The sequence below is a fragment of the Jaculus jaculus genome, chromosome 5 (genome assembly GCF_020740685.1).
Source record: "Jaculus jaculus isolate mJacJac1 chromosome 5, mJacJac1.mat.Y.cur, whole genome shotgun sequence".
In the NCBI taxonomy this organism is placed as follows: Eukaryota; Metazoa; Chordata; class Mammalia; order Rodentia; family Dipodidae; genus Jaculus; species Jaculus jaculus.
The window spans coordinates 175,694,559-175,980,781 of NC_059106.1; the positions used below are offsets into that span (position 1 = coordinate 175,694,559).

Here is a 286,223-nt window from a genome sequence, read left to right on the forward strand (position 1 = left end):
TAACTACTACTCATACAAGGGCTATTTGGACCCCTTGTGCACTTGAACCCTCTAGCTTTTAGGTCTTGACTCACCCATTCAGAGATGATAGGGTCCCATTGTTTATACAGTCTCCTTGAACTAATTTAGGAGGTTCTGGATGGAGGGGTCAGTGGTGTGAATATACTCCTGACTCAAGGTCCCCATTCCAGTTCCTGCCTATTGGGAGTCTATCAGTCACATCCTACCCCCTACCCCATCAAACAAAGCCTTCCAAGAGCTGAGGAGCAACTGCCTGGTGAGATCAGACTCTACAAGGTCACACAGGCCTTGGAATTCACTCCATATGCCCATGTATTTGAAGAGTAGCTTATCCCTGGCTCATTCCAGCCATTTCTAGAAATGACCTCAAGGGTAGATGCCAAATCAAGTTTCCCTAGTCAGTCTGGGCAGAATGCAGGATGTAACTACTTTGAATGAATTTTCCCAATAACTGCCCTTCTACAGGGTCCTTTAGGGTCCAAAGGCTGTCCCTAGTTTCCACATGGAACACAAGAAAGGGATGGAAAAAACAGCAGAGTCCAACAGACCTAGGTTCAAATCTTGGCTGTGAAACTGAGCATGGTGGTGCATGCCTTTAATCCCAGCATTCAGGAAGCAGAGGTAGGAAGATTGCTGTGAGTTCAAGGCCACCCTGAGATGACATAGTAAATTCCAGGCTAGAGTGAGACCCTACTTCAAACAAACAAACAAACAACAACAATAACAACAAAATCTTGGCTGTATTACTTCCTTTCTATGTGAGCTTGGGCAACCTTCTCAACATCTTAAAATTCCATGTCTTCATCAGTGAAGTGGGTAACACCTCCCTTACCATTTATCAGGTGGAGCAAATATTGTTGTCAGGGCTTCAAATGAGAATTCCTTTCCATCTGTGATAGTTTTGATTGTCAACCTGATTGGATTAAGAAATGACTAGGGCATGAATGAAGCATACCTTTAGGTATGCCTATGAGGGTTTTTCCAGAGGATTAACTGAGGGAGAGAAATCTACCCTAACCTATACACTGGCTGGGGTCCTGGACCAAGTAAAAAGGGAAAAAAAGAAAAAGCCAAATAAGCATTCTGAGTAACAGCATTCTATTTTTTATTCTTCCTAATCTATGGAGATGTGAATAAGCAGCCTCCTGTTGCCATGAACAGGAGATTGCCAAGCCTTCCCTCTCCATGATGGACTATATCTCCTGAGCTGTGAGCCAAGGTAAACCTTTCTTCCTTTAGTATTTGGTCTCAAACAATGAGAAAAATAATTAATACACCATTTCACATCTAGTGCAGTTGTTCTGGGGCCACATTACCTCTTCAGACTGGGATAATTGGGTATATTCAATTATACTAGTAGAGTCAGTGGGAGGTTTCTGTATCTGAGTGATCTGCCCCGTAGGCAGATTTACAAGCCCCACTTTCCCTATGCTGGGGAGCAGCTGGTTGGCCCACAATAGCTGGACACTGCTTCTCCTTGGCTTGAATCCCCCAGGCTAAGCTCTTCTACCGTCTCCTTAAGACATGGTATTGAGTGTCCCTTGGGGACACTTTCCTGCTGTGGTGTATATCCCTAGGATCCAAATAAGAGGTGTGTGGGATGCTTGTGGCTAAAGATTTTATTGCAAGCAAGCCAACCTGGTCAGGGTCCAGATTCCCAGGCACAAGCCACGGGATCTCATGCTCTGAACTCAAAGTAGCAGTCTCTCTTCTGTCGCTCTTGTGAGGAGACCCTCTTCCCTGATGGGAAGGTCTGATAGGTCTTCAGGTTGTCAGGGGACACTCTTAAAAGATGCCATTTCTTCTTTGGGCACAGAGGAGGCCTGAGGGTAAAGATGGATTTATTGTGAGGCAATGTGCCTAGAAGGAGGGAATAATGTCCATCATAACTCCACATGCCCACTTTGGCATGTGGGCCTTTTATCAGTATGCTATCTGTTAAGTTATCACAACTTGTGGGGGGGATGACTTGTATTTGCACAGTGATTCTGTGGTGAAGAATGAAGCCACAGGCATCATATCAGTTTGATGTGGATTCTGTCCCTGTCTCCTACTTAAAATTAGCCCATATAACAATAGACTGCTGTTACTATTACTCTCCTAGCTTTGTTTTGAGGGGTGAATGAAGTTACGCATATGAAACATTTGAAATAAAGTGGGACAATTAGTAAACACTCATGTGTTATGAGAGATGACAGTGGAGATGATGGTGGTGATGATGGTGAAGGTAATGATAGTGATGATGGTGGTGGTTGAACTCCAAAAGGTGATAAACACTCTTGGCTACAGAGCTTATCACTGACCCTCTTCCCAATTACTTGGTTTATCATTTGTGCCAGATCTGACACTGTCATCAGCATAAGCTGCCATGCAATTTGGAGAAGGAAAAGGTCTAGGGACCTGAAACTTCAAAGGGGGCACATCTGGCAAGAAGATTTAAGGAGGAGACCTGAAATGTCTCTAAGTACATACTGGCTCAGAGCTAACCCACTCAGTAGAAATGGTCATCCCAGAGACTAGATTTGGCCACAGGAGACATGGATCTCTTTCCAGGCTGGTTCTCCAACCACCAAAGCCCCTGAGTCCAAGCCCCTGAAGCCATCACTAGACTTCAACTATCCTATTTTACCAAACATTTATTTGTCTTGCAAAGAGGCACTTCCAGAGGCAGTGAAATCATGTCTGTAAATCTGTTAAACTGTGTGGTAACATCTTCTGCTTATCTGTAGTAGGACAGATGGTAGGGCTGGGGCTTCTGAGGCAGGCAGGTTAGAAACCCCAGTTCTGTCTGTTCACTGACATCCTAATGTCTCCTCCCCAGACAAGAGAGGGAGTTTCTAGGATGGGGTTGGGAATGGGAAGAAGCTACTAGCTATCACCCTAACCCAGCCAGAGGGCACCTGGGAGTAGCCTTGTGATCTCTATTCCTCTGTGACAGGAGAGAGCAACACTGTCTGAATTACCTTCAGGGTAGAGCAGGCCTTTCCTGGGGGAAGGAGCTCTCCAAGATAGCACCATATGTGAGATATTGGCTGTAATGAACTTTCATATTTTTTATCTGGCTAGTTGGGTTTTCAAGTATTTTCAAGTCCCTACTGAGGGTACAGATTCCCAGCCTTCTTAGACTGAGTCAATCTAAGTGATCCTGCATTTCACTATTCAGTGTAGTGTTTTGTAGGTCCACCAGAGGGCAACAGCAGTGCCGAATTTGGACTAGTGATTGTAGCTATGAATCCTTCCTTGCAGGAAGAGTAACCTCGAGATTTCTGCCAGCAAAGGTTATGAAGTGTGCGCTCATGCTCCCTGTGCACGTGATGGGGAAAACGTTCTTCCTGGTTCTGCCCATGCAGGTTGCAAGTATCTTTCTCCCTCCAAAGGCTGGTGGAGCCTGGACTCCCTTACTCTGCAGCTACCTCTCTGCACAGCAGGCACTGGATTTTCTGTTTGGGTTCTCTGCAGGTGCCCCATGGATATGTGTTTGTTGTCAGCAGAGAGGAAGAGAAAGCCACTCACAGGTCAGTGGGGAGCGGGTACCGTTCTCGCTCCTTCACAGGCAGCACGAAGTAGGGAACACGGGGGACCATGCCAGTCTTGTCCAGGTAGTATTTCCGATGCTGCTGTACTGTCTATAGCTCCACCAAAGAGACAACAGGTTATCACTGCAGTCTGTGCCAAGCAGGGGGGAGGCAGACTTTAATGCCCCTGGTGAAGTCTGCAGAGTTCCTGGGGACTAGCTCAACTGCTAACCTATTAGTTTCCTCTGAACCTCAGGTCTAATGAGAATATTGATGTCCACATAGTTTTGGCACAGAGAGTAAATGAGACAGGAAGCAGCTAAGACAAGGCCTGAAATCCCAGATCAGTAGGTTCGTGCCTACCTACTATCCACATAAGCATAAACATGTTGTAAGCTTGGTAGTATCTGCTCCTGCCTCCTTCCCTCCTGGACAGGACATGTCTGTGTGAGAGTCAAAATGGAAGGAAAGGCTGCCACAGACCTACTGAGATGGCCCCCAGACCCGCTGAACCCAAGGGCATTGTGACATCTTGCAACTGAGGTGGCCACCTTACTTAGACAAGTTCCCTGCCCTGGAACCAGGTAGCATATAAATACTTGCTACAAAGCTGGGATGATGCCTAAAATAGAGTCTCAGGAGTGTAGCAGAGAATGAGCCCTCATTGCTACAAAGGGGACAACAACTGGCTCAGCACCATGCACCTGTGATGAACTAGGGACACTTCATGAGCTAGAGGCACAGAACAAGAGCACTGAGGATGTGAGTGGATACCTTTCACTCCTTCTTACCCTCATGTGCAGGTTGGCACAATCTGGGGCGAGATTGACCTGGGACACGCTCTTGGGGATATAGGGATTGGGATGGGTCAGTGGGCACCAGGGGGCTTTTATGGGGACCCCTTTGCTCAGGTATGATTCTTCTCAGGGTGAATCTTCAGCTGTTTTCACAGATAAGAGATGAACAGAGGTCCACAAAGCCAAGAATCCATAGAGGGTGGAAGATGAAGGAAGGGATAGCTCTAAAGGTTTTCCACTCCACTGGCAATGGGGGTGAGTAGGACAGAGTCATGGAAATCCCTTGGATAGGGGAGGTTTCTTCTGGCTTCTACACTCTGAAAAGGTAAATAAAGTTGTTTTGCAGGGCTCCTAGTCTTCCTTGTGTAGGACTTCCCAGGCTGAGGCTGTGCCTGGGGCCAGGAAAGCAGTTTACCTGGTAGAAGTCAGTGAGTTGGCTAGAGCGGTTGCTATCCAGATTGAAGCGAGTGTAAGTGGGCACGTGCAGCCAGCGGTCCCATGACTGCAAGCGTGCAATCAGCATCCTGCTGGGGCTGGGGGAGAAGATGGTTGGGAAGCGGCCACCTCCACTCAGGGCCATAAGGCTCTTCTCCATGGCTGTATTGCGGTGGTCCTGGAAGTACTTGAGGGTGGTGGTGCCATAGGGGGAGCCAAAGGAGTAGGCCACGCCAGGGATATGACCTTGGTACCTGCAGTGAGAGTGGGGGAAAGGGACATGTTCTAAGAGAAACCCTTGGAGAGATCCTAGGTCCCTCTGGCTGTTAGAGGCTTTTTATGGTGGACTGGCCTCATCACTTCTTTGGAGAAAGGGCAAGCCTCTGGGCCTCTTCCTTCATGCAAAGGGTTTGCCTAGATGACATCTTCCAGACTAGAGGTCTCCCAGAGGCCAGAACACCTATGTGACCCTGAGCCAGCCTGCAGAAAAATCACTCCCACACTGGGCCTCAGAAGGTGGAGAAATATCTGAGAGGTGAGTTGACAGGAAATATTCAGCTGCTTGTAGCCATGCCTAATCTCCTCATTTTCCTTGGAAGCAGGGAAGCACACGTTGTTCTAGCCTCCCTGTCTAATTCTGGAATTAAGTATTTCTATGGTCCATTCTCTGACATCAGCTCTTATTCCTATTTCTCAGTTAACTAATACATAGGGGATTAAAGAAGATATGCTGGTAGTCAGATACTGTCAACAATCAAGAAAAAGATAAAGCACCAAAGGGAAACATAAAGAAAGGGCTGCCTTACTCACTGAAGAAAGCATGGCCTTCTACTGTCACACTAGCCAAATAGCCAGCCAGGTATAAGGCCATTCCTTTCCTAGCTTGAAGGAACTTGAGAAATAAGCATTCAAGGCTTTCTCTAAAAGTAGTGTTCAGTGACAAAATCCTGTCAACCAAGAGGCAACTCAAAAGAAATAAAAAGAAAACTCAGTTATGTAGAAGCTCTATGAGAATGAGGGGTGGTAATCTTCAAATCTATTCAAGAACACAACCAGGAATAGCAACCAGGTGAGTGCTGCTTGCAGAACAGAAGTAAATGTTTCAAAACCTGTCAAAGTAAAAATAAATTTAGCAACCAAAATTGAGAGGTAGGTGGAGGGAAGATGGGAGTGCATTTACTAAGAATGTCTCCAGGCAATCAACCCATGCCATCAAAATAGAAATATCATTTAAAAAATAGCATAGTGTCTCTAAGTCTTTGATGGTTTAAATCTCCTATCTTCCATACCTCTTAGGGTGATCTTTAAGGTATTAAAGATATCTCTTGTGATGAATTGAATTTATCTAATGTCTACCAATTCTTCCATTTTATTTTAGTTTCCTTCTCTTAAATTCTAATAAGGTTAAATTTCATGCTTTTCAATTTGAAATAACAAATTTGATAAGATTGTATTTTGCTTTCCTCTATCTTTACTTCCACCCTCCACCAAGTCCTTTTTCTAAATATGCACATCAAGATCTGGGGTGAGGTTCACCAAATGGTAAGCTTGAGTGTTTAGATGTGGGGAGATTTATTGCTTTCTTCTTTGCATACATATCACCTTTTAAAAAGAGAGTCTAATTGCATTAAAAGTCACTTTTTTGGAAACCAACTAAATGCTGATACTATGCTAGGGTATGGGAACCACAAATTCTTACCCTCTGGTAGGAGTTACCTTGTCACAGAGTATATCCAGCCTGCCATGCTATGCTGATATCAGCAATAACTAGTTCCAACTCAAGTTGGACCACAGGTTGGGCTCTTGTGTTCTGAAAGGCAAGGAGAGAAGGCCCACTCTCATGGGTAGATATTAGTAGAGCTATGTGAAGGGATTTCCTTTCGGGTGAGTCATTGAGGAGGATCTCAGAGAAGGAATTTGGGAAGGATGGGGAGTGGCCTGGCTGCAGCCCTGGGTCACTTCCTAGTGTTGGTATTACCCATAGTTTTTTCTTTTCAAGGGAAAATCTTGCATGCTTTATTTCATTTGGGGAGACCTCATCCATGAGACCTTCAGCTCTCACACACTGCAGATGCCTAGGTCTATCTTTGGCCTCATCCCTTCTCCTGAAAGCAGATGATCATGCCCAGGTGACCCCATAGGGACTTAGCCTGCTCTTCCTCCTGCTCCATGTTATAGCCCTACCTTGGCTAATCCTACCCTACCCACCTTTCACATAAGCCTGATACTTGTTATCTCTTCTCCATTACCCTGAACATTCTGGTTTCCCTTAGTCCTGCACAGGTATCCCCAAAGTCTCTATTGTTGCCCTTTTCCTTCCCATTGCTATACTCACCAAAACAGCCTCAATTTTCTTAGAGACTGTCCTCAACAAAGTTCAACCCCTTGTAGCCTATATCCACAGAGGTCAGAGTGATCTTCCTCACCTACCTCCGCTTCCCCACAGGCAGTGGTACCTACAATTTTAGGGCTCTCATGGTTTGTCTCATGCCTCTGATCCCAGGAGTACTTCCTTTACCTGGAATGCTGATCCCCTCTTGCCCCCTGAGGATTTGCCACACACCTACTTGGAAAGAACCAACAGTCTTAGTTGCCTTCCCTGACCTTACCCTGTACCTACTCACCAGCTGTCCTTCTGGGCTCATATCCACATGTTTCTACAGCCTCTGCTCATCTCTAATCTCCCAGTCCTTAGCATTAGCACATGACAAGTGCTTCATAAATGTTCACAAAAGGAAGGAGAAGTCCAGAATCCTGGGGCACAATGTCCTGAGTCTGCCTTAAAAATGGATTCAGACCATCAGAGCACATGATGTATCCTGCTCACAGGGACATGGGGCTCCTCTGAAGAATGAAGCTGTAGAAATGTGACTTGTTCTTGTGATTCTTCTCCTCACCACCCCCAAGCTGTCTACCATGTTCCTCCTCTGTTCTCTGCCTTCCCACCTTCTCTGAATGCTGAGATATTTACATCCCAATTGAATAAAAGCCCCCTCCTCTGCAACACTCCTCCCAAATTCTGCCTGGCTTCCCTTCAGAACTCGTCACTCTTGTAGGTATGTGTGTATATGGGTTCACATTACTCAACACTCAGCAGGCACATCTTGAGATGCAAGGTTTATGTCCCTTGGATATTCCTGTATGTGTGAGCCTTAAACCTGACCTGCTCGTGCTCCACAGTAGACGTCTGCAGGCCTGTTTTGTTGGTCTTGTAAGAGATGTAACATTAAAGAGGAAAATCAGGTTTTAGAACTGGGCATCAAACTATCCTAATGACACTGTCTCACCTCTTTCTGACCTCTTCTTCTGCCCATATCCCTTCATCTACTCTCATGTGTCTCCACCCAGCTGCATACACACAAGCTAGGAGACATGCTGAGCCAGGCTCCTGGGCCAAGATTATAAATCCCATTGTGTGCAGGGAGCTATCCCATCCCTGACTCTTAGGACACTGGCTGGCCCCATAGCAGGCATTATAATTAATTACCATGAGCATCAGAGATCCCTTGAGCAGTCTTATTAACTAATTAACTTGCTACTGTTCAGCAGTTCCCTGTTCTATGTGCAGCTTCTCCACACACCATCTACAGAACACAGTTCTGATGGCATTCTTTCCCAGAGCAGAACCTGCAAGAACTCCCTACTGCCTATGGAGTTAAAAACAAACTGGGCCAACTGCTCAGTGACTCCTGATGTGGGCCTCTGTGAGAGGGCTTGTCAATCTTGTCACCCACTTTCATAACACAGTGTTTCTACTCTAGCCAAATTACCCTGTTTTGAAAGTCCATTCCTTGAGACCCTCCAATCTCAGCTTTTGCTCAAAACATCCTCTTTATCCCTCCCCTCTCCCATTCTGATCCTATCATACTTCCAGGTGCCTTTCAAGTATCCTTATTTCCATGAAGCCTCTTTGGATCTACCCCTACACCATGCCAACCCCCTATTCAACTGTCCACATTCTATTGTGTTTGAAACTATCTGAGCCCTTAGATTTTTCTTCCTTTCTGAATTATAGGCTCCTTGGGAAGAGAGAACTCTGTTTTACTCCTATTTGTGTCACTGTCATTCCCAACATCCAGTAGGTGCTCTGTAAATATTTATTGGATTGAATTGACAAATGAAGACCCACATTCCTTTCTTTTTTCTGAGGAGGTAGGGTCTCACTCTAGCCTTGGCTAACCTGGAACTCACTCTGTAGCTCTAGGCTTGCCTCAAACTCATGGCAAATCTCCTATCTCACCTAGGATTAAAGGTATAGACCACCATGCCTGGCAAAGGACCACCTTTGGTCTTGGGGCTGGAGAGATGGCTTAGTGGTTAAGCGCTCGCCTGTGAAGCCTAAGGACCCCGGTTCGAGGCTCAGTTCCCCAGGTCCCACGTTAGCCAGATGCACAAGAGGGTGCATGCATCTGGAGTTCGTTTGCAGAGGCTGGAAGCCCTGGCACGCCCATTCTCTCTCTCTCCCTCTATCTGTCTTTCTGTCTGTGTCTGTCGCTCTCAAAAAAAAATTTAAAAAATATTATTAAAAACTGGTCTTTCACTGGCACAGTGGAGAGCCATCCATTACCTATAAACTGTCCTAGCTTTCTGAACAGGCCAATAGTGAATTCTAGGGAGACAGCCTTGAGACAGAGGTTTTGGAAGGACTGAATAAATAATATAGGCTGTGGACACTGGGAAGAGAGGCAAGTGAGTGACCAGAGTCTTTTATGTGAGTGAGAACAGGCTATCTGGGGTGGGAGAGTATGTGAAATGGGACTGCGTACAGAGAAGAGACACAGGTAGTTTCTTAGAATCTATTGCTGCTTGAATCAGGGGTCACTTGCTGCTGCAGCTGGGGATAAGAATTGACAGAAAGTAGATGACTTCTAGAATCAGTCAGATCTTTCTCCTGTCAGCTGGGGGCTGCCAAGAAGAAGCCTATGATGGGAAGGTCCCACACTGAAGACTTCTTTTTAAACATGCTTAGGCCCATACCTGTCCTTTCTCACAAGGGAGAATTGAAATCACATGGAATCATAATTTGTTTTTGTCTTTTTTTCCCAGTACAACCAATGGCATCAGATCCTCTACATGCAGATTGAACATGAGTACTTATTAAAATTCCCTAGAAGAGTCTAATACCAAGGTCAACATCTTCCTGGGCAGATGTGCAACCTTTGTTTCATATCTCAGTATGTACTGGCCTGTCTTGGGCCACCTCTCATGTCAGGCCTTCACTAGAATGGAAAGGAATTGGGGGGCTGCAACAGCCTCCCTAGTTCTGTTCAACCCCTTTCCATTACTCATGAGGCCAAAGTCTAAGAAAGATGGCAGGTGCAGGTATTGGTATGCTATTCTGGCTCAGACCAGTTTCAGAAGAGAGCTGCTAAATTTTCAGGAATGTGCTAAGCCTATTTTTTTGAAATCTAGTGTTAAAGTTACATTATGCCTTCTGAATATTTGTATTTATACCCATGGACAAGTGCTGCTCTCAATCTTTGTCAGAGAACTTTTTGCAATGGGCAGCAGTTAATTCAGAGGCTCAAAACTGGTTAACGTGTTGATAAGTGCTTAGCCCTAAAAGGGAAAGCTATTTAACTCTCTCCAAGGGTCAGGAAACATCATGGCAAAGGGGGCAGTAAGATTGTAAGGGATAGAGGATGGGGAAGAGTACTATGAAATACTGTCTTCTGGGCATGATATGGCCATTGCACTGAGGAACTCAGTGGTTACCTGAACATGAACTAAGACTGGGCCTATCAACATTCTGCCACACATAGTGAAGGGGCTTATGAGATCCCACCCATCTCTGAGGAGCTATTGAGCTAATAGGTGGAGGGGAAGGGGAATTGTTTTTCTTCACTGGTGTAGCCAGTGATTAGTTGCCCATGATTCCCATACCCATGCTCATATGAGCAACCCTTATTAAACTCAGTGGGACACACACAGACAGACATGAAAGTGTGGGACTTAGGAAGAAGATGGAAGAGTAGGAGGGGAATAAGAGAGGGTAATGGGAGAATTGTGAATATGATAAAATACATGATATACATGTATAAAATGGTCACAAAATAAATTTAAAACTTAAGTTATATAAAGCTAAGATTAAACAAATTATATAAACAAAGACAAATGCTCAAAAGTTATCTCTTGCTAATTATTTTACTGTTGTCTGTCCTCTCTAGTTATGTCTGTCATTTTAAAACATTTGTTGAAAATTTTCATACATGTACATAATGTATTTTTTACATAAAGCTCATCACCTGGAGGGCCACCCACTCTGGAGCAGAATGTATTTTTATCACAATCTCCTGCCACTACTTTCTTATGTCTATGATATTTTACAGTGAAAACACAGTTGTCCCTCCTCACCCATGAGGATATATCTCATGAAACCTCAGATAGTACCAACTCTTGATATGCTTCCCTTCTATACATACATTTTTATGATAAAGTCTAATTTCTAAGTTAAGCACAATAGAGAATAACAATAACTAATGGTATAATAGGATAATTATAAGAATATATGGTAATGAAATTTATTTAAAACTTATAAATTATTTATCTCTGGAATTTTTCATTCCTAGTTTCAGACCACTGTTGACCTTGAGTAACTGAAATTGATGAAGCATCCTATATAATGTTGTGTCACTATGCACCTTTTCCAACTCACTTAGGGTCACCATGTTGACAGCCTAAAATCAGGTTACAGAGAAATATTTCCACCATAGATACATGTGAATGCTACAAATCAAAGCTTTGTCCTCCAGGGAACTTGTTGTTAATAACTTAATAGCACACTATTTGATGTGTGTGTCTGTTATGCCAGGAATCTGGGAGTGAGAACACAGCCATCTTTGTGTGACTGCCTCGCTGACAATAATGAGTATTGAATGCCATGGTTTAGGGTCCTAAGGCACAAGTCAGTGGTAGATGTGGGTGCAGTTGCCAGTCCAGGAAGATGGAGGGAGGGACTGGGTTTGTGTCTTCCTGTCTTTATTCCCGATGAGAACTGTGACCAGGAATGGGAGGCCTCAGGGGCAGAAGAAAAAGACCAGGCATGAATGAATGTATGGAGAGCCTGAGGTGTTATGGCTGAAGGTAGCAAACCAGGCAAGATACCACCCAGACCTGACTGCATGCAGAAGGTAGAATTTCACTGAGACTACTCTTATTTCTTAAAAAAGCCTTATAGCAACAAGGACTAAAATTAGCCATCCTGACCAACTATCTGAAGATTTTCATTATACCATCATTATCTGGTACTGCCCTTGGAGCCTAGCTTCAGGCATTGGACATAGTAGTAGTTTAATTAACAGTAATAGCTAATAATTGCCAAATGCTGGGTTTTATGCACATTGGTGGATTTAAGCCTCTGTTAGCTTGTACACTATTATCTTCATTGAACATATAAGGCAAACGGGTCATAGAGAGGATCCATAACTTGTTTAGGGTAAGGGAATGATGAAACTAGGATATGAACCAGGCTGGCTTGTTCCAGAGTCAATTTACTCTTCTCCCTCTCTACCGAGTGAATTAGGCCATGTGATAGGCTCCATGAAGGTTCAGTATAGATATTTGGGGAGAACTAGGGTATTTAAGTCACAAAACTTGGCTCAGCAACTTAATTGCTAATGGCCTTTTATAAGTTGTTCCTTCTTCATCTGTTTAATAAAGACATTTGTATAGAGGAGTTTGTAAAAGACCCAGCATAGACCTAGCACATACTTGAAAGATAACTGTGAGTCCTGGTTCTAACCCAGCTCTTTCATTACTAACATGTGACTCATTTAATACCCCCATGACCTCACTACCCACATATGGAACCACAAGAGGGTAGGCTGTGTATGGAGGTCCCTACAAAACTTTTATTCTCTGCTTCTGTGAATAAAATTGAAAAGAGGGTGATTTGAATGTCAGAGAGACTGGCCATTCTGTAAAATCTGTTATTAATGTTTGAAAATACAAAAAATAATAATTATCCAAGTTAGGCAGGGAATTCAAATTCTTTGGCAAAAACTGCCAAATGAGATAGTGTTCAGAAGCATGAAATGTCTCAATTCATTCCTGCTTGATGGGGACCTTTAGGGAAGCACATCTCTACATGAAGATGTAAGACAAGAAAGCAGCAAACATGGCTCAACCTAATCCAAGCCAGGCTTGAAGCTTGTTTTATGACCCACTTATTATCACGATTTTGAAAGCAATCTCAGGATAAGACTGGTACTTCAGGAAACTGCAGACAAGTAATGTGGATAGTGAGGCGTTATGGGGATTGTTTCTGAAACTTACAGTTTCCACCCTCTAGAGTGAGGGAATCATGGGGGTAGGGTTGCAGGTATGCCAGGCCTTGTCTTACAATATCTCATTACGGGAAGTTGAATTTCTAACCAGAGCATGTGGGAAAATTAAGAAAATAAAATATCAACAAATAAAACCAAACCTCAGGATGGACACCCAGAATGTTGTATAAACACCACTAGCCACAGCTAGAAAGATGAATTTGAATTAAACCTTAAGTATTTACTGTTAGAGCCAGGGCTGGTAGGGCAGGCTTGTAATCCCAACACTTGGGAAGTTAAGGCAAGAAGCATTCAAAGTTTCAGACCACTCTGGACTACAGAGTAAGTATAAGGCCAACTTAGGCTACCCAGTGAGACCACATCTAAAAACCTTAATTGTCAAAAGAGAGCTGGAAGTATAACTATAATAGACTACTTGCCTACTGTGCACAAGGCCCTACATTCAATTCACAGTTTCTCAAAAAGAAGTATTTATACCAGATTGGGAGTTCCTCAAGGAAAGCCTCACATTCATTTGTCTCCATTTCCTAGCATCTTGTTTTTTATTTTTATTTTTTATGTTTTTGAGGTACGGTCTATATCTAGCCCAAGCTGACCTGAATTCACACTGGAGTCCCAGGCTGGTCTTGAACTCACAGTGATCCTCTTATCTCTGCCTCCCAAGTTCTGGGTTCCCTCACATTTTCCTGGCACACCCTGAGCACTCAATGTCTCAAGTGAATAAGAGAATGAATAGGCAAGTGCTAAGGCAGCTGTTTCAACACTCCTAGCTTTGCTTTGGGGAATTGCAATGACTTTGCAAACTAGCTTTGTCTGGTGAAAGCCAAAGTAGCTTTTGAGAAAGGTCTTATCCATGGCTGGGCTGGATGGAAACTTGTGCCCCAGGCTGTAGCATAACTACTGCTGCATGCACTGTCTCTGGAAACGCTGTTAATAGGATGGTCTCTCCATGTCTTACTTATTCTCCTCAGATACAATCCACACCACTAATGATGCATTGTGTGGTTTTTCATTTTGCAATATGTTCAGTTTGCATAAGAAAATATGCGTAAAAGTCAGTGGATGATACACATTGCTAACCAACCACTACTACCCTACCAGATTCTGCCAGACTGTACCCACCCAGTCTAGTCCTTCCTTCAGCCCACAAATACTAGTCTCACCTGAAATCCTCCTGAGCTGCCCATCCCTCACTTCCCTTCCTCTGCACCAGACTGCTTATTGGTCCAAATCCCAGAGCCCACATGTATTTTCATCTCTTCCCCCTTTCTCATCTTTGCCTATTCACTCAAGGTCCGATTATCCTGGGCTGTTTCTGGGCCAGTTCTCAGTCATCTACTTCTTCCCCAGTCTGTAAAGTCCCACCACCTGCAACTGCCCCCTGCCTGCTGTGATAGTGCAAAAGCAAAACAAAACAAAGCAAAGCCCCACTGGAAGGTCACCAAGCCGGGGGAGGGAGGTGAATTGGCATTGCAGGGTTCCTTGAAGCCTTCTAGGTGTGAAGATGGAGTTTCCAAGACTCCAACAGGTGAGTGAAGAAGGGGGGCCGTAGGAGTGTCTTTGGGCTCAGTCCCACAGTTCAGGTGTGCCAGAGTGTGTGGTGGCTTACCCGGGCATGAGGGCGGGGGGCACAAAGGTGGCATTGAACTCAGTCAGTAGAGTGCCCACACTACGAGAGGCCATGGTGGGTGCGGCAGGCCCAGGAGCTACAGCTCCGCTCAGCTCAGCCCAGCCAGACAGTAAACCGCCCGCTAGTCACCTGGCAACCGAACGCCTGGTAACGTGAGTTCGTTTTGGGACACTGGATCCTTCTCACAGTGCCGTCTTTGGATAGCCCACTCCAGAAGATGCTTCTCATTCCCACAAGCTCTGCTGTTTAACCTCCTCCCCATTCTCCAAGTCTCCTTAGCAACCTTGGCGTCAGCGTTACTTCCATGTGTGGCGCTCAGCTGCTAGTATATGGAGAGGCTTAGCTGAATCTTCTAAATGTCCTACCTGCCATGAACTCTTGGTGACCTGGCTTTGACACTAAAGTGAGAAAGTACCCCGGAGAAAACTGGAGGAGGCTCAGGCCTAGGAGTTGAATGATCCCAGGAATCCCAAGAGCCATCACTCTTTAAGGTTGCCCACAACATCTTTGTTCCCTCCGCTCCATAAAGTGACTCCTCTCAGCAGGCCTGACTTGGTGTGTTTTTCTTGGCCCTGTTATTTATGTGTGTAACTGTTGGAAAGAAAGATATTTTTATCAATCTCTCCTTTCTCCCCTTGAACTTCCTCTTTCCTTCCTCGGGTTCCTCAGACTGCTCTACAAGAGTAGTTTTGTAAGAAAGGGCAAGCTGTGCTTAATGACTTTCTAGAATGAGGTGGGAAGATCTCAAGTTTGAGGATAGGCTGGACAATTTAGTGAGATACTCTCTGAAGAAAGGAGAGGCTGGAGGGGAAGTTGAAGTTCAAGTTGGTAGAGTGCTTGCCCAGTATGCACAAAATCCTGGGTTCAATCCCAAAGCACCACACAAGCCAGGTATGGTGGGAAACACCAACGTGCAATCCCAGCACTTTGGAGGTAGGGGCAAGAGGATGGGAAATTCAAGGTCATCCTCAGCTATATAATGGGTTCAAGGCCAGAACCCTGTCAAGAGAGAGAAAGGAGGAATGGGGGAAGAAAGAACAGGAAGAAGAGAGAGGGAGGAGAAGGAAGAGAGGGAGGAAAGAAAGAAGGAAGGAAGGGCAGAAGGTGGGAAGGAAGGAAGTCATCACAAAAATAACTGGGATGTGGTGTTAGGGTTTGAATCTGACATATCCCCTACAGGCTTATGTTTTGAAGCTTGTTTTTTAGTTAGTGTGTCTCCTCTGAGAGGTTGTGGAACCTTTTAGGATGTAGACCCTGGTTGGGAGAAGTGGGTTAATAGGGTCTGGCCTTTGAAGGTTATACCCTGCCTGCTGATTCCAGCCTCACTCTCTGCTTCCTGGTCCACTGAGATATGAACAACCTCTACCTCACACCCCTGCCACCATGAACTGAGCTGTTTCACCATGCCTTCTGTGCTACAATGGACTGAAAATCTCTGAAACTGTTGGCTAAAATAAATCTTTCTTCCCATAAACTGTTTCTGTCAATTATTTCATCATGATGTAGAAGTAACTAACATAATGTATCTGCAGCCCTGCAGGTCATTCTGCTCTACAATCTTTAGGGTTTATGTTCCCTCCAGAAACCAAACCTTCTGAAGCCCACGTGTGATTTGATTTATACTAAGTCCCTCAGTGAGGCTGACTGGATCTTCATAGTGGGGCTTCTCAAGTCACCCTCACACCAGCCCTGGGGCATGTGTAGGACAGGGCCAGGGAAGCTTCTAAGGTGGCATGCTCCTGTGACTTAGATCCAAACATTGCCTCCCAGGTAGCCATTAGGGACAATTAAGAATACCAGCAGTATACCTTCACCACTCACAGTTAATTTCTTGTCATGCACAGCTGGCCTGTAAATGGCAGCTGATAAGACCACAAACGCTAATGAGCTCACAGGATGCCACTGCAATCAGAATTCTCCAAAGTTGTTCTCTGACAGATGCTGTTGAGACTGGGAGAGCTACATGTTTGCAAGAGGCACACATACAAAAAATAAATGAAGTCTACAACTTGGTGGAAGAAATGCCCCCCATCCTTTAGAAACTAGTTTTATGTATATTTCCTAAAGTTTCCAGGGAAGGAAGGTATGTGATACACTAAGAAAAACATTAGAAAAAATGTTGAGTAACCCTTTGGTCCAGTGTGACATACTCCAGGATGGGCTTCTGTTGACCTCCAGCTCCACCAGGTCAAGCACCCACTTCCCCATTCATGGTGGTCCAGCTAGTCCTGTTCATAGACACATCACTGTGTCCACTGGTCTAGATTCTAGTCCATCTGGCTCTTCTGTTTAGAGTCTGGCTTAGACTAGCCTTCAGAAGGATCAGCTGACTTATCTGCAGTGTGCTGAATGGAACTGCTGCTGCTTTTCAAATGTGGAAATAAAGCTGCGTAGGGCAGGTTCCTGGGCTTTTTCCTAAAGTTGTTCAGGACTGTAAGAGGCTTCCTGAAATTTTCCTCTTTTAGGAGAGAATCTCCAAGGGGTCCCAAAGAAGATAGCCTCCTTTTTCTGTTGAGTATCACCAAACCTTACAAACACATATGCAAAATGTTGGTGAATTTGTTTTTATTTTGTTATTTTTAAAAAAATGTAAAGTTATTTTTTATTTGAGAGAGAAAGAGGCAGAGAGAGAGAGATTAATTTTTTTTTTAATATGAGAGAGCAACAATACGAGCGCATAATAGAATTGGTGAGCCAGGGCCTCTAGCCACTATAATTCAACTCCACACGTGGGCACCACCTTGTGCCCATGTGTGACCTTACATGCTTGCATCACTTTTGTAGCTGGCTTACGTGGGATCTGAAGACTCAAACATGGGTCTTTAGGCTTTGTAGACAAGTGCCTTAACTGCTAAGCTATCTCTCTAGCCCTTATTTTTTTTTTATTTTTAAGGGATATCAAGCTTACCTGTTTTTAAATTTTTTTAGCTATTTGCTTGTATTCAATAAGTGTGTGTGTGTTGAATGGTATGTTCATGCCATGTTGCATATATGGAGATCAGAGAACAGCCTCAAGGTGTTGGTCCTCACTTTCTACTTTCTGTGAGATAGTGTCTCTTGTTTGCACTGCAAATGCCCTACTAACAGACCTGAGAACTTGAGAATGCTCCTGACTGCTTCCCAACATGTTGTACACATATTGGGATTACAGACATGTGTACTATTTTTGACCATTTTTACATGGGTCCTAGGGATCCAAACTTCAATTGTCAGGCTTGGGCAGCAAGCAGTTTTTTTTTTTTTTTTACCACTGAGCCATCTCCTTAGGCCAAAAAATACATTGTCTATGAATTCTCTGATTTAATATAGTTAAATATAAGTGTTGTAGTCAGCTTCACATTGCTGGAATGAACATCCAAACCAGGTACAGTTTAGAGGAGGAAGGAATTTATTTCAGGTTTATAGATCCAGGGAGAAAGTTCCATCAATGGTGGAAGATGCTACTTCCATACATCCAAGCAAAGAGAAACAACTAAACAGTCCATGAAAACCAAAAGAAACAAGCACAAAAGGGCAGCAAGCAGGAACCTGCCAGAGCTCAGACTTCTCTCTTATTCTTTTCAGCTGAAGTCAGATACACCCCCAAATATACCTTAGTGCTGGACCCCAGGATCTGCTCCCCCCCCCCACTTGACATCTCCTCTAGCTAAGTGGCTGGAGATCCAAGTTATAAGCTTTAATAAAACACCTGAATCTATGGGGGACATACATTCAGGCTACCACAATATGTGAGAAAGAGAGCAGAAATTGAGGGAAGGAAGAAGGAAAAAGAAAATGAACATCATCCAAAAACAGAACAAAACAACAAGGAAACAAGTAGGAGGGAAGAAGTCTCTTGGTACAGCCTGCAGGTTATTTGGCCTTCAGAATTCAAATGGAGTAACTTACCATGCTGCCAATATTTAATTTCTCTCTTGTTAAACCTTTAGACTCTTTGGATAGATCACTAAGCTCATCCTTTCATACTCTCAGTATAAGTTGGGTATCTCATTTTGGGCAGGGACCCTGTAAGGCTCCTGGGTACAAAGAGGTTGTGTTTCAAGATTTTCCTAGGATCAGTAAGGAGGTATGCAAGTGGAGCAGCCCCAGAACAACTTAAGATGTAGTTGCGAAGGAATGGACCCCTGATGAGCTGAAGCCAAGTCAGGAGGTAGGGCTGGGTCAGAGGGTATTCTACCAAGAGTGAATGGCAAGAGTAAGAGTGCAGAGGGCCTTGCATGGGTCCCAGGATCAGAGGAGCCAGCTCCTATGATCACTTTCCTTGTAAGCCTCTCCTGGAGAAAGGAGAGGCAGTCTTCCTTTGTTCCTTGGAAATTCGTATACAGATGTCCTTTTCTTACCTCTAGTAGCTGAATAAAGTGGGTCAGCTCTCCCCTTACTGGAAACCACACATCAGCCATGTCACCTCCCCAAGTTTTCTTTGTCCCAAGCCTGGGATGGAAAGGTTGGTTCGCTGATCCCTACATACTGCCTTAGCATAACAGTAACTCCTATCATTTACATGGTTAGGCATATCCAGCCATAATGAACCTGATTACCAATTTCCCTTAAGGCAACAGCCCCAGCCTCTGGAAATTAAGATCCTATGGTTTTGGGATAGGAATCCAACATCTTAGGGAACACGAACTTAGGATGGAATTTGGTGCTCAGGTACACTACTCCTTCTGTTAAGATTCATTTCTGAAGGACTAGCTCCCAGGCATCTTTCTGATTGATGCTGCCTTGCAAAGACTTCTTTTCCAGCTGGAAAGACCTTAGTGAGGATTTCCAACTGGCAGTGTGATCCATCCAGCATAGACAGGCTTGGCCCATCCAGATTCCCTGAGCCCTTTGGGTACTAGCACCCCTGGTGGTCAGCTGAATGAAGCAGAAAGTGGTGTGGTTCACACTCAACACATTAATTTCCTGTGCATAAAGATCATGAAGTTCCCCATCACTGAGCGAAGGGATGCCCCAGCCTGAGACCCACCTCATCCATGCTTATGCCTACTGCCATCTTTTCTCGCTGGGTGGGAGAGTTTGCTTACCACTGCTGAGGGGTGGGAGTCTCCACTCGGGGAGCCAGAAGACACCTGAAGCTGGACAGGGCTTTATCTGGGGACCTGTGATGCTAACTAATGAATTCTGCCTGTGTGTACACTTTCAGGCTGCTGGATGGGTACATAAAGAGCGCGCGCGGGCGCGCACACACACACACACACACACCACATGCTGGGCTGACAACTTGGAGGGGCGGGGCTGACAAGGCTGTCAGGCTCAGAGAGAAGCTGGAAGGAGCAGCTCAGCTCCGTTGCCTTGGTCTCTGTGGGCAGCATCAAGAGGAGGAGGCAGCAACCACAAAAGGAGGGCAGAGTGTGAGCTGCGTTCCACCAGCTAGCTCCTTCCTTTTCTCTGTCTGGCAGTTTACAGACTCTCATCACCAGCATGGCCTTGATCGTCCACCTCAAGAATGTTGCAGAACTTCGGGGCAAAGGTGACCGGATCGCCAAAGTGACTTTCAGAGGTAGGGAAGTCCCAGTCTTAGAGGGCCCCCAGTTCTGCAAGCTCACCCAAGCCTATGCTCTGGAGGCTGATGGGAGCAAGGCTAGGCTGGGAGGCTGGGCAGTAAAATTCTTGCAGGGATGCTAGCCATGAGGCTTATCAAAAGTAGCCACCTACCCCTGGCTTTGAGTTTCCTAACCATGATTTCCCTGTGTTTTTTTCTGGTCAACATGCCAGTGTCCTATGATGCAGTCTTTGCTCAGTGAGACAGCAGTAGAGGGCCCCACTCTTGGGCTCAGAAAGACCCAGATAGAGGGGCCCAGTCTTGCAGAGCATTCCTAGGCTCCCACCTTCCCTTCTACTCCACACAGAATGGTTTCTGTGTGTGTTAGACAGCCTCTGTTTATGGAAGACCCATGGCAGCCAGGGGCTTTCTGGCCCCAGTATGATAAGATGACTATTAGCTTTTCTCAAACCTATGGTGTTCTTGGGATCCTGGCCTCTCCTCTGTTGACTCTCCCTACCCTCCTTCAGCTCATGTGCTCAAAGACCATTTCTTATGCCTTACTGTGCACCAAGCCTGGGGGTAGAGAGAGGGAAAAGGCTACAGACCTGAAGCTGAACATGATGCAGGCTTTGGCCCCAAAGAACCACATTTAGTAGGGCAGGAGCACCCAGTGAGTAGACAGGAAGGACATAGGACAGGTGTGTGATACAGAGAAGTTGGGGACCAAAGCATTCGTGCTGGGGCATAGCAGTCAAGGAAAACTTCCAGGAGGAGGCAGTGCTTAACTGCAAGCTGAGGGACCAGCAGGGGGAGCCAAGGAGAGGGAATGTTGACAGACTAAGCTGAAGAAACAGTGTGCCCAAGGCTAGGAAAGGAGCTAGAACCAGAGAACACAGATACTGCATCAGCAGGAGTCCAGAAAGGGTGCAAAAGATATGGTTGAAGAACCAAGGAGGAGAGGCTGAGCTTTACTCAGGGTAATGGACAGATCCTAAAGAATCAGGGAGAGAAAGGCAGGGCTAGGCCTTCCTCTTTTTCCTACCCAACTCAGCTCCTCTGCTGGGCCACAGCACAACCCTCTGAGCTGGGGGTATCTCAGCAACTTCTGATTAAAGGTCGGTGTACTTCTCTCCAGCATGGCCTCTTCTCTCTAGAGAGGTCTAAGAGTAGGATGGAGTGGGGTTACAGGGAAAGCCACAAAGGAGGTATGGCCCAGGTAATAACCATAGCTGTGACTCTGCTGGGAAGAACAAGTAAGGCATGGCAAGCTCTGTTACTCCCACAAAGATGTTCAGCAGAAGCCCCAGGAAATTTTCATTAACCCCACAAACCCTGGGTTGCTCAACTGTCATCTTTATTCACAGGGCTGACTAGAGGGGGAGGTCATGGCCATCTCTGCCAACAGAAGGAGGACAGTCAGAAGGGACTGGAAGAATGGGCTAGTCTCATTGCTTCCTGTACCATCTCAGTGGCTACCTTCTCTGCATGTCTTCTCTGGAGCACCATAGGTCTCCAAGTGCCTCCTGCCAGCTTCTACTGGCTTTAGGAAAACAAACCCTTTCATTTGTGGAACACAGCCCTGTACACACACATGACACAGTATTTGACTGCTTAGCTTCAGGTTGTTGTGTGGCTGCAGATGTGACTGGCTGGCCCAAGCTGTGTATGACTGATCACATTTGTAGGTCTACAGGGGTCTAAATGGAATTAGTGGTGTAGCAAATAGTGGCCCCAGCTTTCAGGACCTCATTCTGGTTGCTCAATCCTGTAAGCTTCTCTATCTCCACCAGGGGCTACTGGGGATAAACACCCTATCCATTGGAGACCTACCCTTTTCTTCTTTTCCTATTTTGAAGTGCTGGGGATTGAACCCAGAGCTTCCTGTATGCTAAGCAGGCTCTCTACCAGTGAGCTACATCCCAAGTCCTCTTTTCACTTTTTATTTTGAGACAGGGTCTTGTAAATTTCCTCAGGCTGGCTTTGAACTGACTCTGTAACTCAGGTAAGCTCTGAACTTGCAATCATCTTGCCTCAGCCTCCTGAGTAGCTGGGATTACAGGCCTGCACCATTAGGCCTGGTTTCCTAATTTTTTTATGGGGGGGTTCAAGGTAGGGTCTCACTCTAGCCCAGGCTGACCTGGAATTCACTATGGAGTCTCAGGGCGGCCTCAAACTCACAGCGATCCTCCTACCTCTGCCTCCCGAGTGCTGGGATTAAAGGGGTGCACCACCACTCCTAGCTTGGTTTCTTACTTCTTCATTGAACTTTCAGGCTAATTTCCCAGGAATTAGACTATTTGCAGCCCATGACCTCCACACTGGATGGAGAAATCCACTTCGAGGTTCTACACTTGAAGGTAGCCAGAGGTAGAGCTCCTGGAGCAGGGGACTGGGCAGCAGGAATGTAGGAAATTAATGTTCAGAAAAATCGCTTATTACAACTAGCCACTAACTTGAATATCCAGCAGGTGATAACTGTACGGCCAGCACCAACAATTCAGAGGGAACTGACCCATACGGCCTCTCCTGGTATGAATAACCAATGTCCAAACCATGCTTTGCAGGAAGAAAACAGAAAATGCTAAGTTGCTAGAGTGGTTCACTGGCCCCAGGCTCCTAAATTTTTTAAGGGAAGCCCAGTGCCAGGTTAGGTGATGGACAATCCTAGCACCAGGAGGTGAAGGAGACATGGCCCCTGCCCTGACCATTGCTATCCCTTTGGATTAGACAGAAGATACATGGAAGCATGAACTTCATTTAGATTTACATACATAATTGGCTTCCATTTCTAGTAACAAGTGGGAGAAGGCTCTCATCGACAGTGGGAGAAGTAACGAGTGGAGAAGAAGCTCCCACTGCATTCATAGGCCTATGGTCTGCAGGAGTTGATGGTCTGTGAAGGAATTACCTCCAGTGCAAGTGCCACTAAAGGAGGAATATTAGCTTCAGGTTTCTGCTTTTTTTTTTTTCACTTCAACTCTAAAATAATCCCTAGAGCCACACAACACACAGGCAAACCACCTCTGAGTTCCTCTGTCTACTCAGTGGACTATAGACTTCCTCTGAGCCTTCTTGTCAAGACAGAAGGTAGAAGATTCTTTTTGTGAGAAGGTGAAAAAGGCTGATCTCCATGTGATCACCTGGACTGGCACAAAGGATCACTGTAGTAAGGCTTCCTTTGGAGGTTCATCCTCACTCCCTTCCCTACACCCCAGCTTCTGTCCCACTACACTAAACTTCATCCAGTCTACAAAGACGCCAGCCATTTTGCCCCTCCCACCCATGAGACTTTGTATTTCTTAGGCCTAGAATGAGCCCATCTTCTACCTTGGAAATTTCCATTCATTCTGTGCATCCTTCAAGGCTCAGATCATATGTCACTTCCTCTGGGGAGCCCTCCTTCTGTAGCTCTGCCATGGTTTGTTGTTCTGTAGGAACAGGCCACACTTCTGTGAACTCACCATTTTCTAAGCACTCTCCAGACACAACAGATTTTAGCTAAGCTCCATGCTAAGTACTAGCTCATCACCAAGATGAATAAGAAATGACCTCTGTCCCTGAGGTCTTCACTGGCTTGTTTGTTGCTTGTTCCTGAGAGAGTGTCTTGTGAGGCCCAGGAAGGTCTCAAACTCACTATGTAGCTGAGGATGATCTTGAACTCCTGATTCTCTTGCCTCCTCTTCCTAAGTGCTGAAATTATAAGCATGTACCACAGTGTATACACCCTTCTTTTCACTGTTTAATGTGCTTAAATTCTTCTACATGGCTCTGCCAATCTGTGGCTTAGTTTCCCAATTGTGAACTCCACCAGAACTTTCTATCTGTGAGAGATTAAGGAATTAGAAAAGGCCTGAGAAGCCAAGAACCAAGAATCCTACCTTAGCTTTTCCAACTCAGGAGAACTTTCCAGGACCCAGGGGTTACTGATCTCATGCTCCAGAAAATGTTGGAGCAGAGGAGAAGTCTACCTCCAGTCCTCAGGAAGGAAGCAGGGAAGGCTGACCATGGACTCCCCTTCAGTGAGGGACTCTACAAGGCACAGAAGGATGACAGAGCTACGTAGGGTCTCACAACTCAAGAGGAGAGAAGAGACATATGATCATAATAAAAACATAGTACAGGATACTTAGGAGCCAGTGGCTATGCTGGAAACGGGGTAGAGGGCAACAATGCTTAAAGCATAATTGCTTACTCAGAGCTATAGAGGTCAGGGAGGGCTTCCTGTAAGGAGAGGCAAGGCTGGATAGAAACAGGTTTTAATCTAGGTCTTGAATGGCACTTCTGCTTGCACATGAGGAGGTGCAGGAGAGATGGGAAGGGTTGATGAAGAAGGCAAAAACATTCTCGGTGAGGGGCTGACAGGATCATAACCCACAGGAGAGACTCCTAGTTAGAACCATGGCTGCGGCTGGAACAGAGGCTACAGGAGGTGTCTGGTGGGGGTGGGGAGACTATAAGTGGCAACTACCTGGAAGGGATCAGGTCTGGCTGAAACAATATTATTCTACCATTGTTGTAGAGACCATTTTAGACTCCAAATCAAATTTATTTACCCTAGGAAAACGAGGGAGCTGTCCCTCTTGATAAATAAGACGTACATCTGGAAACACCTCTGCCACTCTCAGTAAGGGAGGCAGAGTCTCCAGCACCTCAATCTCTAGGATTTTCTTAGACATCTTGGCTTCCCTGTGGATTCTGGTCCATCCTAGCACCTCTTTCTCTTAAAGAACTGGGCAAAGTTGCTTCCATTGAAAGCTTTAGATAAATAAGGTCAGGACAACCTCAACAGCCTATGACTGGTAGAGACATAGCTCGTGTTTTTGATGTTGACAATAAGGAATTCACCTTCAGCATACTGCATTCTTCCTACACCCACAGGCCCCTCTCCAGCCCTAGTGGAAACTTTCCTATTAAAGCCCAGAAGGTGTGGGCATTTCTCCTCCTCCCACCCAGAGCAAGCTAAAGCTAAAGGTAGACCCAACCAAGAGCATCTAGAATATTCCCTAGACCTTCCTGCTATGATAAAAGAGGTGTTTTCATGCCATGGAAATAATTGTAAAATTGTCTTCTGTTACAAAAGCCCTTAGCAAAAAAAGAAAAATAGATGTAGTTAATGCACAGAGAGAGCAGATTTGCAAATGATCTCCCAGCATGGAGAAGGCTTAGTTATCTTATCCATCTTTACCAGTAACACAAAAGCTACCTCTCTTCACCCATTTCCATTCCTGAGTCAACAATTTTTTTGCCTTAACATAAATTGATTTTTATTGATAATTTTCATAATCAGCATAATGTAATTTAACTAATCTCCTGCCATTACCTTTTGTTGCCCTCTCCCCTTCCTCTTTCTATTGAACATCTTCTTTCCAATAAGTCCCTTTTCTATTTTGATGTCTTTTTTAATTCCTTCCCTCCTCCATCATCCATAATGAAATATTGATGAGCCCAGTGTTGTGAAGATTTTGTGGAGATAATGATAGCTACTATGAGGTTATGAATGCAATAACCATTTCATATCCAGAAGACCAAGTTCCAAAACACTCCTCCTCATCCTTTGGCTTTTATATTATTTTTTAAAAAAATATTATGGATTTTATTGCATGAACCTGTCAAGTGTTGGTAATATTCCTATCAGGCTATGGTCTTATATCCTCCCCCCAGCCCTCATCTCCTGAGAGCAGGGGTAGGGGTTATTTGTGATCACGAGCACCTCCATTTGTCACCATATTAGGGGAGCCCAAGACCCAGTATCTACTGAATGTGAGGCTGGTTCTGTCCTAAGTTCCAAGGCAACAACATCTTCCCTCTCTGCCTTCATACTGTGGTCTAAAAAACGAGGAGCCAGAACTATCAATTGAGTACATGGAAAAGTCAGAGTCAGCATCTGGTAGAAGAAAGGGTTTAAGCTGAGTCAGAGAGAAGGGACTTATCATCCTCACCCTGCCCCAAGCCTAATTCTCTTCTGGGTGCACTTGGTGTGTTAGCATCTGAGGAGGGGAAGTAAATGGGTGCAGGTAAAAAATGATACTTGAATAAGATTAGTGGGAAGTGAAGAGTTAATGGTGGCCTCTGTTTAGCTAAGAGCTGGAGGTAACCTTCTCCTGCCCAAAGCCCAGGGAGTCTTCTGAACCAAGCTGTGTGAGATGGCATTGATTTTTAGAGAGTACACTTTTTTTTTTTTTTTTTGAGGTAGGGTCTCGCTCTAGCCCAGCTGACCTGGAATTCACTATATAGTCTCAGGGTGGCCTTGAACTCATGGCGATCCTCCTACCTCTGCCTCCCGAATGCTGGGATTCAAGGCGTGTGCCACTACGCCAGGCTGAGAGTACACTATTTAAGGAACTTAAAATATAGCTGTAGGAGGGCTGGAAAGAAGGCCTAGTGGTTAAGGAGCTTGCCTGCAAAGCCTAAGGACCCATGTTCTACTCTCCAGATTCCACATAAACCAAACATACAAGGTGATGCAAGTGCACAAGGTCACACATGCACACAAGATGGTGTATGCCTCTGGAGTTTGAATGCAGTTGCTGAAGGTGCTGGCATGCCAATCTCTCTCTCTCTCTCTCTAAAAAAAAAAGAAAAAAGAAACAAAAGCTGTAGGAGCTGGGCATGGTGACAGACACCTTTACTCACATGCCTTTAATCCCAGCACTCTGGAGGCATAGGTAGGAGGGTCACCATGAGTTTGAGGCCACCCTAATATTACATGGCAAAATCCAGGTCAGTCTGGGCTAGAGTGGGACCCTACCTCAAAAAAGCAATACAAACAAAAATAGCTATGGGGGTTTTTGCCAACTCATTTTGAATTGAACTTCATTGTATTTTGCTGTCAGTTGTCATTAGCTGTCAACAAACAATTGAAAATTTACTCTTTATGTGGAAAAAAAATGGTCTATTATCAGAGAAAAATCACATCCCAGACATGAGAGACATTAGGAAGATGGACCATCTGATAAGCCAATCAATCACCTTCATCCTAGCAGGGCTTTTTGGGACATGACTTAAAACTGAAGAATGTACCTTTGTCTTAAATATCCATGGCACATTCATCAGGATAAGATATTTGCTGGGGGACCCAAGAAGTTACACTACATTTCAAAGAAACTGACATCTGTAGAGTGTTCTCTGACCACAATGGAAATCTATTCAAACTCAATAGCAAAGCACTTTTAAAGCACTGAACATCTGGAAATTAAATACTACCCTTTCTAATAGTTTATGTTCAACAAAGACTAGAAAAGAGAAATAATGAAGCATTTCTGTGTTGTGGGTATAACTCAGTAGTGCTTAGCCTGTTTGAGGACCTGGGTTTGATTTCTAGCAACACACACACACACACACAGACACAAATGATAATAAAAATACAATATATTATGGGTTGTGGATATGCATGCATGTGATCTCAACATTCAGGAGACTGAGGCAGTAGTTTTAGGAGCTAAAGGACATCCTGGGCTACATAGTGACTTCCTACATGGTGACTTTCTAGGCTTATATTACATGACCTTGTCTTCAAAAACAACCAAACAAACAAAAACTCGAGGTGGAGGGAATATAATTTATGATAACAATTATCGTGATAATAATAGACTTCTTTGCCATGGAGAAAGTTTCATTGGCATATGCTAACTTAACTAAGTTAAGTGTGCGCCCCTTCATGCATCTGGCTAACGTGGGTCCTGGGGAATCGAGCCTTGAACTGGGGTCCTTAGGCTTCACAGGCAAGCACTTAGCCGCTAAGCCATCTCTCCAGCCCAGCAAAGTTGTTTTACTAGTCCTGTTCATCATCCATCATCCATTCATCAAGAAATAAAAATCATACAGATTGGGAAGGAAGAATTAAAACCATCTTTTTTCCATGGACAAATTTTTTGATTGTATAGAAATCTGACTATGTAGAAAATTCTAAGGATTATATAGAAAAACTACTACAGTTAATGAGCAAAGTTAGCAAGTTTCCAGGATATATGATTTATATACAAAAACAAATTACTATAGAAACAAACCAACTGGAATAGTGAAATTAAAAAGGAATTAAGCCGGGCGTGGTGGCGCACGCCTTTAATCCCAGCACTTGGGAGGCAGAGGTAGGAGGATCTCCAAGAGTTCAAGGCCACCCTGAGACTACAGAGTTAAGTTCAGGTCAGCCTGAGCCAGAGTGAGACCCTACCTCGAAAAACCAAAAAAAAAATTATATATATATATATATATATATATATATTAAAAAGGAATTACATACAATAGCATGAGAACATAAAATATTTGAACCAAGTTTTGCCATAGAATGTAAGATCCATGGACTAAAAATAAAACAAAATATCTTGACAAACCCAAATATATAGAAAGCATATTAGTTTTTGGACTGGAAGGTTCATAATTATAAAGGTTCAAATTTGCCACAAATTGCTACATAGTGAACATAATACCAATAAAACTGTACTAGGATATTTTGTAGATATTAAAAATAAAAAGTATTTCAAAATTTATATGGACTTGCAAAGGATCTAAGTTAGCCAAATTAACCTGGAAAATAGAGAGAAAAGTTGGAGAATCATACTATTTTATTATATCATGTAAAGCTATAGGAATCAAGTCAGTGTAGCACTAGCCAAAGAATAAATGTATAAAGCAATGGAACAAAATAATGTCCAGAAGTATCACCATGTATATACAGTCAATTAATTTTAAGTCAAAGTATTAGATATCTAAGAGAACTAGATATCTATATGGGGGGAAAATTAACTTCAAATTCCTTCCTCATATTGCCCACAAAGATAAATTCAAAATGGATTATTAAGGCAAAATGTTAAAAACTATGCTTCCAGAAGAACATTTTAGAATGCCTTTTTATACTCTTAGATTTGGCTAAGATTTCTTAAAGAAATCATAAAAACCCCTAAATGTAAGAAATGAACCACTAAAAATTGATGGATTCGATTTCCTAAAAAAATGCCTATGCATCAGAAAATACATTTAATAATATGAGTTGAAGAGATGGCTCACTGGTTAAGGCACTTGCCTGCAAACCCTAACGACTGGAGTTTTATTCCCCAATGTTCACATAAAGCCAGATGCACAAAGTGGTGCATGTATCTGGAGTTTGTTTGCAGAGGTTAGAGGCCCTAATGCACCCATTCTCTGTGTCTGTCTTTCTTGTGTGGTGTGGTAGTACATGCCTCCTATAATCCCAGCACTTGGGAGACTGAGGTAAGAAGATCACTGTAAGTTTGAAACTACATAGTGAATTCCAGGTCAGTTTGGGCTAGAGCAAGACCCTACCTCAAAACTGCCCCTCCCCAGAAAAGAATATAAGAAAGCAATTATGAATATCTATATTTGTTCCCATGGATTAGCATTGATTATGGCCTCACAGAAATTTTTTCTACAATGGGCAGTAGTTAATGCAGAGATGCATATCTGGGGAAATTATTGAGAATAAGTGACTACTGTATGTTCATCTTCAAATAGGACATAGAAACCACTCTTTCAAGGCTCTAGGAACCTTGTGAAAAAGGAGGCAGAAATAATTTAAGAGCAGGAGGATGAGGAGAAGGGCTGTGAAACACTGTCCTCAGGATGCAACATGACCATGAACTCACAGCTACATGGTTTCTGGCATAAGACTGCGCCTATAAATACTTCATCATTAATGAAGGAAGGATATATGAGAATCCAGATCTCCCAGAGTAGCTAATGGCAGTTAATGATTGATTGTAAAGGGTAGGCAGGTTCATCAGTGGTGTAGCCACTGGTAAGCTTCCCCTTCCATGTAAATAACCCTAATTTAATTCATGGGTTAAAAAAAATGCATGTGGGACTGGAGAGATAGTCGAGTGGTTAAGGTGTTTGCCTGTGAAGCATAAGGACCAAGGTTTTATTATTTAGTACACTCATAAGCCAGATGCACATGGTGAGGCATGTGTCTGGAGTTCATTTGCAGTGGCTAGATGCCCTGCAGAGTGTTTCTCTCTCTCTCTCTCTCTCTCTCTCTCTCTCTCTCATGTCTCTCTGCCTGCAAATAAGTTAAAAAAAAATTAAAAAGACATGAAGGTAGCCAGTCGTAGTGGTGTACACCTTTAATCCCAGTGCTCGGGAGGCAGAGGTAGGAGGATCACCGTGAATTTGAGGCCACCCTGAGACTAAATAGTTAAGTCCAGGTCAGCCTGGACCAGAGTGAGACCCTACCTCGAAAAACAAAACAAAACACAAAAACAAAACAAAACAAAAAGACATGAAGGTAAGGTGGGGATTAGTGGGGAAGAATGGTGTTAATAGGAGGGCGTGTGGATAAAAGAAGGTAATTAGGAGGAATAAGATGACAATATATTACATACATATATGAAAATGTCAAAACTGGAAAAAATAAATAAAACTTTAAAAAAAGAGTTTGAGAAAGAAAGACACACACAGGATGAAAATATTCTCATTTATATCACAAAGGAATTATAGCCAGAATGTATAAAGAATCTTTACAAGTCAATAATAAAAAGGCAAATTATCAAATTTTTTAAATAGGCAAAAACCTTGAACAGATATTTCACAGAATAAGATGAGTAAACAAATGAAAATGTGATCAGCATGACCGATCATTAAAGATATAAAAATCAAAATCACAGTGAGGCATTATCTCACAAGCACTAAAATGTCCAAAACTGTAAAATCTAACAATAATCAAATGTTTATGGGATGTGAAACAGCTGAATTGTTTCACATTGCAGATAGTACTGCAGAGCATTGCAATCCCTTTGGAAAACTATTTGGCAATTTCTGACAAAGTAATATATATGCCTAGCCTATGACCCAGTAATTCTTTTTACCATTTCCCCAAGATAAATTAAATTACATGTCCACAAATTTTTTCAAATAAACATTTACAGTAGCTTTGTTCATAATAGCCAATATCAGAAGGAATCTAAGAGACTAGCAGCAAGAGAATGGACCAGTAAGTTTTGGTATATTCATATACTAGAATATTACTCAACAGTAAAGATGAATGAATTTCCCTCATGTCAATGACTTCTATATAAAATATTCAGAAAAAAAAACTGCATCAGTGCTGAGCATGTATAAACTTTTTAAAATTGTCATTATTTGGGACTGGATACATGGCTTAGCATCCACAGATCTGGGTGTCCATGGGAAATTGGCTCCAGAAGGCCCTCAAATAATGAAGGATAGCTGTACTGATTGATTCAACAATATGAATGAATCAAGAAGACATTATATTCACCAAAGGAACCCCCCTCTACACACACACACACACACACACACACACACACACACACACATACATTCTGTTATGCTGCCATTAATATGAAGTTTAAGATGAGCAAAATTAATCTTTGTTAATAGTGATTGGAACAGATGGTTACCTACTGAAAGTGGCCAAAGTTAATTGGAAAGAGGCCCTTGGAAATATTTTGAAGAACTGCAAATGTTCTATATATTAACTATGTGGCAGTTACACAAGTATGTACATTTATTGAAACTCATTAAAATATATCCTTAAAGGGGCTGGAGAGATGGCTTAGTGGTTAAGTGCTTGCCTGTGAAGCCTAAGGACCCCGGTTTGAGGCTCCATCCCCCAGGACCTATGTAAGTCAGATGCACAAGGTGGTGCATGCATCTGGAGTTCTTTGCAGTAGCTGGAGGCCCTGGTGTACCCATTTTTTCTCTCTCTCTCTCTCCCTCTCTCTCTCTCCCTATTACTCTCAAATAAATAAATTAATTTAATTTAATTAAAAAGAAAAAATCTTCAGGGGCTGGGAAGATGGCTTAGTGGTTAAGGCACTTGCCTACAAAGCCAAAGGACCCCGGTTCAACTCCCCAGGACCAACATAAGTCAGATGCCTAAGGGGGTGCATGCATCTGGAGGTTGTTTGCAGTGGCTGGAGGCCCTGGTGTGCCCATTCTCTCTCACTCTACCTGCCTATTTCTGTATCTCTCAAATAAATAACTAAAAATAAAATATTAAAAATATATATGTACTTAAGATCTGTGAATCTATGTAAATTTTACCTGATTAAAAATAATATACAACCACACCAAAATAGCTAAAACTTGAAAAATATTACAGAAGATGAGAAAAAAATAGTTTCTAATTATATGCTACTAAAATTACAGTATAAATGTGATTCATAGTAGAGAAGCCTATTTTTATATTTAGCACATAACTTAAAGGAAAGGAAAGGCAGGACTCTTCCATAGAATGAGAGCTATTTCCTGCTGAGTCATAAACTATGTACAAGTACCATCTAAGTGCTGTCATTTTCCCCATTTTGTGGATGAGGAAACTAAGGCAAAAATAAGCTCAAGAACTTTGTTAGAAGCACATGGCTAGCAAGTAGTAGGTGGCCCAAGAGCCATAATGTCCAGACAGCATCCCCTGTGCTTACAGGGACTTAGTGCTCCACCCAGGCTTGCTCAAAAGCAATCTCTTAAAGCTGGATATGAGGGTCTCATGTCTATACTCCTAGCACTTAGGAGGCTGAAGTAGGAGAATTGCCATGAATTCAAGGCCAGATTGGGCTAGACTAAGACCATGACTCACTCAAAACAACAAAAGCAGCTTCTTACTGACTGTTGTCCCAAGATATAAGCTGTTCCAGCATGATTATTCCCAGATTTCATACGACAACACTGGACAGAAGCAGCACCAGGTCCACATCTGATGGGTCCGAGCTCTTTCTCTTGCACACAGCCCTATGCCCTTCTTCCTGGTCCTCATGGGCTCCTCCAACAGGAGCAGGCTGATCTGAAGTAAGGAGAATGAGTACACAGCAGGTCCTGCTTAGGGAGTGGCTATGGAGGAATAGAGGAGAGCATAACATCATGGGAAGGGATGGAGGGGCCTTGGGAGCTCTGCCTGTCCCGTCCTTGGAAATGTACACAGCAAGGCTTGGCTGATTAAGTAAGACAAGAAAAGAATGCTGACAGGCTTGCGTGGTAATGTGTGCTATGCTCTATTTCTCAGCTAGTACTAGCAATAGTAACAGCAGGTGCTACCAGGACAGTGGCCAGAGGGCTGGATCCTGATAAAACCAGGATGTGGCTATAATTTGTCCTTGCACCTTTTCTGCCATCACCACATCCTAGATCCTGAGCACCCAAGCTCCCTTAGATCTTCCTTTGATGGCTACTCACTAATTGCAAACCTTTAATTTTTATTGTCACCATCAGGTCTCAATGAACATAGCTCTGTTAGGCCCCTAGTTAGGCTCCATACTTTCAAACATTTCTGCTCCTTCTTAAGTTCTCCTGTATCCTTGCCTACTTCCTCTGCAGTTCCAGGGTCCATTATCCTTCTGGTGCCTGTGTTCATGCAAAGACAATGCTTGCCTTACCTTGCTAGGTAGAATTATTTCTTCTCTTTCTGCCTTCTCACCTCATACTTTTCACATACCAACAGCCTAATTCTTCTTTGTATAAAAGCCTTCTCCATAGTTTACATATTCTTCTGTGAACTATAATAAGCTCTTAAAGGCGGCATTGAGATCCCAATTATCTTTGTTTAACTCCCTTCCACCAGGGCCAAATGGGAGGCTCACAAAGATCAGGAGAGGAATACCACCTTGTTGCATGTGGAAATGAAGGTGCCCTCTGAGTGAGAATGGTTATATCTGAAAGCATTACATTACTATATTTGGAGCACAGATCTGCAACATATAGCCCATAGCTCAGGGAGGAGTTTATTTTGAACCAAATAAGTATTCAACTATTATAGTGAAGAAGAACACTGTTCAATTTTCCATATAACTTCCTCCTCCTCTGGTCCTTTTCTATACAAGGAAGAGGTTATTTTCTTTGAAGGCATATTCTCAATCTTTCCTGTGGCAAGAAAGGTGATTAGATGGCAAGAAAAGTGATTGGATATTGGGATTTTTTTTTAAATTTATTTATTTATTTATTTGAGAGCGACAGACACAGAGAGAAAGACAGATAGAGGAATAGAGAGAGAATGGGCACGCCAGGGCGGCCAGCCTCTGCCAACGAACTCCAGATGCGTGTGCCCCCTTGTGCATCTGGCTAATGTGGGACCTGGGGAACAGAGCCTGGAACCGGGGTCCTTAGGCTTCACAGGCAAGTGCTTAACCGCTAAGCCATCTTTCCAGCCCGGATATTGGGATTTTTGATGGTTTTGTCTGAGGCCATTTAAAATGAAGTTTAAATATCAATAACTAGTATTGGATGGAATAGATGTTAAGTGGAAATTAACTTGAAACAAGATAGGGTTCAAAATCCCTATTGATAACTTGGAATGGATAGTGGGGTTCCTTAGCTTTGTTTTGGCAAATCTTTATTAATATTTTTTATGAAATATATTACCTACATATGGAAAGAGAGACTAGAGAGAAGCAAACTTCAGTTCCTCCTGTTTGAGACTATTCACCACAACTGTGTCCCCAGAGCCTAAGTCAATGAGGTTTTAGTACAGTTGCAAACAGAGCTCTAATGTGTAAATTCTGCAACAACTAATTTTACTGTAGTTTACATCCTCTCACACAGAGCTTTGGGAAATACATAAGCAGTAGAGAGTTTGAATCTTGGTGCTTCATGTACATTTGAGGAGGGTTCCATCCTCCTACTTTGCTCTGGCTGGGCTCCCAGTTCCTGGAGACCTTTGACTATAGCAATATCCGAGCCTCATTAAAACTTTCCAGGATCAAAAGGCCTTGGATTATTTAGAGCAGGTTCTAAGGAGAAACAAACCCAGTGCACAACTATGCTTACCTGATTTTGTTTTATCATGCATTTTGCCTGCAGGAACAAATAATAGAACCACAAATCTCAGGTGCTATCTCTCATGCTCTTTTCTTCTCTACTGGTTGTCTTGGAGTGCATGGTTCAGATTTTCCTTTTCTATTATGTTTTGTCCCTGACTGGTGCTAAAGATTCTTTCTTTTCTATTTTCTTCATGCCTATTTTATGTGTATATGGCTTCTGTTTTATAGTATCCTCTTCATTATCTTGTGTGCAATCCTTCCCCCCATACCCCTATCCCAGATACACACACACACACACACACACACACACACTTCCTCAGATATCTCAGCTGCCTCTGTTTCTGTAGAGCCAACATTAACTTCCTGGCTTCCTGGTCGGGAACCAGCACTATATAAGCTACTGATTCATGAAAGCCATGCAGGCCTTGGTGATTTCTTAGTAAATAAATGAGGCAGTCATGTGTAGTGGCTCATGATGACTATAATCCTAGCACTCAAGAGGTTGAGTCAGGGGAATTGCCATGAGTTGAGACTAGCCTGGCCTACATAGTAAAATTCCAGGCCAGCCCAGGCTACAGAATGAGACTTTCTTGAACACCCAAACAAACAAACAAATAAGCAAATAAATCAGATGAAGCATCTGAGCAAGGGGAATGTAGTCAGTTCCTGATGGGAAGAACTACAATTGTGCACCTGTCCTCACCTGCTTCATCCCTGTCATGAGAAGGGCCAGATAGACTCAATCCCAACCCCTCCTTGGCCAAGCACTAGTCAGTCTCCAGGTCTTCTATAGGAAAAGGGCAAAGAAGGCTTCCTTTGTACCAAGTCCTCACCTTGGTCCCCAGTCCTGCCCACAAGTGACAACCCACACTTGTCTCTCAGATGGGACTGGCTTCAACTAGAAAGAGCCCTTCTGTGAGATGGGCCATTTGTTTAAGTTGGTGAGTACTTAAAAAAAAATAGGCTAGAGAGATGGCTTACTGGTTAAAGTGCTGACCTGCAAAGCCTAAAAACCCAGGTTTGATTGCCCAGAACCCATATAAGCCAGATGCACATGGTGGCACATGTGTCTAGAGTTTGTTTACAGTGGCTAGAGGCCCTGGTGTGTCCATTCTCTCTCTCTAATAAATAAATAAAAATTATTTTAAAACTATAAGATTAAAGTGTGATCTTTTAAAAAACATGATGTACAGGGCTAGGGATAGAGTTTAGAGGTAGAGCATTTATTCTAGTGCATGCAAGGCCCTGGGTTTGATCACCAGAACCATACTACTACTACTACTAGCACACACACTAAATTATAAAGCCAGGTAGATGGCACAAGCCTGTAGTAACAGTACCTGGAAGATTAACACAGGCAACTCAAGAGTTCAATGCTAGGTTGGATAATATAGAGAAACTCACTCTCAAACGGCAAAGCAAAAAGCAAATAGCAACAACAAAAAAAAAACCCAAAAAACTAACGAACTAAATAGGGCTAGAGGGATTGCTTAGTGGTTAGGCATTTGCCTACAAAACCAAAGGACTCAGGTTCGATTCCTCAGGCCCCACATTAGCCAGATGTGCTAGGGGGCACACACATCTGGAGTTTGTTTGCAGTGGCTGGAGGCCTTGGTGCGCCTATCCTCTCTCTCCCTCTCTCTCTCTCTTTCCCTCTTTCTCTGTCAAATAAATCAATATACAAATAAACAAACAGAAACAACTTCAAAAGAGAATTCATGCACAACATAAGGTAAAAATTCAAAACATACTGCTTATAACATCGTCTCACTATTCATCCCTAATAAAATTGTACGTAGCCTTCCTTCTCTGTACCATTTATGTATCTTGTACAAACTTGTATCTTGATGCTTGTTTTGTAATGATATTGATCTGGGACCTTCTCTAGTTTTCTGGATTTCCCTTTGTGCTCCTTTGAGAGTGTATCCTCTGTGGTTTTGTCCACTCTTCTATCCTGAATCCCCAAGACATTGTCCAATGCATCACAATTCTAATGAATGTTTCACAAAGTGGATGGAGCTTTCTGGTATCTCCAACCTTGGCTACCTCAGCCCTCCACACACTCCTGATTTGGTTCTTCTAGCCACTTTGGGTTTCCCAGTTAAGGCTGGTTACACCAGAGAAGAAGGCTGCTTCAATCTATCCACCCAACATACCTCATCAATGGAGTTTGGCTGTCAGGACAAATGGTAGATTTGAGCCATGCTGGTCCATCCCACACTCTCTACTACTTGTACCATCAAAGAAAGGAAGGGAGCGGGTGAGAGAGAAACCACCTGAGATTGTCCTCTCTGTAAATGTGCACAGAAATGGGAAGGGACAATAGAATGGAAGTGGGGGAGGGTAGCCCATAACAGGTCCGGAGAATCATGACCTGAGGGTTTTGTTTTTTTTTCTCAAATGAGATTAAAATAATCATGAAGAATAGGGCCTTCACTAGCAGCAGCTCTCAGCTCCTGGTATTAGCAGCTTTCTCTGTTGCTTTCCTAGCAACCAGAACCAGTAGCTCCCAGGAGCTTTCTGTTGATCTCAACTACTTCTGGAGTTCTCTAACTGCCACCCACCTTCAGTGTGACCAGCCCTGACTTATGGTCACTTGCAGTACCAGCAATCTTCAGTGTTACCAGTTCTTTTCTTTTTTGATGCATGCATGCATGTACATGCACGCACGTGCGTGTGCACACACACACGCATGTACACACAAACACATGTGTGTGTGTCTATCTGCATAGGATGTAAGTCAAAGGACAATCTTTGGTGTCTTTGCTTTGAGGCAAGGTCTTTCATTGTTCACCACTGTGTTTGCCAGGCTAGCTGGCAAGCCTCTGGGATTCTTCACCAATTCATATCACCTTAGGTACTCTGGGATTACAGATTCTCACACTGCCATGTCCAGCTTTTTGTGGGTTCTGGGGATCCAAATTCAGGTATTCATGCTTGCATAACAAGTACTTTATCCACTGACCCATCTCTCCAGGCCAATATTACCAGCTCTCAATGCAACCATCTCAAATTAATCTACTCAAGATAAAAATAATTAATAGGTAACATAATGCCACTTGAAAGAAACTTTATTAGAATTTATACTGCACATAAGGGGGAGCAGTACACAGACTGCCCAGATAAGAGTGAGAGGGATGCAGCTTATATCAACAAAAATGGAGGGATCTCACATGCTCAGTGCTCTGCTGGCTAACTGCATACTTTCTGCATAGTCATATCAGCCTATACAGGCATCCTGGGCCTGCCCTCCCTAGCTGATAATAAATAGAGATAGGCTAAGCTCTTTGAAGAGCAGAATAGGGATATTGTAAGTAGCTACAATGAGGCAAGACACCCAGAGAGGCTGTGCAGTGAGAATCACTGGGACTGTAACAGGGCATCCAAAATGTCTATAACCAAAGCAAAAATCTCCTGGAACAACTGTGGGGCATCTCTTAGAGTAAGTTGGGGGCATGGTGGCACACACCTTTAATCCCAGAACTCAGGAGGTAGAAGTAGGAAGTCAGCCTGGACTAGAGTGAGACCCTACCTCAAAAAAAAAAGCAAAAACTATTTTATTTTGCCAGGCACAGTGGTGCACACCTTTTATCCCAGCACTGGGGAGGCAAAGGTAGGAGGATCTCTGTGAGTTCAAGGCCCCTCCTGAGACTACATAGTGAGTTCTAAGTCAGCCTGGGCTAAAGTGAGACCCTACCTCTAAAACCAAAATGAAAACAAAAGAAAAAGAGAAAGTTAGACCCTACTCACTTGTCCCAGGTTTTATTTATACGGGGGATCCTTGGGTGGCTTCAGACATAGTCACATAAGAAGGGTAGCTTCCACAGACACTCACCCCCTACTAGCAGACAAGAGCTCTGGACCAGACTTCTGCTAGGCATCAGTAGAACTAGGAGCTTCAAAAAGAGACCAATTAAGACCCTAGAGAAGCCGTGAGATAACAAAAGAGCCCCAGGATCCACTTTTTCTTCACTCTGACCTCCTTGGTCTTTCTAGGGTTGAATATCCAATCAGAAAAGCGGAACTAATGGCCTGTGACCTACCAATCAAGGGCTGCTGATAGAGTCACATAAGAGGTTATATGGGGCTCCCCTTGTCCTGGGAGGAACTGCACAGCTGGGTTTCCACAGCTCATGACAAGCGTTTGTAAGTGAAATGCTATTAAGAGGACTCTCAGGTTGAATGAAGTATAACCCCAGCTCATTGTCTAGATAAATCTGACTCTCTCCTCTCTCCTCCACACAGGGCAATCCTTCTACTCCCGGATCCTAGAGAATTGTGAGGGTGTGGCTGACTTTGATGAAGTAAGTACTTGAGATCCTCTTCTGAGGCCTGACCTAAAAACTGAGTTGTGCCCTAACCTCAAGCCTCAGGCAGTAGGATTGCTCAGAGGACTTCATCTCTAGGTAGCTTTTTGGGAGGAGGTGGTGGTGGCTCTGTGTGGAGGAACCTCCACCCAGTACTTCCTCTAGAGTCTGCCCAGCAGAACCCCATGCAGTGTGAATAACACAGGCCAGGCCCAACATGGAAGTGTCTGTCCAGTCTAGGCTCATTTGTTCCCTCTGGAGAAGAAATCCACAGGGGCTGTGGGCCTCACTTAATGTGAGCCTTCTACTAAGTACACAATGGTACTGGCACAGGTGTACCTTCCTGTTGTCTCCTGGAGCCCTTGGAGTAACCAAGTAAACCCCACCTGGGCTTCAGCAATGCCAGTCTCATACTGTACTCACCCTTTCTTTTTTTCTGTAACTTTTCTTTAATTGTTTTTTTTTTGTTGTTGTTGTTTATTAGTTTTGTACTCAGTGTATATAGTCAAGTTAGTACCATTGTTAGCCTCCTTCCTCTCAACCACCCTCCACAGGGACCCTCCTCATTGGGGAATATGGGCTGTGCATTGTGGGGTTAGCCATCAGTTATGGGTAGGAGGCAATGTCTCTGTGTTTCATGACCCAATGTGTGGCTCTGACATTCGTTCCGCCCCCTCTTCCACAAATTTCCCTGAGCCATGTTGGATTCATTTTAGGTCTGCTTCAGTGATGAGGTCTTGGGAGCCTCTTTGTCTCTGGATATCTGGTTTGGTAGGAGTTGATTGTTGTCTGTGTCTATCTCCTTTACCCTTGTGCTGGTATCAGGTTCACTAAGAGAGCAGCACTCTTGCTTATTTCCCCAAAAAGAGTTGGTGACCTTTTGAGGTGGTTGTCTCCTTAGGATCAGCATCTATCTGAAAAAGAGAAGCAAATTCCCCAAAGAGAGTAAAGTTACCACCAGATAAATGGGATAACCATTGTTTTTAGAAAGAATTTAATAGGTGTAGGCCCTCTTGTAGCCCATGATTGGTTGGAGCTTGATAATTGAGAGCGGGCTCATTTTTGGATATGATTCTGACTTGTTTCCAGTTCCAATTATGGGTTCCTTTCCACTGAGAAGATCAGTTAGCCAAATCAAGAGCAGGTGGTTTCCCACTATGGCTGTGTGCCACTATTGCACTTGTGTGAACATCACATCAGGTTGTTTGCTGCTGAGTAGCTTAGATCATGAGTTGCTTGGACTGATATTGGTCATTCTCTCCCAGTCACTCATGTAACACTTTCTGGCACTAGATGAGCTAACTGTCTGGGGACTGACTCTTCCAGCTTCCAGCCATGTCACACCATGTTACGTGCCAACAGTATATGGTGTCTTCAGCAGTACGGTCATACCACTAATGGTTGGTGGGTCATCAAGTACTCTGACAGAAATCTGTCTTCTTTTGGAAAACCTTGTAGGTCTCTAAAATCAAGAGCTCATTGTGGGTGATAGCTACATGCTGGTACTAGGAGTTACAGGTCAGTGCCCAAGAAGAGAAGGAAGAAAAGAGATAGAGGGGAAAAAGAGAGAAACAGAGAAACAGAAACAGGAGAAGATTAAGGTCAGTCTTCATTGTACCCTCTACAGGGCCTTGTGATTCAGGTGTTTCCTCTAAGGGCCTGGTGAAAGTTCAACCATTTAATCTGTCTTTCAGAATGTAGAATTTTATGGTACCATTGCTGTTTGGGTCCAGTTTTGTGTCCCCTATCCCCACCCTTACTTTCCCCTCCCTCCCCACCCACCCTATTGTTCAGTCCTTGAGATGCTTGTTAGCTATGTCAGCATCTGTGGTAGACTCAGATTAGGAGCTGTAGATGAGTAAGACAATGGAGCAATTATCTTTCTGTGATTGGTTGAGTTCACTGAGAATCATCTGTTCTAGGTTTGACCATTTTTCTTCAAATTTCATTGTGTTGTTTTTCCTTACTGCTGTGTAGAATTCCATCATATAGATATACTATGTCTTAGTTATCCATTTGTCTAATGATGGACATCTGGGTTGATTCCAGCTCTTAGCTATTACGAATTGAGCAGCTATAAACATGGCGGAGCAAATTTCTCTGAACTGAGGTGTGGAGCTTTTAGGATACATGCCCAGTAAGGGAATAACTTGGTCTGTTGGTAGCTCTATAGTCAACATTTGTAGGGGTCTCCATATTGCTTTCCAAAGTGGTTGTACATTCCCACCAACAGTGGATGAGGGTTCCTGTTTCTCCACATCCTTGCCAGCATTTATTTTCATTTGATTTTTTTAATGTTTGCTATCCTTACTGGGGTAAGGTAGAATCTCATAGTTGTTTTAATTTGCATTTCACATTAGGGATGATGAACATTTTAAGTGTATGCTTGCCATTTGTATTTCTTCCTCTGAGAACTGCCTGTCCAGTTCTTTGCTCTATTTTGTGGTTGGTTGTTTGACATTTTATTGTTTAGGTTTTTGAGTTCTTTGTAGATTCTAGAAATTAGGCCTCTGTCAGTTGGATATTCAGCAAATATTTTCTCCTATTCTGTGGGTAAGCTATTGGCTCTGCTTATTGTATGTTTGTCTATGAAGAAACTTTTCATCTTCATGTGATCCCATTGGTTGAGTGAGTGTTTAAGATCTTGTGCTATTGGGGTTTTGTTCTGGAAGTCTTTTCCTATTCCTATAGCATGGAAAGTTCCTCTATTTTTTTCTTCCAGTAGTAACCAAGTTTCTGGTCTTATATTGATGCCTTTGATCTATCTGGACTTGATTGTTGTGCATGGCAAGATGTGTGGATTTTCAGTTTCCTGCATATAGTTATCAAGTTTGTCCAGCACCATTTGTTGAAGATGCTGTCTTTTTTTTCAGCCTATATTGTTAGGGCCTTTGTCAAATATCAAGTAGCTGTAGTTACTTGACCCAAAGTCTGAGTCCTTGATTCTGTTCCATTGGTCTATACTCCTGTTTTTATGCCAGTACCATGATGTTTTTATTACTATGGCTTTGTAATATAGCTTTAGATCAGGTATGGAGGTGATGCCTCCAGAGGTGTTTCTTTTGCTGAGGATATGCTTGGATATCTGAAGACTTCTGCCTTTCCATATGAATTTTGAGATTTTTTTTTCTATCTCTGTGAAGAACCATGTTGGGATTTTGATTGTTGTTGCATTAAATCTGTAGATTGCCTTTGATAGGATTGCCATTTTCACAATGTTAATTCTGCCTATCCAGGAGCATGGGAGATTTTTTAATTTTCTTATGTCCTCCTCAATTTCTTTTTTGAGTGTTTTTATGTTTTCATTGTATAGATCTTTCACTTCCTTGGTTAATGTTATTGTAGGGTATTTTATTTTTTGTTGCTATTGAAAATGGGACAATGTTACTTATTTCTTTCTCTGTATCTTTGTCATTTGCATATAGAAAGGCTACTGATTTTTGTGCATTGATTTTGTATCCTGCTATTTGCTGAAGGAGTTAATCACCTTTAAGAGTTTTGAGATGGAGGCTCTTGGGTCTGTTACATATAGAATAATGTCATCTGCAAATAGAGCTAACTTAACTTCTTCATTTCCAATTTGTAACCCTTTTGTTTCTCATATCTTATTGCTTGAGATAGGACTTCCAGTACTATATTGAAGAGCAGAGGTGAGAGTGAACACCTCTGTCTTGTTCCTGATCTCAGTGGGAATTCCTTCAGTCTCTCTCCATTGGGTATTATTTGAGCTTTAGGAGCTTTATATATAGCCTTTATTATGTTGAGATATAAACAGACCATGACAATTCTCTCCAGTGTTTGATCATGAAGTGATATTGTATTTTGTCAAAGGCCTTTTCTGCATCTATCAAAATGATCATGTGGTTTTTGTGTTTCAGCTTATTTATGTGGTGTATTACATTTCTGTATGTTGATCCACCCCTGTGTTCCTGGGATGAAGCCTACTTGATCAACGTAGATACTGCTTTTGATGTGTTGTTGGATTCAGTTTGTGAGGATTTTGTTCAGGATCTTTGTATCTAAGTTCATCAGAGAAATAGGCCTGTAGTTTTCTATTATTGTGGCATCTCTGCCTGGCTTTGTTATTATGGTGATGCTAGCTTCATAGGAGGAGTTGGGAAGCTTTCTCTGTTCTCTGATTGTGTGGCACAGTTTGAGAAAGAGTGGTTTCAGTTCATCCATGAAGGTTTGCTAGAATTCAGCTGAGAAGCCATCTAGTCCTGGAATCTTCTTTTTGGGTAGTTTTTGATTACCTTTTCAATGTCAATGTGTGTGATAGGTTTGTTTAGGAGATTAATCTGCTCTGAGTTTAGCTTTGGTAGATGGTATGTGTCCAGGAATTCATCCATTTTCTCCATATTATCCAGTTTTGTAGAGTACAGGTTTTTGAAATAAGTCCTGATAATTCTTCCAATTTCACTTAGTCTGTTGTGATCTCTCCTTTTTCATTTCTAATTTTGTTAATTTGAAATCTCTCTCTCTCTCTCTCTCTTTTTTTTTTTTTTTTTTGCCTGATCAAACTGGCTAGGAGTTTGTCAATCTTGTTTATTTTTTCAAAAAACCAGCTCTTTGTTTCATCAATTTTCTTAGTTTCCAATTCATTAATTTCTGCTCTGATCTTAATTATTTCTTTCTGTCTGGAGCTTTTTTGGTTGGATTCTTCTTGCTTTTCCAGTGCCTTTAGGTGAATGGTTAGGTTATTGATTTAGGATCTCTCTATCTTTGTTATGAAGGCATTTAGTGCTATTAATTTGCCCCTGAGGACTGCCTCCATTGTGTCCCATAAGTTTTGGTATGATGTGTTCTCATTGTCATTCATTTCCAGAAATTTCACAATTTCATTTTTTATTTCATCCACTATCCATTTATTGTTTAAAAGTATGTTATTCAGTTTCCAGGAGCTGATGGGATTCTTTTTTTTTTCTCAATTTTTGTTAACATTTTCCATGATTATAAAAAATATCCCATGGTAGTACCCTTCCTCCCCCCCCCCACTTTCCACTTTGAAATTCCATTCTCCATCATATCCCCTCACCATCTCAATCATTCTACTTACATATATACAATACCAACCTATTAAGTACCCTCCTCCCTTTTTTCTCCTCCCTTTATATTTCCTTTTTAATTTACTGGCCTCTGCTACTGAGTTTTTTCCTTCTCATGCAGAAGCCCAAAATAATCTGTAGCTAGGATCCACATATGAGAGAGAACATGTGGCACTTGGCTTTCTGGACCTGGGTTATCCCACTTAGTATAATCCTTTCCAGATCCATCCATTTTTCTGCAAATTTCATAACTTCATTTTTCTTTAGTGCTGAGAAGAACTCCGTTGTATAAATGTGCCATATCTTCATTATCCACTCATCAATTGAGGGACATCTAGGCTGGTTCCATTTCCCAGCTATTATAAATTAAGCAGCAATAAACATGGCTGAGCACATACTTCTAAGGAAATGAGATGAGTCCTTGGGATATATGCCTAGGAGTGCTATAGCTGGGTCATATGGTAGACCAATCTTTAGCTGTTTTAGGAACCTCCACCCTGATTTCTACAATGGCTGGACCAGATTGCATTAGGGTTCCTCTTTTTGCACATCCCCGCCAACATTTATAATCATTTGTTTTCATGATGGTAGCCAATCTGACAGGAGTGAGATGGAGTCTCAATGTAGTTTTAATCTGCATTTCCCTGATGACTAGTGACCTAGAACATTTTTTAAATGCTTATATGCCATTCGTATTTCTTCCTTTGAGAACTCTATTTAGCTCCATAGCCCATTTTTTGATTGGCTTGTTTGATTCCTTATTAGTAAACTTTTTAAGTTCTTTGTATATCCTAGATATTAGTCCTCTATCAGATATATACCTGGCAAAGATTTTTTTTCCCCATTCTGTAGGTTGCCTCTTTGCTTTATTCACAGTGTCCTTTGCAGTGCAAAATCTTTGTAATTTCATGAGGTCCCAGTGATTAATCTGTGGTTTTATTGCCTGAGCAATTGGGGTTGTATTCAGAAAGTCTTTGCCAAGACCAATATGTTGAAGGGTTTCCCCTACTTTTTCCTCTAGCAGTTTCAGAGTTTCAGGTCTGATGTTAAGGTCTTTAATCCATTTGGACTTAATTCTTGTGCATGGAGAGATAGAAGGATCTATTTTCATCCTTCTACAGATACATATCCAGTTTCCCCAACACCATTTGCTGAAGAGGCTGTCTTTTCTCTAATGAATATTTTTGGCATTTTTATCAAATATCAGGTGGCTATAGCTACCTGGATTTACATCTGGGTCCTCTATTCTGTTCCATTGATCTACATGTCTGCTTTTGTGCCAGTACCATGCTGTTTTTGTTACTATGGCTCTGTAGTATAGGTTAAAATCAGGTATGCTGATACCACCAGCCTTATTTTTGTTGCTCAGTTATTATTTTAGATATTTGAGGGTTTTTGTGATTCCAAATGAATTTTTGGATTGTTTTTTCTATTTCCATGAAGAATGCCTTTGGAACTTAGATGGGGATTGCATTAAATCTGTAGATTGCTTTTGGTAAGATTACCATTGTCACAATATTGATTCTTCCAATCCAGGAACAAGGGATGTATTTACACTTCCTAGTGTCTTCTGCAATTTCTTGCTTGAGTGTTTTAAAGTTCTCATTTTTAGAGATTCTTTATTTCCTTGGTTAGGTTTATTCCATGTTTGTTATAGGTCTATTTAAGTGATTAATCTCATCTTGCTTTAATTTAGGTAGGTTATATAAATCAAGGAACTCATCCATTTCTTTCAGATTTTCATACTTTGTAGAGTATATGCCATTATAGTATGTACCTATGATTTTTTGAATTGCTCTGGCATCTTTTGTGATGTTACTTTTTTCATCTCTAATTTTATTAATTTGTGTCTCTTCTCTCTTTCTTTTGGTCAAATTTGCTAAGGGTTTATCAATCTTGTTTATCCTGTCAAAGAACCAACTCTTTGTTTCATTAATTCTTTGGATTTTTTTTGGTTTCTATTTCATTAATTTCTGCCCTAATCTTTATTATTTTTTCCCATGTACTGATTTTTGGTTTGCCTTGTTCTTCTTTTTCCAAGGCTTTAAGGTGAAGCATTAGGTCGTTTACTTGCAGCCTTTCTAATTTCTTAATATAGGCACTTAAAGCATAAATTTACCTCTTAGAACTGCCTTCATTGTGTCCCAGAGATTTTGGTATGCTGTGTTCTCATTATCGTTTGACTCTATAAATTTTTTGATTTCCTTCTTTATTTCTTCATTGACCCCGATGGGATTCTTGATGGATCTTTTGTTGTTAATTTCTAGCTATACAGCATTGTGATCTGATATCATGCAGGAAATTATGTCAATCTTCCTAAATATGTACGCTCCCTTTCTAAGAGCATTATGGTACCTTGTCCAACTCAGTTTCTAGATAGAGACATTTGAAGACAGGAACACACATACATCACACACACACACACACACACACACACACACACACACACACACACACACGTTCCCCAAAAGCTTACTTTTCTTTTGAGCTGTAGATTCAGAGGGTTTAAGTGTCTAAATATTTGCCTCAGGGGCTCATTGTCTCATTGGCCCCATATAAGACTCCACTTTTGTTTATAGGTATGTATGTATGTGTTTTCTCTTTTATCTCCAGTTTCCCCCTCCATATATCACCATTGTAATATATTTAATGCCTGTCTTTTGGTCTGTTGCATATTCTTTCCAAATTTGGATTATTGTAAGCATATGTTTATTTACTTAAATGGCAACATGTTAAATATTTTCTTTCCTATTTTTTCACTATATACTGTTTTTAAGTTCCCCATCTGTGTTGTGTAGCACTGCTTGGGACATGGCCAAGTGAGAGAGACCACTTATTTTTATCTTCCTTTAATAGAGAGGGGTTAAGTGTTAAAAGTGGGGAGTGCTGGGCAAACCAGGACAATTTGGTCACCTTCTCTCTCCACTAGGGAGGGGCATCAGGAATCCTCTAGCTCACTCCACTAGAAATACAATGAAGAGTCTTGTGCATGTCTTTGACACCTGTGAGAGCAGTTCTGGAGTGAGCATAAGGATTGGGAATCTCTAAGTTTTGCACACTGAATGTGACTGAGCAGTGCCATAGTTCATGCTTTTACTGGCACAGTGTGAAGAATCCTGTGTCCACATTCTCATCTGCAGTTGATGTTTTCCAGATTCCTGGTTTTCACTAATTTAATGGTCATATTTCATTGTTCCTTTACTATACATTTCTCTGATAACGAATGGACTTAAGAATTTCTTTTTAAGAGATTTTCATTGACAGTTTTCACTAAGTATGGACAACAAACCTACATGAGAAGCCACTTCTAAAATCAACTTATAGCATCTTCTCACCACTTACTGCCTATTAAGGTGTGTGACTTCCAGCCTTCTGCTTTGTTGCATTGGTCTATGATTTGCTCTGCCTGCCATACTGTCCTTATGAACGTGACTCTTGTATTCATTCATATCTAGGAAGGCAAGTTCTCTCTTCTCCTCCCCCTCTCAGTACTAGGAATCAAACTGAGAGCCTGGCCCATGCTAGGCAAGTGCTATACCATTGAGTTACATTCTTAGCCTTATTTTTCTTGTTTTATTAACCTATATGTGAACTTTTTTCTTTCAAATAAATTTTAAAGTTTATTAAGTCCTAAAAAACAGAGTTGTATGAGATTTGGTGGAGGAAGAAAAGGAAGGTGGGAAGGAATTATGACCATAGTATATTGTGTATATGTTTGGAAGCTGTCAATTTTTTTAAAGTTTTTTTTTTGTTGTTAAAAAGAAGAAAAGTGAAAAACACCCCACCTCAAAAAAGCTTTTTCTCAGATGAAGTCTCCCTATGTAGCCAAGATGGTCCTCAAACTTAAAATCACCCTGCTTCAGCTTGAAATTTTTTGTAATAACATATATAAGACATTAGTTACTATTTTTTTTATATTTTGGAAAGCTAAAATGTAAAAACCCAAATCTGGACATTTTGGAGGAGGGAAGTTCTTTGACTCCCTTTTTCATTTCTCTATATCTTCTTGTACTAAGTTGAGACATTTATGTTCTTATAGAAATTTTACATTTCATTTAGTTTTTTCAAATTTATTAGCACATACACAATCTTAAGATTTTGAAATTATTTAAAATCTTATATCAATTCATCATAGCCTCTCTTTTTATCTTATATTTCATTTATTTGTATTTTCTCTTTGTCTTTTTTGCTCAATCTCACCACTAATTTTTTTATCTTTATTAAAAAAAACAGCTTTTGGGCTGGAGAGATGGCGTAGCGGTTATGCGCTTGCCTGTGAAGCCTACGGACCCCGGTTCGAGGCTCGGTTCCCCAGGTCCCACGTTAGCCAGATGCGCAAGGGGGCGCACGCATCTGGAGTTCGTTTGCAGTGGCTGGAAGCCCTGGCTCGCCCATTCTCTCTCTCTCCCTCTACCTGTCTTTCTCTCTGTGTCTGTCGCTCTCAAATAAACAAAAAGAAAAAACAGCTTTTGTTTTCATTAATCTCCTTTGATGATGTTATCTCTGTTTCATTGATTTATTCCCTTGATCATTTCTATTCTGTTTTATTTTTCTTTGTAGTTCTTTTTCTTTCTTGAGAGCCAAGCTTGTTTTAACTTGTCTTCTTTCTTTTTTAAAAAATGTTTTAAACCTTATTTTATTTGTTTGAGAGAAAGAGTGAGAAGGAGAGAGAGAGAATGGGCATTCCAGGGCCTTCAGTCACTGCAAACCAACTCCAGACACATGCACCGCTATGTGCATCTGGCTTACATGGGTCCTTGGGAATCAAACCTGGGTCACTTGGCTTTGCAGACAAGTGCTTTAACCACTAAGCCATATCTCCAGCCCCCAACTTTTCTTATTTCTTTATTATTGTACTGAGAACTATAATTTTTGCTCTGTACATATATTTTACTGTGTCCTACAGAATTTTATGTGTAATGTTTTCACTATTAGTTTTTTAAAAATATATTTTTTATTTTATTTGTTTATCAGAGAGAGACAGAATGGGTGCACCAGGACATATAACCATTGCAAACAAACTCCAGACACATGTGCCACCATGTGCATCTGGCTTATGTGGATTCTGGGGAATCAAACCTGGGTCCTTAGGCTTTGCAGGCAGACATTTTAACTACTAAGCTATCTCTCCAGCCCTCCATTATTAGTTTTAAATATTTTTATATTCCTTGACTTTTGTAAGCCAAGAATTCTACAGAAGCATTTTATTTAGTTTCCAAATGTGTATGACTTTCTTTTAGCTCTTATTTCTTCATTTCTGGTTTTATTGAATATGGGCAAAGAAGCTGATATGTACAATACTGATCCTTTGGAATACATTGAGTCTTCTAGTATGACCTAACAATTCATGGTTTAAGAGTCCCTTCTGCTTACAAGGAATATGTTCAGTATAGAGTTGTATAAATAGCTAAGTATGAACTGTAGCTTATATAATCTCGGACTTATTATATTATTCAATTATTTAATTTTTCTGCTTACTTTTCTTTGTTCAATCTATCAGTTTCAGAAACTTGAAATAAATCCTGCAATGATAACTGTTATTTTATATAGTTCTCCCTATTATCCCATTAGCTGTGACTTGATATATTTTGAAACTGTATAATTAGTTGCCCATATCTTCATAATGCCTTTATCTTCTTGCTTTCTTTCCCACTTACTGACTTATGATTTCCCTTCTCATTCTTTATAATGTTTTTACATTAATGGAGATTTTATCAGATATTAATATTGCTAGCTGTGAGTTCTGGAAGGCTGGGGAATGAGGCTTACAAGTTTGAGGGCAGCCTGGGCTACATGGCAAAAACCAGTCTCAAACACCAAGACATAATTAAGAAAAGATTATAAATCTCAGCCTGTTTATTTTTATTTTTTTGGTTTTCTGAGGTAGGACCTCACTCTAGCTCAGAGCTGACCTGGAATTCACTATGTAGTCTTGGGTTTGCCTTGAACTCATGGCGATCCTCCTACCTCTGCCTCCTGAGTGCTGGGATGAAAGGTGTGCACCACCATGCCTGGATTTTTCAGCTTATTTTTGGTTTATTTCTCTGGTATATCTTTTTCAATCTTTTTTTTTTTTGCATGTGAGTGTATGTGTATATGTGTAATAACTGTGGCATAGTGTGTGCATATGTGTGAGCAGATATGTGCATTGTATATTTGTGTATAGTGGCTAAAGAACTTTGGGTGCCCTTCTCTGTCATTCAACCTTGTGCTTCCTTGAGATGTGGTCTTGCCTTCAACCTGGAGCTGCCATTTTTTGTTAGCCAACTTCAGTGATTCTTTAGTTTCCTTCTCCCATGGACTGAGGTTGAAGACATGTGTGACCACACTCAGCTTTTTATGTGTGTTCAGGGGGAATCCAACTTGAGCATCATGACTTCAGTGAAGTCACATGTTGGAACACTGGTTAGCACTGCCAAATTAATTTTGGGTCATCACATATTCAGAAACCTTTTACTGTTGCCATTTTTTTTCACCACCCCTACATCCAGCTATGCAAACACATGTGGGATTACAATTCACAGTTTAATCTTTCATCTACATTATAATTTTGGATCTAGCTTCTATGTATGTACAGTTCTTTTATTTGTACTGAGCCTTCTTTTTCTTCCTTAAACAATAATCTTTACCAAGTTCTATGATCAACTTTACTTCTCATATCTCTCGGAATATCTCTTGTATGTGTTCCTCTTCTTGGATGAATGTTTCCTCTAAGAGTCTTTTATCTTGGTCTTTATATAGTACTTCTAAAGCTATGTAAATCTCAGAATATTTTTATTTATTTAAACTTGAGTGAGAGTTCTACTACATATAAAATTCCAGGTTCAAGATTTTTCTTATCATTATAATTTAAAAAATATTCAAGCCAGGTGTGGTGGCACGTGCCTTTAATCCCAGCATTTAGGAGGCAGAGGCAGGAGGATTTCTGTGAGTTCAAAGCCAGCCTGAGATTACATAGTGAATTCCAGGTCAACCTGGGCTAGAGTGAGAGACTACCTCAAAAAAATAAAATCATCCAAGAAGCCTGAGAGCCATCTGATTCTTGGAACTTTGTAGGAAATATTCTCTTTCTATGGAATAAACAAATGTGTAAATGCATGAATTATTCATTTGTCCTTGATATCCTTCCTCTGTCCAGTAGTACTTATTGAACCTAGAACTGTGCACATGTTAGGCAAGTGTTCCTTTACTAAGTTATATTCCCAGCCCTATCCTGAATATTCTTAAATTTTATTATAATGGGTCTAATTGTGGGTTTTTCTTACTGCTCCTGTTTTACAGGATTTAATAAGTATTTATAAATCCATGGCTTTTTCTTTATTTTCTATTATTGGTAACTTCTATAATTATAGTCATCACTGTGGTACTTGGTCATCTCCTCAGCATTGGCTTTGTGAGGGCGCATAGTTGAGCAGCAAATTATGAGTCATGCAGATTTGGTGAGGCTTCATTGGGTGGCCTTGTCCATAATAGTAATTTTCAACATCACTGTCATAGTAGTAACAGACTTTCCTCTTGGTGCCCTGAGTCTGCCATCTTGCTCGCCTGCCAGCCCTCCCCATCAGTCTGTCCATCCGCCTTCCCTCCTTTGCTCCCTCACTCCCTCATTGTCATTTGTTTTCTTGATGGTATCCATTTTGACAGAAGTGAGATGGAATCTCATAGTAGTTTTAATTTTCATTCCCTAATAGCTAAGGATGTAGAACATTTTTTAGATGTGTATATGCCATCTGCATTTCTTCTTTTGAGAGCTCTGTATTTAGTTCCATAGCCCATTTTTAACTGGGTTGCTTGATGTCTAATTATTTAGTTCTTGAGTTCTTTGTAGATCTTGGATATTAACCCTCTGTCAGATGTATAACTAGCAAAGATTTTCTCCCATTAAGTAGGTTGCCTTTTTGCTCTATTCACAGTGTCCTTTGCTGTACAAAAGCTTTGTAATTTCATGAGGTCCCCGTGGTTGACTAGTAGTTTTATTTCCTGAGCAGCTGAGGTTATATTCAGAAAGTTGTTGAAGGTTATATTCAGAAAGTTGTTGCTTATGCCAATGTGTTGAAGGGTTTCCCCTACTTTTTCCTCTAGCTGTTTCAGAGTCTCTGGTCTTATATTAAGGTCTTTTGGACATGATTCGTGTATGTGGGGACTGATAAGGATCTATTTTCATCTGTCTACATGTAAATATCCAGTTTTCCCAGTACCATTTGTTGAAGAGGATGTCTTTTATCCAGTGAGTATTTTTGGCATTTTTGTCAAAGATCAGGTGGCTGTAGTTGCCCAGACTTACATCTGGGCCCTCTATTCTGTTCCATTGTCCTATATGTCTGTTTCCGTGCCAATACCATGCTGTTTTTATTACTATGGCTCTATAATATAGGTTAAAATCAGGTATGGTGATACCACCAACCTTATTTTTGTTGCTCAAAATTGTTTTGAATATTTGTGGCTTTATGTATATCCAAATGAATTTTGGGATTTTTTTCTATTTCCATGAAGAATGCAGTTGGAATTTTGATGGGGATGTGTAGATTGCTTTTGGTAAGATTGGCATGCTCACAATAGTGATTCTTCCAATCCAAGAACATGGGATGTCTTTCCATTTCCTAGTGTATTCTATAATTTCTGTATTGAGTGCTTTAAAGTTTTCATTGTAGAGTTCCTTCACTTAAATCCATGGCTTTTTTTTTTTTTAATAAGGACAGCATATTTGTTTATTTTATTTTATTTTGTTTATTTGAGAAAGAGACAGAGGCACAGAGAGAAAGAGACACAGAGATATTGGGCACGTCAGGGCCTCCAGCCACTGCAACTAAACTCCAGACACATGTGCCACCTTGTGCATCTGGCTTACGTGGGTCCTGGGGAATCGAACCTGGGTCCTTTGGCTTGCCAGGCAAGTGCCTTAGCCACTAAGCCATACCTCCAGCCCAAAATCCATGGCTTTTAATCTTTCATTTACTATAGGAAACTCTATCTCCAGTATTCTGTTCAAATATTTCCCCCATATTTTTTTCAAAAACATCTCCTGTGCAACTTACATTATCAGCTGCCATACATTTCCAAGCTTTGACAGTTTTTCTCTGAATCCTTTCCTGCTGTCTTTTGAGAAGGCTCTTCCAATTGATCTTCCAGTTTACCAATTTGTTCTTTTTAGTGGTTCCTTATCATAATTTAATATTGCTAATCTATTTCTGGGTGGTCCATTTACTCTGCTAACCCTGCTGTGTTCGGCAATGACTCTTGGTGTGCTATATTTTTGTCATAGGAGATGTGCTCTCTAAATATCCTTGCTTTGCTCTGTGCAAGTACTCTGTTCAGGACACTGTTTAGTGGCAGGCCAATGGGCAATAGAGTAGTGAAGATAAGGGTAGGTGTGAAAAACAGAGAGGGAATTTCAGGTACCACAGAATTATGTAGTGTAGCCCTACTCTTGAGTCAAGGTTTCCTCTTGGAACCTTTGAGGAGAAACACTATTGAGAGTTATTCCTGGTCCAAACCAGAACTTCTATGTGATTCCCCCAGAATATTCTGCCTTTCTTCTTGGACTTCATCTTTTATGTCTGGCTCTGTTTGGGATATAGAGGACCTCATGGCAGACTTGAGGGCTATTTGAACCATTAGGCTGAAGGGCCCAAACTACATTGTATAGCCTGGGATACAGGCCTAGAGATGGAAGCAGAAGAAGCTAGGTTTATATTGTCTGCCTTGGTCTCAGGAGCAGCCATAGACCATCACAGTTTCAATAATGTGCCCTCCCTACCTCACTAGGTATATAGCTGGATACATGCTCACTGCTCCTGGGATAGCTAGACTTCTCACCGGTGATAAGAGGAATTTTACACTTGCTTTCTCTATCTCCTGGTTATATGGTTTTCTGCTCCAATTTAGCTTCTGTTACCATATGGATCAAATGGCACTGTGAATGGGTATGACAAAGTGTAAAATGATGAACAAAATGAGAGGTAATTATGATAGAGTATACATTGCTGCATAATAAGCTGTTGTGAGTTTTTAGCCTGGCACCATTGCCCCTGCCAGCTCCCTTTCCCACCTGTTTCCTCAGTTAGAGGCCCTGACTCAGTTCCTCATAGGCCTGCCTCCTTGGTCCTCTCATCCCTAGTCAGATAACATAGCATACGACACCATCCTTCCAAGACTCCTAGGGGACTTGGCAGGCCAAGCACCAACAAGTGAGCAACCTGATGCCCCTTCCAAGGACACTGGCAATTGGGATATCTGAGCCACAGATATATATGACATTCAAAGTTAATCTCTGTTTCCTTCCTCTTTCCAGAGCTGCCCAACACAGGTCAGGTGGAAACTGTCTCTGCTAACCCAGAGTTTCTTCATGGAACACATTCTGAGTCTCTAAGGGATGCCAGGCCTGGGCTAGGACTACCTGGGACATGGGGGAGAAGGATAATCTTCATAGAAACTTAAGATAGTTTGGCTCTAGGATGGTGTTTAGAGACTACCAGGAGTGGGGAGAAGCCAGAGAGTTATGCTAGATGCACGGACAGGATCTGAGAGCCACCACCAGATGGGGAGAAGCTTGCTTACATGCTAACTACCCACTGGGGGAAAACAGGAAGCTCCAGGTTGTCATAATGAGGACCCACTGGTACCTAGAGGTGTGGGGGCAGGAATGCTAAGAGTTTCAATGTTCAGGCATCCCACTGTGCTGCTCTCTGAGCTGTCGCTTCTCCATCTGGTCCAAATAATAATGATAGGTAATGACACTCAGACCCAGAGTAAGTATCCCTCACTAAGTGACAGGGCACAAGTGGTCAAATCATTCTATGCATACACTGAAACTACATTTGAAACTCTCTGGGTTCAGTGATAGAAAGCTGCCTTAGGGCTTCAAGGCCCTGGCTATCCATATGAGCCCTTTCTCCTTCTGAGAAGTGGTCCACAGTGTGACTACCACTGGTATACATCCTACAAACCCAGGTGGCAACCCTCCCATTCCCAAAGAGATCTTGGAGCTGCACCCCTGCTCCAGGTGGACAAGTCCTTAAAAGAATAGCCTGTCAGTTCCTGTATACCTCTTGCCTTTCAGTAGCTATTCCAGAACAAACCTGGCAAAGAAACACTTGTTAGTATTCCAAAAGTTGGTCCTATCCCATCATTTTACCCAGGGTCTTCAGGAACCAACTGAGAGAGTTATATAGTCTGGAAGCCTAGGAGTCACGGAAACTGGACTTTATCCCCTTCTAAGGTACTTTCTAGGACTTAGACTTCCATTTTGGAAAACAGGGTTATTCTCCTTGCAGTAGCCACCTTGCAAAACTGTCACAGGCTAAGAAAATAAAATGAGGAGCAAATGTGCCTCCCTGCTCTGCTGAGGTGAGAAGTCCAAGTAAGGGAGCCTGCTCCTCACTTGGACATGGGTGAGAGAGCTGATGAGAGCTAAACAATCTAATAGGCAGGAGGTAGCCAGGGGGGAAAAAAAGCAAACAGCAACAATGCTCCTATAACAGCAGTGAAAACAGAACCTTGGTGGTGTCCCCTTTCCTAGAGGTGGGAACCTGAGATTCCCCCATGGAGCCTACAATTCTGGTGAAGCTGAGGGTGGAAGCAAGGTGCTGGGGAGCAGGGTAAACATACTGAGTCTGCCTCAAGCCAGGTTAGTTTGGCTCCAACACAGGTCCTGCTCTAAGTGGACATGAGATCAAAATAGCAACATTGCTTGAGTAATGATACAAAGACCTGCTGCTGTTTACTAAGCATTTAAAATACTGCAGCAAGGGCTGAGAGTTTTTCCCAAGCATGCTGTTCACTATAATTGGCTGGGAATGCATCATTTCAGGATACAAAGAGTCATACCAGGATTTAAACACAAGTCTAGTTAATTCCAGGATCTGGGGCTACTTGCAAGATAGATAATAGATACAATCCTGCCCTTGGGGACTCTATACATGAACAAAGTTATACTGTGGGCCTTCTGGGCCCAGGGAGGAAGCCATTTTCAGTGTGGGGGTGACTGAGCAGGGAGGACTGGAACTATCTGCCAACTTCTACTTATACCTGGAAGTCATGACCTGTGAGTTCCAAAAAAGTAAGAATATGCCTATTTCTTTCTTGTTGGCCTGACACCCAGCATAGGACTTAGTGAAAGCATGAATAAAAGACTGAACATCCAGTATTCTGTCATGTCACTTCAGGCTTGGGCCCAAGTCTGGAGTGCTCAGCAGAGCTAGGGATATATAAAACCCTTAGCTTTGCTCTGCAAGATAAGAGGTAGCATAGACAGGATCATTTAAAGGGATTTCAGAGGTCACTTAGTTGAGTCCCTTGTTTTACAGTGGGAGAAGCAGGTCTAGAGGAGTAAAGAGTGTCCAAGGCTTCTAGCAGAAGAATAAGTATGGAACTTGAGCCTGTCTTTTAGGTCCCAAGACTGTCTCTTTCTATTATGCCTCAAATATTTCAGTAAAAAAAAATCTCCGTTTTCCCTCCAAAGTTTAGAGGACTATTCCTTAAGGTTGCTATCTTACTGGCTGAGGATGTTTTCAGGCCCAATCAGTAGTCAAACCAGGCATTTTCCAGATCATCTCCCATAGGCATCCAGGGAACTCTGTCTGTGGAGAACCAGATCCCTGGGGCTGATAGGATGTGGAACCCTGCACCCTGACCAGCATTGGCTAGGTCATACGAAGCTTGGAGCTGGTGAACTGGGTTGCAACTAGACACTAACAGAGCTCCCAAGACTCTTCCTAACACAGATCTGCTTTCTTTCTCCTACCTCTAGTTACCCACCTACCTGAACCTGTTAATGGTCCTATCACAGTCTGCTATTTCAGCTCAGTATCTATCTCCAGAGCCATCCAGGAGCATCCTTAGGACTGGGAAATACTCTGCATCCCTGCACCCCAGACAGCCCCTTTCACAGGCTTAGCACACAGAAGGTGTTCAGCAAACATGTGATCTGAATGGAACTTGCTGGCTCATGACATCTGGAGAGGAAATGCTTGACTTAGCTGCTACACTGATCAGTACTGGAGCCCTAGGTTTAGGGGTTGAGAGGGAGTCAGTCTTAGATGATGAATTGGATTTCCTTGGCCCAGTTTTCAGGATATACCCCAAAGCAGAAGACACCTCTCTAGGCTATTTTATCATAGAAAGAATCATAATTCTGGTGCTCTCAGGCTGGAAAAGCGCTCTGTGTCCCCAGGAGCCTCTTTAGCCCTGTAATAAGCACCATCACAGTAAAAACCAATATGATAAACAGCTCCATTGACAGAGCACTTTCTGTGCCAGCTGTGAGCTGAGTACTTGGCCACTCTCATTATTACCCCAACAAGTCCACATTACTTCTGTTACCCTTACTTTACAAAGAGGTACTGTATTCTATGCAGGCAACTCTGCTAATAAGGGGCTATGCTATAGTTAAATCCATTGTTTGAGAACGATTTGCTGAGTGTCTACTTTGTACCAGGCCCTATCATGTGTGATCAGGAGACTCCAGTGATCCAGAAACCTGGACATGGGCTCTGCTCCTGCTTTGACTGCCTTAAGAGCTCTCAAGACAACAATAATGGCTGCTCCTGGAGTTCTGGAAGCCAATGGGGAGAAGAGGAGCAAGAAAGCTGATGTATGGGAAGGCTAGGCCTGAGACATGAAGCCCAATACCACCTTTGGTGACAAGTGTCTTTGACACAAATTTGACAGAGAGAACCAATAATAGCATGAGATAATGTCACAGTTATCTAGTGCTATGTAACAAACCACTCCAAACCTAGGGACTTACCCCATTAGCACTTTGGTGTTCTTCTAATTCTGAGCTTGGCTGTCTCGGTGGCCAGTTCTGGTGCATATAGTGAGTATCCTCTGCATGTAGCTGGAAAGCATTTGGTGCTATTATCTGAGGTACTTTGTATCTCCCCCTCATGTCATTATATCTCCCAAGGCTACTCTTTCTCTCATGTAGCCTTTCTCTGCTAACTAGGATGGCCTGAGCTGCTTTACATGCCATTGACTTCTAAAAGAGTGAGAAATAGAAGTTTTCACATCTAGGTGTCACCTAGTTTCACATCTGCCACATTCTGCTGATGAAAAGCAACCATAGGGCCAGCCCAGATTCAAGGAGAGGGGAAACAGACCTCATCTCATGATGGGAGAAGGATATGAATGGAAGCTCTATCTCCTAACTAGTAAGCCACATTACTACTGATGTTAAGCAAATCCTGTTTCCTTATTTGTAAAGTGGGGACTGAATTGTATAATTTGCATAAAGTGCATAGCTAGTGCCTGATATGTGGTTAGCATGAAATAAGTAAATGTTATTTGTTTTGTTTTGTTAGCTGGACTTGAACTCAATATACAGCTGAGGATGACCTTGAACTTTGGATCCCCCTGCTTCTACCCCTCAAGTGCTGGGATTACAGTAGTGTGCCACCATTCCTAGTTTTATATAGTATTAGGGATTGAACCCAGGACTTTGTACATGCTATGCAAGCACTCTACCAACTGACACACTGCCTGAGCTCATAAATATTTTGTTGCTGACAATTTAGAATGATAATCAGAGCCACAGGCCCCCTGTGAAACTTAGCTTTCTCTAACATCCTTGGCCCAGGCAGGATGAGGCAGGAGAGGGCCCAATGTAATGAAGTGAGCCTTGCCTTGAGCTAAGCTCTAAAGATTGCAGTTCAAATCCTGCCTCTACTACCAATTAGCTATACACTTTTGGACAACTCTCATCCCACCTCTTTCTCACTTGCAGCAGAAAAGCTTCTTCACCACATTGCTGGAGCCTCATTACTAGTGAGAAGTGCTCCGAGAAACATTATCCAGTTATAAACTCTCTTTCAGAAGTCCCTTTCCCTCAGTCAGATGCCACATGCTGCAGGAGTTGAATGGCATCAACTGGAGGAGGAGTGTGGTGAATCATGGCTCCTGGGAGCCCCCAAGCCCTTCAGCTCCTTCCCATCTTGTATCTAGCTGTATTCTCTCCCTCCCTTGTGTGTGTGTGTGTGTGTGTGTGTGTGTGTGTGTGTGTGTGTGTGTATGTCTCTAGCTAGCAGAAAGGAAGTGACAGCAGAAACAAGACAATGAGAAATAAAGTCAATATATGAGGAGAAAGAAAAAAAAGACATGGGAAATCAACAGGCCAAGGCAGAGGTATGAGGAAAGGAGTGTGGGAGAAGCAGAGACGGAGGAAGGGCCAGAGAGATATGTTGGCTATAGACATGTACAGGGCCTCCAGGGGAAACATGAGATAAAACAATTATTTCCCTCTCCTGTGAGGTAGATATTTATCTTAGTTTGTTTTCTGTTGCCATTACAAACTGTGTGAGTCAGGGTAATTTATAAAGAATAAAAGTTTATTTGCATAATAATTCTGAAGATTAGGCAGTCCAAGAGCATGGTGCCAGCCAGCATCGGCTTGGCATCTGATGGGGGCCTTATTTGCTATATAGCAATGTAATGGAGGATATCATGTGATGAGGCAGAACAAACACCGTATTTTGCCTGGACCCTCACCCAGACATTCTGGTTTAATCAGTCCCAAGACTGGGGGATTTAAGAGACTTTGAAAAGCTTCTATAAAGGATTTTAATGGATAGCCAGGAATGAAACTATTGAGAAAAAGACAGAGACAGAAAGATGGAAGACAGAGAGGAGGAGACCAAGAAACTCACTTAAGATAAAATAGACTCTGAGAAGAAAAGGTAGAGGAATGAGACAGGGAAACTGGGAGAGTAGTGAGGGAAAATATACTGTGGATGAAAAATGGGAGGGTAGAAAGCAAAAACGGGAAGAGATGGGACAAGCCTCACAATGACAGGACTTCATCTTTTTCCTCTTCATGAAAACCTCCCAGAAAGGCTTGGGTCTGTGATGGGTGCACCCAGCATGCATTTTTGTCCTCATGTCCCTCCTGGTGTGGCTTTTTTCCACAGATGTTCTCTTTGGCTTTAAGTTCTTGAAAGTGCTCTGGAGCCAACATACAGATCTTCTTACTGGGGTTGTCATCCTAGTCCCATAGCCTTTTCTAGTCCCCCACTCTCACTTAACAAGCTGGTGCCAAGGATTGGTGTTTGTGTCCTGTTAACCACTGTAACTCACTAAACTTCATCCCAGTAGAGGGATCCAGCAGCTTCCCTTTGCAGATCCCCTAGTCTTGATCCATTACTTTTTCTCTCAATGACATTGTTGCCACCTTTATGTCCACCTAATTGAGCCACTGGCTGTACTCCCTCCCTGTGAGGATGCCACTTGTACAGTTATCTCCAGTTTCTCCTAGTCCTCCTCACTTCCAATGCCAGATCTCACCCACAGCTCCTAGGTGAATCAAGTACCCTACTTGCTTTATCCCAAGAGACCCAGACTTGGTGGGTCCTCCAGTAGTCTCCTCTTGGCTGTGACTAATGAGTTGGGCCTGGCAGAGCGGCTTTATTTCCCTGATGCCTCATACAAGCAACTTCATTAAGAAAACCACATAGTCTACTGAGCTGAGCTGCTGCAGCCATTAGACAGCAGGAGCTGATGTGGCGTAATGAGGCCTGCCTCGCTCTAGGAGTGTCCAGGGCCTTGTCTACCTTCCTCACTCAGATTTTCTCTTCACCCACCCCTGGAGTCCCACCCAGCTTTGTGCCTTCCTACCACATGTGAACACATCCGGGTTCCCCAGGACATAACCAACCTTGAGGGGAGGTGACAGAAAAGGAAGTGGCATCACTGGTCAGTGACCTGTCAGGCTAGCTTCATAATCCCTGGCCTTCAGAATCTCCAGTCTGGAAGGATAGAGCTCAACTTGCAAGGTAGGCTCTGAGAAACTTCCTTCAATGGCAACAACTTAGTCACTGGTAGAGCTCTGCCTCATATTACTTCTCAGAGTCCTTGCTCCTCTGTCCATGAAAGAGAGAAGATATCATTATCCCCTACTCAAACTATTGTAAAGACTAAGTGAATAAATGTCATAAAGATGTCATCTCTTTGCATAATGTAAAGGAAATGGCAACTGTCATTTATTCCTGGCCTATTGAGCAGTCTGATTTGGGTAGAATACAAAAAGAAAATTTAAAAAAACATCATTGCTTTCTGTATAGCCTGTCAAAATTCTTCATACCATTTCTCAACAACACTGAGCAGCCCTAGACATTAGAGGATCACTCTTCTTACCCAAAGTACAGCCCAAATGGGTATGTACCTCAGTTAATAGTGTGCTTGTCTAGCATACATGAGACTCTGGGTAAACCAGGCATGGTGGCATATGTCTGTAATACCAGCACTCAGAAAATAGAGGCAGGTAGATCAGAATTTCTAGGTCATCCTCAGCTACATAGCAAGTTCAAGGCCAGCCTAGGCTACCTGAGACCTTGTCTCAAAACAAGGAATAGAAAACACAACAATACAAAGTCCATCCTAGCCAATGGTATAGGCTCCAACCTGCACCTATGTCAGCCTGTCCTTTTCCCATGCTCTCATGCTTGGAGCTCCTGGGCCTGTAATGGAATGGATCCCTGCTCAGGTCCTCTTAACCTCCTCCTACCCCACTAGAGCCTCTGCTATAGACACAACCAGTCCTTGTGGTATGACAGTTTCTCTGACTTGCTCTGGGTGCCATCAGCATGGTAGGCCTAAAAATATGAGATTCCTCATATATACTATGTGGTGGTATCTGGGACAGACTTGAGTGGCCCACCTCATGGTATGGATCCCAACCTAGAGATCTGCTTTAACCATCCCAGCTCCTGCCACTACGGGTTGAGGTCCACAATCTTCTCTGGCAGGTAGCTCTTAGAGAGACTGTCATTGGCTGGCTTTATCCCATTTGGCTTACAGAAGATAAACCCCAACAGAAGTGTGCCAGCCTCCTCCTTGCTGTGATGTCAGATTAGGGAAAAGACTAGTCTATCCATTGGCTAGTAAGTGCCTCTAGGAGCTTGTATGCCAGACTGTCTTTGTTGAAGGTACATAATCTCTTCTTTTTGAGCTATTTCAGCCAGGCATAGTGGCACATGCCTTTAATCCTAGCACTTGGGAAGCAGAGGTAGGAGAATCCCTGTGAGTTTGAGGCCAGCCTGGGACTACAGAGTGTATTCCAGGTCAGCCTGGGCAAGAGTGAGACCCTACCTTGAAAAATGTTTAAAAAAATAAAAGATCTGCAAGTTATTTCTCCAGGAAGTGCCATAAAACATCACACCCAAAATGCAATCCTTCTTACCTTTTCTTCAAGAACTGGGTGAGGGTTTGGGTGGCAAAGCCTTTGAAGAAGTACCAGGAAGATGCCTGGCTCTGCCCATCATTGTCTCTCACTGAGAATGGTGTCTTTTAGCTTTCATGTTAGGCCCTCATTGCTATTTCCATAGCATTGAGAAAAATTCTACTGAATTTTGTGTTTGTCATTATTAATGGTTTAGGGAAGACTGGAAGGATGTGAATCTAGGAACAATGAGTTGGGCACAGGCTGTATAACCCTCATAACAATTAACAGTTAAAATCTGTCCTCAACTTTAACACTTCCATAATGGGGGTATGATTAAGACAAGGCCTGGATTGATCCCAGTGATTGATAGGAGAGAGCTAGATTATCAAGGCTCTAACTAGCATACACTGAAACCAGGCTCACAATCCACATAGTATGCAATTGCCCTGGGGTCCACCCACACTCTGGTTGCACCAATCTTCACCACCCTTCCAGGAGCTGGGAAGCATTGTAAACAACAAATAGTTGAGAGTCAGAAGTTCTAGTGAAGCCAAGATTGTTGTACTTATCCTATTATCTTGGTATCCCATAAGCAGAGTAGTGGGTGACAATACCCACTATATAAGGTGACTGTCAGAACTGAGTGAGAGTCAAAGTGTATATACTTTGTCCCTGAGGTGCATTGAGCCCATCCCCCTGACAGGACCTACCTGTTACTTCTATCCAAGATGACAGTTATTCCTCCTTCCCCAGATGTTCCGGTGGCCAGTGGCCAGCAACATTGACAGAAATGAGATGCTGGAGATTCAGATTTTCAACTATAGCAAAGTCTTTAGCAACAAGTAAGTGTGGAGTGGGGCTGGGAACCTGCCCTGATTCTTGAACTATCTTCTCTTTTGGATTAAAATAGGTACCTATGGACTGGGAAGACCGCTCAGTTGGTAAAGTGCTTGCCATGCAAGCATGAAAACCTTAGTTTGGGTACCTAAAATCCATGTAACACTCCATACATCATAGCAAGCTCCTGTAATCCCAGTGTTGGGGAAGTGGAAACAGGGAATTCCTAGAGTTCACTGGCTTGCTAGACTAGCCAAATTGGTGAGCTCTAGGATCAACAAGAGATTCTGTCTCCACAAATAAAGTGGAGAATGGAGAGCAATAGAGGGAGACACCTGATGTTTGTGGCCACCACATATGTGTGCATACATGTGCACACAAACATGCATACACACATTCATGCGCAATGCACACACATACTGTGTAAAATTGAGAATTGTACCTCCAGTCTACCATGACTCTATCTTTAAAGACCAAAAAGGTTTGGGCTGGTCTTTGCTACTCATCCTTCTCCTTCATGCCATCATCAAAATACCCTAGCCCTTCCAACCATTGTCCTCCAAGAACACTTCACCCCTCCGTACCCAGCCCCATCAAAGCTCCACAACTTTTCTTTTTTTTTTCTTAAATATTTTATTCACTTATTTATTTGAGGGAGAGGAGAAAGAAGAAAAAGAAGAAGAAGAAGAAGAAGAAGAGAGAGAGAGGAAGAGAGAGAGAATGGGTGCACCAGGGCTGCTAGCCACTGCAAATGAACTCCAGATGCATGTGCCACCTTGTGCATCTTGTTTACAAGGGTTCTGGGGAGTTGGACCTGGGTCCTTTGGCTTTGCAGGCAAGTGCCTTAACTGCTAAGCCATCTCTCCAGCCCCACACCTTTTTTTAAAGCTTATCCTATCTAGGCTGGAAGACAGTAGTCATCACAGATACTAAAAGCAGAATAGCTGTAGCAGAATACATTCTGCTACAGACCATCTCTGGCCTTGAGCATGAACTTGCCACAAAAACTGTTTGGTGCTGTGGTTTAGGAGCCATGCATTCATGTGTGAAAAGAATAAGAATTTGCCTCAAGAGGCAACTATAAGAATGAAATTAGATGTATATATTATTTATTCAACAAATGTTTATGAAATACCTATTGTATATCAGGCACTGAAGTAGGTTCCAGAGAGCAAGGTGCCTGTGCATGGAGCTTTCATTTTGTGAATGCAGTGCATCCACCACATGAGTATTATCCTATGAGATGTTCAATCAAAGTAGTCTATATCTTTTTCTCTGGGTAATGAGCATAATGTGGAAAGATCTAGAATGGTAGCTAAATATAAGAAATAGAAAATACTGCCTAAAAGTCATGAAGGCATTAGCTCAGTGATGGTGATATAACTCAACAGTGGAAAGACAGTACAGACCCCCCCAAAAAAATAAAAGCTGACCTAATTCTGCGTCCTGATAATAGGAATACAGTCTGAACAGGAGAAGTGAGGGGTCCACTCTTCTCATATTTGCTTCAGAGAACGCCAGTAGGTACCACCTTTGGCTGCCTGGGCGAGGGGACTCCTAGTCTTGCCTTTTAACAAGTAGATACATGCCTGAAGGGCAAGTCAATGGGTCATTTATTCATTTGCACATCCTATTCATCCATGCAGTCACCCGTTCTTGCACTTATCCATTCACCCACCTATCTATTCTTCCATTATCCTTCCATTCATCTTTCCACCCATTTTTCAATCTACATTTCTAGTTATGCATTAAATATCTTCTAAGTAAATATTCTGCACCAGGCAAAATTTGCACTACTTACAAAAGATGCTTAAATGGAATATTGATGGGCTAGAGATACAGCTTTGTCAGTAAAGTGTTTGCCTAGCATGTATGAATCCTTGAGTTTGATCTCCAGCATCAAATAAGCTGGGTGTGATGCACTACTATAATTTCAGCAGTGCAGATGAGGAGTTCAAGGTCATGTTCAGCTACATGATGAGTTCAAGTCTGGTCTGAGCTACATGACCCTGTTGCAATATATATATATATATATATATATATATATATATATATATATATATATATATAGAGAGAGAGAGAGAGAGAGAGAGAGAGAGAGAGAATCTAGGCATGGTTCCCTATGCAGGCAGCAATAAAGTTTATGCCATGGAAACATGAGAAGTACATAAGGACCAGGCTGTTTTGCTAGAAGAGGACAGACAGCTGGAGACAGTCAAAACTCTCTAACCTCTGCCTTATCGCAGAAAATAGTGAGCTCCCACAACTGTGAAAGGTAAGCTGAGTAGACATCTTGTAGAGGGGGTTTCAGGGCCTCAGGGAAGATGATTAGGTGCAGGGGCCACCCCTTTGCCTCTCAAGGAATTACATAACTCAGGCAGCTGCCTCTGGGACCACAAGAAATGTTAATGAGAGGCAACCTACTACAGACTCCAAAGATAAAGCATGGCCTTCTTCCCTGGAGTAAGATACCATGACCCATCAGAACAGAATAGGAACAAGAAAAGAGCCCAATGCAGAACAAGTGGATATGCAGTAGAGACGGAAGCCAAGAAGAGAACCCCAAGAATTTCATTTAAGACACGTCTATAGATGATAGAGCATACAGGAGCATTGGAGCTCACAGTACAACCTCCACTGTGCAGGAGGGGAAACTGCAGCTTAGAGGGCACATGAGATCAGGTAAGTAGATAATGAAAGAGCTGCGGCTAGGACAAAGGTCTTCTATCTCCACATTCATAATCCTTCCAGAAACCATAGCATGTGAGTAAGCAGTAGTAGAGGAAAACAGAGGACCTGAAAAAGGCAGCCAAATCACTTAGTGAAAGCTGCTAAGCCAGCCACAGAAATACTGGAAATCCTGTCACACCAACCCGCCTTACAAACAAATCAAAGTATTTGAGAAATTGTTCGGGAGACTGACTACCTAATAGTGAATATCCTGAAAAGTTAGGACTCAAATTAGGTATTCTTAAATGCCAAGAAAAAGAAAGACAGAACTCTGCCCTTCTCCTTCCCTTACTTTCCTTCCTGAAATCACCCAAGAAAGCCAAGAAACTCACAAGGTGGCCCAGACCTGGTGAAAGAGGACCTAGAAAATGTCCAGGCTACTGATGGGAAGAAGAGGTAGCTTTGTAGAAGCAGCCCATCCTTACATGGACCAACTTGGGGGTGGGGGAGACTTGGGTGCTTGGAGTCAGGTAGGGGTCAGCGCTCCCCATCCTGAGTCAGAGCCAAAAAATATTGGTCCACATGGCCTTTTCCCATGATGCTAGGAGATAGAAATGTGGTAGAAAGGGAGGATGCACACTGTTCAGGGACCAGAGACTCCTCAACTCTGCTCAGCTGCTTGGAACAAGGGCCTCCTTCTTGGAACTTTGGGCTTTCATGAAAACTAGATGTTAGGTGTTTGGTTTGTCAGCTGACTTTTAAAAGAAAAAGAAAAGAGGAGATGTGGATATTAAGCTAAATAGTGGAAGTATTGACATCAAGCTAATTCACAGCAGAATAATCATTGCATAAGCAAAGCATGAGGACACAGAAGGCTGTGCACCTTGGATGGGGTATCTTGAAGTCAGGAGTTCACAGCTTCTCCAAAGATTTCCTGGTCAAATGATAACGAACCAAATGACTCATGATTTGCCATATGTTGGTAATTATAAACATTTCTTTCAATTCAGCTATAGCTTCCCATAGTTTTCTAATAATGAATCTTAAATAAAAGCTGTGAGTAAATCAATATGGGGTTCTGTCTCCAAGGAACCCCCTGACCCTCTTTTAAATCATAAAAACTAACAACTAGATGTTAGTATGGGAGGACTTCATACATCCCACCCTGCCTGTCCAGGACTTTAAGGATCAATGGCCTGACCCAACTATCTGCCTCCTGCTGCCAAGGATGCCAGAGTCTCTGAATAATTGAGGAGCCAGGAGCACAGTGGAGACCTGGCCAAACCCAGGGCACTTGATACCAGCTCCCAAGGGGAGGTGATGAATTATTGACAGAAGTCTGGTGCCTGGTTGCTGCTCTTTTGTGGTCAGTCTGTGTGCCCACCTGCACCTAAGGTTTCCCCACACACACACCTGCTGGCCAATTGCCTGAGACTCCTAGTATTCCTCAGGCAATTGTAGGTTCTCTGTGAGGGATACCTTCTGTGTTATGGGTGAACTTCTCAGGCTACATTGGTATTGTCAGAGGGTCAGCCTGGGAGAAACTGAGGCCCAGATAGGGCCTTTGTCCACAGTCACACAACAGGTTCCACATATCACTAGGTCTTCAACCCAGACTTCCTGACTCTTAGGTCAATGTTTCTTCTCAAACAACAAATGGCTTTACAAATCTCCATATGGTGGAAATAGCCCAGTTGTGCAAGTGATGTGTGAGCCCACCCTTCTCTTCAATGCCTCCCTCCTGCACATCTCTTCTATGCTGACCTACCTAGAGAAGCAAGACTTGCTGTGTTTGCAGCTAGGCTATACAAAAATCAGCTGGAAGGGGCAAGATGTCTCTGGGGTTAACACAAAGGACAGAACAAGGCACTTCTAGATCTATTGTACCCCACTCCCTGCCCAAAGAACATCTGTAAAAAAAGGGCTAAAGATGTTCTTTTAAAGCTGCATTTTTATGGTAAGCACCCTACTCTTGCTTAGAAGGTATCTGTATGAAGAACAAAGCTTTGTAAAACTGCTTTTCTTTATTCTTTTTTAAAATTTTATTTTGAAAGTTTTTTTGTTTATTTGTTTTTGGGTTTTTTGTTGTTGCTTGTTTGTTTGTTTGAGATAGGGTCTCACTCTAGCTCAGGCAGGCTGACCTGGAATTCACTACGTTGTCTCAGGGTGGCCTTGAACTCATGGCGATCCTCCTACCTCTGCCTCCTGAGTGCTGGGATTAAAGGTGTGCGCCACCACACCAGACTTCTTTATTCTTTACATAAGACTGAGATAATATCAATTGCCCATTTTAAACAATATTAACTATTTTTTAACTTCATCATTTTCATTTCAGGAAAAGGAACTGTTAGTTACCACCACCACCCCCAGGGCATTGCCTGGGGTGTGGCAAGTTCTTTCCTTTGAGGGTACAAGATTCTAGTGTCCCAGCTCCAGGATCCCCATGGTCAGGGGGCTGGTGGGGGACAGCCTAAATCTATTGCTAGATCCAGGCATACAAAGGGGAGTAGCATTGGCTGGTCCTCCAGAGGCATGCCCTACACAACAGCAGGAAGGGAAAAGGTACTGATGCAAAGGGCTGCAGTGTTCAATGCTTGCCATGAGCCACCTCCAAGGAAGTAGGTGGCATCACTTCTTTGGGGAGAGGAAAGAAACACTCAGAGAAGTTGCAAAACTAGCCAGAATCGCATAGCTTGCCAGGTAGGGAAAATCTCTTGATGGACTTCTGGGTGAAGCATATGTCTGATCCCAGAGCTTGGCTCTTGTACTGGCTACATGCTGGAAGGAAGGCAGTCAGTAGGCATGTGCACAGAGCTTAGACTAGGAAGTAAGGAATGGGGGATTTTCTGGGAGACTGACAACTGTCCACTGCATGGTGAAACCAGTGGTGAGTAAAATAGCAGTAGGAGCAGCTTGCAGTGCTGGTCGTCACAGCCAGTGGTGTGTCTTCAAAGAAGACCTGAAAGCTTGTTAGGAAGGTTATTTCAGGATTTGTTTTGGATAAACTCTCCTCTAAGACCCCTCCCAAGTCTAAGATCTGAGACTTTCAGCCCAGTGAAGCCCTAGAAGACATTGGACACTCTCTGAGTTGAATCTTTACAAGGGAATAGCTCCCTCCTGCCCCCTGCAGGTGACTTGTTGCAATGCAATAGCTCTCCTGATCCTAGGGACCTTTCTTGACTGTTCTTGGGGCATCTAAGAATGAGGACACACAAGTCTGAGTTCCAGCACTCAACAAGTACCTGGTATGTTCTAGTAAAATGATAGTGTCCTGAAGAGCGAGGCAGCAAAAACTCGGAGTACAATACAAATGTATGCCCCAGGCGGCACCATCATCATACTGACACATTTCCAGGCAACTCCCACCTGCTGAATTAGCCCCTGAATGAAGATATAGCCTGGGGTATCAGCTGAAAGAGACTGAGTTCAAAAATTACACCATTAGAATTTTGAAATTGTATGTGGTAGGAATATTTACACCATAGAAATCAGCAATCACTATAAATCAGTACTTCCACCATACTCATGGAGAGTTAGAGCATTCCTAATGATTCTGTTCATGCTGCAGTTTGAGAGATGCTTATTTAAAGCCAAAAGAAGTAAGGTTTCAGCAGAGCCAGTGAATTATTTCATGCCTATTGTCTATTGTTGGGAAGTCTCTGACTTACAAGAAGCTAAGAGCCCTTCTTCTCTCTGTAAAGACAAAACCAAGACTTCAGAGAAGTGGCTTGGGATCTCCTGACCCTAAGCCCAGCACTTTCCCCTGAGAAGCTCCCCAGATAAGGAGAAGCCAGGATGGGACTAGAAGCTTCCAAGCTGCTATGAGAAGAAACTAGAATCCTAGTTAGGCTGGAGTGGAGGGATGATGAATAGTTCACCCTCAGGAAAGTAGGGCAACTCAGTGGCACTCTGAGCTCATGAGGGCAGGACTTCATAGTCATCCAACATGGCTGAACTTCACCATGTCCTCCATTTCATATTCACCCAACATGTGTACTCCTACTATGTCCTCATCACACAGATGGGAGGATTTTGTTTTTGTTAAATTAGAGTTAACCTTCTAGGGCTTTTAGTATGATATAGTTGACAATATGTCAGAATTCATCTGATAGCTCACCTTGCTCAGATTTGTCATTAGGTAAGTGTGGCCCTTCTCCCTTTCTTGAGATCATCTTCCTCCTCCTATAAGCAGTACAGATGACCTCCAGGTCTGTTCCATATAGCCTTTATCACTTGTATAGAAATGGTGTGTGCATTCTCATGGGCCCAGGTGGAAGTACTATGTGAGAGCATCTCTCTGAGCACCTGTTTCTTCCAGGCAACAGCTTTCCACTACACAGTGAAATAGAATTCAAGTCAGCGATTACTGTTGCTCATTACTTCAACCAACAGATAATGAGGTCTCCAGTGTAAGAAATGCCAAATAGAGGCTAGACGTAGAAAATACCAGCTTCCCTGGATAAAGTCAGCATAAAGGTATCATAATCAATGACTGGAGCATCATGGAGGAATATATGTTGGGGGCCTACAAGAATATCACCTGAGCACCTTATTCATGAGGTGGTCAAGGTCATTAGCTCCTCTTAGAAGAAAACTGAGACTGAGGAAGCTTACATAAGTTGCTCAGAGAAAGTGCTTCACTGGTAATAAGTGTCAGAGCTGGGTTGTAAAACCCAGTCTCTCTGGCCCAGAGACTATGCTCCCAGCCCAACTCTGCATGTCTGCCCCCACTGTGCAGCTGAAATATTGGGATTCTGCAGTCACAGGATCCCTGCCCCCTCCAAAAGTTTACAAGTGGCAGTATGAATGAAAGAGTGGTGTTAGTGAGGGTGAAGGCCTCGGTCACTGTCAGGGAAGTGGAGGGGAGGAGCTGTTTCTATATCTGGGGCTGTAGCTCAGTGGTATAGAATTTATCTAACATGTGAGGGTTTTTTGACCCCTATCAACACTTATACATACAAACAATCATCAGAAGACTCCGTGCTTCCTCACCAGCTTCCATTAGGGCATCTGGCAGCTGTTCTGCAGGGCCCAGCTAAAACCCCATTCTATAAGCCCTGACACAAAATCCGCTGGTAGGAGGTCAGGTACCCTTATGGTCATGCTGCCAATCCTGGTTCCTGCTAGACTATCCCCAACCCTAGCCTAGACATTCACAAGTCCACTTGTCTACTTGTCTGCTTACTTGCTAGCTCCCGCCCCTGGGTCATCAGTCTTTCTCCTCACTGTCAATGTCCATGCTCCCATTCACAGACTAATTGGGACATTCTGCATGGTGCTGCAGAAGGTGGTGGAGGAAAACCATGTGGAGGTGACTGACACACTGATAGATGACAACAATGCTATCATGAAGGTGAGTGTGCACAGGGAGTGCTTGAACTTTCTCATTACCAGATTACCTAGAGACCTGTTCATCCCTTATGTCTACACAGAGGATGGTCTAGAGAGCACTCTCTGAATAACAAAGGGAGGTGGGAGGAGATTCTGCCAGAGCCACTCAGTCTGATGGCTAATGCTAGAGTCCCTGTGGAATGGTAGAGTCTTCTCTCATAGGTGAACACTTAGAGCTTCCTATAGTGGTAGTGCTAAAAAAGATGATGGAGGATGCCATCCCTTCTTTACCCTGCTCAGGAATAGATAAGAGGTATCTCACACAATCTAAAGGCCAGACTAGTTTTGTTGATTCCTCCAGGCTATGGCTTCCACTTTGTACATATGACATGGCTTTTCTCTATGACTAGAGGTCCTAGGAGAGTCTGAATCTTATTTGCTGCTCCATTTCTCACATCTCAGCACAGGTACACATATAGTAGTGATCCATAGTCCAGTCAATGCATGTCCCAGAAAAGGAAGGCAAGAAAGCCCAGATACCCAGTCCTTTGGCTCTGCTTCACCTTCTTTGTCCCCTCCAGCTCCTCTGTAACCACATCCAAGCAGCTTTCATAGTGTGAGGGGAGCCTGGCCCCTGGGTATAACTCTTGGCTAGGCCACCCACAAACTGTGTGACTTAGGTAAGCTATATATCATATGAAACACATGCCAAAGTATACCTACCACACAAGAGTGTTCTGAAGAGTCAATTAAAGAAAAAACAAACAAGAAAGTACTTGGAATGGGTATATACAAGATAAGTGCTCAATAATATATATAAAAAGAACTATTATCTCATGACTTTAGTTTGCCTTTGTATAATTGGGATTGTACTGTGCATGGTCCCTGCACCAACAGGATCCTGCAAGATGTAACTCCCTAGGCAATAACAGGCAGAAACAGCCTCAGGGAATAGGAATTCAGCCTCAGGGTCAGAATGCTTAAAGTGGAGCAGAAAACTCTAATGTGTCTTGGTGTTTTAATTCATTTCCTTATAAGAACAAGGAGCTCTTGAAATGAGAGGCTAAGGTCTCAACCACTACAGCAATGGGAGAGAGAATGCAGAATAAGCACAGTGAAGCAGCACCTGGGGCCTGGTTCCATTGAACTGGCTGAAACCATATATATCATTCTGTCACTTAGTGGCAAACATGGCAGAGAATATAGTATGGGAGGTGAAATGACAAAGGACTAGAAAGACAGCACAACCATGCCTGTATGGTAAGATTCACACTTTGGATTTCCACGAGGGAAAGGATTTGCAGACCATCTCACTCACCCACTACTACCTTAACTACCCATTTTATGGGGCAGAATGCTGAAGTACATGGACTGTCTGAGGACAATAGGGGATCAGTACGCAATTAGACAGCAGTCAGCAACAGAGGTAGTTCTAGGACCCAGGGCTTCCAAATTCAGGCAACCATGTACCCAAAACATGGTCATACCAGAGAAGTCACATTGGCTCAAGAGAAAAGACATGAGGCTTGGATTGAAGCATCCTGAGCTCAAACCCCAGGCCTAGTATTTACTAGTTCTTCAACTTTAAGCAGGTAACATTCCTCCTGAAATTACTGATAGGGTGGGCTGAAGCACTGAGACATTCACATGAGTTTATGTGAAAGTAACTGGATTAAAAGAATATAGTGTAGAAGTTACACAATGTATACCTTTCCCTTCCCTTGGAAAATCCATGTCTGTGCATAGGAAAGACCAAGTTCTCAGGGCAGGCTCCCTGTTGGAACATGAAAGCAAGTCATCCCAGACCTGTACAGAAGGCACCTAAGACTGTGAGACCTCACTTTACCCAAACTTATTGAGGAAGGCATGGAATGCTAAATAACCCATGAACAATGAGCAGGGATTATCAATTGCTAAGTTTGTGCCCATGTTTAGAACTTGTTTTTCTGGAAGAAAAGCATAAGATCATCTCCTCTCCAGGGTCAGAAAGAGGATGTCAGATCCATTGGAAGAAATGCTGACTGGATATACCTGTAAGGAGTCTAGGACCGGGGTTCTCTCCTGGAAGACATGCTCAGCTTGTTTTAACAATCACCTTTCCAAGAAGGTCCCCCATACCTCTTAGCCATTCCTGAGCAGGGCCTGGGGCCTGGTCCCATTGAATTGGCTAAAACAACATATATCATTCTTTCTCAGGCTCCATTTTGTCATCAACAAAATGGAGAGTGAGAGATTCCACCTAACTTTTCCAGTGAGTTAGATATGAAAATGCTTCCCAAATACTACAAAGTGGCAGTTACAGGGATCTGGGATTGTTATTGTCACCCTAGCTGCTCACTGCCCCTCTCTTGCTCCAGACCACTCTGTGTGTGGAAGTCCAGTATCAGTCCACAGATGGCACAGTGGGCTCATGGGATGATGGGGACTTCATTGGAGATGAGTCTCTTCAGGAGGAGGAGAAGGATAGCCAAGAGACAGATGGATTGCTACCCGGCTCCCGCCCCAGCTCCCGGCCTTCTGGCGAAAAGAGCTTCCGGAGGTAAAAGGCTACCCACTGTCTCCAAAGACATGGGGAGGAGGACCTTAGAAGGCCCTCCAGGCCAGCCTAGGCTCAGAGTGTAGGGATGAGTTGCTATAGAGCTATATAAGAACCCTCTGGGGAGGCAGCAAAGGGTTCAAGTTAGGCAAAAAGTCAGGAGAAAAGAAAAGATCTAGGAGGTGGTGCTGTAAGGTGAGAGGAAGGACTGCATCGTTCATCCTACCTGGGGAATGGAAGAAGGGGACAGAGGAGACCCTGAATTTTCAGGTCTAAGCCCCAGAATTACCAACCAAGCCCAGGCAGCCTGGCCTCTGCCCTGGCCCACTGAAGAGACCTCTGCGAGAGGCCTCTTCTTGACAGAGTGAGACCAGTGGTTTTGGTTTGGACCTGGCTTCTCCTCTGTTAGAAGAATATGTCTAGAATTTATACTTTTCAAATGTCTGCCACTCACAGATGACAGAGAGCTGTGTCTAGGCATGCTCTTGCCACCTGCAGTACTTCGCCAAAAACAAACACAATGAAATGCAATTGCATTACTCTTAAAGCACAGAGAAATGGAGTAAAGGCTAGTGAAATATGCCTAAGTGCCCAGGTTTTTGGAAGCACTATGTAAGAAGCTTTAGATTTTCATCTAAAGGACTGGGGTATGTTTTGAGAGCAAGGTTCCTACATACCACTGTATGCTTCTCATTCTATTCTTCTTCCACTCTTTCCTTTCCAGATAAGGTTTACTTAGCCCCTGTGCTGAAAAACACAGAAGTTCTCAAGTTCACAGTTAGTGTAATGGAATTTATGTGCTTTTGTTGCATAAATGTTTTCCTTTGCCCTTGAACCACTTCTCATCTCTCAATCCATTCACCCAAAGTCAAGATTTGAAACCTTGGAACTGTGGACTGCAAGCCATCCATTACCCCCCTCAGGTGCCCCAAACCCCTGAGTTCCAGGAAGTCACATACTTCTCTGATCCTATTCCTTCACTTGTAAAGTGGGGGCTTCAGTCATGAGTCCGCTCTCACTCTGTTGTTGAGAGAGCCTCCCTTAAGGAAGGATCCAAGTACTGCTCATGGAAGGGCTAGTGACAATAGACTCTTCATCCTAAACAGTACCAAACATCAGAAATTGAGTTAGAAATGAAAAGAGGAAGGGGAGAGACCTTCATGTGGCATGAGGGATGCTAATACTTCTCTACCTCTACCTGTCTCCATCTACCAAATCTACTTGGGAAAGAGCTATCCAGGACTTGTTTAGAGTGGGCTCTAAGAAAGGGCTTTCAGAGAACATGATCAGAAGCCACAGAAGGGCAATCTATTGTAGGGAAAGTAGCCCAGATCTGAATCAGAAAAGCTACTTCCATTAAGTCCCATCCTGACAACACCCTCACCATCTGACTGACTCTGGCATGTCATTAGCCCCCTCTGGTTCAGTAAAAGAAATGAGTTCAGTAAGTGGGTATGCTGGTTCTCCTTAACCCTGGCATCTTAAAGGACCCAAGATGCTCAGAATCCTGTAGAATTCATGGGAAATAGCTCTCCCATGGAGTTCTTGGTGGCTAAAGGGTCCTCTGTAAGAAGGCAGTGGAGCAATATATGCAGAGCTAGTTCTTCTCCCACTCCTTCAGTCCCAGGCCTGGATGTAGATGGAGGAGGGGGGAGAGTACGGGATGATGTAGTCAGAATAAAGCAAGATGTCAGTATAGTTCTCTGGTGAAGAACGTAATTCTCAGATTTTCAGAGTCATGGCCCAGTGGGCTCCTTCTATTCTCCTAAACAGAAGTCTAGCATTTCTACCTCTCTCTATCTCCTTAGGCTCTCTCAAGGCAGAGTAGTTGTAACAGGAGGAATTTCATCATAGAGACTGGGAATTTGGGAGGGTGACAGTCGCAGCTAGAGCTCCTGCCTTCCAGGTGTTACTACCCTAGTTAAAGGAGCATGTGAGAGCATACTGTTTACCCTGTTGCCATTTGGGGCTGCCAGTCTGATCTCAGATCACCTTGTAAGTAGATATCTCCACAAACTGATATCTTCCAGACTCAGCCTGGTAGCCAGCAGGACTTGGTCCTCCAATCTAGCCACTACCCTCTAATTCTCTGCTCCCTTGGTTCCACCTCTACTGGGCCCCCTTCAGTTGTATGCTTTATGAGACTTTATGTCTACTTTTCTAATATCTGACTTCAACCAGAGACTTTGTCCAGGAGGCAAAATACTGCCAGGACATAGGACAGAGGAAATAGAGATCATGGGGTTCAAGTACCAGCTCTTCTTTTGGATCCCTTCCTTTCCATCTGAAAGATGCCTAACTCATGCCCATAGAAGTGTTAGGATGAAATGAGGTCCTACATGGAATGACACCTATGATGCCTGGCAGGTGGTAGGTGCCCTGTCAGTGCTTATGTTCTTCAGACTCCATGTTACCCCAACCCAAATGCTTCTCCTTCAAACACTACCTGAGCTTCTGGTCAAAGCAATGTTATTAAGCTCTTTCTCAGCTCTAGCACCACACATTATACCAAGAGCTCTTACAATTCTGCCTCCAGGAGAGCTATCTATCCTGGACAAGAGCATAAATCTCACTTGTCCTCTGATCCAGGCTGTCCTATTCTACTGCTGATACTAGCTTTCTGAGAGCCATATTTGAGGGCAAAATGAAATAGAATGAAGCTGGCCATGTAGAAATGGTGGGGGCTTTGAAAGAGAGATATACATGTGTGCTAAGTGGTGTGCATAATTGTGTGTACATGGTATAGTATACTCTGCTTCATCACAAAGGCCACTTCATTGGCTCCCATGGCCCACAAAGAGCTAGAAAATTGTTCTCTGCTCCTTTTAACAGGTGGAGATCCATAGCTATAATGACTCCCACAGCAGCTCAGAGGAGCCAGGGTCAGCCAGCCACTCTGGGATTTGGGAGTGAAATAGATTTTAGCGTACTTCTTTCCAGCCCAGCCCTAGCCCAGCACTGAGGGATCAATTAAAGGCTGATGCTGGAAAGTGCTTAGGTCCTTGCAGGTCATAGCACTCCCAACAGGCTTCCATGTTGCTCCTCCTATTATGTGGCCACTTTTAATAGTGCAAAGAGTGATGAAGTTGGGCACCAAGGAAGAGAAGGAACTAAACGGAGGTTGAGAACTGGTTCCCAAAGAGAACACTGGCTGAGGAACAAGACTTACCCAGACATGAAAAGATACCAAAAGCACAAATATGAGGTCTAGGCTGAAATTCAGGCTCATCTGAGGTTTTCTATGAGGTCTGTGGCAATGCCAGCAGAAAATAAGGTCATTGCTTGCTGGCTAGTGACTGAGGGCTACCTGAGCTGCCACAGCTTCCCTTGGGCAAAGGAATTAAGAGGATGTCCATTTCATAAGATGATGGATTAACCATTGCAGGGCTTTCTAAAGATCTAATTCCAGGGCTGGAGATGGCTCAGCAGTTAAGCTTGCCAGCAAAACCTAATTACCTGGGTTTAATTCCCCAGTACCCATGTAAAGCAGATGCACAAAGTGGCACATGCATCTGGAGTTCATCTGCAGCAGCTAGAGGCCTCTCTCTCTCTCTCTCTCTCTCTCTTTCTGCTTACAAATAAATAGATAAAAATATGTTTTAACAAAATCTAAGTTCACAGTCTTGCAATTATTGTTATCAATGGTGCTAACAGTAACCAGAATTGTGAAATCACAAGTGTATATTTTTCTTCATAGAAATAGTCTTAGCTGGGCATGGTGGTGCATGCCTTTAATCTCAGCATTTGGGAGGTAGAGACAGAAGGAATGCCATGAGTTTGAGGCTACCTTGAGACTACATAGTAAATTCCTGGTCAACCTGGGCTAGAGCAAAACCCTATCTCGAAAAAACAAACAACAACAAAACAAAGTAAAAAGAAATAGCCTTGGCCAGGAGTGGTAGCGCACTCCTTTAATCCCAGCACTTGGAAGGCAGAGGTAGGAGGGTCACTGTGAGTTGAAGCCAGCCTGAGACTACATAGTGAATTCCAGGTCAGCCTGAGCTAGAGCGAGGCCCTACCCCTCAAAAAAAAAAAAAAAAAAATAGTCTACTCTCAGAGTATATGAGCCTATGTGTGTATATATTTTTATGTTTTTATATTTTAGTTAAAATTTTCTTATTAAGTAGAAACCTTGTATGGACCATAATTCCCCTCCTCCCTGACCCCATTCCACTGAGGGCCCTCCTCATTGGGATTGCTGGTATTAATCATGTTTTGTGGGTTATGAGTTGTGAAAGCCACAGTCACTAATTGTGGGGGAAGGGTATTGCAGAAGAGGAGGCAGAAAGATTGTCTGTGTATTTTTATGGCTCCAGGGAATGGAGGATGTGAGGATGAGCCAGGGTAAAAGTTAACTAACCCCTAGGTGGGCCCAGCATCTGTCTGACTTCAGAAAAAAACCTAAAAGGAAAGGGAAAAGTGCCCTAGGGTATTGCTGAGTACATGGGTTCCACATGACTGCTCACCCTTGCCCAAACTCAAGTGATACACCTCTCCTTTGTAATATATTACAAGGATTGCCAGATTTTTCAGGGTTACAATGTTTTATTTCAAATATTTTTTTGGTTTATTCTTTTTTCTTTGAGAGCAACAGACAGAGAGAGAAACAGGCAGAGAGAAAGAGAGAATGGACGTGCCAGGGCTTCCAACCACTGCAAACAAACTCCAGATGCGTGCGCCCCTTTGTGTATCTGGCTAACGTGGGTCCTGGGGAATCGGGCCTCGAACCCCGGTCCCTAGGCTTCACAGGCAAGCGCTTTATCGCTAAGCCATCTCTCCAGCCCCACAATGTTTTTTAAAAAAAACAAAAGCAGGATTAGAGAGATGGTTTAGCAGTTAAAGCACTTGTCTGCATAGCCAGACCCAGGTTTGATTGCCTAGGACCCACATAAGCCAGATACACAAGGTGGCACATGTGTCTGGAGTCTGTTTGCAGGGGCTAAAGGCCCTGACATGCCCATTCTTTCTATGTATCTGCCCCTCTCTCTCTCTAATAAATAAATAAATAAAATATTTTAAAAAGCAGAAATAAAACCCTTCCTTCAGAACCTTGGTTGATTATTCAGAAAAAGAAAGCAATAATCAGCCAGGTATGGTAGCACACACGTTTAATACCAGCACTTGGGAGGCTGAGGTAAAAGAATTGCCATGAGTTTGAGACCAGCCTGGACTTCAGAGTGAGTTCTAGGCCAGCCTAGGCTAGAGTGAGAACCTGCTTTAAAAATAAAATAAAATAAATAAATAATAAATAGCAATTCTTAGATGAATATGAGAGTGGGGACCAGAAATCTTCCATTGACTTTCAATTTCTTAATGTCTCACTGGAACCCTTGCTCCATGAGAGCATGCCCCAGTAGCCCTCCTAACACGGGCTCTGAAAGCAGCTGGGGTAGACTGGAGCAGGGCCGCTGAGGGAGGTCTCCCCTTCTCTGCCATGAGATATTGTTTTGCCCATTTGTCCAGGCTGATATGGGAAGCCAGAAATCTGGCCAATGTTAGCCTTTTCAATCTACAACTCTGATCAGCTTGTCTTGCATAAAGGCTAACTTGTTGAAGCTGGATTTTAACTATACATAGAAACCTTTGGGCCTGAGCTATCAGGGTATGGCATCAAGTCTACCTGGGCAAGGTCCAAACCAGGACAATATGTGAGGAGAAATTAAAATTCATAATGGTCATTCACTTTCTTTACTTCATCTGCATTGTCACAGTATTGAGGTTTTCAGAGAACATCCCAGAACATTCCAGTTGCTAGAAAACTCTCTAAAGAGATAAGAATATCATTCTTTCCCTGCTCTTAGCCATGGAGTGGTGGCTTGCTTACTGCCCTCCAGACACACACACCTCACACACACCTTTTTTCTCAGTGGCTGAATATCTTGAGAACTCTAGGCCCCTCTCCTCTCAAAGCAAGCTTACCCCACTGTTTCCCTGGAGGTCCCTATAGCCTGGGAGCTGCCACCTTTTAGAAGGGATCAAGTTTGGAAGTATGGGAGAAGATGACTCTGGGGAACCTAGAACCCACTCTCTTAAATCCCCAGACCTTTGCCTGGGATAAAGGAGATCAAGTGGACCTGGGGCCATGGCATCCCTGCCCGGCAGACTTGAGCATATGGGGATAAAGAATCTGTGGGACAGGACCATGGAGAAGAATGTGGGGCTCAGCAGAACCACAGTCTAAGGTTGTGAGGGTCTCTGGGACACACCTCTCACCTGCATCCCCTTGTCTCCTCATTTCTTCTCTCTACTCAGCAAAGGCAGAGAGAAGACCAAGGGCTGCAGAGATGTCAAGCACAAGTAGTTGTCCCAGACCAGGGCAGAGCCAGTGGGGCTGGCACCCCACTTCAGGGCTATGAGGTGGAGAGGGTGGGCTGGGCTTTCTGAGAAGGCCTAGGAGGGGCTGTCATGGTAGAACAGCAGGGGAGATGCAAGGTGAAGGAAGTCTTTCTATCAGACCATGGGGGAGAAGATGAAAGGTGTGAAGGAATGGGATAGGATAGGGAGATGCCTGGACTGTATGTTTGTATGCTGGGTTCTTGGGGGTGACCTTCCTTCCTTTCAGTATCTTATTCCTCCTCCACTGTCCTCTTTAGCACCCTATGCCTGCAGATCATGCCCTTAAGCTTCTCTTTGAGGGAAAGTATTGCTAAAGGCAAAGAACAGAGGACATAAGAAGCCAGTGGCCTCCTATAGGTAAACAGAAATGGGTGGGCGGGGGGGCGGCAGCTGCTGGATAGATGGCTTAGCAATTAAGGCCCTTGCCTGTGAAGCCTAAGGACCCAGGTTTGATTCCTCAGTACCCATGTAAGCCAGATGTATACATGCTAATGCCTGCATCTGGAGTTCACTTGCAGTGGCTGGAGGTCCTGGTGCACCCATTCTCTCTCTCTTGCTAGTTCTCAAATAAATAAATAAAAATAAAATATTTAAAAGAAAAGATATGGGCAATTGAACAAACATCCCTGAGGACCTAAGGAGGATGTGCACTCTATAGCTATAGGATATGGTCAGAGCATAAAGTCCCAGAGAGCTAAAGTAAAATGACAACTTTCTGTTGGCCTTCACAGTCTCCACTCCCCAAAAGGCTTCCTAGAGAAGGAAGGGACTGATGAGAGTACAGGCAAGCCGCAAGAAGAAGCCAAGGCAGGTGGCCTGAGGTGTCATGGGCTCAAAGGTTCCCTAGAGCCACACTGCTATCCAAAGCTTCTAGCATCACAGGGAACCTTACTAAAGCTTACCACACTACATGGAGCCTCAGGCCAGCTGCCTTTTAAACAGATGACAAATCTGAGTTCCAGAGAACAGGGGCAGCAGAGCTGACCACCCTTAGACTACATAGTGAATTCCATGTCAGCTTGGGCTAGAGCAAGACTGTACCTCAAAAAAGCCAAGAAGAAGGGGATGGGGAGTCTGGCTTCCTACCCAGAGTTCACAATGGAGCCAGGAAGTTGAGAGATCTTACTCTGAAGCATTAATTCTCCAAACACATCAAGGAGAATCAAAAAGTCAAGGCTGTAGTCTCTATTGTGCAAGTGTGGAAACTGAGTCTCAAAAATGTTAAGAGAGGGCTGGAGAGATGGCTTAGCAATTAAAGCACTTGCCTGCAAAGCCTAAGAATCCAGGCTCAATTCTCTAGTACCCACATAAGCCAGATGCACCTGCATCTGGAGTTTGTTTGCAGTGGCTAGAGGCCCTACTGTGCCACTCCTCTCCCTCTCTCTCTCTCTCTCTCTCTCTCTCTCTCTCTCTCTCTCTCTTTCAGATAAAGTAAACAAATAATTTTTAAAAATATTGAGATCTGGGGCTGGAGAGATGGTGTAGTGGCTAAGCACTTGTCTGTGAAGCCTAAGGAGCCTGGTTCAAGGCTCGATTCCCCAGAACCCATGTTAGCCAGATGCACAAGGGGGCGTGTCTGGAGTTCGTTTGCAGTGGCTGGAGGCCCTGGCACACCCATTCTCTCTCTCTCCCTCTCTATCTGCCTCTTTCTCTGTCTGTCACTCTCAACTAAATAAATTTAAAATATTTAAAATAAAAAAAATTGAGATCTGTTCAAAACTACGGTTCCAATATATTAAAAATTAGTTCATGAATGTGTTTTAAGTAGTCTGAACTAATTAGCACTGGGTGCAGGTGGAGGAGGAGAATCTGTTAAGATTCCAGGTAATTCATAGATTCAATCAGGGCTGGAGCTACAGCTTAGTGGTAGAGCACCTGCCCAGCATATGTGAGGTCCTAGGTTCAGTCCTAGTTTGAATGAATGGGTAAATAAATAAAAATAAGGGCTGGGATGTCGCCTAGTGGTAAAGCATTTGCCTAGCCATGTGGGAGGCTCCATGTTTCCATGTTCAATCCCTGCCACTGCAAAAAAAAAAAAAAAAAAGAAAAGTAAAGGTAACAAAATAAAAGGTTGCCAAACATTGTGGCACACACTTTTAATCCCAGCCTTCAGGAGGCAGAGGTAAGAGGATCACTTTGGGGCTGGAGAGATGGCTTAGTGGTTAAGCGCTTGCCTGTGAAGCCTAAGGACCCTGGTTTGAGGCTCGGTTTCCCAGGTCCCAAGTTACCCAGATGCACAAGGGGGCGCACACGTCTGGAGTTCGTTTGCAGTGGCTGGAAGCCCTGGCACGCCCATTCTCTCTCTCCCTCTATCTGTCTTTCTCTCTGTGTCTGTCACTCTCAAAGAAATAAATAAATAATGAACAAAAAACATTTTTTTTAAAAAAGAGGATCACTTTGAGTTTAAGGCCAGCCTGGGACTACAGAGTGAGTTCCAGGTCAGTCTGAGTTATTGTGAGAACCTACCTTGAAAAAAAATCATAGCTTCATTCATTGCTTTACCCAAAACATTGAATTCTAATCATGCTTGTTACACATAAGCAAAAGACATGACCATGTAATGATGAAGGCAATGTACTGTGAGGGAAGAACTCCATGCAGAGACCTGAGGGATAGAAACATTTGCTAGGTTCTGAGTAAGGCTAGAAGCCTCAGATAGAGGGTGTAACAAGGCTGGAGAGAGAGGTCAGTCTTAGGATGAGTGAGAGATGATGTGGATGCTAAGCTAGAACTCTTAGGCAGAGGGCTTTAGAGTCTAGGTTTCTGTGGCTACTTAAGATGTCAGTGGTTTACCTATGAGCACAAGCCTCCTTTCTGCTCATCCTAGGCTCTCTATCTGAAATCACCTCAAAATGCCTTCTTGATGTCCAGCTCCCCACTCTAACAGACTGGCCTGATACCTATGACTATAGCTGGGGTAAGAGGTGCCTCACAGTTCAAGCACATGGTAAATCTGCAATATATGCTGGTTCTTTGGCCCTACATGATCCTAATTTCTTGCCAGATGAGATTAAACAAGATAACATGTATTATCATTTTAATATGTGGAGGAATAGGGCTATTTAAAGACTAGAGAAATGGGATTTCTAAGAAGAGATTAAGCAAATTGAAACTTTTTAGCCTGGAAAGAGAAAACAATGGGAAGAGCCTGCAGTCTGACACTCAGTTATGCAAAACTGGTTGGTTGCTATCTCCCCTGAGAGATCAATGCAAGCAGATGTAAGTTGTAGCTTAAGATTTGACCTAGGAAAGAATACATGCTCTCAGGAATGCATGGGACTCTAGGATAAATTGCTTTAGGGAGATGGGAAATCTGTTTCCATGATGCTATTTGCTTCAGCTTTGCAAAAGACTAGGATATCAAAGACAACTGAGGAGCCAAGATCCCAGGCACTCCTAGAGTCAGGATAAGCAGTTAAGGGTTTCCAAAAGCCCCTGGTATAATAGGAATGCATGTACAATTGACCAGCTGAAGACAAGATTGTCCTCACATAAAATGTCAATCTGAGCTGAAAATGTAACTCAGTAGTAGATCCCCTTGCCTAGCATGTAGGAGGCTTGATGCCCAGAACCACAAAACTCATAGATAGATCATAGATAACAGATAGAGACAGATTGATCTAAAAAGTCAAAACTGGGGCTGGAGAGATGGCTTATCGGTTAAGTGCTTGCCTGTGAAGCCTAAGGACCCCCGTTCGAGGCTCGATTCACCAGGACCCATGTTAGCCAGATGCACAATGGGGCACATGCATCTGGAGTTTGTTTTCAGTGGCTTGAAACCCTGGCATGCTCATTCTCTCTCTCTGTGTGTCACTCTCAAATAAATAAATAAAAATGAACAAAAAAAAAAAAATAAAAAGTCAAAACTAGAGCTGGGCATGGTGCCACACACCTTTAATCCCAGCAATGGGAAGCAGAGGTAGGATGATCGCTATGAGTTCGAGGACACCCTGAGACTACATAGTGAATCCCAGGTCAGCCTGGGCCAGACAGAGTGAGACCCTACCTCAAAGAAACAAAAAACAACAAACAAAAAAAAGCCAAAACTAACTGAAATATAAAACATTTTAAATATCCTTATAATTACAAAATTACCTGTACTTTCAAAGCATGGTGTTGGTTGCCTGTATTCCTAGCACTTGAGAAGTAGAGGCAGAAGGATCAGGAGTTGAAGGCCAGCCTCAGCTATATATTGACTTTGAGCAAACCTGATCTAATGAGACTCTCTCTCAAAAATAGAAAGGTGTGGTATCTCACACCTCTAATCAAGCATTCAGGAGGTTTAGGTAGGATTTCTGTGAGTTAGAGGCCAGCCTGGGCTGGAGTCAGACTTTGTCTGAAACAAATGAAAATATTTCCCTTTGCCCTTTACCCTTTGTAGAAAGGGCTTTTTAAGTAGTGAACTTCTGATATGTCATTGATCAGAAAATCACAAAGGCAATGGTAGCAATTATTGTATCTTTTGCTACCCACAGTGCATACAAATTGGAGAGTGAGTGCAACATGGAGCCTATAGTAGAAATTGTGGAAATGATATTCATCACTATATACATCTGCATTGTTCATCAAGAGACAAGCATAGCATTTTGAAACATCCCCAGGCACACAAGAGTACTACCAATGAGGCTGTTATTGCAGATAGTTAAATGACATAGTGTTAGGAAAAGAGATTTTGCCTGTGAATTATTTCAGGGTATACAGAGATGACTGGATATAAGTATAGACTTTTAAAAACTCTCAATATTTACCTCCAAAAATATTTACTTTAAGGAATTAAAGTGATTTTCAACTTCAAGGGTCATAACTGCTCAAGGGGTGCCCCAGGACCTAAGTGAGTGACTATGTAGGATTAGCACCAGGAAACCCCCATGTCCAGCTACTTAGCAGTACTTATGAGCCTCAGGAAGGAGAACCTGATTCAATCCCAGGGTGCCAAGCAGCTAGCTGCTCCAAGAAGAGCCTCTTCTGTCCCAGACAGCATTTGGATTTGTCATCTCAGGATGCTTCCTGCAGAGGTGGGGAGACTGGCTGGAGTAGGCTGCCATGGCAATGGCTTTGGGTAGGTCACACGTGGAGTGGAGTTGGGACTCTAGGAATGGCCTAGAAGAAATTGTGGAAAGGCAAATGCTGAGCCTTCTAGGAGAGTACTGGATAATTCAGGAGAGAAGTAGTAAAACAGTGAGGCTGGGCAAAAAGAAACCCTAAAGGTTGAGACAGGCTGGCATAGCATAGAGTGAGGGCTCACATGAGCCATGCTTCCTGAGGCTAACCCTATTGCAGGAGTTAGAGTGCAGCTAGAGTCCTGTCTGTTATGCCTCCAGTTGAGGGAAAAGGCCCCAGGAGGCTCAGAATAAGTCAGGCAGGATGGCTCATTTCCTAACACCACACAACAATGTCTAATGAGTTCATTATCTATTCAGTCATATGTCAGCAGTAATTTAGCATTTATCATAGTCTCTTCCCAAATGTGTTGATACTTGTGTCATTTTTGAATGAGTACCTTCTCTATAAAACTCTTCATAAATGATATTCCAATCTGCAAATGATGCTGACACACGAACCACAGCCACACCTACAATAGCCTTTGCATCCTTTGCCAAAATTCCTAGGGGTTGGGATGGATTCACACTCAGAGCAATTCAAAGCATGGAGGTAATACAGCTAAGGTGGAGTGGGAATTCTGCAGGCCTGTGAGACACCTGCATCTAGCTTTAATACAAAGTACTCCACATCATGGAATACTGAGATTATTTTCTCATTTTGGAGCCTCAGTTTTTCACTGATTGAATGAAGAGATGCATATGTTTCTCATAATTGCTAGCAAAATGAAATGAATAAACATGAAATGGATAAAATGCCACTGGTTCACAGTAGTTGTTCAAGAGTTTTAATCTCATTTTGGTTATTTTATATATGTTTTATATGTATGCCAATATATAACTTATTTCCCTTTAAACTTTTTTTTTAAAATAAAGGAAAATCTGGGGCTGTTGCTCAGTGGCAGCCTACAGTTCAAGGTACTGGGTTCAATCACCAGGAATGGGACATGACAGTGCATGCCTATAATTCCGGGACTTAGGAAGTAGAGGTAGGAGAATCAAGAATTCAAGGCCAGCTTCAAAAACAAATGAAAATAAGCCAGACATGGTGGCACACGCTTTTAATCCCAGCACTCAAGAGGCAGAGGTAGGAGGATCACCAAGAGTTTGAGGCCACACTTAGTGTACAGGTCAGCTTGAGCTAGAGTAAGACCCTACCTCAGAAAACCAAAATAAATAAATAAAGTGGGATGGAAAGATGGCTTAGCAGTTAAGGTGTTTACTGGCAAAGCCAAAGGACCCAAGTTTGATTTCTTAGGACCCATGTAAGCCAGATGCACATGGTAACATGTGTCTGGAGATTTTTGCAGCAGTTGAAGGCCCTGGCATGCCCATTCTCTCCTTCTCCTCCCCCCACCTCATCTGCCTCTTCCTTTCTCTCTTTCTCTCTCTCAAATCAATAAAATAAATGAAAGAAAGTGTAAAAAAGAATTCCAGTTTAAAAAAAATTAAAAAAAAAGTACCAGACAACTGGAGAAAAAAAGAACAGTTCTTAGAATAAGATCATCTTCACATCTATTCTGTGCTTAAAGTCAATAGTTAAAAACCACAGAAATAAGATTATCAATTGAGAGAATACAGAGAACAATAAAGATACTGAGCCAACTAATAATATAATTCCAAAGACATCAGTTTTTCTTTTGTAGAACTTTTTCCTTCCCACTTTTTATATCCATGATACTTTGGAGGACAGACACATTATATCAGTCTTATTTCATCTTTTTAGGACATCACTGAATATATCAGTGACCTGGCACCACATTAAAGTGATGGTTCTTATCTGCCCATGCTTTGCCCTGTTTCTGAACGGTAACATTCTGGATTTAGGATAGGGATAGGTTTGGCTTTCTAATCCAAGGTTAAGGAGTTACAGGTTTCTAGGATATTTCTACAAGTAAAGGGGTTTTCCCAGGCCTCACAGTATATAGCAAGAAGAGCAGGGACCTGGGGTTTGGAAACCATCCTTGAATCTCTTCAGGGAGATGCAAACCCAAAGTCAGTGGGCTCTGCTGGAAGCAGATTAGTAGTGGTCCTATACCTACCACCATGGGATCTTTCAGAGAGAGACACACTCAGGAAGAGGAGAATGGGAAGCAGAGGGAGTCAGGTGTCCCTCTCATGCAATATGGATGGGGTAATGGAATACTGCATCTTACCCCCCCCCCCACTGATCCTACTCCCTAACCTCCTGGCTCTGAGGACCTCAGGCTCGGCTGCAGAGCCATCACTGAAGGGCAGGGAGCAACCCTGCCCCCGTCCCTCAATCCCCTGACTGCAAGGCTCTTTACCTGGGGCTCACGGCCAGAGGAAGAGGTAGGAACTATGGACTCAGAATTAAGTTCCAGTGGGAAAGTGGGATTCTGCCTTGAGGGTAGACAGGCAGAAGGGGAAAAACTAGAATGAGATAGTTGGGAAAAGGCTCATCACTTGGTACCAAGGAGACACCCAGGACACAGAAAGGCTGGAGAAAGGCATGGCATGCTTTGTGCAGTATGGCCATTTGAGGCTTGATCTCATCCTCATCCTCAGCCTCTGTTCCTTGGAGTCCCCCAGACCTGCCCTTCCATTCTGATGCTGTCTCCTGACATCTGGCTTTCTTCCCAACCTGCTCAAGTAGGGTACAGGGATGAGATGATGAGCTTGGGGACAAAGCTTAGCATAGAACTCTGAAAAGATTTGTATAGACAGGGGTGGATTTGGGGCTGGAAAGACCAAAATTCAGAGGCATTCCAAGTACTTCCTCTTTCCAAGCTCCAGGCTTCTTCTTCCTGGTTGGACAGGGGCCCCAAATGCTCTTTGGTCATGGAAAGCGATGTACTTCCCCCATAGCTCCTCATTAGGGAAGTTAGGTCCTTAATATATATTTTGAGAACACTAGGTAAAGGGCAGTGGCTGGGGGAGGGGAATGTTCCTTTCTCTACTCCTTATTCCCCAGGCTTTGGCTTTTGTGTATTTGTGTGTTCCAATACGCATCCATTTTCCTCCACTTTATCTGGTGCCCACCCCCCACCCCCCCCCACCCCCGCCCCAGAGCCGGAAGGAGCGTGTTCTCCGCCATGAAGCTCGGCAAGACCAGGCCCCACAAGGAGGAGCTCCAAAGACAAGGTAGGCTATGTGGGCCTTCCCATGGCTTAGTCAGTCCCTGTAGCCATTTCTTTGCATTTATCACCATTAAATCCCACCTAGGCAAGTCTCAAACAGCCCTCCTCCCCCATCCTACAGAGCAGCCTGTGCCATGTGAGGGGTCTGACCTCCTATTAGTGGTCTTGGAGGCAGGCCTCACCTCTAGGGAAAGATGAGATGTCTATTGAAGCCAGGGATGAGCAGCATCAGGGCTGATAAAGATTAGGATAGCAAGCCTGTGCCAACTGAATAGGCTGTTCCTCCCATCATGGCATATTCTTTACACAGAAGCCCAAAGGTTTTTAATTAGAAAATGGATTACAAAGACAAACAAACAAACAACAACAACAACAAAAAAAAAAACAGGCTACAGCTAGCTTTTACTGGCAGACCCTTGAGGCCTCACTGGACCTGGAAGACTGGAATGGCGTATGGCACTTGGTCTCTCCAGCAACAGGCTGGGAAGAGGGTCTGACACCTTTTTAAGAGGGATTAAAGATAAGGAAAGAAGTTCCATGGAGATTGGAACTATGTGTAAACCATCAGGGCTCCAGGCTTCCCTCCCAAGCTTCCCCTATGTAGCTTTCTCTCTCTTTCTACCTCTTGCCCATGCCATTTCCAATTGTACCTTTCTCCTTAGATGGAGAGTTCAGCTACTGCCTGACATTCAAACCCACCTTTTCTGGATGGCTTTTCCAAATCATTTTGCATCCCACTGGATTCACACAGTGTGCATGGTTAAATCCTACATTTTATCATAACTTTCATGGATGAATTGCTTCTTAAACCTCAGTTTCCCTATCTGTAACATCACAATAATGTCTGTTTTGACAGATCTTGGAAATAAGAACTAGAGATTTGTGTGCAGACTTAGAGAGCCAGTTAAAAGTAGCTAGTGTCTACACTCAGGGTCCTTTTGAATAGTTCCCCTCTCTGGGGGAGACTCTCTAAATGCCATATTTCTATGCCCCCATTCAGTGGGAAGCAGTTAAGACTGACCAGTCATCATCCTTTTTCTTCTAATAGCAATTAGAGTGTCTTCTTAAGAGAATGGAGAATAAGAGGGAGTAGGCAGTTAGGGTGACTTGGCCCCTAAAATAAAAGGGCAGGCAAGGTGGGTTGCACTTGCTAGAATTTTTATCTCTTACCTAGACATGTTTTTCCACAGCAACCTAGACCCCTCCTGGTGGGAGATCTTTGATTTAAACATTGTTGTTGGTCAAGTTTAGTGCCCAGAATGTGGTGTCAGGACTAGCCTCTTCTTGAGACAGCTGTCCCTCTGGTTCACCTGAGCCAGAAGGCAGGGCCCACCATCATAAGGTTATAAATACGTTTGTGAGGGAAGGCTCTCTGAGCTGCCTGACCACTTGGGAACTTCCATCTGCTGATGAGTTCTCCTCTGCTAAGCCAAGGGGAAAGTCCCCTAGCCTTTACTCTCTACATGGGCTCTTATAACCTCCAGCTCCCCACATGGCAGTAGCTCTTTGAAATTTCTTTTATCTCTTTTCTTTCCACGGTTTGACCAGGCCCTCCATATCGGATATCTAACAATGTGGGTACCTTTTTTTTTGGCTCTGTACTTCTCAAAATAATGTAACAATTTAATTTTTTAAAGTAGCTATTGTCATGAGAGGTATGTAAGCATGGATTATTTCCTACCTTCATCCACAAAAGCTATTCAATGCTTTAGTGAATAGTATTTAATAAAATAATTACATTCAACTAAAATAAAAAGGCAAGACCAGTTATAATGCCAATTAAAATAAAAACCAGCATAAGAAAAATTGTAGGTATACACATTGTAGCATTCTAAGCAGGCACCACCAAATATATCTTGAATGTGACTCCACTTTAAAGGAGAAATATTCCCAATCCCTGTGTCCACTCACCTACAATGACCTTCTTCTTCCCCAGATGAACCAGCAGTTCTGGAGATGGAGGACCTTGACCACCTGGCCATCCGGTTGGGGGATGGGCTGGATCCTGACTCAGTGTCTCTAGCCTCTGTGACAGCTCTCACAACCAATGTTTCCAACAAGCGGTGAGTGGTTTGAGCCTTGCAACCCCTCCTGACTTTTCTGTGTCAGGCAGAACTAACGTGCCAAATTTGGGATTTCGGGCAGAGGATTGATGACTTTGGGCAGCTTCTTCCTAGACCTGCTCCTTTCCCCTTGTCCTTGGATATCTTCTTGCCTTTCTCCTTGTAGAGGCAGATTACAGCAGATCATTTGAGCCCCTGCAGGCTGAGGGAAAGCACAGAGCTGCCCAGCTCATATGTGATTCTTCTCACCTAATGTCTGTTCCCCTGTTACTTCTGCCTTTGGTTCTCCATTAGTGCCACTTAGGATAAATAGCCCCATATCTTGGCAGTCATTAAGTATTTGCAGACCATGATTCTGTCCATCTACCTTTTCTGTATGATCTAATGATGGCAGTAGCCCTTCTCCCTGCAAGCAGACCCCTCACACCAACTCTAACAATACATTCTTCTCCTCAGATCTAAGCCAGACATTAAGATGGAGCCAAGTGCTGGGAGGCCCATGGATTACCAGGTAGGTGGGTACCTGGAGACTTTAAGCCTTACAGACTGTGCTAGAATGGGGCATTCCCAGCTAGGTGTACATTCAGAGATATGAATTGGGGGTCATAGAAAATGACAAGATGACTATAAATTCTCAAAGCTTTTATCTAGGAGGTGTCCAGATGCATTAAATCAGAGACAAACAAGCCCAAAGAAGAGCTTGAGGTCTTTGTTTATGCTGTTCAAAGCCCCACCAAGCTTCTGTGTTCATTGCTAGTATCATAAAATAAGAGAGGCCTAGGAAAACCATAAAGAGAACCCCACACAGTCATACATGTGCATGCACGTGCATACACACAGATATTCAAGTATTTCAAATATGAGCCTTTGAAGAAATTTGAAGTATATTTTTAACTGTTCTATATTATTTTAATGGCGGGGTAATCTATTATCTCTGGATAATGTGAATTGGGGTAATTTTTTGCTTCTTTTTGTATCTCTGCATTTTCTAAGGTTAACACTTCAAAATTTAATTAATTTATTTATTTGGTGTATGTGTATGAGTGTAGGTGTACACATGCTATGGCACCTGTTTAGAAATTAAAAGACAAAATAAAAAATAAATAAATAAAAAGAAATTAGAAGACAAGTTTCTGGTCAATCCTTGCCTTCCACCTTGAGGCAGGATCTCTCATTGTTCACTGCTGCATTCTCTAGGCTAGCTAGTCCATGAGCTTCTGGAAATTTTCCTATCTTTGCCTCTCTTCTTACTATAGATGCCCTGAGATTACTGAAGCCTACCACAGCTTTTGGCTTTTACATGGGGTCTGAGGATCTGAATTCAAGTACTCAGTGTTGCACTACAAGTGCTTCATTCACTCAGCCATCACCTCAGCCTGACACAACTTTTTTTATATGTTTCTAAAACTAGGGACAAAACCGCTGTGACTTGGAGGGGCTTATAAGCTGTAAGGTTGTGAATGTGGCCATAGTGCAGACAGAATGAGAAATAAGCTTCACTTTGGATGTTGGAGTAGGAACACAGCTTTTGCAGGGCTAGACCGTCAATCTTAGCTGATCTCTAAGAGTTGAGCAAAACCTGAGATACAGAGTTGTACTGACACAACTCAGAACAGACAGGTTACTTATTTACAGAGTGAAAGCAAAGAAGGAGGAAATATCTTTCAAAAGGAGATATCTTTCAGGATGAGCCTAGGGACCCTCCATGGCCACAGTTGTTTGTGCCCACTCAGTGACCATCTTGTGCCTGAAAAATAGCCACAGGTATTGTTAAATGGTGCTACCCTATGGTTTTAGATGACCTGAAGCCTTTGAGCCTCTTGGAGGTTTGGGAATGTTGCCTATCCATTTCCCTACTAACTTGTAGCTTGTTTCTTCTTCTTTTTCTGTTTTTCAAGGTAGGGTTTCACTCTAGCCTAGACTGACTGGAACTCACTCTTGCTTCAAACTCACAATGATCATCCTATGTCAGCATTTCGAGTGCTAGGATTAAAGTGTGCACCACCAAGCCCAGCTATCTCTAGCTTGTCTGTTAAAATCCAAACACATCTGAGGCTGGAGATATGGCTTGGTTGGTAAAGTGCTTGCCACACAAGCATGAGGACCCAAGTTTGGATTCCCCATCATCCATATAGAAGTCAGGCATGGTGACATGTGCCTGTAATCCCACCACCAGGGAAACAGGAACCTAAGGGCTTTGTTTGCTTGCTAGTCTAATCCAATCAGCGAGCTCTGGATTCAGTGAGAGACCTTCTCTTAAAAAATAAGAAATAAGGTGAATAGTGATTGAGGAAGACACCTGATGTCAATCTCTGGCTCAAACCCTCACATGCATGCATGTATGTGCCCATAAAAATATGAGCATGCATTCTTACACCCAAGCACACACATGCACCTGCAAAAATAATGTTCTGAGGCTTCTAAGAGCCCAGGGTATTGCTTCTATGTACTGATATCAGGAAAATTCCATAGACCAAACTTGGATACTCAACTATTGGCCTGCTCCATAAAAGCACATCAAACCAGACATGGTGGTGCATGCCTTTAACTGCAGCACTTAGGAGACAGAGGTAGAAGGATCACCATGAGTTTGAGGCTAGCATGGGACTACAGAATAAGTATCAGGTCGGTCTGGGCTAGAGTAAGACCCTACCTCAAAGAAACTAAAGATAGAAAAATAAAAGCACATCAAAAGTGAAGTATTGGGCTGGAGATATGGCTCACCAGGTAAGAGTATTTCCTATGCAAGTATGAAGGCCTGAAATGGCCTGAGTTCAATCCCCAGCATGCACTGCACCCACTTGTAAAAGGCTTGGGCATGAGCATAAATGCCTACAACTCCCATCTTGTGGGGAGAATCACTGAAGCTTGCTGGTTAGCCAGTTTGACAAGAAAAAAAGAAAGAAAAGAAGGAAGAAAGAAAGATAGAAAGAAAGAAAGAAAGAAAGAAAGAAAGAAAGAAAGAAAGAAAGAAAGAGGAAAGAAGAAAGAAAGAAAGAGGAAGGAAGAAAGAAAGAAAGAGGAAGGAAGGAAAGAAGGAGAAAGCTGAACATGATAGTGCATGTCTTTAATCCCAGGCAAAGGTAGGAGGATTGCTGTGAGTCTGAGGTCAGCTTGATACTAAGTAGTGAATTCCAGATCAGCCTGGGCTAGAGTGAGTCCCTACCAAAAAAAAAAAAAAAAAGAAAAGAAAGAAAAAAGCAGCTTCGGACACATCAGACACAGTGTTGGATTCTACTTCAAGGAAACAATAAAAACAATAAAGGGCATCTGACAGTCTACTCTGGAGTCTGCACATGTGTACATGAGGCATCTGAACACCCATATGCATATACTATATATATATTTCTATATATATATATACTATATATATATATATATATAGTATATATATATGTGATATATATATAGTATATATATAGTATATATATATATATATATATATACTATATATATATATAGTATATATATATATAGTATATATATATATATCACATATAACATAACACACCAAAAAATGAAGTTGTTCATATAATTTATTTTTTAAAGGTTTATTATATGCCACTATATTATTATATACTGTACTAGAATCTAAATCTGTGTTTCCATCGAAGTTAATAAAATTCTTACAGCCAGGTGTGGTGATGCACATTTTTAATGCCAACACTTGGGAGGCAAAGGTAATAGGGTTGCCTTTAGTTCGAGGGCACCCTGAGACTACATAGTGAATTCCAGGTCAGCCTGGGCTAAAGGGAAACCCTACCTCAAAAAATAATAAAATAAATAAAAATATAATTCTTGCAAACCACCCAAATATAGTTGTTACTATATTTTATAGAAAGAAATGATACCAAAGAAGTTAGCTTACCACCTCAGGTCACAGGTAATCAAGGCTACAGCTAGTTCCAACCCCAACGGTGAGTCACAGCCACTCTTTCTTTATAATACAGTTTTCTGGATAGTTGTTCCTTTCTGGTCTGTGGTTCACTTTCACTCACTACTTACTGCTTCTTTTCAAACTGCTTCCTTCCAAGACTTTTATTACCTAGACTAGGCATTTTCCCTACAAAACCTTTATACACCTGAGTTGAACAAAACATTTACGGTATTTCATCTGGCAGGCCAGTATCTGCTGGTAGATCCATTCACAACTTGCCTGCAAGTATTTATCCCTTGATAAGAGAGAGCTAAGAGAATGCAAATTGATGTGTTTTTACTTCCAATAAATACAGTGACCAAAGCAATAAAACCAGCAGGGACTTCTCTCCCTTGAAGTTGGCTCTGATAAGTTAGAAAAATCCTCAGGGCTGGAGATGGCTTACTGGTTAAGGCACTTTCTGTGAAGCCTAAGGACCCAGGTTCAATTGCCCAGGACCCATGTAAGCCAGATATACTCCATGACGCATGCATCTGGAGTTCATTTTCAGTGGCTAGAGGCCCTGGCACTCCTATTCTCTCCCTCCCTCTCAAATAAATAAATAAAATACTTTAAAAAATTCCTCAGGAAGTATTTGCAACTGGTGAGAGAAGGGAACCAAGCATAACTTAGTACCAGGAAGGCTCGGGCCCAGGAAGGATCCTGAGGGCCAGAACCACTAATAAGAGGTCTGAAGGGGAAGAGATGATGTTGAGCCCATAATCCATGGCAGTTAGAATGTATATATCATGTATGTTCCTGATGGTTAGTATCTCAAAGGGAATCAGCCACTGTCACCCACCTGTGAACATGCAGCTTCTCCACCAGCATGAGCAATGGTCTGTAGTACAGATGCTCTTTTTGTTGGGTCTTGAGTCTCTTCTCTGCCCTCTCTTTCTAACACCAGGACTTAACAACTTGTCACCTCCAAACAGCTCTCCAGTTCCCAACCCCATTTTTTTCTCCCCTGTCAGATCTGAGACTCCAGCCTCAGTTGCATTCCTGCATCCTTTTCTCTTGGTCTCCTTGACTTCATATTACCTCCCATACTCTACCCCCATTTCATTGCTGGTGTGATCTGCAGAGCTGGTTAACTTGTACCTCTGGACTCGAGATAAAGGGAGGCAAATGGTGTTACTGAGCAGTGGTACTTGGCATTCACAAACTCTCAACTAATGTTCTTGATGCATGAGCAGATCCACCTGACGCAGGTCACAAGCCACCATTATTCTTGAGACAGAGTAGCTTTACCACTCAGCATTGTTCCTTGCAGTGGCTTTCATGAAGCGACTTGCTAATGCTGGGCTCAGAATGTGTCAGGTGGTCACATGGCTCCAGTTGTGGTTCCCTTTGCTCTTTGGTCTTATACTCTGAAAAAATGAAGTTTGGAACTGAACTTTATCTTCATTCCCTGTAGTATTCTCATTGGTGTTAGGGTTTATATTTTTATAACATGCTAATTGGAGAAAAGTATAGCCTATCTCCTCATGCAGAATATAAAAGAATGACCAATTATTTTTAAACATGTTATTTATTTATTTGAGAGAGAAAAATAGAGATAGAGAGAAAGAAGGAAAGGGATAGAGGGAGAGAAAGAGAGAGAGAATGGGCATACCATGGTCTCTAGCCATAGCAAACGAACTCCAGATGCATGTGGTACCTTGTGTATCCAGCTTATGTGGGTACTGGGGAATTGAACCTAGGTCCTTAGGCTTTGCAAACAAGTGCCTTAACTACTAAATCATCTATCCAACTCAATTATTTTTCTTTTTAATTTCAAATGTTGTCTTTAAGTCTGAGGCAGAGGCTAGAAGGCTGTAGGAGTAGCCTTCTCTTCATTCATTGCCATGCTCTATGCCTCTCCTGCACTCTGAAGTTTCCCCAGGGGACACCCTTAGTCAACAGAGCACATCCCCTGATTCTCTCTTTGCTCCTTTTAACTCTCTGCCATCCTTCCTGTCTGTATCACCCTCCCACCTCTACTGTCAGCTTCTGACCCTGGTTGCCATTGCTGGTTATGTTCCATAGAGGAAGATGGAAACTTATGAATCCTGAAATACGAGAGATGACAAAAGACTGTCATTATGACCAGGCTTCAAGATGAAACACGTGAAAACTAACCTACCTTGTATCCCCTCTGGCTGGCATTCTGTAGAAAAGCCAAAACCGTGCTCTGCTATACTCTGGTCTGGAGTTACAAAGATCCTTTTATGAGAGGGAAAGGTGCTAGTTGTAGGGGGAAAAAATAGAATTTTTAGAACCTTTTGCATAAGTTTGTGGAAATTAAAACTCTATACACTGTTGTGCAAAGAATATTCCAGAAGGCCTTCTAGTATGTCTTCACAGTAAACTTCTTAGAGCTGTTAATTAGCCATGTTTTCTTTTTAGCTCCCTGAAGAAACGGTGATCACTGGAACTCCTTGAAGCATGGATTCTAAACATCTAAATCCCAGACTCTTTGGCTTTTCAAGCTCCAAAATAGAAACGTTTACTTTCATAGTTCAAGTGTTACTTCAGTGTGCAGTCAGTTTTCTGTTTCTGTGCTTTCCTGGCAATGGTCTCCTTGGCATTGGGGCTGCTATTTTCCTAACATCATTTCTGATGTGTGAATTTTTCTTGGACTTCAGGCTATTTATAAGACCTTGAAGAACACAGTGGCTGATAATTTTAGTGGTGATTCTTGTTATATAAAAAGGTAGAATAATTCCTCTGAGCAAAATTATATTTAGAAGTTGTATCAAAGACAGCAATGGAAATACCAGATCTCTAAGATGAGTGACACAAAGAAGAGCCCTTGCCATCATATTAACTAGTGGGAAATGCTGACAGCAGTTAAGGGAGGCCTTGTGTTACAATGCCCATGGGGCAATCTAAAGCATCATACCATCCCTACCTACTTGAGAGATGATCACTGCTAATCTAAGAAGCCATTTATACCAGTGGCCCTCATTTCAGGGGCTTTCCACATCATGATGCCCTTGACATATGTTATCTCACCTGACCCTTACACAGTATGGTAGGTAGTTCAGGTCTTGATTGGGAGCTGAAAAGATTGTGCCTCAGTGAGCCCATACTCTTACCTGTTGGTGTGCCAGGTTGGGACTCAATACTAAATCCCACAACCCCAAGTTGGTACTTCCTTCTATTTTGCCTTGGCAATCCTAATGGGGGCTGACTCCTCCAAATCTAAAGCAGTAACTAATAACTTGAAGTGAAGGTTCAGGAAAAATAAATGCTACATCAGAAAGGACTCAGCAGGACATACACAGCATACCATCACAAGACATGAAAAGGTAATCCAGTGGGCACCAAAGTCTACCCTGCCAGTGGTGGCTCATACCTTTAATCCCAGCACTCAGAAGGCAGAAAGAAGAGTTCAAGGCCAGCCTGAAAACCTCAAAAAAAAAAAAAAAAAAGAAGAAGAAGAAAGAAAAAGAGATGGAAGGAATAGGGCTGGAGAGATGGCTTAGCGGTTAAGCACTTGCCTGTGAAGCCTGAGGACCCTGGTTCAAGGCTCGATTCTCCAGGACCCACGTTAGCCAGATGCACAAGAGGGCGCATGCATCTGGAGTTCGGTTTGCAGTGGCTGGAGGCCCTGGTGCACCCAACCTCTCTCTCTATCTGCCTCTTTCTCTCTCTCTGTTGCTCTCAAATAAGTAAAAATAAACAAAAAAAATTTAAAAAAAAAAGAGATGGAAGGAATAGAAATGTAAAAAAGGGAAAACTTTAGAAAGTAAAGGACATATCAGAGGTTGGCAGGCTGAAACAAGAAATCCTAGAATAGGAGATCAAAGGCAAGTTCATGAGGACTATAGCAGTTGCTTTCTTTTTTCTGGAACAAAATACTTAACTAGAAGCAGCTTGTGAAAGGAAAGGGTTTATTTTGGCTTATGGTTTTGACAGGAGGTTTCATCTTGGCAGGGAAAACATGACAGGGGCAGCATCATATCTTTACATTTGCCAGGAAGAAATAGCAAGAGTGAGCTGAATGTGGCAAGTAGGGTTGGGTTATAATACCCCAAGGTCCTCATCCAATGAAATACTTCCTCAAGAGAGGCTTCACCTCTCAAGGGCTCCATGACCTCCCCAGACAACACCACCAACAGCTATAAATTAAGTATTCAAATACATGAGACTATGGGGCACATTTCACATTCAAATCACCATAAAGACATAAAAATTTTCTTGGGTAAGGAGGGTCTGGTGATTCTCCCTCAGACAGGGCCATGGCACCATGGAGAACCCAGAGCCCTGGAATCACCTGAAGACTTTAAGAAAACTGTTGCTGAGCCCATCTTCCACATCTAACAGGATTCAAGTATGGCCTGAGCACCAGTGTTTGTTATGGCTTCCTTTCCCAGGAGTCTGATGCCTTAGTGGTCACCAGGCCACACCCCTCTATTAATGCAGATCAGGAGCCAGGATAACCTAGCAAAGTAAATCAGAGGCCATAGTCAGTATAACCCCAGAATGTGACTCCAAACTGTGCTGGATACCTGTGCCCTCTAGCCCTCCTACTCAACCCCAAACTCTGATGGCACAAGATTCCAAAGTGCTTGCAGCTCTCCATTTAGCCTCCTCTTCTCCCTCATACAGGTCAGCATCACAGTGATTGAAGCTCGGCAGCTGGTAGGCTTAAACATGGACCCTGTGGTGTGCGTGGAAGTGGGTGATGACAAGAAGTACACATCCATGAAGGAGTCCACAAACTGCCCCTACTACAATGAGGTTAGTGGCCTCATGACTCAAGGTGGGAAAAGGGCCTACTGACGTGTGAACAGGAGCATCTGGGAGTTGGGAAGCAAACACCCATCAAGCCCCCTGCCTTTGCTCATCCTGTGCACTCTGATGAGCAGTGCCACACCCTCTGTACCACCAGTCTGGAAACCAACCTGGCTTTGTTCTAACCACAGACCAACCATGCAGCTGCAGCTCCCAGAAAAAAATCACCCCAGCAGTCACAACTGCTGTCCAGGCAAGTCCAGGAGCAAGTCAGCTTCCCTATTCCAGCCCAAGGTGCCACTGGAACCATGCATAAGTCCTCCTTGTACACCAGAGCCTCTCTTAAATGTATAAGATGCATTAACACCTGTCAGTCACTGCTCCCCACTGCATACATGAGGACACTGAGACTCCTGGAATTGAAATCCCTAATACCCTTGCTGGTTGCCTTTAGGATTACTTGCTCTCTTTGACCAGCTGCCTTTATGGTCATCTGAGCCTCTGAGAAACTTCCCTTAAAACCATGGCCTTGACTTTAGCTGTAAGGAAGAAAACACCTGGTGCCCCCCCACACACTTATTCCTTCCAGCTAGTTGAGGCTACACAGAAGGCAAGGGACCTCATCACTTCATCATGAGAGAGAAAGAATGCGTATGATTACATGTGTGTGTAAGTGCATGTGAAAGCCAGAATTCGACACTGTCTTCCTCAGTCCCTCTCTACCTTATATATATATTTTTGAGACAGGGTCTTATACTGATCCTTGAGCTCACCAATTCGCCTCAACTAGCTAGCCAGAAAGCCCTATGGATCCTCCTATCTCTCCTATCCTCCTGTCACTACTCCCCAGCACTGAGATTACAGGTGCATTCCAACATGCCTGGTTTTATATATGGGTGTTTGTTAGGAATTTGAACTCACGTCCTCATGCTTGTGTGGCAAGCACTTCACTGACTTAGTCCCCCATAATATAGAGGAGGAAACTGTGGCTTCAAGAAAGAAGGCTTCCCCACCATCCCAGAGCACTGCTGATGGGGCAGGGCCCAGAATGTGTGGCTACCTACTCTACATCTTCACTACTAGGCTTTAGATGTGATTGACACCAGAGAGAGGTACCCAGGCCTTCTCCAGATACCTGAGCACATGAGCTACCCAAAGTCTTAGAGCTCTTGGGCCTTCCTATCCTGGGAAGGAGACACCCTAGTCTGTTGCTGGGGCTTCTGGCAGCAAGTAGGGCCAGTCTGGCTTCATCTGTGTCCTGTGTCCTGGAATATGGGGAGGGGCAAAGGTACCCTTGGGCAGCTGTGGGGCCTCCAGCTGTGTACCTGCAAGAAGAAAACTCAGGTCTTCAGCCAAGCCGGGCTGAACTTTCATGGGTAACCACAGATGAACCTTATTCTCCCAACTGGTGTCCCTCAGATCCCTGGGGCAGAACATCACTACTAGGGGTACCTCTGAGCCCAGGACATTCAAGCTAGACATCTCTGGACTTACATCACGGATACATTCCTGACTGGAAAAGCTTCCACTGTGGATAAAGAGTCTACTTCCCCCTGATGACTATGGAGACAGGTCCTCGTGACATTCTGTGGTTATTTGATAGTGGTATAGCTATATTTTCCTGACTCAAGAATTCACCTTGCACCAGACCTACATATCTCACATTTTATCCAAGGTAGCTTCCCAGCTCTGTGGCCCCCCAGCAAACCCCTATTCTCCCTTATAGGGCCTGTTCAAATTTCTTTGCCTCAAACTGAGCCTCTTTCCCTTCCCTTTTGGAGTCAGAAATCAGTACTCTCTCTGTAAGCAATATGCACTGAGCATGGTAAGCACCAGGCTGTGGTATGCAGGGCAGTGTGGAAATTGCAGATAAGTCAGTGTTGAACTGCGGTCACATGTCACCTGCTAGCCATTGCTGGAAACCACTTTCTATACTCTGCTTATCTTTGGACCATCTTCTCTTTGTTCCTGGTCATGTCTGTGCTCTTTTACATAAAGCCAAGTAGCTCTGATTTTGTTTCTGTCTTTCTTCTAAACTAGGATTTCTCAAATGTAGCCCCTTGCCCCCCAGGGTATTTTGTAATGAATCAGTCTGTATCATCCAGTACACTGTAGGATTTATGCCAGGCCTCTACCCACAAGATGCCAATAGCAAGCCCCCCCTAGGTATAGCAACCAAAAATATTACCAGAAATTGGCAGACATCCCAGTGGGAGTTAAACTCACCCACAGATGAAACCACTGCTCTAAACTGTCTTCATGTGATTCCTTCCAGCCCCAAGAATGAGGCAGGCTCTCTTTCCCTTCTTTCTCTTCAGTGAAGAACACTGTCCTGTCCGTGGTATGTGTTGCTTCTGGCAAATTCTCTGAGCTGGTGAGAACTCTTCTTTGGCTCCACTAGAATAGCAGAGGGAGGTGGGGAAAATTGATATGACTTTAAAATTTCTTAGCAATTCTGAGAGGGAATTATATTTGGGAAATATGAGGTCCATGACTGTAGATGGCTCTGAGTGCATTTCTCGCCCAGCTTGGCCATGGGGCTGATGCAGTTCTGGAGGTGTCTGGTATGGTGGCCCATCCAGCCTGGCTCTGAACCTACCTGTAGAGAGAGACTCATGACTTTTGCCCTCCAAGAATAACCTGGCCACATACAGATGTGGCTAATCCCCTTCTCTGTGCAGGTATCTTGTCTGCTTGGCCATCACAGGAGTGCTCTTCTTCTTGCCCAATATCTACCTCTCACCTTTGCTACCTTTGGACACTTCTCTTTCTACATCCCAAAAGATCTGGCATAACACCATCCACCTACACTCCTGTTTTGTCTTTGTATTTCTTCTGGCTTCTTCTCCTTTGGCCACATGGTACTCTGAAGCAGACAGTCTAACCTCAACCAGAACCACCCATGGATGTTCAAGGACAGGAACCCGAAGTGTATCACACATAGATGAAACAAAGTTTCCCCAACTCCCACCTAGCTCTCCAGGGACCTCCTTTTTCTCTCCTCCACTCACAGTAGATGTGTGAGCTGTCCCCATTTCCTCCCTGCAGTCATTTCTGCCCTCCAACATCACTGAAACTGCTCTCCACCAGGTCACAGTGACTTTGCTTATATGATAATGTCTAATGTCTAATATCATCCTTTTGCCCATGACAGTCTAGCTCCTCCATCCTGTTGCCTGCCCCTTCCTGGGAACTCACATGCATCTCTATTGTTTCTTTGTCATTTCAGTTCCCTTTCTCCAGCTTCCTATCTTGGCATTACTTCCTCCACCCACCAAGGAAGTCTGCTGCTTTTTAGAGCCCTGTCCTAGGCCAGCTTAATCTAACCCTCCAACATTCTTCTTAGGTGTTGCCTTCATTCTCATGGATTCTGTCACCATACATGTGCTGATCGTTCCAAAATCCAGACTTTACTTGCCTCTCCAGAGCTGTAGACTCCCATCTTGGCCAGTAGCCCCTTGACCTATTAGCCATACACACTAATTAACCCTTTTTGTGCCCTTACCAGGTGCACATTTGGGTCATGGTGCTGACCAAGGTCCTTCATATCTACTTCACAGCCACACCTGCCAGTTTCCATGTGAATGATACACCTGGAGTAGGTCAACATGGCTGCCTCATGTCATTATCCTCATAGGACAAGAGTAAACTGAGGATTGGAAAAAGAAGTGATGGACCCAATAGTAACAGTTAGAAGTTACTAAGTTTAAAGACAGAAAATATACCCACAAAGCTTAAGAAAGGGGTCAAAAAACACCTACTCTTGGGACATTCACCCTCTTTCCCTGCCCATAAGTTCACCAAAGCAATGGTCCCTCTGCTCACAGCTTACACCGTTAGCCCCAACTCCTGCACCCAAGTAAAGGGACAAGGGTGGAGGTTGTAACAGAGTATGGTGACCCACAGCAGAAGAGGATAGTTCACTACAGTATTTTGCTTTTACAGCCAGAGAGGTGTCCTGTCACACAGAAATGTGTCCATTCTAATACCATATTTTATAATGCATCTTTCAGGTAGTACTGAGGTTTAATGGTAATACCTGTGTGGCCCTCAAACCACCTTGTAACTCATATCCAGTAGCATTTTTTATTTTGTGTCATGTTCTAGTAGCTCACAGACTATGAAGAATGTGAATATTCCCATTTCACAGCTCTCTAAAAATCATAGAACAAGTTATTCAAGGCCACAGAGCTAGAAAGGAGAAAGCCTAGAACTAGAACCCATACCTTCTGGCTCCCTGACCAGGGCACTTAGTAGAGGACCCAGCATAGGGCCTCTTCAACCTCACCCTAGGTCTCTCAGAAACCAATGTGCCACCACTGCTACTAAACTGAACCTTGGGGCTCAGGGGAATGGTGAGGTGCAGACAGGCACTGCCAGGAGGGAGGTGCCATACCACCAGTGACAGGCACCTGTGTCTTTTCCCCCTCCAGTATTTCGTCTTTGACTTCCATGTCTCTCCTGATGTCATGTTCGACAAGATCATCAAGATCTCAGTGAGTAGAGAGCAGCCCCAACCAGCAGTCAGGGCCACTAACTTAAACTGTACCTTGATACAATCTTGAAAGGTGCCCCCTCAGCTGGACCAGTTATAACAAGGCAGCCTTCTGCCTGGACATACATCTAGGTAATGAGGAGCACAGGCTGGATTTTGACCACCCTGTTGTCCCTTTGGCCTCTGTGGAGTGTACACCCTATTCACTCATAAATGGACGCCAGAAAAAAAATACATTAAGCAGGAGAGGCTGCTCCTGAGCCTTAGCAAGCCACCCATACCCAATGCCTCCACATTTCACTATGAAATTGGGGCCCGAGAAAGACTGAAGTGGAATCACTACTAGTGAGTCCTACCCCTGCCCCAACCCACCCAAGACCTCACCCCACCTGGCCTGACTGGCTTCTGGTGCTTCTGTTTAAAAGGTAATTCACTCCAAGAACCTGCTGCGCAGTGGCACCCTGGTGGGCTCCTTCAAAATGGATGTGGGAACTGTGTACTCCCAGCCTGGTGAGTAACCCACTGCACGAGTCGTTTGGCCATGGTGCACATAGCTCCAGGAGCAGCACAGGAGGTTCTTTCCAGCAGTGACTGTTCCTGGGCTCAACCCACAAGGAGCATTGACACACTCTTGTGAATGTGAGCACAGCCAGGTGGATGGTGGAGAAGTGGCATGCCATCTGCACTGTCAAACACAGCCACAGGAAACTTAACTCTATGCTGTCCTCTGCTGGAGGTAGCTTGTAATCACAGAAGGAGCTTAGTGGCTCCAGCTTTCCAGTGCCTCCTGCCTGGGCCAAAGGTGTCAGAGCTAGGTCCCCAGTGAAGCTATAGAGCTGAGGTCTGTGTTTTTTGCATCTGTAGCCTGAGATCACAGTGTCAGGACTTAAAGGTCCTTAGAGGTCATCAGTCCATTGTGTACCCACATGGGGATGCCCCACAGCACTATCCCTGATGGTCACCTAGCCATAAATAGAATACTCACTAGCCTGAATTTTAAATAACTCCATTTTTTATACATGAGATAAAAAAAAAATCTGCCACCTTGGGCTAGAGAGGTGGCTTAGTAATTAAGGCACTTGCCTGTGAAGCCTAAGGACCCAGGTTCGATTCTCCAGATCCTATGTAAGCCATATGCACATTGTGGCACATGTGTCTGGGGTTCATTTGCAGTAATTAGAGGCCCTGGCACGCCCTTTCTCTCTCTTTCTCTCTCTCCCTTTTTATTTCTCTCTGTTACTAATAAATAAATTTAAAAATCATTTAAAAAAACTTTTTTAAAAAATCTGCTGCCTTAACCTTCCTCTTGTTTACATATCTGTATTCTTGGACTATGGGGGCGGGGTCCCTCTTCCAGTATCTCTTATGTTGGTAGGCAAATTTCATGTTACTCCTGAGTTTTGTTCTTTCCTTGCTAAATTTCACCAGTTTAGCTCACCTTGTACATAACTGCCCATCTACCCCTCCCACATCCACAGACCTATCCACCTACTCATATATACACCTCTCTGTCCACATACCAATAGATCCTGCTATCTATATATCTACATGTACTGATCCATCTATGGGGCTAGCAGACAGACAAACCCCAACCCTCTGTCCATTTCGCCACCAGCCATATGGTTGGCTTTTCATCTGTCCATTCTACATACATCTTCTCAAGCAACATACTGAGATACTGTAGATGCTGAGGGCATGCCCCACCCCTACTGAGGCCAACAGCTTAGCAGAGGGGCTCCATCAATTCTACACACTGAGACTTATTGCCCTTGGCCCTCCCTTCACATTGCTGTGACATTAGTTCTCCTGACCCACAGCTGGACCACAAGACTCTACAAGGATGTTTTTCATATCTAACCTAAACCTCACCTCAGGGTTCCCACTGAGTTCAGAGCCTTAGAGTACAAAAGTGAAAGAGGAGGGAGGAAAGAAGAAAGTTTACTAGATTTCAGTGTCCACAGAAACCATTGGAAGAAGATTCTCTTTGCCACCCTACATCTATGCATTAGGTTTATCCCTGACATTTGTCCTTTCTACAAATCACCTAGGTCCTAGGGACACTGGGGAGGCACTTCTGCTCCTTGTCTAAACTTGGAGATATAGGTGATCATAGTGAGATGGGAGGCAGGTACAGTGAGGTGACAGCCCTGAGAGCACCAAGAGGCCAAGACTCACTCCTCTGAGGCAACTGGGGAAGGCTGAAGGGAAGAGGAATCCCTGGCAGGGGGGAGGGAGGGAAATGAGTAGTTCACCAAAGAGGGGAGAAAAGGTGAGGGCATTCTGAACAGACACAGTGACCTGGAGGCTGGCTCAGCAGTGCAAGCTCAGAAAGGAATAAGCATTAGAGGAGCAGAGTGAAGTTTAGGGGAGGTGTGTGGGTTACAGGAGCCCCATGCTAAGCCTTTGAGTTTCACACCAAGGCACTAGGGAGCTCAGAAGAGTTGGAAATGGATAGAGAGTAGTAAGGAAAAGCCCCCTCTTAGAAGACCCTACCTGGAAGCTGCATTGAGCTAGCTGGAATGAGGACCATAGGAGAGGTTTCAGGCTGAGAGAGTGATTAAGACGTGATTCAAAGTTACACCATAAATCCAGACAGAGCTGTGGCCCCAGGTCTCAGGGACCTTCATCCTGGGCTCTTGGTCCTAGAGAACACTCAGTTTGTCTTGCCCTATGACCTTCCTTGGGGTGGAAACAACAAGTTCAATACCTTTCCTCACCACTGCAGAACACCAGTTTCATCATAAGTGGGCCATCCTGTCAGATCCGGATGACATATCTGCTGGTCTAAAGGGCTATGTGAAGTGTGACGTCGCCGTGGTGGGCAAAGGAGACAACATCAAGACACCCCACAAGGCCAATGAGACAGATGAGGATGACATTGAAGGGTGAGGCCCTATCTCATGTCTGGAAATTTGCACCTAGCAAGTCTTCCTTCCCTCAAACTCTGGCCCAGGCCCAGTGCTCTTGCTATCCATTCCCCTCTTATCCTTGTTCCTTTCCCTCATGTTCTATCCTGACCCATTCTGGTGGAGGGCCTGGGGCAGGGCAGTCATGGTGTTGATGGAGAACAGGACTTTGACATTTAGACTGCCAACTCTGAGAAAGTCAGGAGGAAAAAAAGATATGAGTAGGGCTGGAGAGATGGCTTAGTGGTTAAGTGCTTGCCTGTGAAGCCTAAGGACCCCGGTTTGAGGCTTGATTCCCCAGGACCCACGTTAGCCAGATGCACAAGGGGGCGCATGCGTCTGGAGTTCGTTTGCAGTGGCTGGAGGCCCTGGCATGCCCATTTTCTCTCTGACTCTCTCTCTCTCTCTCTCTCTCTCTCTCTCTCTCTCTCTCTCTCTCTCTCTCTCAAATAAATAAATAAAAATAAAAAATTTTAAAAAATAAAAATAAAAAAAGATATGAGTAGTTGTCCAGGAACTGACAAGCCTCTCAACAGCATGCACTCAGGACAATAGAGATTTTGGTGTGCCAACCTTAGGCAGCAGATAGTGACTATTAAGAGATACCCTAGGACATTGTCTGGACACTTTGGGAGAAATTACTGGGATCCACTGAGACAGGTCTTCAATAGGTTAGGGAGAGAGAGCCACTCCTAGAGAGATTTTTGTGTGGACAACAAAGGTAATGACACAAATTTGTGAAAGTTGATAATACTAAGATTAGCATTCCACTCTACAACTTACAAAGTACTCACATACTGTAGCCTTTGTGAACCTACTTTACTGCTTTCCTGGGAGGTGGATATTATTATTGCTACCTTAATAGGGAGAAACTTAAGCCTGCTAAGATGGGGAGCTGTGCCTAACATCACACAAGTGAACATATGTCATGACTTTGAGGATCTTCAGTCCAAGTCTGGGCCTTCTCATTTATCTTTCACAGACTGTGTCAGGCTTTAGGGGGATGCAGATACTAGGATGGCAGATGGTAGCTCTGAGCCTATTGCCATGTGCTGGTTCTGTGCCTGCAGGAACTTACTGCTTCCTGAAGGGGTTCCTCCAGAACGACAGTGGGCCCGGTTCTACGTGAAAATTTACCGTGCAGAGGGGCTGCCTCGGATGAACACAAGCCTCATGGCCAATGTGAAGAAGGCTTTCATTGGCGAGAACAAGGACCTTGTCGATCCCTATGTACAAGTCTTATTTGCTGGGCAGAAGGTACTAGGGTGGGAGGCTGGGGCTTGGGGTGATGGGTATATGGAATGCAAATGATGGTGTGAGGATTCTGAGGCAGACAAGAAGTCATAAGCCTCCAGATGGGGCTGGAAAGATGAGGCTAGACTGGAAATCATATTAGCTATGGACCAGGCTCCCTTCCTCCTGGGTCCTGAGGACAAGAGATGAGAGATAGGAGGATAAAGGGAGGAGAGGTTGGAAGCCAAGAAAGAGAAAAGAGAGGGGATATAATGGAGAGTGGAGTTGCTAAGGGGAAAGTGTGTGTGGGGGGGGATTATCATGGTTTATTGTCTATAATTATGGAAGTTGTCAATAATAGAAAAAGTAAAACTGAAAAAAGAGAAAAGACAAAATGCATGTGTATGTGTGTGCATGCATGCGCACACATGCACGCCCTAACCCTGCTTTATCCCACCAGGGTAAGACATCTGTGCAGAAGAGCAGCTATGAGCCACTGTGGAATGAGCAGGTTGTCTTTACAGATCTTTTCCCCCCACTCTGCAAACGCATGAAGGTACAGATCCGGGACTCTGATAAGGTCAATGATGTAGCTATTGGCACCCACTTCATTGACCTGCGCAAGATTTCCAATGATGGAGACAAAGGTCAGCAGCAGAGCATGAACATATTAGGGGGTGGGATCATGAAGGGAAGCAGTCAATGAGACCTCCACCTTACAACTATCCCTGGACTTCAGCCAGACAGAGACCTCAAGCAAGCTTATCAGCAGCCCCTGCCTCAAGGAAAGGGAGGAAGTCATAGCTCAGAGCTGACTGGATTTAACAATTAGCTATATAACCTTTGTACCTGTTTTTTCATCTGCAAAATGAAAAATCATATAATTTCCATACAGATATAACCATAATTACAGTGTACACAATCTATATATGTAATCACAGTGCCTACATCAGTATCTAAAGAGAGCAGTAAGACCTACCTAAAGGCCTATGGGAAATTATGTCCAAGAATCCAGACATTATGCTGGGCATAAGGATACAGTGGAATGCAATGGTGCCCCTGTTCCTATGCTCCTGGGGTATTAAGGAAGAGATATAATGTCAGATGGTCAAAGCATCAGGCAGAAGATAGATCACATGTATAATTCCACATACTAGAAACAGAAAATAGGCAAATCCAGAGACAGTGAATTTGTGCTTCTAGGAAACAAAATGAATATTGTTGGGAGCATCTACTCAGGGATACAGGATTTCTTTTTTGATGAGTGTGTGGGTGCATGCATGTATGTATGCATGTCTTCATGTATGGGGGTACACATGTATGTGAATGTGCATGTGTATGTGTATGCACATGGAGAGCAGAGGTCAATGCTGGGTGTCTTCTCAATTGCTCTCCTCCTTATTTATTAAGACAGGACCTCACCATGGGATATTTTTTTATAATCATGGAAAATGTTAATAAAAATTTTAAAAAAAGAGACAGGACCTCTCACTGGACTTGGAGCTCACCAATTCAGCTAGTCCAGCTAGCCAGTTTGTCCCAGAGATACACCTGTCTCCACCTTCCAAGCACCAGATTTACATACATGTGATGCCACATCCTGTGTTTACATGTGTGCTGGGGATCCAAACTTAAGTCTCCATGCTTGTGTGATAACACCTAACAAACTGAGCAATTTCCCCAGCCCCAAGATGTTTGGAATTTCTTGCGGGAGGGAGCTATAGAAATGTTTTGGAACAAGATGATGGATGAACAACATAGTGACTATACAAAAACCATTGAAATGTGCACTTTAAGTAAAACTTTTTTATATGTGAGCTGTATACCAATGTTTTAAAATGATATAAGAGTATTTTTTTAAAAAGAACATAAGGGATGGAGATATGGCTTAGTAGTTAAGGCATTTGCCTACAAAGCCAAAGGACCCTGGTTTGATTCCCCAAAACCCACATAAGCCAGATGCACAAGAAGGTGCATGCATCAGGAGTTTGTTTGCAGTGGCTAGAGACCCTGGTTTGCCCATTGCCCCCCTCTTTCTCTCTCTCTCTCAAATTAATAAATAAAATATATTTTTTTAAAAACACAGGATTTGGGAGATGGTTCTGTGGGTAAAGTGCTTGCTCTGCAGACAAAGACCTGAGTTAGGACCTCCAGTTGCTCACCTAAGGTGCTGAGCCTGGTAATATATGTTTGTAATCCCAGGGCTGGGAGATAGAGACAGGGGATCCCTGGGGATCACTGGCTAGCTAGTATAGTCAAATCATAGAGTTTTAGGTTCAATATGAGAACCTGTCTCAAAGAATAAGGTGGACAGCAACTGGAGAAAACCTTCAACATTGATCTCTGGCCTCCACGTGAGCACATGCGTATGTGTAGCCATACACATACAAACATGCACACATATACATACATACATACAAAATAAAGAACAAATAAAACCCCTCCCATAAAGCCATAAAACAGAATCAGATTCACACAAGATAGAGTTTGTTGGATAAAGCCTAACAAATTGCAACCATGACAGAAGTGACTTGTGACCAGGCCTAAGCAGTCCTACTCAGAGAGGACAGAGGGTCTCCTAAGTAGAGGAAACATATAGTAGTCCTACATCCACAAAGGCAGCCAAGGGCATAAGACCTATGCTGAGTTGTGAGGGAGGAGCTGGTTGTCTGCAGGTAAAATGTTGATAGGCCCTGATGCAAGCATTGAGAAGCAGGAAGCCTAGCTTTCTCTCTCCCACATCTATACAAAGTCCCTAGAATATAAACAGATGCAAGAAAGCACTTCATAAACCCACAAGTGTAGGAAAGTTTTCTTGCACCTGCCTGACACCCAGCAGACAGGAAGGCCTTAGCATCCAGGAGGTAGAGTCCAGCAGCCCCACAGAAGTAGGTCCCTTTATGTAACATTATCATGCCTGCCTCTCCCCACTGCTGCAGGCTTCCTGCCCACACTGGGCCCAGCCTGGGTGAACATGTATGGCTCCACACGCAACTACACGCTGCTGGATGAACACCAGGACCTGAATGAGGGCCTGGGGGAAGGTGTGTCCTTCCGTGCCCGCCTGATGCTGGGCTTGGCCGTGGAGATCCTGGATACCTCCAATCCTGAACTCACCAGTTCCACAGAAGTGCAAGTAGAGCAAGCTACTCCTGTTTCAGAGGTGAGGCTGGGAACTATGCAACCCCCCCCCCCTGCCCAACCAACACAACCCCTCCCTCACCAGCAGCTGAATTCTTGCTTTGCCCATTGCTGCCTTGTTTACTCAAGGGACTATATCCTAGAATAAGGCCTTTCCAAGAAACAAAGGCTTTCATTTGGCCCCTCTGCAAAATCTCAGTCCTCATTTACTGCTGACTTACACTCTAGCAATAGAGCCTATCATGGCCATCAACTGTTCTCCTGAGCACACGCAGGCTGAGAGTTTCAGGATGCTATATAGTCCTAAAGCTGTGTAGGGTGCCCTTTACCATCAGCCATGACATAGGAACCTGGCCCAGTCCCATAAAGTTCAGAGTTGGTTTGAACTGTCTTCCCTACAGAGCTGCACAGGAAAAATGGAAGAATTTTTTCTATTTGGAGCTTTCCTAGAGGCCTCAATGATTGACCGGAAAAATGGGGACAAGCCAATCACCTTTGAGGTCACCATAGGTGAGTGATGGGCTCATGGGAGGGTCTTTAGGCCTTGGGGTTGTATTGCTGAACCTGCATCCTAGGCTTCAAGTTGTGAGCAACACTGATCTCTTTCCCCTGACTGTCCCCCAATGCACATCTATGTTTGCATAGGAGCCTATTTGACCCCCAGAAAGGTCAACCATTGCTCCACCCCTAGGGCTGGGCTTGGAATAAAACTGAAAAGAATGGGGAGGCCTTCGGGTGTGGAGAAGTGGGGAAAAATTCAGCCCATGCCGTAGGCTGAGCCTAGCCATCATCCGGGCTGTCTGTTATGGGGGCTGGGAGACATTTCCCTGGATGATGTTCTATCTGAGTCCCATTCTCTGACTGCCTTTCCCTAAGAAACACTTGGACTAGATGGCAAGTGGAATGTGTAGAGAAAGGACTTGCAGGCCTCTGACACCCTGTTCTTTGTCCAGGTAACTATGGCAATGAAGTTGATGGCCTATCACGGCCCCAGAGGCCTCAGCCCCGGAAGGATCCTGGAGACGAGGAAGAAGTGGACTTGATTCAGAATTCGAGTGATGATGAAGGTGATGAAGGTGGGGACCTGGCTTCAGTGTCCTCTACTCCACCCATGCGGCCCCAGATCACAGACAGGTAAGTCCCGTCCATTGCCCCAGTTTTCAGCATTCTGGTCCTCTCACCTTCTAGGGCCCTAGACCTCAACCTCCCCCTGCATTTCACCCAGGAACTATTTCCATCTGCCCTACCTGGAGCGCAAGCCCTGCATCTACATCAAGAGCTGGTGGCCTGACCAGCGCCGCCGCCTCTACAATGCCAACATCATGGACCACATTGCTGACAAGCTGGTCAGGACCAAGTGAAGGGACCCAGGGATATGGGTACACGTGAGGGCCTCACCTGCAACACACAGACCCATCTGTCCAGAGGCTTGTCTTGAGGTAGAAAGGGAGGGTCCCACCAAGCCCCAGAGCTCTAGAGTGCAGTCTAAGAGTTTGCTGCTCCATCCCTGGCTTTCCAGAGGCAGCTGAGAAAGCTCTCTGCCTCTGGCCTGCACCAGTCCCTTCTCTAGTCCTGAGTCTTGTTCAGCCCACCATGGTTACAGCCAAGGTGCTTCTACCTTTAGTACCTGAAGTCTCCAGAAATAACCAGGGTCCCCAGGGTTTACAACAGACTCTGGGGACTTGTGGCTCCTTTGTGATTAATAGGGAATGGGTTTAGTGACCCAGGTCACTAGGTCTCTCTTTCCCCTGTTGAATGAGGAGTAGATACTTGGGAATGCCAAAGAGGAGGGTTGTGGTCCAGTGTGCTCTTGAACTAATTCACAGGAAGAAGGCCTGAATGATGTGCAAGAGATGATCAAAACAGAGAAGTCCTACCCAGAGCGCCGTCTGCGAGGTGTGCTGGAGGAACTCAGTGGTGGCTGCCTGTGAGTTTGAGTTGACAGGGTGGAACCAGACAGGGGGCACCTCAGCCAGAGCTGGCCAGAAAAGTTGGCTACAGGTTAAGCCCTGGTTTCTTTCAATAGCCGCTTCCTTTCCCTGGTGGATAAGGACCAGAGCCACTCATCCCGCACCAGGCTGGACCGGGAGCGTCTCAAGTCCTGCATGAGGGAGCTGGTGAGGCCACAGCTAGATCCTGAGATAGAGTAAGGGTGTGGTGGTGAAGGGGGGACATCTTCTCTTGAGGTCATAGTCCCTCCACCATGACCCAAGTGATCTTCCTAACATCTGAGAACCCTTTACACCACCTCTCCAACAGGAAAGCATGGGGCAGCAAGCCAAGAGCCTACGAGCTCAGGTGAAACGACACACAGTGCGAGACAAGCTGAGGCTGTGTCAGAACTTCCTGCAGAAGCTGCGCTTCCTGGCGGACGAGGTGTGTGGCCCATGAGGAGAGCAGGAGCAGTTCAAAAAGGAGCTAACCAGATCCTCTTGTTGCCCCCCTCCTGCTCAGATAGCCATTAGGGACAAGACTAAGCATGCTTGGTAGGAGGGGAAAGAAGACCGAAGCATGTGTGTGTGTGTGGGGGGGGGGTGCTTCCTTGCCAGGACCCTGGCTTCTCATCTAAACCTGGCCCCCAGGAAAGCTGCAGACTGTGGGGCCTACAATGGAGAAGCCAGATCTCCCTGACCTGCACTCTTGACCCACTGCAGCCCCAGCACAGCATTCCGGATGTGTTCATCTGGATGATGAGCAATAACAAACGTATAGCCTACACCCGGGTGCCCTCCAAGGACCTGCTCTTCTCCATTGTGGAGGAAGAACTGGGCAAGGACTGTGCCAAGGTCAAGACCCTCTTCCTCAAGGTGGTACAGAGGCCTAGATGGGCAGGGGTGAGCTGGGTCCTGTAGGGGTTCCCCTGAGTCTGGCAGGGTTAGTGGATGGGTGAGCCTTTTAACTAGCAAGTGTTCTGAGAGCTAGAGCCCACCCTGCCCTACTTGCCCAACCCCTTAGCCCACCTCCACCCCAGCTCAGAAAGGTGGCTATGAAGGGGCAGGTGCAGCTCTGCCCATGGCTCTGTCCTTCTCCCACCCTGTGGGTTATGGCAGCTTGTCAGACTCCTGGTGACCTCAAGCCTACCTTCAGCTGCCAGGGAAGAGGGGCTTTGGCTCAGCAGGCTGGACAGTGCAGGCCAAGCTGGAGCTCTACCTGTGGCTGGGCCTCAACAAGCAGAGAAAAGACTTCTTGTGCGGCCTGCCCTGTGGCTTTGAGGAGGTCAAGGCAGCCCAAGGCCTGGGCCTGCACTCTTTCCCACCCATAAGCCTGATCTACACAAGTAAGTGAGAATTCCTTAGCCTGGGTGGGCCACTATTCCAGCCTTGAATACCAGAGGGCTGCACAGACTACATGCTGTGAGCCTTAGCCCACTCTTCCCCACAGAGAAGCAGGCTTTCCAGCTTCGAGCTCACATGTACCAGGCTCGTAGCCTCTTTGCAGCTGACAGCAGTGGGCTCTCTGACCCCTTCGCTCGTGTCTTCTTCATCAATCAGAGCCAGTGCACAGAGGTAAGGGCCTAGGAAGTCAGAGCTTTTGGCTGTAAGAACAACAGGGATGCCAGTTCTTCATTTTCTCAGAAAGAAGCCTCGCAGGTAACTATAGGTCCAGGCCAGGCTAGTAAAGACCACAGCTTTGGCTGGAGCTCTATCTGCAAGGCAAGGCGGGGAAGACTTTAACTGGGCACTGGAAACAGACTTCATATTAGGCTTGATTTTCAGATATTTGAAAAGGTCAAATATCATGACCCTTTTGTCCCCAGGGTTTCCTGGAACCTCTGATTATACTTGGTATCTGACATTCTGCAGGTGCTGAATGAGACACTGTGTCCCACCTGGGACCAGATGCTGGTATTTGACAACCTGGAACTATATGGTGAAGCTCATGAGTTGCGGGATGATCCCCCAATCATTGTCATTGAAATCTATGACCAGGACACCATGGTATGGGTCAAGCCCTCATCTCCCTTGGCTTCCCACACTATACCTGCACTGTAGCTCTATGCTGGCTGCCTCCTCAGCCCACTCTTCAGCTGGCAATTGCTGGGAAGCTGAGAATTTAACTCTGACCAGGCCCTCCAAGTGTTTCCTGCCCAGCCATTATAACCTGGTCCTTTTCTAGCACCATGGGCCTCTGATATCTCAGGAGCCAAGCAAGGGCATCCTGCTTCTAGTGCAGACTTGCTGAAGCTAGTGTCTTCAGATTGGCCAACAAGTCCTACTATCACTATCCTTCCAACCCTATGGCCCTAAACTCTGCCCATACATATCACAACCTTGGAGATTTTGGAGTGGGAAGGAAGAATTTGTGCTCCCCAGCCTGAGTTAGCTGCCAATTTTTCCTGCAACCAACTTAGCTATGCCCAAGAGAGCTCTGGACTATCGTTAAGAGAAGTTTTTATTTTTTTTCATAATTTCATACATGTATATATTGTAATTTTATTATATTCACCCCATTACCTTCTCTTGACCCTATCCCCTCCCACTGAACCCTTCTTTTCCCCAGTTAGTCCCCTCCTCTACTTTCATGTATTTTTTTTTCGGTGATCCACTGAGTTTAATTAGGGTTGCTTACATGAGCATGAGTTGGGGGTTATTTACCAGAGCATGTACCACTTGCAAGTAGCTGCACCACTGAAAAAATTGTCTCTTCCTCCAGGAGGACTTTTTTTTCTAGTCCTGAATCATGCATTGATTGCCTGGTCTTGAGCAAGCCTCTGGTGGCCCTTGAGACTTGATTTTCTTCATCTGTAAAATGGGATGCTTACACATCTGTTTTGTACAACTCATAGGCTATATAGCAAGGACCAAATCAATTACAGGTGTGAGAATGTTTGGCAAAGAGCAGGTGGAAGAGGCCACATGGGCTGTTTGTTGTGTCAGGGTAAGGCTGACTTCATGGGCCGGACCTTCGCCAAGCCCTTGGTAAAGATGGCAGATGAAGCATATTGCCCACCCCGCTTCCCACCCCAGCTCGAGTACTACCAGATCTACCGTGGCAATGCCACAGCTGGAGACCTGCTGGCTGCCTTTGAGCTGCTGCAGGTAGGTCATAGGCAAGAGGGCCATGGGCTTGGTAGGGGTGGGGAGGCAAATGAGTGGGACCAGAGCTGAAGGTGGAGTTCAGGGAACTGGGACCCTCTGCACTGCCTGTCTCCTTTGATTTCAAGACAACTCTTGGGAAAGGCCCTTCTTCCTGGGCTTTCCACTGTGACCTCCAACTCTACTCCTCAGATTGGGCCAGCAGGGAAAGCTGACCTGCCACCACTCAATGGCCCAGTGGACATGGACCGAGGGCCCATCATGCCTGTGCCTGTGGGCATCCGGCCGGTGCTCAGCAAGTACCGAGTGGAGGTGTGTGAAGACCCATGTGCCTCCCTGTCCCTGACCTCTGTCCAGAGTTCCTGTTCTCCCTCTTTCTATGGAGGGCCACATGTACACATTCTATTGTGGGCCAGCAAGCTCTTTGGCTTCCTCAGCCTATTTCCCAGTCTCAGACAAGGAGATTGAGGTCCCAGAGTGGAAATGACTTGGCCAAGGACACTACCAGGAGTCAGCAGCAGGCCCAGGCTTCCAGCCCAAGCTAGTGCCTGGACCCTATCTGACAGAGTCACACCACCATCTCCAGAGTCATTCCTAACCTTCCTACCTGTTCTTACCCCCTGTCTTTCCATGTCTGCCCTCAATCCAAAGGTCCCACTTCAGTCCTTTGAGGACACTAACTTCATACATTCTCTTGGCATTGCCCCATCCACTGGATTTGTCTTCTCACTGCCCCACTGTGCTGCAGATTCTCTCAGGTATCCCACCCAACCACCATGGGCTCCCTGAGTCACCTTTCATCTTCCCCCAGGTGCTGTTTTGGGGCCTGCGGGACCTGAAGCGGGTAAACCTGGCCCAGGTGGACCGGCCACGAGTGGACATTGAGTGTGCAGGGAAGGGGGTGCAGTCATCCCTGATCCACAATTATAAGAAGAACCCCAACTTTAACACCCTTGTCAAGTGGTTTGAAGTGGTGAGCACAGACCTGGCAAAGCTGGGAAGAGCTGGATGTGAATAATATGGCTCACCTTGGCAGGGCTCCACTGCCCCTTCCTCTGACACTTAGGCTATGGTGTGTTATCGCCCCTCTAGGACCTCCCAGAGAATGAGCTACTACACCCACCCTTGAACATTCGAGTGGTAGACTGCCGGGCCTTTGGTCGCTACACCCTGGTGGGCTCCCATGCTGTCAGCTCCCTGCGGCGCTTCATCTACCGACCCCCAGATCGTTCAGCCCTCAGCTGGAATACCATGGGTATGGCCATGGCTAAATTCAGCCCATGGAAGGGCTCCAGCTCACAGAGCAGCACAAGTATCTCCCAAAGTTTCTCCTGGGGCATCTCTGGGGCAGCAGGGAAAGGGAGGGAAGCACACCCCATGCTGGGGATCAGAGAAGACTGCCCAGTGCTACCTGTCACTCTGGGGCTAGAGAAGGCCAGCACTGGACAGGCCTTTGAAGAGCTGAGGGCAGGTAATATCTTCCACTGAATGACTGAGGAGCTCTGGCATCCTTTCCTGAGTCTAACTTCTGGGCCTAGCCTCTGTTCTGTTGTTTGACCTCACAATGGTTCACCTTTCTCTCTAACTCACTACCTTTCCCTATGTGCATCTTGCCCCTGTGACTGCCTTGTCCCTCCTCTCCCCTCAGAAAGCTCAAGAATCAGCTACATGTTCTGATTTTCTTGCCTCATTGAATCACCAGGCCTCTGTTCCTTCTCTGTTTGTCTGTGTATCTCTGTGTCCAGTCAGGCTTCTCCGGGGCTTCCATATGCTGTGCAATGGAGGCCCCTCCTCTCACTCCACAGGGGAAGTGGTGGTAAGCATGGAGCCCGAGGTGCCCATCAAGAAGTTGGAGACCATGGTGAAATTGGATGCGGTAAGGCAGGAGGCCAACCCCATGCTACCCTGGAACACACAATTATGGATGGCATATACATAAGCCAGGCAGACCTATCCTGAAAGCACAGCCCTGAGTAACCCCTCTTTCTAAGTGTAGTTGTTAAGGGCCACCCCTGATCATGTAGACAGACAACTCTAGCACTGTTCTGCTGTGTGGAAGGAGAGGGTTGCACATGTGTGATATGTCTGAAAGAGAGAAATAATAGTTGGAGGTGACAGTCTGTAATGGTTTATGCTCTATAAATGACCCCCCCCCAGGTAATGGACTACTTGTGATAGCAGTATGTCCTGCCCAGGGGTTCCCATTTTTCCATGCCAAATGACACCCCACACTTAAGCATCTTGGCCTGAAACCTACCCCTATGAAGTCCACTCTCTGCTTAGGGCCAGAAGGAGGCTTCTTCCTGCCACTTATCAGCCTTATGTTTCCCATCTCATCTCCTTCACTAAGCCCAGGGCATCTCCTAGCTTCTGATGTCTGCTTTGGACTGATCTTCCTTTGACCAGTTGTCTTTAACTAGAGAGGGTCTGGGAAGTGGATGAAGTTACCATATTCCATAGTGCTGGAGAAAGGGCTTAAAGAGGCCTGATCAGGTGTTACTGGGAAAGCTTGCTGCATACTGCTGCCCAGTATATCACCCCCACTCCCATCCCATGCTGACTGAGTGGTACTACACTGATCATTTGTAAAGGCTCCAAGGTGATTCTAAGGCACAGCCAGGGCTCAAGGAAGCCTGAAGAAACATCAGAAGCAGCCTTGAACAAAAGCCTTTCCAGGCATCTTGCTTTTGTGAATGTGAATCTGGCCTTGCTGGCAAGGGCATTACACCAAGCATCCATCCCTACATGTACCCTCATGACTTCTTTTCTTGTTCTTCCTGTGCTAGCCCCCTGTTCCATTCCCTGATCCATGAGGTACCAGTGGCTAATCCTGTCCTATCACCTTGGTTTCCCCTGTAGATTTCTGAAGCTGTTGTCAAGGTGGATGTGGTGAGTGTGGGTGCTGTGCAAAAGCCCTGGGTGAAAGAGAACCCTTCACTGATATTTACTGTCAGACCAGCAAATTCAACCTCAGGAAATGAGCTATCCTTTGCCCCTGAATGCCCGTCATGACTTGGCCTGTGGCTCTCTGAGACGTGGCATCCTCCTCTACCTAGCAAGTCCCTGCCTCTGTGACATTGGTGGTACCACAGGCATCATGGGGTCCAGGGATTTCTGGTATCAGATAACTAACAAAGGTGGGGGTCATCCTAATTGTGAAGGATTGTGGGAAAGAGCAGATAATAGGGAAACCTGCTGGACAGTTGACCTGCCAACTTCCAGGCTGAGGAGGAGAAGGAGAAGAAGAAGAAGAAGAAGAAGGGCACCTTGGAAGAGCTAGAGGAGGAGGAGCCAGATGAGAGCATGCTTGACTGGTGGTCCAAGTATTTTGCTTCCATTGACACCATGAAGGAGGTGAGGCCTCAGCATATGATAGAAGTGAGAAGGAATAGGGCTGTGAAGTGGCTGGCCCCATACCACATCTTCCTCTCCAGCTCTCTCCTTGCCCTCCAGAACTACCTTGTTAGTCCCACACTTTTGAAATCTCACCTAGAACTCACCAGGCTAATGAGCAAGTTCACCTTCCTAGCTTGGTCTCCTTTTGTCCTCATTTGTGTGTATATCTCTAGTGTCTATGTGATAAATCAGATACTGCTAGGTGCTTTAGTCCAAAGATAGGATGCCAAATGTGCCCTGAGAAGCCCCAGTTGACCTGGAAGAATGCACATGTGAATAGACACTTAAGGTATCATGGGATAACAGAAGCAAATCAAGGCCTGAGAATCAGGGAAGGATGTTGTCTTTTGGCAGAAACTTAAACAACAAGAAACCTCTGGAATTGACTTAGAAGAGAAAGAGGAAATGGACATCACTGAGGGTGAGCCTTAGATCTCTGGACCTTAGATACACTGCATGTCCCTCCCAGCCCCAGCCTGGGCTCCCAGGATCAGGCTAAGCCTTCATCTAAAGCAGTTTCCACTTTGACTACTTCCACAACTACAGCAATTGGCAGACATGTAGAGCCATAGCATATTAGATATGGAAAAGACCTTCAAGCTCATCCCATCCAGTATTTTCCAAAACCTTGTTCCATATCACAATAGTAATGGCTATTCTGAAGGAAAGAGAGGACTCTATGATCAAATAAGTTAGGAAATGCTGGGTTTTGAACAAGTTCTTTTGGAGACTAGGGAGGTGGCTCAGTAGGAAGAGCATTTGCTGTGCAAGCATGAGGACCTGAATTTGATCCCTAGCACCTATGTATGAAGCCAGACATGACTGCACATGACTGTAATCCCAGTACTGAGTGGGGGTAGAGTCAGGAGAGATCACTGAGTCTTGTTGGTCAGCAACTCTAACTAAAAAATGGGAGCTTCAAGTTCAGTGAGTCTGCCTCAGGGAAATATGGCAGAAAAATGATAGAGAGGAATGTGTGATATCTCTCTCTGATCTCCCTATGCATGCACATGGGTATACATATCTACTCACATACATGCATACACTACACACACATATTATTCTACCTCCTACACACACACACACACACACACACACACACACACACACACACAGGTTTCTTTGACATTTCAGAGCCTTTTATATCCAAATGTTCTTATCAATTATTAAAAGGAATATACACTCTATACTTTCTTTTTCTATGTGGGTACCAGGGAATTGAACTCAGGTTATTAACCTTTGCAGGCAAGCACCTTAACCACTGAGCTATCTCTCCAGTCCATGCCTTGTTTTTGAGACAAGGACTCTCATGTTGTCTTTTTGCCTCTGAAAAGATCAGCTTTGGGATTCTCCTGGCCCAGTCTCCAATTGCCATAGGCTTGTTGGGATTTCAGACACATGGGCCACTTTGCATCCAGCTTTCTGTGGGTTGACTAGGAATTGAACTTGGTCAGCAGGCTTGTGGAACAAGTGCCTTTAACCACTGAGAAGTCTCCCTAGCCTATCTCCCTTTCTTCTAAAGCATGCCAACAGCATTTATGCCTGTTATTCTGCTAGATATAGTTTAGGAAATGATAATATAAAGCTACCTTGTCAATACTATGGACAAGTAGAGTGTGGCTAGACAGAAAAGGGAGCAGACACAAGAGGTGGCAGGCCTCTGACTCCAGATCCAACTCCTTCTCCCCCTATTCTGCCAAAGGGCAGACAACAGTCTGTTATCCACATTCCCAAGTGTGACCCATTGTCTGTATCTTCCCCCATGGAGTGCAATGAAACTTAGAAGTTATAAGGAAATGAGTGGTGAAGATGGGCCTTGGGTTCTGAACTTATTATCTGACCATTTCTGCCCTACCTCCTTCTAAACTGAATGGGACCTCTCCTTTTCTTCTTTGGGCCAGGCCTAAAGGGGCCAATGAAGGCTAAGGAGAAGACCAGGGCTACCAAGGATGAGAAAAAGAAGAGAAACCAGAGCCCTGGTCCTGGCCCTAGTCAGGGGACAGAGGCCCCTGAGAAGAAGAAAGCCAAGATTGATGAGCTTAAGGTGAAGATCTGGGAGTGTACCCTGCCTGGGCATGGAATGGGAGGTAGCAGGTGGGGCAGGATGAGAATCAGTGGGCTAGTATCATGCTTAAAGGCATGGCTTGGCCAGGTTTACCCCAAGGAGCTGGAGTCAGAGTTTGACAACTTTGAGGACTGGCTACACACCTTCAACCTGCTGCGGGGCAAGACAGGGGACGATGAGGATGGCTCCACAGAGGAGGAGCGCATTGTGGGCCGGTTCAAGGTCAGGAGAGGAGGATGGCCCAGTGGATGAGCCCCCATCATCTCATGTTCTCTCCCTGCACATCCACTACTGTCCTCCAGAACCCCTAAGCCTCCCATTATTATCAGCTTTATAAAGGGTTAAAGTCCTTACCACAGCAGAGTCCAGAACATGAAGTACTATTGGAAAGTTGGAACACCACCTTTGCCTTGTCCAGGCCAACCTGCAGTCTGACCCACCTTGCCTTGCCCCAGGGCTCCCTCTGTGTGTACAAAGTGCCACTCCCAGAGGATGTGTCCCGAGAAGCTGGCTATGACCCCACCTATGGAATGTTCCAGGGCATCCCAAGCAACGACCCAATCAATGTGCTGGTCCGAGTTTATGTGGTCCGGGTGAGTCTCTGTCAACACCCCTTCCCTGATTATCTCCTGGTCCTCCTGCCTGAGAGAGTCAGAAGCAGCTAAAAGATACTGGAGCAGTTATTTTTGGTCTAGTTCCCATCTTTTCTATACGAGGAAGCCAGGTTCCTGAAAAGGACAGCAATTTGCCTAGGGCCACAAAGCAAGGTTCTTTTTTTTGGTCCGGTGCCTCTGTCCCCATCTTTCAACATTATGGGACCCTCAGGGACAGGGCAGTTGCACTCAGAAGTCTGCTCAGGCCACACTTATCCTACCCAGGCTACAGACCTGCACCCTGCTGACATCAACGGCAAAGCTGACCCCTATATCGCCATCCGCTTAGGCAAGACCGACATCCGAGACAAAGAGAACTATATCTCCAAACAGCTCAATCCTGTCTTTGGGAAGTAAGACTTTGTAGTACTCTCCCTGACTCCCAGCCTAGACTATTCCCTGTCCACCCAAACCTGCAAAACCATTCCTAACAATTGCTTTCCAGGTCATTTGACATCGAGGCCTCCTTCCCCATGGAATCCATGCTGACGGTGGCTGTGTATGACTGGGATCTGGTGGGCACCGATGACCTCATTGGAGAAACCAAGATAGACCTGGAGAACCGCTTCTACAGCAAGCACCGTGCCACCTGTGGCATCGCACAGACCTATTCTATGTGCGAGGGCAAGCCAGATGAGGGGTGGGGCATAGTGAGAGGTATGACACAGGGAGAGGGTGAGGCAACTGCTGCACCTGAAGTAGTGGTTTGGCAAGGTGAATGTATTATTTCTGCTCTGGGTCATGTCCTTACCCCATAGGCTCGGTGTACAAACTTTAGGTGCCAGGACTGAATGCTCTAGGGCAAGGAAAGGGATGGGATATTCTTGGACAGAGGAGGCAAGAGTAATAAAGAAGTAGGAGCCAAGTCAGTAGAGGACAGGAAATCTTCTGAGCATCTGGGTCAGCCTCTTCCACTTACAAACTAGGTAACCCAGGTCAAGTTTCTTGTCTGCTTATCAGTTCCCTCATGGGAGTCTTTGAGATTACAGATGAGTTGGTACCACAGGGTTGTGTGGGTCAGAGCTAGAAGTGTCAGCCTCCAGTAGCCTTAGGGTCTTGGGTGAACCAGGAGCCCTAGCAGGCATCCTGCTAACATGGATGATTAGCAATTGTAGAAAACTATCAGGAAAGAGCTGCCATCTGGGATGGCCCTGCCTGAGTCCCTCAAGCCTTTGTGTTCCCTCTCATAGACATGGTTACAACATCTGGAGGGACCCTATGAAACCCAGCCAGATCCTGACCCGCCTCTGCAAAGAGGGCAAAGTGGATGGTCCCCACTTTGGGCCTCCTGGGAGAGTGAAGATTGCCAACCGTGTCTTCACAGGGCCTTCTGAAATAGAGGATGAGAACGGTAAAGGCACATGGCTTAGCCAGTTTATCTTGCTCCAGAGGCTTAAGAGGCCATCAGGGACCCACACCTCCCCATAGGGGACCTCTAGACCTAGTATATGTCCTTAGACTAAGCCCTAGGACCCTCTGCTCCACACACAGAGCCTACTCCTGTCTGCCCTGCCACTCCTTCCTACACTGTGCTTTCCTAAAAATTTCTTCTCTTTCTTCCCACTTCATCTCCATGAAGCAGGGTGGAGGTACACCATTCTATAGATAAGCAAACTGAGACTCAATAAATTCCAGTTTGATGACTTACCCAAGGCCAAGTGGCTTTCCTGAGGCATAATGAGGGCATAGACCCAGGTGCCCTGGCTCCATGTACCATTCCCCCCAGTCCTTTCTGTCCATGAAACAGTTCCTCGGAGCTTGAGAGGTACCTCTGCTGTAGAACTTGTGTCACTAACTATGGTGTTGGAATAGAAGTGGATTCTCCCCTTCTTGTCACCTGAGAGCCCAACAGCGTTCTTTACCCAGTTTCCCCAAGGCTAAGATGCCAAAGTCACAGGCCTCTCTGGGGCCTGTAAGTCAGCTGAGACCTTGGACAGCCACTTTTCCCACTTTTTTCAGTCTCCCCAACAGTAAAATGGAGACAGGTTAGGTAGGTCATGACTCAGGGCTTTGTACTCCTAAGTCTTTGACCCCCCTAGCAGAGGTCCCTGGTTCTTGGAAGCCTATGTGTGTGCACAGCTGATCCACTGGTACCCACAGGTCAGAGGAAGCCCACAGATGAGCATGTGGCACTTTCTGCCCTGAGGCATTGGGAAGATATCCCCCGAGTGGGCTGCCGCCTGGTACCAGAACACGTGGAGACCAGGCCTCTGCTCAACCCTGACAAGCCTGGCATTGAGCAGGTGATACTTGCCTAGCTGGGAACAGGAGTTAGAGAAGAACAACCTGGGACCATAGAGTTGACCACAGATATGGACCTCATGCGGTTTCCTGTATCCCCACTGCATTTTTGCTAGACAGCCTGGCACACTTCCCCACCAAGGCAAACTTGAATAGCAAGTGTCTCTATTCTGAATGAAAATCACATTAGAGAGCCAGCTCCCTTAGAAGCTGTGATAACCATTGGTGACATCTTAGGAATTCTTGGCATCCAAAGATATTTTATTGATGACATGGGGCATTGACAGATATAAGTTGAAAGGGCCAGGAAAGTGAACCTTCCTAGGCAGATGAAGAAGTCCCTGGGACACTGCCACATCCCCTCTCTTCCTTAGGGCCGCCTGGAGCTGTGGGTGGACATGTTCCCCATGGACATGCCAGCCCCTGGGACGCCTCTGGACATCTCCCCCAGGAAGCCCAAGAAGTGAGCTGCCCAGGGGTGGGCACTACCCTCTCCCATTCACCCCACTCTACTCAGTTTTTCCTGTGGAGACATAATGCAGATGGCCTGGGTGGTTCCCTGAACCTTGGGTGTGTCAAGGTCCTCCTGGGGGAGAAATAGACCAACTCATGAGTTTCAAAGCCTGTTCTGGGCAGGTCTCCATCTGCTGAGGCAGTAACATACCCTCTGCTCTGACAGCAGTGGGGGAGATAAGCCATACCTCAACACCTTCCAAAACTTTGAAGCACCCTTCAGCAAACATCCACCCCTTCACAAAGACAAATTCAAACATAGACACACTCCTCACAACCACCTGTGTTCACACATCTCTCCCACAAGCATGTTAACACACACAAGAAGCAACCCTCTGAGAGCTTTCTGTGCATCCCTGTCACTAAACTCTACCAGCTTTTCTCTCAGGTGCCTGCAATGATGTAGGCAGGAGTAAGGGCCCAAAAGAGGCAGCGAGGAGTTGTGATGGAGTACAAGGAGCACCAAGTCAGGACCCTCACCTGCCTCTCCTAGTTTATGATCCTGGCCAGAGCACTTTGCCTCTCTGGTCCTCAATTTTTCCCTCTGTAAGGGGACAAGATAGAGTCACTGCAATTTCAATACCCTTAGTGCCTGAAATCAGAGCCAGGTATCTAGACATATGAAGCTGTCTTCTTGTTTTCATGTCTTGATGTTGCCACTTGAGTTTCATGATGCATTTCCATTTTGCTTTGGCCACAGCAAAAGATACTTCTATCTTTGCCTGAATATCCTCCAAACCTAAGGCTATGAGTCCTGCTATTCCAACGATTACCATGAAGGGGGCAAACCAACCCAATGTGTTATCCTGGGCTGCAGTCTAGGACAGAAGTCTGTTCCCATAACACCAGAGAGAGCCACACTTCCATCCATTAGTGGATGAATCAACCTTTCTTTCTCTCTCTCTCTCTTTCAATGTAGAGTCTCACTCTAACCCAGGCTGATCTGGAACTCTGTAGTTTCAGGCTGGCCTCAAACTAACAGAAATCTTCCTGCCTCTGCCTCTGCCTCTGCCTCTCAAGGGCTGGGATTAAAGATGTGTTCCACCATGCCCAACTCAACCTCACTCTTAATGTTTGAAACATAACCAACTCATTTATATTTATAATTAAAATGCAAGTGGAAAAACCTGAAGATCAATATCCTTTTGGGGGACAAGGACAAAAAGGAAACCAAAGTCTATGGGTTTCCATTGCAAGCCACTGGATTTAATTAGAAATGTCTTAGAACTGAAGTGAAGCTCTGGCCTTCAGAGACAGAAATTGCCCCCGACTTCAGCCTCACTGCAACCACAGCCATACCTAAGGGACCACCTCCCTCTCTATCCTTCCTGTCCTAGGCTTGTGCTCAGGTCTCCCTTCAAGGTAACTAGCTGTTCCCTAATAGGGGCAGCTTGTGTCTGGCTGAAGTCTAGCCCATCTGGGTCCCACTGCACTTCCCTCTGACCTCCACCCACTCTCCCAGCCTTCTGCCAACCCAAATTCCCAGGGCTTCTTTTGTCCACTTGCCTTATCCCAGAACCCATCCTGCCCCAGGCTTCTCATGGGCCTTCCTGCCCTTTCCCAGGTACGAGTTGCGGGTTATTGTGTGGAACACAGATGAGGTGGTCCTGGAGGATGACGACTTCTTCACCGGGGAGAAATCCAGTGACATTTTCGTGCGGGGGTGGGTAAGAGGTCCTCATGCCAAGAGGGGCTGAGCTGGGCACACCCCTTTCCAGGCTAGAGTAGAGGGGGGCCAAGAGGTGGGAAGAGGCTGCCAGAGGTATGGCCACAGAGCTGGAGTATGTGGCAACCAGCAGGTGGCTGAAAGGCCAACAGGAGGACAAGCAAGACACTGATGTCCACTACCACTCCCTCACTGGAGAGGGGAACTTCAACTGGCGCTATCTATTCCCCTTTGACTACCTGGCGGCCGAGGAAAAGATCGTCATGTCCAAGAAGGAGTCCATGTTTTCTTGGGATGAGACAGAGTACAAGATTCCTGCGCGACTCACCCTGCAGATCTGGGATGCTGACCACTTCTCAGCTGATGACTTCCTTGGTACAGGGCAGGGCAGGGGAGCCTAGGATCCAAAACTGAGAGGTGGGAGATGAGAGAAGCTCAGCCCATGGGAGGGGGAGGAGAAGCCTACTTGCCCAATTCTGAGTCTCTGCCACCCCCAACCACACACCCAGTGTCATAACTGGGGCACAGGGGTGCTCTAGGCATCCACAGGGAAGCAGTAAATGTTGATGAGGTCAGTAAGGTTCCTTCTGGGAGACAGGAGATTTCTCTGGACCTCTGCATAGCAAAGTCTTCCCTAAATTCTATCTGCATTGGCAATCCTGTAAGTTAAGCAGGACGTTGACAGTGGATGCACAGGAGGGATGGGGTCTCAGACACCAAAAGAGAGAGCCCCTTTAGGCTAAGGGAAGGCCCAAATAAAGCAGAGGGTAAAGAGAAGCAAGAGACAGGGGCAATACATGCTCAACAAACCAGAGGCCAGAGCCCCCTGCCTGTGCCACATTCACCCAGAGCTGACTCCAAGGTTGCCACAGGGGCCATCGAGCTGGACTTGAACCGGTTCCCACGGGGTGCAAAGACTGCTAAGCAATGCACCATGGAGATGGCTACTGGGGAGGTCGATGTGCCTCTGGTTTCCATCTTTAAGCAGAAGCGTGTCAAAGGCTGGTGGCCCCTCCTAGCCCGCAATGAGAATGACGAGTTTGAGCTCACGGTGGGTACTGCCTCCTGCTTGGGAGTGAGCCAAGCTGGGCCAGGTGGGGATGCCAAGGGTCTGCCACCTGGCCCAGGTACAAAAACCTTTCTATTCTTTCCTTCAGGGCAAAGTGGAAGCTGAGCTACACTTACTAACAGCAGAGGAGGCAGAGAAGAATCCAGTGGGCCTGGCCCGTAATGAACCTGATCCACTAGAGAAACCAAAGTGAGTGTCCTGCCTGCTTAGACCCCAGCCACACCACACTGCCTCATGGGGACAGAACATTGAGGAGGGGCCATAATTTTCTGTTATTCTTGCCCGAAATCCTCAAGCACCAATTCTGTCCCTTCCTGGATCATAGGTTCCTTCAACCCTGAATCCTGTCTCCTCCTTCTGAACCAAAAGAATGGCCACACAGGGAAATTATTCCTTTCCCAGAAAAGGCTCCATCCAGCAGAAACAGTCTCTTCCTAGTTTTTTTTAAATTTTCTTTTTGTTCACTTTTATTTATTTATTTGAGAGTGATAGAGACAGAAAGAGGCAGATAGAGATAGAGAGAGAGAGAATGAGCATGCCAGGGCCTCCAGCCACTGCAAACGAAATCCAGATGCATGCACCCCTTGTGCATCTGGCTAACGTGGGACCTGGAGAATCAAGCCTCGAACCGGGGTCCTTAGGCTTCACAGGCAAGCACTTAACCACTAAGCCATCTCTCCAGCCCTCTTCCTAGTTTTTGACAGAGGCAAGCAGCTCCAATGGTGACTGGTGGCCCATCAGGTGTTGGTAACTCTACTAAAACTCTGCTATACTGCAGAAATGGGCTTTCCTCTCAGTAGAGGTCTTTCACCATGCCCTGCCCAAATACACCCTGTCTTTTCTCCATGCTCCTTCTACTCTTCCTAATGCTCCTGCCAGCCTAACATAAGCTTCATCTGGTTCTTGAACCCTCTCAAGTCTGCCCACTACTTCCTGTGGCACACTTCACACTGGCTGCTCCTCAAACTACTGCTGCTTCTGCTGCTGCTGCTCCTGCTTTCCTTGTTTCTCTACTCTGTGCCTGGATACCTGGCCAAGAAGATCCTCAGGCCTGAGCCTCGCAGCCTCCTAGGCCTGGTACTTCCTCCTTCTGTCTCTGGACCAAAGACTACCAGCATGTGAAGCACATACAGAGAGACATGTTTATGCATGTACAAGTTCATATGTGTATAAGATTTTTTTTTGGAAACACGATCACATGTATCCCAGGCTGGCCTCAAACTAGATATATATCTGAGGATAGTCTTGAACTCCTTATTCTCCTTGCTCCACTTCCTGAATGCAAGAATTACAGGCATATACCATGCCCGGCTATGTACAAATTCATGTGAACATACATGTACATACACAGTGCATACACATACAGAAGAACATATATACACCCAAACATGCATAGCAATTTTCAAGCTTTCAAAACAAAATAGTAGATTCTCAGAGCTAGACATTGTCATTTTATGTTTTTACATATCAGACCAGAAAAGTGAAGTAACCTGCTTACAGTCACCAAGCAAATTAGGGTCACACTGGGACTCCAGCCTAGGTGCTAAGCTTCCAGTCCAATGTTCCTCAACTAAACCACCTACTCTCTTAACAGTATTCATTGTAGACTCTATGTCAATTCCATTGGCAGCAGGAAGTTGCATTGGGGCAGGATTTGGATTGTTTCTCCCAGGAGGAAACCTTCCTGGGAAGATTGTCCTGCTCTTGAGGACAGTCATTCCACTTAAGTTAAATATTCAATACCCTTCATTGGCTGAGTACCCTTTTAATACAGGCTCCAAACTTCACCACCCAGTCTTTCTTCATCAGATCCCCAAGCCCTGTAAGTAAAAATTCCTATTAACTTATTTATATGAATGAAGAAATAGAGGCTTGAAGAAATACCTAACTTTCACACATACCTGGGATTCAAAACTTAAGCACCTTGAGCCCATTTCCCTCTTCTGTTGTCCTCTTATACTAAATTCCTTGGTGGCTCAGCCCAAGTCCTCTCAATTAATAGGGCAGTAGTTTGGGGGGAAAAAGTATATACAACATTTTAATTTTATATCTTGACATCTTATGGAACCTGCTGAATTTATAACACAAACAACATATAGTAGAGGTTGACAAGCACATAGTGGTGAGAAAGCTCTGTAGAAGGCAAAGTGGGTTGGCACCCTAGTAGTGGACAGGTCAGGGTGAGTAGTGATCCCTTTGTGGCTGCTCAGATGCCTGGCAAAGCCTGGTTGAGGCAAAAGTCTGTGCTTATCAGAAAGGAAGAGGTTGAACTCTCATCTCCTGAGAATGTGGAGAGACAGGAACCTCCACCATGAACTGCTACATGCACTGAGGGACTCAATAATGACGAGTATGGTCTGCAGTACCAAGGCCACTACTTCCACTTTTGAGCTGCAAACAGTGCAGGCATTCAGGTTGAGGCTAGACAGGTACTCCCTACTAAATTGTCTTGTAGGCTCAGGGTAGAGATGGGCAGCAGAGGTCCAGCAGAGAAGATGGGGAAGCAAGCAACCTAGTATTATATATGGGTCCTTCTCTGCTGCCTTTATGGCTGAGGCTATGAGAAATCCTCTGGTGTCTGGAAGGACAAAGGGATGGAAGCCTTGTGGGGGAAGCATGTGTCTGCTATCTGATGATCCCTTCCCATCCTCTTTCTTCCCTAGCCGGCCTGACACAGCCTTCGTCTGGTTCTTGAACCCACTCAAGTCCATCAAGTACCTTATCTGCACCCGGTACAAGTGGCTCATCATCAAGATTGTGCTGGCCTTGCTGGGGCTGCTCATGCTGGCCCTCTTCCTCTATAGCCTCCCTGGCTACATGGTCAAGAAACTTCTAGGGGCATGAATCCCCATTCCTAGTCATCTCCAGGATTTGCTGTGTTTGCCTTCCCTAACATGGACTCTTTTCTAATACCCTAGGGAGCCTCAAGCGCACTACACCCACCCTGTCAGCCTTGGGCAGGGAGACTGCATCCTGCCTGCTGAGCTGCTGTGCCCCACTTCTCTCCCCAACCAACTGTTGCTTGCCTGGTCTTGTCTCTTTGATCCTGCTTGTGGATTGGGGCACATAAGCAAAGGGTGGGAACTGGAAGAAGCGTCCCTCTTGCCCCACCTTGCTGAAGCATCACCAACCTTCCTGCTCAGCTCTAGTAGAAGTGTTCCCAATGCTCCCCTGGGCCTTCCAAATCTTGGGTTAAAGCTTTAATCAAGTTAACCAAGGAACATGGGCCAGTGCCTAGAACGTTGAAAACCATCACCACCCATTTGCAAGACACAGAAATGTGAGAAGAGATACCACCATCAGTCTGTGCTCCACAGAGCAGCCTACCCACAAGCCCTGAGACAGAGGCACCACTCCTCTTGGTTCCACCTCTTTCCTACGCAGCCGCTTGTCTGCAGTTGTATAGCCTGTGGGTTCCTACTATTTCCCAAGGCCTCCTCTGCCCAGACAAATGCATACAAGCCAGGACAGGAGCCTTGAGAATGAATTCCATGCCCCACCCACCCTGGACACAGTCTATCCTACCTGCCTTGCAGTCACAGCCAGGAGCTGGCACTTACAATGCTACCCCTGCCTGCATCTGGGATTCAGTTGGCTGTCTTCCCTTTGTTGAGTGTAATTTTTCTCTTAAATAAATCAAATCCTGAAATAATAAGTCTGCATTGGTCCAGTGAGAGGAGAGTCTCCAAGATGTAGCACAGAGTCACTGTGTCCTCTTGGGTGGTAAACATTTTCCTTGTGAGTATCTTCTTTGTGCCCAATATTCATGGGAGGCCTCAGGACCAGGGCTGCCTACTCAGACTGCCCAAAGGAAGAGCCTTCCACCGCAGCCCAGAGAGCACATCAGCTCCCCCACCCTTCAAGGCACAGAGATGATCTGTCATTTTGGGATAATCTGAAGGTTTATGATGCCAAAGCTCCAGTATCCATCCATAGAAACTAGCTGTTCCCAAGAATAAGAAAAGAGTCATATGCTGCTGGTCTTGGCACCTGCCACACACCAGTCTGAACCCAGTGGCAAAGTTCCCTCTTGCCACACAAGTAGGGCTTGACCCCTAGTCTCACTAGACTTGGCCCCTTTAATGACATTCAGCCTCAGTTTTCAAAAGACTTTAATTGGAACTGTGGCAATAATTGATGCATTCCTTTGACAGGCTCATACACTTCTGGAAAACTTAGTATGGGCCCATATCCCTGGGTGACAGGTGCTGACTCTGACACCAAGCCCCAGTGCCAGCTCAGGACACCTCAGCCTTTGGTGTTATGCCTCTATTTTGCAGGCAACCAGAAGCCCTGAGTCGGAGGAACCTGTAGTTCAGAGTTTACCTGGAAAAAAAAAAAAGGTGAAGGTTATTTTCTTGCCTCCGGCCCTCTCTTTTTGGTTTCTGGGGAGTCAAGTCTATGCTAGCTCTCTCAGAGCATTGAGATTTCTGCATTTCCTCTAAGGAGTGATACCTCAGGAATCCTGAAGGGGGCTGGCCTTGCCTTCCTTCTAAAGCCAGCCAAGGCTTCCTATTTGGCACAGAGCCAGCTAGGGACCCTGATCGTATTCTTCATCTTCCATTTATCTGTTCCCTTAAAGCCCTGCCCCTCTTCACTCACCACTATACCCCTAGTCTAGGCTTGCCCCTACCCTTCCTTCTTGTATGCAGAAGCAGAGGCCATATGGCTCCCAATGTCTGAGTCCTGTCACTGGCCAAAAGGCCATCATTATGCCAAAGTTCACTGCATATGCCTTCCACATGTGGCTAAAATCTGAGGATAGGCCAGAGCCACATACCCCTTGTGCTTGGATATGGTGCTGGACTCAGTTACCTCACATGTGTATGGTTAGGGATTGCCATGACTCTCCTGACCAAGGGCTCAGCACCACCTGAAGGATCTCACCCTAACCACAGAGTGCATACAGCCAGGTTAGGACTTCTCTTTATTCCTTTTGCCAAGCTATGGGGAAATTATTACAGCTATCTCTGGAGGTGGCATATCAGCTAGCATTGCTTCTGCTCCCCACTGAAGTAGAACCCTCCATCATATCCCAGACCAAGAAAATTGGTCTGGCAGAATGGAAGGAACTCAGAGCTCTGCATGCCTCACCATATCTCCAGATTTTTGATTTTTTGTGAAATGAGGAGAATAATTTCTGTCTAGCTCCCTGACACATTGGTGATTATACTTGAAGAAATTGCACATGGAGGTAAGGAGTAGTCTCCTAAGATGGAAGCTAACTCTTTTTTTTCTCACTGTTTAAAAAGAGTTATAGAAACCAAAAATAACTAAATAAATAATAGCTGGGCATGGTGGCACATGCCTTTAGTCCCAGTACTCAGGAGGCAGAGGTAGGAGGATTGCCATGAGTTTAAGGCCACCCTGAGACTACGTAATGAAGTAAAGGTCAACCTGGGCTAGAGTGAAACCCTAACTTGATAAATAAATAAATAAATAAATAAATAAATAAATAAATAAATAAATAAATAAATAAATAAAAGAGTTATAGTTAATGAACTTAGGAGGTTGAGACAGGAATATTACCATGAGTCAAGTTCAGCCTGGGCTACAGAATGAATCCAAGGCAAGCCTAAGCTACAGAGAGTCTATCTTAAAAAAAATTTTTTTTTTTTAAAGAGGCCAGGTATGGTGGCTCACTGCTATAATCCCAGTACCCAGGAAAGAGGATTACAAGTTTGAGACAAGCCTGAGCTACAGAATGAGTTCCAGGTTATCTTGAGCTACAGTGAACCCTATCACAAACAACAATGGCAAATAAAAAGAGTACCGAGACATAGCTCAGTGGTAGAGCACTTGACTAGCATGTTCAAGACCTTGGGCTCAATAATTCAGACCCCAAAAACTTCCCGAAAAGAGAAAAAAATAATAAAGAGTGATCCTACAGAATGTACAGAATGGTACAAAAAACCAGGAACATCAAAGGGACACAGTTACAATCTATGTGCCCTATAAGGGACTTCAAGCAATATCTACTACCTTGACAAAAACTGTCTCCATATGAGATGTAACTACTGGTCTTGCATGACATCTCCAAGTCCTCTGGCCTCTGTTGGAGGAGCGGTATCCTACCTCCCACCTACTTGGGAAATGCTGCAGCAGCAGCATCAGAAATCTCCCATCCCACTCACCCCACCTCCTCAAAGCCATGCCTCCTGTCCACCCACCTTAGATTGTAGATACTGCTGCAGCAGTGACTGTAGCTCTGTATTCTGCTGCTCCAGAGTATCATTCTCCATCAGTTGCTTGATTCTCTGGGTCAGCACAAGACTTGAGGGAGGATTGGGGAACATGTTAGACAGAGATCCACTGAATCCTCCATCCTCACAAGAGGAGGAGTCAGGATAGACCTTGCTGTTTCTGCTCTGGCTACAAGTAGAGGAAAACCCAGGGGCACCTCCCTTCTACATATTCACCAGAACTGAACAGGAAGGGTGGGACCAGAGTATGGGCTATATAATACTATCCTCAAGGCAGCTTTTATGTCCCAGGATAGGTGGGAAGGCAGAGGTGGTGAGAAATATGGCTCTGAGTAGGATCAACCCCACTACCACCTTGGCTCTTTGGTCTTCCTGGCCTTGTCACTTACTGGTATTTCTCCAACGCCTTGTACAGTGCATCCCAGAGGTTCAGCTTGGCCAAAGGGATAACTGTGGTCAGGGCCTCCCAATATTCAGAATCTTTTGAGTTATCTCGCCCATATTTCTGTATTCTTGGTGGTGGATGGAAGTCCCTGAAAGTCAAGAGCAATGGTGTCACAATCTCAACCTGACACCTCAGTCCCAAGCAGTGCCAGCCATGGTTCCTAAAGTCAGTCACACACTTGCTGCTTTTTCTCCTGCCACATTCCAACTCAGCTATCCAAGTCTGCTAAATTATAGCAGAAAATACACCACTTATCCCATGCTCTTGATTCTTAGGCCATTGTCACTTTTGAGAAGTTCATGATTAAACCCTTTTCTTTCATGAGTACATCTAAAACAGCTCTCAAATTTTGTTATTTTCTTTCTTTCCCTTATGTGATAGATAGTCTTAATTTAGAATATCTTCCCTCCCACCTGGACAAGCCTTTTGTGGTAGTTTGAATAGATGGCCCCCAGTATATTCAGTGTTTTATTTGTTTGTAGTTTGCATCTGCAGCCACCTGGCTGGAGGTAGTGTCACTTGGGTGGATCTTAAGGTATGGTGGTAGGTTTGAGATTTCAATCTAAAGATATGAAAAGTGTGCCTAGCTGGAGTTTCTGGAGTGTGCTGTATGGCTTTAAGGCTTGTGCTTCTCTCTCTCTCTCTGTGTTTGGCCCTGTGAAATCAAGCCAGCTTCTTTTGCCATTATGGAACTTCCCCTTGATATGTAAGCTTCAATAAATCCCTTCATCCATAACTGTGCCTGGTCTGGAAGTTCATCTCAGTGAACCTGAAACTGTGGGCTATAGAAGTTGGTATCAAGGGGTGGGCTGAGATGCACCTGGCCATGTGGATGTTGGTCTTTTGGAACTTCTGTTTTAGAGGAATGGGCATGGACTTGGTGTTTGCAACTGAAGATGCCTTCTGGAGTGGTAAGCCAAGTTTTATGAACTATTCTGATGTGAGTTTGAGAATTCTAAGTGCAGATAAGTATTGAACTTCGAAGCTTGGTTTATGAACTTTCTAAGGGGAAGGAAAGACTACAGAGGACTTTGTTGCAAATGGGCTACTGGCATAAGGGCTGGCTGCATTCTGCTGCCCAGGCCCAGAGAGTTTGATCAAGGTTAAATTTGTGGGCTGGAGAGATGGCTTAGTGGTTAAGCACTTGCCTGTGAAGCCTAAGGACCCCGGTTCGAGGCTTGGTTCCCCAGGTCCCACGTTAGCCAGATGCACAAGGGGGCGCACGCGTCTGGAGTTCGTTTGCAGTGGCTGGAAGCCCTGGCACGCCCATTTTCTCTCTCTCCCTCTATCTGTCTTTCTGTCTGTGTCTGTCGCTCTCAAATAAATAAATTAAAAATTTTTTAAAAAATTTTAAAAAAAAATTTGTAATGGACTAATGTGCTTGGCTAAAGATAACTGGACGGAGAGATTTAAGATTTTTTAAGCTGGAAAACCTCAAGCAAGTTAAAATTACAGGCACTGAGACTGGTCTTAGGTTACTGAACCTGATATTGTCAAACACATTAGTAATCTTAAAGAAGATGGCCCAACTGCTTTACATTAAAACAATGAAAAGGGTGCCTGAGGAAAGACTGTCATAGGAATGAAAAGTCTTTTGGAAAAAGTTGTCTGGAGAAGGGACCTGCTTTTCAAGGTTATGTTTTATTTAGTCCCTGAATTAAGAATGTGACTGTGTCCTGCACACCTGGTATTGGTTTCAGAAGCATGAAAAATGTGTGGAGTGGTCATGAATTGCACATGGTTCCTGAAGCCACTGCTGAGATGCTACATGAGGCAGGACCTGATGTCCTGATAGGCTGGGAAAACCTCTGGAAAATGTGCCGTGGTTTGCATGGAGACCTGAAGATGTTTTTGATATACCAGGACTATGCAAGTGCTACCATAGAGCACACTGTTGGCCTGGGATGGAAGTGTTCCCTGGCTACTCTGCCCAGCTGGAGGAATGGAATTGGAAAATCTGGAGACTGTCAGTCTCTGGTTACATTGAACTTGAACTGCAGGTTTGATGTTTGTTTGATGGTGATTGCGTTTGCACTGTTTAGTCTCTCCTTGCTATGAATTATACCAGTTGAAAATGTTTACTCCATGACTTTATATGTTGGAAGTATTTAACTTGTTTGATTTTATAGGACTTACTATCTTAAGTTGGTCAAGACTGTGGGTACCTTTGAAATTGAACTGAGTACAATTTACAATGTGTGATGGTTATGAATCTACTGGGGGCCGGGGTGGAATGTGGTAGTTTGAATAGATGGCCCCCAATATAGTCAGTGTTTTATTAGTTTGTAGTTTCCATCTGCAGCCACTTGGCTCCCAACTGCTCTCCCTGTAGACAGCAACACGCACACACACAATGTGAGCTCCCCTAGTGTTTAAAGTCCTTTTCAAATAAATAAAATATTGTAAAATATAAAAATAAATAAAATCCTTTTCCATTCCAGCCATCAATGCAAAGACAAAGAACACAGATACTTGGGCAAGGCTATCCAAGATCTGGCCTGGCTCCAAAGGTCTGTGACATGCCCCTACCCAGGCCCATGATTCTCTAGCCATCCCTATGAGTAATGATTTGGAGGTGGGGGTGGAGGCAAGTTTCATGTAGCCTGGGCTGGCCTTGAACTCAATATGTAGCTGAGGATGACATTGAACTCCTGATCTTCCTGCCTCCATCTCTCAGATGCTGGAATTATAGGTGGGGGATACCATATCCAGTTTACATGATAATGAAGATCAAATCAGGGTTTTGTGGGGCTGGAGAAATGGCTTAGCAGTTCAGGCGTTTGTCTGCAAAGCCAAAAGACCTCAGTTCTTGGAGCACCTGGAGCACCCATTCGCTCTCTCTCGCCCCCTTTCTCAAATAAATAAATAAAATATATTTTTAAAAAGTCAGGGCTTTGTGCATGCTAAGCACATGCACAGCCCCCAGTCATGATTTTTAAATATGCCAGTCCTTTCACTGAACTATCACATCCTGTAATGTTTTTGCCCTCCTAGGGCAGATGAATGCTTTCTCCCTTAAGCCCTCCATACCATGCCAAATTAACAAGACCATTTCTTCTTCTGTGCAATAGCATACCTCCAATAGGCTTTGAATGTTATTCTGATCACAAGCTGTTATCCTAACATCTATCCCTACACTTGTCCCTACATAATCAATGAGCATTTATATTTATTTATTTTCAAGCAGAGAAAGAGGAAAGAGAGACAGAGAATAGGTATGAAAGGGCCTCCAGCTGCTGCAAAGGAACTCCAGATACATACACTACTTTGTGCATCTGGCTTTATGTGGCTGTTGGGGAATTGAACCTGGGTCATTAGGCTTCACAGGCAAGTGCTTTAAGCACTGAGCAATTTCTCCGACCTTAATGAGTGGGTTTTTTTGTTTTGTTTTTATTTTATTTATTTATTTGAGAGTAATAGGCAGAGAGAGAACGAGGCAGAGAGAGACAGAGAGAATGGGTGCATCAAGGCTTCCAACCACTGCAAGTGAACTCCAGATGCACACACCACCTTGTGCATCTGGCTTACGTGGACCCTGGGGAATCGAGCCTCTAAATCTGGTTCCTTAAGCTTCACAGGCAAGTGCTTAAGTGCTAAACCATCTCTCCAGCCACAATGAGTGTTTTTTAATGAATGCTGACCAAAAGAAGCATCAATTCCTTCTACATCCTGCTTCCTTCATGAACATGTCCAAAGGTGTCCCAAGCTATTGCCTGGCAGACTTTTCTCCACTTATTTGCCTCTGATTGGTTCTCTGCTCTCTTTTCCCCCAACACCAACAATACCCTGGGTCTGGTCCCAAGAAAGCTTTCAGCACCACAACATACTTAGGCTTCTTTAGCCCCATGACAAAGGCCTCCAGAACCTTCAGGACATCATTGGGATGGATGAGCCTGGGTGAAAGTGGGGCCTCTTTCTCTTCTGGCTCTCTGCCTACAATTCTCCCTTCCTGGCCTCCCTCCAAGGTCTCCTGCTCTTCTGGGTCCTGCTCTGATTTTGACACCAGGCTCCTTCTGTCCAACGAAGATATTAAACCCAAGCCCTTCAATGTCGACATGAAGCTGGTTTGTTCTGTGTTGGCTTGATTGAAGGCGCTGACCTGGAGAAAGATGCAAGGGTAACTGTGGGTTGGGAATACACAAGCACATGATTGAAGAGATAGGATTTGCAGAGGGAAATATTTACATAAAGAGAAAGAAGAGATGAAAAACAGAGATGGATGGGAGAAGCACACGGGGGCTGCAATACAGTGGCAGTGTTCTATTTCTAAATCTGGCTCACAGGTGTTCATTGTACTCATATTCATATTGCTTAACTGTTGTAAATGCCATTTTGAACACAAATGTCTTAATTTTTTAAATTTAAAAAGTCTTCCATGTGGTACATTTACACAATGGAGTTCTACGTAGCGGTAAAGAAAAATGAAGTTATGAAATTTGCAGGAAAATGGATGGATCTGGAAAGGATTATACTAAGTGAGGTAACCCAGGCCCAGAAAGCCAAGTGCCGCATGTTCTCCCTCATATGTGGATCCTAGCTACAGATGATTGGGCTTCTGTGTGAGAAGGAAAAAACTCAGTAGAAGAGGCCAGTAAGTTAAAAAAAAAAAAAAGAGAGAGAGAGAGATAAAGGGAAGAGAAAGGAAAGGAGGAGTGTACTTAATAGGTTGGTATTGAATATAGTAGTATATTTTATATTGTATATTGTATATAGAAAGTAGAAGAATAGATTAACGGGGGTGAAAAGGTCCAAAGTGAAGTCAGGGGAAGAGACTGAGTAAAGGAAAGGTGGAGGGAGGGCTAATCAAAATCTAAGAGTATGCAAATAATCATATGGAATCCTCTGGTTTCAGACAATGGAACACTCAGGAGCCATAGATCATTGTTAAGAAAATTTTCAGTGCCAGGCATGGGATACCTCCAGTGAGTTGTTGGCCAGGGAGGTCTCTGATGCCCCCAAAACATTATAGGCCATTGCCGAGGCTCTTGGTTTCCCACCAGGAATAGATGGTAAGACCCTATTGCTGAAGACTTCACATACTTGGGCTGCAAGGCCATGGGGCATTCAGGTCCCTGCCGAGAAGTACAGAAGGCTGGCCAAGAGTGCCCTCTTGGAGCCTCAAGTGAGGAGCTATACCATCTACAACTCCAGGCTCATGAGGCTGGCCCTGGCTGTAGTGTTCTACATGGTCCTATGGGCCAACATCTACTCTACCAGCCAGATATTTTCCCTGGGCAGCCAATGGGCAGGTGTGCTGCTGGTGATCTTGGCTGCTGTGAGCTTGATTCTGACCCTTGTGCTGGTCTTTAAGAGGCAACAGAGGAAGGTCAACACTAACACAGACCTAAGGCTAACTGCAACCAACAAAGCCCTCCTGAGACATCAGGTACTCCCGGGGGTGACAGACACAGTGGAAGGATGCTAGAGTGTGACCCAGCTCTGGTTCATCTACTTTGACCTGGAGAACTGTGAGCAGTTTTTGTTTCGACCATGTCCAGGAAATGAAGAGGAGCCAAGAGTCTATGCTGAGAAACAGATTGAACCAGCTGTGTGTTGTCATGGAGACAGGGGTGAAACCTGTGGCAGAGGGCCCTGGGGACTTGGAGGATGTGCCTCTGTTGCCCAGAACTCCTGGTCCTCAGGAGAGCCCTCTCACACAGACAGAGATCCAACAGCTCATCCCCAAGGCTGAGCCAGAGGAAATGGCTCAGCAGTTGCTGGCAGTGTTTGGTGGCTATTACACTCAGCTCCTGGTGACCTCCTAGCTCCTTCAGGCAGCAGGGACACAACACACAGACTCTCCAAGGGTTCCATGCCCCTGTCAGCTTATAGAAGCCTACTTCCTGGGCACAGGATGTTGCCTGTTCCTGGCCAGGTGACCTAGGGACAAAGGCATTCACCTTCCTCTGTACTGAAAGGTGGAGAGGCCTCAGGAGTTCTTGACCACCACTGTGAGCTGAGACAAGATCACCATTTGAGGACACTTCAGAGTTGGTCACAGGAACCTTCTCTGCATGCCAGGGCACTGCACAGAAACACCCTTAGGGCATGTTGTGCTTATCCTAGCTTCTCTGAGTCAGTGGTAACTGAGCTGGTCTCAGCCTCACTCCTCTCTGGGCTGCTTGGGCCTGTGGCCTGGATGGAAGAACTGATCTCTCTTTCCTTTCTTTGCCCCAGAGACCCACAGCACTGCAGACAACTGCACAGGGCAAATCCCTGTTGAAGCTTAGATTCAAATGGTACTTCCACTCCAGTCCCTTCATGTTAGATGGGGAAACTGAGGCTCAAGGAGGGCACTACTGTTTCTGCATTGCCTCTGACCTCTGAAGTTATAAGCCTACCTATCCCCATCTGAAGAAGAGAAGAGAGTCTCAGAATGTCCTCTGTTCTTAGGCTTGTCTCCCCATGTTTTATGAAGGACAATACATTTGGCCTACAGAAGACAGAGATGGAGACAAAAGGGCATGGAGACAGAGGGCAGCTGGCTATTAGCAGTGGACTTGGGACACAAGGCTCTAACTTGATGCTGATTCTTTTAGAACTGTGGCTTGGGTTGTGCTTTCACCCCACAGAGTCAGGCCAGTCAGTGGCGCAATGCTGTGAGGTCGGTCACTCCTAGAACTCAGAGAAGAGCTCAGAGATGCCCAGATGCTCTGCTTCCAGAAGACTATTCCAGAGGCCCACAACCAAAAGCCCTGTGTGGGAAGATGCTTCAGTGGTTAAAGGCACTTACTTGCAAATAATGCTGTGATTAAAAAAAAGTTCCAATAAATGCATCATTTTGACTGTATTAAGCCAGGTGTGGTGGTGTAGGCCTGTAATTCCAACACTTGTGAAGTGAAGGCAGGAAGATTAGGAGTTCAAGGTCATCCTTGGCTACAAAGAGTTTGAAATCAGTCTGGGCTACATAAAGACTCTATCTCAGAGCCAAAAATAAATCAATCAATAAATATTTTTTAAAAAACTGTATTAAGCTACATTATATAGAACAAAATCCTAGAAGAATTATAAAGTATGTATAGTTTTGTGATTGATACTATCTAATTGTTTTTATTAATGGTGACCATAGTTTGCAACCAGCAATTTTTGAATGGGCCTCTTTGGAACACAACAGTTACCATTATGCATTACCAAATATTCAGCTTTCTATTAAGCTAACAGACAAAATGGAATTCAGAAAGATTTAATTTTGATAGCTGTTCTTACAAGGAAGCCTAATTATCTTATCACATGTTTAAATTACTTGTACTAACCCAGGTGTGGTGGTGCACTCACAGTCTCAACACAAAAGAGACTGAGACAGGAGGATTACTATTAGTTCAATGCCAGCCTGGGTTATATATTGAGATCCTGTCATGAAAACCTAAAGAATAAAAGAAAATAAGTAACCTGTACTGCCTCTTCTAGGTATTATTTCATACTTATTTATTGTTTCATTAAGTTGGTCTTTTTCATGTTGACTTATTAGAGTTCTTTATGTACTAAATTGTGATTTAAGTTGAAAATATCCATTCCAGGCTATCATTTGTCTTTTACCTCTGGCTAGAGTGACTTTTTCCCTATAGAATTTGGAACTTTTAAAATCATATGTGTATATGGCAGTGGGGTACATGGCACATGTGTGGAGATCAGAGAACAACCTCGGGATATTAGTCGTCTCCTTCCACCTTGATTTGAGACAAGGTTTCTCTTGTTTTTTTGCTGCTGAGAAGGCAAGACTAGCTGGTCTGAGAACTTTGGGATTCTGACTCTACCTCCCATTTCCATAGACATACTAAGATTACAGATGTGTGTCACTTTGTGTCTGTATTGGGGATCTGAACTTTCAGGCTTGTGTAATAAGTACTTTAAGCACTGAACCATCTCCCCATCCCCAGAATTTGTTTTAATGTAGTCACATGTATCTTTTATTTTCCCCTGTGGTTTTTCAGTTCTGTCTACTTACTTTCTGAAGATCTATCAGGATATTCACCCCAGGACTAACAATAATAAAACATTTTTAATTATAATTTTTAAACAAAAAGTTTATAATTTTTAAATATGACTCTCCAAAATAACTGATGTTTAAGTCTCATACTGAAATTATTTACAATAAATATATACATACAGTATGCAAAGGAGTCTTGCTTTGCAGGAAATTGCTAAGGATCAAAACCTGCAGAATGTGGTACTAGACCTCACAGTGGCTGAAGCTTGGCTTTGAGGAGGGCCAGAAAAAACTCCTCAGGCTTCAGTATGACAACAGCATCTCAACACCACCCCTACCTAGCTGTTCCATGTACAAATAGAAAAAATAAATAGTAATAATTAGGAAAATTTCATTACCATTATTCCAAGACAGAAATGCCCTCTAGGGGCTTGCTCTCTCCAGCTGCACCTCAACTTACCTGGGTAGGAGATAAGCAATGGGATCGGTATTTAAGGAAGAAGTTCACCAGTTTGTACAAGTCATCTTCATTTTCGATTCCCAAGGCCTGTAGAGAAAACAGAATAACTTCTCAGATACCTCAGAAAAGAGACCATGAGCTTAGAGTACTGACAGACTCCCAAATCCTCAGAAATGGAAATTCAGCTTGTGTCCTTTGGCATCCCTGGAGGCTAGTATGGCCAAAAGCAGACAGCATTGCTGCAGGGTTGGAGAGCTGCAGTGCACCTTGGGCCATCAGACAAGAGAAACGAAGCCAAAGTCAGCACATCTGGTGGGTGTGAGAATGCTAAATGAGTGAGGGAACATTTACCTGACTTTGTCATACAGGGAAGGGAAGAGCCTACAACCTGAAAGCTGGGCCATGAGAGAGAAGGCAGCAAAGGAAGACTCAAGATGGAAGACATCTAAACAACACCAAACTCAATGTACTATGTACCAAGGAAATCTAGGGAAGGTGGTGTCTGTGAACCCTTGGAAACTTGGGAGACCCTGGTCTAACTTTAGGACTGAGGCAATGTTGGGAAGACATGCTCCACTTCTCACCCCATGTCATTTCTTGCCTGGTGGGACTCACCGAGAAGATGGCATCCAGCCTCAGCAAATAGCATTCACTCTTCTCCAGGGGAAGAAGCAGGCTCAGCAACTTGCTCTCTATGAGGAAACCCTGGGGAGAAGGAAGATGGTATGCCCAGTCAAAGAAAGTTTTCCAGAATGAGATACAGCATTGGAAGCTACCCACTGTTTGACTTCCCAGGGACAACTTTATAAAACAGAACACCCAGTATCAAGACTTTGGCAGTGGGTCATAAGTCAGTCCCAGGAAATAAGATCAGGGATAAAGCCAGTCTCCATCATGGATTTAGACTGTCCTGTCCCCCACCTTAAAAAGGTGCTTATCACTTCACTCACAAGCCACTGGGCAAGCACCTGCACCTCTGTACAGCAGTCCAAACCAGACCCAGTCTCAATGTTCTGTTTACCCATATTCCCCAAATAGCTGTAGAACCCAATAGTAGGCCCTGAGAAGAGAGGAAGGCATAGAGGAAAGGTGAGCCACATCAGAACACACTGCCTGTGACATGAATAGGAGCAAGATGAGAAGAAAAGTATCCACACTGAGCTAAAAAGCCTGAGAAGGGCTCCCTGAGGAGATAGTGATAGCATCTAGTCTGCAAATGATAGGGAGGACCTGTCAGCTAACTCCTTCAGCAGAAGCCAGCCTTTGCACCAAACAAAACTGCCTTGTCTGTCCCATGGGAACTGAGGCTGGTAGCCTTACTCTAGCTCCTTTTCCCACCTTTCTAAAGAAACACTCATGACGTTTGGTAACAACCCAACTCAGCTAAGCCTGCTCTAACATGCCTTTACCATAAATCCAATCATTTTTGCTAGCACATAATGCAGATATTCAAAGCCTAACACACCCACAGAAAGGCCACAGTGAGCATAGCCACATCAACTGGCAGATAGGTTCATAGACTTGAACATGTGCTCTCAATAGGCACTGTTCTTAGAAGGAGCCATAATCTCTCCTGGACTATGCCTCACTGACCCACTATGAGGATAGCCACTGCAAGATGGGTCTCTCTAAGGACTATCTTATAAATATACTTCTCAGGTTCCTAGAGTGGGTATAATCAAGAAAGGGATCCAGGTCACATAGGGCCCAGCAGAAACCTTACCGACTCATCACACAGAAGCATCAGGATCTTTTTGGTTGTTTTTGCTGAAATTTGCTTGGGTAGATCCAGATAAGACTCTGTATCTGGGGTGGCTGCTTCTGCCCCCTCCTCCTCTGCAGATGAAGGGAGAAAGAGTAAAAGAAGATGATTTCTTGGCTTTGTGGAATCTGAGAAATAGTTAGATGGCTTTCCTTGGAAAAAAAAAGTACCACTTTAAAAAAAAGTTTTATAGTATAGGCTAGTGATTTTTAATACACAGAGCATTCTATGAGGACTCCATGGGTGACCAATCTCTATTACTCTTTTATTTAATTTGAATTTTATTAGGAACTTTAACATATGAACATATTAAAAACTGGCTGTATTCCTATCAGTTTATCCTCTTATGACCCCTTTCCCATGCTCCCATCCCCATTAAGTGAGGTATCAGCAGTCACTGTGGGATCATGGTAGGAAAATTTACCTCTTAAATGTTCTCTATGGATGATCATGCCTTTGAATGCTGAAGAAAGCCTATGATGTGGAGAACCAGAAGCTGGGGGCTGGAATAAAAGGCTATCTGAAGAATTCAGCCATTGTTAGCCAGCCTATACAACTTGCTTGCCCAAATTGCATCACCTGTAGTCCTCATACTCAAAATCTAAACATGATCCAGTACATAGAAGGAAGAGTGTAAGACTATTTCTCTTTGCTTTGAAGATAATCCAGCAAGTATGTTATATGATTTCTAGACCTACAGAAATGAGAAGCATCCAATCCAAAGGGGAAAAATGTCTTCCACACAAAGGAACATTGCCAGCAAGACTTAATAGCTGACAGCAAGAGTGAAAACTTTTCTTAACAAAATTTAGACACACACACACACACAGCTGGGGGATGGCTCAGTGCTTAAAGGTGCTTGCTTGCAAAACCTGCCAGCCTGGGTCCAATTTCCTAACCACCCATGTAAATCCTGACACAAAAAGTGGTACAAGCATCAGGCATTCCATTTGCAATGGCAAGAAAACCTGGCACACCCTAGACACCCACACACATGTGCACGCACACATGTACACACGTAAATTAATTTTAAAAGAGAAAAAAAAAACAAATTAAAATGCTTTAAACCTTCTACACCTTTAGCCATCAGGGAAATACAAATTAAAACTACTTTGAAATTCCATCTCACTCCTGTCAGAATGGCTACCATCTAGAAAACAAATGACAATAAATGTTGGCAAGGATGTGGAAAAAGAGGAGCCCTTCTACACTGCTGGTAGGAATGCAATCTGGTACATCCAATGTGGAGGCTCTTGAGACAGTTAAAAATAGATTTACCATGTGACCCAGCTATACCACTCCTAGGCATATACCCTAAGGACTCTTCTCACTACTTTAGAGATACTTGCACAACCATGTTTATTGTTGCTGTATTCAAAGTAGCTAGGAAACCTAGATGTCCCTTAGCTAATGAATGGATAATGAAGATGTGGTACATTTGTACAATTGAGTTCTATTCAGCAGTAAAGAAAAATGAAATTTGCAAAGATATCAATGGATCTGGAAAGAATTATACTAAGTGAGGTAACCCAGGTCCAGAAAGACAAACATCATATGTTCTCTCTCATATGTGGATCCCAGCTACAAATGTTCAGACTTGTGTGCGAGTTAGACTAAAAACCAGTAGCAGAGGCCAGTAAGCTAGAAAAGGGTTATAAGAGAGGGCAGAGAGGGGAAGACTTAATGGTATGGTGTTGTATATATGTAAGTAGACAAACATATTACTGGAGGTAGAATGGCCTACATGAGGTCAGGGAAAAAGACTGAGTAAAAATCAAAATTCACCATATTGTGAATAAGCCATATTATCTCCTACGTTTTTGGATAATGGCACACCCAGAAGCCAGAGACTGTTACTAGAAAAATTTCAGTTCCAGGGATGGCCTGCCTTCTAGAGAGTTCTTGGCCAGGGAGGACCCTGATGCCCCCAAAACATTACAGGCTACTGCCAAGGCTTTTGGTTTTCTACCAGAAACAGATGGTAAGGACCTATTTCTGAAGACTCCACATGCCGGTGCTGCAAGGTCACCGAGAAATCGAACTGGAACTGTTGAAAACCTCCTCCCTATAGACCAACTGACAGAAAGCTGGAAAAAGCTGCACTGCATGTAGCCCTATGGGAAACAGAAGTCATTAGTGGTGAAAACAGTGGACACTGGAAGCCTCGTTTGGCAAGCCAGGCCAAATGAACCAATGGGTGCAATAGTGGCATGTCTGTTATGGGGGAAACCAACTACTCTCTGATTGGACTGGAGGCCCGCTCTATGGGAAGGAATACATGCCTCATACTGAAAACCTAATCAAAAGCCTATGGTTGGGGAGGTTATGAGCCTTAGGAGTGTAACACCTGCTCTTGTCTGGCTAAATGCATATATTATGCCCACCAAACTGCCCTGTAATCACTTTATTTAACATTCATGCCTATATAATAGTGCTACTCTCACTTTGGCTAGAGAAGCTTCTCTTTCCAGATGGCAGTGACCACTGGGATGACCCAAAAGTCACCATAGTGCTGAGAAGCTGCAACAGAGGAGTCTTCAGCAGTGAAACATCTATATCCCACTTTCCAAGGCTCAGGGTTCATTGCAGAAGAGTTGGCAGAAAAAATGTAAGAGCCAAAGGGAGTACAGGGCTGCTTATAGTGCAATCATCCAGACAGAAACTGGTCTTGACATCCATGATCTCACAGTGCCTAGCACTACCTTCATAAGACACTCATAGTAGGAGGAAAAGATGATGACATCAAAGTAAAAGAGAGACTAATGGACAGAGGGAAGGGATGTGATTGGAGTGTGTATTTGGGAAGGGGAAAGTGGGAAGGTATTACCATCGTTTATTTTCTGTAAGTATGGAAGCTATCAATAAAAAAAAAAGGTCAGAAAAATTCAGGATACTGTGGATAAGCAATAGGAAAACCTACTTTTTTGGATTCCTGCACACCCAGAAGCCATAGACTGTTACTAAGAAAATTTCAGTGCCAATGATGGTGTGGTGGTTTGATTGAGGTGTCCCCCATAAACTTAGGTGTTCTGAATGCTAGGTTCCCAGCTAATGGAGATTTGGAAATTAATGTCTCCTGGAGGCAGTGTATTTTGGGGGATGGGCTTATAGGTGTTATAGCCAGTTTCCTCATGCCAGTGTTTGGCACACTTTCCTGTTGCTATTGTCCACTTCATGTTGGCCAGAGGTGAGCTCTACCCTCTGCTCATGCCATTGTTTTCCCCTGCCATCATGGAGCTTCCCCTGAAGCCTGTAAGCCAAAATAAACCCTTCCCCCTCCCAAGTTACTCTCGATCAAGTGTTTTCTGGAAGCAATGTGAACCTGACTGCAACAGTAATGTTGGTACCCAGAGTGGGGTCATTTGTTGCTAGGCACCTGACTGTGTGGCTTTGGCCTTTTGGAGCTGATTTTTAAGAGGAATATGGATAAATTTGAAACCTTGGCCTAAGAGAAACCTTGCAGTGCTTTAAGTATAGTTTGATGGATTATTCTGGTCAGAGTTAAAAGACCTAAATGTAGTAAGAACTATGGACCATGAGGTTTGGTTTATGAGGGTGAGAAAGAGCTTTGCTTGGGCTAGACTAGAAGCAGTTTATGTGAGAGACTTACTGTTATGCCCCTGTCCTGACAATTTGTGCAGGGTGCTTTGCATAGAAATGGACTGGTGTGAGTAGAGGAATCTGGAACAGAAATGAAATATTTAGGCCAAAACTGCTGCCTACTCAGCTGCAATTGAGAGATTACCACCTTTGAGATTGGGCCAGTTGATCTGCACTGGGGCAATAGGAAGAATGTAAACTCTTTTGAAGGGGTCTGAGCACTCAAAGAGTGTCCTGTTCTTCAAAGTCTACTTTATTCCCCCCTGGGTTAAAAAATTGCCTATGGAGTATAAGAAATGCAAGAAAAAGAGAGTCATTGATTTTGCAATACAGTCTTGTGTTTTGGAAACGACAATGGGCAGTATGAAGCAGATTTGCTGAATGCCTGCATGGAGACCCAATGTAACCATGAGGATGAACCATGGCTTGCAGTAAAGACACAGTGGAGATGCTGGAACCACAAGATGGCTTCCAAGGAGATCTGCTGACCCAGGACAAAGTTTTCCAGAACTGTGTGTAGCCCATCTGGAGGGGCAGGATTATAATTCCAGAGACTTGTTGCTGGTTAGGATTGTCAGACTTAGAGACTTGTCACTGGCTAGAGTTGTTGGTCTTGGAACTTCAGAGTTTGATGTTTGCCCTGGTTGTTTTAAAACTTTTATTGGTTGAATATTTCTTTGCTATGCCCAATGCCATCTTTTGCAGCATGAATGTTTATTCTGTGCCATTATGGGTTTGGGAGGGGGATTGGTATTATGGTTTAGTTAAAAGACTTTGGATTATGTGGATGTTTGAACATCATTAGGATTGATTAAAAAAAAAAGTGTAGACTTTGAAAGTTGGATTGAATGCATTGTATTTTACAACAAGGATGGTTAACAGTTTATGGGGGTCAGGGGTTGAATGTGGTGGTTTGATTTAGATGTCCCTCATAAACTTAGATGTTCTGAATGCTAGGTTCCCAACTGATGGAGACTTGGTAATTAACACCTCCTGGAGGTGGTGTATTTTTGGGGGCAGGCTTGCGGGTATTATATCCATTTTCCCTATGCCAGTGTTTAGCACACACTCTGGTTGCTATTCTCCACCTTATATTGGCCAGGGGGTGATATTCATGCCATTATTTTCCCCTGCCATCATGGAGCTTCCCCTCAAGCCTATAAGCCAAAATAAACCCTTTTTCCCCCACAAAGTGCTCTTGGTCAAGTGTTTTCTGGCAGCAATGCAAACCTGACTATACCAGATGGGTTAGCTTCCAGTGAGTTGTTGGTCAGAGAGGTCCGTGGTGCTCCTAAAACATTACAGGCTATTGCCAAGGCTCTTGGTTTCCCCCCAAGAATAGATGGTAAGATCCTATTGCTGAAGATTCCACATACTGGTGCTGCAAGGTCACTGAGAAATCAAATGAAAGCTGATCTGAAAACTTCCTCCTTGTAGACCAGCTGACAAAAAGCTGGAAAAGGCTGCACTAATGCAGCCTTAAGGGAGACAGAAGACATCAGCGATAAAAACAGTAGACACTGGAAGCCTCAAGTTTGGCCAGCTAGGCCAAATGACTGAACAGGGGCAATAGTAGCATGTCTGTTGTGGGAGAAACCAACTGTCCTCTAATTGGACTGGAGGCTTGCTCTATGAGAGAGAATGCATGCCTGTTACTGAAAACCTAACCAAAAGCCTATGGTGGGGGAGGTCATAAGCCTAAGGAGTCTAACACCTGCTCTTGTCTAAGTGCATATATTATGCCCACCAAACTGCCCTGAAACCACTTTACTTAACGTTCATACCCATATATTAATGCTACTCTCCCTTTTGGTTAGAGAAGCTTCTCTTTTCAGATGGCAGTGACCACTGGGATGACTCAAAAGGTACCATACTGCTAAGAAGTGGCAAAAGAGTATTCAACACTGAAGCATCTATATTCCACTTTACAAGGCTCAAGTTCCATTGCAGAAGAGGTGGCAGAAAGAATATAACCACCAAAGGAAGGATAGGGCTGCTTACAATGCAATCATCTAGACAGAAATTGGCCTCGATATCCATGACCTCACAGTGCCTAACACTACCTTTACATTACCCTCATAATATGAGGAAAAGATGATGACATCAAAATAAAAGAAAGACTAGTGGAGAGAGGTAAGGGACATGATGGAGTGTGGATTTATGGATGGGAAAGTGGAGGAGGGGAGGGAATTATTATGGTTTATTGTCTGTAAGTATGGAAGCTGTCAATAAAAAAGTTTTAAAAATGCTTTAAGCCATAACTCCTAGTCAGAAAATAATTTAAAAATTCATTGTACCACCCATAACTTTCTGATTATTCAAAAGGTACAATAATATGTATGAGCCAAGTGTGAAGGTACATCTTTGTAATCCCAGAACTTGGGAAGTAGATATAGGAGGATCACGAAATTAAGGCCAGCCTCAGCTACATAGTCTCTGAGGCCAGTCTGGGTACATGAGACCCTACTAATTAAAAAAAAATTATAATCTGTACATGGTGGCACATGCACTTAATCCCAGTACTTGGGAGGCAGAAGGAGGATCATTGTGAGTTCAAGGCCACCCTGAGGCTATCAAGTGAATTCCAGATTCTAGGTCAGCCTGGGCTAGAGCAAGACCCTATCTTGAAAAACAAAAAATATATATATATTATAAATCTGAACAGTACAAAACAGAAAACTAGTTATGAGAATATAAAATGAAACCATCTCTTTGTAGTAATTTCCAACAAAATTATACAAGCATTTTCTCTTTGATCTAGTGATCCTACTTCTAGGAAGCTAGCCCAACAATTTGCCAGCAACAAAGGCAAGTGAACAAAGCCATTCATTGTAGCAATGCTTATAATCACAAAAACAAACTAGAAATATTCAAATGATAATCAAGAGCGGAGTACTTGGGGCTGGAGAGATTGCTCAGAGGTTAAAGGTGCTTGCTTGCAAAGCCTGACAGCCTGGGTTTGAAGTCCCTAGTATCCATGTAAAGCCAGATATACTAAGAGACACATGTACCTAGAGATGGTTTATAGTGGCTAGAGGCCCTGGAGTACCTCTACTTACTCTCTATGTTTCTCTTTCCCCAAAAAAATGAATAAATAAACATTTCTTTAAAAATAAAAATGAGAGGGCTGGGGAAATAGCTTAGCAGTTAAGGTGTTTGTTTCAAAAGCCAAAGGGCCCCAGTTCAATTCTCTAGGACCCATGTAAGCCAGATGCACAAGAGGGCACATGCATCTGGAGTTCGTTTGCAGTGGCTGGAGGCTACAGCACACCTACTCTTATTCTGTGTGTGTGCCTGTCTCTCTCTCTCAAATAAATAAATAAATGAATTAATTAAATTTTTTTTTAAATGAGGGCCAGGTATGGTGTTGAACACCTTTAATCTCAACATTCAGGAGGCTGAGGTAGGAGGATAGCTATGAGTTTGAGGTCACCCTGAATCTACATAGTGAATTCCAGGTCAGCCTAGGCTAGAGCACCCTACCTCTAAAAACAAATAAATTAGTAAATAAAATAAAAATGAAAAATAAAAAAGAGCACAGGATTTGGATATATTATAGTACAGACTCAATAGAGTTCCACATGAAAAAAGAATGAGGCTTTTTTTTTTTTTTTTGCTATAATAAGAGAGCCTCCAATTGTTCTGTGAGTAAAAACCCAAAGCAAGGCTGTGGATGTAGGCACAGTGCTTTATTGCTTGCCTAGTATGAGTGAGCCCTAGCCATCAAAAGAAAAAGAAAGAGAAAGAAAGAAAGAAAGAAAGAAAGAAAGAAAGAAAGAAAGAAAGAAAGAAAGAAGGAGGGAGGGAGGGAAGGAGGGAGGGAGGGAAAGAGGGAGGGAGGGAGGGAGCAAAGAAAGAGGGCTGGAGAGATGGCTTGTTTAAGGTGCTTGCCTGTGAAGCATAAGGACCATGTTTGACTCTCTAGATCCCACATTAGCCAGACACACAAAAGTGAGGCAAGTGCAAGGTTGTGTATTCCCAGTAGGTGGCACCAGCATCTGGAGTTTGATTTCAGTGGCTGAGGCCCTAGTGCACTAATTCTCTGTCCCTCTCTCTCTCAATCTCTCTCTCTCTCTCTCTCTCTCTCTCTCTCTTGCTCACTCTAAAAGAAAGAAGGAAGGACAGAAGGGAGGGGGGAGAGAGGAAGGAAGAAAGGAAGGAAGGAGAAGAGGGAGGGAGGAAAGAGGGTAGGGTGAGAAGAAGGGGAAAAATATACATGCTTTTGCTTACCAGTAAAATTGGTTGATATGAGTAAATTTCTGTTATAATCTTTAAAGCAATGAAAAAAACCATAAAATTTTAATAGATGCCTACAAGAAAGGAAAGAAAAGCTAGGTTTCTTTAAATATACCTCATGTGGTGGTTTGATTCAGGTGTTCCCAATAAACTAGGTACTCTGAATGATAGGCTCCCAGCTAATGGTGATTTGGGAATTAGTACCTCCTTGAGGCAGTGTATTGGTGGGGTGGGTTTATGGGTGTTATAGCCAGCTTCCCATTGCCCTGGTTTGGTACACCCTGCTCTTGCTGTTGTCCATCTGATATTGGCCAGATGACATCCACCCTGTATCCATGCCATCATTTTCCCTTGCCATCATGGAACTTCCCATTGAGTCTGTAAGACAAAAAAAAACCCTTTTATCCCACAAGTTGCTCTTGGTTGGGTGTTTTCTGGCAGCAATGTGAACCTGACTGCAACAATGAAGTTGGTACCAGGAGTGGGGTCATTGCTGTTAGAAACCTGATTCTATGGCTTTGGCCTGTTGGAACTGCTTTGCAGGAGGAATATGGAAGGATTTGAAATCTTGGCTTGAAAGATACCTTACAATGCTGTAAGTACAGCCTGATGGACTATTCTGGTCAATGTTGGAAGACCTGAATGAGTAAGAACTATGTACTATGAGGTTTGGCTTATGAGTATGAGAAAGAACTTTGCCTGGACTGGTCTAAAGGCAATTTATATGAGATGCTTGCTGTTGTGCTCATGTCCTGAGAACTTATGAAAGGCTGCATTGCAAAGAAATGGACTGGTATGAGCAGAGGGATATAACACAGAAAAAGTGAAATATTTGGGCTGAAACTGCTGCCCATTCAGTTGCAATTATATAAGAGATTACAGCCATAGAGATTAGGCCGTCTGACCTGCATTGGAACAAGAGAAAGAATGCAGGCTCTTTTGAAGGGGCCTGAATGCTGAAGGACTGTTCTATTCTGTAAAGTTTGCTTTATTCCCTCTGGATTAACAAATTGATAGCCCATTATGGAGTTTAACAAATGCAGGAAAGAGAGGGTCATTGAATTTGCAATATGTTTTTGTTTTTGGAAGTGACCATACACAATGTGAAGCAGGCTTATTGAATTACCTACATGGGGCCCAATGGAACCATAAAGATGAACCATAGGTTGCAATGGGGACCCACTTAAGATGCCAGAACTATGGGATGGCTACAAGGAAACCTACCAGCACCACATGAAGTTTTCTGAGACTGTGATAAGCCTAATTGGAGGGGTAGAATAGGAACTCCAGAGACTCATCAATGTGGTCAGAATTGACTTGGAGCTCAGTCAAAAGACCTTGGACTATGGGGATATTTGAATATCATTGGGATTAATAAAAATTATGGGGACTTTTAAAATTAGACTGAAGACATTGTATTTTACATCATTGATGGTTCAGTTTATGGGGGCCAAGGGCAAAATGCGGTGGTTTGATTCATGTGTCCCCCATAAACTTAACTATTCTAAATGTTAGGTTCCCAACTGATGGTGATTTGGGAATTAACACCTCCTGGAAGCAATGTATTGTTGGGTATGGATTTATGAATGTTATAGCCAGCTTCCCCTTGCCAGTGTTTGGCACATTCTCCTGTTGCTGCTATCCACCTGATATTGGTGATGTCCACTCTCTGCGCATGCCATAATGTAGCTTCCCATCAAATTTGTAAGCCAAAATAAAGCTTTTTTTTCCCACAAGCTGCTTTTGGTTAGGCGTCTTCTGCCAGCAATGCAAACCTGACTGCAACACTTCATTTTAAACTTTTGACCTAAAAAAATATTTTACTTATCTGGGCATGCTGGTGTACACCTTTAATCCCAGCACTCGGGAGGCAGAAGTAGGTGGATCACCATGAGTTCGAGGCCACTCAGACTACAGAGTGAATTTCCAGTCAGTCTGAGCTAGAGTGAGACCCTACCTTGAAAAACCAAAAAAAAACAAAAAACTTGGAAAACATTAATTATTTACATAATTATAAAACAGAATAAAATTATAAAACAATCCCCAATAATTAAAAGTAAAATGAAATGAGAAACCTGTTGGGCTTGGTGACACACGCCTTTAATCCCAGCACCTGGGAGGCTGAGGTAGGAGGATAACTATGAGTTTGAGGCCAGCCTGAGACTGCATAGTGAATTCCAGGTCAATGAGACCCTACCTCAAAAATGGGGAGGGGGACTAGATATGATATTAAGTACCAGTAATCCTAGCAATCAGGAAGCTAAAGCAGGAGGACCTCAAAGTTGAAGTCAGCCCAGGTTCTACAGCAATATCCAGTTTCAACAAAGTTAGTGCTAGGGACTATAAGTTAGTGGTACATACAGTGCTTACCTAGAATGTGTACAACCCTGGATTCAAACCCCAGCAACACACACACACACACACACACACACACACACACACACACACACAATTATATATCCTTAACTATCCACTGAAAAAGCTTAAAAACAATGGTTAAACAACCATCATTCAGGGCATGAGTTCAAAATGCCATTTCCTACTAAAAAGGACCAGATGTCCTTGGAGAAATGAAGAATGGAAAATGTGTTCTTGTAATGACTGGTCATTCTATATAGTGTGGAAGCCACCAAAGAATATGGGTTTTGTTAAAAGAACTCAGACACTAACATGGAGAAACTCCTGTTGTCCTCAGATAAGACAGTTTAAACATCAGTATAAGTAGTAACTTTAGTAAACCAAAATACATCAAACCTGTTTTCACTCATGTGTTCAGAATGATATATATGTAGAGATCCAATCCATTATTCTGAAAATGGGTAAATAACAAAAACTAGGCTTCTACTGGCTTTTACTATACAAACTACATCTCCAGGTAGCTGATGGGGAGATTACCTTTTCAAAAATGTTTTGCAAATGAATAAAGACATAATGTTATAATTTAAAATACAACCATTTTGCAACCACAGTGTTATCAATGTCTCCTAGATAATGATTATTAGTGGTTACTAATATAAAAAGAGGGGCAGAGGATGGAGAGATTGCTCAGTGGTTAAGGCTCTTGCCTGCAGTGTCTAACAACCCAAGTTCAATTCCCCAGTGCTCATGTAAAGCCAAATGCACAAAATGGCACATGCCTCTGGAGTTCGTTTGCAGTTTGGAGGCCCTGAAGTGCTCATTCTCTATGTCTGTCTTCTATCTCTGCATGCAAATAAATAAAAATATTTTAGAAAAAGAGATGGACTGACTTTAGTTTGTCCTGATGAAGGTACACAACAGTTATACATAGCCAAATAAACCGAGCCTGCATCTGATGAAGCTTCTAAGTTTGACTAACAGTGTAGAATAGTAGAATAGAGAGAAGACTCAAAAGCCACATCAGGCTGGACATGGTGGCACATGCCTTTAATCCCAGCACTTGGGAGGCAGAGGTAGGAAGATCACCATGAGTTCGAGGTCACCCTGAGACTACATAATGAATTCCACATCAGCCTGGGCTACAGTGAGACCATACCTAAAAAAAAAAAAAAAAAAAAATTACATCAATTAATCATGGATCTCCTAGACTCTAGTTTCCTTATCTGTAAAATAGGCGGGTTGTCCTGTTTTCTTAGAGGGTCTCTCCACTCTAAGGCTCTATGGCTCTGTTCTAGTCACCTGTTTGCAACAGCACTTCCTCCAAGATCTGTGTGGCTGACTTCTTCTGTTGTTGGAAAATAGGCCCCACATTCTTCAGGAACCAGAAGTCAGGCATCGTCCAGGTAAGCCCCAGGTGCTGGATGCTGATGACCTGGTCCACATCAAAGGCTCTCCTTATCAGACTTTTTGCTTCTTCTTCATTCATTAGCCAAATCTCCCGAAACTGCTCCTCATCAATAAGAGCAAAGTGTCTGTGAAGGAGAGTAACCTAGTAGGGCCAGCTGATCTCAAGGTCTGGCCCCAACTGGCAGCAGGACAAGAACTTGAGGAAGAGCCTCAAACTTCTGGTCTGGCCCAACCTCGAGATCCCACCTGTGATAAAACTGATCCACCCCAACAAGAAACACGCCAGTGAGAAGCAAGGTGTGATGGTTCATACCTTAAGTCATCACACTCAGGAGGCTAAGGTAGAAGGATTGCCATAAGTTTGAGGCCAGCCTGAGTTACAGGTCAGCTTGGGCTGCCTCAAACACACAAACAAAAGAAAAAGAAAGAAAAAACATATGAAGCATAAGCAGAGGGGTAGAGAAATAGGAGGGAGTCTTCAGTGTCCTGGGCTAAACCCAAAGAGCTGGTGATCTAAAATCTAATGAAATCACTGCCATCATGCTACCATCAACTCTCCCTCCCCACCCCCCACACCTGTAACCTCTACTCAACAACAGATGCCTTAGGACTTAAGTCCCTAAAATACCTCATGGCTTTCTGTAGTTCCTTGAACTGCGTGATGAGCCGCTTGTAGTCAGAAGTCAGAGCCTGGTTCTCTTCGTGAAACTGCTTTATTTGCTTGATGTATTTTGATCTCAAGTTGTTAAGGATGTCATGCAAACTGATTGAAGGGGGGGGGAAGTAAAGCAGTAGCTAAACAAGGAGTGAAGTATGTTCCTCCCATCCATATAACTCAGTCCATCACAGAGCCGGGTGGAGGAGCAGAAAACCTTCACAAATAGTCCAGAACCTGGTTCCCACTGTGATCCAGGAAAGAAAAGTAACAGGAGGTAAAAGACCTCCTCCAAAACAAATAAAGGTTGGCGAGATGGCCTAGCAGTTAAGGTTCTTGCCTATAAAGCCTAAGGACCCACATTTGACTCTCCAGATCCCACATAAGCCAGACAAACAAAGGTGAGGCAAGTGCAAGGTTGCACATGCCCACTAGGTGGCACAAGCATCTGGACTTCTATGTCAGTAGCTGAGGCCCTGACATGCCAATTCTCTCTCTCCCTCTATCTCTCTGTCTCTCTCACATACTCTTTCTAAAATAAAAAAGTTAAAAAAATAAAAATATTTTTATAAAAATGAATTCAAACAGTGCAGAAGCCCAAACCCACCCTGGGATAGTCACCTATTCAAAAGTATATGTGAACTTTCCTCAACACACCATTTGTCATGGTGTCAGTATCTTTTATTACCTCACATATTTAAATAATCTATCCCAATTATTTAATGGTCATGATTTAATGTTAATTTCAATTCTGAAATAAGCAAAGAACTAAAACTGCACATCACAAGCCTGTGCTATATGAATACCCATCCTCAAAGAACTGATAATGTGAACAGGTCCAGAAACTCATTCATTTACATATTGAGTCACCTAACATAAAATTATTCTTTTCAGCCAAAGATACGTTAGAGTTCCATGATGAATACAAGGTCATATTTGAAAAAGATAAGCATTAGTAACAGTGCCTGTAATCCTAGCAATGAAGATTGAAGCAAGAGAACCAGAAGTTTAAGGCCAGCCTGGGCTACATGAGACCCAGTTTCAAAACATCAAATAATAGGTCTGGAGAGATGGCTTAGCAGTTAAGAAGTTTACCTGCAAAACCTAAGGACCCAAGTTTTATTCCCCAGTACCCACATAAGCCAGGTGGACATGGTGGCACATGTGTCTGGAGTTCCTTTGCAGTGGCTACAGGCCCTGGCATGCCCATCATTTTTTTTCCTCTCTATGTCTCTCTCTTAAATAAAAATAAAGTATATTTTTTAAAAATCAAAATAATGGGGCTGGAGAGATGACTTAGCAGTTAAGGTGCTTGTCTGTGAAGCCTAAGGACACACATTCAGCTCTCCAGATCCCACATAACCCAGATGCACAAAAGTGAGGCAAGCGCAAGGTCGCACATGCCCACTAGATGACACAAGCATCTGGAGTTCAATTACAGTAGTTGATGCTTTGGTGTGGTAAATCTCTCTCTCTCTCTCCCTCTTGCTCTCTCTAAAAATTAATAAATAAATAAATAAAATAATCGAGCCGGGCGTGGTGGCGCACGCCTTTAATCCCAGCACTCGGGAGGCAGAGGTAGGAGGATCGCCCGTGAGTTCAAGGCCACCCTGAGACTCCATGGTGAATTCCAGGTCAGTCTGGACCAGAGTGAGATTCTACCTCAAAAAAACAAAAAAAAAAAAAAAAAAAAAAAAGAAAAAGAAAAAGAAAAAGAAAAAGAAAAAAGGAAATAATTAATAATAATGGTGAGAAAAAAAATGATAGAAATGTTTACATGGAATGCCAAGGGAATCCAGGCAAGAAAAGCAGGAACATTTATAGAAATAAAAAGGATAAATTAAAAAAGAAGAGTAAATATTTCAGAGTCACAAAGACAAAAGAAGGCAAGTTTAATATATGATAATAACTAGATGAGGCTTAAGAAAGTCTCATGTTTGGCCAGATCATATCACTGGTTTCTGTAGGGAGTTTCTGTCCAATTCCAAGGTCACAGAGTACTATAGCATGAAGATGTTGCCTCTAATATGCAAGGGTACCAGTGCTGAGTATAATAGTACCAACAAGTGAGGTCTTTCAGGGGTTACAAGGCCATGAGGGCTTCTTCCTTGCAAATGAGATGCAGGACTATATAAGCACCCACCAGCTTGCTCTTTCACTCTCCTGTCACAAGAGGATAGTGTTCCTCAGAGGGCACAGCCTCAACATAAAACCAGATCTGCAACACCTTGATCTTGGACTTCAGCCTTCAGAACTGTGAGAAACCAATTTCTGGGTTTCAATTTTGTTGTTGTTGTTTGTTTGTGACAGATGTTATGTAGTCAAATCTGGCTTTAAACTTCACTATGTAAGCAAGGCCAGCCTTGAACTCCTGTTCCTCCTATCTCTATTTTCCAAGAGTTGTGATTATAGGTGTACCCTACAACAATAAGCCTTGTCTCCTTTAAAAAAGATGTTGGAGCTGGAGAGATGGCTTAGCAGTTAAAGTGCTTGCCTGTGAAGCCTAAGGACTCAGGTTGGACTCTCCAAATCCCATGTAAGGCAGAGGCACAAAGGTGAGGCAAGCGGAAGGTCACACATGCCCACTAGGTGGCATAAGAATCTGGAGTTCAATTGAGGCCCTGGTGTGCCAATTCTCTCTCTCTCTTCCTCTCTCTAAAATTAAAAAAAAAAAAAAGGAAAATAAAAAATATGTTGGCCAGGCATGGTAATGCACACCTTTAATCTCAGCACTCATGAGACTGAGGTAGGAGGATCACTGTGAATTTGAGCCCCAGCCCCTTCCCTGAGACTTTGTAGTGAATTCCAGGTCAGCCTGGGGTTAGAGTGAGACCCTACCTTGAAACTCCCACCCCCAAAAAAGGAATAAAAATAAACTGAAAATATGCAGTAGGTGCCTCCTTAGCACAGTAGCCAGCATCTCAGTCTCATAGCCTCACAGAGTTTTCAGGAGTCACTTGTTAAAGGAAGAAAGACAGGAGTGATAGAAGGAAAGAAAAAGGTAAAAAGGGAGCAGTAGAAAAGGGTAAGAAATTTGGAGCAATAGGTACCTTTTAGTGAGCCATAGAATTTGCACAAAAGTGGATTGTGCCAGGCATGGTGTTGCACACCTTTAATCCCAGCACCTGGGAGGCAGAGGTAGGAGGATTACTGTGAGTGCAGGGCCAGCCTGAGACTACGTAGTGAATTCCAGGTTAGCCTGGGCTAGAGCGAGACCCTACCTTGAAAAAACAAAACAAAAGAAAGTGGATTGGTACATTGATGTGAGTAGTCACATTTATTTTATTTACAATAGCAAACAATTAGAAGCAGAATATACCATCAGTAGAGACTGCTTAAATAAATCATTGTTAGCCAGGAGTAGTGGAGCATGCCTTTATAATCCCAGCACTTGGGAGGCAGAGGTAAGAGGATCACCATAAGTTTGAGGCTACATAGTGAGTTCCAGGTCAGCCTGGGCTAGAGCAAGACTCTACCTCAAAAAACCAAAATAAATAAATAAATAATCATTGTCATTTATGCTGTGGAACATTAAACTACTCCTCCTTTAGAAAGGGTCTCATGCAGCCCAGATTGGCCTCAAAATTGCTTATAGTTAATGATGACCTTGAATTCCTGATCTTCCTGCTTTGACCTCCCAAGTGTTGGAATCATAGGTATGTACCACCATGCCCAGATTAAAACAGCTTCATAATGTCCAGATATTCCATGATTTATAATGAAAAGTGAATTGTTTGTTTGCTTGTTTGGTGGATGATTTATTTATTTATTTATTTATGTATGTATTTATTTATTTATTTGCAAGACTAGAGATTGAAACTAGGGTTTTACATCAGCTAGGCAAGCATTCTACCACTGCTCTACATCTTCAGCCCTTTTATTACTTCTGATTTTGAGGCAGAGGCTCACTAAGCTGCTCAGGCTGGCCTTGAACTCACTTTGTAGCCCAGTCAGGACTTACTCTTGAACTCTTCCTATCTTAGCCTCCCAAGTAGCTTATATTACAGGCCAGCACCATCAGACCTAGCTAAAATGAAAGTTCTTCAAGATACAGAATAGCACTTATAGAAAGCCGTCACTGTATAAAAGCAGATGGAAAGCGAAAACATTTACTTATGTTTATACATGCATAAAATTTCCAGAAGAAACAAATGAGCAAAAATGTAAGAAAAAAGAAACAAATAAACAACTATTTCAGAGGTGGGAAAGGGAAGCGAAACTTTGTTGGGTACTTTTCTCTTGGGGAAAAAAAGTAGTAACAGTAGAATGTACAATGTTTTTAAAAAAATTAGAGGGGCCTGGGGTGATGTCTCAGTGATTTAAGGTACTGATTTGCAAATCCTGCTAGCCTGGGTTCAATTCTCTAGCCACACTAAAGCCAGACAGGCATTCAGTTGCAGTGGCAAGAGACCCTGGTACACTTACATGCACACATACATGCATGCATGCATGCACGCACCCAAATAAATAATTTTTTAAATTAGGAAAAGATGGAGCTGGGAAGATGCTTGCTTCCAAAGCCTGCCAGACCAGATTCAATTCCCCAGTACCCATGTAAGCCAGATGCACAGAGTGGTGCCTCTGTCTGAAATCTGCAGTGGCAAGAGATCCTGGGTCATCCATACTTTCTCTTTATTTCTTTTGCTCTCACTTTCTCTCTACTCACAAATAAATAAATAAAAATATTTTGGGCTGGAGAGATGGCTTAGCAGTTAAGCGCTTGCCTGTGAAGCCTAAGGACCCCGGTTCGAGGCTTGGATCCCCAGGTCCCACGTTAGACAGATGCACAAGGGGGCGCATGCGTCTGGAGTTCGTTTGCAGAGGCTGGAAGCCCTGGCGCGCCCATTCTCTCTCTCTCCCTCTATCTGTCTTTCTCTCTGTGTCTGTCGCTCTCAAATAAATAAATTAAAAAAATATATTTAAAAAATATTTTTAGAGGTCCAGAGAGATGGCTTAGTGGTTGAGGCACTTATCTGTGAAGCCTAAGGAGTCAGGTTCAACTCCTCAGAAGCCACATAAGCCAGATACACAAGTCAAGCATACATACAAGATAGCACACGCATGTGGAGTTGAATTGCAGCAATTGGAAGCCCTGGCACCCCAATTCTCACTCTCTCTCATAAATAAAATCAAATATTAAAAAGTGGAGATGAAAATTCTCAAAGAAATTTTAGAAAAGTTTTTGGAGAATGACTGTTTGTTAAAGACTTTTATCTTAGCTGGGCATGGTGGCGCACGCCTTTAATCCCAGCATCGGGAGGTAGAGGTAGGAGGATCACAGTGGGTTCAAGGCCACTCTGAGACTCCATAGTGAATTCCAGGTCAGCCTGGGCTAGAGTGAAAACCCACCTTGAAAAACCAAAAAATAAAAATAAAGACTCTTATCTTTGGAGAATGAATAGAACCACTTGAATATGTCATCTTTTCCAAAAAAAGGTTTTTGGAGGTAAGATCTCACTCTAGCCCAGGCTAACCTGGATCTCACTCTGTAGTCCCAGGCTAGCCTTGAACTCTCAGCAATACTCCTACCTCTGCCTCCCAAGAATTGACCATATTCATAATGAGCTTCTATCCCTTTGGGAAAGAAAAGTACATACCCATATCTATTACCCTGACAGAAGGGCCTAGAAAGAAGGTTAACTTACCGGTTGAGCTTCCTCTTCTGCTGGGATTTGATCACTGTACTCTCTTCATCTCTCTTTTTCAGCACCTGGAAGTTGTACTCTAACTTTTCTTGGTTTAGCTGATAAGTGGCTTTCATTTGCTGAAGTTGTTGCTCAAGAATCTGAAGTTTAAAAAAACTCTAATTGACTCTGGTTATAATTTATGGTCCCTGATGACCTGGATGGTTTGTTCAAGTCATGCCAGCAAAACCTCTGGTACAGTAGCCTACCCTGGATTCTTAGAAATTCTATTAGTAGAAGCAAATAAAAGACCAATTAGAAAAAATACAAGTCAATCATCTGGAAGCTAAAATCAAAGAGTGTTGTAAAAGTTAATAAGAAAAGGCAAACATGGTGGTACACACCTGAAATCCCAGCACTTTGGAGGTAGAAGCAGAAAGATCAGACATTCAAGGCCAGCCTAACAAGTTTTAGGCTATATGAGCCTGTATCAGCTATATGAGACTCCAGATCAAAAAAAAAAGGCACCCAATAAGAGGTTTTTTTTTTAAATTTTTTATTTATTTATTTGAGAGCGACAGACACAGAGATAAAGACAGATAGAGGGAGAGAGAGAGAATGGGCGTGCCAGGGCTTCCAGCCTCTGCAAACGAACTCCAGACTCATGAGCCCCCTTGTGCATCTGGCTAACGTGGGACCTGGGGAACCGAGCCTCGAACCGGGGTCCTTAGGCTTCACAGGCAAGCGCTTAACCGCTAAGCCATCTCTCCAGCCCACCCAATAAGAGTTTTCAAGTGCAACAAACCCTGGGACTTTGTACCAAACCCTTCAAAGATAGGAACAGATCCTCTAAAAATAATATAAGGGGCTGAGGAGATAACTCAGTCAGTAAAGTGGTTGCCTTACAGCATGATGCACTGAATTTGGTCCCCAGAACCCACATTTAAAAGGTCAACATGGAGCTGGAGAAATGGCTCAGCAGTTAAGGTGCTTGTCTACAAAGCCTAACAATCCAAGTTTGATTCTCCAGTACCCACATAAAGGCAGAAATGCAAAGTGGTGCATGCATCTGGAGTTTGTAGCAGTTAGAGGCCCTGGTACATCCATTCTCTCTGTCTGTCTCTTTTCTCTCTGTCTCTCTCTGCTTGCAAACAAATAAAATAAAAACCATTTTTCAAGAAAGCCAGCATGGGGTAGTACATTTTGCTTGTTTCTTTTTTGGCGGGGGTGGTTAAAAATATTTTTTAGGCAGATTCTCACTGTAGCCCAAGCTGACCTGAAATTCACTCTGTAGCCCAGGTTGGCCTTATATTCATGATGATTATAAATATGTAAATAAAATATACTTTAAAGTTAATTAATTAGTTAATTTATATTGAGGATCTCACTATATAGTTCAGGTTGGTCTGGAACTCATAATCCTCCCACCTCAGCCTCTTAAGTACTGTGATTACAGGTATGTGCTACTGTTCCCAACCTCTCTAATTGTTTTTCCATGAGTTGTCAGAGTGACCTTTCTACACAGAGTTTGGTTTAATCATTTTCCTTCCCTGCTTAACACCTTTAGTGAAACCCCATTGACTTTGGAGAGTACTTTAAATTCCCAGCTTGATAAGACTTTGCTGCTAATTCAGCCTCATTTCTAACCATCCTTGCCTTGTGTCTCCCATCCTAAACTGATGTGGTTTCCCCAGGCATGTCTCTGCCTTGCCTCTATATCTTCCTATGTACCATTTCCTCTCCCTAGAAATATCTCTGCTTACTGACACCTGATTAACTCTTTCTTATCCATACCTCAGGTAGGAAAACTGATGCTATCCCTTCAGATGTGCCTTCCCTGGTATCCCAAAGCCAAGGCCTTCTGCTTAAAGAAGAAAAAATGTTCCTATTATTGGTTCCATAGCACCCTGTGTTTACTTTGATCTTTCCTCTTATCACTGGTACTTGCCTATCTGTCTCTGACCTAGACAGAGATTATGATTTTTCAGTAGTGTTTTTCCAGCAGTATCTAGAAAAATGTCCGATGTATATTAGTTACTCAATAAATACTTGCTGAATGAATAAATATAGCTAGTGAATTCAAAAGTAAGATGCTTGTCCATTTAAATGAATATGAGTTGGTTAACACTAATACTGCCTATTGCAGTCCGGTTCACATTGCTGGTAGAAATCACCCAACCAAGAGCAGTTTCTGGGAAAAAGAGATTTATTTTGGCTTACAGGCTCGAGGGGAAACTCCACGATGGCAGGGGAAAACGATGTCATGAGCAGAGGGTGGACATCACCCCCTGGCCAACGTAAGGTGGACCACAGCAACAGGAGGGTGTGCCAAACACTGGCATGGGGAAACTGGCTATAAAGCCCATAAGCCCGCCCCCAACAATACACTCCCTCCAGGAGGCATTAATTGCCAAATATCCATCAGCTGGGAACCTAGCATTCAGAACACCTAAGTTTATGGGGGACACCTGAATCAAACCACCACCCTGCCATTCTGGAAGAGACCAAAGATGAGAAATTCCAAGTGTTTATAGTAATAATAATATTATTTATTATTATTACTATTAATGTGTGTGTGTGTATGTGTGTGTGTGTGTGTGTGTGTGTGTGGTCTTGAGGACAACCTTGGTTGTTGCTCTTCAGGAACACTGTATACCACTTTTTGTGGGGGGGGGGTTCAAGGTAGGGTCTCACTCTAGCCCAGGCTGACCTGGAATTCATGATATAGTCTCAGGGTACCCTCAAACTCAGAGTGATCCTCTTATCTCTTACCTCCTGAGTGCTGGGATTAAAGGCATGCGTCACCATGCCCAGCTCCAGTTTTTGTTTTGAGAAAGGGTCTCTCATTGGCATGGAACACAGTCAGTTAGGGTATACTGTCTGGCCAGTGAGCCCCATGGTTCCTCCTCCTGCTTCTGTCTTCCCAGCACTGGGATTACAGAGCCAGGTGTGGTTGCTCATGCCTATAATTTCAGTACTTAGGATGAGGAATGAAGAGGGACTGGGTGTGCCAAAGCCATTTGAGCTATTGCAAACACTGTATGCACCACTTTGTACATCTGGCTTTACATGGGTACTGGGGAATCAAACCTGGGTCTTTAGGCTTCACAGGCAAATGTCTTAACCAGTAAGCCTTCTCTCCAGTCCCCACTAATTATATTTTTTTAAGATTATAGATACCAGTAGGGCTGAGTAGGGGCACATATACCTGCTAGTATGCTTCTGCCTTTTCTGAATGGAAGATAAGAATATAGATCTCTCACAAGCTTTCTTCCTTTAGGAAGTATTCCTCCTCCTCTAGTATATAAACTCTTGTCAAGGAATCCACAGAGGAAGTGATTTTAAGCACCTCTTACATACACCCCCATTCAGGATCATCCTCAAAGAGAAATGCCTAGGAGCTATTACAGAGGTGGAAGAGACAGGAGACTAGAGGCAATTTTTGACTCAGCCTGGTTTACACATCAAGGCCTATTCTTAGTAACAACAAAAACTGTCACACAACCAGGTGTGGTGGCACATGCCCTTAATCCCAACATTTGGAGGCCAACATAGGAGGATCACCATGAGTTCGAGACCACCTTGAGACTACATGGTGAATTCCAGGTCAGCCTGAGCTAAAGTGAGATCCTACCTTGAAAAAGAAAATTGTCACATGAGAATTTTTATATTAGTTAAGTTTGAGTGACATCATTTTAATGATGCAAAATACTTTTATATGTTATCATATCATTTATCAGATAGCATTAAATGTTACCAATTCCTTATAGTTCTACACTCATATTGTTTTCATACTTTTTACTATTATAAAATAATACTAGAACTCCAAGTCTAAGCTACTCAGAATCAAACAACCTGACATGATGCTCACACAAGTGCAATAGTGGCACACAGCCATGGTGGGTAACCAATTGCTCTTGGATTAGCTAATGGATCTGCTCAGTGGAAAGGAAATCATATCTGGAACTGGGAAATAAGTCAGAATCATATCCAGATAACAATTTTGCTTTCCAATATCAAGCTCCCACTAATCTTGGCATATAAGAGAGTCTACACCCTTTAAATTCTCTCTAAATTAATAATGGTTATTCTATTTAACCAGTGCTGACTTCACTTTCCACTGGAGATTCTGCTTCTCTTTTCGAGATGGGAGTGGGATCTGAAGAGATAAACAACCCAGCCACTTCACCCTGGCCCCAGCTGAAGCTACAGAGGAATTGGGGAAGTGAGCAAGAGTGCTGCTTTCTAGGTGAACCTAATATCAGCACAAGGGTGAAAGAGATAAACACTGAGGATACCCAATACCTACCAAAATAAGGATCCAGAGGCTCCTAAGAGACCATCGCTGAATTAGACTTTAGATACACCCAACATGGCTCAGGGAATTTCGTGGAAGAGGAGGTGGAAAGATTGTTAGAGCCACAAGTTGGGAGATTATGCACAGAGACATTGCCTCTCTCCCATAACTGACTGCTGCCCCCACAATGCATGACCCATAATCCCCATGGGGTTGACCTGCATCCACAACAAGGAGGGCCTCTTCAAAAAAGGGGCAGGAATGAGGGAAAGGATGGTACCAACATGTGTTGCTTACATAGTAAGCATGTCCATATCTAATAAAAATAAATTAAAAATAATGCTAGTATATAAATTATATATAAAACTTTGGGAGATATATATATATATAGTTTTTCAAGGTAGGGTCTCTCTCTAGCCCAGGGTGACCTAGAATTCACTATGTAGTCTCAAGGTGGCCTTGAATTTGCAGCAATCCTCTTACCTCTGCCTCCCAAGTGCTGGGATTAAAGGTGTGGCACCACCACACCTGGTTTGTATTCTAGGCTGGCCTCAGACTCACCATGTAGCCCAAGATTTCCTCAAATTCATGGCAATCCTCCTGCCTCAGCTTCCCAAGTGCTGATATTACAGAGAAGTGCCACCACATCAGGCAGATATTTTTTTTTTCTCTTGTGGTACTGGAGACTGAAATGAGGGCCCATCACATGCTAAACAAGCACTTTGGGGGAGGAAATGGCACATCGAAGACACAAAGGCAAAAGAAGAGAGGTGCCTGTTCCACAGACACCTGCTTAACATAGTGACACCCCGTTGATTTCTGGATAGTGCTTTAAATTCTCAGCTTGTTAAGGCTTAGCTGTTCAGTTGGCTTCATCTCTAACTAAACTATATCCAGCCCTGTTTACTTAAGTTAGTTTCTTTGAAGTAAAATAACTAGGCCAAAGGTTCTCAGTAAATGGCTTCTCAAAGAGTAATTCATGGTCTATGTTCCCTCTGGCCAAGAGTGCAAGTCCCTAATGGACCATGCCCTGTCAAGCACTGAGCATCATGCAGGATGGGCCCTAGAGAAAGTGCTTGAGATGTGGCAGGAAGCAGCCAGGAGCTATGCCTCACCTCCCAGTGCATGCTTACTGTTGGAATTTCTTCTGGTAACAAGAACCTAAACGGTGCTTACTTCAGTGGCAAATACACTAAAATTGGAATGATACAGAGAAGATTAGCTTAGTGTGGTGGCACTTTAATCCCAGCACAAAGTGGTGGATACATCTGGAGTTTGTTTGTAGGAGCTAGAGGCCCTGGCAAGCCCATTCATTCTCTCTCTCCTCTCTGTCCTCTCTCTCTCCCCCTGCTGGGCAAGGTAGCACACATCTTCAATCCCAGCATTTGGGAGGCAGAGATAGGAGATTGCTATTAGTTTGAGGGACAGCCTGACACTACATAGTGAATAGTGAATTCCAGGTCAGCCTTAGCTAGAGCAAGACCCTACCTCAGGGAAAATAACAACAACAACAACAAAAACAAAAACAATAAGACTGGGCAGAAGAGGTGGCAGAAAGAGTGTAAGAGCCAAAGGATGGGTAGGACTCTTTACAATGCACTCTTCAGACACAAAATGGCCTGGACATCCATGACCTCACAGTGCCTGGCACTACCTGCACAAGACCATCATAAGAGGAGGGAAAGATGATGAGAACAAAGTAAAAGAGAGACTGATTGAGAGGGGGAGGGGATATGATGAAGAGTGGAGTTGCGAAGGGGAAAATGTGGGGGATTATCATGGTTTATTGTCTAAATTATAGAAGTTGTTAATAATAAAACTTTTTAATTAAAAAAAGAAAGAAAGAAAGGGGCTGGAGAGATGATTTAGCAGTTAAGGCACTTGCTTGCAAAGCCAAAGGACCTAGGTTCAATCAATTCCCGAGTACCCGTCTAAAGCCAGATGCACAAGGTGGTACATGCATCTAGAGTTCATTTGCAGTGGCTGAAAGCCCTGGCATGCTCATTCTCCCTCTCTTTCTCTCTCTCCCTCTCTCTCTCTCTCTCTCTCTCTCTCTCTCTTTCTCTCTCAAATAAATAAATAAATAACAGAAAGAAAGAGAGAGAAAGGAAGGAAGAAAGGAAGGGGAAAGGAAAGAGAGGAAGGAAGGGGAAGGGAAGGGAAAGAAACAAATAAGCAAAGAAGAAAGAATGACAGAGAAAGACTGGAGAGATGGCTTAGTGGTTAAGCACTTGCCTGTGAAGCCTAAGGACCCCGGTTCGAGGCTCGGTTCCCCAGGTCCCACGTTAGCCAGATGCACAAGGGGGCGCACGCGTCTGGAGTTCGTTTGCAGTGGCTGGAAGCCCTGGCACGCCCATTCTCTCTCTCTCCCTCTATCTGTCTTTCTCTCTGTGCCTGTCGCTCTCAAATAAATAAATAAAAAATAGACAAAATAATTAAAAAAAAAAAGAATGACAGAGAAAGAAGAAGAGACATGAAGAAAGGGTGGTAGCTTATGCCTATAACCTCAGCATTCAAGAAGCTAAAGTAGGAGGATTACTGTGAGTTCAAGGCCAGCCTAGACAAAAGAATAAGTACCAAGTTAGCCTGGGCAAGAGTGAGACTTTGCCTCAATAAAACAAATATAAATAAAAATAATTTTAAAAGTATAGTCAAGTCTATAATTCTAGCACTTGGGAGCTGGAGGCAAGAGAATTAAGAGTTCAAGGTCATTCTTGGCTACATATCAAGTTCAAGGCCAGCATGTGCTATGTGAGGCCCTGTGTCAATATATATATATATATATATATATATCAAAGAAAGCTACTATATGGTGAAAAGCTGCCTCTGTGACACTTTTAGCAGTGACTAAGATGAGACACTCAGAGGCATTCACCACCTACCAGTCACCCAGAACTGTGGATGGGAAGCAACTACACACCTGCACATCCCGCTCCAGCTTGATCTTGATGGTATTATACTCTTCACAGTCCCAGATCCTCTGCTTGTTCAGTTGTTTCTCATAGTCATCCACTTTCTTCATGCGATTCAACAGGTACTCCAGCTACAGAAACAGGGACATAGGGAAATTAGGGGCTGCTTATTGCCTAGCTCAATGCTTTAGGTGGAAGACATGGAAGTCTCATGATTAGGGAAGTCTGGTACCCTTCAAAAGTCAGAGCGCCAAAGCTTTGAGCTCACAGATTATGGCTTATATAGTTTAGCGGGGTCCTTGCTCCATAATTTGTAGAGGCATGCTCCATTAAAAAGGAACTATCAGTTTTGTTAGAGAAGCTTCTCTTTTCAAATGGAAGTGACCTCTAGGATGACTCAGAAAGTAACATAGTGCTAAGAAGTGACAGAGGAGTGCTCAGCACTGAAACATCTCTATCACACCTTCCAAAGCACAGGGTCCATTGCAAAAAAGGTGGCGGAAAGAATGTAAGAGCCAAAGGAAGAATAGGACTCCTTACAATGCACTCTTCCAGACACAAAAATGGCCTGGATATCTATGACCTCACAGTGCCTGGCATTACCTACACAAGACTCTCATAATAGAGGAAAAGATGATGACACCAAAGTAAGAGAGACTGATTGAGAGGGGGAGGCGATATGATGGAGAATGGAGTTGCTAATAGAAAAGTGAGATAGAGGCGGGAATGATCATGGCTTATTGTCTGTAATTATGGGAGTTGTTAATAAAAAAGAAAAAGAAAGAAATAAACAAGTAAGACACCCAGGAAATAAAGGGGAGACCTATCCTGCCTTTACATTGTTTTTAAAAAACTGTGTCTTAGAGAAGATACTTCTTTGTTCTTTTTATTTTAATTTTTTTGTTGTTTATTTATTTGAGAGCAACAGAGAGAGAAAGAGTGTGAGAGAGAGAGAATGGGCATGCCAGGGCCTCCAGCCACTGCAAATGAACTCCAGACGCCTGCACCCCCTTGTGCATCTGGCCAACGTGGGTCCTGGGGAGTCGAGCCTTGAACTGGGGTCCTTAGGCTTCACAGGCAAGCGCTTAACTGCTAAGCCATCTCTCCAGCCCTACTTCTTTGCTCTTTACACCTCTGAAATACTCTCACACTGCTTTTAAAATGTGTCTTGGATGGGGAAGGGATATGATGGAGATTGGAATTTTAAAGGGGAAAGTGGGAGAAGGGAGGGTATTACCATGGGATATTTTTTATAATCATGGAAGATGTTAGTGAAAATTGAGAAAAAAAAAATGTGTCTTGGGCTGGAGAGATGTCTTAGCTGTTAAGATGCTTGTCTGCAAAGCCAAAAGACCCAGGTTCCATTCCCCAGGACTCACTTAAGCCAGGTGCACAAAATGGCACATGTATCTGGAGTTCACTTGCAGTGGCTGAAGACCCTAGCATGCCCTTTCTCATTCACTATCTATCTTTCTCTCTGTCCCTCAGGTATATATATATATATATTTTGAGGTAGGGTCTTTAGTCCAGGCACACCTGGAATTCACTATGTAATCTCAGGGTGGCCTTCAACTCATAGCAATCTTTATACCTTAGCCTCCCGAGTGCTGGGATTAAAAGTGTGCACCACCACACCTGGCTACTCTCAAATAAATTTATTAAAAAAGTTAAAAATGTGTCTTAAAGCTTGGCATGGTGGCATCCTGTAATTCTAGCACTTAAAAGACACAAGCTGGGGGCTGGAGAGATGGCTTAGCAGTTAAGTGCTTGCCTGTGAAGCCTAAGGACCCCTGTTTGAGGCTCAGTTCCCCAGGTCCCACATTAGCCAGGTGCACAAGGGGGCGCACGCGTCTGGAGTTCGTTTGCAGAGGCTGGAAGCCCTGGCGCGCCCATTCTTTCTCTCTCCCTCTATCTGTCTTTCTCTCTGTGTCTGTCGCTCTCAAATAAATAAATAAATAAATAAATAAATAAATAAATAAATAAAAATTTAAAAAGAAAAGATGTGATATTATTAAAAAAAAAAGACACAAGCAGGAAGATTGTTGCCAATATAAGGCCATCTTGGTCCACATAGTGAGTTCCAGGCAAGCCAGAGCTATACATACCACTCAAAAACAGAGATGAGAAGCCAGGTGTGGTGGCACATGCTTTTAATCCCAGCACTTGGGAGGCAGAGGTAGAGGATGTCTGTAAGTTTGAGGCCACCTTATGACTACAAAGTGAATTCCTGGTTCTAGGTCAGCCTGGCCTAGAGCAAGACCTTATCTTAAAAATAAAAAATAAATAAACAGACATTGGGTTGGAGAGATGGCTTGCCAGTTAAGGTGCTTGCCTGCAAAACCTAAAGAGCCAGGTTAAGTTCCCCAGTACCCACAGAAGACAGATGAAAATGGTGACATATGTGTCTAGAGTTCATTTGCAGTGGATAGAGGCTCTGGCTTGCCCATTCATTCTCATTCTCTTTCTCTCTATTGTCTCTCTCTCTCCTTTCTCTCATAAATAAATATAATTTAAAAACAGACAATTATTTATTTATTTATTTAAATGTGTCATTAAAAAAATTTTTTAATAAAAAAAAGAGAGAAGGGGCAGAGAGATGGCTTAGTAGTTTTGGTGTTTGTTTGCAGTGGCTGGAGGCCCTGGCACTCCATTCTCTCTCTCAAATAAATAAATAAACATTTTTTTAAAATTTTTTAAAGGGCTGGACAGATAGCTTAGCAATTAAGGTGCTTGCCTGCAAAGCCTAAAGACCCAGGTGCAATTCCCCAGCACCTACATAAACCAGATACATGAGGTGGTATATGTGTCTGGAGTTCATTTTCAGTGGCTAGAGGACCTGGTGCACCCATTTTCTCCCTCTCTCTCTCTCTCCCTCCTTTCTCTCAAATAAATAACATATTTAATTTTTTTAAAAGAGAGACAGGGGCTGGAGAGATGGCTTAGTGGTTAAACACTTGCCTATGAAGACTAAGGACACTGGTTCGAGGCTCCATTCTCCAGGACCCATGTTAGCCAGATGCACAAGGGGGCACATGCGTCTGGAGTTCGTTTGCAGTGGCTGGAAGCCCTGGTGCACCTATTCTCTGTCTCTCTCTATCTGCCTCTTCCTCTCTCTCTCTCTCTCTCTCTCTCTCTCTCTCTCTCTCTCTGTCACTCTCAAATAAATAAATAAAAATAAACAAAAAAATTTTTTTTAAAAAAAGAGAGACAGTATGTGTGTATGGGTGTACCAATGCCTCTTGCTGCTGCAAACAAACTCCAGACACATGTGCCACTTTGGGTATATGGCTCTATGTGGGTAATGGGGAATTAAACATGGGCCACCAGGCATTGCAAGCAAGTACCTTTAACCAATAAGCCATCTCTCTAGCCCTAAAATATCTCTTAAAATACTCTTTTGTGGGCTAGAGAAATGGCTCAGCCATTAAAGCACTTGCCTGCAGAGTCTAATGATCCAAGTTCAATTCCCCAGTATCTATGTAAAGCCAGATGCACAAAATGGTGCATACATCTGGAACACACTTGCAGTGGCTAGAAGCCCTGGAATGCCATTTCTCTCAGTTTCTCTTCTATCTCTCTCTGATTGCAAATAAATAAAAATATTTTTAAAACTGCTCTCTTGGGCTGGGAATGTACTGGAGGGTTTACCTAGCATGCAGGAGTCCTGGGTTCAATTCCCAGCCCTACATAGAATAGGTATGGGTGTTGCATATTTATAATCCCTGCACTGGAGAAATTGAGGCAGGAGGATGAGAAATTCAAGATCATTTTCAATTAGGTAGCAAATGAGGCTACTCTAGACTACATGAGATAGACCTAGCCTCAAAAGAAAAATACTTTTAAGCTGGTGGTGCATCCCTTTAACTCCAGCACTTGGGAGGCTGAGGTAGGAAGATTGCTTGAGTTTAAGACTAGCCTAGACTACAGAGTGAGTTCCAGGTTAGGCTAGGCTATAGCAAAAACCTGCCAAAACAAAAATTTTTTGGAGCCATAAATTCTCATGGCTGGGTTGAATATCTGAACATCCAAGGAGAAAGTGGCAGAACCATAGAAACAACAAGCTGAAAAGGTAGCACTTACCCACCAGAAATACCCCCATCTACAAGGCCATACTAACTACAAAGTGCAGTAATAAATATAAGCCATGACAGTTCTACCCAAGGTATAAAAGGCTTTCAGTTCAGTCACAGCTGAAGTCACCTCTGAATCCACAGATCATCCTATACACCCTTCCACCCACCCACAATCCCTTTACCTCTTTAGCATTGTGAGCTTGCAGGGCCCGCTCCCATTTCTTCTTATTACTGGTCATCAACTCTTGACGTTCTGCCTCAAATGCTTTCTATAACCAATATAGAAAAAGGCCCTTGTAAACCAGGTGTGGTGACACACACCTTTAACCCCAGCACTCGGGAGGCAGAACTAGGAGGATCACAGTGAGTTTGAGGCCACCCTGAGACTACAAAGTGAATTCCAGGTCAGCCTGAACTAGAGTGGGACTTTACCTTGAAAAACAAAACAAAAAAAAAGAAAGAAAGAAATAGAAAAAGGCCCTTGTAAACCGAGTGTGGTGGTTCACACCTTTAATCCCAGCTCTCGGGAGGCAGAAGTAGGAGGATTACTATGAGTTTGAGGCCACCCTGAGATTACATAGTGAATTCCAGGTCATCTTGGGCTACAGTGAGACCCTACCTTGAAAAACCAAAAAAAGAAAAAGAGAAGCTGGGCATGGTGGCGCACACCTTTAATAACAGCACTCAGGAGGCAGAGGTAGGAGGATTGCTGTGAGTTCGAGGCCACCCTGAGACTCCATAGTGAATTCCAGGTCAGCCTGGGCTAGAGTGAGACCCTACCTCGAAAAACCAAAAAAAATAAAAAAGAAAAAGAAAAGGCCCTTATGTCTGCTTCAGCTGAGCAGGTCCCACCAGTTATCAAAGAACTGTTGGGGTTAAGAAGATAGCTCAGTTGGTAAAGAGCTTGTCTTGGAAGCATGAGGACTTGAGTTCAAATCCCCCAGCATACATGGGTATAGCAGCACATACCTGTAATCTCAGAGCTTGGGAAACAGAAATAGGGAATCCCTAAGGCTTACTAGCTAGCTAGTGTAGCTGAATCAGTAAGCTTTAAGTTCAAAGAGAGACCAGAATAAGCAACTGAAGAAGTCATTATCATCAACCTTTGGACTCCACAGACACATGCATACATACACACACCACATACATGTGCCCCAAAACAAAAGAAAAACTTTGAGCTCTGGAGGCAGGTGCAGCCTTCCTCCTGAGTCCTCCCAAATGCATAAGGCAGGTCTTTTCACAGCCCTTCACCTCAATATGATAGAGCTCCTGACGGAAGTTTTTCATCACATTCTTCACCTGCTCTTCCATCCTCTCCAGAAGCAGGCAGATGTCATCTGACTGTTTCTTCAAGTCCTTCACATACTGGTCATCCTTTATTTTTAATTCCTTTAAAAAGTACATGTAGAAGTTTGGTCAGAAACTGAGACAAAAGGCAGAGGCACCCAGCACACCCACACTGGCCACCTCTCATCAGAATTGGCAAACACTGGGAGTTAAGCCAGGTATAATGGCACATATCTGTAATCCCAGCACTTGGGAGACTGAGGCAGGAGTACCACTAGTGCAAGGCCAACCTGGGCTACAGAGCAAACAGAAAGACATCTTGTGTTTATGGATTGGAAGACTTGGTACTGTTAAAAATGTCTATGTGGCTGGGTGTGGTGGTGCACACTTTTAATCCCAGCACTTAGGAGGCAGAGGTAGGAGGATCGCCATGAGTTTGAGGCCACCCTGAGACCACATAGTGAATTCCAGGTCAGCCTGGGCTACAGTGAAACTCTACCTCAAACAAAAGAAAATGTCTATGTGAGGCCTGGAAAGATTGCTTAGTGGTTAAGGTGCTTGCCTGTGAAGCCAAAGGACCCAGGTTTGATTCCCCAGGATCTACATAAGCCAGATTTGCAAGGTGGCACATGTGTCTGGCGTTTGTTTGCAGGCGCTGGAAGCTCTGGCATGCTCATTCTCTCACACCCTTTCTCTTTTTCTCTCTTTGCCTCTCTCTCTCTCTCAAATAAGTAAACAAAAATAAAAATAAATGTCAGGGGGCTGGAGAGATGGCTTAGCAGTTAAGGCACTTGCTTGCAAAGCCAAAGGACCTTGGTTTGATTCCTCAGTACCCATGTAAGCCAGATGTACAAGGTGGCACTTGCATCTGGAGTTTGTTTGCAGTGGCTGGAAGCCCTGGTGCACCCATTTGCTCTCTCACTCTGCCTCATTCCCTCTCCCAAAGAAATAAATAAATAGTTAAAAAATAATTTATAAAAAAAATGTCAGGGTTGGAGAGATGGCATAGTGGTTAAGGTGCTTGTCTGCAAAGTCTAAGGACCCAGGTTCTATTCCCCAGTACTCAGGTAAGCCAGATACACAAGGTGGTGCATGTGTTTGGAGTTCATTTGTAGTGGCTAGAGATCCTGGCACGCCCATATTCTTTCTCTCACTATCTCTCTCTCCCTCTTTCTCACACAAATAAATAATAAAATATTTTTAAAATAAATAAATAAGTGTCCATGTGGCCAGGTATGGGGGTGCATGCCTTTAATAACAGCATTTGAGAGGCTGAAGTAGGAGGATCACTGTGAGTTTGAGGCCAACCTGAAACTACTATAATGAATTCCAAGTCAGCCTGGGTTAGAGCAAGACCTTACCTCAAATAAATAAATAAATAAAAACAAGTAGCCAGGCATGGTACTGCACACTTTAATACTAGCACTTGCAAGGCAGAGATAGGAGGATTGCCATGAGTTCAAGACCATCTTGAGACTACATAGTGAATTCCAGGTCAGTCTCAGCTAGAGTAAGCCCCTACCTCAAAACAACAACAAAAAAGTCTATGCGATCAAAAGTATTCTGCAGACTCAGGCTGGAGAAATGGCTTGTCTGTAAAGACTAATGACCTGGGTTCATTTCCCCAATACCCATGCAAAGCCAGATTCACAAAGTGGAGCATGTGTCTGGAGTTCATTTTCAGTGGTTGACAGCCCTGGCGCATCCATTCTCTCCTCTCTCTCCCTCCACTCTCTGCTTGAAAATAAATAAATAAAAATATTAAAAAAGAATTTTAAAGACTCAATGCAATCCTTATCAAAATCTCTACATCAAGCTAGTGTGGTGGTTCATGCCTTTAGTTCCAGCACACAGGAGGCAGTTCAAGGCCACCCTAAGACTACATAGTGAATTCCAGGTCAGCCTGGGCTAGAGTGAAACCCTACTCCCCAAAACCCATGTAAATCTGATGCTCATGGAGGCTCATGTGTCTGGAGTTCGTTTTCAGTGGCTAGAGGCCCTAGTGTACCCATTCATTTCTTCTGTCTCTCACTGAAACAAACATACAAATAAATAGATAATTAAAAGAAAAAGCTTAGCACTTGAGTTGTATAGTAGTAGCTTTTTCAACAGAGTCTCATTATGTATCCCATCTGGCCTTGATCTTTTAATCCTCCTGCCTCAGCCTTCTGGAATTAAGGAAGTAAATCACCACCACTAAGGGCTTGAGTTGTGCCACACTCTCAGTAATAAAGTAAGTCAAGAAAGGCTGACTGATGACCCAGTTAATACCCAAGCCAAACCCACTTGGCTGGGATGGAGTGGCCCCAGCCTCTTGCCTGCTGTAACTCGCTGATCAGCTTGTTCTTATCTTCTATCAGGCCAGCACAGTGCTGCTGCTGAGTGTTGAGCATTTCCCACAGATCCTGGGGAATCCGCTTCTGTTTGCCCTCCTCCCACTTCATGGTGATTTCATCAAATTTATCCTGGCTGGTCTTAACCTCATTCTCCAGCTTCTCATGTCTGCAAACAAAAACACACCACCTGCTCTGGATGCTGTCTTTGAGTGGTACCAGCAGGTTCACTGGAGTCAATGATATAGGATTCATGGTTCAGGCATTCCCTCAGACTCTCACCCAGAAGCAAACCAAATAGTGAGGAAGCTACTTTTAGTTTAATATTTGGCAATAAGTAACTTATTAAGTAACATCTAACAAAAACTGATGAGCAAAGGTTCTCTCTTGGAAAGCCAGCACCCAGTCTAAAGAATGGGCTTAATATCTTACATGTCTTTCTCCCCCTCTCAAATGGAGATCTTAAATATTTAAAACTTTTGGGCTGTAGAGATTTCTCAGCAGTTAAAGGTGCTTGCTTGCAAAGCCTGACAGCCTAGGTATGATTCCTCAGTACCCACATAAGCCAGATGCACAAAGTGGACCATGTAACTAGAGTTCATTTGCACCAGCAGGAGGCCCTGGCTCTCTCTCTCTCTCTCTCTCTCTCCTCTCTCTCTCTCTCTATCTATCTATTTATCTATCATCTATCTGCCTCTTTCTCTCTCACTCAAATAAGTAAAATGAATAAATTTTTAAAGTTTAAAAAATAAACTTTCTGAATGTAAGAGCCAAAGGAAGTGTAGAACTCCATACAATGTGCTCCCTCCAGACACAAAATGGCCTGGAAATCCATGGCCTCACAGTGCCTGACACTACCTGCACAAGACCATCATAAGAGGAAGGAAAGATCATGACATCAAAAATTAAAAGACAGACTGATTGAGATGGGGAAGGGATATGATAGAGAATGGAGTTTCAAAGGGGAAAGTGGGGGGAGGGAGGGTATTACCATGGGATATTTTTTATAATCATGGAAAATGTTAATAAAAATTGAGAAAAAAAATTTTTTAAAAAGGGGAAGTTCTTTCTCTGCTGAACCAGGTGACACACTGTCTGGTGCTGGTAAAAGGAAATTTGGGCAGGAAGAATTCCCTGGAGAAGTGATGCTGGGTAGAAGCTCCCAGAGGGTTCCTGATCCCTGCCTGTGCTGTCTGCTGGGTGACTCCAATTGTTGATATTAAAGAGCCCTAGATCCCCAGCAAAAGGCAAGTAAACAGGCTGCTGAGTGCCCTTCTGTCCCTGCCTGCAATGGCTAGCTGGTGTTCTATAACCTTTGTCACTAGTAACACTACTCCAAAGAGAGAAATAAACTTGGGTGATGAGAACTTCAATTACATTTAAACTGAACCACTCCATACTTTTGTTCTGTGCACTAATTATTTATTTTTATTTACTAGAGGCAGATAGAGAGAATGGGCACGCCAGGGCCATCAGCCACTGCAAACAAACTACAGACATGTGCACCACCTTACATGGGTACTGGGGGATCGAACCTGGGTCCTTTGGCTTTATAGGCAAGCACCTTAACCGCTAAGCAATCTGATCAGCCCTTGAAGCTATATTTTGTTGAGGTTGTGTGTGTGTGTGTAAGAGAGAGGGTGGGGGAGAGAGTCTCATGTAGCCCAGGCTGACCTTGAACTCACTAATAGCTGAGGCTAGCTTTGAACTCTTCATCCTTCTGCCTCCATCTATTGAGTGCTGGGATTGTACACCACCATGCCCAGCTGTATGATTTGTTGTTGTTGTTTGTTTACTTTTCATTCTGACGATCAAGCCTAGGGCCTCACACATGCTAGGCATGCCTTCAGTCACTGACCTATATAAGCTATATTCCTAACCTCCGTTTTGTTGAGTTTTTTTTGTTTTTTGTTTTTCAATGTAGGGTTTCATTCTAGCCCCAGATGATCTTGAATTTACTATGTAGTCTCAGGGTGGCCCTGCACTAATGATGATCTGCCTACCTCTGCCTCCCGAGTGCTGGGATTAAAGGCATGTGCCACCAGCTCTACAGAAAATACTTGATAGAATCCTCCATGCTGAACAAAAGGAAAAGCACACATATAAGGAACCTAGAAAAAACAAGCTATACTCAAATACCAGTTAACAGAAGAGAGCACAGGTAGAACCAGTAACACACACACACACACACAAAAATGGCAAACATAAATACACACCTTTCAATAATATCTCTTAATATCAACGGTCTCAATGCGCCAACGAAAAGACATAGATTTGCAGACTGGGTTAAAAAGCAGGATCCTACAATTTGTTGTCTCCAAGAAACTCACCTTTCTACAAAGGATAGACATTATCTTAGGGTGAAAGGTTGGAAGACGGTGTTTCAAGCAAATGGGCCTAGAAAACAATCAGGGGTTGCTATCCTAATATCAGACAGGGTAGACTTTAGTCCGACGTTAGTCAAGAAAGATAAGGAAGGTCACTTTATATTGATTAAGGGCACACTCCAACAGGAGGACATTACAATCCTAAACATATATGCACCTAACATGGGGGCTCCCAAATTCGTCAAACAAACACTATTAGAACTAAGGTCACAGATAACACCAAACACAGTGGTGGTGGGTGACTTTAACACCCCACTCTCATCAATTGACAGGTCATCCAGGGAAAGAATAAACAGAGAGGCATCTGGACTAAATGAGGTCATAGAAGGAATGGACCTAACAGATATATACAGGACATTTCATCCAAAGGCTGCAGAATATACATTCTTTTCAGCAGCACATGGAACATTCTCTAAAATAGACCATATATTAGGACACAAAGCAAATCTTAACAAATTCAGGAAAATTGAAATAATTCCTTGCATTCTATCTGACCACAATGGAATTAAACTACAAATCAGTAGCATACACAAAATCATGGAAACTAAACAATACACTACTAAATGATGAGTGGGTCAATGAAGAAATCAAAAAGGAAATCAAAAAATATATAGAGTCAAATGATAATGAGAACACAACATACCAAAATCTCTGGGACACAATGAAGGCAGTTCTAAGAGGTAAATTTATAGCCTTAAGTGCCTATATTAAGAAATTAGAAAGGTCGCAAGTAAACGACCTAATGCTTCGCCTTAAAGCCTTGGAAAAAGAAGAACAAGGCAAACCAAAAATCAGTAGACGGGAAGAAATAATAAAGATTAGGGCAGAAATTAATGAAATAGAAACAAAAAGAACAATCCAAAGAATTAATGAAACAAAGAGTTGGTTCTTTGAAAGGATAAACAAGATTGATAAACCCTTAGCAAATCTGACCAAAAGAAAGAGAGAAGAGACACAAATTAATAAAATCAGAGATGAACAAGGTAACATCACAACAGATTCCAGAGAAATTCAAAAAATCATAGGGACATACTATAAAAGCATATACTCCACAAAGTATGAAAATCTGAAAGAAATGGATGATTTCCTTGATCTATATGACCTACCTAAATTAAATCAAAATGAGATTAATCACTTAAATAGACCTATAACAAACATGGAGATCCGATCAGTTATCAATAATCTCCCAACTAAAAAAAGCCCAGGCCCGGATGGATTCACTGCTGAATTTTACCAGACTTTTAAGGAAGAGCTAACACCATTGCTTCTTAAGCTTTTCCAGGAAATAGAAAAAGAAGGAATTCTATCAAACTCCTTCTATGAGGCCAGCATCACCCTGATACCAAAACCAGGCAAAGATAGAACAAAAAAAGAAAATTACAGACCAATCTCCCTCATGAACATAGATGCAAAAATTCTCAACAAAATATTGGCAAACAGAATACAAGAGTATATCAAAAAGATCATTCACCCTGACCAAGTAGGCTTTATCCCAGAGATGCAGGGATGGTTCAACATACGCAAATCTATAAATGTAATACATTACATAAACGGGTTGAAGGACAAAAATCACATGATCATCTCATTAGATGCAGAGAAAGCATTTGACAAAATCCAACATCCCTTCATGATAAAAGTCCTACAGAGACTGGGAATAGAAGGAACATATCTCAATATAATAAAGGCTATTTATGACAAGCCTACAGCCAACATATTACTAAATGGGGAAAAACTGGAAGCTTTTCCACTAAAATCAGGAACAAGACAAGGGTGTCCACTGTCCCCACTTCTATTTAATATAGTTTTGGAAGTCTTGGCCATAGCAATAAGGCAAGAGACACACATAAAAGGGATACAAATTGGAAAGGAAGAAATCAAGTTATCATTATTTGCAGATGACATGATTCTATACATAAAGGACCCTAAAGAGTCTACTAGCAAGCTGTTAGAGCTGATCAAAACCTACAGCAATGTAGCAGGATACAAAATAAATACACAGAAATCAGTAGCCTTCATATATGCTAACAACACACAGAGGATGAAATCAGAGAATCACTCCCATTCACAATTGCATCAAAAAAAATAAAATACCTTGGAATAAACCTAACCAAGGAAGTAAAGAATCTATACAATGAGAACTTTAAAACACTCAAGCGAGAAATTGAAGAAGACACTAGAAAGTGGAGAAACATCCCTTGTTCCTGGATTGGAAGAATCAATATCGTGAAAATGGCAATCTTACCTAAAGCAATCTACACATTTAATGCAATCCCTATCAAAATTCCAAAGGCTTTCTTCATGGAAATAGAAAAAACAATCCAAAACTTCATTTGGAATCACAAAAAACCTCGAATATCTAAAATAATACTGAGCAACAAAAAAGAGGCTGGTGGTATCACCATACATGATTTTACCCTATACTACAGAGCCATAGTAACAAAAACAGCATGGTACTGGCACAAAAACAGACATGTAGATCAGTGGAACAGAATAGAGGACCCAGATGTAAGCCCAAGTAGCTATAGCCACCTGATATTCGATAAAAATGCCAAAAATACTCATTGGAGAAGAGACAGCCTCTTCAGCAAATGGTGTTTTGAAAACTGGATAAATATCTGCAGAAGGATGAAAATAGATTCTTCTCTCTCGCCATGCACAAGAATTAAGTCCAAAGACCTTAACATCAGACCGGAAACTTTGAAACTGCTAGAGGAAAAAGTAGGGGAAACCCTTCAACATATTGGTCTTGGCAAAGACTTTCTGAATACAACCCCAATTGCTCAGGCAATAAAACCACAGATTAACCACTGGGACCTAATGAAATTACAAAGATTTTGCACCGCAAAGGACACAGTGAAAAAAGCAAAGAGGCAACCTACAGAATGGGAAAAAATCTTCGCCAGCTATATATCTGATAGAGGATTAATATCTAGGATATACAAAGAACTCAAAAAGTTAAATAATAAGGAATCAAACAAGCCAATCAAAAAATGGGCTATGGAGCTAAATAGAGAGTTCTCAAAGGAAGAAATACGAATGGCATATAAGCATCTTAAAAAATGTTCTACGTCACTAGTCATCAGGGAAATGCAGATTAAAACTACATTGAGATTCCATCTCACTCCTGTCAGATTGGCCACCATCATGAAAACAAATGATCATAAATGTTGGCGGGGATGTGGAAAAAAAGGAACCCTTCTGCACTGCTGGTGGGAATGCAATCTGGTCCAGCCATTGTGGAAAGCAGTGTGGAGGTTCCTAAAGCAGCTAGAGATTGATCTACCATATGACCCAGCTATAGCGCTCCTAGGCATATATCCAAAGGACTCATCTCATTTCCTTAGAAGTACATGCTCAACCATGTTTATTGCTGCTCAATTTATAATAGCTGGGAAATGGAACCAGCCTAGATGTCCCTCAACAGATGAGTGGATAATGAAGATGTGGTACATTTATACAATGGAGTTCTACTCAGCGGTAAAGAAAAATGAAGTTATGAAATTTGCAGAAAAATGGATGGACCTGGAAAGTATTATACTAAGTCAGGTAACCCAGGCCCAGAAAGCCAAGCGCCACATGTTCTCTCTCATATGTGGATCCTAGCTACAGATGACTGGGCTTCTGTGTGAGAATGAAAATACTTAGTAGCAGAGGCCAGTAAGTTGAAAAGGAGACATAAAGGGTGGAGAAAGGAAGGGAGGAGGCTATAGGTTGATATTGTATATATGTAATTACAATGATTGTAATGGGGAGGTAATATGATGGAGAATGGAATTTCAAACGGGAAAGTGTGGGGGTGGGGAGGGAGGGAATTACCATGGGATATATTTTATAATCATGGAAAATGTTAATAAAAATTAAAAAAAAAAAAGAGAGACTGATTGAGATGGTGAGGGGATATGATGGAGAATGGAGTTTCAAAGGGGAAGATGGGGGAGGGAGGGTATTACCATGGGGTATTTTTTATAATCATGGAAGTTATTAATAAAAATTTGGAATAAATAAATAAACTTTCTTAGCCAGGTGTGGTGGTGCATGCCTTTAAGTCCAGCACTTGGGAGGCAGAGGTAGAAGGATTGCTATGAGTTTGAGACCAGCCTGGGACTACACAGTGAGTTCCAGGTCAGCACTGGAGATTGAACCCAGGGCTTCATGCATGCTAGGCCAAACACTCCAATAATAGTGCAAATTCCAGCTCTAAGTTCTTATTGAATAAACTCAATTGTCTGGCCACTCATCCTCTAATAAATGACTAGTAGAATGTACAAAAGGGGAAATTCCACTAGTAATAGTAACTCTAATAATAGTAGAAAATAGGGAAATCCTTTCAACAAATTACAAAGAAGCCCTCTGACAGAATACAATGAGAATGGATGATAAGGAAGTCATTAGAGCTGCATGGGAACCCTTCTGAAAATAAAGGCTAAGACCACAATAATGAATGTCTCCTAATTTTTAAGTTTTTGTTTACTTTTATTTATTTATTTGAGAGTGACAGAGAGAGAAAGAGAGAGAGAATGGAGGCGCCAGGGCTTCGAGCCACTGCAAATGAACTCCAGACGAATGCGCCCCCTTGTGCATCTGGCTAACGTGGGTCCTGGGTAATCACGCCTTAAACTGGGGTTCTTAGGCTTCATAGGCAAGCGTTTAACCACTTAGCCATCTCTCCAGCCCAAATATCTCCTAATTTTAACAGAGTGTAGATCTATTATTATTGTCTCCAAACAAGAGCACAAACCCCCTTAATGACAGGAGCCACAACTTAACATTCTGTGACCTCTTTTCGTTTTTCCAATTTCACCCCATCTTCTAAGCTAGGGTATATAGTATATATTATAATTTTTCTTTTGGAAAAATTTTTTCATTGCTGTTTGGTTTAGGTTTTTTTTTTTCTATGTGAATGTGTGTATATGCATGTTCACTTGTGTGTGGATGCACATGTGTGTGGGTGTGTACATATGGAGACCAGAGGACAATTTCTAGTGTCATTCCTCAGGCACTGTCAATCTTTTTTGAAACAGGATCTCCCATTAGCCTGCTACTCACCAATTGGACTAGCTGGATTGCCATGAAGATCCAGGGATCCATTTATCTCTGCTTCTCCAGTGCTGGAATTACAAGTGTATGCTATGAACTCTGGCATTTCTAGGTGGGTTCTAGGGATTGAACTAAAGTCCTTATGCTTTCAAGGCAAGGTCTTTACTGACTGAGCTAGCGCTCCAGCTCTGGTTTGGATTGTTTCATTTTGTTTGGTTGGGGTTTTTGAGTCAGGGCCTATCTCTAGTCCAGAATGACCTGTAACTCAATCTATATAGATCACAATGGCCTCAAACTTATGGCAAACCTATCTCAGCCTCCCTAATATTGGGATTGGGATTATACCACACCAAAGAATCCTAGTTTAGTTTCTTTTTATTGTTGTTATTGTTTGTTTGTTTTGCGAGGTAGAGTCTCACTCTAGCCCAGCTGACCTGGAATTCACTTGGTAGTTTCAGGGTGGCAATCCTCCTACCTCTGCCTCCTAAATGTTGGGATTAAAGGCATGCACCATCAAGCCCAGCTTTAGTTTGGTTTCTTTTTTTTTTTTTTAATTTTTTATTTATTTATTTGAGAGCGACAGACACAGAGAGAAAGGCAGATAGAGGGAGAGAGAAAGAATGGGCGCGCCAGGGCTTCCAGCCTCTGCAAACGAACTCCAGCCGCGTGCGCCCCCTTGTGCATCTGGCTAACGTGGGACCTGGGGAATCGAGCCTTGAACCGGGGTCCTTAGGCTTCACAGGCAAGCGCTTAACCGCTAAGCCATCTCTCCAGCCCTAGTTTGGTTTCTTAAAGCAAGGTCTGGGCTGGAGAGATGGGTCAGTGGTTAAGGCACTTGCCTGCAAAGCTTAGAGACCTGAGTTCAATTCTCCAGTGCCCATATAAAGCCAGATGCACAAGGTGGCACATGTGTCTGGGGTTCATTTGTAGTGGCTAGAGGTCCTAGCATGCTCAATCTCTCCCTCCCTTTTCTATTAAGTAAATAAATAAATAAAATATTTTTAAAAACAAGGTTTGAGCTGGAGAGATGGCTCATCAGTTAAGGCACTTGCCTGCAAAGCCTAATGACTTGGGTTTGATTTCCCAATACCCATGTAAAGCCAGATGCACAAAGTGGTGCATGCATCTGGAGTTTGTCTGCAGTGGCTAGAAGCCCTGGTGTGCCCATTCTCTCTCGGTCGGTCTCTCTCTCTCTCTCTGTTTGCAAATAAATAAATAAAAATACTTTTTGGTCCGGCCTCGACTCCGCGCTGCGCGGCCGCGCGTCCCTGCCGCCCCGCGGAGGCCGTGGCCGGCGCGCGCGCGGGCTGCGAGCGCAGCCCTCTGTGTGCCCCTCGGTCGTCTGCCGCCCTGCCTAGGCTGGCTCCCAGGGCTGGGCCGCGCCGCGACCCAACGCACGGATCCGGTGGAAGGCTGGTCTCAGATTTGGAGAGCAGCTCGGGGAAGGGGCACGCGCTGGCTCCCTCGACTTCCGTAGACCCCGAGTCCGCCGGCCCCACGGCCCTTGCTAAATGGAGCTGCGTTTGTCTGTGTTCTGTTTCCTTGAGATCAGAAGCTATCTTCTCCAGAGCTGTGAACCGACCAGCAAGTGAAGCTGCATGGGATAAGGATGCAGACCACACCCGCTCTTGGGAATGGGAGCTGAGCCCAGCAGGTTCCTGCCACCGAGGACGAGATGCCTTTGACCTTCCAGGATGTGGCCGTGTACTTCTCCAGGGCAGAAGGGCAGCAGCTGGGCCCCCAGCAAAGAGCACTCTATCGGGATGTGATGCTGGAAAACTATGGGAACGTGGCCTCACTGGGATTCCCTGTCCCTAAGCCAGAGCTGATCTCCCAACTGGAACAAGAGGAGGAACTGTGGGTTCTGGATCTTCTGGGGGCTGAAGAACCAGAGGTTTTGAGAACTTGCCGGACAGTGCTGGGATTACAGATTCTGAAGCTGGGACTGAGAAGGAGCTATCCATTCTAAATCAGAGGTGTTCTAAAGAAGCAAAAGCCCCAGAATTCAATTCACCAGAATTCTCAAGGACTAATCCACAGACACCTGAGACCAAGGAAATTCGAAACCATGAAGATCAGTGGGAAGACAATCTGGGAGGTTCTGCTGGTCACAGTGTAAAGAGAGTTGTTAGACCAGAGTCTGTTAGGTGTAGGGAACAGCCTCCCGAAGAGAATTCCCAGGCATGTAGTACATTTGATAAACACTTCAAATCAAGACAAAGTGTTGTTAGAATTCAAAGAAATAGATCAGGACAGAGAGTCTTTAAGTGTGATGTATGCAGCAAAACATTTAAATACAATTCAGACCTAAATCGCCATCACAGAAGTCACACTGGGGAAAAGCCCTATGAATGTGGTCCTTGTGGACGGTCCTTTACACACAGCTCAAACCTTATTTTGCACCAACGAATTCACACAGGGAATAAACCATTTAAATGTGATGAATGTGGGAAAACTTTTGGGCTTAATTCTTACCTCCGCCTGCATCAGAGAATTCATACTGGAGAAAAACCTTTTGGGTGTAGTGAATGTGGGAAAGCTTTCAGTAGAAGCTCAAGTCTTATTCAGCATTGCATAATCCACACAGGAGAGAAACCTTATAAGTGTAATGAATGTGGGAAAGCCTTCAGCCAGAGCCCCCAGTTAACTCAGCACCAGAGGATTCACACAGGTGAAAAGCCCCATGGATGCAGTTGGTGTGGAAAGGCTTTTAGTCGGAATGCAAGCCTTATTCAGCATCAGAGGATTCACACAGGTGAGAAGCCTCACAAATGCAGTCAGTGTGGGAAGGCCTTCAGTCAGAGTTCCAGCCTTTTTCTCCATCACAGGGTTCACACTGGGGAGAAGCCCTATGTATGTAATGAATGTGGCAGAGCCTTTGGCTTCAACTCTCACCTTACTGAGCATGTAAGGATTCATACTGGAGAAAAGCCCTATGTTTGCAATGAGTATGGCAAAGCCTTCAACCGCAGTTCCACTCTCATGCAACATCGTAGAGTGTACACAGGGGAGAAGCCCTATCAATGCACTGAGTGTGGAAAGGCCTTTATCCAGAGTTCTCAGCTCACCCTACACCAACGTGTCCATACAGGAGAAAAGCCATATGAGTGTGGGCCCTGTGGGAAAGCTTTCAGTAGGAGGTCAGCACTTACTCAACATCAGCGGATTCATGTGGGGGAGAACCCTCATGAATTTGGATGTGGGCCAGCCTTTGTTTATGACTCCAGCCGTCCGCCAAGTGGAGACAGACGGGGCAGAACTGTCAGCCGTGGTGCAAACCTTGTTTTGCAGTGGACAATTCACAGTGGTGAAAACTCCCTGGGATGTAATGAATGTGGGAAAACTTTGAGCCCTACACCACAACCCACTGAACATCAGACAATTCAAGCTGGGGAGAAGCACTATAAAGGCCAAGAATGTAGGCAAGCCATTGGAGGCTCAGCCCTTACTCAACATCAAGCTACCCCTGTTGGAGAGAAACCTTTGAATGATGGATCTGAAAGATATTTAATTCATATCAAAAAGGTTTTTCAAGAAAGACATTTTTAATGTGACAACTGTGAGAAACAGTTTAGTAATAGTTCATTTTATGGTTGATAGAATGTTTAATGAAAGTTAAATAAGGTTTCTAAATATTACTAGCATACTCAAGTGTAAAGAGGTTGGAGTCTATGTGGCCCAATGTCTTTTCTTCACATCAGGGTGTGATCTGACTTAGCAGCTACTATCAAGTAAAGGACAGCATTTCATCAAAGGGCTGAATTTCAGTACCAATGAGTACTCACTGAAAGGTGTCAAGTATATGCGGATCTTTGAAGCAGTAGTCTTGAAAGAGACTCTGATCTGGGGTGTTGGATTTATCATCTTCAAGAATATTGACGAAGACAAGGACATCATGTGTACAATTAGGCAGATGGTTTGAGAACCAAGGTGGCTCTACTAAAGGCCAGACTGGGCATAGATTCTCCAAGAGTGAAGGGAACCAAGGCATTGGAGTAGCCACATTGAGGCCTGGAGTAGGAGCTACATAGATTGTAGAAGGTATTGCATAGAGTCGGGATGGCAGCTGCACTGATGAGCTAGAGTAGGTCCTACTAAGATAGTGACAACAGCTGCAATAAAAAGTTTTTGCTGGAGAAAAAAAAAAATACTTTTTGCTGGATGTGGTGGTGCATACCTTTAATCTCAGTACTTGGGTGGGAGAAGTAGGAGGCTACCCTGAGACCACACAGTGAATTCCAGGTCAGCCTGGGCTAAAGCCAAACCCTACCTCAGAAAAATAAGAAACAGCAAAAAATACTTTTTAAAAGCAATTTAAAAATGGACTGGAGAGATGGCTCTCACTTCTGGTTAGAGAAGCTTCTCTTTTCAGATGGCAATAACCACTGGGATGACCCAAAAGGCAAGATAGTGCTGAGAAGAGGGGCAGAGGAATGTCTACTGAAACATCTCACACCCTCCAAGGTTCAGGGTCCATTGCAGAAGAGTTGTCAGAAAGAATGTAAGAGCCAAAGGAAGGGTAACACTCCTTACATGCAACTGTCTGGACAGAAATTGGCCTCGATGTCCATAACCTCTCAGTGCCTAGCAATACCTACACAAGAACTTCATAATAGGAGAAAAAGATGATGACATCAAATTAAAAGAGAGATGAATGGAGAGAGGGAGAGGATATGATGAAGAGCAGAGTTATGAAGGGGAAAGTAGGGGAGGGGAAGAAAATATCATGGTTTGTTGTCTGTAAGTATAGAAGTTGTCAATAAAAATATATATATTAAAATAAAAAACTTATAAAACAATGAAAAAGGGGTTGGAGGAAATTCCAAGTAGTTAAGGCACTTGCCTGAAAAGCCTAAGGACCATGGTTTGATTCCCCATTACCCACATAAAGCCATATGTACAGGGTGGCACATGTGTCTGGAGTTTGTTCATTGCTGTGGCTACAGGTCCTGACATGCCCATTCTCTCTCTCTTTCTCTACCTGTTTCGCTCTGTGTGTCTGTCAAATAAAATATTTTTTAAAAAACAATTTTTAAAAAAAGGGACTAGAGAAATGATTTAGTGGTCAAGGCTGTGAAGCCTAAGGACCCAAATCCAATTCCACATAAGGTGGATGTGCCTGAAGTTCATTTGCTGTGGCTGGAGGCCCTGGTGTGCCCAATCTTTCTCTATCTGCCTCCTTGTCTCTATCTACCTCAAATAAATAAATTAATTAAATATTTTTGAAAAGCAATAAAAAAATCAAGGTCTTACTATGTAGCCCTGGCTGACCTGAAGCAGGTTATATAAACCAGGGTGGCCTCTAATTCATAACAATCCTCCTGCCTCAGCTGTCCTAAATGCTGAGATTATAGGGTTGTGGTGTTTATTTAAATCAGGATCTCACTCTGTACTCCAAGTGTCTATGTGTCCTTATTTGTTTAAACCTAGGGATTTTCAGTTGATTTTTTTTCAGGCTCGTCCTTTTTCCTCTCACCCACCAGCCATCATCTATCTTCACTGCCATGCTGCAGTGAGGCTAGTCCTCCAGATCCTAGCCATAGTAACTCCATCTTGAAGCAAGACAGAATTTAATGGGTCTATGTGCTAAACTATAGATAAATAAGCCATCCTGACGATGGTCTTGGTATATGCCAAGATCAGGAGAATCCCTCATAAGAACAAGAAAACAAAGTATTCATAAACTTTAACTTTCTCAGAGTGTGTGTTTTTGGCTATGCCTTATATGAACCTGTAGTCATCTGTGCTTATATAACACTAGATGGCGCCCACCCCAAGGCTTGAATCAATTTTGATTTAGAGCTTCGACTGTAGACTTCTGTAGTTATCCAAAGCAATATATCTATTTATTTAGTCATTTGTTTAAGGGACAGAAAGAGAGAGAGAGGGAAAATGGTTGTGCCAGGGCCTCTAGCCACCGCAAACAAACTCCAAATGCATGTGCCGCCATGTGCATCTGGCTACGTGTGTTGTGGGGTATTGAACCTAGGTCCTTAGGCTTCACAGGCAAGCACCTTAACCAGTAAGTCATCTCTCCATCCCAAAGAAATTACCTGAGAAAGTTTTTTTAAATTAATTAATTTACTATTTATGTATGAGAGAAAGAGACAGATAAAGAGAGGAAGAGAAAGAATGGGTGCATCAGGGCAAATTACCTCTACTCAGATGTTCCTTCTACCTAAAATGCTTACACTTTAACAGCTTAAACAACTTTACAGCCCAACTCAACTATCAACATGAATGGATCTTTAATCTCTGCAGAGACTCAAAAGCTTCCTCATGTGGGTTTTCAAAACTATTTACACATATCTTAGTTTAGAACAAATTGTGGTTGGGTGTATCTATATTAGTCAGAAATAGGGGACACTTTTTATTCATTCTAAAATACACATGACTTGGCTCAGATGAACATTGCAACATTTTAGAGGGGGAGGAAGAAGGTAGGGAGACTAGGCAAAAAAGAAAAGGGTGAACTAACAAGGTTGAGGAAGGAGATTCTACCAGAATACTAGAATTGGACAAATCTGTTTTCAATGATCCAAGACAATTGAGAAACTCACAGAAGAGACCATGCTCATATCTGCCAAGATGCAGAGTAGTAGCCACCTTACCTCTGACGCTTTATCTCCTCTTCTTCAACTCTTCTATGGATCTCTCTTATATCTGTAGCCACCTGGATATTTGTCACCAACTCAGTACCACAGAGTAGTAGTTTGGTCAGTTTCTAAAACAAACAAACAAACAAAAAACCAAAGAGACAAGAATTTATTTTTACAAAAAAGAATTTGTAGGGCTGGATTGATTGTTTAGCAGTTAAGGTGCTTGCCTGCAAAGCCAAAGGACCTAGGTTTGATTCCCCAGTTCTCACATAAAGCCAGATGCAAGGTGGCACATGTGCCTGGAGTTCATTTGCATTGCTAGAGGCCCTTGTGTGCCCATCCTCTATTTCTCTTTCTCTTAAATAAATTAAAAAAATATTTTTTTAAAAAAATACTTTATAAAACTAGTACACTCTGGGGCTGGATAAATGGCTTAGTAATTAAGGCACTTGTCTGCAAAGCCAAAGGAACCAGGTTCAGTTCCCACTGGGGTACTAACCCATGTAAAGCCAGATACACAAGGTGACATGTGCATCTAGAGTTTGTTTGCAGTGGTTAGAGGCTCTGGTGTGCCCATTCTCTCTCTCTTTTTCCCTCTTTCTCTTCCTCACTCTCAAATAAATAAATAAAACATTTAAAGCTAGTACATTTTGTAAAGAATTTGAAATTTTGGCCTAGGGATATGGCTCATTAGTAGAGTGCTTGCCTAGCATGCACAAAGCCCTGGGTTCAATTCTAGCACTAAGTGCACAAAGTAGAGCATTGTGGCACCTGTAATTCCAGCACTTGGGAGGTAGAGGCAGGAGGATCAGGAGTTCAAGGTTACTCTCAGCTACATAGTGAGTTAAAGGCCAGCTTGAGTTACATGAAACCCTGTCTCAAAAAATAGACAAAGAAAAAACAAAGAATTAGGAAGTTAAGATACTTTGTATATGAGGCTGGAGAGATGGGTCAGCAGTTAAAGCATTCACCTGCAAAGCCTAATGACCCAAGTTCAATTTCCCAGTACCTACATAAAGCCAGATGCACAGTGGCACATGCATCTGGAGTTTATTTGCAGTGGATGGAAACCTTGCTATACCCACTTCCTCTCTCTATCTTTTTCTGCTTGCAAATAAATAAAAATAAATGCTTTGTACAACTGCCCAAGCCCTTGTAGCTATTCCAGCTGCAATCAGCAGCTAACTTAAAACTTTCAAGAGCTGGGTGTGGTGGTACACACCTTTAATCCCCAACATTTGGGAGACAGAGGTATGAGGATCGCCCATGAGTTCAAGGCCACCCTGAGACTACATAGTGAATTCCAGGTCAGCCTGGGTTAGAGTGACACTCTACCTCAAAGGGGGGAAAAAAAGTAAAAATGTTAAAATTATCCATAAACAAACAAATTCCTAGATTTATGAGATCAAAAGAAGAGTTTAAATGAAAACACATGAACCATGCCCAAATATTTTTTTTAATTATGATATTTAAAATTGCCAGATAGAATAATACAACCTCTCACCTTCATATTTTAATGAAAATGTACAAATTCTAGCTTGAATTCAGACTTCTTGAAATAACCTCAACAGACCTAAGGGAAGCCATCTTGACATTCTCTAGGAGCTATAGGAGAATAAAGATTAACACAAAACAGTAGCTAACATATCTGGTGTTAGTTTTTCCTTAAATCAAGGCAACCTGGTCCCTGGTACATGCTGCATACCAACATCTGGTGTTTGGTCTCACCCTTATCTGGTGTTTGCTCTGTGCTGACTGCCAAATTCTGCTTTTGCAAACCATGCTTGCTTGCTCTTGCAAAATTAATTAGGAGAAAGGAGGGGTGACTGAAGAGTGAAGGGCAGGAATGTGATTTTTGCCTTTAAAAACTCACTGTAGAGATTTAGCTATGGCTATTCTCATCCTCATCATCCAGCTGTGGAGAGACAGACGTTGGCTGGCCTGAATAAAGGCTCTCCTTTTAAAATTTTATTCTGGTGGTCTTCTGTTCATTTCCAGTCTGGAACTTACTAGATACTCAAGTTCTACTCATACCTGGCAGGCTAAGGCAAAAAGGGGACTTAGGAGCCCCTCTCCCATCATGGTAGAATGTTGCCCAGCTTAGTCAGAGAGTTTTGTTAGGCAGTTAGGGTGACTAGGTCCCTGAAAAGGCAGAGATGTCTTCAGTCTTCACTTGTAGAGATCAAAGGATGATATGACTTCTTCTCTCTTGCCTAAAGGAGATCTGTTTTTCCACAAACAACCTGGGGCCCTCCTGGGAAAAGGTTCCCTTTCTAAATCCTGACATGGTGGTTGGTTAAGACCCCAGAAATTGGCATCATGGCTAGTCTCTTCCTAAGACAACTCCTAGCCCAGACCAATCAGCTATCTCTCTGGTATACCTGAGTTGGAAGGTTGGTCCCACCACCATAAGGTTATAAATATGATTATGAGGGGAGGACAAGCTCTCTGGGCTGCCTGACCACACATGAATCTCTGGCTTCTGGTGAGCTTCCCCGTGTCTCAGCCCAGCTGGGCCAAGAAGAAGGAACAACCCCCTAGCCCCTACTTCCTATATAGGCTCTTTACCCCTCCTGCTCTCCACATGCCAGAAGCTCTTTGTACTTTCTTCTCTGTCCTCTGTACAGCTTTTCCAGGCCCACCACGTGAGCTTTCAGGCCACATGGGTGTATTTATTTTCCTTGCCTTGGCAATGTACTTCCCTAAATAAATATAATAATTTAATAATTATCCTTCTCAGTCTGGTTTGCCCAATTCTTTGGTTAAAAACCCAGGGGTTGGGGTTCAAGGACTTTCCTGAACTCCTAACACCCTGTTTCAGAAAGGCCATGTCATTTCCAAAAGACAACATGCCTCCCTGTCTGCTCTTTTAAAAAAAATACATTTTATTTATTTATTTGAGAGAAAGAGAAAGAGAATGGGCATGCCAGGGCCTCCAGTCACTGCAAACCAACTCCAGATGCATGTGCCCCCTTGTGCATCTGGCTTACATGGGTCTTGGAGATTTGAACCAGGATCCTTTGGCTTTGCAGGCAAGTGCCTTAATCACCAAGCCATCTTTCCAGTCCTGCTTACTCTTAACATTCTTTCTGCCCCTGCATTCCACAATGTTCCCTAAATCTTGGAGGAGGTGATGTAGATGTCCTGGTTAAAGCTGAGCAAAAAGTAATTACTTATTCTTAGCACATTCAACAGTTATGCATCTCTACATTAATCTCTTGCCCACTGCAAAAGGAAATTTCTATGCTGCCAGCAGCACTAGTTTATGGACATAAGCATAAATATATAGTAGGTAGCTTGACAACCTGTCCATTTAGCATTTCAGTAGAAGTAGGTTTCCCCCTAGGGCCTGTGACCTTCTTAGTCATGGACTTTTGACTAGGTTTATATTACCACACATAATTTCCCTCATATGTAGTAGGATCAAATATAACCAGAAGTGGTTGGTTTGAGCACAGCCTGTACTACATAACAAGACCCTATCTCAAAGAACAAAACAATAGGGTTTTGTTATGTAGTACAGCATGGTGAGCATGCCTTTAATCTCAGCACTTGGGAGGCAGAGGTAGAAGGATCACTATGAGTTCAAGGCCACCCTGAGACCACATAGTGAATTCCAGGTCAGCCTGGGCTAGAGTGAGACCCTACCTCGAAAAACCAAAAAAAAAAAAAAAAATCTTTCTGAACTTTATCCTCTGGTCTGTGAATTTCATTCTTAAAATTCATAAGACAAGAATCAGAGCTGGGCATAGTGACACACGTGCTTAATCCCAGCACTTAAGAGGCAGAGGCAGGATGATCACTGGAACTTCAAGGCCTGCTTGGGCCTACAGAGTTAGTTCCAGGTCAGCCTGGACTAGAGTGAGACCCTACCTTGAAAACAATAACAACAAAAATAAGTTAAATAAATTTGGGGGGTTGGAGAGATGTCTTAGTGGGTTAAGGCACTTGCCTGCAAAGCCTAATAACTGGGGTTCAATTCCCCAATACCCATGTTAACTTGGATGCACAACGTGGCATGTGCATCTGGAGTTCATGTGCAGTGGCTAGAGGCCCTAGTGTGCCCATATTCTCTCTCTCCTTGCAAATAAACACACATATTAAAAAAAAATAATCTGGAGGCCAGGCATGGTGGCACATGCCTTTAATCTCAGTACTTGGGAGGCAGGGGTAGGAGAATTACTATGAGTTCAAGGCCACCCTGAGACTACCAAGTGAATTACAGGTCAGCCTGGGCTAGAGTAAGAAAAAAAAAAAAAAGAATTCGGAGACACCCCATAATTATCAGTGCATTGGCAAGGAATCCCAAGATACCTGTATCACTGACAACAGCACTCCCCTGGGCTCTAGCAAGGAGAAGGAGCAGCAGAAACAGGAGAAAGAGCAGTAGCAGTGGCAGCAGAAGTGGGAGAAAGAGCAAGAGCAAAAACAGCAAACACAGGAGGAGTGGCAGAAGTAGGAAAAGGGCCAAGGCTGGAAGCTTTCCCTACATAAACAGGCAGATAGCCCCTCCAGTACCTTCATGATAAGAACATGTCTTCAACTGAGGCCCAGTAGGATACTTACTTCGGACCTCTGGGGCTGAACTGGATGGCTCCCCTTTGTTCCTCAGCAAAGAGCATGTCTAGCAAGGGTACTCCCCAAGCCTCTTGGCAGGCTGTTGTCTTCTTCCTTCAGAAAGTGGCTTGGTTCTCCTAAATCCTTGCCAGCTACTATTTTCTAAAAGGCCAGGACAGCCACAGTGCATGGGGCAGCTGCATTTCCTGCAGAAGCTGTGACCACGTCTGGAGCTTCTTGCCTCCAGTTAGGCCCAGCTTGGATCTCTTGTCACTTCTACCAATTCCCTCTGGGATGCTCTCCAAGGTCCTGTCTTAATTGGCCTCTCATTACCACAGGAGTGGGTGGTTCTTAGCAGTGACAGCCATGGCAGATTCTTAAACTCCAGTGGACCAGTAGTGCTTGGTTCCGTGTGTGTGTGTGTGTGTGTGTGTGTGTGTGTGTGTGTGTGTGTGTGTGTCTCTTAAGCCTGCCTGTCACCCCACTGCCTTCTGGGAGCCAAAGGCTTTTCTCACTCTCCTGAACATCCTTGCATTGTAATTATTCGTGAAAAGTCTGTTTGGCCTGGGGCGGAGTGCTGTCTTTTGGCTCTCTTCCCATAGTGCGCCTGCACTCCAGTTTATATAAGGGGACATGCAATGAAATAGGAAATGTTCTATACTTTCCTCCCACTCTCTGTCCTTACCCACCTGCTTTGTATTCTTAGGTCTCTGCTATCTCACCACTACCCCCACCTTTCATCTTGTTCTCTTCTACCCTTTAAGCCTCTCTCTGTATAAGGTTGAAGTACAGGAAATTTACATTTTCTTCTGTCTCAATCCCATCTCATGCAGCACTTTGAGGAACAGGATTAAGAACCTACAGTTTTACCTGAAAAAAACTGGGGGAGGGGCTGGAGAGATGGCTTAGCAGTTAAGGAGCTTGCCTGCAAAGCCTAAGGACCCAGGTTCAATTCCCCTGTGCCCACATAAGCCAGATACATAAAGTGGCTCATGCATCTGTAGTTCACTTGCAGTGGCTAGAGGCCCTGGTATGCCCATTCTCTCTATATATCTTCCTCCTTCTCTCTCTCTGGTTCTCTCTCTCTCTCTTTTCATTATTTGAGATAGGGTCCCTATTCTAGCCCAGGCTGACTTGGAATTCATTCTGCAATTTCAGGGTGGCCTTGAACTCACAGTGATCCTCCTACCTTGGCCTCCCAAGTGCTGGTTAAAGATGTGTGCCACCATGCCTGGCGCTCTCTCTCTCTCTCTCTCTCTCTTAAATAAAAATAAATTTAAAATATTAAAAGTTAGGGCTGGAGAGATTGCTTAGTGGTTAAGGCATTTGTCTGTGAAGCCTAAGGACTGAGGTTCAAATCTCCAGAACCTATGTAAGCCAGATGCACAAGGTGGCACACATGTCTGAAGTTCATTTGCAGTGGCTAATGCCCTGGCATGCCAATTCTCTCTCTTGCTCGCTCTCTCCACTCTCTCATTAAAAAAAGTATTAAAACTGGGAGAGGTGGTGCACACCTTTAATCCCAGCACTCAGGAGGCAGAGGTAGGAGGAATGCTGTGAGTTCAAGGCCAGCTTGAGACTACATAGTAAATTTCAGGTCAGCCTGGGCTAGTGAGACCCTACCCCAAAAAACCAAAAAGAGAAAAAATATATTTTTAAATAGGGGAAAAAATTAAAAGGGACTAGGTATGTATATCAGTGGTAGATCACATTCCTAGAATGCATAATTAATTAAATTGCACTGTAGTACAGTGAAGAAAAGATGATCTTTCTTTCTTCCCCTTCTTCTTCTTCTTCTCCTCCTCCTCTTCCTCCTTCTTCCTTTTCTTTTTTGGTTAGTGGAGGCAGGGACCCTGCTCTACCCCAGGGTGACCTGGAATTCACTGTAGTCTCAGGGTGGCCTTGAACTCACAGTGATACACCTAACTCTGCCTCTTAAGTACTGGGGTTAAAGGCGTGCATCACCACACCCATGATTTTTCAATTATAGTGTTGGATTGATTTAAAATGTATATTGGAACTGGGTTTGATGGTAGGAGTGGAAAGTAGAGGAAAGAGGCTCCAAAGCTCAAGGTCATTCCCAGTTACATAGCAAGTTTGAGGCCCTGCCTCAAAACAAATAAAAAATAATTGAGGTGTCTGGGAATAATGGGTCAGCCTATAATCCCAGTACTCAGGAAGCTGAAGCAAGAGGATTGCTGTGAGTTAACGGCCAGTCTAGGCTTCATAATGAGTTCCAGATCTGCCTAGACAAACTAGGACTCTGTCTCAAAACAAACAGGTAAAAATGATTGATAAAGTACAGGGCAGCCTGCCCAGGTCATAGGGCAGAGCATGTCATCAACACTTTGATCCTAAAGACAGTGACATTTTTGTGTGCACATATCCCCCTGGAGCCAATGCTTATCACTACTTAAGTCCGAATGAAAAAGGAACCTTGAAGCCAGGTGTGGTGGCACATACCTTTAATCCCAGCACTTGGGAGGCAGAGTTAGGTGTATCACTGTGAGTTCAAGGCCACACTGAGACTACAGTGAGTTCCAGGTTAGCCTGGCCTAGAGTGAGCCCCTACCTCTAAAAACAAAACAAATGGAACCTTGAAAAGATGGTTTTCAAACATTATTTTTTGGTTTTACACTTAATTAACCCATTCTCAGGATGAACTTTATATTGGTACTTCTGAGATTCTAAGATTATTTTATCTTATTTCATTGACTTCTAAATACAAACAAGTGAAATGGATTATCTATGGTAGGCAAGAGATCTTAAAAAATAATTTACATCAGTACAATGTTCTTTACTCTGTAGTAAAATAGCTTTTCCCTGACATAGTACAGAATAAATTGTCCAATCATCTCTCTATATATCTGCTCTATAATACTTCAGTTACCCAAATATTTTCTTCTCCCAGTTTGTACATTTATTATTGCTAGAAACAATCATGATCTCTCTCCTACTGAGCATTTTTAAAAATCCCACTGGTGCCAGGCGTGGTGGCGCATGCCTTTAATCCCAGCACGCGGGAGGCAGAGGTAGGAGGATCGCCGTCAGTTTGAGGCCACCCTGAGACTGCATAGTGAGTTCCAGGTCAGCCTGGGCTAGACTGAGACCTTACCTCGAAAAATTAAAAAAAATTTTAAAAAAATCCCACTGGCATGGTCAGCTTCACATTGCTGGAATGAACTTCCAAACCAAACACAGTTTATGGGAGGAACAGGATTTATTGAAGCTTACAGATTCAGGGTAAGTTCCATAACAGCAGAAGAAGCTGGCCCCCTCTCACAGATCCACACAGAGAGAAATATCACGATGAGCACCATAAGCAAGCACACTCCAGCACCCCAAGCAGAGCTCAAGCACTCTATATCTTCAGGATGGAATTCCAAATCTGTCCCCAAACACACCTTAGGGCTGGACTCTATGATCTTCCCATAGTGACACCTCCTCTAGCCAGATGGCTAGAGATCTAAAGCTTTAATAAACTCCATAATCTACTGGGGAACATCCATTCAACCTACCACACACTCCTATTTTCCTAATACTCAGCTCAAGTTCTTCTTTATATAACCTTCCTTAACTAGGTCAATTGGCAAGCATTTTTCTACATTTCAATCCTTACAGTATCACTTCCCATGCATTTCATTTAGCACTTAATTAAATGGAGTATTCTGTCAGTTCTGATGTGCTATTTTGAAGTGTTGTACATCCCTCCCACATTTCTTGTTCAAGTCCTTTATTAAATATCCCAGGAGTCCCAGTTTGGTTTTGTACCATTGGGCTTATGTGATCCTGTCACAGTCTTCTGAGTAACTGGGACTATAGGCATGTACTACCACACCCAACAGTGATTTTCTCTTCAGTGAATATTGTCCTATTCCATAACTATGGAACTGCTTCTTTTTCCAACAGAGCTCACAAATCCACTAGGAATCCTCCCAACCCATTTGAAAATAATTTAAAATGAAATGAATGGTACAGAGAAATATTCACTGTGTGGGTTAAAGGAGTTCAGGCTGAGCAAGAATCTAGGAGCTGAGACTTGAAAAGGTATTAAAGGATGAGAAACTGGCTGGATGAGAGAAGAGAAGAGGATATTGGTATTCCAAGTGATCAAAGGCCTAGTGCCAAGAGGAGGTAAATGATAATGGTGGGAAATGACACTGGAAAGTTGTCCTGACAAGGTAGGCATGGTGGTGTGCACCTATACTCCCAACTATTCAGGAGACTAACTTGGGAGGATTTCTTCAGTCTAGGAGTTCAAGATTAGCCTCTGCAACATAGTGAGACCCTGTCTCAACAAAAGAAAAAGAAAATGTGGCTGAGGAGATGACTCAGTGGTTAAAGGATCTTCCTCTACATGCTTGCCAACCTGAGCTCTCCCAGCACTCACACAAAGCCGGAAGCAAAACACACAGTTATCTGTAATCCCAGTGCAGCTTTGGCAATAAGATGTGGAGCCAAGAGAATCCTGAATCTCACAGGCCAGTTAGTCTGGCCTTCCCAGCAGCAAAAACTCCCCAAAGTGGTTCTCTGACCTTCACCCTTCACATATGTGCTGTGGCATGGACAGACCCATAAACACACACACACACACACACACACACACACACAGCTAGGAACAGACTACAAAGGCCTGGAATATCCAGGATAAGACTTGCCAGTTGAAGAATTAGTGACCACTAAAACTGCATAAAAAAGAGGCAGCATAGATATAAGAACGACAATCTTATAATTTAGCTCAGGTTGGTCTTGAACTTGTGGTGGCAATCCTTGTGCCTCAACCTCCTAAGTATTGGTATTACAGGTATATGTCATACCTGGTAAGAACCTATAATTTGAAAGCTCATTCCTAGAGAACTCACAAATGGGACCTATTCCAGATCTGCTCTATCTAGAGACAGCAACTCAGAACACGTGATTCCTTCCTGCCTATAAAGACCATCCATCACACCTGTTTGCTTCCAGTGCTAATGGACCATCTGCTATCAGTTCATACCAGTCTGCTTTCTTCTTTCTGTTTGTAACTCTTGCTTTGATCTTCTTCACTCTCCTTCTTTCCATCTAAATATTCTCCAAGTGCTTCACTGTGACAGAACAAAAAAGTAGGGAGACTGAAGTTATTTCTAGTATTTAAATTATATATTCAGGGGCTGGGGATGTAGCTCAGTTCCAGCAGGATTTCTCAGTGGCCTTGCAGCCCAAGTATGTGAAGGCTTCAGCAATAGGGTCTTACCATCTATTCTTGGTGGGAAACCAAGGGCCTCAGCAATGGCCTATAATGTTTTGGGGGCATCAGGGACCTCCCTGGCCAACAACTCACTGGAGGTATCCCATCCCTGGCACTGAAAATTTTCTAACAACGATCTATGGCTCCTGAGTGTTCCATTGTCCCAAACCAGAGGATTCCATATGATTTTGAACCCCGTGAAGAGGAGGTCACCTAAGACTGTGATGCAATAGCTTAACCCATCTGTCATCTGACCAGCCAGTATGGGACAACAGCTTCAGTCTGTCTTGCACCTCCACAGTCTCCACAGTCCTGCACTCGCTTTTGTAGCTTGACTCCATTCTGAGGATCAGCTCAACTCTAACCTGCTGGTGGCCTGACTATAGCAGCTGTGCCCCAGCAGACCTCCAGTAGTGTTAGTAATGACACCCATCCACCCTCAGACTCTTTGCATCCTTATCAGTTTCCAAGTTTCTGCCTCTCAGGCTCTTTTGAAAGTCTTTGAACTCTGCTGCAGCCTCTTTCACCCTTTATAGCCATTCTGTGACCTACTTATATAGACAAATAGATATATTTACTGTGTGATGTGTAATGTATGGTGTGAGTGTTAGTATTAGCAACTAAGATTGGAGAAAAGGGCCAGAGAGATGGTTTAGCACTTAAGGTGCTTGTCTGTGAAGCCTAACACCCAGGTTCAATTCCCTAGAACCTACATAAGCCAGATGCACATGGTGACACATGAGTCTGGAGTTTGTTTGCAGTGGCTAAACACCCTAGTGTGCCCATTCTCCCTCCCCCCCCCATACACACATACACACAAATAAATAAATAAATAAAATGATGAGCTGGGTGTGGTGACACACGTCTCTAAAACTAGCATCCAAGAGGCAGAAGCAGGAGGATCACTGTGAGTTTGAGGCCAGCCTGGGACTAAGAGTATATTTCAGGTTAGCCTGGGCTAGAGTGAGACCCTACCTCACAAAAAGAAAACAAACAAAAAGATTGGAAAAAGAATCTGTTTTTGCCTCAGCCAGCTATCAAGGAAATCAGGACTACTTGGCAAGTTATTGACAATGAAACTGATGTACCTTATGAATTTATTGTTACGTAATAAATGTTGACATTGTGGAAAGACATAAACTTATTCACCTGTTTCTGACAAAGTGCTTACAACACCTTTACTGCCATTAAGTCATTGTTTTTGACTGCCTATGTGCTGTGCTATCAATAATATGGCCATTGACCACATATGACTATAGGCACTTAGAATTAGGTTGGTCCAAACTAAAATGCGCTATGAATTTAAAACATACACTAGGTAGCGAAGACCTTAAACAACAGCTGGAAAGATAGCTTTGCAGTTAAAGGTATTTGCTTGCGAAGACTGGGTTTAATTTCCAGGCCACCCACATAAGCCAGATACAAAAAGTATGTGACATTCCTTTGCCATGGCAAAAGGCCCTAGAACACACACACACACACACACACACACACACACACACACACACACACACGAATATTTTAAAAAAGAACAACACCAAAATAACATGAAACATTGATTGGGGTCAGAGGGGATAGATAGGGACACTTTCAGATTCTGTATTTTAAAGACACACTTGTACTATATATTGTAGGAAAAAGTGTATTATACATGTTATTAGTAGAAAGGCATGTACATATTATTAATGGTTTGGTCTGAGTAACCCTACCACAACCCTCAACCAGATGCTTCTGGAAGACTACAAAGTTGATATGAACAGAAACTAACTAGACTCAGTGTTTCAAGAAATGCCTGAGCCCAAGCATCTATAGAATGAGGGAAAAGTGTAAGGCATAGTAAATAGAGAAACATAGACAGCACAAGTCTCAAAAATGTGGCTACCACCTGACCAGAGGGGCACGACTGAGCTCTGGAGTGATTCACTGCCTTTGTTCCCCTCCTTTGCCCTATATAATCTGCTAGCTGGAGAAGAGATGTAAGAATTTTTAGAATGTTAATCCATTGTTTTCTCAGATTGCTGGCTCTCTGTATAAAGTTCAGTTCTTTCTTTTTCTTTCAAGGTAGGGTCTCTCTCTATCCCAGAATGACCTGGAATTCACTTATAGTCTCAGGCAGGCCTTGAACTCACAGTGATCCTGCTACCTCTCTGCCTCCCCAGTGCTGGGATTAAAGGTGTGTACCACCATGCCCAGTTTAAAGTTCAATTTTAAAATTCAATTCCTGGCCCAGCACACACCTTGAGTCCCAGTACTTGAGAGGTAACGGTAGAAGGATCATAGAGAGTCTGAGGCTACCCTGAGACTACATAGTGAATTCCAGGTCAGCCTGGGTAGAGTGAGACCCTACCTCAACCCCCCCCCAAAACCAAATGCCTGTCTGAAATAACAAAAATCACGAACCAAATTTCAGTTACAATAACTTATGTGATTGATACTGATTGTTTTTTTTTTTTCCTTTTTAGTTTTTTGAGGTGATCCTCCTACCTCTGCCTCCTGAGTGTTAGAATCAAAGATGTGTGCCACCATGCCTGGCTGTTTGTTTTGAAGCAGGGCCTTATGTAGCCAAGACTGACCTCCAACTCATTATGTAATTGAGGCAACCATGAATGTCTGATCCTCTGCCTCCACTTCCCAAGAGCTGACATAATAAGTGTACAAATTTAATTTCCCTTGTTTTATACTCTTTTTTGTTGTTTTGTTTTGTTTTTGTTTTTGTTTTTTGAAGTAGGGTCTTGCCCTAGCCCAGGCTGACCTGGAATTCACTAAGTAGTCTCAGGGTAGCCTTGAACTCATGGCAATCCTCCAACCTCTACCTCCTGAGTGCTGGGATTAAAGGCATGAGCCACCATGCCCAACATTTTTTACATTTTTTTAAATGTGGCTACTAGCAACTTTAAATTGTACATGTGACTCATACTGTCTTACTCTTGTTCAGTGCTAACCTATTCTCCAAAGAAACTCCATCATACTTCTCTCTCCTCAGATTCCAGCTATCTTCTGAGGGATGACATTTTGAGAAAACTATTTCCTCACCACAGGCATATTTGTTGTCTAAATGGGATGTGCCATTTAGAATAGCCCACTTTTTTTTTTTTTTTTTTTTTTTTTAAATTTTCAAGGTAGGGTCTTGCTCTAGCCCAGGCTGATCCAGAATTTACTATGTGGTATGTAGTCTCATGGTGGCCTTGAGCTCATGGTGATCCTCCTGCCTCTCTCCTCTCTCCATCGTGTTGATTCTCCTACCTCTGCCTCTCAAGTGCTGGGATTAAAGGCATGTACCACCATGCCTTGTAAATATCCAACTTCTTGATCAATATTAATCATTTCTTAAGATTTTTTAAATGGGGCTGAGGAGGTGGACCAGTGAATAAATCACTTGCCACTCAAGCTAGAGTACCTGAGTTTAGCTTCCTAGCACCCATGTAAAAGCTGGAAGCTATGGTAGACTTCCCTAATCCCAGTACCCTGACAGCAAGATGGGAGATGGAGACAGGAGAATTTCTCAGAATTTTGCAGGCCAACCAGTTTAGCTAACACAACAGTGAACTAATGTAACAGTGAACAACAATGAGAAAAAGAGTCCTGATTTAAAAACAAGGTGGAAGGTGCTGAGGAGATTTCTCAGTGGTTAAAGGTACTTGAGTGTAAAGCCCACCAGGCCAGGTTCCATGCAAAGCCAGATCACAAAGTGGTTCATGTATCTGGAGTCCATTTGCAACAAGAAGCCCCAACACACCTATACACACTCTTTCCCTCTCTGTGTCACCTCTCTCTCAAGTAAATAAATAATCTTTTTTTTTTTTTTTTTTCAAAGTAGGGTCTCATTCTAGTCCTTGCTGGCCTGGAACTTACTCTGTAGTACCAGACTGGCCTTGAACTCATGTTGATTCTCCTATTTCTCCCTCCCAAGGGCTGTGATTAAAGGTGTGCACCATCATGCATGGTGACACACGTCTTTAATCCCAGCTCTTGAGAGGCAGAGGTAGGAGAATCAACATGATGTTCAAGGCCAGCCTGGGACTACAGTGTGAGTTCCATGCCAGCAACGTAGGATTGCCATGAGTTTGAGGCCACCCTGAGACTACATGGTGAATTCCAGGTCAGCCTGGGCTTGAGCAAGACACTGCCTTGAAAAACCAACACACAGACACACACATATTAAAAATGAGGTTATCAGGCAAGGACCCAAAAGTTGACCTCTGACCTCTATACACACAAAGTGACACATGAACACCCATACTCAAACACATGAACACACATTCACACATGTAAACACATACATGCACACAATATTTCAAAAAATAAGTTAGGTATAGTGTTTCATGCCTGTAATTCCAGCACTTGGAGGCAAAGATAGGAAAATTGCTTTGGGATACAGGCCAGCCTGTGCTGCAAAGTGAGATGCGCATCAAAATGAAACAAAACAAAGATCTTAAATATTGGGATTTTTAAAGCTAGGCATGGTAGTGTATGACTTTAATCCAAGAACTAAGAGGCTGAGGTAGGAGGATCATCAACAGTTGGAGACTGACCTGGGCTAGAGTGAAACCTTGCCTGAAAAAACAAAAACAAACAAAAAAAACTGGTATTTGATTATTTGCCTGACTTTAGAGCTCTAGGTGGAAATTATTTTGCATTTTTTCCATTGTAGTTGAGAAACCTGCAATAATTCTCTTACTCCTTTATTTGTATGTAACTGAGTTTTGGACTTTATTTTCCCCACTCTGTTCTTCTGTTTTGTTTTGTTACTTGTTTGTTTTGGTATGATTGTTTATAATAGGGTCTCACTATATAGCCCAGGCTGGCTTGGACCTCTCTATCCACCTGCTTCAGTGTTGATGTTATGTATCACTACACACCTGGTTTATTTTCCTTACTCTCAAAGTTTGTAGGACCTTCTCTTTGTTCTTATTGTTCTGAACTTTCATGGTGGTATACTTTGCCATGGGCCTTTATTTTCTGTCCTTCTCTTCCTTTCTTCCTCCTTCCCTTTTTCCAGGCTGGGAATTGAAACCTACTCAACCACTGAGCTACACCCCCAGCTCCTGGCATGGGCCCATGTTGCTCCATTGTACTAAACATTTTCAACCAGTTTTCTTCAATCAGGAAGCTCATGCTCTTAAGGTCTGAGAAATGTCTTGAATTCTTTCAGTGATAATATTTTCCCTGTTCTTTCATTCTTGTTCTAGTAAAGATATTCTAATCTTTATTTTATTTTTGTTTATTTATGAGAGAGAAGGAGAATGTACATGCCAGGGCATCTAGCTGCCGCAAACGAACTCCAGATGCATGCATGTGTCACCTTGTGTATCTGAGTTACATGGGTCCTGGGAAATTGAACCTTGGTCCTTTGGCTTTTCAGACAAGCATCTTAACCGTTAAATCATTTCTCCAGCCCAAGACATTCTAATCTTAGATTAGAAAATTCTCTATTTTTTAAAAATAATTTGTTTTTATTTTTATTTATTTGAGAGTGACAGAGAGAGAGAGGGTAGGGGAGACAGAGAGAGAGGGAGAGAGAGAAAGAGAGAATGGGAACGTCTCCAGCCACTGCAAACAAAATCTAGACGCATGCACCACCTTGTGCATCTGGCTAACGTGGGTCCTGGGGAATCGAGCCTCGAACTGGGGTACTTAGGCTTCACAGGCAAGCGCTTAACCACTAAGCCATTTCTCCAGCCCCAAATTCTCTAATTTAAAGCATCAGTTTTCTCTACTATTTTGTTTACTCTTTGAGGCAACTTCATCACCTTTATGATTTCTCATTTTTAAATTTCCAAGAGTTCCATTTTTATTCTGAATAATTCTTGTTTCATATTTAACACCTCATCGCCTTTTTCTTATTTTTGTTTCGATTGTGTGTCTATGTATGTGTGTGCATGGTGGGCATATGGAGGTCAAAGGACAACCTCCAATGTCAGTCCCAGGCTAGCTGGCCCATGAACTTCAGGATTCACCAGGCTCTACTTACTACAGACACATTAGGATTACAGATGTGTACTACCTGAGTCCAGCTTTTCGTGAGCTCTGGGGATCTCCACTTTTTAGCTTTGCAAAACAAGCACTTTTAACCACTGATCCATCTCCCAAGCACATCCCTCGTCCTCCCATTTAAATTTTTTATTTTATGTATTTGTATAGAATATATATATATATTCTATACAATACATACATGTATGTATGTGTATGTGTGCATACACACACACACACACACACACACACACACACACACACACACACATATACATTGCAAGCAGAGAGAGACAGAGAGAAGAAAGATAGACAGTGAGCATGGGGGTGCCAGGACCTCCAGCCACTACAAACAGATTCCAAATGCATGCACCACTTTTTGCACCTGGCTTTATATGGGTACTGGGGAATCAAACCCAAGCCATCAGGCTCTGCAGGCAAGAATCTTAACCACTGAGCAATCTCTTCAGCCCCTGCCTTTATAAAAATATTTTATTTAATTCATTTGAGAGAGAGAAAATGGGTGTGTCAAGGTCTTCGGCCATTGCAAATGAATTCCAGACACATACACCACCTTGAGCATGTGGCTTTTGTGGGTCCTGAGGAATTGAACCTGGTTCCTTTTGACTTTGCAGGCCAATGCCTTAACCACTAAGCCATCTTTCCAGCACCACCACCCCCTCACCTCATTTTTTTTTGAAACAAGGTCACAGGTAGTCAAGGCTAGCTTAAAATTCCTGATCCTCCTGTCTCTACCTCTTAAGTATGGGGATTACAGGTGTATACCACCATATTCCAGTTGTACATGATGTGATTTTTTTTTTTTTTTTTTTGGAGTCAGGGTCACATGTAGCACAGGCAGGCCTTGATTCACTATGTATCTGAGGATGACTCTGATCTTCCTGACTCTACCTCCTTGGTTCAAGGATCATATGCCCAGTTTGACATCTATAATGACAGATACAGGCCATCATAAGTTACCCAAATCAACAAAGCAAGCCCTAACATAATCTATGGGGTCTGGGTGATAATGATGTGCCAATGTAAACAAGAAATATCCTCTTGGGAGTGAAATGTTGATAACATGTGGGTATAAGAGATATATTGTTTTTCTGTGATCCTAATTTTGCCCTAAAAATAATTTTTTTAATCAAAACCAGCTATTTTGCAATATATGAACATCATATGAATGCAAATGTTAATGTCAATAAGAAACATTGTGTTGGAACACAGTAATTAATGCTCAAGTTAAACAGCTGAGGTCAGAGGCCATATGACCCAAAACCTAAAGTATTTATTATCTAGTATTTTACTGAAAAAATATTACATGGATGGCATCGTGGTGATACACTGCCACCTTTCAGGGTTGTGGGGTGCTTGGCCCTCAGTTATAGAATCTTACACACTAGACCATTCAACCAGCTGACTGATAGACAAAATTCATTAAAAAAAAAAAAAAGAGCTGCTGAAGTGAGCCTGTGAGTTGGGTTAATATCACACACCATACCAACCCAGATCAACCAGACTGCTGATGTTGGAATGGTCCCAGCTGACAGGCAACGTGCCAGAAAATGAAATTCCATCTTCCAGGATGCAATGATGCATAGGGTCAGAGTCCCCAACAGATCTGTCCCAGGAGGAAAAATACATTGGCAACCAATGTGATCCCACTTATCATTTCTAATGTTCATTTTGGGACTTTGTGTTTCTTGCCCCATCAAGTCCTAGCCCTCCAAAGGGTGGGTGCTCTTTTTGCCAGGCACAAAGCAGCAATCCAACTGCAGTACAAATTATGGCTGCCCCCTGGGCGCTTTAGATAACAGATAAGGAGAAAAGTCATCATCTTGGCAGGAGGTAGAAGTGCTGTGACACAAGGAGGACCTCATGACTTCAGGTGCCTTTAGCTATGAGGATCTTGAAGGGGCCTGAGAAGGGCAATGAGGGTTTCTGTCACCCACTAGAAAAGCCACTAGAGAGCAGCATTAATGATGGCTGAGATCTACTAAGTAAATATTTGAGGAAAAAGGAATATGGAGGAGGGAGGGAAGAAAAAAATGGCCTCCAAGAGCAGGTCATGAGTCTTTCCTGGTACTGACCACTATGCCTAAACAGCAGTGTAAATGTTGAGCCTTGAACCTTCTGTAACAAGTATTTTCCCGCTCACTCAAAGTACCACAGTCCTCTCAGCGCAGGGCTCTCAGGCAGTTCCTCACTCACGCACAGAGCACGCCCTGCGCTCCGCGCTGTCCACCACACCTTCCGCCCACCCCCAGCTCACCGCCTCCGGGCTTCTAGACGTGCAGCGATACGTAGGCGCCGGGCCTGGATCCGCTCCTGGGGGTTATCAGAATGTATAGAGGGCCCATGGATTGGGGTAGATATGTGTTCTTCCCCATTTTGCTCCAGGACTCCGTGGGCCCCTGACGGATTCATGGCAGCAGCCTCTCACTAGGCAGCTAGCTCTTCCTGCGCTGCTGCCTGGTTACTAGGAACCAGCCGTTGCCGCGGGAACCTGACCGGAGCCCTACACGGTAGTGCAGTGTTTGCGCGCGCAGCTCCGCAGGCTTTCGCAGAAATTCAGTTCTTTCGTTCGTCCGTCCTTTCTTTCAGTATTTTATTTGAGAAGGAGATTCAGCGAAAAGGTGCGCCTCTTGAAGGGACCACCCTGTTTGCAGCTGGCTTACCTAGGGACTGAGGGAATCAAACCTCCGTACTTAGTCTTCCTAGGCAAGTGCTAAGCCATCTCGAGATTCAGTTCTTCCCATTCCAACTAAGGGCTTTATTCCCCTGGATCGAAGCTAGTATGGAAAGACTGTTTTTATCTCACGAAGGCCTACTCATACTTAGTGGAGACTTGGTGCTAGACAAGTCGTGGTTCAGCATTACTGACTGCTTTATCATTCATTCATCAAATGAATACTTCTAAATATCCATACTCCTCAAATATAACTATATGCTAAGGACTGACCTGAGCTAGGGTTGCCTGGGTTGCCCTTTTTCATGGGCAGTGTAGAGTTACAGGCTCATTCGGCCCACGTATCTTTGGAACCATGCAATTAAGTATGAGTGCCTCCATTCCAGTCACCGTCCAGCTGTGAGCCCTGATGCACTCTGCCCTCTCTTCTGAAATGTGAAACCACAGTGCCTCCAGCATAGATTTATTTAGCAAGGAATCACTGCCCCCTATTTTCAGTAGAACTGAAACCTAAAGCAATCCCAGCATCCTCTGTAGTCACTAATAGAAAGAGGAAAGGGGGAACACAGAATAATGGTTTGGGAGGGATAAGAATACTAACATTATTATGGCTCTTCCAAAAGTCTCCAGAAATGTATTATTTAGCAGACACTTTGTGTTCCATTGCTAACAAAAATATTGTTCTTGTCCAGGTCAGCCTGAATTAGAGTGAGACCCTGTCACAAAAATAAGTAGGGCTTGGGCTGGAGAGATGGCTTAGCGGTTAAGCGCTTGCCTGTGAAGCTTAAGGACCCGGGTTCGAGGCTCGGTTCCCCAGGTCCCACGTTAGCCAGATGCACAAGGGGGCACATGCGTCTGGAGTTCGTTTGCAGAGGCTGGAAGCCCTGGAGTGCCCATTCTCTCTCTCTCCCTCTATCTGTCTTTCTCTCTGTGTCTGTCGCTCTCAAATAAATAAATAAATAAATTTTTTTTAAAAAGTAGGGCTGGAGAGATGGCTTAGCGGTTAAACGCTTGCCTGTGAAGCTTAACGACCCTGATTCGAGGCTCGATTCCCCAGGACCCACGTTAGCCAGATGCACAAGAGGGCGCACGCATCTGGAGTTTGTTTGCAGTGGCTGGAGGCCCTAGTGCACCCATTCTCTCTCCCTCTGCCTCTTTCTCTCAAAAAAATAAATAAAAATAAAAATAAAATGTTTTACAAAAAGGACTGAAACCAGGAAGATGACTGAGTGTTAAAGGAACTTGCTTATAAAGCCTAATGACCTGGGTTTGTTTTCCCAGTACCCACATAAAGCCAGATGTGTGCAGCAGCTGGAGGTCTTTGGTGTGCCCACTCATTCTCTGCCTGCAAATAATTATTTTTTAAAAGCCGGGCATGATGGCACATACCTTTAATCCCAGCACTTAGGAGGCAAGAAGTAGGAGGATTGCTGTGCGTTTGAAGCCACTCTGAGACTACATAGTTAATTCCAGGTCAGCCTGGGCCAGAGTAAAACCCTACCTTGAAAAAAACAAAAACAATTTTTTTAATTTTTAAATTTTTATTTTTACAAAAGACAGCTGTTCACACAGACTACTACAGAAGTAGGATCTGGCTGACTTCAGACCTAAGTCATTCCCCACTAACCCATAAAAACCAGACTCAAAAAGTAGTGCACACATCTGTAGTTTGCAGTGGCAGGAGGCTCTGATGCGTCCACATTACTCTCTCTCTCTCTCATCAATAAGTAAATAAATATAAGTAATTAAAAGACACTTACCTATACCAAAAATGCACAAAAAACACATATAGAGGATTTATTAATTTTAGCAAGAAACTGCAGCCCTCACAACAGTACAGTGTGCTCATGACTTAGGACCAGCACATCTCTCTAGGCTATCTACAAAGAAATCAAACCATATTCAGAAAGTTCCTTGATATGTATAATTATGAGTTTAGCAGCTCATACTGTGGATAACTTGCTGCAACAAGATGACAGCAATTGATCCTGATGTGGTGTCACATGCCTTTAATCCCAACACTCAGGAAGCAGAGGTAGGAGGATCACTGAATTTGAGGCCAACCTGAGACTACACAGTGAGGTCCAGGTCAGCAGGAGCTACTGTGAGACTTTGCCTCAAAAACAAAACAAACAAACAAAAAAACCCAAAAAACAAAAAAACAAAAAACAAAAAAAAAAAAAAAAAAAAAAAAACCAACAAGGGCCTGGAGAGATGACTCAGCATTAAAGGCACTTGCTTCCAAAGTCTGACAGTCATGGTTCAATTCCCCAGTACCAACTAAAGCCAGATGCACAAAGTGGTGCATGTATCTGGAATTCATTTGCAGTGGCAAGAAGCCCTGATGAGCCCATTCTGTCTTCCTCCCCCACCGCTTGCAAATAATATTTTTTAAAGCCATGCATGGTGGTGCATGCCTTTAATCCCAACACTCGAGAGGCAGAGGTAAGAAAGTAGCCATGAGTTCAAGGCCAACCTAGGACTAGAGTTCCAGGCCAGTCTGGGATAGAGACCCTACCTTGGAAAAAAACCAAACCAAAACAAAAAAACCAAAAAACAACAAAAAGACAGCTGTTGGGGGCTGGAGAGATGCTCAGTGGTTAAGGATTTTCCTGCAAAGCATAACAACACAGGTTCAGTTTCTTAGTACTCATATAAATCCAGATGTTTGCAGTGGTTGGAGGCCCTGTCATGCCCATTCCCTTTATGCTTGCAAATAAATAAATACACACACATATATATTTTAAAGCCGGGTGTGGTGGTGTATGCCTTTAATTCCAGTTCTTGGGAGACAGAGGTAGGAGGATTGCTGAGAGTTCAAGGCCATCCTGAAACTACATAGTGAATTCCAGGTCAGCCTGGGCTAGAATGAGACGCTACGTCGGGGGGGGGGGGGGCAGCTTTTCACACAAATTTCTACAGGAGAGAAGTAGGACCTGCCAACTTCAAATCTAAGTCATCCTTTGTATCAGCAAAATTCCTAGCAACCAGGAAGAACTTGTTTTCCACCTGTCACTGCATTATGTTGAAATAGTGTGATCCATCACCTAAACATTCCTGCCATCCCAATCATCTCAAATGGAAGATTCTAAACCTCAGGCTCTTGGTCCTCAGATTAATGAAGGATCTCTGTGAAGAGGTAATGCCCGTATGGTGGCCTTACAGAGCTCATTCTTCAAGACAATTCAGTGGATGCCTTAAAATCCCACTGTCTCTGGAGTCATGGGTTTTCCCCACCATACTCAGCTGTTGGATTTTTTAAAACATATTTTTTATTTATTTGCAAGCAGAGAAAGAGAAGAGAGACTGAGAGAGACATAGAGAAATATGGGCATGCTAGTGCCTCCAGCTGCTGCAAACAAATTTCAGATGCATGTGCCACTGTGCATCTGGCTTTAGATGGGTAACTGGGGAATCAAACCAGTTGTTAGGCTTTGCAGTCAAGCACCTTAGACACTGAACCATCTCTCCAGCCCTTTATTTTGTACATTATTTGCATGTGTGTGTACAAAGGCATGCCTGCTTGCACACTCCAGGGTCTCTTTGTTGACTTCCATAATTACAGACAATAAACCATGGCACTTCCCTCCTCCTCACTTTCCCCTTTGTAACTACACTCTCCATCATATCCCCTCCCCCTCTCAATCACTCTCTTTTATATTAATGTTATCATCTTTTCCTCTTATGATGATTTTGGGTAGGTAGTATCAGGTCATGTATATCCAGACCATTTAGTGTCACAGCGCATTGTAAAGAGTTCTATCCTTCTTTTGGCTCTTACAATCTTTCTGTCACCTCTTCTGCAATGAACTCTGAGCCTTGGAAGGTGTGATTAAGATGTTTCAGTGCTTGCTGAGCATGGTGGCAAACGCCTTTAATCCCAGCACTCGGGAGGCGGAGGTAGGAGGATCACTGTCAGTTCGAGGCCACCCTGAGAATACAGAGTGAATTCCAGGTCAGCCTGGGCTAGAGTGAGACCCTGCCTCGGGGGATGATAAAAAAGATGTTTCAGTGCAGACTCCTCTTTACTTCTTTTTCAGCACTATGATGCCTTCTGAGTCATCCCAAGGTTACCACCAGCTGAAAAGAAAAATTCTCTGACCAAAAGTGAGAGTATTAATACATGGGTATGAACATTAAGAGAAGTGCTCACCAAGCAGTTTGGTGAGCACAATAGCATATACATATACATTTAGCCAGAAACCAGCAGACGTTACACCCCTATGGCTCATGACTTCCTCCATCACAGGTTTTCAGTATCAGGCATGTATTCTCTCCTGTGGAGTGGGCCTCCAGTCCAATTATAGAGCAGCTGGTTTCCCCCATAACACACATGACGTTACTGCACCTATTGACTCATTTGGCCTGGTTGGCAAAATTTAAGGATTGCAGTGTCCACTGTTGTCCCCACTGGTGATTTCTCTCTCCCCCATGGAACTGCATGTAGCATAGCTTTTTCCAGTTTTGTGTCAGCTGGTCTAAATGGGAGGTTTTCAGCTCAGCTCCAGCAGCATTTCTCAGTGACCTTGCAGCCCAAGTATGTGGAGTCTTCAGCAATAGGGTCTTACCATGTATTCCTAGTAGGAAACCAAGAGCCTCAGCAATGGTCTGTAATGTTTTGGGGGTATGAGGAACCTTCCTGGCCAGCAACTTGCTGGAAGGTATCCCATCCCTGGCACTGAAAAATTTCCAGTAACAATCTAAGGCTTCTGGGTGTGCCATTGTCCAAAACAGTAGGTTTCCATGACTTATTCATACACTCTCAGATTTTGATGAGGCCTCCCCTCCCCTTTCCTTTACTCAATCTCTTCCTCTGACACCACTTAGGCCTTTTCACCCCATTAATCTGTTCTTATACTTACATATATACAATACCACCCTCTTAAGTCTCTCCTCCCTCCCTTTATAACCCCTTTCTAGCTTATTAGCCTCTACTACTAAGTTTTATTACGACTGACATAGAGGTCTAATCATTTGTAGCTAGGATCCACATGAGAACATGCGATTCTTAGCTTTCTGAGCCTGGGTTACCTGGCTAAGTATAACCCTTTCCAGATCCAGGTTCGTGTCCCAGGACTCTTGTAAGCCAGATGCACAATGTGGCGCATGTGTTTGGAGCCTCTTTGCAATGGCTGGAGACCCTGGTGCACCCATTCTCTCTTTCTCAAATAAATAAAATGTATTTTTTTAAAAAGAACAAAATGTGTATTCTGTAGCATTTACGTGAAATGTTCTATGTATATCTGTTAGGTCCATTTGTTCTATGACCTCATTTAATCCAAAGGCTCTTCTACTTATTTTCTACCTAGATTACCTGCCAGTTAATGAGTGTTAAAGTTACCCACTATAACTGCGGTGCACTTCTAAGTGTCTGATGAAATTGGGAGCCCCTACATTAGGTGTACATATGCTTAGGATTGTAATGGGCTCCTGTTGGAGTGTTCCTTTAATCAATATAAAATGACTTTCAGACTGGAGAGACGGCTTAGCGGTTAAGCACTTGCCTGTGAAGCCTGAGGACCCAAGTTTGAGGCTCGATTCCCCAGGACCCATGTTAGCCAGATGCACAAGGGCGCACACGTCTGGGGTTCATTTGCAGTGGCTGGAGGCCCTGGCATGCCCATTCTCTCTCTGTGTTGCTTTCAAATAAATAAAAATAAACAAAAACAATGACTTTATCTTTCCTAACTGTTAGTATGAAGTCTACCTTGTCAGCTATTAGGATAGTGACACCCACTTGTTGTCTAAGCCCATTTGCTTCAAACATCGTTTACCAACTTTTCACCCTAAGAGAGTGTCCACCTTTAATGGAAAGGTGGGTTTCTTGGAGGCAACAAATAGAAAGATCCCACTTTTTTTTTTAATTTTTGTTTTATGTTTATTTATTTATTTGAAAGTGAGAGAGAAAGAGGCAGAGAGTGAGAGAGAATGGGCACGCTAGGGCCTCCAGCCACTGCAAACGAACTCCAGACACATGTGCCCCCTTGTACATCTGGCTAACGTGGGTCCTGGGGAACTAAGCCTCAAACTGGGGTCCTTTGGCTTCACAGGCAAGCATTTAATCGCTAAGTCATCTCTCCAGCCCAAGATCCCACTTTTTTAACCCAGTCTGCAAGCCTGTCTTTTGGTTGGGTCATCGAGGCTGTTGATATTAAGAGTTATTATTGAAAGGGCCAGGCGTGGTGGCGCATGCCTTTGATTTCAGCACTTGGGAAGCAGAGGTAGGAGGATCATGATGAGTTCAAGGCCACCCTGAGATTACATAGTCAATTCCAGGTCAGCCTGGGCTAGAATGAAACCCTACCTCAAAAACACAAAAAAAGGGCTGGAGAGATGGCTTAGCGGTTAAGCGCTTGCCTGTGAAGCCTAAGGACCCCAGTTCGAGGCTCGGTTCCCCAGGTCCCACGTTAGCCAGATGCACAAGGGGCGCACGTGTCTGGATTTCGTTTGCAGAGGCTGGAAGCCCTGGCCCGCCCATTCTCTCTCTCCCTCTGTCTTTCTCTCTGTGTCTGTCGCTCTCAAATAAATAAATAAAAAATTTAAAAAAAAACACAAAAAAAGTTATTGAAAGGTATGTATTTATTATTGTCACTCTTCTTGTTTTGTTGTTCTTTTGGTTTTTTTTTGTTGTTGTTTATTCTCTTGTATTAACCATTATTTGATTATGGTTTATTGTTTTCTGGTTCCTTAAGTGTTTACTTTTGTCTTCAGCATGGATGATCCTTCAAGTATTTACTGTGAGCTGGTTTGTTGTTCATATATTTAGTTTTGTTTCTCTGTGGAATTTCCTTATGGATGGATTACTTTTCAGGATAATCTTGGTTGACAGTTGTTACCTTTCAGAACTTGGAATGTATCATTCCAGGCCCTTCGGGCTTTTACAGTTTGTGTTGAGTAATCTGCTATTATACTGATGGGCTTGCCTTTGAATGTGACTTAAGTTTTCTGCTTTCAATATATTTTCTTTGGTTTATATGTTTTATAGTTTATTTGATCTCTTCACAGTGTCCCGAATGTCCTGAAATTCCCATTCAAGCCTTCTTATTAGTTTTTCTTTTCTTTGTTGGACTGTATTAGATCTGCTACCTATCTTCTAGTTTAGATATTCTGTCCTCTCCTTGATCCATTCTACTGGTGGAACTTTTACAGTTTTCTATTTGACCTACTGTTTTGCATTTCTAATATTCGGATTGGTATTTTTTTATTATTTCTACTTCCTTACTCTTTAATTAGCCTCCTTATTTCATTAAGTTTGTTTCCTGTGTTCTTCAGGAGTTGGTTTTCTTCTTTGATTCCTTTGAGTATAGTCTTTTTTTCTTTTTTTTTTTTTAAATCTTAGGCATTTCATCCAAAACAGTCTCATTGGGGGGTCATTTCTGATGGACTTACAGTTTGTGGTGGGATTGTATTGTCGATATTTTGTATTCCCTGTATTATAATGCAGAGATTTTTGCATCTTGAGTTGATTTAATTCTTGGGTTTTCCAATTACCTGTTGTGCTCTTAGCTATGTAAATCCAACTGTGTATATCTTCAGGATAGGAGGTTCAGGTTCAGGTAGGCATTTAAGTGTAGCTCTTACACACCAAGAAAACAGCAGAAGTGACCCTAGGAGTTGCAACTGACTGCTGTTCAAGTATTCTGGAATACTGGTTGGAGTAATTGCAAATTCTAAAATTCAACTTAGCAGTATACACATTCAATCCAAACCGGCAGAGTATTTACACACTAGTAGGGATTAAAACAGATAACCTAATAATACCTAAAGTCCCTAAGTGTGTATTGCCCCATATCCTTGATCTTGTCAACTACAAGTTGCAATTTCTGGTCTGAAATGGCTTTCAGGTCAGCCCAGGGCCAAGTCAGACCCTGCCCCCAAATAATGACAGAAGAAAAAGAAAAAGGTCTTATGAATCAGAAAACATCAAAGACAACAATAAAGTTTGAGAATGATAAAGCCAACCAAGAATATGTGGCACATAACCTGCCCTGACATGAAGGGAGATTAGCACTTCCACTGTAGGCCTGTGTACTTGCCTTTGTGGAAGTAGGTCCTATTACCTTTTGTGATGGCTTCCATTCTTACCAACAGGTCCACCCTGATCCCTCTTTGTTGCACTGTGGATCTAGTGTTCTGATCAGCTGTATGGCGGGGGTGGGGTGGGGGTGGTGAATGAGTTCTCTGTCGGATGGGGGATGGGAGGCTGGCTGTGCAAGATGCTTGTAGTTGTACTGGAGTTGCTCAGCTGGTCCTAGCTGTCTTCTCCTTCAGGTTTCTTGACTTTGGGAAGAGGCTGATGTGACTGGAAAATCTCTTCACCTGGTTTCTGCTGCTGTAACTATGAAACGGCCAGGCAATTGAGTGTACTAACCATGCCGCTGGTGCCTCGGTGGGATTCTGGTTGGTTTCATCCTTTCTGAAAGATCTTAGTTAATGCTGCTTCTCTGCTGTTGTTGGTAACTTATACACCTTCATTCTTTGGTAGAAGAGTATATTTTGCTGTTTTTCTGCTTATTTCCTTCTCTAGGCTGCTTTGGCATGGCTGCTATGCCGCCATCTTACCCCAAAGTCCCACATTCCAGAGTCTCTTGCTTCTGCAAGCCAATATTTACCTGGCTTTATATGGGTGGATGGAACTGAACCTGGGCTAGCAAGCCTTGAACACAAACACCTTCAGCCACTGAGCCATCTCATAGTACCCCCCAGCTGCTTAATCTTATCTATTCTACAAATCAAGTCACAATTTCATATCTATATTTATACTAAGCCACTTTTAACTGGAGTTTGGATATGTCAGAAAATTCATCACACCTTTAGAAGTCTTATTGGTCTATTCATAGCTCTCAATCTTTATGAACTTTACTAATTAGATTCTCAGAAGGCAATCTTGTTTTATTCAATTTTAGATACCACTGCTTTAAAAAATATGAAAGGGGAACAGAGAAAGCAAGCGAATTAGGAGTTCAGAACAAAAAGGCAGAAAATATTGAACTAGCACTTAGCACTAAATGAGACATCTGTATCTCCCCTCCAAGGCTCAGGGAACATATTATGGAAGAGGGAGTGGTAACAATGTAAGAGCCAGAAGCCGGGCATGGTGGCACATGCCTTTAATCCTAGCCCTTAGGAGGCACAGGTAGGAGGACTGCCATGAGTTTGAGGCCACCATGAAACTACATAGTGAGTTCCAGATCATCCTGAGATATAGTAAGACCTTACCTCGAAAAACCAAAAAAAACAGGGAAGAGTCAGAGGATGGGTAATATTGTTGTGGAATGTTGTTTTTCAGACATGACTTGGTTGAATTTATGGCCTGATAGTTGCTATAGTTATCTACACAAGACCTGCATTATTTGAGTTCATCAACATTCCATCACAGATGATGGGGAAAAACATGAGACCCCCCCCTATCCATTCATAAGGAATTATTGGCAGTTAATGGTTGCTGGGGGAGCAGGAGACATTTTCTGCAGAGATGTAGCCACTGATAAGCAGCATATGCTGTGGTAAATAATTGCTCACCTATGCTCATGCAGGCAATCCTAATTAAACTTTAGGAGGTTACATAAATATTCAAGAAAAAAACCAAGACATCAAAATAGAAGAGGGACTAGGGACTGGTAGGAACAAAGGTTTCAGTGGAAAGAGGAAAGGTGAGAAGATAGAGAAGAGGTTGTAGAAAGGAATTATAATCTAAATATATGATATACACTGTTCAAAACTGCCAATAACAAATGAACTAGCCAGGTGTGGTGGCATACACCTTTGATCCCAGCACTTGGGAGGCCAAGGTAGGAGGACTGCCCTGAGTTCAGGGCCACCCTGAGACTACAGAGTGAATTTTCAGGTTAGCCTGGACTAGATGAAGACCCCACCTTAAAAAAACCAAATCAAAACAAAACAAACAAAAAGGGTTGGGGAGATGGCTTAGCAGTTAAAGCACTTGCCAACAAAGCCCAAGGGCCCATATTCAATCTCCAGCCCCTAGTTCTTTATTTATTTGAGAAAGAGAGGCAGATGGGAGACAGAGAAAATAGGCACATTAGGGCCTTTAGCCATTGCAAATGCATGAATTCTAGATGCATGTACCACCTTGTGTATCTGGTTTACATGGGACCTGGGGAACGGAACCTGAGTCCTTCGGCTTTGCAGGCAAGTGCTACGCCATCTCACCAGCCCTAGACTGCAACACAACCTTAAAAATAAAGAATTTTTTTCTTTGTGTAAAACCAGGTCTGAATATATACACATATAAAATAAATATTTAAATAAATAATAAATACTTAAATTGCGCGCACACACACACACACACACACACACACACACACATATTCATTCATTCATTCCTTGCAGAGTCGTCTGTCAGGTTCTGTTTTCTGAAATAGGTCATAGGTCATAGTACAGCTAGATAGTACCCTTTTTTTTTTAAAATTTTTATTTATTTATTTATTTGAGAGTGACAGACACAGAGAGAAGGACAGATAGAGGGAGAGAGAGAGAATGGGCGCGCCAGGGCTTCCAGCCTCTGCAAACGAACTCCAGACACGTGCGCCCCCTTGTGCATCTGGCTAACGTGGGACCTGGGGAACTGAGCCTCGAACCGGAGTCCTTAGGCTTCACAGGCAAGCGTTTAACCGCTAAGCCATCTCTTCAGCCCGATAGTACCCTTTTATATAGTATAAATATATATATATCACCCTTTTTAGTACTTTAGAATGATCAATGATTCTGAAACAAATGGCTGGATATTGTTTTTCCACCAGTTTCCATCCCTTTTGATACCAAAAGAGAACAAAAATGACAACTTAAAAACAATTGAAAGGATTTAAAATTATTTACTTTTATTACAACAAATATTAATAAAATAAACAAATCAAAACTTAACTGCTTTACTTTTGGGGTTCACAGCAGCAGCAGCAGAAATGAACATGAATCCAGCTAGAAGGTCAAGGTTTTTAGAATTCAGTAACAAGAGACAGCCAAGTCTTGATTATCTAGACTATCAGTGGTGAACAGTAACAGAGATAATGCAAATATAATACTGACATGTATATAGTATTTTATTGTACATAAAATCATGAGACTTCAATCCCAGCAAAGTAACTTAAAGCAAGTTATAAAGCGCTGCTTCTGCAAGACTGAGTTCTCTCCTATCAGTCCACAGGCACAATTGCTGGTTCCCAATGCCAAGTTCTAGTCAGAAATGGGCTTAACATCATGCAGATTCAAGCCTCAACCCTGGTGGGAGCAGCCATCATTCTAGAACTGTACTTCTGGCTCAAAGGACATCTGTTTAAAAGGAACTAGAAAATGCCATATTTAAAGGGCTTTCTCAAGACCTGAGATGAACTAGAGGGAAGACTATGGCTCCCAGGGAAAAAATTTTTAGATATGAGCTATGTACATGTACTCCTTATGAAGAAACAGTAAAATGAGGGCTGCCTTCTGGCTTGTAATCAGGAATAGACTTTATTTAGCTTCCATATACAAACATATAGAGAATAGGTGTACATATTTAATGTGTGTGTATAGTACACATAGATAAAATAAATGATACAGGCTGACCTTGACTCTAGAACCCCAGTCCGGCCTCAAACTCGGTGATCTTCCTATCTCCACTTCTCAAGTGCTGGAACTAAAAGCATGCATCATTACATCTAGCTCTTGGGACATTTTGAAACGGGAAAATCATTATACATAGCTGGATCTTTGTTGCCTCAATGAATACCCTGATAAGGTTGTCTAAACAAATAACCAGGCTTCTTCTATAATCTGGTTAGTAACATTAAATACAACTAAACGCATTCCAGGTCAAGAATTTTCTCTTTAGAGATTAAAAACTGCTTACCAAGAATATTACAATCTAGAATACATGGTGAATTATATGATTTAATAAAATTCCCACATCAGATCTCATTTTTAATTGTTATCCATAGAAACTACTTGAAAGTTCTTAACAAAGAGACATAAGGCAGCTATGGCATCCACTCTTTGAGTCTTCAGTACCATCTCTGATTTCAGCTTTAGTTTAGTGCTGCCAAATAACTCGGTCTCCAGTTTCTACATAATATTAGGTTCTCTAAGGTCACCATTCAATCTGCATGCTTTAAAAACAGCACTACTATGATTTAGCCTGGCTTTCTAAGAATGAGTCTCTGAAAAGGAAGACAATGTCAATGACCTATTAGAGCCCTAAACCATCTTTCTATAGTGTCTAAATGTATTTTCCTAGTCCTTGTCGAAGTATTCTAAAATCAATCCAAGTACAACTTCCAATTCTGGGAACCCAGCCTTCCTGACTAAATGAACACAACCTCCTTGGCTCAGGCTGCTGGTGACAGGGCTCCAAATGATACCTCAAATCGGCTACCTTAAATATAAACTTGTTTATAATGCCTTTATGAAAGCTAAGCAAACAAAAACCAGCTAGATTACTGTTATCTTAAATTTATTTATTAAAAAGCAAAGCATTTTACTAGCATGCAGCTTAAAAAGTAAGGTTACATTTATTTTGTAATACAGTAACACTGGAAATTAATCAGCCATCAAATCCAATGGCTCCATGCAAGGAAGAAACAAATACATCACCACTTTCTATGGAAAAGCTGGACAATCATGACTTACCGCATACCCTGTCATGCCAGTCATTTGTACCACTGTCAAAGATGAAAACTAAAATATACAAATCACATAGGTTACATAATTAATAAGGAAGGTCAGAAATTTATGCACGCTTCCTAAAATGTCTGAAGCATCATACATTCAAGTTTTACATTGATTAATTTAACACCATTTTACTGTTAAGACTGTCACTTTAAATGTACATGTCAAAGTGCTTCAAAGGCAGCATACTAGTTAAAATTCTTCCTGGAAGGTTATAATACAGGCAGCTAACTTAGTAAGGTTATTCACCGGCAGGGTGTTCAGAAAGGGCATGCTGCCTTATAAAGACATCTTATGGGGCAAAGAAAATTCTGATCTGACTTCACAAATTTCCTCGAGTGCTTGATCAAGCCCAGAACTGGGTCCAGATAAGGTGACTCTGAACATAGGCATCAATACAACCAAAGATTTCTGTAGCTGTTTTTAGCTTATTTGGAGGCCCAAAGTCAAAAGTCCTAGCCCATAGGTTTACTTTCTTCTCTGGATCCATTTCCAGTTCTTTACCAGTCAAGAAATTTAAGGCAATCAAGGAGTTTGAATGTGGAAAGTCCTAAATGCAACAAAGGAGGGCCTGAGTTGGCTATATCTGTTCTAGGTGGCATCTAGTTGACAAAAATTCAGAAGAAGAATGAAGCTTTACAAACATGTTTGGAGTTAAAATATAAAGGACTGATAGCCGGTGTGGTTGCACACAACTTTAATCCCAGCACCTGGCGGCGGCTGGGGGGGGGGGGGGGAGGGGGGGTAGAGACAGGAATGCCGTGAGTTCGTGGTTACCCTGAGACTACACAGTGAATTCCAGGTTCAGCCAGGGCTAGACCAAGACCCTACCTCAAAAACAAACAAACAAACAAACAAACAAACAAACAAACAAACAAACAAACCTATAAAGGGCTGGAGAGATGGCTCAGCAGTTAAAGGCTTTGCTTACAAAGTCTGATGGCCTGGGTTTGATTCCCCAGTACCCACATAAAGCCAGATGCACAGTGGTACATGCATATGGAGTTTGTTTGCAGTGGCAGAAGGCCCTGGTATGCCCATATTCACTCACACTTTCTCTCTAATGAATAAATAAACTAAACGAAATATTAAAATATATGTAAAGGAGAAGTTAGGTTTTGATACAAACATCTTTAAATTTTTTTATTCTCCACAGGACATAGTGTCTTCTTTGGAAGGCAGGGTACCCTCCAAATGCTTTTGACCAACAACAAAATCAACCAGTTATTAGAAACAAAGCACTTAGAAAAATTCCAAATTCATTAAAGGTTGCTCCATTTATCCCTGTAAAAGGACACTGGTTTTTCCCTATGCATATTCTCCAAGCATATTCTCTGAATGTTCAAGCTCCAAATCAATCAATACTTTTGGTATCTATTTAAAATCTGAGTAACTATAGAATACACCTCCTCTTCTCAATATTGCTATATGAGATAAATGGTATTTTAGTAGTATTACTAAAAATCCTAGACCACAATCAACGTTCATCTTTCTTTTCAAAAATGGAATAAAAATATCTCACTGGGCTGGAGAGATGGCTTAGTGGTTAAGCGCTTGCCTGTGAAGCCTAAGGACCCTGGTTCGAGGCTCGGTTCCCTAGGACCCATGTTAGCCAGATGCACAAGGGGGCGCACGCATCTGGAGTCCGTTTGCAGTAGCTGGAAGCCCAGGCACGCCCATTCTCTCTCTCTTTTTCTCTTCCTCCTCCTCCTCTCTGTCTGTCACTCTCAAATAAATAAAAATAAACAAAATTTTTTTAAAAAGTACTTCATTTATAATATTAAAATGCTGAGGATAGTTATTTTTATTTAAAAGTTACTTACTGCCCTTACACCTAAAACCTATAAACCATACCTACTACTATTTATGAAGAAAAGACTCTAAGTTGTGGCAACTTCAAACTGTGCATTACAGTAAGATCATATAGTAAATGATCACAAGTAGAAGTAGCATACTCTGTCCAGCTATTAATTTGTCTATCTCACATTCCTCAAATATTAAGAGAATTATTTTCTGACAAGCCTAAAAAGGCATTTGTCATACCATAACCTAAAAAGAAACTTCTCCTAGGCATATGTAACTTTGGTCAGCAGCATCACAATGCGAACCTCAGGCCTGGCTAAGGCACTCTATTCTGCAAGTAAAGAAAAATGCATGTATGCTCCTGACCACAGCACTGCTCCCCACAAGGCAACTCAGTATAAGCTGGGGAGAAAGGCTAGGGGGTGAACTCACCCAAAACAGCATGCATAAGCTTGCAATATCTTTTACATTTTGGAATGGTTATAGTAACTGGCATGACAGAAACGTACAGAGCTACTGATAATTAAGTCCTGCACCCCTGCTGTATCACTACACAACAAACAGGTGCTTTAAAGATGCACTGTCAAGACAAGATTAAAATAAGTAAACAGTCAACAGGTTAGGAGAGATTCACAAGTCCACAGTATTCAATAGTTAAGTTGTTCAGTTTCACCTTTCCTTGTCAATAGCTTTTAACAATGTCAATAAAACTGACTACCATGTATTTCTTTACCACCAAAGACACCACAGAGAAAAGTTTAGAAGTAAACATTTTTCAAGTACACTGATGCAACAACAGGAAAATGTTACATTGTGAAGTAAAAGAGAAAATTATAGGATGTAACCCTAATGTCAGAATTAAAGGAGAATATGTATCTTTTATAGCATGCTATATTAAGTTGAAGAAAGCCTGTGGTCCCAATTTGTTATTTTAAATATATAATTATTTTCCTATATGCAAATTAATATTCTTGTATACAAAAATGATTAACTAAAAGCTTTACAACAAGATTCCCCCCCACTCCAAATTAACACTTTATCCAGTTCAATTTTACAGAAGACACACAAAGTAAAAACAAAATATTTACCCTCAATTGGATCACTCTGATCTCCATGATGACAATTTATTAAGAAACACAGAATCATTACCCATATTCCTGTTCTCATCTATTTTCATCTTTTATCTGAGAGAAAGTCATCTTTACAGTCTTTTATACTGAATACAGAATCATAACCTAGCTCACTGACTCATTTCCAGTTATCTGGATAACAATGATTAGAATTTAACCATTAGTTTCATTTTTCTTTAAACAAAGCAGCAGTCAACAAAGAGATGAGCTATAATATCTAAGAATAGCCACATTTATACATAAATAATGGTTATGGATTTAATTACATATCAATACAGCGGTGCCTCTTTTATCCAAGTGCAACCTGTCCAAAGCAATTAAGGGTTTAAGATACACTCTTCATTCAAGCACAAACTTAATTTAGTGGAAAATAAACTCAGCAAGTAAATTTCACCACCACCAAGCTAAATGAAGTCAAAAAGAAAGAAAATATCCACATTCATAAAAAGATGCTATTCATAAAACAACCATAATGCAGTAAACAGACTTTTTGTTATCAGTAAACCTAAAAAAAATTCCAAGTCATATTAAAGGGGTAGAAACTCAGTGAGGCATATATATCAAAAGTTTTCTTCAAATGAGGAAGTGGGCAAGAAATTCTCTATGCTTTATCTTGAATGAAATTAAAATTCATAGTACCTCACACCAAAAAAAAGTAAGAGAAAAGCAAGGAAGGGCAGATGGACATGTTGATCAGAAAATTAATTCGTCATAATAAAGTTCTGGTATTTCTAATTCCAACTTAAGTTTCCTCTCACAAAGTACTTTGCCCATTTTTCTCACAAGCAATTAATTACAAGATTAGAACTGTCACATATATTCTTAAAATCAAAGTACATAGGCACCAAATCCCAGCAACCTGCAACTGAAGGGAGGAAATGCCAAAGGATGAGTTATGATTACAACTCATTCTCTAAGTAGCAATAGACAATAGAATATTTCTCTTTAAAAGAACACTTAAACCATTTACCAAGATTTATTTCATAATAGTCAGGATACTAAATAGTCTTTCTTAGCAGGAGAGTACAAAGGCATTTCCATAGGAAAGAGAAACCAGGATTTGGCAACTGCATATTGTTCTGTTGTCATTGGCATCTCTGGCTCAAAGTGACTTCTTTCTATCTCTTATCTACATTAGATTTAGGCTGCTCATAATTTCCACACCAAACTCCTATTATAAAATACCAAATATGTAGCATAGTGGTGCATGCCTTTCATCCCAGCACTCAGGAAGCAGAGGTAGGAGGATCACTATGAGTTTGAGGCTAGCCTGGAACTACAGAGTGAATTCCAGGTCAGCCTGGGCTACAATGAAACCCTACCTCCAAGAAAAAAGGTCAAGTATGAAAACATTGTGGTTATCCTAATGTTATTAGTGTACCTGAGCTAATTTAGGATTTAAAAAATAAAAACAAGCATCTTTGGCTCTATATGAGCCAAAACACTATGGACTCATGAAGGTAGGATGATTTTTCTAGTCTAATGTACATCATGTGTAACCAAAATGTCATGTGGTTTTATTAAAAAAAAAAATTAGATAAGCTGGGAATTAGAAAGTCCAAAATTTCACAAGTTCAGATCATGTTTCATTTCTGCTGTCCAAGTACCATCCACACAGAGATCCCATGTCTGTCAAGCAGATCAGTTTAGTTCAACGGTGATGGATGAAATATTTACAAGCATATATTTACAGAATTTCTTTCTGAAGATTATAGACCAATATTCTTTTCTTCCATTCCTAGTCAATCTGAGTTTGGTTTCCTCAGTGAGAAGGGATAAATCTGAAAATGGCTACTCAGTTGTTTCACCTAAAGAAAAAATCAGAACATGAGACAATAACAAATATGTACCTTTTTTTTTTTGTATGTGAATGCATGTTTATGTGTGTGTGTGCACATATATGCAGGTGTGTGTGTGTGACATAGGTTGACATCAGGTGTCTTCAGTCACTCTCCATCTTATTTATTTTTTTTTTTTGAGGCAACATCTCACAGCTCACTGATTAAAGCCAGCTAGACTAGCAAACCAGTAAACTCTAGGGATCTGCCCATCTCCCCAGTGTTGGGATCACAAGCACATGCCAGCCTGCTCAGCATTTGAACCATCTCTCTAGACCCTCTTATTTTCTTAGAGCACACTGAACTCATCCTCAAGAGTCAACAACTTACTGACATAGCAAAAAGTGTCAAAATAAGAAAGGCTCAGCTAATCTAGAGTAGCTAAAAGCTTGGAAACTAGCTAAATAGGAGTGGTAGAAGTATCTTGGGAGTTAGAACTTGAGCTTTGGTCTGCCTACTTCCAAAATCTAGTCTTTCCAGGGCCATCTAAACCAGATAAATGTATATCAAAATCTCAAAAACTACAGAACTAGTAAGTCAAATGGTTACATTTATAGCTAGAGTCAGTATTCAGCTAAAACACTGCTAAGCAATCATTCCTAATCTTAATGAAATAGTAAAAAAAAAAAAAACAAAAAACAAAACACCTGGCTCTGTGAATATGGAGAGGCATATTGGTTATCCCTGGAGGGGTAGACAAGAGATTAGTTTTGTGCAAGGTAGATGCACTTATTTGATACTTATAATTTATATTTTAGTAGTTCAAGTGAATGCTTTCTGTAGTATTAAGGCCAGGTGTGGTGCTGTACCCCTTTAATCTCAGGAGGCAGAGGTAGGAGATCACTGTGAGTTCAAGATCAGCCTTGGCTACAGAGTGAGTTCCAGGTCAGCCTGGGTTAGTGAGACCTTACCTCAAAAAAGTGCCTATAATAATATAGAGATAAAATACTAAAATAACTGTGTTTATGACTACTAATTTGGGTAACAATAAAGTAATGTTATCAGTTGATACTTAGTAACAATTATGTCATAATTATGAGATGACACTAAAGTATATAATTAGAAAAAGATATTTAAGTTGGCAGAAAAAACCTGCATGGTTCTGACATCATTATGCTTGTCCATTTATTCTGAAACTACTCTTATTTTGAAGAGAACAGTATAGTTTACAAAATAGCTGTTTATAGTTTCGCTTACACCAGCTTGTGCATCTGGCTGCCATGGGTACTGGGCTTAGGCTTCCCAAGCAAGTAACTTAACCTCTAAGCCATCTCTCCAGCCCTAGTTTTTTTTTTTTTAAGTCATTATCTTGCTATGTTGTCCTATTAGCCTCAAAATAGCAATCCTCTTGTCCTTCCTCAGTGCTGTGATTACAGCTGTGCTTCACCATTCCTGTCAAAATACTTCTTAAAATCATTATGTCTGCTGATGAGGGCTCATGAGGTAAATCCTCAAGTAAGTAAAAGCCTTCTCCTAATCTGAAATTCTAATCTGGATAGGACTAGAGAACATAAGTATCATAAAACCATTTTGAGTTTCTTTTCAACTTATGTTAGAGAGCAATAAAAACGTCACCAAATAAGCCTGTAAACAGATAACAGGACTGAGGAGATGGCTAAATCAGTTAAGTTTTTGCCATATAAGCATAAAGACTTGAGTTCAGATACCCAGCACTCAAGTGAAAGTCAGGCACGGATAGTGGCGCAAACCTGTAAACCCAGAATAGGAAGATAGGAAACAGGATACTTGGGACTTAATGGCTTGTTAGTCTGGCTGATCAGTGAACTCTAGACACAATGAGACTCTGTCTCAAATATTAAGATGGTAAAAAAAAAAAAAAAAAGGCAGGCATAGTGGCATACACCTTTAGTCCCAAAAGAGGCAGAGGTAAAAGGATGGCTATAAATTCAAGGCCATCTAATACTACATAGTTAATTCTTGGGCTGCAGCAAGACTCTATCTCAAAAAACAAAAACAAAACAAACAAAAACCCAACAACAACAGAACAAAGGGAATCCAGGAGTGACAGCTCATGTATGTATCTCAGCATTTGGGAGGCTAAGGTAGGAGCATTGTTGTTGAGGCCAGCATGGGCTATGGGTTTCAGAGTGAGTTCCAAGGCAGCCCTGGCTAGAATGAGACTTTACTTCTAACAAAAACTATAAAATAAATCAAAATTTTTAAAAATGAATGATAAGGTGGTGAGCAAGTGAAGAAGACACTCAAAGTTGACCTCTGGCTTCCACATTCATTGATACTTGTGTGCGTGCACACACACACACACACACACACACACACACACAAATACTCATACACATATAAACATCATGCACACATGTATACCACACACATACAAAAAAAGATCAAAATGACTGAAAATACAAATAACAAAAAGGATTATTTGGGGGCTGGAGAGATGGCTTAGCGGTTAAGTGCTTGCCTGTGAAGCCTAAGGACCCCGGTTCGAGGCTCGGTTCCCCAGGTCCCACGTTAGCCAGATGCACAAGGGGGCGCATGCGTCTGGAGTTCGTTTGCAAAGGCTGGAAGCCCTGGCGCTCCCATTCTCTCTCTCTCTCCCTCTATCTGTCTTTCTCTCTGTGTCTGTCGCTCTCAAATAAATAAATAAATAAATATTAAAAAAAAAAAAAAAAGGATTATTTGGTACCACATAATCAAAAGCACAGAATAGTTTCCAATGCTGATCAACAAGAATTACATTCACTTAAGGAAAGAACAAATTCCCCATAATCATTATTCCGAGTTAAAAATCATTTGTAGTTACTATGACATAAACCATCAGGAAAATAGGATCTGAAATTACACACCTGACTATTATTTAAAAATTTAGGAATATCCCCCATAATTTCTAACTATTAAGCAACTTTTTGAAATTTTTCACTGTCTACTATGTATAAGAAACAAATGAAATGAGTTCTTCTCTAGATTACTCACCACTCTTACTCCATAATGGATGTGAGCCAGAGTGAAGACAGCTGTTAATGTATACAGGAGAACACTCTCAAGGTAAGAGGCTACTCCTAAGTTTACTGCTATGACAACCAAGAAGAGAGGAAGCAGCAACCAATTCAAAGTTGGACACCGTGTGCTGCTCATTTGACAAACAATCAGCTGACACTGGACAGGAGAGAGGGAGAGATTAATTAGCAAAACACTTTAAAATATCAGCACACACATTTAATCTTGGCACTTGGAGGCAGAGAGGTAGAAGGATGGATGTGAGTTCAGCCAACCTAAGACTACATAGAAAATTCCAGATCAGCATGGAATAGAGCAAGACTCTACCTCAAAAAAATAACCAACCAACCAACCAACCAACATAAACTAGTCATATCAACACTTTAAAAGTATTCAAGGGTTGGAGAGATGGCTTAGCAGTTAAGGCATTTGCCTGTAAAGCCAAAGGGCCCTGTGTCGATTTTCCAGGACCCACATAAGCCAGATGCATAAGGGGGAGCATGTGTCTGGAGTTTGTTTATAGTGGCTGGAGACCCTGGTATGGCCGGCCATTCTCTCCCTCTCTCTCAAACACATAATTTTTTTTTTTAAAGCGCTCAAGGAGAGGCATGAATCCCAGTACTCAAGAGGCAAAAGTAGGAGGAGTGAGTTCAAAGCCAGTACAGGGCTAGAGTGAGATCCTACTGTGGGAAAAAACAAAACAAACAAAAGTATTCAGGGATTTGAGCCAACACATTTGCATTATCTATTTTCAGTGGTTCTCAAAGGCTCAGGTGCCCAAGAGGACACAGAACTGATTCTACTCTTAAACCTTCGCATCCTAGAATGTGTGTCAGAAGAAACTTGAATTTATTTATTTGAAAAATATTGACTGATGAGCAGTCACACACACACACACACACACACACAGAGAGAGAGGAAGAGAAAGAGAGAGAGGGAACACCAGGGCCTCTTGCTTACACACTCCAGATAAATGTGCCACTTTGCGCATCTGGCTTTATGTGGGTACTGGGTAATTGAACCTAGCCTGACAGACTTTGCAAGCAAGCAACCTTAACTGCTGAGCTATCTCCCCAGCCCTTGAAGATAATTTAGAAAGGATGCTATAATGGTTATTCCTCAAATTAAATGGACCAGAATCACTTAGGATTCTAGGCATGCCTTTGAGGCTACTTCTACAAGTTTAACTGAGGAGAGAAGGCCACTCTGAACCCGGGCAGAACCATTCCATAGGCTAAAATCCTGGACTGAATAAAGAGGAAGATAAGTGGTAGCATTTCTCTCTGCTTCTTGACTGCAGACATAATGTGCAGCTACCTCATATGCCATCCTGCCTCTCATACCAGGATGGGCTATAACTTTTCTTAAGCTATGAACTAAAACAAATCCTTTCCTGCTTTTGTCAGCTACTTACTATGCCCAAGAAGAAAAGTACAGAAGCTATAGAGGTATTTTGCCACTTGATAACAATAATTTAGATAAAACAAATTTTTCAATTTAAAAATTCTATATAGCTAGAAGTGGTGGCACACACCTTTAGTCCCAGCACTTGTGAGGCAGAGGTAGGAGGATTCTGAGTTTGAGGCCACCCTGAGACTTCATAGTGAATTCCAGGTCAGCCTGGACTAAAGCAAGACCCTACCTCAAAAAGAAAAGTGTGTGTGTGGGGGGGTGGGGGGTGGCTGGAGAGATGGCTCAATGGCTAAGGTGCTTGCCGGCAAAGCCTAAGCACCCAGGTTTGATTCCCCGGTATCCACATAAAGCCAGATGTAAAAAGTGGCGCATGCATCTGGAAACTGTAGTGGCTGACAGCCCTGCATGTCCATTCGCTTTTTCTCTCTGTTTCCAACTAAATAAAATAAAGTATTTTTAAAAATTTAAACTAGCCTTGTATGCCCTCACAACACTAAATTTCATGATAATGAAAAGGAAGCACTACCTCCAGCTTAGCAATAAACCCTTAATTTAACACTCCAAAGTTTCTTTCTCTTTTTTTTGGCAGGGGGAAATAGAGATTGGTTTTCTTTTTCGTTTTCTTTTTCTTTTTGAGACAGGATTTCATGTAGCCTAGGCTGGTCCTACAACTTTTAATTCTCCAGCCTCCACCTCCCAAGTTCTGGGATTATAGAGATGTACTACCACACCTGGCTCAAGGTGCCCTCATTTTGTTTACTTGAAACAAGGTTTCAAATAACCCAGACTGAGGTCAATCTCAATATGTAGCCAAGGATGAGGCATGCATCTTGTTTCAATCTCCTGAACTCTGAGATTACAGGTACGTGCCACCTGAAAATAAAGGTTAGTCCTTTATTTTCAATGCCTTTCTCAAATGAATGTATTATTCAAATATAGTTTATTTTCTTTCATAGATAACTCTGTATACAACACTCTGAATTTTTCAGATAACTTAGCTTTATAAAAATCAGTAAGACTTAAAAAAAAAGGGGGGAGCTGGGGAGATAGCTTAGTGGTTAAGGCATTTGCCTGCGAAGCCTAAGGACCCAGGTTATATTCCCCAGGACCCACATAAGCCAGATGCACAGGGGGCGCATGCATTTGGAGTTCGTCTGTAGTGGCTGGAAGCCCTGGCATACCCATTCCCTCTTTCTCTCAGCCTCTTCCTCTGTCTCTCTCTCTCAAGTAACTACATAAATAAAATACTCCTTAAAAATCAGTAAAGCTGGGCGTGGTGGCGCACGCCTTTAATCCCAGCACTTGGGAGGCAGAGGTAGGAGGATCACTGTGAGTTCAAGGCCACCCTGAGACTCCATAGTGAATTCCAGGTCAGCCTGGGCTAGAGTGAGACCCTACCTCGAAAAACCAAAAAATAAAAAAAAATAAAAAAAAAAATCAGTAAGACTTGAGATATTAAACAAATGTTACAGAGATAGAAATAAGATCAGCGGTTAAGTTACAAACTGAAAATTTCTAAGAACCTTGTATTAACACAGCCTTCAAATTCCGCTGGCAAAGAGAAAAATACAAAATTTTAGCATGTTCTTACTTTGAAGTTATCCTCTCAAATTTCTGATTTAAAATTTCTTTAAATTTTGCTTATTCACACATCATATAGATTTTCAAATTATCAAATGGTCATGTATTACTATGTATTATTTCTATGTCTTATCTATCTGTCAATCATCTATCTATCTCCATTTATTTATTTTACATTTTGTTTTTTCGAGGTGGGGTCTTGCTCTAGCCCAGGCTGACCTGGAATTTATCTGTTCTCTCACAGTGGTCCTCCTATCTCAGTCTCCCAAGAACTAGGATTAAAGGTGTGTGGCACCATGCCTGATTCATTCACTCATTCGTTTAGACTTGTGTGTGAGTGTGTGTGTACATATGCACATGCCACAGCCCTGCCTCTAATTGATGTATAGTAGTATTGAGAAAATAGATGCATGTGCCACTCTGCATTTGGCTTAATGTGGATGCTGGGAAATTGAACTCAGGCCAGCAAGCTTTGCAAGCAAGCACCTTTAACTACTGAGCCATCTCTCAGTTCCTTCTTATTTTATTTGAGAGAGAGTGGGAGAGAAAGTGGCAGAGATGGACCAAAACAAAATAGGCATACCAGGGCCTCTATCCACTGCAAATCAATTCCAGATGCATTTAACACCTTGTAAATGTGGCTTTATGTGGTGGGTACTGAGGAACTCTGGTCCTTAGGCTTTGCAAGCAAGTGCCTTAACTGCTGAGCCATCTCTCCAGTCCCTAGCCCCTTTAAAAAAAAAAAAAATTGTTCATTTGTGCATCCAAGCATGGGTGCAAAAAAAAAAAAAAAAAAAAAAGGCAGCCTTTACAAACAAGCATATTTAACCACTGAACTATCTTCCCAGAGCCATGTTTACCTTGTTTTTGAGATAGGGTTTCACTCTATAGCCCAGATTGGCCTAGAACTCACTAAGAGGCCAGGATGATCCCAAATCATGGCAATCTTCCTATCCCAGCCTACTGATTGTCAGAATAACAAGCATGAGCCACCAAATATATATATCTATATTTTTTTGCATGTATGTATGTGATTGTGGTGTATGCATACATATATGTAGCACTGTGTACCCCATGAGCATGCATATGTGAAGAAGCCAGGAGTGTCCAGTGCCCTTATCATTCATCGGCTTATTTCTTTCCTTGAAATGGGGTTTCTCCCTCAACCTGGAGCTGCTGTTGGTCATCAAGTCCCAACACGTCTCTGATTTCTGCCCCTATAAATGGGGTTAGAGAGTACATGGCCACACCTGGTCTCTTTTTTTTAATTTTTTTTTGTTTATTTTTATTTATTTATTTATTTGAAAGTGACAGACACAGAGAGAAAGAAGCAGATATAGATAGATAAATGGATAGATAGATAATGAATGGACGCACCAGGGCCTCCAGCCACTGCAAACGAACTCCAGACACATGCGCCCCCTTGTGCATCTGGCTAACATGGGTCCTGGGGAATCGAGCCTCGAACCAGGGTTCTTAGGCTTCACAGGCAAGTGCTTAACCACTAAGCCATCTCTCCAGCCCTGGTCTCTTTTTTTAATGGGGGTTCAAGGAAGACAAACTTGGTAGTCTCTGGACCCCGGGAGACAGCCTCATGCTTAAGTGACAAACACTCTTAACCACTGAGCCCCACTTGCCCATCCCTACATTTTTTGTGGGGGAGGGGGGTTCAAGGTAGGTCTCACTCCAGCCAAGGCTGACCTGGAATTTACTATGTTGTGTCAGGGTGGCCTTGAACTCATGGTGATCCTCCTACTGCTGCCTCTCGATTGCTGGGATTAAAGGCATACATCACCATGCCCGGCCCTATATTGATTTTTAAAAGAAAAAGTCTTACTGTAATGTTGGCAAAGGCTGTTCCAACCATGAAGTAGAATATTCTAGGATGTAACTCTAAAACATCTGAAGGTGACCGAATGATCCACACTGTAGACAAAATGAAGAGCAAACATGGAGAAAAGAAGGGAACCATAGCTTCATAGACTGAATTGTGCTTCAAGGTGTTATTTTTATAACTTCTGAAAAATAAGTCAATACAAAGAACATTATTATATATAAAACATTGTATGGCACTTTGCCATCTCCAAAATACTTTCACATTTGTTCTTATTTTATCTTCACAATAATCTTATTTAATGAGTATAACAAACCCTAATTTACAGGGGGTTCAGTTAGGATGAAATACTCTAAATTAACATAACTGTTACCAAGAGGCAAGACCAGGATTAGAACTGAAGGCATCTGATCCCTAATTCTCTTTCTTTCACTTTAAACCACATAAATTGCTGTGTTAAGAATGAAAAAGCTGGGCTGGAGAGATGGCTTAGTGGTTAAGTGCTTGCCTGTGAAGCCTAAGAACCATGGTTCGAGGCTCGATTCCCCAGGACCCACGTTAGCCAGATGCACAAGGGGGCGCACGCGCCTGGAGTTCGTTTGCAGTGGCTGGAGGCCCTGGTGCGCCCATTCTCTCTATCTGCCTCTTTCTCTCTCTGTCTGTTACTCTCAAATAAATAAATAAAATTAAACAAAAATTAAAACAAAAAAAGGTATTTTATTTATTTATTTGAAAGAGAGAGAACATATGGGCATACCAGGGCCTCCAGCCACTGCCACCACACTTCAGACACATGTGCTACCTTGTGCATCTGGCTTTACATGGGTACTCTTAAATAAATAAATAAATAGAAATAAATAAAATAAATAGAAAAAAATTTTTTTAAGTTTCTTTACAAAATTAAAATGCACTGAATGTTAATGGAGCGTTGCTGTTCTGTTAAAAAAAGAAAAAAAAGAATGAAAAGATGGCTTCAGCATTTGCTTGAAAGGTTTGGTGGCCTGGGGTCCATTCCCTTTACCCATATGAAGCCATACGTGTAAAGTGGCTCATGTATCTGCAATTCAATTGCAGTTCTCTCTCTCTTTGCTCTCAAATAGATAAAAATAATTTAAAAAATGAATGGAAATATTAATAACTTGGAGATGTTCTAGCAGAGAAAAGAGAATTAACATTAAGTATTATCATCAAGGGCACCCTACAGTGCTACTCTAATACAAAGTGATAACGATTTAGATATATTTCACACAAAAGACTAAAATGAGACTACCAATACCACATCTTGATTTCTCTGAGCACACAGGAAGGAATCCAATATACTTGCTCATCTAAATAGAGCTTCAAGCCGGGCGTGGTGGCGGACGCCTTTAATCCCAGCACTCAGGAGGCAGAGGTAGGAGGATCACCGTGAGTTCGAGGCCACCCTGAGATAACAGAGTTAATTCCAGGTCAGCCTGGACCAGAGTGAGACCCTACCTCGAAAAACCAAAAAAATAAATAAATAAATAAAATAAAAAATAAAAAGAACAAAAATAAATAGAGCTTCAAATTTTAGTCTGGGTTGTCATTTATTATATTACTTTAGGCAGTATGCTGTCCATTCAAAACCTCATCTTTATAACAGGAGGAAGTAGAAAATAACTGAAATTTCAAATTTTAAGATGCTATATTACTTCTTTTGGGTGGTTTTGGGTGGGTGGGTGTGTGTACATGCACAGATGCACGTATGGAAGCCAGAGGAAGACGTTGGATGACCTCTTCATCCTTGTACCTTATTTCCCTGAAGTAAGTCTCGCACTAAACCTGGAACTCCCTTTTTTTTTTTTTTTTTTTTTTTCATTACACTGGCTAGACAGGGAGTCCCAGTGATCCTACTGTCTCTACCCTCTTCAACACTGGGGTTACATACATGTGTGGTCATGCCTGATATTTTTTACATCAGTATTCAGGCCCTTATGCTTATGCAACAAATGCTCTTACCCACAGAATCATCTCACCAGTCTCTGTGTGTATATATATTTAATTTTTATTTATTTACAAGCAAAGAGAAGAGAGAGAAAGAAAGATTGGGTATGCCAGGGCTTCTAGCCCATGCAAACTCCAGATGCAAGTGCCATTTTGTGAATCTGGTTTTATGTGGGCACTGAGGAACTGAACCTGGGCCCTTAGGCTTTCTAGGCAAGCACCTTAGTCACTAAGCCATCTCTCTCCAGCCCTGTTTTTTTGTTTGATTTGAGAAAGGATCTTGCTATGTATGGCTCTGGCAGGCCTGGTCCTCACTATGCATCCCAGGATGACTTCGACTTTATTTATTTATATTTTTTTATTTTATTTCATTTTGAGGTAGGATCTCACTCTAGTCAGGCTGACTTTGAATTCACTATATATAGTCTCAGGGTGGCCTTGACCTCACATTGATCCTTGTACCTCTGCCTCCCAAGTGCCAGGATTAAAGGCATGTGCCACCACGCCCAGCTCCAGGATAACTTTGAACTTGAGGCAATCCTATTGCCTCTGCCTTTTTAGTGCAGAGATGAGAGGGCATGGTTTAATTTTTATTAGTTTTATAAATGGCCACCGGCCACAAAAGATATGCAGAGCTTAAATTGGTAAGATTCTATGAGACAAATCTTAGAGAAAAAATTGAAGTGTTCCAACTAAGGCAGCAGAGTAAACAGCCAGACCAAAATTACTGAGAAGGAAGAAAGCAAAATATACAAAATAAAAATTCTAGGTAGCTAAGCAAAGGCGTAGAAGTACAGAGATCAGAGAAATGAAACTCCACATTTAACCCTCACCACCTCAGAAGCCTGTGCCCAAAGCAGGAACTTCTATGCAACTATTATTTGGAAAAAAAAAAAAACAAAAACCACAACCATAAATCCAGTTTGGTCCTAAACTTGTATGTTTAGAAATTTTATGCTTTTATTAATTATACTTTTAGATCATTTATAAGATGTAACGGGGCTGGAGAAATGGCATAGTGGTTAAGGTGCTTGCCTGCAAAGCCAAAGGACCCAGGTTTGATTCCCCAGGACCCATGTAAGCTAGATGTACAAGGTGGCACATGCACCTAGAGTTCATTTGCAGGGCTAGAAGTCGTAGTGTGCCCATTCTCTATCTGCTTCTTTCTCTCTCTCTCTCAAACACACACACACACACACACACACACACACACACACACACACACAGTATGAGATATAACAATAGTTTACAGGAAAATCTCTCTCTTTCTCTTTGATTTTTCAAGGTAGGGTCTCGCTCTAGCCCAGGCTGACCTGGAATTCATTATGTAATCTTAGGGTGGCCTCAAACTCACGGTGATCCTCTTACCTCTGCCTCCCAAGTGCTGGGATTAAAGGAGTGTGCCACCACTCCTGGCTGAATCTTCTCTTTTACAGGTAGATTCAATCACAAAAGGTAACAAATTCAGACAGTAAGTACAAAACCGTAACAAAGTAACTAGCAGTTTTGTACTATATTAGTCACTATAGATAACCTAAACTTATTCAAACTTCATTCTAGATTAAAAACAGGTTCTGTAACATTACTTAAAAATCTAGATCCTTACATTCTACTAAATTCTACTAAGTAACAGTTACTAAAGATTTTTTTAAATACAACTTTAAAAAAAATCATGCCTAACCTGGACATGGTAGCTCATGCCTACAATTCCAGCACTTAGAAGTCTAAGGTAAGAGGGTTGCTTTGAGTTCAAAACCAACCTGGGCTACTGAGGGATTTCTAAGTCAGCCTAGACTAGAGTGAGACCATGCCTGAAAACAAAATAAAATGAAACCAAAGAAGCAAAAAAAAAAAAAAAAAAAATGCTTACCTAAAAAAGTTTAGTAAACTCATTGGAAGAGTCACACATATTGCACAACCTAAAGAAAGAAAGAATAAATTATGAAACAGTTGTAAATAGAGTAAGAATACAGATAATCTTGTTCCAACAGCACCACTAATCTCTAACCCCTGGGTTACACCCTAATATACAGTCTGTTACACTTACCCATATATTGTACTTTCTGCAGAGTACTTAACTGTCAAAGTTAAGTTTATTTATTAAACTCTACATTTCAAGTACATAGTGGTGATGGAAACTGTGTGTATGTGTGTAAGCTTACTTTTCAAAAAGTCATAATTAAAAGTCTAGACTTCCTAATATAGAAAGTTTAACAGCTATAGAAAAAAAACAGAATTCATTTTTAAAAAAGGATTAAGAGGAATGATAGTCTAAAGATAATGTAGACATAACAAATATTTTATTCCCTCACATTTCTAATTTATTTATTACATAGGAACTTCAATTAAGCACCTTAAAGAAATAACACTGTAATTAATCCAAACAAAAGATTAATACATCTAAAACATGAAAAGCCTCTAAAAGTGAAGGAAATGGTCAACAATTTTATTGAAAAAAATGAGTCTATTATTATGTAAAATATAAAAAATATAAATAGCTCTGAAAACACTAGAGATGTCCATTCATGAGAAATGCAAACAGACTATACATATATATCATTTCTTACACATAAAATTGGTAAAAGTTTAATAATATAGTATGTTGTTGACACTGGAGCATTTTTATACATAGTTTACAGGAATGCAAAATCACACAACTACTATGAACAAATATGGGAATGTATAACAAAGCAAAAGAGCATATACTTGTCTTTCATTAGGAATTCTACTTCTAAGAATTTCTGGCAAAAATGTGAAAAAGACATGAACAAAACTATTCACCACACCAATCCGTGTAACAGCAATAATCCAAATAATAGGGGGTTGGTTGAAAAACTATGGCACATCTACACAATCAAGTATCAGGCAGTTGGAGGAGGAATGAATGAGGAAAAATCCCTTACATTACACTATGGAGTGATCTCTCAGATCTATTATTAAGTGATGGGGCAAAAAAGTACAGTATGAAGCTTGAAGCCCTGGCACATGCTTTTAATGCCAGCACTTGGGAGGCTAAGGTAGGAGGATGGCTAGCCTAGGGCTACAGAGTGAGTTCCTGATTAGCCAGGGCTAGAGTGAGACCTTACTTTGAAAACAAACAAACAACAACAAAAAAGCACAGCTTGGGAATGGTGATGCATGCCTTTAATCACAGCATTTGGGAGGCAAAGGTAGAATGATCACCATGAGTTCAAGAGCAGCCTGTGGCTGCAGAGTAAGAGCCAGGTCATCATGGGCTAGAGTGAAAACCTACCTTGAAAACAACAACAACAACAAAATAAAAATAAAAAGAAGAAAAAAGGAAAAATTAATGCCTATAGATCAAAACTAAAGCAAACTTAAATGTCCACCATTGGTGGCATAACCAAAATTGTAACTTTATTATCAAATTTATCAACTTTATTATCAAATTTGATTTGGAGTGAGACCTCGTAGCACAATGATAGCACGTTTGACTCCAAATTTGATTTTTATCATTTGAATGAATTTATGAGTTATTTTATCTTAAAATAACTTTAGTGCCCTAGCAGTCTGCTGAATAGATTCCTAAACACTGTTCATCAATGTCTATACATGCTATTAGTTGAAGAGCATATGCTAACTTTGTAACAGGTGAAAAATAACTGAAGCTTCTGATCATTATTTATATCACAGAGACAACTAGAATCTATTGCCTAACTATTATTCTTTTTATACTGAACCACAGTGCCAAATCAAACCTGTAAGTAAAAATAACTGAAGATGAAAAATAACTGAAGCTTCTGATCATTATTTATATCACAGAGACAACTAGAATCTATTGCCTAACTATTATTCTTTTTATACTGAACCACACTGCCAAACCTGTAAGTAGCAAAGCCTAACTACTAGTTTACAGGAAAAATGAGAAGCAATGATACAGATTAAATGACATAATGAGAATGTAACCAGAAAATTGATCATAATATCTCTTCCATAGGACTATAATAGATGGGATATGCCTGTATTCCCAATATTAGAGAAACTAAGACATGAAGATCTTGAGTTCAAGACCAGACTGGGCTACACAGTGAAACCATGTCTCAACCTACCACTCACTAAAAATCTACACAGGCCAAATGACCTGCTTTCTCTAACAAATAAATTGTAAATATTTTTCTTAAAAGGAAAAATCTATGTAAATAAGGCAACTTCAAGACCTTTCAACCAACGGCAATGTCCTACTTAGTGACTATAAAAACAATCAGTTATAAAGGTCATTTGAGCCAATTATGAAAAGTCTGGAGGGGCTGGAGAGATGGCTTAGTGGTTGAGGCGCTTGCCTACGAAACCTAAGGACGCATGTTCGACTCTCCAGATGCCACCTTAGGCAGACACAAAGGTGAAACAAGCACAAGGTCACACATGCCCACTAGGTGACACAAGCATCTGGAGTCCAATTTCAGTGGCTGAGGCCAATTCTCTTTCCCTGGTCTCTCTCTAAAAAAAATTAAAATACAATAAAAAATCTGACTACATACCTATGAAGGAATTTTATTACCAGTTTATTTGGTAGTGATGAAATCTTTTTTTTTTTTTTAGTTTTTCTGAGGTAGGGTCTCACTGTAGCTCAGGCTGACCTGGAATTCACTATGTAGTCTCAGGGTGGCTACGAACTCATGGCAGTCCTCCCACCTCTGCCTCCCAAGTGCTGGGATTAAAGGCGTGAGCCACCACACCAGTCTATTTTAAAAAAACAAACATTTATTTATTCATTTAATTTATATAAGAGACTATGAGTAAGGCATGCTACAGCCTCTTGCCACTACAAACGAACTCCATATGTATGTGCCACTTTGTGCATCAGACTTTACATGGGTACATGGGAAACAAATCTGGGCTGTTAGGCTTTGACCACTAATCCAACCCAGATTTTATCTTAAGTATATTAAGAGTTAGAGGAAAATATAGAGTGAAAACTAACAAATAGAGACTCAATATAGAAATGTAAAGTATAGTTGGGTGTGGTGGCACACGCCTTTAATCCCAGCACTTGGGAGGCAGAGGTGGGAGGACTGCCATGAGTTCGTAGCCACCCTGAGACTACATAGTGAATTCCAGGTCAGCCTGAGCTACAGTGAGACCCTACTTCAAAATACAAACAAATATAAAAAGAAATGTAAAGTATAAAAAGAACAAAACTGTAATTCTACAGCTGAAAAATAACTTACTTGAAATATTCACTAGATAGACTCAACAGCAGGTTGGTGATGGCAATAGAAAGCAATAAACTTAAAGACTGATGAACAGAAACCATCCACTATAAAGAACAGAGAAAAGAGTTGAAAAGCCTCAGGAAATTACCTATAAGACAATAGTAAGCAAATCTATGTAACACACATGGTTAAGTAGTCCTAGAAGAAGAAAGAGAAAGGAGGAAAATTTTGAAAAAAAAAAAAAAAAAACTGTTGCTGAAAATTTCCCCCATTTTGTCAAAATTATAACTTACAGATATAACAAGTTCAACAAAAGCAAGAAAGACAGACAAAATCATATCTAGATATATATCAGAGTCGAATTTCAAAAGGCCAATGACAAAAAAGAGTATTTTTAAACATGAGAAAATGACACTGTAATACAGGGTGGCAATGAGGAGCAATGAAGGGTAAAGGACATCCAAAATACATTCAAGTTGCTGAAATGAAAAAACTAAGGTGGAGCTAGGTGTGGTGGCACATGCCTTTAATCCCAGCACTTGGGAGTCTGAGGTAAGAGGATTGCTATGAATTTGAGGCCACCCTGAGACTACAGAGTGAATTCCAGGTCAGCCTGGGCTATAACAAGACCCTACCTCAAAAAAAAAAAAAAAAAAAATCCTAAAAGAATTTCTTCAGACTTCTGGGAAAGAACATCATATAAGTCACACATACAGAAAGAAAAGAGAAGAAAGGTAAATATGTTGGTAAGTATAAAAGACTTTAGGGTTAGAGAGTAGTGGTCACTGCCTAATACAATTTTTTTTCCCCCAACAGTTTCTATGCCTAACCTAATTTCCACCCCAAGGTTGCCAAGGTTCATCAACAGAAATAGGGTATGTTTTAGATAGGAAATGCAGCAATAGTTTACATATATTTTGTTTTGTTTTGTTTTTGTTTTTCAAGGTAGGGTCTCACTCTGGCCCAGGATGAACTGGAATTCACTACGTAGTCTCAGGGTGGCCTTGAACTCATGGCGATCCTCCTACCTCTGCCTCCCAAGTGCTGGAATTAAAGATGTGTACCACCACACCTGGCTTGTATGGTTTTTGTTTATACAAATGTCCTTAGTTCTACTCTTAGAGTCCTCAACCTAGATTCCTATGTTCTTTGTCTCTTTCCAAAATCACTAGTAAGTACTCTTCTTTATTTAGTCAACTGTTCTGCAGATATCTCCTTTGACTAAAACCTAACAGGTTAGCATTACCACTATTAAAAATTTTCAGTTCAGGGCCTGGAGGGGATGGCTTAGCAGTTAAGGCACTTGCCTATGAAATCTAGGGACCCAGGTTCAATTCCCTACTACTCATGTAAACCAGATGCAACAAAACCCTTCAGTGTTCAATGGAATAAGAATATATAAGAGGAAGAGGGCAAATTTTTGAAGTACATGGATTACTATTTCATCTATTTTATTCAAACTAGCCATCTTCAACTTTGAAATGTGTATCAAATGTCTACCTAAATGTGGACTGTGATTAGAAAAAGCTTGGTGTTTAACAACAAAAAACTCCTAGTGTTGTAGGTTGCTCTGCTTGTTAGAGGTCAAAGACAGTATTATAACTTGCTCTAGTCAAATACTGGCTTTTGATAACAAAGTGATGGTTAAAACAGGCTTCAGGAGCTTCTTACCAATAATCATTGCAGTGAATAGGTCTCTATATAAGAAATTAAACAGGAAAGGTTCATACCAGGCCTCAACTCCCACAACTGCAGTCACTATGTAGACAAAAGAAATAGTCTGGAAGGAAAATACAGAAAAAAACATAGAGAGGTATTAACAGCTAAAAGTATCAGGGAGACAGCAATGCTTTATGCAGCTTTAAGTATAGTCGAACACTTCAGTAAAATCAAGTGTTTAAAAATTTGGAATGTGGCAAATCTTGCTACTTAAAAATATTTTTCTGGGCTGGAGAGATGGGTTAGTGGTTAAGGTGCTTGCCTGCAAAGCCTAAGGACCAATGTTCAACTCTCCAGATCCCACATAAGCCAGATGCACAAAGGTGAAGCAAGAGCAAAGTCGTACATGCCCACTAGGTGATGCAAGTGTCTGCAACTACAGTGGCTGAGGCCCTGACACACCAGTTCTCTCTCTCTAAAATAAAATAAAATATTTTTTCCATCAATAATGCCATAAAATAAACTTGCAAACAATGCAAACAACTGGCATAATCAGTAGCACTTCAATAGTACCTCACACCAGTTGCTTAAGTCAGTTTAAGATCCAATTTGCCCACCTAAAAACTGCTTTCAACACACTGCAGCTTCTGACTTCTTTATTAGAGACTTATTTGAAAATGGCAGAATAGCAATACAAAAAGCTGATAGTCAAAGGCAGGTTAATGAAAAACCTATCAAAATTAGAAAAATCACTAAGTTGGTAAAAAAAGATAAAAAGCCAACAATTTAATTGTGTGTGCATACCTTTATAAAAATCAATGGTTCAAATGGTTCCATATTTAATATTAAGAAGTCATTACACGCTGGTATAATAGTGGCATTGAAATTATTATTTTTTTATTATTATATTTAAAAAGAACCTCTTGTGCAGACCTTTAACCCAAGCACTAGGGAGGCAAAGAGAGGAGAATCACTGTGAGTTTGAGGCCAGCCTGGGACTATAGAGTGTGAGCCAAGCCAAGTCAGCCTGGGCTACACTGAGACCACAAAAAAAAAAAAAAAAAAAAAAAAAAGCTCTTACCACTTTGAGATGTGTAGGTGAATATTTGTAACATCTTTAAAAGAATTAGGAAGAGACACAGAAAGAATATATGAAACTGCTGGCCACATGATGCATGTGTTGACAATTGCTGAAGCAAGTAATAGGTACACAGGGTTCATTATACTATGTCTATCCACTTTTGTATATGTTTGAAACTTTCCATAAGTAAAAATATGGTAATAATAGCCTTTTTTTTTTTTTTTTCCAGTGCTGAGGATAGAGCCCACAGCATTGTATAAGCTAGACAAGAGCTCTGCTATGGGCTGTATCTCTAACCCTGACAACCGATTTTTTTTAAAAAACATCTATCAATGCTAACAACAACAAAAAGCCTAAGAGCATTGAAGAAGGAATAAAAAAGAAGAAATATATCATAGTAAGGCTGTAGAGAGGCTTAGCAGTTAAGGCATTTGCTGGTATAGCCAAAGGACTGAGATTCGATCCCCCAGTACCCATATAAAGCCAGATGCACAAGATGGCACATGCATCTAGAGTTCACTGAAATAAATAAACAAATTTATAACACTTATTTAAAAATAATATACTGTTGAAAAGGTAAGGCAAAATGTATACTTACCACCTGGCTGAGGTCATATCCCCATGGCAGGAAAAGAATCCCTGTGTTATACTTTTCCCAGTGGGACAAGATGAAAGAAAACAGAACAACCCAGAGCAGGAGATAAAGAACAAAAACACTGACACCAGTTGATCCTCGTCCAAAGATGGAATACACAGTTACAACAAAGTACACACATGACCAACTATCTAGGCCATGGTCAAATAGCTCCCCTAAGGGAGTGCTGGAGTTGGTTCTACGGGCTTGCTTCCCATCCACACCATCTGCAACAAAACACATGCCACAAGAAATGGTTAACAATAGGCTGGAGTTCAGCAGTTAAAGGCGCTTGCTTACAAAGCCTGACAGACAGGGGTTTGATTCCCCAGTACCCACATAAAGTTAGATGCACAAAGCAGTTCATGTGTTTGGAGCTTGTTTGCAGTGACACTAAGCTCTGGCATGCCCATTCTCATTCTCTCTATGTCGGGTGCCACAGCTGCTCTTTGACCCTGGGAGCTAGGGTGATCTCTAATCTCCTAATCTCTTCATCCTAAAGTACTGTTTACTATACAGACTAGATAGAGTAAGCACTTAATCCTAAAACATTGTTTAGTATACAGCCTAGGTGGAGTGGGTGCCTGATAGAGGGTTTAACATATGACCCTGGTGAAACTGACCTTAGGCATGTAAACGTTGTCAAAAAAAGTTCTATTTTCTATATATAAACTATGTCTGCCTGAATAAATCTTGAGGCCTTGACAAACACCTAGCATGGTCTCCTTCTTGTGTCTGTTTGCCTTCTCCCATTCAGGTTAACTTCCCCCTGGGTCCTTGTTCAACTCCCTGCTGACTGGGGCATTTCTATATACTTGCAAATAAATAAATAAAATTATTTTTTAAGAAGAGAGCCGGGTGTAGTGGTGCATGCCTTTAATCTCAGCACTAGGAAGGTAGAGATAGGAGTATCATTGTGAATTCAAGGTTATCCTGAGACTACAATAATGAATTCCAAGTCAACCTGAGCTAGAGTAAAACCCTACCTTGAAAAAGATTAACATCTGTATCAGAATGGAGAAAAATCTTTTTTTTTTTTTTTTTTTTTTTTTTGGTTTTTCAAGGTAGGGTCACTCTAGTCCAGGCTGACCTGGAACTCACTATGTAGTCTCAGGGTGGCCTTGAACTCACAGCGATCCGATCCACCTACTTCTGCCTCCCAAGCGTTGGGATTAAAGGCATACGCCACCACCCCTAGCTTGAGAAAAATAAATCAACAAAATAAGTCGATCTATCATAAGTAATTAAGTATATTTACCAGCCAGCAATATAAAAACCCAATCTCTAAAAGATTTCAGAAATATATAATTTATTAAAATTGAATCTAAAAACTTCAAAATATATATCACATTGAATGGTATCAATTTAGCTGTAGGAAAAAAGCATCTTAGCTGGACTATGAATTCCTCCAAATCTGCCTACCAATCAGGTTGTTTGATTGGCCACAAACCCACATAAGCCAGATACACAAAGGTGGCACGTGTGTCTGGAGTTTTTTACGGTGGCTGAAGGCCCTGGTGCACCCACTCTCTCTCTGTTTCTCTGCCTCTATCTCTCAAATGAAGAAAATAAAATTTTTTTAAATTACAAAAAGATTAAAAATCATTTTGTGTGACATTAAAGTTATTTCTATACAGATATACTCCTTCCTCAACTTTAAATGTTTTCCAAAACATGCACATAATAGTTAGCAAATATAAAGATTAAGTTTGTTAAGCCTGTCCAATGTATATTCATGGTGCTATAAACATTACAAGAATCTGGAAATAGGGAGAAGGCTCAGTGATTAAAGGCACTTACAAGCTTGTTGGCCCAACTTCAATTCCCCAGTACAGGTGAGGCACATGTGTCAGTGATTCCAAGTACTGGAAGGTCATGGGCCAGCAGTTAGATTGGCACACATGAATCAGCAAAACAAATATACAACCAAAATCCAATACAGGAGACCCTATCTCAAGCAAAGTGAACAAGAGGACAAATACCCTAAGGTTATCCACAGACCTCCACATGAGCCCTGTGGCATGCACATACCCATACACACACTATACACATCCATCCATACATAACAAATATAACACACATGGCTGGGCATGGTGGTATATGCCTTTAATCCCAGCACTTGAGAGGCAGAGGTAGGAGGATCACCATGAATTTAAGACTACCCTGAGACAACTCAGTGAATTCCAGGTTGGCCTGTGATAGAGACCTTATCTTGAAAAACCAAAAAAGAGTGACAGATACACACACAAAATTTTAAAAATTTACAAGCCAGCAGGTGGCACACATCTTTAATCCCAGCATTTGAGAGGCAGAGGTAGGAAGATAACTGAGTTCACAGCCAGCCTGGGACTACAAAGTGAGGTTCAGGTCAGCCTGAGCCAGAGTGAGACCCTACCTTGAAAAAATTACAAGAACCTCAGAATAAACTGTGTGCTCAGGGTATTTACAATTGAGAAAGGGCTAAAACATGATTATTATGTAACAAATCATAAATGTAACAGAGAAATTGGGGTTCTGGAGTGTTTCCTGGAACCCCAAGCCCGACTTCATATCTGTAACTAACCAAAGAATTGGCAATTACAGATTTAAGAGAAATATTTGTAAAATATCACTTTTTACTTATATTTCACAAAGGAGTGTGGCAAGGGGAAGGCTGAGAGGTAAGGGGAAACAAAGTGGAGAGAAGTATACCATGTGGAACCCAAAAGCCCATGTGGACCATGTATAGCTCAGGAATCCATATGACTAGATATGGATCTGGGGGGAAAGTGTGGAAAGAAAAGAGAAAAGAAAGTTCAAGGAGCTCCTGCCATGTGGGGAGCTGGAAGGGATAATGAACCCATGTAGAGAGTAAGGGCTAGGAAGCCCTTCTGGCTGAGCCTGAGCCAAACCAGCCCAGGCCTAGGCAAGGGAAAAACTCACCCACAGTTGGAAGTTCCCAAGTGATCAGAGAGCGAAAGCCTGCCCTTCTCTTGCAAAGGTATTTATTTATAACCTTAGGGTGGTAGGCTGTCTAAGGAAGAGATTAGTTCAGGGGCTGAACTTGACCAACCACAATGCTTCAATTCTATGTAAGAACTTCCTCCTAGGAGAGGTCCTGACTGTGAAAAAAAGTTTTTTTTGGAACTAGGCAAGAGATAAGAAAAGCTTTCCTGCTTTTTTACCTTCAAGGGTCCAGTCACCCTATTGAGAAAGTGCTATATAACATGCTCATTAAAGGCATGGGGTATCACATACCATGAAGAAGCCAGAAAAAAGGGTTCCCTTCAGTTCTTTTAATATAAGTTGAATACATAAAGAATGAAACAAATTTCACTAGATAAGAGATAAATGAATAATGCCATTTCAAGAGAAGGGAGTACTATCTATCACCAAGACTGAGATGGGAAAAAAAAACCACAAGCTATGTTCAGAAGCCCTGATATAAAAAAACAAAGCATGTTCAGAAAATCCAAGGAGTATAGTTTGACTGAAAGCCAGTATGCGAAAAAGTAGTATAAAAAGGCTAACAACAACAACAAAAAGCCGAGGGTGGTGGCAAACACCTTTAATCCCAGCACTCTGGAGGCTGAGGTAGAAGGATCACAGAAGTTTGAGGCCAGCCTGTAGCTACAGAGGGAGTTCAAGGTCAACCTGGGCTACTGAGACTGCGCCTCAAAAAGAACCCTTGCTCCGCCCCCCTTAAAAAAGAGGCTTGAGACAGTTTAAAAGCCTTAGAGACTACAAGAAACTACTAAGAATTATGTAAAGAAGAATGATTCACCTGACATCAGTGTGATTAGAAATTAGAACAGGGAAACTAATCAAAAGGCCTAAACTGAAGCCGGGCGTGGTGGCGCACGCCTTTAATCCCAGCACTAGGAAGGCAGAGGTAGGAGGATTGCCATGAGTTCAAGGCCACCCTGAGATGACAGAGTTAATTCCAGATCAGCCTGGACCAGAGTGAGACCCTACCTTGAAAAAAAAAAAAAAAGGCCTAAACTGAGATAGTACACAATGGCCCCTCCCATGCCCTTTCCCTCCCCCATCTATCCTCTTACAAATAGTGAAAATACCTAAAAGAAAGAAAGAAAAAAAAAAAAAAAACGATTAGGCTTTCTACTTAATCTCCACCAGTCTGCTGGAGGAGGCATATTACTGGGAGTGGATCTTATAGTCCAGTTCTAAGGTGTGTTCAGAGCCAGTTTAGTTTGAGCTCTGGCTATTAGTGCTTTCTGGTGTTGGTTTGTTTCTCCCTACTATGGATGCTGAAATGAGCCAGCTTCTTCTGCCATTGATATTTCCCTTGGAATCTGTAAGCCTAAAATAAAATCTTTCCTCCCATAAGTTGCTTCTGGTTAGATGTTTGTCCCAGCAACAAGAATGTTAACTCCAACATTTGGTATTCTTGCCAAACCTAAAGCAAAAACAATCTTATTTCAAAGGTAAATACTGTATTAAGGACCGGATAATATTTTAGGTTTTGTGAGTCTTATCCTATGTGAGACTGTTCCAACTGCACAGCAGTTGTCTTTACTGCAGGAAAACAGCTGTAGATAACACATAAAGAAATGAGCGCAGGGGCTGGAAATATGGCTTAGCAGTTAAGGTACACCCAGGCTCAATTCTCCAGGTCCCACAAAAGCCAGATGTGCATGGTGGCACATGCTTCTGGAGTTTATCTGCAATAGCTAGAGGCCCTGACGTGACCATTCTCACTCACTCACTCACTCTCTCTCCTTCTGTCTGTCTCTAACAAATAAATAAAAAGAAAATCTAAAAAAAAAAAAAAGAAAAAGAAAGGAAGACTTAATTTTTTTTTTTATTAAAAAAAGGAGCTGGGCATGATGGCACACACCTTTAATCCCAGCACTTGGGAGGCAGAGGTAGGAGGACTGATATGAGTTTGAGGCCACCCTGAGACTACATAGTTAATTCTAGGTCAGCCTGGACCAAACCCTACCTCGAAAAACCAAAAAAAAAAGGAAAAGATGGGCTGGAGAGATGGCTTAGTGGTTAAGTGCATGCCTGTGAAGCTCAATTCCCCAGGACCCATATTAGCCAGATGCACAAGGGAGCACATGTGTCTGGAGTTCGTTTGCAGCAGCTGGAGACCCTGGCACACCCATTCTCTCGATCTACCTGTCGTTCTCAAATAAATAAATAAAAATAAACAAAAAAATTAAAGAAAAAAAAGGAGGGCTGGAGAGATAGTTTAGCGGTTAAGCGCTTGCCTGTGAAGCTTAAGGACCCCGGTTCAAGGCTCGATTCCCACGTTAGCCAGATGCACAGGGGGGCACACGCATCTGGAGTTCGTTTGCAGTGACTGGAAGCCCTGGCGCACATCCATTCTCTCTCTATCTGTCTCTCTCTCCCTCTCTCTGTCACTCTCAAATAAGTAAATAAAAATGAACAAAAAATATTTTAAAAAAAGGAAAAGATGGCAGCATACTAGCCACACCAAAGCAGCATAGGGAGAGAAATAAGCAGAAACTGCAAAATACACTCTTCTACCAAAAAGTGAAGGTGTATAAGTTATTATCAACCACAGCAGAGAAGCATGAGAGAAAAGAGGAAACTGGCCAGAATCCCACCAAAGTGCCTGTGGCCCACCCAACCCAACCAGCTGGGGCAGAGCTGCAGGAGGGGAAACAAGGTGAAGAGATTTTCCACTCATATCAGCTTCCTCCCGAAGTCAAGAAAAGTGAAGAAGACAGCAGGGACCAGCTGAGCAGCTTCTGAAGAACACAAATGGGACCAGCTGAGCAGCTCCAGTACAACTCCAGGTACCATACACAGCCTCCCATCCCCCAACCATCAGAGCAAAGAACCTCAGGCTGCCTGGCACAGACAGGGATCAAGGTGGGCACTCAACTGTGGTGAGATTGGATGTCACCCCAAAAGGTAATAGGGCCTACTTACACAAAGCCAGACACATAGGCCTATACTAATCTCTCTTTCCATGTCAGGAAAGGTTATGTATTACATTTGAATAATACATTCTTGGCTGGCTTTACCATTCTCAAATAAGCTGTATTTTGGTGTTGATTATTGTTAACTTTGATGTTTCCTGATTTTTAGGGTTTTTGTCTCTTTCTTTCTTTCTTCTTCTTTTTTTTTTTTTTTTTTGTTTTGTTTTGTTTTGTTTTATTGAAGTAGGGTCTCTCTCTAGCTCAGGCTGACCTGGAATTCACTATAGTCTCAGGGTGGCCTTGAACTCATGGTGATCCTCCTACCTCTGCATCCCAAGTGCTGGGATTAAAGGCGTACGCCACCATGCCCGGCATCTTTCTTCTGTCATTATTGGGGTCAGGGTCTGACTGATCCAGGCTGACCTGAAAGCCATTTCAGACCAGAAATCTCAACCTCCCTCTTGACAGGATTAAAGTTGTGGGGCAAAACACACCCTTAAAGACTTTGGCTTTATTAGATTATCTGTCTGTTTTAATCCCCACTCTTGCATACATACTCTGTGCTGGTTTTGATTGAATGTGTATATTGCTCAGTTGAATTTTAGAATCAGGTGAATTTTGCCAGTAATTTGCTCCACCCAGTCTACTATAATACTTGAACAGCAGGCAAACTCAACACCTAGAGTCACTTCTGCTATTTCTTTTGAAGTGTAAGAACTACACCTGGCATCTTAAACTCCTATACTGAAGATACACAAAGTGAGATTTACATGGCTAATAACACTGCAAATAATTAGAAAATCCAAGCATCCAATTAACTCAAGATGCAAAAATCTCTATAATACAAGAAACATACACCAAAAAAAATCACAACAATACAATCCCACCAAATATTATAAATCTATCACATATGACCCCCAGTTAGACTGTCTTAGATGAAATGCCTGATAAAGGTTTTTAAAAAATGATAACTATACTCAAAGAAATCAAAGGAATCAAAGAAGAAAAAAAAACTCCTGAAGACATCCCAAGAGAATGCAGGACACAAACTTAATGAAATAAGGAGGTCAATAGAAGACATGACTAAGAAAATATAAACAATGAAAAAAAAAAACAACAAAAATACTAGCAATGAAAAACAGAGTAAGTCAAATAGAAAACTCTATAGAAAGTCTCACCAGTAGAATGGATCAAGGAGAGGACAGAATACCTAAACTAGAAGACCGGGTGGCAGATCTAGCACAGTCCAACAAAGAGAAGGACAAACTAATAGGAAGGCATGAATGTTTACTGCCACTCTATTCCTAATAATTAGGAAATGGAACCAGCCTAGATGTCCCTCAATTAATGAATGGGTAATGAAGATGTGGTACATTTATACAATGGAGTTCTATTCAGAGGTAAAGAAAAATGAAATTATGAAACTTGCAAGGAAATGGATAGGTCTGCAAAGGGTTATACTTAGTAAGGTAACCCAGGCCCAGAAAGCCAAGTGCCACATGTTCCCTCTCATATGTAGATCCGAGCTACAAATATTTGGACTTGTATGTGAATTGGAATAAAACTCAGTAGCAGTGGCCAGTAAGCTAGGAAGGGGATATAAAGGAAACAGAAAGGGAGGGGGAGACTTAAGATGAGACTATTGTATATATGTGAGTAGAAGAATAGACTAATGGGGGTGGAAATGCCTAAGTGAGATCAGGGGAAGAGACTGAGTAAAGGAAAGGTGGGGGGAGGGCTAATCAAAATCTAAGAGGGTATAAATAAGTCAAGACTCAACATACTTGGGCTAGTGAGAAATCTCGCTGGAGCTGAACTGAAAACCTCCTCTGTGTAGAACAGCTGATAGAAAGCTGGAAAAAAGCTACACTGCATGCAGTTCCATGGGAGAGAGAAATCACCAGTGGAGATAAACAACAGTGGACACTATAAGCCTTAAATTTGGCCAGCCAGGCCAAATGAGCCAACACGTGCAATAGTTGCACGTCTGTTATGAGGGAAACCAACAGCTCTCCAACTGGACTTGAAGCCCACTCCACAGGAGGAAATACTACATGCCTAATACTGAAAACCTATGACAGGGGAAGTTATGAGCCCTAGGGGTGTAATGTTTGCTGGTGTCTGGCTAAATGTATATACTATGCACACCAAACTGCTTGGTAACTACTTCTCTTAATGTTCATACCCATATTAATGGTACTTTCAGTTTTGGTTAGAGACACTTCTTTTTTAAGATGGTAGTGACCTTGGGATGACTCAGAAGGTAGCATAATATTGAAAAGAAGTGACAGAGGAATGCTCAGCACTGAAACATCTCTATCACACTTTCCAAGACTCAGGATCCATTGCAAACAGGTGGTGGAAAGAATGTGAGAGCCAAAGGAACAGCAAGACAACTAACAATGCGCTCTTCCAGACAAAATGTTTTGGATGTCCAAGGCCTCACAGTATATGACACTACCTACACAAGACCATCATAATATGAGGAAAAGATGATGACATCAAAATAGAAGAGAGACTGATTGAGAGGGAAATGGGGTATGATGGAGACTAGAGTTTCAAAGGTGAAAGTGGGGGAGGGAGGAAATTACCACCATTTATTGTCTATAATTATAGAAGTTGTCAATTAAAAAAAGAAAAAAGGAATGAACATATGCTACACATAGTGGTACACACCTTTAATCCCAGCACTTGGGGGGCACAGGTAGGAGGATTGTGTTGAGCTTGAGGCCAGCCTGGGACTAGAGTGAGGTCCAGGTCAGCCTGTACTGGAATGAGACCCTACCTCAAACAAAATAAAACAAAAAACAAAACAAGCAAAACAAGAAATGAGCATGGCTGTGTTCTGATAAAATTTCCCTTGCAAAAATAAACAGTGGGTCTGCTTTGGCATACAAATATTTGTTTGCTATTCCTTAACTTATTCTGAGAATCCCTAACTATACATGACAGTATTTTTCAGAGATTCAAAAATGTAAAATTTAGGTTGGAGAGATGTTTCAATGATTAAGGTGCTTCCCTGCAAAGCCTAATGACCAGAGTCTGTCTTCCCATTATCCATAAAAAGCTAGATGAACAAAGTGGCACATACATCTGGAGTTTGTTTGCAGTGGCTATAAGCCCTGGAAACCCAGTCTCTCTCTCTCCTTGCTTGCAAATAAATAAAGAAAATGTTAATTTAGTGAATGGCTATCCTGGCTCATTTATTTTTCAGTTTCTTACCTAGAGTGTAGGCTACAAAGTTCAGGATGCCCACAACAATCCAAACCCAATCAGGTACATGCTTGTGACCTGGTGCTGTAAAGAAAACCAACTAAGATTTTAATACAGTCTTTGGTACAGTAGCTCTTAGCATAGCATTTACTACTTGTGATAAATGCTGCTATTTGTTAATCAGAGGTTAAAGTACTTTATAAATACGTTATGAATGAAAGCTAAACAAACATGTTCTTCACCTGTACTTCAAAGTTACTTATGCAACCATAAGGAAAAATTTTGAGAATTTTAAAAATGAATGCAAAGCCAGGTATAGTGGTATACACCTGTGATCCCAAAAGTTGGGAGGTATGACAGAGGACTACAGGTTGGAGGCAAACATAGATTAGAGAATTCTTAGTCATACTCATGTTCTAATTATGCCTTATTTGCTAAAACCTAGTTGTCTTTAGATAGTATATATAAATTCAATCCACAAGTTACATTTCTAGAACTCAGTAGAAACATATAGAACATTGTAAAAACAACTGAGTTTTTATATATACAATTCTGACATCATGCATAGTATCTAAAATCCAAAACTTTTCAGAAGCACAAGCATCTTAGTAGAATCAGAAATTAATAAGCCACACCTTATTATCTATTCAGACATTGAAAATTATGTATTAAAATAATATTCTTACCTGAAGCATAAAAATCAGGATCAAAGTATGCCATAAGTAGAAAATTGAATACAACCAGCAGAAAACCAGAAAAGGTTATAAGATTAGGAGCCAGCCAAGTAGGAAACACCTAGGTTTTCAAAACATTCATAAAATAATTAAAGGAATCTCTATTCAACAAACACTACAACATACAAATTTAAGTAATAAATAAAACCTACCAATACATATGCAGCAAGTTATATATGTAAAGTATGAACTATAGTTGATAGATATGAGCATTTCTTTCTTATTCTTGTCCTCTACATTGTATAATCCACATTTTTCAATATACATATTTACATTTCAACAACAAGATAACCCAAAAGGTAGACAAATAAGGGAAGACAAAGGGTAGAGTAGCATTTCTACCTATCTTGATAAACTGAGAGTTAGCTGGGCCTGGTAGTACAGGCTATAATCTCAACTACTAGGGAGGCTGAGTCAGGAAGATGACATATTCAAGGATAGCTAGAGTAACAGTGAGTCGCTGTCTCAAAATAAAAAGCAAAAAGAAGGGTAGATATACAATTCAAATAGGAGAACATTTGCTTTTATGAGGCTCTAGGTTCAATCCTATAGAACTGCAGAAAGTGAAAAATAAACGAGAATTGCCAAAGAACACTGTGGAAGAGACAGCAAAGAATGTTAAGAGGCAGAGGATGGGGAAAAATACTTTGGAATGTTATCTTCTTGACATGAAGTGGCTGCTACATTCATGAACCCTCAGCAACTGTCACTGCCTCCACCAGACCTGCACAATATTGGACCCATCAACATTTTAACATGAACAGTGGGAAAACAAAGAAAAGAAAAAGGCCTCAAAATAGGATTCAGTGGACTGAAGGGGGCGGCAAGGTGGCCTGACAGAGTAAGGAGGCCACAGAAGGTAAAGAAGAAAATTGTAATCAAAATATTATTATATGTTTGAAAATTGTACATATAAAAGTTAATGGCTCAGCAGTTAAAGGCACTTGTGTGCAAAGCCTGATGTCCTAGGTTCAATTTCCCAAGACCCACATAAAGCCAGATGCACAAAATGGAACATGTATCTGGAACCTGAAGTGGCAAGATCCCTTGGGGTGCCCATTTTCTTTTGCTGTTTCTCTCTCAAAAAAAAAAAAAAAAAAAAAAAAGGCTAGGCATGGTGGTACATGCCTTTACTCCCAGCACTTGATTCCCAAGTACCCATGTAAAGCCAGAAGCACAAAGTGGCTTGGAAGGCAAAGGTAGGAGGAGGTAGGAGGATCACCATGAGTTTGAGGACACCCTGAGACTACACATGAATTCCAGGTCAGCCTGGGCTAGATCAAGTCCCTACCTGGAACCCTCCCCACAAAAAAGCAGATAAAAAATTAAAATGGTAAGGAAGAAAGAGGGTTGCATTAATAACACTCCTTAAAACAGGTTTAAATACTTGAAACTTACTAAAAAAGTATAAGCCTATGTGACTGAGAAAAATGGTTCAGTGATGACAGGCACTTTCAGAGCCTGCTGGCTCAGGTTCGAGTCTGAAACTATCCATATATGCTATACACAAAAAACTGGCACAAGTATCAGGCCTTTGTGTGCAGTGGCAGGAGTCCCTGGTGTGCCCACATACGTACACACGTACACACATACACATGTGTAGATAAATAAATTTAAAAAGGACATGCCTATTATCTTACCTTCACTATAGTGTTCCAAAATGGATGCATGATATAGAGAGAGAGTGGGTTGGTATCCAAAGCACTATACTGTTAAGAAATAAAATATTCAGTTAATCTTCACATAGTAGCATATAGAACAATATTTCTCAAATGGAAATAGTAGTACAAAATAATTGTGATTTTTCTCTGGATAAGACAAATGGAGTAACAGTATAAATATTGTAAGACTGTTAAACACAGTCAGATGTTATTTTAATGACAAGAGGGAAGGGTCACAAGGGAAATCTAAAGATCAACTCCAAGGTTAGCCAATAATACAATAGCAGAACCCTATTTTATGGCCAGAACAAACCTGAAAGTCACTCATTTCAAGCACACCAGCTACTTCAAGTACAAAAGCTGTAAGAAGTTCTCAGATTAAAACTATTTAATGTATCACGTGAGTATCTAATAAGGTACACAAAGTACAATGTTATTAATTCAAATGTGAATGAGTCTCATTCAGCAGCTTTCTATGATTTTAAATTAGATCTACAAGAAAATTCTCAATGGATTGTTTTTCAATGTGAAAAGGCTCCTTTCAAATTCTGAAGCTTAAACTGTCAGTCTGTATGTCAAAAGACTACAATAAAATAAGAAATATACAATTAAGTACAAAAGAGCCAGTTTAGCTGGGCATGGTGGCGCACGCCTTTAATCCCAGCACTCAGGAAGCAGAGGGTAGGAGGGTAGCTGTGAGTTTGAGGCCACCCTGAGACTCCATAGTGAATTCCAGGTCAGCCTGAGCTAGAGTGAGACCCTACCTCGAAAAATCAAAAAAAGAAAAAAAAGAGCCAGTTTATTATCCAGGATTTGAGTTATTTGACATTCAATAATGTATTGCTAATGAGCTCAAATATAGCAAGAAAGATAATATAGACAAGACAGCAAATAAACATTTGTAAACAACAGTGTTCTAGTCTTACACACCTATTCCCCAAGATCATATATCACTTGCAATGAACAAAGCAAATCTGACCAGTATTCTGAACCAACAGGAGAAAGTATCTACATGTATGAGTGGGGAAAAAAATACCAAAAAACAAAATATAAGCTTTTTCTTCCTTTGGTTTTTTGAGGTAGGGTCTGACTCTAGTTCAGGCTGACCTGGAATTCACTATGTAGTCTCAGGGTAGCATCGAACTCATGGTGATCCTCTTACCTCTGCTTCCGGGGTGATGGGATTAAAGGTGTGCGCCACCACACCCAGCATTCGAAATACAAACTTTTAAAGGTACTAAACTAGATTTAGAGTATTTGTTAATGCTTGTTAAATGTACTTATATTTGCACTGGAATGATATTTTGGCACACTTCAGAAAACCTGAAACCAGTAACTAATTCTAGTAACATCTATCTTTACTTACTCAGCTCTATATGCTCTAAGGCACTGGAAAAATGCTCAAAGACCTCAGCCACAGTTTTAGAGAATCATCCCCAAGGCAAAATTTTCAAGCCACATGTGCTCACAGGTTATCTAACCTAATACTTCACTGCAGGTCTGACCCAAGACTATAAGAGGTCTGAGTAATCTTTCTTTTCGAATGCCTCTGACAACCTAAAACCAAACAAAACAGCAAGGAAAGAACTTACCACTTCCAGAAAAAAATAAAAACAAATCTGATTAAAACAATTTTCAGGCTAGAGAGATGTAGGCATGTGCCTACAAAACCAAAGGACCCCAGCTCAGTTCTCCAGGATCCACATAAGCCAGATGCACAAGGTGGCAATTGTATCAGTAGTTTGTTTGCAGCCCCTGGAGGCCCAGGCATACCCATTCATTCTCTTCTCCTCTCTCCCTCTCTTTCCCTATCTATCTATCTATCTATCTATCTATCTATCTATCTATCTATCTATCTATCAATCATCATGCCTCTTTCTCTCTCTCTAATAAATAAATAAGTAAAAATAAAATGTTTTTAAAAAATTTCCATGGGGCATGGTGGTGCATGTTTTTAATCCCAACACTCAGGGAGCAGAGGTGGGAGGATCACCATGAGTCTGAGGCCACCCTGAGACTATATGGTGACTTCCAGGTCAACCTAGGCTACAGCAAGACACTACCTGGGGGAAGGCAGGGAAACACCACCACCACAAAACCCCTCACAATTTTCCATATACTAACAAATCCTCCACCATCACACCCTATTTCTTCTACCCTGTTTTCATTTTCTTCTACACAGGTAAGCAGAGAAGGGCCTAGTTTTTCTTCTAAATAACAATCCTTCGGGCAACTGGAGACAATTCTTCCTGTCACACCTAAATCTTTCCTTCCTCTGTTTCCATACCCCTTTTGCTGTTCTTACTTTGCCAGTTTCAGTCTTCTTTAGCATCTTACTTCACTAGACCAAAAACTGGAAGGCTTTTTTCTATAAAAGGTCAAATAGTAAATACTTTTAAGATTTTTTTTGGGGGGGTGTTTCAAGGCAGGGTCTCACTCTAGCTCAGGCTGACCTGGAATTCACTATGTAGTCTCAGGGTGGCCTTGAACTCACAGCGATCCTCCTACCTCTGCCTGAGAGTTGGGATTAAAGGTGTGCGCCACTACACCCAGCTATTTTAAGCTTTGAAGGCCAAATGGTCTCTCTCTCGAAAAAAAAAAAAAAAAAAATCAACACTTAGAATTCAAAAAGAAAAGCAGTCACTGAAAATATGTGAACAAATAAATATGGCCTTGTTCTAATAAAGCTTTATAAAAATAGTTGACCTGGGAGAGTCTACTTAAGAACCCATTACAGACAACCTAATTTATTGTTAATTCAACATAAAGGTTGACTCAGGATGAAAGGAAGGTTTTAAGTGGCATGAGGGTGGGAAGAAACCACAACTATAAGATTTTTACCTTCAGCAATGAACGCTCCTCAAGATATTAACTTCCCATGACAACAAAAATCATATATGTTTACCTCACCTACACCATTATCTGGGGTCCTCAGGCGTCTCTTATACAGACCATTAAGCTAAGCCATCCTACTCTATACTAACATGAGGTTGAAATAAGTGTAAGGCCATTTTTACATCTTGCTTGGGTCAACTAATTTTCTATCCTCTCCAGACTTTTTGAATGAGATTTGTGTTTCTTTTTATTTATTTATGAGAGAGAGAGAGAAGTGAAGGTGTATGAGTTATTAACCACAGAAGAAAAGTAGAAGAGACCAAGATCTTCCAGAAAGGAAGAAACCGGACAGAATCCAGCTGCCACAGTACCCCTGCCAGCCCAGCACCAAACTGTAGCAGCAGAAACCAGGTGAGGGGATTTTCCACTCGCATCAGCCTCCATACAAGGTCAAGATAGCAGGGCCAGCTGAGCAGCTCTGGTGCAACTCCAGGCATCTTGCACTCTCCCATCCCCCAACAGTCAGTGCCACAGCAAACCACCGGAGAACTCCACAGCAAACCACTGGAAAACTCACTAAGCCCCCGCTACAGGGCATCCAGCACAGCTGATGAGAATACCAGATCCACAGTGCAACACAGAGGAATCGAGGTGGGCATTCAGCATTGGTGAGATTAGAAGCTATCCCTAAAGGTAACGGTCTACTGCCAAAAAAGCACGTACATAAACATGCACTGGAAATGCTAATCTCTCTCTCCATTTCAGGGCAGGTTATGGGTTACATATTCTTGGTTGTCTTTACCATTCTCAAGTAACCTGTATTTTGCTGTTGACTACTGCTGCCTTTGATGCTTCCTGATTTACAGGGCCTTTGTCTTTTTTTTTTCTGTCGTTATTGGGGGCAGGGTCTGATTCAGACCTAGGCTGATCTGGGATCCATTTCAGAACAGAAATTTCAATCTTCCAGTTGACAGGATTAAGAGTGCAGAGCAACACACACCCTTAGGGACTCTGGATTTATTAGTTTATCTGTTTTAATCCCCACTCTTGCATAAATAACTCTCTGCTGGTTTAGACTGCATGTGTATATTGCTCAGTTGAATTTCAGAAGTTGCCAGTAAACTGCTCCACCTAGCATACTAGAATCCTCAAAAAGCAGGCAAACTCAACAGACCCTGAGTATAAGAGTTACACTTTGTACCTTAAATTCCTACCCTAAAGGTATATAAAGTTGGATTTACACCTCTGATAACACTGCAGATAATTAGAAAACCCAAGCATCAAATTAACTCAAGATGTGAAAATCTCTACATTATACCACAAGAAACACAGAAATATCAAGACAATACAATCCCACCAAAAATTATAAATCCATCAGAAATGACCACCAGTGAGACTGTTTTTTAAAAATATTTTATGTATATTTATTTATTTAACATAGAAAGAAAGAGAGATAGAGAGAATGGGTGCACCATGGCGTCCAGCTACTGCAAGCAAACTCCAGACACATGTGCCCCCTTATGCATCTGGCTAACATGGGTCCTGGGGACCTGAACCTGGGTCCTTTGGCTTTGCAGGCAAACCCCTTAACCGCTAAACCATCCCTCCAGCCCAGTGAGACTGTTTTAGATGAAATGCCTGACAAAGATATAAAAAATGATTATATCTATATTCAAAGAAATCAAATAATAAAACAAGCCAGGCGTGGTGGTGCATGCCTTTAATCCCAGCACTAGGGAGGCAGAGGTAGGAAGATTGCCGTGAGTTCAAGGCCACCCTGAGACTCCATAGTGAATTCCAGGTCAGCATGGGCTAGAGTGAGACCCTACCTGGAAAAAACAAACAAAAAGAAAAAAGAAGAAGAAAACAAACTCCTGAAGGAGAACACAGGAAACCAACTTAATAAAATAAGGAGGTCAATATAAGACATGAGTATACAAATAATGAAGAAATACCAGTCAGAAATATTAGAAATGAAAAATAGAGTAAGTCAAATAGAAAACCCTGTAGAAAGTCCCACCAGTAGAATGGATCAAGAAGAAGACAGAATATCTAATAATACAGTCCAACAAGAGAAAGACAAATTAATAGGAAGGAAGGAATGGGAATTTCAACACAGTCGGAACACTACAAAGAGATCAAACAGGTATTTTCAACAACATCATAGAAGAAAGCTTCCCCCGAGTAGGGAAAGTGATGCTAATACAGATACAGAAAGCCTATAGAAAGCTAAACAGACAAAATCAGTAAAGAACCTCTCATCGAGTTTTCTGCCTGATGCTGGGTGTGGACTTGTAGAACTTTTTTTTTTTTTTTAATTTATTTTATTTGAGAGCGACAGACACAGAAAGACAGATAGAGGGAGAGAGAGAGAATGGGCGCGCCAGGGCTTCCAGCCACTGCAAACGAACTCCAGACGCGTGTGCCCCCTTGTGCATCTGGCTAACGTGGGACCTGGGGAACCGAGCCTCGAACCGGGGTCCCTAGGCTTCACAGGCAAGCGCTTAACCGCTAAGCCATCTCTCCAGCCCTTGTAGAACTTTTTGAGATGATTTCCTACTGTTGAAAAGTGATCCAAAGTCTTCAATGGAGTAAGTTACGTACCTGTTCCTGAAGATGGTCCCTTTCTTAAAGCACTGCTCCTGGAACTTAGATTATTGGATAATGATAAGGTCTTTGTGGAGAGTCATGATAGCTGTTCATGAAGCAATAAAATATCCGTCTATGGGCTTTCTATAGAAGGTGAAGAACTCTGGCCCGTTGTGGCTTTTCTGAAGAATGGCATGATATATATGCTTGTGTTCCACTGGTTGAACAAACTCTGTGCCCTCGTCCAGCATTGATCAGCATTGGTGGAATTTCACAAGGCTTGGAATTTCTTTTTGGGATACAAGATTTTCTTTACTCAGGCCAAAAGAATGACACAGAGCTGAATACAAAATTGAGTCAGTTGCCTGATCTGCTTCTGCAGGCTTGTCCATTTGGTACTTTATTGGATGCTAAGTTACAGAATTCATTGGATAATGCTGGATTTGCTTCTGTGACTCAGCCACAAAAACAACCAGCCTGGAAAGCTGGAACATACAAAAGAAAACCACAGATTTCTATCTCTATCACTGAAAAGGTAAAGTCCATGCAGTACGATAAGCAGGACATAGCAGATACATGGCAAGTGGTTGGAACAGTCACGTTACCATCAGCTTGAGCCTCCCCACCAATGGATCTCTACTTCAAGATATTCTAGTTCACCCTTGTTTGACTTCTCTTGACTCTGCCATTCTACTTCTAGTAGCCTTGATACAATGGATGATTCTGCATTTAGTAGGCCTTACAAATTTCCATTCACTCCTCCTTTAGAGTCATTCAACTTATGCTACTACACCTCCCAGGTCCCTATCCCACCAATTTTGGGTTTTTATCAAATGAAAGAAGTACAGCTCAAAATATTGGTTAATTTAAAACTTCATGTAAGTGTGAAAAATAACCTTGAATTCTGTGACGCTCATATACCTTTTTACAACAGAGGCCTAATCACTCATTTGGAATGCAAAGCTAGTTTTTTTGGCCAACTTGAGGTATTTCGAGAGAAAAGCTTATTGGTCTGGATTATTAGCCAGAAGTTCCCTAAATCAATGGAAATTAATCTTTCTGGAACTGTTACTTTCGGAGTGAAGGGCCATAACCAAGCAGCCGTTTGATCAGATCTGTACTGGAAGCACAGCCTATGTAAAGCTACATTTCAGGATCCTGGATTACACACTCACTGGATGTTATGCTGATCAGCATTCAGTTCAAGTTTTTGCATCAGGAAAACCAAAAATAAGTACAAACCGGAAACTGATTTCTTCTGGTTATTACATCTGGAATTCTAAAGTCCCTGCACCAGTAACATATATATCATTGTTACCATAATTTCCTCATGTTTAAGTGGGTTATGGGAAATGGTAACATTCCTTAATTGGAATCATAGTCTTTTATTTCATATAGCCTGTAACTGAAAAATCATTGAGTGACTTAACTAAAAGTACTCATAATTGTTGTATTTTGTTTGGTATTGTTTGAAAGCACAGTTTAAAGGCAAGTCTCTGCAATTTTGTGTTATCCTTTGATTGTATGCAAGTATGATCCAGAACACAGAAAAGTAGTCACTGTGCCACACAGGCTCCTCCCCCGATGGTAGACATTGCTAATCAGGCATGCTGCAAATGCAGAGCTTCAGATAGCTGTACCAGTACTGTGAGCCTAGATAACTACTGGCTTGTCTAAACTGGAGTGTGATGCTCCCAGTACAACATGCTGCTGCAGCATACCAGAGACCAGGTGAAACATAACTTGAAACCTTCCAGTGCCGGCAAAGGAAAGCATTTTAAGTAATGACCTCTTCTTAATCAGATCTGTCCTACTGATGAATAAATAATTTGCATAAAAACCTCTCATCATCATATTATAATTAAACTATAAAACATACAAAGAAACACAAAAGAAAATATATTGAAAGCACTTAAAGAGAAAAAAAAAAAAAACAAGTTACATACAAAGGCAAGCCCATCAGGATTAACAGCAGATTACTTAAAACAAACTGTAAAAGCCAGAATGGCTTGGAACAATGACAACTGTCAACCAAGATAATTTATCTTACAAAGCTATCCAGCCAAGTAGATGGAGAAATAATGACATTCCACAGCAAAAACAAGGTAAAGGAACATATGAACACTAAACAAGCTCTACAGAAAATACTTGAAAGGATCCTCCATGCCGAAAAGAAAACACAACACATGAGGAACCAGAAAAAAATAAACCATACTCAAATATTAGTTAATATAAGATAGTCAAAGAAAAACCAGAACTACAAAACAACCGCATTTCAAGCAAATGAGCCTAGAAAATAAGCAGGTGTCACTATCCTAATATCTGACAGGGTAGACTTCAAAACATTACTTAGGTCAGATAAAGGTCATTTTATATTAATTAAAGGAACACTCTAACAGGAGGCCATTACAATCCTACACATGTATGCACCTAACATGGGGGCTCCCAATCTCATCAAACACTATTAAGATTAAGGTCACAGACAACACCAAATACAGTTTTACTGGGTGACTTCAACACCCCACATTCATTAACTGACAAATAATCTAGGCAAAAACTAAACAGGAGCATCTGGATTAAATGAGGTCATAGAACAAATGTACCTAACATATATCTATAGAACATTTCAAATCTTCAGAATACAGCAGCACATGGGACATTCTCTAAAATATATCATATTAGGACACAAAGCACCTTAACAAATACAGGAAAACTGAAACTATTCCTTGCACTCTATCTGATCACAATGGGATTAAAGTACAAATCAGCGGCAAGAAAAGCTATACAGCATAAATAAAATCATGGAAACTAAACAATACACTACTAAATGATTAATGGGTCAAAGAACAAATTAAGAAAGAAATCAAAATGCATGGAATCAAATGGCAATGAGAAAACAACATACCACAACCATTGGGACACAATAAAGGCAGTCCAAAGAGGAAAATTCATAGCTTTGAGTGCCTACATTAAGAAATTAGAAAATGTCACAAGTAAACCAATTAATACATCACTTTAAGGCCTTGGAAAAAGAACAAGGCAAACTAAAAATCAGTAGATGGGGAAGAAATAATAAAGAACAGGGCAGAAATTAATAATATACAAACAAACAAACAAAAAACATTCCAAACAATCAATGAAACAAAGACTTGGTTTTTTTGAAAGGATAAACAAAACTGATAGACCCTTATAGCAAATCTGACCAAAAAAAGAGAAGAGACAAAATAATAAATTAGAGATGAAAAAGGCACCACTGCAACAGATACCAAAGAAATTCAGATAATCATAAGGATATACTTTAAAAATACATACTCTACCAAGCTTGAATTTATTTATTTATTTTTTAAGGTAGAGTTTCACTGTAGCCAGGCTGCCCTGGAATTCACAATGTAGTCTCAGGATGGCCTCAAACTCACAATAATCATCCAACCTCTGCCTCCCAAATGCCACCACACCTGGTCAAGTTTAAAAATCTGAAAGAAATGGATGATTTATTTGATTTTTTAACCTACCAAAATTAAATTAAGGTGATATAAGCCACTTAAATAGACCTATAACAAGTATGGAGATCCGGCAGTTATTTAAGAAGAAATTTCCTAACTAAAATAGTCCAGGCTTAGATGGATTTACTGGTGAATTTTACCAGACCTTCACAGAAGAACTAACACCAATGCTTCTCAAACTTTTCCAAAAATTAGAAAAGGAAGGAACTGTACCCAACTCCTACTACGAAGCCAGCATCACCCAATACCAAAACCAGACAAAGAGAAAACAAAGAAAATTATAGGCCAACCTAACCTCATGAACATAGATGCAAAAATTATACACAAGGGCTGGAGAGATGGCTTAGCAGTTAAGCACTTGCCTGTGAAGCCTAAGGACCCCAGTTTGAAGCCTGATTTCCCAGGACCCATGTTATCCATGCACAAGGGGGCAAACGCATCTGGAGTTCGTTTGCAGTGGCTGGAGGCACTGGCGTACCGCCCATTCTTTCTCTCTCTCTGCCTCTTTCCCTCTTTGTCATTCTCAAATAAATAAATAAAAAATAAACAAAAAAAATTATCCACAAGATATTGGCAAAGAGAATACAATAATATATCAAAAAGATCAGGAGGCAGAGGTAGAAGGATCATGATGAGTTTGAGGCCACCCTGAGACTACATAGTGAATTTCATGTCAGCTGAGGTAGAGTAAGATCCTACCTCAAAAAATAAAAAAATAAGCTAAAAAAATCATTCACCCCAACCAAGTAGGTTTTATCCCAGAGATGCAGGAATGGTTCAATATATGCAAATAGATAAGTGTAATACACTATACAAATGGACTGAAGGACAAAATCACATGATCATCTCAATAGATGCAGAAAAGGCATTTTACAAAACAAAAGATCATTTCATGATAAAAGTCCTACAGACACTGGAAACAGAATGAATATATGTCAACATATTAAAGACTATATATGACAAACCTACAGCCAACATAATACTAAATAGAGAAAAATGTGAAACTTTTCCACTAAAATCAGGTACAAGACAAGAGTGCCCACTGTCCTTTATTTACTATAGTCCTGGAAGTCTTAGCCATAGCAATAAGACAAGAGACACACACACAAAAGGGATACAAATTGGAAAGGTAGAGATCAAACTATCATTATATGCACATGATATGATTCTATACATAAAGGGCCCTAAAGATATTACCAGCAAAGTGTTAGAGCTTATAAACACATTTAGCAACACAACAGAAAACAAAATAAACGCACAGAAATCAGCAGCCTTCCTATATGCTAGGAACAAACATGCAGAGGATGAAATCAGAGAATCACTCCCGTTCATAACTGCATGAAAAAAAAGTACCCTGGAATACACCTAACCAAGGAAGTGAAGGATCTCTACAATGAAAACTTTAAAACACTCAAGACAGGGCTGGAGAGATGGCTTAGCGGTTAAACGCTTGCCTGTGAAGCCTAAGGACCCTGGTTCGAGGCTCGGTTCCCCAGGTCCCACGTTAGCCAGATGCACAAGGGGGCGCACGTGTCTGGAGTTCGTTTGCAGAGGCTAGAAGCCCTGGCGCGCCCATTCTCTCTCTTCCCCTCTATCTGTCTTTCTCTCTGTGTCTGTCGCTCTCAAATAAATAAATAAATAATTAAAAAAAAAACAAAAAAACACTCAAGACAGAAATTGCAGAAGATACCAGCCCCTGTTCTTGGATCGGAGGAATCAATAGTGTGAAAATAACAAACTTACCAAAAGCAATCTACACATTTAATACAATCCCCATCAAATTTCCAATGGCAGTCTTCATGGGAATAGAAAAAAAAAATCCTAAAATTCATTTGGAAGCACAAAAAAATCTCGAATATTTAAAACAATTTTGAGCAACAAAAATAAGGATGGTGGTATTACCATATCTGATTTTAAACTACATTACAGAGCTATAGTAACAAAAACAGCATGATACTGGCACAAAAACGAACACAGATCAATGGAACAGAACAGAAGACCCAGATGTTAAGTCTGGGTAGTTACAGTCATCTGATCTTTGACAAAAATTCCAAAAATACTCATTGAAAGAAAGACAGTCTCTTCAACAAATGGTACTGGGAAGACTGGATATCTAAATGTAGATGGATGGAAATAGATTCTTACCAGTCTCCATGCACAAGAATCAAGTCCAAATGACCTTAATGTCAGACCTGAAACTCTGAAACTATTAAATGAAAAAGTAGGGAAAACCCTTCAACATACTGGCATAGGCAACGACTTTCTGAATATAATCCCAGTTGCTCAGGAAATAAAACCACTAATCAACATCTTCTGTGTAGACCAGCTGGCAGAAAGCTGGAAAAATCATGCTGCATGCAACTCTTTGGGAGAGAGTGAATTCACCAATGGAGATAAAGAACAGTTGACAATGGAGCCTTAAATTTGGCCAGCCAGGCCAAATTAGCCAAAGAATGCAATAGTGTCATGTCTGTTATAGTGGAAACCAACTGCTGTCTCATTTGTCTGCAGGCCCACTCCACAGGAGGGAATATATGCCTGATACTGAAAACCTATGATGGGACCAAGTTATTATGAGCCCTAAGGGCATAATGTCTGCTGGTATCTGCCTAAATGTATATATTATGCTCACCAAACTGCTGGGTAAGTACTTCTTACAATGTTCATACCCATATATTAATGCTACTCTCCCTTTTTAAAAGGGATTATTTTAGGGCTGGAGAGATGGCTTAGTGGTTAAGCGCTTGCCTGTGAAGCCTAAGGACCCCAGTTCAAGGCTCAATACTCCAGGACCCACATTAGCCAGATGCACAAGGGGGCGCATGCATCTGGAGTTCATTTGCAGTGTAGAAGCCCTGGCACGCCCATTCTCTCTGTCTCTATCTGCCTCTTTCTGTCTCTGTCACTCTCAAATAAATAAAAATGAACAAATCTTTTTTTAATTTATTGTATTATTTATTTGATACAGAGAAAGAAGCAGAGACAGAGGAAGAGAGAGGGAGATAATGGGTACCTAGGGCCTCCAGCCACTGCAAACAAACTCCAGATGCGTGCAAATCCTTGGGCATCTGGCTTACATGGGTCCTGGAGAATCAAACTGGGATCCTTTGGCTTTGCAGGCAAACGCCTTAACCACTAAGCCATCTCTCCAGCCCTACTCTCATTTTTGGTTAGAGAAGCTTCTCTTTTCAGATGGCAGTGATCTCGGGAATATTCTTTCTAAAAAATTTATTGGAGGGCTGGAGAGACAGCTCAGTAGATAAGGCACTGGCCTGCAAAGCCTAATGACCCTGGTTCAATTCCCCAATGCCCACATAAAGCCAGATGCTCAAAGTGGTGCATGCATCTGGAGTTCATTTGCAGTGGCTGGAGGCCCTGATGTGCTCATTCTCTCCATCTGTCCCACTTCCCTCTTCATGGAAATAAATAAAAACACACACACAAAAATGTACTTGAAGCTGTGCATGGTGGCACGCCTTTAATCCTAGTACTGGGGAGGCAGGCATAGGAGGATCACTGTGAGTTTGAGGCTACCCAGAGACTACATAATGAATTCCCAGTCAGCCTGGGTTAGAGCGAGACTCTACCTTGAAAAACCTAAAGGGAAAAAAAATTGAGAGAATGAGCATATCAGAGCCTCCAGCCACTGCAAGATGTATTTGCCACTTTCTGCATCTGGCTTTTAAGTAGGTACTAGGAAATTGAACCCAGGCTGTCAGGCTTTGCAAAGAAGTACCTTTAACCTCTGAGCTATCTCTCCAGCCCCTCCATTGCACATTCTTAAGTACAAAAGTAGTCTTTGAGAAAAATCAATAAATTCCTTTTTTTTTTTTGGTTTTTCAAGATAGGGTCTCATGCTAACTCAGGCTAACCTAGAATTCACTATGCTAACTACTCTGTTTTAACTTCCTTTCATAAATCATACTCTCTCTTTATACATAACTTCATGGGTGTGTGAGTGTGGATATGCACGTTATATGATACTTAATGTTAGCAAGCAGGGTAACATAAATGTCAAGTTTTACTTTTCTTTTTCTTTTTTTTTTTTTTTTTTTGTTTCTTCGAGGTAGGTTCTCACTCTGGTCCAGGCTGACCTGGAATCGACTAGTCTCAGGGTGGCCTTGAACTCACGGTGATCCTCCTACCTCTGCCTCTCGAGTGCTGGGATTAAAGGCGTGCGCCACCACGCCCGGCTTAAGTTTCACTCTTCATTTACTTAACACACACAGCACTATGTGCCAGACACTTGACAAACACTAACTCATTCAATTTTTATAAGGATCCTCTTAAGTAGTAACTATCAAATTTCATAGGTGAGGAAAACTAGTTAAGATATTAGGTTACCTACTAAGAATCATAGTTAGTATGTGAATACTTTTAAACTAAATATTAGCACACTAACGGAAAGCCTTTGCTCTCTCAATTAGAGCTAATTGTAAGTGAAATGTCATTAGTAGTCTCCTTTCATCAATGATTTCACTTTCTTTGGTTCCAGTCAAGAAATCAGTAAACATTAAATGGGAAATTCCAGAAGTAATTCATGTGTTTCTAAATTCAATGCTATTCTGAAAATCAATGAAATCTTGCTCTTGTCCAGGCATGTGAATCTTCCCTTTACCCAGCATATCCACCCTGTATATACTAACCCCTCCAGTCACTTAGTTGCTATTTCAGGTTTCAGCTATTGTTCGTATGGAATGGCAGAAAGCCTTGGATATCCAAATATATCCTCAGCAAAAATAAAAATAAAATAATAAAAAAAGCAGATGGCTCAGCAGTTAAGGCGCTTGCCCACAAAGCCCAAATGACCCTAGTTCTATTCTTCAGTACCCACATAAAAGTCAGATGCACCAAGTGACGCATGTTTCTGGAGTTCGTTTGCAGTGGCTGGAGGCCCTGGTCTGCCCATTCTCTCTGTCTCTTTCCTCTTTCTGCTTGCAAACAAATAAATAAATAAAATTTTATTTTGATTTCAAATACACAAATTACACTTTCATCATATGGCTCTATCCAAAAGCATCCTGCATAAAACATTACAATTTTTTTTTTTTCTGGTGAATGTATGAGCACGATGTGTATGTATGTTCACATGTGTATCACCTTGGGCATGTGCATGCCACAGCACACATGTAGAGATCAGAGGACAACTTCAGATGTCAGTCCTTACCACAGGGTCTCTTTTGCACTGCTGTTTTCAGGCTATCTCATCTATGTGATTCTAGGAAATTCTCCTCTCTTGGCCTCCCAACTTGTCTTAAATGAGCTGGATTACAGAAGCCTGCCATAGCTTCTGGCTTTTATGTCAGCTCTGGGGATCCAAACTCAGGTACACAGAGTTATGCAGCAAAAGCTTAATTCATTGAGTCATCTCACCAACCTTGAGAATAAAAAAAACTTTTTGCTTATAAATGTATGTGGTGTGCATTCATGTGGGTATGTGTGATCCCAGTGTCTTCCTCTATGGCTTCTTTTTTTTTTTTTTTAATTTTATTTATTTATTTGAGAGCGATAGACACAGAGAGAAAGACAGATAGAGGGAGAGAGAGAGAATGGGCGCGCCAGGGCTTCCAGCCTCTGCAAACGAACTCCAGACGCGTGCGCCCCCTTGTGCATCTGGCTAACGTGGGACCTGGGGAACCGAGCCTCGAACCGGGGTCCTTAGGCTTCACAGGCAAGCGCTTAACCGCTAAGCCATCTCTCCAGCCCCCTCTATGGCTTCCTTTACCTTATTTTTATGAGACAGTTTCTCTCAATGAAGTTGGAACTCACCAATTTGGCTAGACAAGGTGGCTATCAAGTCCTAGGGATCCTCCTGTCTCCACCTCCTCATCACAGAGATTACAGAAACATGCTACCAGACCTGGCATATTTTCCTGGGTGCTGGGGATCTGAACTCAGTTATACTTGCACAACACTTTACCCACTGAGCCATCTCCCTAGCCCCACCACAAATTGGTTTAGCCGGACATGATGGCACATACCTGTATTCCCAGCCTTTGGGAGGTAGAGGATCAGGTGTGCGGTGTCCTCCTTGACTAGAGTCTGAGGCCATCCTAAGCTGCAAAAGATCCTGTCCCAGAATCAAAACAAAACAATACTTTGAGGCATCACAATAGCTGGGAGTAGTGATGCAGCCCTTTAATCCCAGTACTCGGGAGTCAGAGGTTAGAGGATCTGCTGAGTCCACCCTGAGATTACATAGTGAATTCCAGGTTAGCCTGAGATAGAGTGAGAAGGTTACCTCAAAAAAAAAAAAAAAAAAGGCAGAACACGAGAGTGTTTCACAAAACCCTGTCTCACATGACTTCTATCTCTCTTTACCCAGTCAACCAGTCAACCTACCAGTTCCTAGTCATCCTACACTTCTTTTATGTGCACCCCCCACACCACTCCCTACTAGTTAGGCACCATGTTTTGTCAATATTACATTAGGAATCACAAGAATCAAGATCAAATAAGCCAGGTATGGTGGTGCATGCCTTTAACCCCAGCACCCTGGAGGCAGAGGATCATCGTTGAGTTCTAGGCCACCCTGAGACTTCATAGTAAACTCCAGGTCAGCCTGGGCTAGAGTGAAACCCTACCTCAAAAAAAAAAAAAAAAAAAAAAGATGATGATGATGAAATAACAAAGTAGTCTTGCCTGAGACATACATAGCTCAGGTTGATCTGTAACTTGCTATGTATCCAAGGTTGGCGGTGTTCCTCCTGCTTCCACCCACCAAGTGTTAGAATTACAGAATATTCCACCTCACCCCACCTTTTTGTTGTTGTTGTTTTGTTTTCTGAGGGAGCGTCTTGCTCTGGACCAGGCTAACCTGGGATTCACTATGTAGTCTCAGGTGGCCTCAAATTCATGGCAACCCTCCTGCCTCTGCCTCCCAAGTGCTGGTATGTGCCACTCCACCCAGCTACCTTTTTTAATATTTGTTTTCATATACCTTTTTTAAAAAGATATTTTATGGAGCTGGAGAGATGGCTTAGCAGTTAAGCACTTGCCTATGAAGCCTAAGGACCCTGGTTCAAGGCTCGATTCCCCAGGACCCACATTAGCCAGATGCACAAGGGGGCGCACGCATCTGGAGTTCGTTTGCAGTGGCTGGAGGCCCTGGCACGCCCATTCTCTCTATCTGCCTCTTTCTCTTTCTGTCTGTCGCTCTCAAATAAATAAATAAAATTAAACAAAAATTTAAAACAGAAAAGGTATTTTATTTGTTTATTTGAAAGAGAGAGAGAGAACATATGGGCACACCAGGTCCTCCAGCCACTGCCATCACACTTCAGACACATGTGCTACCTTGTGCATCTGGCTTTACATGGGTACTGGAGAATTCAAACCTGGGTCCTTAGGATTTGAAGGCAAGCACCTTAACGACTAAGCCATCTCTCCAGGCCCTCTTCCCCCGCCCCTTTTTTTTTTGGTTTTTCGAGGTAGGGTCTCACTCTGGTCCAAGCTGGCCTGGAATTAAACTATGTAGTCTCACTCTCGGCGATCTCCTACCTCTGCCTCCCAAGTGCTGGGATTAAAGGTGTGTGCCCCCATGCCCAGCTACGTACACCTTTTTTAAAGAGGTCAAGCATTACCTAAAATCAGCTGATAAAGTTCAGGGCTGGTATTGGCCAGTATTCTTATTTTTAAAGAACATCCAGAAATTGGGAAATTTATGGGGAGATACTAACTTTTGAAACCAAGTAAACGTGAGATTAAACACATCTGCTAGATAAACTCAGTGTGAGCTTAGAATGCACTTTTATTTTTATTTATTTTGAGGTAGGGTCTTGCTCTAATCCAGGACAGTGTAGAAAATACTCTGTACTCTCAAGGTGGCCTTGAACTCACAGCGATCCTCTTAAATCGCCCTACCTTGGCCTCCCAAGTGCTGGGATTAAAGACATGTGCCACCACACCCAGATTTTTTTGTTTTGTTTTGCTTTATATTTTTCATGGTAGGGTCTCACTGTAGCCCAGGCTGGCACTGAACTCAGTGATACTCCTACCTGCTTCCCAAGTGCTGGGATAAAAGGTGTGTGAGTCACCACACCAAGCTCTTAAAATCTATTTTTAGAATCTCTACCCCCTTGCTGATGTGATCGTTTATAACTGTAAATATTAGCACTCCAGACAATGAGGCAGGAGGATTGTGAATTTGAAGCTTGCTGAGCTACACAGTAAAAAGAAAGGGGAGGATAGGCTGGAGAGATGGCTTAGCGGTTAATGTGTTTGTCTGCAAAACTAAAGGACCTAGGTTCAATTCCCTAGGACCCACATAAGCCAGATGCACAAGGTGGCACAAGTGTCTGGAGTTCATTTGCAGCAGCTGGAGGCCCTGGCACACCCACTCTCTCCCTCTCTCTCTCAAATAAATAAATTAAATTAAAATAAGAGAAATCCCCATTCCCTCTTTTCTGTCTCTACTGTTATGATTCAGATCTTCAATATTTCTTACCTAGTTTCAGTGTAAGTGTGTCCTGAAGGTCTCTAACCCACTGCTACCTCCACTACCTCCGTCCTGTATCTATAGGCAGCCAAATTCCAAACCTGATACATTTAAGTCTTCAGTGTCCTCCCCAACCTATAGTTCCACAAAGTGCCCCAAACCCACCTGAAATATTTATCAGATAAGCTGGAGAGACAGCTCAGTGGTTAAATTTACTTAAAATATTTAACATAGAGATGAGGACAATCTATTCTCTGTGAATAGCCCAAAGAAGATCTAAGAATTTGCTAAACACTCCTCTCTACCAAGTGATTCAGATGCCAATAGTTGTGGACCACACACACTGATGCAGAAGTTAAAAACCAGAACAAAATCATCCCCTACTGCTAGGAGCCAGCTCCCATTCTGGTCCCATTCCCTGACAATTTCACCAGTATACCTAAACATCTTGCTTAAAATCTTGTGATTCCCAGAAAATATTCTCAGGCCTCTGTGTCTCTGCACCTCTCAACTCTCATCTAGAAGGACTTCTTTTCTCCCTCTTCCCCTTTTCCTTTCAGATTGGCCTTTGCTTTCATCTCCATCCTTCTGAAGTCTTTCTCAGATCAATATCTACTCTAACCCCCATAGCTAGATGCTGCCTCTTGTCTTCCATAGCACCTACAACTTACTAACTATACTTACTATTTTATAACTGTTCATTCACATGCCCATATATAACCAAACTGGGTTCTATGAAGAAATTTCAGCTTAGCTTAATTTTGCAACTCCCAATGGCCCTTCTATAGGCAAGCACCTTAACCACTGAGCCATCTCTCCAGCCCATGTGACCCTTTTATAAATAATGACTGAATGAAAAACAAATGGGTGCCAGGTGTGGTGGCCCACACCTTTAATACCAGCACTTGGGAGGCAGAGATAGGAGTAGGAGGCCACCCTGAGACTACATAGTGAATTCCAGGTCAGCCTGGGCTAGAGTGATACCCTATCTCAAAACAACAACAAAATTAAAGAAAAAAATATATATACCACCCAGGCATGGTGGCGAATGCCTTTAATCCCAGCACTCTGTAGGCAGAGGTAGGAGGATGAATGTGAGTTTGAGGCCACACTGAGATTACATAGTGAATTCCAGGTCAACTATGCATTTCTAGGGATTAACTAAACAAGTAACAAATAGTTTAACCCATAAATAAGTTGGAAAATTAACAGATTTGTAAAGTAGGAACACACACACAGGAGAGGAACAATAAGCCTCCTGAAGGTGGAATCCTTTAACACAATCATCTAAAATTGTGGTATTAGGCAACAAACAACAAAGTCAACAACTTCACATTCAAAATATAAAAATAGTCTTCCAATACTCACCCACACGTACAGCTTCTTTTACAATACTTAAAATGCTTTATATTCTCTTTCATTTTCATATCTTCAGTATTTACTGAGTACCTCTTAGTTTCATGGTATTGAAACACTGGTCATGGTGAACTTGACAGCTATCAGCCCCAGTCTCCTGGCAGACATTCAACTAACTCTAATTTTTTTAATTGTTGAGTAAGGCTGTGTTAAGTATCACAGTGAAAAATACAAGTGTGAGCTGGGGTGGTAGCACATGCCTTTAATCCTAGCACTCAGAAGGCAGAAGGGTGGCTGTGAGTTCAAGGCCACTCTACACAGTGAATTCCAGGTCAGCCTGGGCTAGAGCAAAACCCTACCTCGGGAGGAGGGGGATAGAAAAATGCAAGTATGAAGAGAGTATTAAAATTAGAATCTGTCTCAGGTTTTCTTCTGTACTGAAAATCTAGTGTCTTGCCTCTTCTTACTACAGAAACCTAATTACCTATCTATGTGTACAAGCCTTTTAGCAGCTATTCTGTGCGCCAGGTTTCCAACTGCAGCTCTCAGATGTACCTCTATGGAAGATAAAGAAATTAAACTGGTTTAAAAGTAATTTTTTTCCACCAGCTGTTCTTATTCTACATCTCTTTGCCCTATTACAAATGATCACACCAGGGAATTAAAAAAAAAAAGTCTCTTGAGTATTTTAACTCTACATATTTACTGGGTTAGAGGATGTTTTATTCAATAAGCTCTACAACATGTACTATAGGAAGACCACATAATGGGAATACAATGGCATAAAGAAAAGATCTCTGTGTATAATTCACAGTCCAACAAAACTGACCACACAGATATATTCCTTTGGAAATCCCTGAACTCATACTTTTAATATGAATGCAATACTGAGTAAAGAACCTTTAAGCCAGGTATGGTGGCTTTTGCCTTTAATCCTAGCACTTAGGAGAGGATCACCAGCAGAGAGGCCAGCCTGGGCTAGAGTGAGAGAAATGGTCTAAAAGAAAAAAAAAAATCTACTAGAACAGTGTTAAGGTTATAAATTTTTGGGTTTTTTTTCTTCCAAAGAGGCCTCATTGCAACTAAAATAACATCAACAAACTATATTAAAGAACACTGGAGGGCTGGAGAGATGGCTTAGAGGTTAAGTGCTTGCCTGTGAAGCCTGAGGACTCCGGTTCAAGGCTCGATTCCCCAGGACCCACGGTAGCCAGATGCACAAGAGGGTACACACGTCTGGAGTTCCTTTGCAGTGGCAAGAAGCCCTGGCGTACCCATTCAATAACCAACCCTCCCTCCCTCCCTCCCTCCCTCCCTCCCTCCCTCCCTCCCTCTCTCTCTCTCTCTCTCTCTCTCAGTGTCTCTTTCTCTCTCACACACACACTCAAAGAAAGAAAGAAAGACCACTGGAAACTTGCTAAAGTAACCTGTTTTCCAAGATGATATGAAATCTGCTGTCAGACACAGGAAATGAGTCAGATAAGAGAAGGGAAGAAAAGAGATAAATGATAAATTAAGAGACCTATCTAGCTTAAAATATAAATCTAGAATAGTGTAAGAAAACAAGATATCCTAAACAAGCAAAACAACTACTTTATATATTTAAAAAAAATGGCTTAAGGGTTAAGGCATTTGCCTGCAAAGCCAAAAAACCTTGGTTAGATTCCCAAGGACCCACATACACCAGATGCACAAAGTGGCACACACATCTGGAGTTCCTTTGCACTGGCTGGAGGGCCTGACTCACCCATTCTCTTCCTCCCTCCCCCTCCCTCCCTCTGCCTCTTTCTCTCCCACTCTCTCAAATAAATTTAAAAGTAAAAATAAAAAATATAGCCTAGCATGGTGGCACAGGCCTTTAATTCCAGCACTCCGGAGGTAGGGTAGGAAGATCACCTTGAGTTTGAGGCCACCCTGAAACTACAGTGAGTTCCAGGTCAGTCTGGGTTAGGGTGAGACCCTACTTCAGGGAAACAAAAAAGAAAAAAAAAAATCTTTCTCAGAAAGTCAGACCATATGTAAGGAAGAAAATATGTCAGTGCAAAACAGGTAACAAAAAGGGGTGATGGTGAAGGCACAAGAAGTATCTGGGTCACTGGGCATGGTGGCACACCTAGCACTCCTGAGGCAGAAGTAGGATTGCTGTGAGTTCAAGGCCACCCTGAGACTACATAGTGAATTCCAGGTCAAGGTCAGCCTGGGCTAGAATGAGACCCCCCTCAAAAAACAAAGTTACTAAATAAATAAAATAAAAAGGCTATGGAACTTAGTTTTAAGACAACTCATCATCACCTCAACTCAAAATAGTACAGAACACTGCTTGTAATAGACACATATTATATGGCCTTCTAAAGCTCCTCTTTTTATTCCAGTTTAACAAACCCCATTATGATTTTTTTTTACAGGTATTCAGCTATTTCACAAATGTTTATTGAGTGTCTATTATGCAGTCTGCACTGTGCTCACGCTATGGTGGTCTTAAGTGAGCCTCATATTCTGGTAACTCAATTCTAATGGACACACACACTGACTAAAGAATAATTTGGTTTTTTTGGAGGTAGGGTCTTGCTCTAGCCTAGGCTGACTGGTGATCCTACTAGTTCAACCTCCCTTCTTGAGCATTAGGATTAAAGGTGTCTGCCACCATGTCTGGACGAATAATTTCATAAAGGAACACAGCACTTAGGAAAGGCTTCTCTCAGTAACATTTAAGCTATGGATTTTGGAGATAACAGAGATGAAATTTAAAACCTATTACTTCAGGCTAGGAATGTTTTAGCAGGGTACAATTCAGGGGAACGAAATTTGTAAAGAAGTTAACAGCCAGTGTTTATTAGCGGGCTCATTACTGGGCCAGGCGCTTCTCAAAACCTTGCAGTCGGACTTAGCGGTTAAGATGCTGGCCTGCGATGCCTAAAGACTCAGGTTTGATTCCTCAGTGCCCACGTAAGCCAGATGCACAAAGTAGCTCATGTGTCTGGAGTTTGCAGTGGCTATAAGCTGTGGCGCCTCTCTCCATCTGCCTGTTTCTCTCTCTCTCAAATAAATATTTTCAAAGGTTTTTCTGAACAACAACAAAAAAAAACTTACACTCACTGTGCACGACAGAAACTCATCACAAGATGGGCTGAGAGAGGTTTAAATGATCTACTCATGGCCAAATAAAGTTGACTTTGGCACCAAGCTTTCTATGTACTCGAAAGCCCGTGCTCTTTGCACTACATACATTACTCCTTCCAGTGCACATGAATTTCAACAGGCGGCTCCAGCGACACAAGCTAACGCAGAGGAAGACTCTTTACTAGGGGAAGTGGCGTGCATCCGAACCAAGGCCTCGGAAAATCATCAGGAACCTCATCAGCCAAATGACCATCTCCATCTCTAAAATTGTATGTGAGGTAAGTGGAAAGTTCACTCAAACTAAGGCCAATGCACAAGACAAACCAGAAGCGAACTGCAACCTTTCAAGGGGCTTTTTAAAAAGATACAAATAAGTAAGGGGAGAAAGGAATCTTCTCACCCCACTATCGTCTAGCACTCTCTTAAGGAAGAGAAAATCTCCGGGGAGGGTACCAAGTCGGGGCGCAGGGCTACGGTATTCCCACGCTCCCAGACCACGAGGCCCCTAGGACTCGCAAGATCCCCGCGGGAACACCCGCCAGTGCGCTGGAAGCCACGCGGCAGGCACAAGGTGACACAGACCGCGCCCGCCCCTCAGCCGCCTGGGCGCGGCCGAGGATAAAGGGAGAGGGGCTTCCACCGGCCCCGCGCTACCTTGTATTTATCAAAGCCAGCCAGCTGCTCGGGGCTCACGTATTCGTAACCAGCCATGACTACTCGAAAGCCGAGCGTCCACTCCACAGGGTAGCGACTCTTCACGTCCAGGCGGCGAAACACGAACGCCAAACCGGCAGGGAAACCCAGAGAAAGCCAGAGCTGGTAAAGAAGGTAGAGCCGTGCTCCGCCCACCGCGCACGCGTATCCGCCTCAGTGCGCAAACTCAGTCCCCGCTTCTCACCACCCACTTGGGGAGGGGCGGTTCCACTTTCACGACCCGCCCCCCAGCGTCTTCGCTATCCAATCGACGTGGGTTGAGCAACACTAAGCTCCGCCTTCCAGCTCTCTTCGTCGCTTCATTTGCTAGAGTCAAAATTGGTGAGGTGAAGTAGGGAAAAGGAGAGGTGAAAGGTCAACTTCCCAGCGGGCTTTGCTCCTTGTCTCTAGGAGACGCCCTCCTGGGTTGATACGTGGATACTTGGGTTGGTCAGTCAAACCTAAGGTAAGGCAGCGTGTATGCGAGCCAGTTCAGGTACTACGACATAGTTGTGTGCCTCAGCCTGCTTCCATGTCCGGGGCCCTACACGCTGTAGCAGCTCAGTGAAAGTGATTTGATAAAAGGCAGGATGAACTGTGGCTAGGATGCATGGGAAGCTCGTTGCGGTCCGTGATGTGCCTTGAAAAGCGAGTGAAAACGTGTCAGTCCTCTCAGGTCAGCGCTGCTTCGTAACCTTGGACTGTTTCATCACACTCCGCTGGAGCAAATGATTCTGAATTCAGATTGCTAAAGTCCCGAACAGATAAAAGTAGTGATCTCTCAGTGACCCCAGGGGTCCTTAATTGCATTTGGAAGAAGTGTTTTTGTATAACTAGAGCCCAGTTCGTTGTAGAAAGAACACAAGATCGGTGGTTAGTATGTATCTAATAATAAAATTCAATTATTGCTACTTTTTATTGATTACCTTATATGCAGAGAACTTTGCATACATCAACACTATGAGATGAGAGATCGTGTCCCTACCTTGCAGATTAGGAAAATGAAGATTCAGGTTACAGGAACAAGGAGTGTAGTTTAGTAGTAGAGCTCTTCAGCATGTACAAGTCCCTGAGTTGTGTATCCCTAGCATCAAAAAAGAAAGTTAGGGCTGGAGAGATGGCTTAGTGGTTAAGTGCTTGCCTGTGAAGCCTAAGGACCCCGTTTGGAGGCTCAGTTCCCCAGGTCCCACGTTAGCCAGATGCACAAGGGGGCGCACGCGTCTGGAGTTCGTTTGCAGAGGCTGGAAGCCCTGGTGCGCCCATTCTCTCTCTCTCCCTCTATCTGTCTTTCTCTCTGTCTGTCGCTGTCAAATAAATAAATAAAAATATATTTAAAAAAAAAGAAAGTTAAATTAATTACTTGTCCACTTAGAAGTGGTCAGCCTAAAGAGAAACATAGTCCTATTAAAGCTACATCAGGGAGTCTCAGTCTCCCTGGGCCCCTGAAACAAGGACAATTATTTTTTGAAATTTTCTTATATGTTAAAAAAAACTATTTTTTAAAACCTGGTATCGTGGCACATGCCTTTAATTCCAGCACTTGGGAGGCAGAGGTAGGTGGATCACCATGAATTCAAGACCAGCCTAGGACTACAGAGTGATTTCCACGTCAGCCTAGGCTACAGTGAGGCTGCTTCGAAAAAACAAAACAAAACAATTTTTTAAAAATATATACTTGCAGAAGAGCCGTTATGGTGGTGAACACCTTTAATCCCAGCACTCAGGAGGCAGAGGTAGGAGGATTACCATGAGTTTGAGGATACTCTGAGACTACATAGTGAAATTCCAGGTCAGCCCTGGGCCAGAGTGAGACCCTACCTCAAATGAACTCCAGATGCATGCACCATTTGGTGCATCTGGCTTTGCATGGTGTTTGGCTTTACAGGCAAGCAAGCACCTTAACTGCTGGACCATGTCTCCAGCCATAAAATAAAAATGGTGAAGAGATGGCTTAGTGGTTAAGGCACCTGCCTGCAAAGCCTAAGGACCCAGGTTTGATTCCCCAGGACCCACATAAGCCAGATGTGCAAAGTGGCACGTGTCTGGAATTTGTTTGTAGTGGCTAGAGGCCCTGGTGCGCCCATTCTCTCTCTCTCCCTTTCCCTCCTTCTCTGTCTCTAATAAATAAATGAATAAAAACTAAAAACTTAGCCGGGCATGATGGAACATGCCTTCAATCCCAGCACTCAGGAGGCTATGAATTTGAGGCCTCCCTGAGATTACATAGTGAATTCCAGGTCAGCCTGAGTTACAGTGAGACCCTACCTCAAAAATCCAAATAAATAAATAAACAAAAATACTTTAAAAATACAATAAATTTTATTTGAGCGAGAAAGAGGCAGATAGAAAGACTGGGCATGCCAGGGCCTCCTGCCACTGCAGACACATGGACATGGGTACTGGTAATTCCAACCAAAACCCATTGGGCTTTGCAAATAAGCACCACTGAGCTATCTCTTCAGCCCCCTGTTTTTAATGTTCTTTATATTCATTGATTTAGCAAATACTTACCTGAGGCCCAAGACATGCCAAGCACATTATTTCTGGGTGTGTATTCTCCCTTATTTAGTATAGATTTTTTTTTCCAGATAGGATCTCAGACTAGCCCAGGCTGACATAGAACTCACTAGGTAGTCCAGTCTGACCTCAAACTCATGCAATACTCTTGCATAAGCTTCTCAAGTGCAGGGATTATAGTTGTGAGCCATTTTGCTTGGCTTTAAAATATGCAATTCTTATAAAACATATTTTAGCTGGGCATTGTGGCAAATGCCTTTAATTCTAGCACTTGGGATGCAAAGGTAGGAGGATCGCCATGAATTCGAGGCCACCCTGAGACGACATAGTGAATTCCAGGTCAGCCTGGCTAAAGTGAAACCCTACCTCGAAAAACCAAAAAGAAAAACAAATTTAGTTAATTATGCAAATCCATAAAAGCAATGAGTACAAGTGAACATTAGTTTAAAAAGGTGTACTTGTTAGTCACTTCAGGAGCAAGCAAACTCAAAATGACTTTTTTTTATAATTTTATGAACTGAATACAGTGTTGCACACCTGTAGTCCCAAGCTAGTCAAGGGGTTGAGGGAGGAGAATCACCTTAGTCCATGCTCACCTTGAATTCATGATCTTCCTGAATCAAAAACAATTTCATGTTTGTTTGTTTGTTTGTTTTTTTAAAGCAACTTTTATTTTTTGTAGTTTGAGGTAGGGTCTTGCTCTAGCCAGGGCTGACCTGGAATTCACTATGTCATCACGCCGGGCTTATAACCACATTCATAAAATTAAAAGTTTTTTTTAGCCGGGCCTGGTGGCGTAGGCCTTTAATCCCAGCACTCTGGAGGCAGAGGTAGGAGGATCGCTGTGACTTCGAGGACACCCTGAGACTCCATAGTGAATTCCAGATCAGCCCTGGCTAGAGCAAGACCCTATCTCTAAAAACCAAAATTAAAAAAAGTTGTTACAGGCCCCCCAGGCCCAGAGCACGGGCCCCGCGGCGGGCGAGCGAGCGCGATGCAGCCTCCCTCGGTCCGCCTGGTGTGGCTGGGCCGCGCGCGCTACCCCAAGCTGCTGGCGCTGCAGGAGGCCTGGCTGCGGCGGCTCCCGGCCGGCCCGGCCCCCGAGCCCTCGTCGTCGGCCACGTAGGCGGGCGCGCTCCTGCTCTGCGAGCCGGCGGGGCCCGTGTTCACCGCGGGGCTGCGCGGCGGCCTGACTCCCGAGGAGACGGCGCGGCTGCGGGCCCTGGGCGCCGACGTGCTCCGCACGGGCCGCGGTGGCCTAGCCACCTTCCACGGCCCAGAGCAGCTAGCTGCTCTACCACCCGGTGCTCGACCTGCGGCGCCTCAGCCTGCGCCTGCGCATTAACGTGGCGGCGCTGGAGGCGTGCGCAGTGCGCCTGTGCGAGCTCCAGGGCCTGCGCGGCGCGTGCGCGCGCCCCCCGCCCTACACCCGCTTTGAATTGCTCCACGGACCTCACGTGGTTTGAGCACATTGTGCCCTGTGGACTAGTTGGGACAGGAGTCACTTCCCTTAGTGAGGAGCTACAGAGGCTTGTCACTGTGGATGAAGCCATGCCACCTTTCCTTCAGGCCTTCAAGGAGACTTTCAAGTGCGCATTGGTCTCAGAGGACAGCTCCAACTGAACGTTCACCTTAGTCCAGCCACAGTCTTAAGAAAGCACCAAGTCAGACATGAGTCATTAGAACTTGATTCTAGAACTGGCCTGTTTTTCACTGACCCATAAGACCAAGAGCATGCTTATCATGAGTTCTGAGCTATTGTTTCCTTATGTCTCTTGGATTATTTGTCATCCCCACCTACCTCAGAAATACTAGATGTAAAGACAGTATGAAAAGCAACACGCTACATAAAACGTAAGCAAGACTGTTGATACCAGTTTCTCAACTTAGAGAAACTCCAATGTCATCTGCTGTCATTTCTCGACCACTTGTTACTTTCTCGATACTGTTTCTAGTTGAGCCGTTTTGGTCTTTAGGTCTTTTTGAGTTTTTTTTTTTTTTAAGAATCAAATGTATGAATGGCTCCAGTGAAAGTGATGTGATAAATTGTTTCTTAAAAGATCTCTAGGGTGCTTTCTGCAATAAAGGGAAAAGATATTCAAAGAATAAAATGAAAAAAAAAGTTACAATTTGTTACCTCTCCTTTGTAGAAGTTGTTACAAGTTTGAATCAATTATATAAATCCATCTAAGAATTTCTTTTTATTTATTTATTTATTTGAGAGTGACAGACAGAGAGAAAGAGGCAGAAAGAGAGGAGAGAATGGGCACACCAGGGCTTCCAGCCACTGCAAACGAACTCCAGACGTGTGCACCCCCGTGTGCATCTGGCTAATGTGGGTCGTGGGGAATTGAGCCTCGAACCTGGGTCCTTAGGCTTCACAGGCAAACACTTAACCACTAAGTCATCTCTCCAGCCTCCATGTGAGAATTTCTTAACAGAAACATAGTATATATTTTAGTTTCTACCTTGACATCTGTACTGGCTTCTCAGTATTTGTAAAAAAGAAGAAGGGCAAGAGAGATGGCTTAGTGGTTAAGGCACTTGCCTGCCAAGCCTACGGACTCAGGTTCAATTCTCTAGTGCCCACATAAGCCAAATACACATGGCAGTGCATGCATCTGTAGGTTGTTTATGGTGGCTAGAGGCACTGGCACGTCCATTCATCCCGCCTCTTTCACTCTCCCCCTAAAATAAGTAAATAATTTTTACAACTATTAAAAATAAGACAGACTAAATTTCTAAAATCCTATTCATTTCTGAAGTTAAGCAAAACTGTGTCATTTAACTTCTCATACTGGGCTGGAGAGTTGGGTTAGTAGTTAAGACACTTGCCTGCAAAGTGGAAAGACCCAGGTTCCATTCCCCAGCACTCATATAGAACCAGATGCACATGGTGGTGCTTGTGCCTGAGGTGTGTTTGCAGTGTCTGGAGGCTCTGGCACACCCATTCTGTCTTATCTGCAACACACTCTCTCTTTCAAATAAATAAGTATTAAAAAAATTCTCATATTGTCAACTCATTTGGGAAAAGAAAATTTATTGTATGTCCAGTTATACAAAGCATCAAAGCATGAGAGGTAATGTTGCTTAAAGGTCTGGTAAAACAAAAAAAGTATACATAATTATTACCACACAATTCCTTGAATCTAGGATTTAGTTGAGTTTGCCAAGCACTTTCACCTGGAAAGAGAAAAATGTTAAACAAGTTTTCCTTTGGACTTAAAACTCTTTGCTATCTCTTCTTTTTGAATTCCATTTAAAGAAGCTTTTATACCCAGAGATGCCAGGGACTGCTTTCTATAGGCCTGGCTATTCCCATCTACATATCCCTTCTCAATAGGCTATAATACTGAGCAAAACTTCTTTATTGCTTCCACTGTCCTTTAGTTGCAACTCTTACCCACCCTTAACCCCTTTGTAATGTTACATGAAAAAAACTGAATTCCTAGATTTCCTGGGTATTTTTATTGTTGTTGTTTTCTTTTATTGTCACAAGAAATGAGTCACAAAAGTAGAAGTACCTAGGATATTATACGATAAGGGACTGATACAGCTAATAACTCCAATAAAAGTTTATGAAGTTATAAAAATGAACAAAGTCTATCCAAGGAAATAGGGTTATTCTCATTTTAAAATAAACAGAGGGCCAGGTGTAATGCCTCATGTCTATAATCGCAGGATTGGTAGACAGAGTTAGCATTAGGGTTTAGAGTTAGGGGTTAGTGGTGAGGTTAAGGTTAGGGTTTAGGATTTAAACTTAAGGGTTAGTGGTGAGGTTAAGGTTGGGGTTGAGGGTTAGGGGTTAGTGGTGAGGTTACGGTTAGGGTTTAGGGTTTATGGTTAGGGTGGTTAGGTTAAGGGGTTAGGGGTACGGTTGTTAGGGTTAGCGTTGTTAGGGGTTAGGGTTAGGGGTTAGGGGTTAGGGGTTAGGGTTAGGGTTGGGGTTGGGGTTAGGGTTTAGGGGTTAGGGTTGGGGTTAGGGTTAGGGTTAGGGTCAGGGTCAGGGTCAGGGTCAGGGTTTAGGGTCAGGGTCAGGATCAAGGTTTAGAGTCAGGGTTTAGGGTTAGGGTCAGGGTCAGGGTCAAGGTCAGGGTTAGGGTTAGGGTCAGGGTCAAGGTCAGGGTCAGGGTCAGGGCCAGGGCCAGGGCCAGGGCCAGGGCCAGGGCCAGGGCCATGGTTAGGGTTAGGGATAGGGTTAGGGTTTAGGGTTTGGGGTTAGGCTTAGGGTTAGGGTTAGGGTTAGGGTCAGGGTCAAGGTCAGGGTCAGGGTCAGGGTCAGGGTCAGGGCCAGGGCCAGGGCCAGGGCCAGGGCCAGGGCCAGGGCCATGGTTAGGGATAGGGTTAGGGTTTAGGGTTAGGGTTAGGGTTAGGGTTAGGGTTAGGGTTAGGGGTTAGGGGTTAGGGGTTAGGGTTAGGGTTAGGGTTAGGGTTAGGGTTAGGGTTAGGG

The 286,223-nt window shown here is 42.8% G+C and overlaps 4 protein-coding genes and 3 pseudogenes across 6 annotated transcripts; 4 read left to right on the forward strand and 3 right to left on the reverse strand.

The window, feature by feature from the left end:
- Nucleotides 1-1,699: 1,699 nt before the first annotated feature.
- Nucleotides 1,700-14,736, reverse strand: Fam166c (family with sequence similarity 166 member C). The gene is made up of 4 exons (XM_004669354.1): nt 14,663-14,736; nt 4,749-5,022; nt 3,535-3,647; nt 1,700-1,844 (listed from the first exon to the last, which is right to left on the reverse strand). Exons 1-4 carry the CDS (start codon nt 14,734-14,736, stop codon nt 1,700-1,702), a joined length of 606 nt encoding a protein of 201 aa, XP_004669411.1.
- A 5,286-nt stretch (nt 14,737-20,022) lies between these two features.
- Nucleotides 20,023-131,062, forward strand: Otof (otoferlin). The gene is made up of 46 exons (XM_045148768.1): nt 20,023-20,186; nt 39,140-39,198; nt 63,151-63,239; nt 71,158-71,257; nt 73,593-73,774; nt 88,238-88,311; nt 90,244-90,370; nt 90,827-90,881; nt 98,883-99,014; nt 103,442-103,504; nt 103,929-104,013; nt 106,229-106,388; nt 107,480-107,666; nt 108,103-108,289; nt 110,582-110,805; nt 111,185-111,293; nt 111,737-111,917; nt 112,009-112,129; nt 112,610-112,710; nt 112,810-112,900; nt 113,043-113,159; nt 113,438-113,590; nt 113,871-114,060; nt 114,165-114,289; nt 114,587-114,721; nt 115,661-115,822; nt 116,012-116,131; nt 116,631-116,792; nt 116,912-117,074; nt 117,625-117,695; nt 118,679-118,708; nt 119,042-119,173; nt 119,570-119,636; nt 121,117-121,259; nt 121,368-121,502; nt 121,736-121,873; nt 122,159-122,286; nt 122,379-122,549; nt 123,124-123,284; nt 124,034-124,176; nt 124,549-124,637; nt 126,252-126,350; nt 126,487-126,728; nt 127,226-127,404; nt 127,511-127,611; nt 130,086-131,062. Exons 1-46 carry the CDS (start codon nt 20,108-20,110, stop codon nt 130,264-130,266), a joined length of 5,943 nt encoding a protein of 1,980 aa, XP_045004703.1. The 5' UTR covers nt 20,023-20,107; the 3' UTR covers nt 130,267-131,062.
- A 455-nt stretch (nt 131,063-131,517) lies between these two features.
- Drc1 (dynein regulatory complex subunit 1) lies at nt 131,518-209,268 on the reverse strand. 3 transcript variants are annotated; one of them, XM_004669352.2, is made up of 17 exons: nt 209,057-209,268; nt 200,578-200,665; nt 191,037-191,149; nt 176,987-177,170; nt 174,633-174,770; nt 173,564-173,650; nt 169,317-169,439; nt 162,121-162,260; nt 156,449-156,583; nt 155,713-155,945; nt 144,181-144,293; nt 143,073-143,162; nt 142,458-142,544; nt 137,898-138,169; nt 134,015-134,158; nt 133,593-133,695; nt 131,518-131,748 (listed from the first exon to the last, which is right to left on the reverse strand). In XM_004669352.2, exons 1-17 carry the CDS (start codon nt 209,209-209,211, stop codon nt 131,692-131,694), a joined length of 2,262 nt encoding a protein of 753 aa, XP_004669409.1. In that variant the 5' UTR covers nt 209,212-209,268; the 3' UTR covers nt 131,518-131,691. The 3 variants fall into 3 exon arrangements, with proteins under 3 accessions (XP_004669409.1, XP_045004705.1, XP_045004706.1); XM_045148770.1 differs by lacking the exon at nt 133,593-133,695; XM_045148771.1 differs by lacking the exon at nt 200,578-200,665 and having other exon boundaries at nt 209,057-209,184.
- LOC105944830 lies at nt 138,180-139,949 on the forward strand (annotated as a pseudogene).
- A 15,754-nt stretch (nt 209,269-225,022) lies between the features above and the next one.
- On the reverse strand, nt 225,023-279,414 carry Selenoi (selenoprotein I). Its single transcript, XM_045150594.1, has 10 exons — nt 279,218-279,414; nt 256,703-256,771; nt 255,015-255,123; nt 254,338-254,412; nt 245,189-245,451; nt 243,522-243,630; nt 238,547-238,595; nt 234,715-234,895; nt 229,860-230,042; nt 225,023-226,877 (listed from the first exon to the last, which is right to left on the reverse strand). The coding sequence occupies exons 1-10, from the start codon at nt 279,272-279,274 to the stop codon at nt 226,779-226,781; spliced, it is 1,194 nt and encodes a 397-aa protein (XP_045006529.1). The 5' UTR covers nt 279,275-279,414; the 3' UTR covers nt 225,023-226,778.
- LOC105944828 lies at nt 261,660-263,470 on the forward strand (annotated as a pseudogene).
- A 3,353-nt stretch (nt 279,415-282,767) lies between the features above and the next one.
- On the forward strand, nt 282,768-283,396 carry LOC123460611 (annotated as a pseudogene).
- Nucleotides 283,397-286,223: the final 2,827 nt, after the last annotated feature.

Excerpts from the sequence above, each read along its gene's own strand:
- Drc1 (XM_004669352.2), bottom strand. The coding sequence starts at position 209,211 with ATGAATCCGTCAGGGGCCCACGGAGTCCTGGAGCAAAATGGGGAAGAA. Across the intron at positions 162,261-169,316 it reads AGCTGGAGCGGGATGTGCAG|ATTCTTGAGCAACAACTTCA; the intron begins GTGTGTAGTTGC and ends TTTAAACTTCAG. Across the intron at positions 131,749-133,592 it reads AGCAGTATCTACAATCTAAG|GTAAACTCTGAACTACAGGT; the intron begins GTGGGTGGACAG and ends TTTTTTTTCCAG.
- Fam166c (XM_004669354.1), bottom strand. The coding sequence starts at position 14,736 with ATGGCCTCTCGTAGTGTGGGCACTCTACTGACTGAGTTCAATGCCACC. Across the intron at positions 5,023-14,662 it reads CCCCCCGCCCTCATGCCCGG|GTACCAAGGTCATATCCCTG; the intron begins GTAAGCCACCAC and ends CTCTCACTGCAG. Across the intron at positions 1,845-3,534 it reads TACCCGCTCCCCACTGACCT|GCCTCCTCTGTGCCCAAAGA; the intron begins GTGAGTGGCTTT and ends CTTTACCCTCAG.
- Otof (XM_045148768.1), top strand. The coding sequence starts at position 20,108 with ATGGCCTTGATCGTCCACCTCAAGAATGTTGCAGAACTTCGGGGCAAA. Across the intron at positions 116,793-116,911 it reads TTGTCAAGTGGTTTGAAGTG|GACCTCCCAGAGAATGAGCT; the intron begins GTGAGCACAGAC and ends TCGCCCCTCTAG. Across the intron at positions 121,874-122,158 it reads TCCGAGTTTATGTGGTCCGG|GCTACAGACCTGCACCCTGC; the intron begins GTGAGTCTCTGT and ends TATCCTACCCAG.